Consider the following 270,322-nt stretch of genomic DNA (forward strand, 5'->3'; position numbering starts at 1 on the left):
ACCTTCAGTAGGTACGATCATGGAGTTGATGCATGGCATCATTGATAGTGGGTTAATAAAATTAAAATATTTTTGCGAATGCAGTTCCTCTACTTGACTTTGGAGTCGAGGTCGTTCTTTATTTTCTTTTGCTGGATTTTGCTTTTCAACTAACGTTGGTTGGCCATCTCAAGTTCGACCTTTCTTTTAATAGTAGTTAGTCGCGTTTCAGGAATTAGAATAAGGTTATTGCTGAGAATAGATGGAAACTGATTCGCAACTCATTTCTTTATCACGTCTAGGTCTGGGTAGTTCATACAGAAGTCGGCATGAGGTTTTTGTCTGCAGTCGATCTGAGGCTGCATCTGTACCTGCACTTTTTTGTACTACAAACATAAAATAACAGTCTCATAATGCAATGTACAAGTTTAAGTAGAATAAGACAGTGAACAGCTGTGGGTTTCCGCAAAATTTTGAAAAGGTTAGTTTGTCCATTAACGTCCATCGCCTAAATGCGAAGGTGCGACAATTTTGGGTATCGAGTGCTTTAAGTCATCTAAAGGAACAATAAAAACGCTGCAATACGAAGGTCTTTGACAGAACATTACATATTTCTTTACTGCAAGATCCATATTAAATTAATAATGATTTATTAATCTCTCTACAACTCAAATGCTTATCCTGAAATATATATTTTTTTAATGTAAACAAAAAAGATAATAGTTTTAAAAAATTCAGTTGCAGTGTAAATTACAGAGCTCTTCTTTCAATTAAATCGAAGTCAGTCAGAAGCGATAACCTAACTGTCACAATATTAATAATGATCGATTGTTATAATTCCATTGTCTTAAAGTTTTTAAAAGCAAAAGAGCTTAAAGATCTACAGCCAATAAGCTCATTTGTGTTCTGTCAAAGGCTTTGGAAAAAATACTGTGTTATTAGATTCGTCTTTTTTTAATCTCAGAATAGCCTTTTACCATTACATCAATCAGGTTTCATAAAAGTATAGACATGTACTACGGCTTTTTAACGTGCTAACATTTTTACATATATGTTAGTTTCACTACGACACTGAAGCCACACGAATGTATATGTCTTTTTCCCCACGAGTTATTAAAATGCGTGCAAAACTTAGAACATTGAATACACTAAACATTGGCTGTTTTGGATTGAGCGCAATAGCTACACAGGGGGCAGAAGGGATATTTTGCTGATAAACATACTTAGTATTCTATTGCCAGTGATTATTCAATTTTAACAGAAGAAAGTAAAGTGATATAATAAATTATTGTAATTAGCAGAAACTGAATTGCATTCTTAATTATAAAGCAACAGAAAGAGTTAATAACCAAAACTATTTTATACTATATTCTTACTAATAACTAATAAAAATTAATATTTTTAATTTGAATTCTTTAAATCGCCAAATTTCCACACAGAAGAACACTGTAAACAACGCTGTAAATTTTGCTCGGAAATATTCTCTGGATAAAGGTATCTGGCAACTGCGCTCGTTGTTTACATTCGGATGGTGTACCTCCCATGTAAGAAGCTTGGATGGTGAAAATCGGAATCGTATGTCGGCCATTTTACTTAGCAAAATTAACAGGTAGCTGACAGAAATGACGTTGTTGACATTGGTTGATAGAACATCATTTGAGTTTGCTTTTCAATGTATGCTGGAAGCGTGGGTTGGGATTGTTTTAAGCATGTTATTTTTAAATTAATTACTTTTGCTTAAAAAGTTCTCTTTTAATATCGGGATTAATGTTTTAATTGATTTGCAGCAATTCCAGGTTTTTGGTTACGAAATGTGATTTCTTTTTACTATTATCTTTTTGTATTGTGAACTTTTAGTCTTTAATAAAATAAATTCAGTTTTTTCAGAATCAATTTTTCGCAAGTTTCAACTTTCAAACGTTTAATTTTTAACTTGATTGTTATAAATAGTTATAAAAAATGTCTGGTTGCTCATTTTCTTTTCCAGAATCAAAAAATTGATTAAAATCTTCTTGTTAATATCCTTTATGTAAGAGTATATATATTTTAAATGGTTCTGATAAACATAGTTATTAAAAATTTTTCCAATTTCCTTCAGTCCCCATTACAAGAAAAACATGAAAAGAGATATGCAATGTAAATTTTATTAAGAAAGAGCTATTGGGCCGTATGAATAAAAATGAGCAAAAAATTCTAGTTGTAAAACTTGAAGCATCTGCTACATAGTTTATGAATAAAAATGTAAGTAGAAGGTTTTGCTCAAACTTGTATTAGAAGCATGAGCATCTACTCACGTTTAAGTGTTTGCTCAATTTGTTATGAATAAAATGTATCCTTTGCTTACTTATTTTTGCATCTCGTTAGTAGGAGTTGCACCTTGCAATAAGCTGGTCATAAAATGGCAGAATTCAATTTACAGAAGCAATAAAAAGTGCGAAGGGAAGCTGATTGGTGAGATTGTAAGAAGAATTGGGAATCACTCAATCGACTATACAAAAACTAAAATAATTTGTAACGAACAAAATATTTGAAAAGTCCCATTTATGGATCAAATTTCCATCAACACAACCCAAAATAAACGAAGCACGGCAAGCGTGTCAAGAAAAATTTTAGTTTCTAAGTGCTATTGGAGTGATTGATTGCAGGCGTGTTTAGATTTTAAAACCAAATCAACACGGTGATGAATACATCATCAGAAAGGGATTGGCGAATTTAAATGTGCAAAAAAAATGTTTACTAGTGCTGATGCTATTTTTGTGTGATTTGTGTGCTGATGTTAGTTGGCCGTGTAACTATGAAACAGTTTCCTGGTGCAGTACTACTGGGTGATGATGGTTACGCCTTAGAACCGTGACTAATGAATCCATTCAAAAGCCCTAATAACGCATTGGAAAGAGTTTACAACATACTGTTTAAGAAAGATATGGTTGTTTTGGCCAACTTAAGTGCAGGTTTCCAGTTTTGAAATATATGTGCCGAGTTCAAATTAGAAAAAGTTCAATCCGTCATTATTTGTTGTATCGTGCTTTACAATATTGCCAAGTATTTGGGAGATGCTGATTTTGAATATAATACAAAACCAGACGACAATTATCATAACGGTGGTGACTACAAAGTAGAAGATAATACATTTAATATATTTTTTAAATTCTGGAATTTTTAATTTACCATTTTATTCCTACTTTCTACTTTCTCATAAAGAAAATATTTATATTTTATTTCGAATTAAGTACAACTCAACAATATACAAATACAAAGATATACAAGAAATATATGTTTATCTTTAGTTCAATTGTGTTATTATATAAGAATTATGATCATGGCTGGCATTTGGCTGCGCCGATGTTTTCCATATTGCCTGTTCTTAAAACTGCCTCTGGATACGAGTAGTCTTTGACATAAGAATAAAGTAATGTATTCCTATGTTGCCAGTTTAGAAGTTTCTTCTGTTTTAAATGACTGCAAGTTTTTGTTTGTTTGCTGCTTCAATGCTTTTTGTGGTCATGTTATAGGCCAGTCTTCCTTTTCTTTCTCGGATTGGAAAGATAAGGGAGAGTCTGTAGAAAGTCCAACACTTTTTTCTCCTAGAATGAAATAATCTATCAAGATTCTAATTAAATGTTTTTTCGAAAAATTCTCTATGTTTGTATGCAAAAAAAGAGCTACTTTATTAACACAAAACTATTTTAAAAACGATATATTCAGTCAATAGTACGAAAAATGCTCTGTTCAAAAATATAAAAAATCATATTTTTTAAATTATATCGCGTTTTCTAGATGTGTGTTATTATCAAACATGGGCAATAAAAGATAGTGGAGTTTTTTTGACGTAGTCGCGGCACTTTTGTATTACATACATCCATATATCACATTTTAATAAAAAAGATACATCGATTTATGTGATGCAAACTTTTCTTTAATCAGTTAACAAAGAAAATAAAATCTTACCTTGTGTTTTATCTAAGGTCTGATTCTCCTCCCCATCCATTAATTCAAGTAAAATTTTTTCCCACAATTTTTTTATTGCCAGTTTTGTTCTTGTCAATCTTATTTCTTAGTCTCGTTTTCATGTTGTTTACTTTTTTCATTAGTTGCAAAACTGTTAATGGCTTTCCTATTTTGCGTTCTATTTCTGTGGCGCATATTTTCTCATTTTATTGAAGCAAATGCTCTTGGATATAAGCAAATCGTTATTTATTTCGAGTAGATGCTTATACACCGACCTGTTACTCTAAGCTCTTGCTTTGAGCGTTTGCTTATTTTCATGAGCATTTGCTTCCTTTTTATTCATACGGGCCATTGAACTTGTTTTGATCAGTTCTCTTCAATAAATTTCACTAACGCTGATACTACTGATATTGCTGACTTTACACTAGAACACGTATTTATTTAAACATTTGTTTTGTCGTTATTTTTTACATGAACTATTTAGCAAATTAATTTATAAGGTTTGCGCTACCTATTTGTTAATTTTATTTCATGCTCAAATCATTCACTTCCTATGTTCACTGAGACGAGACATAGGTATACAGACTAAGAGAGCTGAGCACCCAGAATGGTCAGAATGAATCTTTTTATCATAACTTGTTTTTTTTTAAAGAGTTTCTTTCTATTTTATGTAGACATCTTTCCTTCAATTAAGTTTTTTTTTATATTATAGTTCCAAGATATGTTGTTAGTTTTATGACTTCAACAAATAAATACTATGTAAGTGATTTGTTATACTATAATAAGTTATCCAAGTTTGTGTTAGTAAAATACGCATATTATTAACCTAATGGTAATGTCTTTAGATGTATGATAGGAAAAAGTGGTACTTTGATGTGTATTTAAAAAAAAAATTATGCTAAGCGAACCAGCATTTGTCAGAATGTAAGTTGTTTTTTTAAATAGCTAATTTAAGTTGTTCTTTTTTTTTAACCAGACTCGATTAAGTCTCGATTCCACCAACCTCATATTAAGTCAGCAGCGGCTCGTGGTCTATGATAAAGAGGGTACAAATAAGTGTAAATTTAATCCATTTTTAATTATTTTTCTTGTGCAACTACCATACATGTTTTTTTGGTTACATAGCTGTTTTAAACGTAGAAGAAAAAAATATGAGAAGGCATCAAGTAAAAATAGTTTAATTTTTTTTAGACAGAAAATAAATTTATAAATAATAGTAATAGGATTTTTTAATTCTTGCAGTTTTTAGACGTCCATTGTCCTGTTTTTGTTTGAAGAAAATTTATAAATATCAGCCTTATTAAAGTTCGGAATATCCTGTATAAACCTATTTTGAATAGATATAACATTGCTAGGCTAGGGCTGTCAGTCTTTGCTTGATTTGGTTTGACGTTATACGATAAAATATTATACGATAAAATATGAGGCTTAGATTTTATTTGATCAATAATATTAAATGGTTATTTTAATATTTTTTTCATTTATTTTGGGGGTGCACGTGCTCATGTGCTCCTATGGTAGAACCGCCACTGCAGTAAGTAAACTTAAGTGTCATTTAAAATGTTGATTTAACCATTTTAAATTTGAAATTGAGTGATATTAAACCAGTATATTCGGTTATAGATAAGGTCGGTGAAAAAGGGGCATTAATGAGATCGATACTAAATAAATAATTATTTTAGAAAGTACTCTTTGCCCTAATCGTGAGCTACAAACATGTAAGTGGTAGTAAAAAACGAAAACAACGCAAAGTAAGAGAAATTGAACAAGAAAAACAGCAGGGTGCAATTTTACAGTTTCTGAGACCCTCTACATCATGTAATATAGAAGAAACTCCTTCAACCAGCACCGCCAGCAAAATAGAGTTATCATTGTGATCTATATTTCTCCGACAATTTGCAACGAGTTTATAACACTCCTTGCAAATAAAGTAAAAAATTCAATAGTGTCAGAATTGCAGTCATCAAAATATTTTTCAATTATAGTTGACTCTACACCAGACATTTCCCATATCGATCAATTAACTTTAATTGTAAGGTATGTTCTACGAGATGGAAAACCGGTCGAAAGGTTTTTGGGGTTTGTGCAAATTTTTTCACATACTGCAGAAAATTTGGCAAATGTCATTATAAAAGAACTCAAAGATCTCAATATTGATATAAATTATTGCAGAGGACAAAGCTATGATAATGCTTCGAATATATCTGGAAGATATAACGGAGTCCAGGCGAAAATAAAAAATATTTTAAATAATGCTCATTTTGTACCCTGTTCCAGTCATTCGTTAAATTTGGTAGGCAATAGTGCAGCTAAATGTTGTTTGGAAGCGGCCACCTACTTTGATAATATACAATGTTTATACAATTTTCTATTCGCATCCACTTATAGATGGAATTTACTTCAAAAAAATGTAGCAATGTCCAACGCCAAGCCGCCAACCGAAAAGAATTTGCGATACTAGATGGTCTGCAAGAGCGGCTGCTGTGAAGAAGCACTTGGTTTTAATGAAATTAAAATATTACCTTAGAAGAGCTGCAAAAAGACATAAATCAGAAAATACCTACCACAATTAAAGCCAAAGATTTGCTTAAACAAATAAATACATTCGAGTTTGCTTTTATGACTATTATCTGGAGAAAGATTCTAGATAGAATAAATGCAACAAGTAAATCGCTACAAGAAATCGACACTAGTTTGACTGTTGCTTGTAGTCTTTATGACAGTTTGATTCAATTCATCGATCATTTAAGAAATCAATTCAATGTTCAAGTGAATTTGCCCCACAGTGATTATAAAAATGTGACTTCTAGAAGTCGGAAACGAAAAAAATTTGCCGATGAAGGTCCTGCAGAAGATGTTTCATTTGTTAAAAAAGGTAGTGAAGACTTCAGAATCAATACTTTTATTCCAATATGTGATAAGCTAATTACAAAATTAACAAAAAGAAGAGACTCCTACACATGTGTGAGTGATATTTTTAATATACTTTTCATAGATTTTCCGTGTTCAAATCAAATAGTCCAAAACAATTTGAAGAATATTGAGGAGCTTTATGCAAAAGATATTGATATAAATGAATTGCCTGACGAACTTGCACAATTTAAACAACTGTGCAATTCTAACAATGTACCAAGAAATCCAAAAAATATGTTGCAGTTTATTATAAACTCAAATATATTATCAACATTTTGCAATATCGAGATTCTCCTTCGAATATATCTTTCAATCCCAATAAGCAACGCATCAGGTGAATGATCATTTTCAACTCTAAAAAGAGTAAAATCATTCTTAAGGAACTCTCTAAGTCAAGAAAATTTGTTATCATTGGCTATTCTGAATGTAAAAAGCGACATATTCAGTACTGTAGATGTAGATAAAGTTATAGACGATTTTGCCCAACTAAAAATGCGAAAACGTAAAATGTAGATATTTTAATATGTTTATGGTTTTTTAATATATTTTTAGTGTAGTTTTTTAAGTTTATTTTTTTGTTGTTGTTGTTTGTTTGATGTACTTACGAGTATAGGTATATTAAGAATATTTGATTGTTTTTAATAGACAACGTTTTCATGGAATGCTCTTTTTCCTTAAGCTTTTTATAGAAATTTGTTAAAATAAAACTTCTTTTTTTTTAAATATGATAATTATTGGCTTAATGAGTCACTTTATATAAAAAAAATTCAAAGGGTAACTAAAATTGTTTCTGTCATCCTCCACTAAATTTATTTAAAAATCATCTATCCTACATGTTTCGGACATATAAGATGTCCATCTTCAGGGATATACAATGAGGGTTTTCGTCACAACATATAACCAGCTATCGTGCTACTGGAGTAGCACGATAGCTGGGCTGAAGAGTTTTAATTTTTTTGCTGATCAATATCTGATGCTAACCTCTTATCAAAAAGGCCCTTTTTTCTAACACGAACCTTGTTGATTAGGCATTTGCTTTAGATTACGATTAAATTATAAGATTCTGTTAAATTTGACTTAATTTGAGACGTCAATTGAGACGCCATTTTTTGAATTTTGATTAGTCCAATTAAGTACGATAGACTGTCAAAATAGTTACAACAGTTTCCATTGCCAAGCGAGAGGCCGCTAGCTGATTTGTTAAAAGAATTTCTATCAGTTTGTAATTTGTATGCAACCACCACTTCTCTTCTCTTTCTCTATACTTTTGTGTTTTGTGATTAAAAGATGTTTCCACTAATTTCAGTGTGTTTTTTTTAATTTAAAAAAATCTATATTTGTATCTATATTTTGTGTTCTGTGAACAAAATTAAAAACTTCCTTTTTGCTGAAAAATGTTAAAGAGGTCTGAAGTGGGTCATATTATATTGACAAGGAAATTAAAATGGTTCCTTTCACAGGTGAGTTAGGTGTCATCCATAGAGGTAGTAATGCTATGAAAGACGACATACATATTTGTATTTGAAGTATTTACTGAGTACTTGATACCAAAATTAAGCTTTTTCCCTTAATTTTTTTAAGGAAAATATTACTAGAAATGGTAATTAAGTATATTGTTATAATCTGGCAAATTTTTCCGTAATTCGAACCACTCAGTAAACGCCGTAAAATAATGTGTATCAAGCTAGTCTCCGGTCGATATCTAGCGACCAATTTAAGAACGCGACATATGTCGTTTGGCAGCAGCCTATTTATAGTCCGTGCCCGCTGTTATTTAATCGATATAATGGTCGTATCTCCTGGAATTCCCAAGGAATTGTAATAATTGTTTGTCCAGATATTAACAATGAACAATTAAACCGATTTATGGTTGTTACAAACCTCTACAAGCTATATACCTTTTTGTGAAAATTAATTAAAAAGTCGAACGTTAAAGAAATGAAAATGGCTCCCAAAGGATTTGAATAAAACTTTTCTATAATATAAATTAAATATCTAAATGAATTTGAGAAAGTTGCAAATCTCTTTTTAGTAAAAACTGTTTTTTCAACGTCAAAAAAATTTTTGGTAGTTGTCAGATATTAAAAAATATAAACAGTGATAACTCCCAAAGGATATAGATAGAAATTTTGCTTAAGAGATTTATAGCCGTTTATATTTTTTAAAATCCAACAATTCAATAATTTTTTATCAAAACAACTTTCATTTGTAGAGATTTGAAACAATCGCAAATCGGTTTAGATATTTATTATATATTGTAGAAGAAAGTTTTAACTAAATCCTTTGGGAGTTTTGGAAGTTATAGCTATATTAAAAAGTCTCTATTATGATGAGATTGCCAATAAGTGTATGCGTAATCTTCGTTTTGTTGTGCGTAACTCTGGTAAAATGTATTTTATTTCAAGATGCTCTACTATTCAATTATTCTCTCTGGGCTCGAATATGCCTCAGCTGTATAGTCACCTTTTTATTCTAACCATGTGGAAAGAATTGAGTCCGTTCAAAAAAGCATTTCTTCGTTCCCTTGCCTTTAGGGCTGACATTGAAATTTACCAGAATTTGCATAATAATTATAAGATAATAGAGGATATATTTAACATGTATAGTCTTACAGCAAGGAGGACTTCACTTCGTTCAGATTTACTCAATATTTATAAAATATTAAATTGAATTTTTTATTACTCTGATATTTTGAAAATTATACCATTGAATGTCAATATCAATAATAGAATCCTGCTATATTTTGTTTGCCTTTCCATCGTGCTAATTACGGATTCTTTTCTCCAATCACCCATGAGCTTTTAATGAGCCTAATCTTGGCCCTTTCGTTAAATGTATATTAAAACTCAAAAAACCAAAGTGCTGAAATTGTCTATATATTTTACGTTTTGCTTTTTTGTTTTGTATTTTTGCTTTATGCTATGTTTTGTTCATTTTTATATTATTGATTACTGTTATATTCTTTGCCACTTTGTTTGTTGTTATTGTTAGTATTATGTATTTTATTATATTCTTTTAAATTGGCTGTGCCTTTGAATTAAATAAATAAATAATTTTTTTTCTAACAATTCAATAATTTTTTCAAAAAAATTTTGTTTGTAGGTTTGAAATTTTCTCAAATCGGTTTAGGTATTTATTATACCGGGTGACATAGAAAAAAAAGAACTCTTAAGAGCTCTTAAAAACTTTTTTACTTCTTAAGATAAACAAATTAAATTTGGTATATCGATAGAATAGTTATAAGAGCATCTTTTGACATATTCTATTATTTTTTATCATCTCCGGTTTAACGGGAAGTGATACTAACTTTCTTATTTTAAATGGGACACTTGGTGTATTATTACGTATTTCGATAGAAAATAATATTCTGAAAACAATGATACTCTATTTGCTACTTTTTGTTTTATATTCATAGAAGAGATCATTTTTTAAAATTTTAAAATAGGGTGCCATGAATGCGTTAAAAGTTTTCATTTTTAATCAAGTAATTACAGAAAATAACTTTTCATTGCATTTTATGACTTAAATCTTTTACACGCCTATTTAAAATGTCCAAACTATTAATTTTGGATTTACTTTATTTTCTTAAATAGCACATTATTGGGAACAACCACTTTTGAAATGCGGTTTCTTTTTCCGAATAATTTGATACGATTATTTTTTAAATCGCTTGATAAATAAGCCCCTAAGAAGAAGAAAACTACTTTTCGTGCTTACTTGATTAAAAATTAAAACCTTTAACGCATTCATGGTACCCTATGTTAAAATTAAAAAAAAAAGATTTTTTCTATGAATATAAAACAGAAAGTAGGAAGCGATATAAAACAATAGAATATATCAAAAGATCCTCTTATAACTATTCTATTGATATACCAAATTTCATTTGTTTATCTTGAAAAGTAAAAAAAGTTATTAAGTGTTCCCTTTTTTTTGGGTCACCCGGTATATTATAGAAAAAAGTTATTTAAATCCTTTGGAAGTTAGAGCCTTTTTCATGTCATCAACGTTTGACTTTTTTAATTAATTTTCATAAAAAACAACAAACAAATTGAACAAAGAATTATTAAAATTCCTTGGGAATTTCAGGAGATACGGGCATTATATCGATTAAATAACAGCGGGCCCGGACTATAAATAGCTTGCTCGCAAACAATACAGTGCTTTTCTTTGAAGTCCCCCCCCCATTTATTTTTTGAACGGGTCAAAAAACATGTTTGAAACTTGGCATAAGTAAATTGGTCTATCTTAACTCGTTTCAAAATGGCGGCCTAATAAAAAAGTATTTTTTTTTATTTTAACGTTTTACATTTTTATGATTTTTAAATAGGTAAAAATCAGTGTACGAAAATAAATGCGTCACTATTTTATTTTGACATAAAAACGACAGTTCTAAATGTCAAAATAACACATAAGCGCCATCTTGAATAAATGCATTAAATAGAAATCTTGTGTTACCTCATTTAAAAGGTTTTATTGAGTACTTTTAATATTTATTACATGGACTCACATTTCACATTTCACGTTTGGAATGTCTAAATAATGTTCAATAACCTTTAACGTGAAATGTGACATACGAGGGCGGTTCAGTAAGTCTTTAGAAACCAAAAAGTTAATCTTTAAATCCAAAATTCAAAAATTATAAATTATTTGTATATTATTATTAAAAACGTTAATAAAATCGCAACAGTGTATTTTTTTGGCTGTTACTTTTAGACAGGTCAAAACGGAGTCCACCGAGTCCATGTAATAAATATTAAAAGTACTCAATAAAACCTTTTAAATGAGGTAACACAAGATTTCTATTTAATGCATTTATTCAAGATGGCGCTTATGTGTTATTTTGACATTTAGAACTGTCGTTTTTATGTCAAAATAAAATAGTGACGCATTTATTTTCGTACACTGATTTTAACCTATTCAAAAATCATAAAAATGTAAAACGTTTAAATAAAAAAAAATACTTTTTTATTAGGCCGCCATTTTGAAACGAGTTAAGATATGGGTCTAATATTTCAGGGTTATAAAGTACTCATTGAGACCTTTAAAATGAGGTACCACACCACCCCCCTTTCTATTTAAAATTTTTTCTCAAGATGTCGCCCAGCCGCCATCTTGGAATTTACAACTACCTAGTTTACAGTGAAAAATAGTATCTATAGACCAATTTACTTATGCCAAGTTTCAAAAATTTTTTTTGACCCGTTCAAAAAATAAATGGGGGGGGGACTTCAAAGAAAAGCACTGTATATGCTGCGTTCTGGAAAATGATCGGCCGCTGGCTTCACAACACATTCAAAAATCCTAGAAAAAGATACATAAGAGGCAACTTGTAAACATAGAGGTATTTTACGTTGCCAAGTTGCTTTTTTTTTTTTTTTGGTAAGAATATTTTTTTATTCTGAAAAGTTTGTTGATTAGCTTAGAACATTGAAAGGCTAGAATTAGTAAACAACAACTTTGTTTGAGTTCAACATGTGCACAGGGGCAAGAGGGGTATTTTGTTTAAAAACATATTCATCGATTCTCTGTTTACACGCATTTTCAAAAGAGGAAATTTTCAGCTATAATTAACACATATAATAATCTTCATTTAACTAATTGATGTTAGATTTTGGATTAAAAATAAAAAGTAGAAATGAGGTATATGTTATTCTAAGCGCTAAATAACATCTTCAAAGCAAACAAAAATTATTAACATTCTTATTCCTTAAACCGCTTCGAAAAAATTTGAAACGGCAACATCACAGGCTAAAGCTGATGCCATCTTGCGAAATGTCATCGTTACAAACGGCTTTGTGTTTACATTCGGCATTTGCCAAGTTCTGTTTTTTCTTTAGTTTTTGGTTGAAAAAAGACGCATTTGAGTGTTTTTGTGAACTGCTACGATAATAAAAAATTGTGCTGTTTGTGCCGCACCATGGGAAAATGGCGATTTAAGCCGATCTTTTCACAAGTAAATACCGATATTGTCATAAATAACATCATATCAAGAGCCAACCGTCGTCATAAACGTAGAATAATAAAAACCTATTAAGAAATCTATAATCATTATAAAATATTTAATTTCCATAAACATGCATTTTATTGGATAAGTACGTTTACTCTAATAAAATACGTTAAAAAAAACTCAAAAAGAATTCATATACGGTAATATTGTGTATAATTTAAAGCATAATCTATTATTAATTAATATTTATCATGTAAATATTTTTTGACGACGTCACTGGTAAAGATTACTTGTGTCGGTGGAATCAACAATGCTATCGAGCGGCGTTGTGATGTTGTTGCCTTTTTCTCTAATACAGGGACGTTATCTACATGCATTTAAATTCGAATTTTGACTTCTTTATAGAGTATCTTATTATATTTTATGAAAAAAACTTCTTCATATTTCATTAAAGAGGAATAGTATTTTTTGCGCCTGTCAAAATAAGTGACAAGTTTTTATAATCTTATAAAGTGTTTTTTCCCATTTTTACATAAACATTTGACATCACTGCGTCAGAGATGTTGAAAGCAAACAAACTGCCCGTACAGAGACGTGCAACTAGATAAAAATTTTTTATTTTATTGTTGTTGCTCTCTTTAATCTGTATATATTGTATTTCGTTGTCACTCTCTTCCCTTATAAAAGGTGAGCTAAGGTGGCGTCACAATACTAATCTTTCGCAATACTAAGTGTATTTAATTATCAGAGAAGTCAAGAGAAAACATGCTTTCATCTCCGTCTAAATGAATGCAAAAATACGGGATAGCTTGTGTCCAATTCTCTAGTGTATTTCTAAAATTATAATTAGGTACGGCAACAGTGCAATCCTTGCTCAACATGAACACGTGAATTTCAATATGGCTGAATAGTTGTTGTTGCTGATTAATTTTGTTTTGTTTTACATCATTAGTTGAGATTTTGGACGAGTGCTTAAATTTTACGTATTTTATTACCTACCGGATTGGTGAACTTGGTTACAGTAGTTAGTAGTTGTAGTTTTTTGTAGGATACAGATTTTAGTGTTTTGACTTGTGTTAGGAACAGAAATATGTTCATTAAGGTAATTGTTAAGGCTGTAGTTAAAATAGGTATTCCATGGAGGTTCAAAAAAAAAATTAAGAGATTTGCAAAAAAAAATTGAAAAAAAATTAAAAAACTAACATAAATAGTCAAATTAATTTAATTTTGATAATATAACTTAAAATAATTACAAAAATAACATTTGATCGGACTAACTGTGCGGACTATTTGCTGCTATTTTAAATTTATACTCTATTTCCTTTTTGGTGAGAGCACAGTGCCTCATTATTTATGCAGAAGTAGCATAAATATAGGGTGAGTCTTCCATTTTTCTAAATGTAACAAAATGATAAACCAGGCTGTTTTTACCAATTTGGGGTGGACAAGTCCTGTATGGTCTCAAATATAATAGGTCGTAAAATTCGGAACAATGGTTTCGAGTTCATTTTTATGACAAACCGGTTGCCAGTGTCGTCCCGACTATGGATATTGATTTTAATTTTTAAGTTAAATATGTTATGAAAAATTTATAAATAATGTTGGATTTTATCTATTATCTATTAGATAAAGATTTTTAGAAAAAGTATGGTTGGTAGGTATAACCTATATTTATTAAATTAACAAGAAACATTTCTTAAAAGCGGAAAAGCCTAATTACAAAACTATGGCAAATAAATAAAATATAAAAATTTGATTAATACCGCAATTTGCTTGTTTTTTAAATGTTTAAAAAATTGTTGTAAAATTTAATTTTTTTAATACCAACCCATAAAAAATGCAACCCTCCAAACATATCTTGTCATTTATAAGAAAGGTACATAAATATAAGGATCTTTTAATTTATTAACCATATTTACATATATTACAATAAAAATATTTACGAAATATGCAAAAAAAATCAATTTATAAATCACACATTTCATTACTCTCATCGCTTTCATCCGAATCAGACATTCTCACTGTTATAACTAAGGGTTCGACAGTTTCTTCTAGAAGATTATCGAGGGTCCACATCTTTTCTTCTTCTTTTATAGCATAATTCCCAGCATTGCTCCAGTTTTCTTGGGTAACGTTATCCACTGCTGCTTTCAGAAGTTCTCTCACATCTTTCAATTTAAAGGTTTTATTATTTATGGCCACAAATCCTTTTACTTGAGCCCAAATTAACTCTATAGGATTTAATTCACAATGATAAGGTGGCAAACGAAGTACAGTCATATTGTGTTGTTTTGCCATTTCGTCAATAACGTGTCTTTTATATTTTGATTTATTTTCTGTAACTATTGTCAGAAGCTCTGCTTTTACCGCGTCATCTCCAAAAGGTATTTCTTTTTCGGTAAGCCAGTTTTTTATTTCCCCTTTTCGCCAGCAGGATGATGGTAATTTTTCTATTAATCTTGAATGGTAGCTGGCATTGTCCATAACAATAATTGAATTTTCGGGAATTGACTTGATCATTTCGGAAAAATAATCTTCAAAAACATCAGCGTTCATTTCTTCGTGGTAATCCTTAGTTGACTTCAATTCGAATTCAAACAGACCGCCATTTAAAAATGTAATTCGTGTAAAATTTTCCATAATTTTTTTCTTCCCATTTCTGGTACATTTTCGTCTTCTTTTATAGGGGTCAACATTTTGTCGATAGTTGAGATTTCATTCTTAAAATAAAATGAATGTACTGTCCTCCTGATGATATGCTTTGCTGTCTCATCAACTGCTATCGGCTTCCTACCGGCAATTTTCTTTACACTCTTCTTAGGCAAGTTCTCACGGTTTTCACTTTTTCTGTCACTAAGAAGTCTGTATTGTTGCTTTACTTATGCCTGTCATATTGGCACATGTAGAAACTAGATTTCTAACAGTTATTAGAGGCATTTGATGCACAAGTGCATCATGTACGTTTAGTACTATAGTCCTTGCTTTAAAATCTAAAACACCTTTACATACTACGGGGCTAAACTTTGACATTCTTATAACAAATGCGCAAAAATATTGAAAAATAAATTAAGTTTTTAGGATATATCTACATTATATACCATAAAATATAACTACCTGTTTGCATTTAAGATTGCACAATTTAGGTACCTATAATACTTATACCTCCATATTTACCTACCTAGATAATATCTACTTATAAGGGTTAAAAAGAACTTGTTCATTAGGTACTTAAGTAATTCAAAGAATTTATGGCTAAAATTGACCTATTTCTTGCACTATTAAATAAACCCAACAAATGAAAACATTCAGGTCTTAATGTACTTGAAAAGTGGGACGCCAATGGTTTACGACCGTTTTATGGCTATCGACCCTTTCGTGTGCTCCTACGGATTAAGAAATGGACTATAGCTGTAATCTTTCTGTTATATTCTATTAATTAATATTTATTGATTAAAAAAATACTGCATCATAAATAATGAAACATGTGTATATGTATATTCATTATTATAGAATAGAACAGGCTTATCTATTCTTTACTAATTAGTAGAAAAACAGTTTTACCACTTTACCAAATCGCTAACGATATTAGCATCTTAAGCAAAACATTAAACTTTTTTTATTTTAAAAGTGTTACACCAAAGGATATATTTTTTGGAAAATTATTATAGTACTGTGATAATTAAAATCTTTTTATATTTTAATTGCATTTATGTATATGCATGTTACTGTTACCGTCTTAAATTATAAATTATGAAAATAATTAAGAAAATGCATGCACATATTATAGTTATACCATATACTGAAAATACAATACAAAACGTTTCAGAATTATATTTAGTTTATTTAGTTCCCCAATTTAAATGTTATTAAATTGCGTTGTTTTAAAGTCTGTCATCGTTCTGAGCAATTAAAAACATATCAATAACTTTTTATTTGTTTTAATTAAAATCAGTCGTTCTGTCTCAGAACATAATTATGAGGTTCTGACTTCTGAGACATAACGGCCGACTTTCATTAAAATAAATTATTAAATGCTTAATAGCCGATGTTTGAATTATGGCGGCAAACGCTATCTGCGTTTACCTTTCACGAAGAGACACAAAGATGGAAAATAATCGTATAACTAGCGCAGAGTTGCGCGTCTCTTTGGTTGTCTCTGGCCCGTAGTTCCACGGCAATGCTAATTTTATCCTCTATACTTGGGTTACCGAACAGATGGAGTGGTCACGTGATCGTTCTGCGCCGGAGGTGTGGCCTAGAGCCTCGATAGGGTTCATGACTTGGGGTTTTATTTAATTTTATTAGTCGAGCGGCTTTAGATCATTTTGGTTGAATTTTCTGCTATTCGAATATTTGAATCTTCGCAATATTGAAAAGTTAAGATTGTATTTATTTTTTTGTTAATTTGTTAATTTGTTTGTTAATTAAGTTTGTTTGTTAAGTAATTCTCAAAACCAGATTATGATCATAAAATTATATTTTATAATGGGCGGGTTCATCAGAAAAAAGCGCTTCCTGAGCGCTCGATTGTTGCTCAGGTATGACAATTTTTATTGGTCCTTACTATTATAGGCAAAACTTCCAGCGCTCAAGTAGCGCTCGGTTCTGATAAACCTGGCCAATTACACCCTAAATGTTTGACCTGGCACGATTACTTAAAAGGATTACCTATCCCTTTTTGGTAAACCCCAATATATTAACATAACTTTGCATAACAAAATACTTAAAAGGGTTTATTATATCATTACCTGGCACAACCTCAAAATCGGTTTGGACCCATTTTACAGGCGACCGTATTATATTTAAAAAAAAGCTGCTTACAAAGCAAAGCTGAACGGTAAAATAATTTAAAATAAGTAGGCATAATTCTCCTCGTCTAAATCTGCCAAGGTTGCATCGATGGGCGGGCCTATATTTCGCGCACATCATTTACTCCATCTGTTCGGTGATCCGACTATAAGTTGATTAGCCTCAAAGTATATATTATTACTTAATAAGAAAATTTTAAAGATTATATTTTTTAGCTGTTACAAGATACAACACATTAAAACATATATTCAGTGCATTCAGAAAAATATATATTGTATGAAAAATTGGAAAATCAACTTGACATCATTGTCTAAAAGATGGTGAACTCAAACACCGAGCTTATACTTTCCAGATAGGCTTGTTCTAGGGATTCAATGTTCTAAGGTGCAAAATCATAAACGATAAATAAATAAACTTTAAAAAAAATAAATATGAATCCAATTAAATAAAAAAATATACTGTTAGTCAGATCTGCTAGTAAAAAAATGGTTACAGATACCTACCTGTAATTAACATTTTTATCGACAATAAACGCCTGGAACTTTAAGAAACATATCAATTAAGCAGGCATTTAATGAACTTTAATTATGTTATTTTAAGATGCCGTATCTTAATCATAAATCTTGTAAAGCTTTATATGAATCTTAAATTTGATCTCTTCTTAACTTTATGGCCCAAACGTATTTAGCTCTGATAAAATCCAAAATGCATGCGCGAGACGAGGAGTCACATAACCGCCTTAATAAAGAAACTAAAATGGGTCAATATGGACAAAAGACCGAAGAGACAGCGATCAACCGAAGCAAAGGCAAGTGCTGGAAAAACTGTGTCAGGATGTGGATAACGATCACAATGAATAGATTACAAACTTGTACCACAGAAGCTAGGGGCATATTCCTCACCAATGGGACCACAAGCCATGTCTGCTGTCGTTCTGCACTGTTCTCTCACCATTCCACGCGACCACTTAGGCCCTTCACATCGTTTTGCGACGATGCACCTGCTGCACCTCCCTTAAAAAACAGAGAAGCGCTCTATCCTGATGGCATATCTTCGGAAGTACAAGGCGTATTGGCAGAAGTAAGTAAATATAAATTATAGCAACACCGTGCCAAAAATATGAACATATTGAATGTTTTTACACTCTTATAATACTGCTCAAGTGTGATCGTCAGTCATCACTTAAGTGGGACTCACTCATAGTTCCAGCCGCATAATGTGTACAATTTTCTTCTTCATTGTCGGATGTTACCGGATCCGACTGCATCCGCCGTGATATAATTAGACTTTGTTGGAGAAAAATATCCCCAGAATTAAACCCGGAATTTAGCCTTCATGTCATAATGTGATTTCGTTTCGTTAGTTTCCAGGTGAAGCTTATCTCACTCTTGCTCAAGTATGTTTCATGATAAGCTCTTATTCCGGTCTGTTCGTATTACCATGTGTCTCCCGGTAACAATATCCAAAGGCAAACAAAGCTTATTTCTAAAGACAACTCTTGCCAGGCTTTTCCAAAAGGTATTATAAGTTTATATAGGGTGTTTCAGAACTATGGAATCAAACTTCTAGGGGTTGTTCAGTGCAACAGTAGAATCCATTTAAGTATAGGAACCCATGTCCGGAAATGTGTCACTACGCCACTACGGCCCTAAGATGCGTTTAAATTTAGAAAAAAAAAAAAAAATAATAATAATAATAATAATAATCGTCTTTTATTCAAAAAAAAAACAATAGATTGACAAATATTACAAATGGAAAAAAAAGGCGAAGTCTAGCCTAAGGCTACTCAAACTTAACCCTAATAAATAATAAATAAATGAAATATTATAAAGAAACAATTGTTCACACCAAAAAAATACTTATACCCAACACGGAGGAGATATAAAACTCACAACCTGCACCAAAACAAGACTGTACACAAACAAATACCTCTGTATGCAATCGTAAAGAACCATCATGTTACCTCTGGAGCACACCATACTAGTGAGTTAAAGAATAGGAGCTCAACTGTTCTCTAAACAAATACAACCTAAATCCTGACTTAAACTTAGTAAAATTATAAAGTAGTAAATCATTGTTTGGCAAGGAATTACATGTTTTAATCGCATTATAAGTAAAAGACTTCTTGTATGTTCTTGTATTATGTCGAGGAATAATATATTTAAATTTATTTCTGGTATTTATATCATGGACGCTCAAATTGGTTTTAAATTTATTTTTTAGAGATTTAGATATGAATTTTGAATTAGTAATTAAACCATGCATAAAAAGACCTAAATGTTGAGTTCTACGATTTGACATATTTAACCAGTTCAACTCATTAATTTTATGTGATACGTGATCTGACTTTCTTAAATTAAAAATTAGACGAATACATGTATTCTGCACCTTTTGAATACGATATTGTTCCGCTTGACGAAGACAAGGGCCATAAATAAAATCAGCATAGTTAAAGTGAGAAAGTACAAGAGTTTCACATAACATTGCCATTAACTTGGTACCTAAAAGGTTTCTATTGGAATATAGTTGCTTAAGCGATGTAAATGACCTTTGTAGAAGTAACTTAATATGATCGGAGAAATTAAGCTGACAATCAAGTATAACACCTAGATTACGAGCAGAATTACAAAATGGTAATATTTGGTCATCTATTTTGATTTTAATATTATTTTTTAAATATTCGTTTTGATTTCTTTTGCCAAACAGCATAAGTTTTGATTTAGATGGATTTAGTTGAAGGCCATGTTTTTTAGAGAGATCTTTTAGGTTGTTTAGTTCATGATTGATAGTTTCGTTACAAGTAACAAAGTCTTTTGAAGAGAAGTGAGTACAACTGGGTATCGTCAGCAAAAGCTTGTATCTTTCCGACATGAAGAGAGCTTATAAGTTCAGAAGTGTAAATAATAAAGAAAAGGGGGCCAAGGATAGAGCCCTGAGGTACTCCTGATAGTATGACACTAGACTCCGAGTACACACCATTAACAAACACTTTTTGTGATCTGTTAGAGAAGTATGATGCGATGAGTGACAGTGAGTCGACGTCGAAACCGTAATATCTTAGCTTTGCCAACAAGAGTCGATGATTTATAGTGTCAAATGCCTTGGAGTAATCTAATAGTATAAGAATACTTTCAAGTCCATGATCCAGTGCCTCAATTATATCATCAGTTACCACAGCCAAGGCGGAGGATGTGGAATACCCCTTACGAAACCCGTTTTGCAATTCTGAGATCATACCATTATCATTTAAATATGAGTACATCTGGCTGTATAAAATTTTCTCCATTATTTTCGAAATGGCAGGTAAAATTGCTATAATGCGTAAGTCATTGAAGGTCTCTGGCTTTTTTGATTTTGGTAAAGGTATTCCTATTGCAGTTTTCCAACTTTGAGGAAAATAATTTTGTTCTATGCAACTGTTAATAATATTAGTTGTGTACGGATCAATAAATGGACTGCAATATTTTAACATAGATGATGTGATTTTATCTGTGCCGCAAGCAGTAGTTTTCATGTTTTGAATAATTTTATGAACATCTTCTATAGAACACATGGAAAGCTTAAATTTTTTCGATGCGCTGAATTTGTTGTTTTCGTAAAATTCTATAGTTTCATCACAGTCGTTAGATCTGTTATTAAAAAATTGAGAAAAATGCTGGTTTATTAAGTTTGGATCTGTTAAATTAGGTGATAACTTGCTATCACTTGAGCTTAGGACATTTAACGATCTTAGTGCTGACCATGTTTTTTTTATGTTTTTTTGTCTAGAAATAAAATTGAGATAGGCCTTTTTTTCGGATCTCAGTACAGAAACTGTAAAATTACGTAGTTCTTTGTACCGGTCCCAATCTTGAGGTTCTTTAGTACGCTTAAATTTTTGTAAGGCTTTATCTCGCTCCTTCATGACAGCCTTCAAATTTTCTGTTAGCCACGGAGCATGAGGTTTTGTCACTCTAGATTCTTTAAAGGGAGCATGAATATCAAAAAGTCTGTTTAAAAAATTAGTAAAAAGAAGTAATTTTTTGTCTATATCGTTCTCATAAACAATGTCCATCCAAGGCAAATTGTAGAGATCGGACAAAAAATCATTTAAAACAAAACCTTTAAAACAACGATACGTAACAAGTTTTGATAAAGGTTTATTAGATTTTAGTTTTAAGTCAACAAAAACAAGTCTGTGATCAGAGATTGTATCGGCAGAGAGTGTACCAGAGGATGCAACTAATGTGGTATCACTGATAAAAATTGGATCTATAAGCTTGCTTGAATTTTGAGTTATCCGAGTTGGTTCGTTAAGTATCTGAACAAGATTATATGAGTCAAAACAGTTAAGGACAACATTATTAAAATCAAAAAAATTAATATTAAAGTCTCCTAAACATAATACCACATCAAAATTTGGAACAACTTCAGATAAAATGTTATCAAAATCTTTCAAAAGAGGACCTATGTTTATATTTGGGGGGCGATAAAAATTACCAATGGCAATAGAAGAAGATTTTAGCTTTATTTTTAAAAAGATATATTCAAGTTCTTTAGTTATTGGGAAATCAAATATAATTAAGTCTACATCTAAGTGATCTTTAACATAGGCACCCACACCGCCTCCTCTACCATCTCTGTTTTTCATATAAAAATTATAGCCCGGCATTTTGAAAACAGATACATCCTGACCATTAGAAAGCCAAGTTTCTGTGACTAAAATAACATCAAAGTTATTTGAATTTACAATCAAAGTCTGAAAGTCATTGAAAGCTGTGTTTATTGAGCGTAAATTAATATGCGCTACTTTCATTTTCACGCCATAAAAATTTAAAAAAAATAAATAAAATAACTGTACTTAAACAAAGAACTCCTTTAAACTAAATATTAACGTAACAAATAACATCATTACATAATAAAGATGGCTCCAGAAGTATCTACCAATCATACGATATACAAAAATATATCAAGAATATATCAAGAATGAATGTCAAGAATGTTAATTACCTAAATAGGATCTGATGCATTTATGTTTACCTTTTGTATATGATACCATCACAACAATTATTAAAAATGTCTTCCTCTAACCTCAATATACCGATTTAAATGCCGCACATGATTTCGGCGGACTACACTAAAAATTTGAAAAAAAGTTTTGAATGATTTCAAATGCTGCTGTTATTCGTCCAATTAAGTCTAGCTCTGATTCTACTGGAGTTTCGTAGACTAAAGGCTTTACATGTCCCCACAAGAAAAAATCGAGCGACGTTAAATCGGGTGACCTAGGAGGCCAAGAAACTCCTTCAACTCTGGCAATCCAACGGTGCCCAAACCGCTGAGCCAAATACTCGCGTACTTGTACAGCAAAGTGAGCCGGCGCTCCATCATGCTGAAACCACATTTGCTGTCTAACGTTTAGTCGAACATTTTCAAGGAGTTCTGGGAGAACTTCCTCCAAGAAACGCAGATAAATAGGTCCTGTTAACCGTCCCGGTAGAAAATATGGCCCAATTAAATAATCATCAACAATGCCTGCCCATACGTTGACAGACCAACGATTCTGATGTTTTCTTGGAAAAATTTCTTCGTCCCAAACATGGCTATTCCTACTATTAAAAATACAGTCTCTTGTAAAAGAGGCTTCATCGGTCTACAAAACATATCGTAAAAAATTTGGTTGTGCAATGAGCCATCGACAAAATTGAACTCTAGGATGATAATCGGCTGCATTCATACCTTGAACTTTCTGGAAGTGGTAAGGATGGAGTTGTTGCTCGTGTAGTACCCGCCAGACAGAAGCGTTACTCGTATTCATATTCTTAGCGACGTCACGTGTGCTATTTGATGGTTCATCGGCAACTCGCTGAAGCACCTCTTCTTCAAATTCGACCGTTCTTACGGTTCGAGCAATACCAGACACATGCCTGTCTCAGCGAGCCGCCGATGAACCGCAATAAACTTTTTGTCTGGATACAAAAAGTTTATGAGATGCTGGCGTTCGGGATAACGTTTATGATACAACCGCGATGCTGCTCGTGCATTGCAGTTTGTTGCTCCGTATGCCAAATGCATATCCGCCAATTCTTGATTGGTAAAGTTTTCCATTAGCAATAATCGTTTAAAAATTTTAAGCTATAAAATTGACATTCAGAATTGACATCGGTATCATGTACAAAAGGTAAAAATAAATGCAGCAGATCCTATTTAGGTAATTAATGTTTTTTATAAATTTTAACGCGTCTTAGGACCGTAGTGGCGTAGTGACGCATTTTTGGACATGGGTTCCTATACTCAACTCGAAACTTCTGTTGCACTGAACAACCCCCAGAAGTTTGATCCCATAGTTCTGAAACACCCTGTATGTATATATAGTATATTAGTACTCTAATATGTTTATCCAATCTACGTAAGAACATTAACTCGGCATATTCAGTCACCAGGAAAGCACTCTTTCGATTCTTCCTACATATTTGCTTTTATTGTTCCACTCGGGTTGTTAATAGAAATATATTTATTTCCAGGGCTACTGGTAGGAAAAGATTTTGCTACGTCGACGTCAATTTGTTTAAAAGGTATACCAACGAGATACTACTTGAGTTTTCTTTAGGTTTTTAAGCTAAAGAAAATTTTTGCCTGGGGCACTGTCTGCATCAGCGTTTAACATTTTTATTTCAATTTTGCCAAGTTTTGACTTACTCCGCCCACACCGCACCGCGATGAACACCTCTTAAGAACTTCTGAAAGACGCTTTCAAAGAAGGACCGTCAAATATGTCTTTTCTCTTTTATTGACGTTCTCCGACTTTCTTCAGCAGACTAAAACATTATATTATTACTTATCCCGTACATTTATAGCTTTGGATATTTGTCAGAAATACCTCTCCATTCTGCCTTTACAATTCCTTAAGACTTAAGACTTAAGGTCGAAAAATCTCTAGTTATTGTTTTAATTTAATTTTACGATTATATTGACATGTTTCATTTTTAATAATTTAATATATATTTTTCACCATTCTTTAAGTTTAAAATCTTTTTTCACCAAATGTTTATTGGCCATAAATATCGCGTTACACTTTCCACACTTTAAGAAGTAAACCTCTGTTCTAGAAAGCACGTTTGTTTTATCCACTGCACTCGCTAACAGGTTTTTAAAATTATTGACCTTATAGTCTTAAAAGCAATTTTAACATTAAAAAATCTTGCTAAATTTAAGGAGATTGAACCAAAAAATTACATGGACCAAAGGGTGTCTTCATTATAAGCTAGGTTAATTTGTTTTATATTTTTTTAAAAACATTATAATATAATCTATTTACCAAGTGAAGTGATTCTAGATTCTAGACAGACTCTAGATGGACTCTAGTCTGGATTGACGGAAAAATGTCCCATACATCCACGTAAGTGCTTAATACCTTATAACAAAAAACAACACAGTAGTATATACCACATAATCCACGTATGTGGTATATACTATGAGACAATCTCCAAATCTACCCTTAAATTTTTCTTTTTAGGTGACTCATGAAAATCTCGTTTAGGAGAGGGGAAAGTCAAGAACCAAAAGCCAAACGGAAGATTTGTTTGAAAATTTTGGTGTTAAGTTTGAAATCCGAGCAACACCAAAAAGTATCAATATTCGACTAAGAAAGGTTTTTATAGAAGAGCTTTTGCTAACTATAAATATTCTTTAGAAAGGATGATGGGAAATTATTTTTTACACCCTAAGAAATGAGCTTTGATCCTTGAGGGTTGTAAAGATTCTTTAGACTGTTAGATATACAAAATTCTTAGTTAAATTAATACTTTTAAAGTTAGTCACCTCTCACAGTAGGCTATTTTACCAAAAAGTTCTAGGTTTCATAGGAGACAGCTTCTCGTTTTTAGTGTTAAGGAACTAAAGAGTTAAGCTACACTTGTCCAATATTTTCTTAACTTTCGCAAAATCTGAATTAGGGGAGTCTCTATTATTTGTAACAAAGTCCTCTGAATCCAAGCATACCAATAGCTTTAGAATATAGTCCCTTCTCTTTAAAATAAATAAAAAAATTATTTTTGCCTGTTTTTGACAATCTGAAATCGCTACTTCTTATCTCATTTTTTTAGGGATATTAGGTTATATAGAATTTAAGAAGTTTATTAATTTAGCGAGTAAAATGTTCTTATTTCTTTTATCACACATCTGCAAAACACCTTCCAAAGTTCCAGTGCATGTAAGTCCACCTTATTATAAAGAATAAATTAAGGTTAATGTTAAGTATCCTTTCTTCCTGAAAATGACATTGGCCCATTTTTATATGATATTTTTTAAAATTATCAGACTTCAACCTATTATGAGTGGCTCCAAGGCGACCTAACTTATAAATTAATTTTTTAAACAGCTAATTCCAGAAAATTTTAGAATCATTCTCCAATCCCTTTACTAAAATAGGATCCTTACTCTTTTTAAATCACAATTTAATGCTATTCTTAATGTATCGTCTCCAAAGCAAAACGACTTACTATCTACAAACAAAGTCTGTTTTTGGACCTATTCAGATGTATTTGTGATTAAGAAATATTAAATTTTACAATTTGTCAAAACCGGCTTCACAATTCAATGTTATGGTGGAGTTTAGAGGTACTGGCATATATTCCAATATAATTCCTTATATAGGCCTTGCACCATCAGAAATAAGTAGAAGAGAAGTAAAGTTGTGCAAAAAGCAGGAAGGAAACTCTTATTTGTGCAGCCTCGGGCAGTGCCGGTTTAACCAGGGGCAAAGATAATTATACTAACGATAGCTTACTATTATTTTCTTTGCCAGGGGTCTTTTGGGTGCTTTAGCACCGGGCAGTAAATCTTAAGTTTACCACAAAATTAGCTACCTCCGCCTTTTATTATTAAATAATTAAATTTTAAAAACGCAAAAAGCGACAACTTATTTCAGAGATTACTATACTTCGCAGAACCCAGACCTATAAAAAATTTAAAAAATAAAAGGTAGGTATTTTATTAACTCAATTGTCTTATTTGTTAACAGACATCTATTATTAAAATCGTAAAGTGGAATATGAATGCGAAATTACGAGTTAAAGCACCGCCACCAACGGTAATTAAAATCGCCAATGCCCAGCCCTAGTTTCCTACTTGTACAGCTCCGCATTACTGCCTATGACAAGCGATAAAATTTAGCCGCCAATTATTTCAAAACAACAATTATTTGGCGGTGCAGTATAAAAAGAATTGGCGGTATAAATTGGTGATGTTAGAAAGTTACAGTAAGTTTGGTGTTTAGTTTAATCGGTGATATTATTTGGATAAGGATTTTTAAAAGATTAAACGGCAATTAAATACGGTAAGTTATGATTTTAGTTGTTTTTTTTTCTTAATATCAAAAAAAAAACTAGGAAATGGACGGACGAAAGTTATCTGGCTCGTATTGGCGCAAAAGAAAACTGGAAAAACAGCAAAAGGAAAAGAAAGCTTTAGAAAACACTCTTAAACTCACAAGTTTTTTTACACGGGGTAACACAGACGTAGACGAGAGCAGAAGTATATGCGAACCTCAACCTGGACCAAGTACGAGCACTAGCCTTGCAAATGAGATGAATACCCAAGAGACCGGTCTTGAGATGGAGCCACAGGAAAGTCTTTTGCAAAATAATACAGTTGGTGATAGTATTATAGGTAAGTATTTTTGGTGATTGCATATTGCTTTTACGCATAATTTCAGTTTAAAAAAAACCTTAAAGACAAAATCCTTTGTAAATATTTTAATTGTATTTGAATGGTATAGAAATGCATTCAAATGTATTTATTTGTAGATGCAAAAACAGACGATTGGACCGAATTTAAGGATTCGGCACTTTGGAAGGATGGTCAAAATTTTGTGCAAATTCTTTTGGATAACTGGACCGAACAAATTCTTGATAAAATTGACTTTTCAATGTCTAAAAGAAAACATGGGGACCAAAATAGGTATGCTACCAAGCAAATTTTTTATAAGAAGCTAGTTAACGGTGAAGTAGTTCGAAGAGATTGGGCAATTTATGCAGAAAGTACTGGAAATGTGTTTTGTTTATATTGTTGTTTATTTAGTAACAAACAAAACCAATCTAAAACCGGATTTTCCTCGTGGAATAAATGCATTGAGAGATTCGACGAACATGAGCGTTCCATTGGTCATCTAGATAGTTTAAATGTTTACACAGGCCGCCAATTAAAGCGAGGAAAAATGAACGATAAGTTGGAAAAACAAATAAGTTGCAAAAAGGATTAAGAAGTTGAAGTATTAAGAAGAATTATAAGCGTGATTAAGTTTTTGGCCTCTAGAGAATTGGCATTTAGAGGAACTGATGAACGTTTTGGTGAAAAGCGCAATGGGAATTATTTGGGTTTATTGGAACTATTAGCAGAATATGATCCGTTTTTAAAAGACCATATAAATCGAATGGCAAATTTGGGCAAGGGTAAAACGTCATACCTATCCAAGGATATCTGTAATGAAGTCCTCACTATCATGGCGAATCGGGTTATTGAGGAAATTGCTAAACAAATTAAGGCGAATAAATATTTTTCAGTCAGTGTGGACTCAACACCCGATATATCACATCAGGATCAGCTAACAATAATTTTAAGGTATTGCAATAGTAAAGGGCTTCCATTTGAAAGGTTTATAGGATTCTATGATAACGTTGGGCATGGGGCACAAGAGCTTGAGCAGTGCCTCATGGATATGCTAAAGACATTTAATTTGGACATTAAAAATTGCAGGGGTCAGTCATATGACAACGCAAGCAATATGAGTGGTCGATTTTCTGGATTGCAAGCGCGTATTAAGGCACATAATGAGTTAGCAATCTATGTTCCGTGTGCCGGACATTCTCTCAATTTAGTTGTTCAAAATGCTGCGGATTGCTGCTTTGAAGCAACATCTTTTTTTATGCTAGTTCAAGCTTTTTATACATTTTTTTCGGCTTCTACACATAGATGGAACTTGTTGTTTAGTACAATAAGAGATTTATCAGGCTCTGAGAAATCGCTCATGCCAAAAAGGGTCAATACAACTCGTTGGTCTTCTCGCTTTGATGCCATAAAGGCGCTACAAAGTAGTTACAATTCAATAAAGACTTTATTTATATATATTAGTTTAAATAATATAGCAACAGATGTTAATGAGAAAAATATTGTAAGAGTCAAAGCAAGTTCGTTATGCGAAAAACTTAATTTCTTGGAAAATGGGATAATCTTATCGTTTTGGTTGGGTATTTTGCAAAGGATTAACGATGTTAGTAAAACTGTACAAAGAGAGAATTTGGAGTATTTTTGTAGCACCGGGCGGCAAACTACCTTAAACCGGCACTGGCCTCGGGGATCAGACCTATTTAAATAACAGTTGTGGTCAAAATAATCGCAATAGTTGGATAAAATTAAATATTCGCATTCCAAACTTCTTGTTATGCACAAATTCTAAAGCCAAAAAAAATATTTGCTCTAAAAATATCAACCAACAAAGTCCTAGAGAAGTACCTGTATTTAAAATCCGATAACAAACATATTTTATCCAGTTGTAGTAAGACCTGAATTCTAGGTGATCAAAATAATAGCAGTATTTATTTTTTATTGGATGCTTTAAGAATTTGATGAGTTTTTCTAATCTATTGGTAAGTTTGATATACTTTATATTCTGGTATAAAGATCATATTTGAAAATAACCTTTTTTTAGAAAGATGGGTAGAAATAAGCATTGTTCTCAAGAAAAGCGCGAAATAATAGGAAAACTACGCGCTCAGGGAAAATCATATTTTCAAATACAAGAAATAATGGAATGTTCAGCTAAAATGGTATCAAATGATTTAAGATGGCAGCCCAAACCCGTGGTCGTAAACGCAAAACTACAAATAGACTGGAAAAACAGTATTAGCGATTCCTGGCAAAGCATCCCGTTATCGAGATGTCAAGATCTTGTAAACTCTATGCCACGACGATGTGGAGAAGTAATTGCAAACAAAGGCTTTACCATAAATTATTAAAGTGTTATATAAATTGTAAATGCACTTTTTTTGATTTTTCTAAAATATTTTTTTTTTAATTAATTTTTTTTTCTTCAACAGTGCTTATATTATGACCATACAATAAGAGATTTGTATTTTTTAGTATAGAAATACATAAATTTCTTTTTGATTGTTCAACGAAAAGAAAAATACATTTTTCTTTTCGTATTGCACATGCTGCTACTATTTTGTCCATAACTGTAGATATTAAGATATTTTTGAAGAACTGTCTTATTCTTTATGTGGCCAAACTGACAGTACTTAAGATCTTATGTTAACACGTGTGTAAAAGTGATACCTAACTATCAAATCATACTAATAAAGGCAATCAAGAAAGGTGCAAAAGATAAACCTCTAAAGGTTACACAAAAACTAATAAGAATCAGTTTAGAATACTGGTTAGACATGGTACTGCCATTGCTACTATTAGAGAGGGCGGGTACTTAATTTGGCATCAAATCAATAAAAAACTAATCACATGATGGCATTTATATTATTTTATGCAAGGTAGTGCGCTTTAGTGTCCATACAAATGCCATCTTTTATCACTTACTAATTTGATTACCTATCTAACCTATCTTACCTAACACATTAAAGGTTCAAACACGCTCTTGGAGTTTTTACTATTCATTAAGAAAAAACTATTTATTTTCGTTCAGTTGAATCAAAGTATGTTGTGCATGTGATGCAACTTAAAATTTAATCTAGAATCTAATAATTGACTAATATATGAATTATTTAATTTGAAATAAGAGAGTTGGTATTGGCTACTGCTATATAACACACCCTGCAAAAAAGCTTTTATTATAAAAGATGCTGAAAAGATCAATTTACGTGCCCCAGCATTTTTTTGGAACACGCCCCCATTTATTTTTTATCGAATTTATTCCACATAAAGTCCCCAGCCTTTATATGCGTCTGTGAAATAGGTGCATGCGATATGTATATGAGGAATGTATAGGTCTAACCAAAAGTTAGAAAATCGATTACTTTGTTTGACGTACTGCGATTAGGCGAAAGACTCTTATTAAGTAAGTGTTTTGTTTAGCTATTATTCTTTCAGCAGTTATTATGCAGTTTCTTAATATTACCTTTTATAGATATATGCTCTATTTAAAGAAAAGTTATATTCAAACTATTTTAAGTATTAATGTGGGCCTTTCTTAAGTATTATTGAGAACCAACTCACGAGCTTTATTGGGAGCTACGGTTCCTAATAGTCTTTTGTTTTAAGTTAAGTGAAACTTAGCTTAGAATCCTTATATTATTTGCGTTTATATGTGTTTCTAATTAATATACGTAAAACATTGTATTCAGTGTTGTTTCTTTAAGTAACTTTTTTACCAAAAACGTTAAAGTGTTCACTTGAAAAAAGCCTGTTTAGAAGTGGTTCTTCTTATTATGTAGTATATTTATTATTTTAATAAGCACTAAAGAGTAGGTGCAACAAATAATGCCAACATCCACATTTCACGAAGGTCATTATCGTTTATGAACCAGATTGGCTAAAATTTCGCTGCGGCCCTACCTGTTTACAGGATGATAAGTGCACATAATATGATGTTATAGATTAGATTTTCCAAAGCGCGCATGTCATTTTATATACGGCGTTCCGTCAGCTTTCGGGCAGCATTTCAGCACTAAGCTCCAAGCCTTCGCTATTTTCAGTTCGCTTTCGCCAGCGCATTCCGTGTTTTTCGGTTAACGCTCTTGATTAAGTTCACGCTTTCCTGTTAGGTGTTTGTACATTGCTATGTTTTCTAGTTTGGACTTTGTGTGATGCTTAACTCAATGTGGATTTTTAAATAGTAGGTTATATAGACAGAAGGAAGTGCTGTGTTCTTAAAAATGGGGATTTTGTGTAAAGAGAATGGTAAAATTAATATAACACATTTTTTAATTATTTTACTGATACCCACGATCACCAATGCATATTTTAAAATTTACCAACTTTTATATTACGGAACAGATTTTTTTTTATTGATTTAGTAACGATGTTCAAGAAATTGTATTAAAAATACATAAGAATCCATATTTTCAATACTGAGTTCTTATATTTAAAACTTATAATATAACCCTTTTGTTTTTATTATAATTTTTTATCCTGTTATTATGAAATATTTTATGAAATAATTCATCAATCCAAATTAGATTAAAAAGGCTTTATTCTATCAAAAACAAATTATTTATAAGGAAGCTGTAGATTAAATAAAAATAATAAAAGAATAGAATCGCCATGAGAACATTAAAAAAGCTAAATCTAAATCCAAATACAAAAATATCTATTTAGACTTAAACAGCACCATAGAATTATCATTTCAAATTCTTTATTCATGTCATTACAGTTTTCAAGACGTTTTTTACGCTAATAAAAGAATAATAAACAAATATACAAATAATATTGTTCACTATACTAACTAACATTTACTTACTTAAAAAACTCTAACGGAAATACAGTTAACTAAAAAAAGCACTGGACGTGGACAGGTAACTTGGTTAAAAACACATTAAATAATATTAAAGTTAAAATTTAAAAAATAGTTTGTACTATAAAAAGCATTTTTCAATAAAACTTCTTTAATTTTATATTTAAAATTATTTACTGAAAATTGTCTTATATCTATTGGCACTCTATTACAAAAATTCATTCCCATATAGTTAGGGTGACTCTAGCAATTCAGTAGTCTACCTGCCTCATGTAATGGTGGATGTCACCATATTTAGTATCTTTTTGTTAATTTTCTTAAATATATTTGTTTATTCATCTGTTAGTGTCAACAAGCAAAGCAATCTTACACATGTCAAGAAACATAAAATGCAAACGTATATATCTAAATAATACATTATTTACTAAATATTATTTATGTCTAAAATGACTAAAAATTAACAATGCAATAAAAAAATAAAACTTAACACAAGGCATAAAACAATTAGGTCACAGGAGGTCAGCCAAGTTAGATCGAAGGTACGCGCCTCAAATGAGTAAAGGACATTTTTCATTAGGTACTCCTTAATTTTAGCAACAGAGACAGGCAACACATTGAAAAACTATACTACACAGTAAGATGTGCCATTACGAGGTTTTTAAGGCCTAAGTTATAGCAAAGAGCCATTATTCCTGTCATGGTGTGAGTGAACAAAGATCATACATTTTTTAGGTTTTTCCCTAACAAATAGGAGGCATAGGTATAGATAGGTAGAGCAACGCAAGGTTCTCAATTTTTTCAAATGTTAACTGCAATACTCTGAATAGTTCAGATTAGCAATCACTCCTATATATCTGCGTTGTAAAGAAAGCAAATATTGTGAACATATTAGCAGAGTGTCGACAATTAAACAAACAATATATCATTAAGAGTGGAAGTATCCAAAATATGCAGTCCTAAAATATATTGATAACTTAGACGAGAGTTTCTCAACCTGGGACTTCCAGGTCAATCAGGAATACAGAGTGATACCAAGGAAATATCATCCAGAGTCTGTTGACCATAACTTATCTTTTTAGTTTTATTCTAATTTAAGCTTAATCAATTTGATACTGCCCATTTTTAGTATATATACTTAGAATTAGAATTACAGTTAAAATTATGTGGTGAGTAAAAGACTGTCTGCAAGTATCCTCTTATACCATCAGATTATTCTGAATGCTCTCCTCTGAAGGCCAACGATTCTATCCACATAGGACGCTCTCCTCCATACAAATACGCTTGACCAACCGGTTCAACATATATAAAGGTTAAGTAAATAATTAAACCCAGGATTCAGCCTAGGGGGTCACCAACATTATCTATTCCCTAAGCTGACGACACCTCATCCACTTTTACAATCGGTCGATGATTTCCTACTATGCTAAAGAAGAGTAGTGTCATCAGAAAAATGTGTGCGCTGGCCATACTTGACTACCAAAGATAAGACATTTATGTAAATAAGAAATAAGAGAGAATCAAAAACAGAACCCTCTGGCACACCTGCTGTAAGACTTTAGGTTCACCCCTAATACTTCAAAACAGAACCTCTAAATCCGTAGGCTGAAAGTTATCTCCGCAGCAATTCATGCAACACACAGTCAAAGGATTTGCCTAGGTTACAAAATATCGCCGCGGTAACCTCCCCATCAACCAGCAGAAGATAAAGTTTCTCAGACATGTCAAAATGCCATCATTTGTATTCTTCGAAAGCTGGAAACCAAATTGGTACCGGTTTAGGCTATTCTTTGTCTTCAAGAACTTAACTTTCCTCTTTTCAATTCGCTTCTACACAACTATAGATAGTGAACGTAGTAAGCATATCGGTCTGTATTTAGCAGCAGTCGATATTACAAATATTTATCTTTAACCAAATTTGTTCCGTCTCAGACGAAGCATCAAATTTAATAGACTCTAGGGTTGATTTGAAGTAAAAAGCCACGCCCCCTTGCTCTCTGGGAACTCTGTTCCGTTGTATTAATCTATATCTATATCTATATCTATATCTATATGAACCATAATATTGGAAATATGTGGTTTTAGACAATTCTCGCCTATGGCAATAATATCAAAGTCCTTTTGCAGAACCAAGGTTTTGCACTTGTCAAAATGTGCTACTAGCAAAGACTTATTTACACGTACTTTTAAAATATCTTTTTGTTTAATAAAGTCTATAGAAAAAAAAATTTCAACACGTGAAAATACTAAAAACACAAAAATAAAGAACAAGCCGAAAAAAAATTAACTGGTATTGACAGATTGATACAGACAAATGTCAAAAATATAAAAACGTCAAATATAAAAAAAGCACTCAGTAAAGAAAATATCAAACAAATTAAGAAAGGCTGTAAAACGGAGGAAAAAAGTGCTTTTGTAAAAACTATCAGAATTTATGTATTAAAAAAAACTAGTCTAAAAGATTTTAAGAAGTAGTAAGAAAGCCTAATCTAAAAAAAGTTCCCTAAACAGGAGGTTTTATTTATTGTCTATTTTGGTTGACTTTTTGCCCGAATTCGACGTATAACTTGTTCCTCCTTCGGCGGCCTTAGGTTTTCTCAGTTTTTCTCTGGCTGACGGGTTCTGATGGGTTTGCTAGACTTGTTAATATTGGTGTAACCTTCATGGCGGTGTCTGATAGAGAAGAATACTCCTACGACCTGCTTCGAGAGTCACTGGCATTGCTGGTGCACGCCAGTGCTGGTGCTGGAGTTATATCGTGCGAGATGCGAATACCGGATCCCTTTAGCTTGCTCAATCTTTTTAGAACCTGCTGCTTAAGTAAAAATCTGACAAATCTAACAATGGGGCTCGGATTTCCTCGATAGAAGTTGAAATAGAGAACATCAACAACAGATTTCCAGTTCTTCATTTGTTAGTGATGCCAGATTCGTATATAAAGCATATAAACTTCCAGCACCCTTTAAAAACCAATTTACATCTGATACAGTGTATGAAAAGAAAGGCTGTTTCGTTTAGATACTCTGAAATTCTGGAATTAAAAAACCTTCTAAAAACTTTTCCCAAATTGAAAAAGTTGCAAAAAAATTGTTTGTGTTTAAGACGGTTTATACGATGACAGAGAATGTTACTAAGAAGCCACCCCCCCCCCCCCCCCTTTATATAGACAGGTCACACTACCAGGGTCTTATCACAATATTCCCTATAATACAGCTACTAGTCAAATATTTTTTTCCAAGCCATAAATACTATATTATCTTTAAACAACCTAATTTATTTGAACAAGATACAGAAATATTCACAATTTCCTAATAGTGCTTGGAAAGTTCAGGCTTTGAATATATTTATTTTAAACATAAATCTGATAGTGTTGGATTTTATATCTATTAATAAGCTTTGCATATCAAGATTTAATTTTATTTCTTTTTAATTATTTTAAAAGTGTGTATACTTCTAATATTTTTCAGTACAATATTATATACCTGTATTATATTATCTTGCCTGTATAATTGTATTATTAAAACCAATGTTAGTTTTCACTGCCAATTCATATACCTATATTCTCTTAGTTTTACAATATTATAACATTAGATCTTAGTGTATTACTGACAATTTTTTTTAATAGTTAAATTAGTGCTAATATCAGCATTTTGTTAAATTTCAAAATTTTATGTTCTTTGGACAAACTGTCTCTATTGGTATCCTATACTAAAGATGATGTCTTATTTTAAATTTTAATTTTGTATAATGTGAATACTACCAAAATTTCTTTTCTCTAATTCATTTGTTCCCCTAAAAACAAAACTTTACGGTCCTAGTCCCTTTTAAAAATTATCACATTCAAACTAAACCTTGCTGGACTATTTTTAATGAGCCACCGTGAATTTAAGAACATTACAGAGTGATCATTATATATATGGCAACTTATAACTGTTCCTGTCTAAGGGACGACCTTATGGAAATCATTGAAGTGAGGACCCTATATGGTAATTTAAGGAGAAGGCATCGCTAAGGTTTTCTTTGGATTGGCGTTCCTTGGCTTTTTCTTCTTATTTTCTTCTTCTTGCAAGAACTAGCTTCTACTAGATTAGATAGCTAAATGTTACTAGTATGTAAATATGTACAGTAGTAAAGTACAAAATTGGTGAAGTATATACTATGTAGGTTAGTTGCGAGCGATGTCTATACTTTTATTTTGGTTTCTAACGTTGCGCTGCATATGGCTTGCTGTACTGAGGTCCAACGAAGGAGTTTAAGGCTAATAAAGAAATGGCTTTGTCGTTTGGTTGTGGTTAGAATTAGGGCAATTTGCTATTTTGGAAGTATTTCTCTCGGTCTTTGTAGCTTTTCAAAATTAAGTTATCGGTGTGAACTTCATATGCAGTGTGTAGTTCTAAAATGTAAGGACCATTTAGAGAAATGTTAGAATGATGAAACTGAACAGCTGCTACTAGTTTAGGGAGCATCAATATACATTTTTTGTGATCCAATAGTTCGGCTTTGATTTTTGAATGCTCAATTTAATTTTTGTTTGATTTAAACGTTATCTTCTAGTATGGATGATTGATTTTAGCGTACCTTTACTTATTTATGATGACATATTTAGATTGAGAAAGTAATATTTTACCGGTGTAAATTGAGATTGTTGATAAAGAATAATGGTGATATATAGATACAGTAAATAACTGTTGGTTTCGAAGTTTCGATTATAAGAATGATCTTTTTAAACATAAAATATTTTCATAGTTTCTAGAAGAAAATAGAAGCTTACCAAAACCTTAAAAACAAAGTTATAAAAATGTCTTGTATGTTTGATAGAAGTATCATAATATTGAATTTAAAAAAATATAGCATTTCTATTTTTCCAAAAATATTGGCGTTAAATTCATTTGTCGCAAAGAAAAGATGTTTAGTTTCCGTACTTCATTTTCAGTTAAAGAAATGTTTTTAATTAATAAAGATTTAAAGTTATTTTTGTTTTGAAGAATCGATAGCTATAATAGCTATCAGCATTAGCTGCCTCATATCTCTGGGTATTTTCTTGGTATAAATTGTAGGTTAAACCGTTGATTGAAAAATAGTATGTAATTAACTTATTTTTCAAACAACGGCTAAACTCTTTATAAAGCAGTCAAAGCTCATTAATACTCTCTTTCAAACGTCTTCAATAAATGTTTAGTGCATTTCGTATAGTTATAGACTTGATCTATGTAAAAAGGCGTAGTTACTAAATGGGAATAAGAATCTCTGTCATAAATGTGCTTAAACAAAAATTTCAAATAGTGTAAATCTGATAAAACGCGTATATACGAAGATCTTTCTATTTTATTAAAGAGTTTTAATAATCTAAAATAGTGATGTTTATATTAATTGTATACGGTTTAAGCAACTCGTCAACTGTTACATTTTTAGATTCAATTCATTTTATAGTGTTATCCATAATTATTTTTTCTGGAAAATGAGAAAAACCGATATAATTACCTAAGCAAATTTCTACAGCAGTATTACCTGGTACAAGAATAGCCTGACCTAATTTTTCAAACTAATCAATAAATCAAAACTAATCAATAAATGTTACCAAAATCATAGTTGTCAATTTTTTTTATTGATTTATAACTTATTTTTTATTTAAGCCTATTTTGAACATATTTCTGGGATGTAAGTGATCATTGCTCTAGGTCAGCTGTATCTCTTAGGTCATTTCTATTATCTGCATCCAGACTGCTTAGTAACAGGTTGGCTTGTGATAAGTTGTTCCAATATGGTTGCTGTTTCACCCTTGTGTAAGTTAAAAGCTAAGTTTTACTAGATGTCTGATTCAGGTATCTTCGATGTGTCGGAGGACAGGAATGTTTTGTACAGTGTGGTTTCCCTGTCCTGTTGCTTTTCGAAAGATATTCACACTTCCTCATCTTAAGGATCAGATTTTCTGCCTAGTTTTAGTATGTACTTATTGTTTTAGAGAAAAAAAAAACTATTATATCATCGAGATATGATAGTATCTCCTTGCATTGGAGATCTCCAAAGACTTTATCTGCGAGTTCGATGTTTCTTGAGCTTCTAGTTTCGTTGTATTGGACATTATTTTCGTCTGCCAATTGTTGTAGTTGCTCCTGTGGTTCTAATTATACTATATTTCCTCTATTGAACTGGTATATTCTTCCGGTGATTGATCGATTTCTTGGTCCTCTGCTGATTTAATTTTTTAATGTGTGCTCTGAGAATTTTTGATCTACTACTTCTTATTGGTGGTTCGGAATTGCTTGGTGTTCTTTGCTTCTGGAGCTGTCACTGGTGGTTTAAGAGACAGTAGTTTCAGGCTGTAAGGTATTCTGAGCCTTTTTCTGTGGCTTTTAATGTTTTTGTGTGTTTTTCCAGAGTTTTAGTAAGGGCCCCTATTACTTTCCTTATTTTTAGTAAATAAGGAAAGTAATAGAGGCACCTTCAGGTTCAGTTGAAACATTATTACTGATGTTTGTTACTGAACGCTTTTTTTGGCTGCTGATCAGCTGTCAGATTTCCTTTTTACCATTCTTAAACTGATGGGTTCAGTAATAAGTTTTAAAAAGAACAACCACGCTTTTTATGGGATGTCGTTTTAACTAATGTATGTTTATTAGACATTCCGATAAGTTCATCTAACTCTGCATTTTTAATATTAATTGCAATTTGATAATCGGAAGGAGAAAAAGAATAGTAAATTTTGAGAGTGTCAAATATCATCTGCGCGGCACAGGTGTCTCGTATTTTTGAAATGCAGGGAAGAGCCATTCGGGTTAGCTTAGACAGATTGGATACAGTTAGTTTAGATTGGATACAGACTTCAAGAAAACTATTATTCTGACATTACCTTTTCAATATATCTTAGATTTGCCTACACTATATTAAAACAGTGGAGTACACGATCATGACACCAGATATAAGCAGAACTCAATCACTAAATATTTCTGTGTATTAGAGACATACCTCCACTGACTTAAAAATACTGTAAAATGCTTTTAATCTATGATGTTTTCTAAAGTACATATAAATTTTTAAGTTTGTAAAATTTATCTCAATACTTAAATTTTATTATTTTTAGTGTTTAAACTTTATGCCCTTAGAAGCGATAACACAACATTTTATTATTTCATTATTAGGAAAATTGATATCCGTGCTAAAATCTTATAGTGTCAGAGCAGTGATTTTTCCGTGTTATCCTGTGCATGATAGTAGTCGCACAGATGTGGCCACTTTGAAAACCGGACTGTTTTTGAGTTAATATTTCAATCCTATTGACGTGACAATCATCATCATTGAATCCTCTATTTTCATCATTGGTCTTTCCAATCATTTTATATTTCAATCGATTTTGTGCTGTTTGTAGTATCCAGTTGATCCGGATCTCCGGTCTCCACTCGAAAAGTTTTTTTTTCCATCGGCCATCCCACATCCGTGCAACGAGGCCACCCCAGTTGCACTTAAGCTTCACAATAGGTGCAACGACATCGCGGACAGTTCTTCTGCGGAAATCCTCGTTTGTTATATAGTCCCTAAAGTTTTTGAAGGTGGTAGACAATGGTACAGTGAAAACATCTTGTCGAACTTGCATTGTCTTATTTATTTAATGTTACACGACGTTTCGGTTGGTAAGTATCTCCAACCGTTATCAAGTGTAAACTGTCCCTAAAGGGTATACCAAACCTGGATCTCTCCATCTTTTTCTGTGTAACTCTAAGTTTCTTAAATGTTTCTGTTGTTGGTTTTAGGTGTGAGCCATAACTGGTAGAACACACTGGTCAAAAACCCTTCTTTTTGGATTGACGGGAATGTCACTTTTGAAAACGTTTTTTTAAGTGTTTCAAAAGCTGTCCATGAGAGATCCTTCTAATTAGTTCGCATGTCTACTTATCCGTTCATGCCGACCTCATGTACACATATCTATGTACCATTTGAATTTCAGCTCCGCCAACCTTCAAGCCACAGCTGGGAACGAGGTTTGTCAAGATTTTTTTTTTACATATCTACTAATATGAAGACCGACGATCTCCACACACTTCTTACAGCTCCTGCAACAGCAGTCGTATTGCTTCTAGATTATTCGAAAATAGCACTATATCATATGCAGAACGTAAGTTGTTTAGGTTCTTATCATCTATTTTTATACCTCTCTGACTCCTTGTTTGAATGCATGCATTGTTTGAATGCACTCTACATGACTGTTATAAACAATTTTGAAGATATCGTGTCGTCTTGCCGGTCACCACGTGTATACGTATTTAATTATCTAGAATTCCCTCAACAATTTTTGACACAATTGGTAGTATACCTATAGACCTAAAATGATCGGAGTCTGTAAGGCTATTTACTTTAGGAAGAGAAAATGTAAAAGTTTGCTTCCAATATACCGGAAAATAATTATATTTTAAACATTAATTAATTATTTGTATTATATGCTATATTTACAGGCATAAGAACGACAAAGTTCAATAAATCTACAATGATTTGAAAATAGAATGTATGCAGCATCACATATAATTTGGGTTTGACAACCTTTTATGATAGTATTTAAAAAAATTAAGTTAAAACAATTATACTAAATTCTTATTAAAATTAAAGACACTAAAATCAAAAAACACAACAATTTTTTTTTGATTTAATTGATTTTATCGTAAACAAGTAAAATAAAATAAAATCGGGACATTAATTTATTATAAGCTTATATTTAAGAATTAGACAAAGAAATCAATTTTTAATGTTCATTTTAAGTTGTAATGTATGTATGTAATTTATGTATATATACAATGTATGTATAATTCTTATAATTCTTTCTACATTATATTAGACAATTTAATGAATTAGCAAAGAAAAAACTGTGGCCCACTGACACTAGAGGTGTAGCAAATATCAACACAAACGGCGACGACGGCCAAGAATGTGGGTCGGTTTAATCAATATTCAGATGTTCAGCGGCGTCAAAAAGGGCGGAGGTGACAGAAATGAAAATACAAATTTTGCATTTTTATTAAATCTTCTGCTTTCCGGAATATTGAAATACTTATTTAGCTATAGATGATAAAAGTTGTAGAACTATTTTGTTACGTATTTACCAGTTAAATCTTCATTATCATTATTAATAAGAACTTTAACTTGCGTTTCTTCAGCTACTATTATTTCTTGCTGTTCTAGATTTCATGCTCACGTAGCACTTGTAGGTTATCATTATTTTATATGTTTTATTTTATGTATTGTCCTGTAGGGTATTTGAGCTTTTCTGGTTCTTTATTTTAACCTCAATTTTCTGCTTGATAAAACCAATTTAGATATCCGGGATCAGGTTATTCGTAAAAAATAAGACTTTCTGTACAGTTATGTTTATAACAGGATACTTCCTACAGAACGCGGTGTGTATCTGTTGTATATAGCCAGTCATCTATTGTCCCAAGTTTATTACCTTATAGGAAATACACACGAACATTTTATTCATAGACGATTTAATAAATGAAATTATTATTATCTTGGATAATGGTTCTCATTTTAGTGTTCTTATTGTGTCTTTGTCTCTCTGTGGTATCAAATTTCTTAAAACATACATTGTATTATTATATAATTTGCTTGGATTGGGCTAAGCAAGCTTTCAAGCAAGTCAAACCTAAACCAAAGTTGTCTATCACTGGTGTCTTTTTGTTAAAAAATAATTGACATAATAGCATGAATTTAAGTATTTTTAAAATGTTAATATTTTTTAAGGTTTTGCTCTAACATAGATGACCATAGATAACCAGAGATGATCAAAAAATATTAATGCTGTTAGTGGAGAATAGAGTAGCCTTATGTAGCCAATACAATGGTTTTGAGTACAATTTATTACTTAGCACTGTTCAATAACCAAACTGGCCATAGATGGAGGGAGATGCAGTCAGTTTAATATCAAAACTGCATGTAGGTGAAGAAACCGTCAGTTTATTACTAAAATAAAGTGGTTGAGAATAGAGGAAACTAAAAAATGTACATTTTATTTAAAAGCTGTGGCTTTTCATCATAGCTGCCCTTTTATTGGCTACTTTAAACTTTAAACCCAAGTTTCTTTGAATATCTGACTCTGAGGATTGCTTCTCCGAGTCGTGGTTTTTGTTTTTATATTTAATAAATGTAATGCCATAAAATTTGGCTGTATCTGTGCTAAGGTTCCTTTAGTTTTGCATCTATTCTTGTTTTTTTTAGAGAATTCTTGCCATAACCCCTTTTTTGCAATATTACGCATTGTTTTGCATCCGTCTTAAGAAATGTATGCATTACTTAGTTTCGCACATTTTCTACTTCTTCACTTGCTTTTTCAATATTGAATAATGAATATAATTCGGAGTCTGAGTCACTCTCAGTCTTTTTAAGAAGGGTATGTGTTATTCTAGTGGTTTAATGTAAAATAATTAAGCTTTACATAAAACATTTTTTCTGAGCGTTTAAATACTACAGCTTCGTAAACCGCCTTACAAAATGAGAAAGTTTCTGTTTAAGGTTTAAGTTTGTGGGTACAATTGCGCATCTTGTTTGTTTGGCGCATAGTAATTTCTATTTTTTTTCTATACTTTTCGGGTTAGTACTACTCCGATGAGTCCGCTTACTTAGGTTAGCTGATTTGTCTTTTTTAATAGCTTCCACTTAATAAAGTGGTATAGCTTTCGCATTATAATGTATTCTTCTTTCTCATAATGATGTTGACTTCTCAGTTCTTGGATTTCTTTGTTTCAAATAAATATACCAATTCTCAAATAGACCAGTGGTTATATTATACAAATATAAAAGTGGATGAAGCCAAAAATTTAGGACTAATTGTTGATAGTAGCTTAAGCTTCTTATAAATAAAATAAATAGCCCATATAAATAAAAAATTGAGCATCGCTTATATGCGTCTAAGGGACCGAAGTAATGTTAGCAACGGAATACGAGCAACGGCGCTTGCCGGCCCACGAGGACCCGCGCAATATCGGAGCGGCTCCTATGAAAATTGATAGTTTACTCAACACAATCATGCAAAAATTTATGTGCATTATAACTTCCATTAGATGCATTTTATTAATGCAAAAAATTCCTTTTTACTGATTTTGTTATGTTGGCACAATTAATAGAATTATGTGAAATTTAATCTGAAAAAAATATTAATCGATATAAGGCGTTTAATATTTAAAGATTAAAAAAATACCGTTATTATGGTCGAAATTTTAAGATTTTTTTGGGGATGATAACTCAGTATCTATACTTACTTATTAAATATTCCATTTAAAAAAGCCGATGTATTTTAAAAAGATAAAGTTGTTTTACTATGATAAAAGAACAGACCAAATTCGGTATATGTTCGACAATTGGATGGTAAAAAAAACACCGTTGCTAGGGGTGACAAATTTAGAATTAAGGGATGATAATACAATATCTATAGATACTAAAGTACAACTACTATGATGAAAGAAGAGACCAAATTCGATATGTTCGACAATTTGAGGGTAAAGTCCTCGTTTTTCTGACCAGATCGGTCCGAAATATTTCGGCGATATCGAACGAAAAGTTCGTCAGCGGTTCCGGTGAAACCCAGGATATACGGAGTACACAATAGTGATTTTTATAAAAGATCGGAACGAAATTTCGGGGAGGTGTGCGGACAGGAGTTTGTCGAAATCAAACAGTTTTTGATTTATACGATTTTAAGCGGCTCAGTTCGCCGATTCGTTTGTTATTGTAAAGACGACTGCGTGTTAATACAACAATATTTCTATAAAAAATTACTTTTTAATACTGATATATTAATAGAAAAATGTCTGTGCTTAAAAAGTACCATAAATTAGTCTTATCTGCATTAAAGGATGAAATATTAATCCAAAAAGTAAAAGAAAATCCTCCGTTATATGTAAAAAAATAAAAAGTTACAAGTCTCCTGATCAGGAGATACCACCAGATTGTACATTAAACAGCTACTTAGCACTTAAAACCCATGGAATAATACACAATAATACGTAAAATAATATACATGTCTTATAATTAAGGTATATTTTTATCATTTTCTAAAACTTTTTATAAAAAATACATAAATAAGAAAAATATTATTTCCTAGATTTTCCTTAATTTGAAATGTCACACTATATGCTGAGATATAACTTTTCCGCTGGAGAAATAAGAGTCGGATTTTTATTTGTAGGTTGCGTACTAATTTCGTCCTTTATATGATGTAGTACAGTGTAAAACAGTTGCGGCGTTAAACAGAAAAATTCTTTAAACTTTGTGTAGTTATCCGAAAGATGCTTTAACACTAACAATTTATACACTCCGTCTTTACTCCCATTCTCGAACATTTTTAAAACTATTCTTCTATTTTCATTGTCTACTACTAACAACGCAGATCTTCTTTTAAAATCATACCAATAAAAAATCCTTTTTTAGTTTTTAAATGCAAGATGTACTGCACGTAAAATTTGAAAAGACTGAAATATATCGCAACGAATTAATTCTGAAGCTAGCTTCAGAAAAACCACGAAAAGACGAAACTTCTGAACGAACTGAGTTCGGACATCTGGAACGTTTTGTTCACCGAAAAATTTCGGGCCGATCTGGTCAGAGAATCTAAAGCTTAAAAAAGACACCGTTGCTAGAGGTGAAAAATTAATATTTTTTTAAGAATGATAATACTGTATCTATAGATACTAATTATAAATGTCGTTTGAAAAAGCCGAAGTATTTTAAAAAACCAGAATTTTTTGACTATGATAAAAGAAGGGACCAAATATGATATGTCAATTTTCCAGAACGACGACAATTGACGGGTAAAAAAACACCGTTGCTAGGGGTGAAAAATTAAGATTTTCTTAAGAATGATAAAAATGTATCTATAGATGCTTACTATATATGTCTTTTGTAAAAGCCGACGTATTTTATAAAAGTAGAATTTTTTTACTATGATAAAAGAAGAGACAAAATTGGGTATGTTCGACAATTGGAGGGTAAAAAAACACCGTCGCTAGAGGTGAAAAATTAATATTTTTTTAAGAATGATAATACTATATCTATAGATACTTACTATATATATGTCCTTTTAAAAAGCCGACATATTTAAAAAACTAGAATTTTTTTACCATGGTAAAAGAAGGGACCAAATTCGATACGTAAGTAAGTAAAAAAAGTAAAAGCAGTAAAAGTTTATAAAAAGTGTATTTTCTACTTGGTGTGGCTGGTACTACTAATTAAACTTGATTTTATATACCTATAGGTAAGTACAAATTGGTATTTTTGCAAGCCGTTAAATACTTTCGAATTTTATTGTAGTAGGTATTGCTTTTATTTTATTGGGTACAGTGTTTAGTTTTTGTATTTATTATTTGTAGATTCTTGTTTGGTGGTGGAATATTTTATAAATGGATTCTTGTAAGAAAAGAACTGTTAATTTCAGTAAAAAGGAGGTTGGCATATTAATGAGCCTTGTACTAAAATATAAGGGCACAATTGAATGTCGAAAGACTGACAAAATGAACAACGATTTAAAGCAGAAAGCTTGGGAGCGTCTATCAAATGAATTTAATAGCATTTGTGGAGAGCCTTTCAGAGATGCAAAAGTTCTTCGTGGCAAGTATGAAAATCAAAAAAAAAGGTCAAAACAAAAATTTGCTGATGAAAAAACATACCCACGAGGAACTGGAAGAGGGCCTGTAAAACCTAAGATAATTGACGATATCGACAAACAAGTTAAAGAAATTATAGGTACTCAGATGACAGGCTTTGATTCAGAATTTGATGGAGATAGTAGTAAGTTTTAGAAAAATTAATAATAATTCAATTAAAAGTTGTATTTGTTTCAAAGTTGTCAAAAGTTGTATATGTTTTAAAAGTTGTATTGTTGGCAACATGCAGATGAAAACTCCTAAGGGATCTCGTTTTAATATTTCTGATTCAGGAAAGACTTTATCGTTGTTCTTAATTAATAGCGTCTATCAATGATTTTTTTTTTGAATAGAGTTACCTAATGAAGACATAGAGCAAATGGAGGAAGATGGCAAAGATTCTAATGAGGAAGATAGTTTATTGTCAGGTATAGGTAAACGCTATCCCTATACTTATGTTTCAATTATTAGTATTAATAAACAATATGTTTAGATGACACTTTCTTCTATTCTGACTATTCTTAATTTAGCTTCTTTACCTACCAACTGGAACAAAATAACCCCAGAAAAGCTTCGCACTCCAAAATCGAAGCCATTGAAAACCATTTTGAAGAAGGCTTGTGCTAATAAGTGTAAATGTTGTAATAATTATTATATTTCAAATTATTTTAATTTTAAGAAAATAAAAATGTTCTGTCAAATAAAATTATTTCCTGGGCTGCAAATAAAGCTGAATTAGTCTCCAAGGAGACAGAATACCGTGAAAAAGAACATCTTTTGAGAGTAGAAATGATGAAGCAACGCCACAAATATCAAATGGCACTAGAAACAAAGGAGAGTGATGAAAGAATTCTTATTCAAGCTAAGAAAGCTGAACTAGAGCTGGAGATCCTTCAACTGAAAAAAGATCAGCTGCTATCTGCTAATAAATGATGTCTGTTTTTAAAATTTAAAAATATGTATTTGTAAAATAAGTTGTATTTTATTTATAAAATAAAAAAATGTTTTTAAAATTTAACCAATTCTTGTTAATTTTATGTGTGGAAATGCAAAATTAAAAATGTTTTTGTGGTGGGTGGTGGGTGTCAAAGTAATAAAAACCGTAAAAAAAAGTTTTTATTGCAATTTTGAGTTCTACTCATGTGCTACATTATCTAACAAAGGCTGAAAATACTCAGTTATCAAAGCTTGCCGAACCACATTCTTTAGGGCAATATTCTCAACACCTGGTTGTACCACAGGTATAGGGATATTTCCTAATTCAAGAGCCGCTTCAACTTCTTCATTTACAAGGGGAACGTCATCTCTCAACATGCATGCAATATTATGAAGCACTGCACATGAAACAACTATTGCTTCCACTTTTTGCACATTTAATTTAATTCCTAATGCTAATATTGGGAATCGACGTTTTAATACACCAAAGCATCTCTCTATTGGGTTTCTCGTTCTTATTTGTGCTTCGTTGAATAAATGTTCTACAGGAGTGGTTGGGTTAGAAAGTGGTGTAATCAGGTATGGTTTGTTACCATATCCACTAAAACCCACTAATAAATTTTCGCCAAAATCACCATTTTCAAATCGAGCTCGTACTGTTGAGTTCCTAAATATATTTGCGTCATGAGCAGACCCAGGCCATCTGCACACAATGTCCCAAATTTTTAGTTGTGAGTCGCATATTGCTTGTATATTAAAAGAAAAATAACCTTTTCGGTTTCTAAAATTTTCTGGTTCTTCTCCACCAGGAGATTGGATTTTTACGTGGGTACAATCCAAAGCCCCAATACATCTTGGGAATCTGCTAATGTTGAAAAAATCCTGTCGAACATTATTTATTTCTTCATCGGGTAGTGATATATAGGTTTCATGCATATGTGCAATTGCCCGGGACACTTTATTAATAACTCTGCTTGCTGTAGATTTGTCTACACCAGAAAAATCTCCAGCTGCTTGCAAAATGCACCCTGTTGCAAAAACCCTTAAAGTTAGGAGTACCATTTCTGAAGCCGATAGAGCGTAATTCCTTAAAAATATAATAAGTACCTATATCATAATACGTAGTAAAATAAATAAAAACATACTAATTTTACCTTCTGGTTGTGAAAGAGATTGTGGGAGAAACACATTCACTAATGTAAGCAACTGTCTTTTTCGTCAAGCGAAATCTTTGTAAAAATTCATTATCTGTCCATTTAGTAAAATGATCAGGACGTTCTCTGAATGTCCGTGGCATTCTAGGCTTCATTACAGCATTCACAAGACCCAAAAAATCTTCATCATCAGTAATAACTACGTCGTTAAATTCATGCATTTTTATAAACCCAATAATAGTGAGAAGGAGATTAACAAAGCACAAAACTTGTGAATGTGAGGTTAGAAAATCACTTGAACGAAAGTTCGGCTTCTTGAACGGCGGCAAGTGGGCGTTCACTTGAACTTAGATCAGTGTCAAATATTATTGACACAACAGCTTTTTTACTTTGAACTGCAGTTCAACAATAAACTACAGTTCAAAGTGTTTATACAACCGGCCCTAAGTAAGCCTCAACTTAAATACATTGACCATTTTTTGAATGTGCGCTCTAAATAAAATAAAAAATAGTAAATTTATGTAACTGTGCAGGAAGGAATTCTTAAATAGAATCAATTCGATATCAAAAATGCGATATTATATTATTTATGCAATATATAAAACTTTTGAATTTTGTGTGTAATTAATTTATCAAAATATATTAATATAAGAACTGTCCCATTTTAAATAAATAAAAATTCATTGGTCACTGTTCTTGATTTAAATTTTTTGTGAATTTAATTTTGTATAATAGTCATTGTTTATTACCATAGTCATATTCTTTAAATTTTTTCCACGTAAGAATTCCACCCTGTGTATGATTATTTATTAGTAAACTTACTGTACCACTACTTTCAGGTACAACAGGAAAATCATCATCATCTTCTAATTCTACTGTCGTTATTTCATTTTGGTTCATACCCTCAACCATATTACTACAAGCACTAGTACTACGACGGCGAAATTCCTTGCAAATATTTCTAAAATAATAAATAATAATATAAAAGTTCGTATTATCAAATGCTTAATCAAAAGTTGGGCATTTTGATTTACCGATTTATTAAAGTTTTTTTTAAAGATTAAAATAATTAATTGGTTATAAAAATATTGGGGAAAGAATCAATTTACTATACCATTTTACAAGATGTAGAAGGAGTGGATAAAATCTATTTTTTAATGTATTTATTATTTTAATAAATATTTCTATTGTGCAATTTCTGAAAAGTTTTACAAGGAAGTAAGAGGAGGAAAAGCAAAGAACCGGTGACGATCCCCGGGTAATGAAGACGAGCAAGTCTGCAAACATAGCAGGGCAAGCCACCAGCTATGCAAAAGCGGCAAAGCTCATCAGAATCGGAGTATTGCCGGAGGACTACCCTGAGGCAACTCTAACCTCCGAACAACTCACAGATGTGGAGGAAGCAATCGTATCAGAAATGATCAACAGCACAACAAAGGGCCTGCAGTTCTCAGGTATTCATTTTCGCTCGGGAATGATACTTGTGGACTGCGAGTCGGAGCAGACAGCAGAATGGCTTGCTCAGATGGCACCTAGGTTGAAGGAATGGAAAGGGCCAGCGCTGGTAGCGAAAAGAGGAGAGGACATCCCAAAAGCGCATACCATCAGCCTTTTTCTTCCACGGAGCAAAGGGCAAGACACCACAGCTCTCCTGAAACTCATTGGAGTACAGAATCCAGAGATCTCCACCGAGACCTGGAAAGTAATAAGCGCCAAAGGAAATGGCCACGGTCAAGTGCTTTCTGTTGGGATCGACACCAAATCTGCGGATAGCATCCAGGCAAAGGGATACACTATCCACTACAGGTTTGGGCAAATCCCCGTATCTGGCCTCAGAAAGCAGGAGAAGGCAAAGGACAAAAAGATGGAGCTTGATCCATCCACTTCAGCCTCTACCTCCTCCGAGCCAGTCGCCAATGAGAACACCTCTACGGCGACTGAAACACAAGAGACCGAGGGCATGGACCTCGATCTCAATGTCAACCCGACCACTTCCGCTGAGGAGAATGTCATCAGCAGCGAAGAAGAAGATAGGCTTCTGGGACCTAATGTAGACCATCAGGGGGACGGACCGGATGGCCCTGACAAATCATAAGAGGACTTCACTCTGCCAAACCAGAAGCCTTTAAATTCAGCAAATTAGCACAAATAAACCTGCAACACAAACGAGCATCCTCCGATGTGATTGCACGGATGTTTGTCAAGCAAGATCTGGGACTAGTCTTGATCCAAGAACCCTGGATCAATCGGGGGCAGATCAAGGGTCTGTCAAGCAAAACGTCAAAAGTAATATATGATACCAGGCAGGAATCATCCAGAGCCTGCATTCTCATAAGAAATAACATCAATTACATATGTATTTCAGAACTCATGACACGGGACCTAACACCTATTGTCGTAAATCTCGACATTGGGGACACCAACAGGACCATAGTAATTGCGTCAGCATATTTTGCTGGAGATGGGCCTATGACACCACCAGCAGAAGTGCAAGAGCTGATTCAATACTGTAGCAGATTGCGTCTACCACTCCTTCTAGGCTGCGACGCAAATGCTCACCATATCACATGGGGAAGCACAGATATTAACTTTAGAGGTGAGTGTCTGCTTGAATATCTAACGACAACCGATCTCGAGGTTCTGAATGTGGGAACTACACCAACATTCGTAACTAAATCAAGATCGGAAGTATTAGATATTACTTTAGTCAGCTCCAGTCTCAGAGACCACATCAAGGACTGGAGAGTATCAGCTGAACCATCACTGTCCGACCACAGGATTATCGAATTCAAGCTGGACAGCATTAAATACAATCGACCCGAAAGGAGGGTCCCAGGAAAAACAGACTGGGAATTATACAACACCAATCTGGAAAACAACTTAAATTATCTAAGCTTAAATGGGAAACCGCACCATCTAGACTTAGAGCAGGACTCACAAGCTGTCACACGTGCAATAAATGAGGCGTTCGACTCAAGTTGCCCAGTGACCAGTGAGAGACCCGTTAAAGGCGCCCCGTGGTGGAATACACACCTGTCAAAACTAAGGTCAAAAGTGCGTCATCTTTTCAATACGGCGAAAAGAGACAGTAACTGGCAGGTATATGCCGAAGTGCTTACTCTTTATAACAAAGAGATAAGAAAAACCAAAAGACAGCACTTCAGAACTTTCTGTGCGGAAATCGTTAACACTCCGACTGCGGCTAGACTGCACAAAGCAATGGCTAAGGGAGGCACATACCCAATAATGGCCCTCAAAAAGCCAGATGGCACCTACACGAAGGGAGAAGAGGAGCAAGCCATCCTATTACTTCAAACACACTTTCCAGGGTGCGAACCTATAGAAACGGTCCCAATAAAGCACACCAATCCTAAAAAAGAGGACTGGGAAGTTGCAAGGACCGTCTTTACGACAGAAAGGTTGAAATGGGCAATAAACACCTTTCAACCGTACAAGTCACCGGGAGTGGATGGAATTTTTCCTGCTCTCCTACAAAACGGACAAGAGAAAGTCCTTCCTCACCTGAGTAGAATAGCAAGGACGAGCTTAGCGTCGGGATACATTCCCGGTAGCTGGTGAAGGGCAAAAGTCACCTTCATACCGAAAATAGGAAAAAAAGATGGGACTGACCCCAAATCTTTTAGACCTATCAGCCTTACGTCTTTCATTCTGAAAACAATAGAAAAAATTGTAGACAACCATATCAGGAATGACATTCTGGAGAGAGCACCTCTACATCAGTGTCAACATGCTTATAGAGCGGGCAGATCCACAGAAACCGCACTATATCAACTGACACAAATCATCCAGAAAAGCCTGAATGAGAAAGAAACAGCCATCTGCGCCTTTCTAGATATATCTGGGGCATTTGATAACACGTCACATGTAGCGGTAAAAAATGCCCTGGAAAAAAGAAATTTGAACAAAACCATAATCCGATGGATTTGTCAAATGCTTGCCACGCGTACGGCTGAGACTACTGTGGGCGAACAGACCACAGGCGAACAGACCACATCAAAACTACTCGTGGCACGCCTCAAGGAGGGGTAACTTCACCCTTACTATGGAGTCTAGTAGTCGATGAACTACTTGAGATATTGACAAATCTCGGTTTCACCTGCATAGGATATGCTAATGATATCGTTATTATAGTCAAAGGCAGGTATAAGGGCACTTTATACGACCTCATACAAAGAAGCCTAACCATCACGGAAGAATGGTGCACATCAGTGGGGCTGAGCATAAATTCAGCGAAAACTACTATCGTACCATTCACTCGTAAAAGGAAAATGCAACCCACCAGGGACATCCACCTGGGCGGACAAGTTGTACATACATCGGATGAAGTAAAATATCTAGGAGTGACACTGGATAGTAAGCTTAGAGACTTAAGACTTGCATGCGTATGCATCACAGGAGCTATGAAAACATGCCCCACAGCAGCACTGGAGGTCATAGTTGACCTGGCACCTCTTCACCTGGCAGTAGAGGGAGCTGCTAAAAGGGCCATGTTCAGATTAGCAAGGGATAGAACGAACAGTAGGGACATTGATCAGAGAGCCTGGGTATCTCAAACAAGATCCATTCCCCTGTTCGATCTTCATAAGGACGATATAACTCGGGAATATCACTTTGTTAGGAATTTCAGTACAAAAATTGACAGCAAAAGTGACTGGGAAAATGGATCTGTCGCCCGCTCACTTAAACAGAATACTATCAAATGGTACACAGATGGTTCTAAAACCGAAAAAGGAACAGGAGCTGGAGTATTTGGGCCTGGCACCAAATACTCAGAGCCACTGGGAAAATACACCAGTGTCTTTCAAGCGGAAATACACGCTATAGAAAGATGCGCTCAATTAATCCTGAACAAAGACTACCTCAAGCAGGACATCGCAATCTTTACCGACAGTCAAGCAGCCATAGCAGCACTGAGTTCACATGTCATCAGTTCTAAAATGGTAAGAGACTGTTTGGGCAAACTTAATGAGGTAGGAAAGAGAAATAAAGTCACAATATTGTGGGTACCTAGACATACAGGCGTGCAAGGTAACGAAGAAGCCAATATTCTGGCAAAAAAGGGATCTGGTTCTCAATTTGTAGGACCGGAACCTTTCTGCGGCATAGGAAAGAATACTTACCTATATGAGCTTACAAAAATGGAGGATCAACTCAGAGAAAGCCTCTGGGATGATCATCCAGGGTTGAGACACTCCAAGATGTTCCTTGGAACCCTCGACCCAAAAAAATCTAAAGCTCTAGTAAGTTTAACTAAAACTAAACTACGGATTGTAACAGGATTCCTAACAGGGCACTGTCACCTTCGAGAACACCGCAAGAAACTAAAACTAGAACAGACAGGTGAATGCAGATTCTGTGGGGAAGAGGAAGAGACCCCAGAACACCTAGTAACTACATGCGAAACAGTTGCCGAAAGTCGTGCCATGCACCTCGGTAATTATGAAATTCCAGAAGGAAATATCTCATTACTGGAACCGTCACAACTACTAGCCTTTATTAAAGCCATAGGATTGTACGAAGTAATTTGACTTGAGAATAACATCAAGCAGTAATTAGAAAGGGGCACACAATAGATCTTTTAGGTCGCAGTGAAACTTCACCCTTATTTTAATCTAATCTAATCTCTAATCTAAGAGGAGGAGAGGATAAAAAAAAAGAAGCTATAAAATAAAAATCTTATGTAATCTCTGTTCGTCGCCTGCCCTTGCCTTTAGAATTTACATTACGTCTTTTTTAATTGGAAAAAGTAAATATTTGTGTTCAAATTAAAATATATTTTCTAAGGGTGCAGCGCATATGTTCTTTTTTATTTAAAGTGGGTTTATGAATCGGTTCTTTTAAAATCGAGATGTATACCTATTTGCTGGGAAATTAACATTGTAAATTAAGTAATTGACATTTTGTACTTTTTTTCTTTGGCAAATAAATGTTTTTTGAATTTGAATGTTCCGCAGGTAGAGCCTTTGTTGGTGTATGGTTACTAAATGTGGGCCGTTGGGTTGAGATAGAGGTGTGGCTTATTATATGACAGAGACCCGGCTCTTCGGTAACCGACCACTAATACTAATAATATTAACTAAATGAAAAATTCAAGTGCAAGTTGATAATGAAACAGGCACATTCAGCTGAAGACTTGCAAGAAGCAAATTTTCAGCCTTTTAAGGAACTTTTAGTAGAAATGAGATGTGTGATGCTGGAGTTTGCTGAAACCAACTCTCAACTAGACCCAAACTCGTAAAAGTAAACTCTCCTAAGAAAATTACGTCTTTTGTAAAGAAAAATTACGTCTCTCGTAAGAAATTATGATGATGACTGGGAATGCAAACGAACCCAAAATGAAGTTGCTACGTTGTTTTAAGCAAGGCGTCCAGAAATGTTTATTTGAAAACTACAAATAAAATAAACTAATTGATGACTCATATACAAATAACTGCTCAAAATGCAGTATTTACGTCTTGACAAAGTACTTTTCGATTGTTAAATCGTCGAATTCTCTTCGTAAGTTTTCCAAAATCTTCGGTGAAATTGAGAGAGTTTCTTGCCTAATCCTATATTTTGGATCTCCAATGTTCCTTGGATTTGGAAAATTATACCTTGTTTTTGAGGTAATTCTAACGATAAAAATATATAATATTTAATTAGGTTAAGCGACCACTGGTCACTCAATTTTTCTTCTCCGTCCAATCCACTTATTTAAAAAAAAATATTTAGAAATTGGCGTATGTTGGTTGATGACAATTGCTAAAAGCTGAATCTTTTATCAAGGTTTCCACAATGAGTTGGAAATGCTTCTCTTAATTCTAGTACTAAAATATTTTGCAAAAACTGAACATATTTTATACACTGTACACTGAACACACTTATACCTATACACTGAGCATATTTTATACACATATATTATAAAAATTGGGTCAGTAATCCGATCTCCGATGATTCCTGCCCACGCAATAATTTTTGCCTAATATTGTGTATATTGTTCGACTACCCAACGTAAATTGGTTTTAGCGTAGTAACGACAATTTTGTCAGTTTAGCTAAAAACAAAAAATATATTAATAAATATTAATAGCATTTTCAAAACTCATATAATATGATTTTATTTTGAAAGGCTTTCAAGATGTACCCCTCCATTTAAGGTAAAAGTGGTGTCGGTGTCGTCTGAAAACAATATCCAGTCCAGTCTAAAAGTATTTGGACGTTATGCACTGAATTTATTGCAAAATTCTACTTGTCTATCAGGATCATTCTCTTGTAGGTCCTGCTCCTGGTTTTGTTTTGAAGCTTTTTTCCCTGCTAACTTTAAAATTATTCAAACAGTTTTGTGACATAAATTATGGTCTCGAGCTATTTGTATTGCCGGTATTATTGGTATTCCTGGAATATCTAATTGCGTATCCTCGCGTACCGCTTGAGGTCTTTGTTTAGGAACATATCTATGAGGTCTGAAATGCCTTTCAATTTTACTCACAGCACCTTGCATTAAGGCCCATCAGGATGCTTTTCTTAAAATAACTTGACAACTCATTTTGGGTTCGCATGAGACACATTAAAGTTTCCGTTAGTTAGTGTATTTTAGTAAAAAGAAGTGCGTTTATTGAGCATAAATACGTAAAGAGAAAATTAGAATACAAAAAAGTAAAACGACAAAACAATTGAAAAAGGCAAATAGGTCACATATAGAAAAAAACAGATACAGTAAACAATAAATTTGTAGAAACAATGCAAGAATACAATACTTACACATACCTCAAATTTAAAAAAAAACAAGATTAGCAGGTAAATAGAAATAAAGATACAAATAACACGAAATTAAATTTAACTCTAATAATAAGCTAAATGCATTAAAGCTCTTATGAACTGGCTTAATATAAAATTATTAATTGAAAATTTAATAATAAAATCATGATCTAATTAAAAATATATATATTTTTTGTAGTATAATATCTTATTATGCTCACTATGAACAATAATTTAAGGTGTTGTTATAGTTCCCACACATTTATATATTATATATTTCTGTGGAGCAATAGCCTAAACTTTAGGCTGACTATGTCTAAACTATTTATAAGTCCAGGAACTGCCTTATTTTGCTTTGTTTTCTTCAGTGTTTAGAACATGGATTTAATATAGTTATTACTGCTATCTTGTTCTTTGAAATATGGTATGTTGATGCTCTAACCTTGATCTTGTCTCATTCTCAGAAATGATAATAATAATAATAATAATAATAATAATAATAATAATAATAATAATATTAATAATAATAATAATAATACAGAGATCTAGAAATTCAAATCGGAAGGCAATGGAGAATGGATAATGTTCAGACCATCCCAATTGTTATATCGACAACGGGTGTAATACCGAAAAGTCTACTGGAATACCTTAAACAACTAGGAACAGGCGAACATCTATATAAGCACATGCAAAAGGCAGTACTACTGGCAACTGCTCGCAGCACCCGGAAATTTCTAGGGGATAACTCTACATTTCAGGTCACTTAAGGACACCGAAAAGGCCCCCACAGACCACAGAGCTTAATCCTTTTGATATCGCAGGTATCTGGGATAAGTAAATGATCCTCAAAATCTAAAGATTCGAAAGAACGGGTAATATCCTCTAGGTTCTGAGTACATCCAAAACTATTGCTGGAATTTCTCGAGGGAGGCGTCTTTGGTAACCATTGTAATCAAAAGACTACTTTAACATTTTAATTCCGTCAAAATATCGGCTTGCCTAGCTACGATAGATAAACTAATTGTAAGTGGAGCAACATTAGGAAGCAAATGATTATTGCCTTGACGAAATGTTGTCTATAGTTTGGCTGATTTGGAAACTTCGATTAACTTTCAGCTCATAACTGGTTCATTTAGCAATTTTTAAACCAGTAGAAATCCAATTCCCAGAGGTATATTTCAGAGGATTCACTAAACCCGCTACTGTTTTGCCTGGCCATGATTGCACGTTTAAGCCGACTAGACCAGGCATGGATTTGGAATAAAGAACAACAATAATAGATGAGTAGCCAGCCTTACGTTTACACTAACTAACTTCTTTATATAGATTATCTCAAATTGTTACCTACCCGACACACATTATAATAATTTATATCAATTTACATACCCATCACAGTCAAAAAGAATATGATCAAAAGTTGGATTGATAAACTAGAACCTAGGTATTAGGTAAACAATTCGATAGTACGTCTACACTGCGTCGATCTACTCGTTGACCTCGGGGCAGCTTTTCCATGAAACTGAAGGAATTTTAGTAGCTATAGTAATTTCAGTAGATAAAGTAATTTCAATGGGGAACAATCTGAAATGTAACCAAACAAGCTAGAGTTCACCAGTAAAATAATGAAAGAAAAAATATTGACGTGTTCTAATTGCGAAAATACTCCAAGGCTAGCAGAAAACTAAATTTTTTCCAACAGATAAGCTACCAGTAGATATTAAAAATAAGCTTTGGAACGATACTTACAAATGACGAGCATACTAGGATCGAACTATAGTTACAGATCAGCGAGTAAGTAATAATAGACCTGACTTAATTCTAACAGATAAAGTTTCTAGAAAGTTTTTTAATAGTTTGTGACATTTTCTACAATCCCTTAAAAGAATCGTGACATCATCATATATACGTGTATATTTACCTCGATGTATGTGAATGCTGTTCAAGATAAAGTTTTACGATATTTATAAAAATCTACAACTGCTATTTTCTTTTTAAATAGGATGAGTTGACATTATTTTCTCCTGAAGCTAATAAATCATTTTGAATCCTTTCCTGCAGGCCGTATCATGAATATTGAATTTTAAAAGTTCATGAGCGTACAAACTTCCCCAAGTCTTTTCCGCCCCTTTTTCTGCTTCTTTCGGACAATTTAAATAAAATCTTGGGAAAACTTACGGGGGAGAAAATTGCTTTTATTAATGATGTTTACTGTCGAGGAAAGGTTTGAGCCACGAAAAAGATGAGTGTATAAGAGAAACAATTTTGTTAATGTTTTTTAATAATATTTAACCAAGAATTAAATATTAAGAAAATCGATGCTGTATCCCATTTTGTAAATATTTATCTTTTACCGGAATACCCAAACAAACAGACTTTCAGAAAAAAAAAGAATGTTTTACAGGACATTGCAAAAAGAAAAATTGATCTATTGGCTAATCTATATTTTGATCCACGGTATGAGCAACAGTTGAAGAAAGATTCATCAGCCGATATTTCAGGGATTGACAATCTCTGATGATTACAGGCTCTAGTGATATCACTAATGATATCTAGCTCTTTTGGTTTGTTGGAAGCCCTATAAAAACGGTTTAAGTAGTAGGACTGTTTATAAATTCGGGTTAGCCGGCGATATAGTGAACGTAAGAATTAAAATATGAAGTAAATACTTGTTAATTTGTAAACTTCGGTATCCTATGTAGGCAGCGTAAGTTTCTAGAAGAAGTTTTAAGACCTTTAGTAAACCAACAGTTATCAGATCCTGATTTTTTCCTCTTAATATTCACTAATGGAAAGGAAGTATCACAGAAGTCAACCAGCCTACTATAAAATTGAGATATTGGATCTAATGTGGTTAGTATGGCTCCCCAGTTGACAAGACAACAACGGCGAAACTCATTAAATTTATACTATTTAATATTCGGCCGAAGCGCTTCGCAGATACAACACAGTAACTGCCATCGATATCACATATCTTATACAATACAAACTCATGATCAGACAGCGCAGATTTATCAACTGTATAGTTTACAATGTTATCTGGTAAGTTTGAAGACACATAATGAATAATACTAGCAGGATACTGAGTTACACGAGTGTAAGTCTTAATATGCATCTGCAGATTAAAGGCAGTTAGCAAATAACCTAATTGTTGAGTGAAAATGGAGCTCTTGTCATAAAAATTGATATTACAGTCGCTCGAAAATATAATAAAAGTGGACCATGGTATTTGGGACAAAACTGTTTATAGACTAAACAGAAATTCTCTGCAGTCAGATAGTGGTAAACGGTAAATACATATAACATACAGATTTTTGGTTTCCCAATAAATTATAGTAAACTCAAAAGTGGACTCTTTAAGTAGATTATTTTATTTACCTATTTTTTCAAAGGAGCTCTACTTTAAAAATTCTTCATGAAATAAAATAAAAAGCAAAAAATAGTGATAGGTTACCGTGTCCTTGCATTGCAATGAGATGATAGGAGTGCATATATTTTTACTGCTTGTTCTAGCGGTATGTTTTCTAACGGGTTCTTTTATTGTTTGTCATTTTGAAAATTTAGATTAGGATTATTTGATTTACACTACTTATCAATATACTGCGTGGTAATAAAATTCACAAGTGAAATATTATTTAAGTTTTTAACATACTTTGCCAACTTAGTATGTTAAGCTCTGATGAATTGGTTAAGTATTGGGCGTTTATGAAACAGAGAAGAAGATATTAAAACAACATTAGTGTTACTCATTTTATTAAGGCGCTGTAGAACTGCTTCTTTATTAAGGCGATTGCCCAACATAGAATCTTGCGAACGAATAAAAATCGCTTTGATAATAAATTAAACGTTCCTGTAGCATATCTTTCATTATTAAATTAGTCATACTCTGGCAATTTTTATCATATTCACTATTCGTAGCTTTTTTAAATAAAGATAAGTAACCTTTTACGTCGTAACCAATTACCAATATTTTACCTTTCTTGGATCTAGAGGGCTGACACTCGCTGATACCTAATGGTCCAGTTACGCTAGTGGAAGAAGACTTTTCTTGGAAGCTCAAGTTTTTAGATCTTCTATTTCCAAGCCTAATGCCCCGTTTGAGAATTCCGGGCTTCTTATTGATGAAATCATATTTTTACTATGTTCTGTAAGATCTTCGATTTTTTGTTTGACCTTTCTTTATTAACACAAAACTTAATGCTCAAAATTACTTGGATGTTCTGCAGGACGGCATCGATGTTTCAAGATGGGGCACCACTACATTACGCTGCTACCGTTCGTCATTTTTTGAACGATGTATTTCCTGGACAATCGATTGGTCGGTGAGGTACCGTAGAATGGCTTGCTAGATCTCCCGATCTTAACCCTTTGGATTTTTTATGGGGTCATCTAAAAACCAAGTTCTTTGCCATAAAGCCTGACTATCTCTCAAGACCTTTTCGAAATAGAATTATTAACGAAAATCAGTTCTCGTCAAAACCCGAAATCTTCGCTCACACGCGCAGACATTTTTCAACCAAGTAGGTTTTTATCATTTATTTTTCAAGATTTTCAGGGTGGATTGTTTTCTCTCGGACACCCTTTATAATATTGTTATTAAACTTTTAGTAATCAACAATTTGCACTTTAAATTATTTTTGAACGCAACCATTGTCATAAAATTTTTCTTAATGCTACAAAAAAAGTACTGCAGACTGACTTGAATAAAAGAAACAAGATCTCCGCAAGTACAATTCTTATAGCTCTATCTATCGAATACAGCTTCGACATTATCAAATCAACACAAGTGGAGTTGAAATATATTATTAAACAAACACGCAAATTGATGAATATGCATGGCGCACTTCACTCCAGAGCTGATATAGATTTATCGACGAGTTTTATCTAGAAATTATATCTACAAAGAAGAGGGCAGAAAAACGTGCAATTAGTCATCATCTATATCACAGGCAAACAGATGCCTCCTCCAATGCATTTAAAATGGCAAAGAAGCGCCATCGAACTTTGTACCTCCTCGACCTTGTAGCTGCATTATCGATAGGCCGATAGCTATCAATGCCAATCGGCAATCTCGGGCGCCCGAAAGCTCCATCAAAAAATTATTGTTGATAATATCTAATTTTAACAATTTTTATTTAATTTTGTTCAAAGTCGATAATAGTCTAAGATAAAATAATATTTAATTTATTTGGGATCCATTTTAGTACCTCCCTGCCAATATATTATACAAAAAAGGTTATTGTATAAATTACGTTTTTAATACTAATTCTTTATGTGTCTGAAGAGCTTAAGATGAATTCAAAGGAAAATGTTTCTCTGAATTATAATTTTACCTAATTTAAGCGACTTTGAAAAAGAAATAATACATATTTTTTAGAGATAATTTAAGGCTATTTTAAGTCTTTTGGGATGTTTTCATTCCTTCTCCTCTTCCAAAATTGGGTAATTTTCTTAGTATTTATTCAATTGCAATCAATGATTTGCGGATAGCACACGAAAACCAAGTTTTTGACTTTTAATATTTTGTATCCTAGTTGGTGACCATTAGTTGAATTGTAGAAGTTTGTTAGATTTGAGTTTCTATGGTAATTAACGTAAGTAGTCTTTTTGTTTAATAGAGATTCTGTTTTAACTACTACATTAATACATAATACATACGAAATTAATAAATAATGTATTAATGTCGAACCTACATTTTAATTTATATATTTGAATAGTTTAATTAAAACAACATTTAATATTCAAAATACTTAATAATTTCCAGTAATATTTCTAAATTTTTTTCTTTACCAAAATTGACTAGAATTAATAGATTCAGGCAAATTTGAGGTCAAAAGGTCATTATTAGTTTATTGCAAAATAAACATATTTATGAAAAGCATACTTCAGATAACTGTTTTAAAACACCGAAACCGTTTTTGTCACTTTTATCCCTAACTACAAAAATCATTTATTTTAATGCAGATACGCGGAAAACAACGTACCGTTTTTTCTCAAAATGAAAAACAGTTGGCGGTGGCTCTTTATTACAAGCCACCATCATGTTATAAATTTTCGAGAGTGAAGGCAGATGCGTTCAACTACTCAAATATGGATTGCAGAAAATATCTTTTTAGCTGATGAAAATTTAAAAGTGTATTTAAAATTAAAACATGCGTATGAATAAAGACGAAGAAAAAGCTTAGTAGCTTAACAAAATGAGTGTCAAAAAAGAACTATTATTACTTAAGGTACTAATGAGAAATTACTTTTAATTCAAACATTCATAAAAATGTATCCGTCAATATTATTTAGTATATACATATAAACATTATTTAACAGCTAGATTACAAGTTTGATTAGATTAGATTAGATTAGAAGTTTGAAAGTTCTTCTTTTGAAGTAAGTTTGCAATTAGAATTTACGAATTGTTTATTTATTTCTTCTACACTGATTAGCTTTCCATGAAGGTGAGCTCATATATTTTTGATATATTTTGACTCAAGTGATCCAAAACTTGTCCCCTTTTTCAATTTTCACTATAAGATTTCATATTTTTTTGTTGGAATTCCAATATAACATATTTTTTCAATTTTTAAATTCTGCTAATTGTTTGTTTCGATCTTGCTTTATGCGCTTTTAAAAGTAAGAATTAAACCACGTGCACTTTATCCCGTAAGTTTTAAGAGGAGCGTGTAGGTCTGAACGAGTTATCATAGTAATATTTAAAAAAACAAATGTTATCATTAATTTTCAAAAGAGGAGGTTAGCACGAAAAGTTTTCTGCTTATTCACTTCATGGCAACGCAACCAGAAAACGAGCTCCAGTGGTTCCGGTATTTGAAGGAAAAATATAATTCTATACCTGTATAATGCAGAATTAACGGATCACAAATAGGAGCAAACAACCAATTTGCGAATAATCCAAGCGAAATAATCCGTAGAAGATTTACAGAACCGCATAACTACTAAATGCCAACGAGAATAATTTACTCTCGATATTCTTTATAATGATCAAATGATTTGATTTAAATCAGATAATTACCCGAATTTGCTTGCGGAATAATTCTTCTAAAAGTAGCCTATTGGATGTGATAATAACCAGTAGAGTGCTCTCCGTTAAAAGTTGCAACACAGTACCAATTTTAACTGTGATTTCTGATCATTGTCTTATTTATGCTATTTTTAATGTTCGTACAGAAAAAACTAAAGGCAAATATTTTAAATGTCGAGACTATAATAATATTTCTAATAATCGAGATGCCTTTGATTATGCTGCTAGCCTCTTACCATGGGACGAAAGTTATTATTCTCCTAATATAGATGAAAAGTTAATGAAACATTTTTAATTCAAATATCAAATATTTTAATAATTATTAATTGACAAATTTGTACCTACAAAACTAAATAAAAATAAAAGTAAGACTTTCACTCCATGGATAATCGATAACATTAAACTACTTATAAAACTGAGAGACAAAGCACTAAAAAATATTTGAAAACTAAAAGTGGTAACTGTCGCCAGTACTAATTTAAGTCGTTCTTTAAAAAATGTTACTAAACACGCTATCATACGCGAGAAAAATGCTTATTTTCGCAACTTATCTAAAACTTCTGGAGAGCCCTTTTGGGATACAGTGAAAAAGTTAAATATTATACAAAGAAAAAATGATTACAACATACCTGCCGCATTAAAGCAAATGTACTCAATGACTTCTTTGCTACTTCTAATAAATCGAATGACACTACTTGCAAAGAAAAAATGTCCATCTATCAAAATAACAAAGCTTTCAATTCTCCCAATTTACTAAATTTTAATCTTATGAATGAGAAAACTTGAAAAGATATTATAGCATCAATTATCAATAAGAGATGTTATTACCTGTTATCCATTGTAGCAAACCGCTCCTCAATATTGTTCATTCCAGTATCTTAGAAAATCAATTTCCAGACTTGTAGAAAAAGGTCATCATTAAACCATTTGCAAAAGTCTCAAACGCCAAAAAGCTAAAGATCTACGCGCTATTAGTAATTTAACTGTTTTTTCTAAGGTTCTAGAGAGACACATGTATAATCAAATTACTGCATTTTCAAATTTCTATAAAATTATACCTGAATGTCAATCCGGGTTTAGAAAATAATTTAGTACAACCACTTGTCTTGTAAATCTTATGAATGATATCAGGTACTATGAAGAACAGAAACAATAAACAAGCGTATGTTTCTTGGATTTTAGTAAGGTATTTGACATTCTAAATCATGATATGCTGCTAGCTAAATTAAATATCTTTGGTTTTTTAATACTTCAGTCAATACTGCCTTAGTAAGTTCCTATCTGATCAGCAGGTTTCAATGCGTCGAGATTGATTCTCACCCCTTATACTCAAAAATCTGAATTTATTTCTGTTACCACTAGGGTACCTCAGGGATCTCTATTCGGGCCCTTATTATTCTCATTATACGTAGCTGATGTAAAAAATATTATATCCTATTTAAAACTACACAGTTAACAATACGCAGATAATTCTCAGATTTATACATCGTTCTCATTAAACTCCTTACTATACTCACAAACACAATTTAATTCCGACTTAAATAATTTACATATATATCTAAGGCTCATAATTTGAAACTAATTCCTTTAAAATAGACAATTCAATAGTGCCTGTGGTTAATGAAGCAAAGAATTTGGGTATTATTTTTGATAATACTTGTCTTTTTCAGCGCACATAAATAAAAAAATTGCCACTGCTTATATGCCCTTAAAATATTTAAATAATTTAAAGCGTCACTTTGTAAAACCAAGTATTTTTTAACTCTTTAATATTGGTGTTTGGTTTAATTATGGTGATGTAATCTACAATAACGCAATTACATCGTCAGTTTCATCTTCTATTCAAAAAGTGCAAAATTTCTGTACGCGTTTTTCCTTTAATATTTGCTACAGAAGTCATAAGATATGGGGTATATCTTAATAATCATTTTATTCTTTCAATGTCAAATAGACGCAAATATCACATGTACTCTTTCATATACAGAATTTTAAAGTCGGGAAAGCCACCATATCTAAGAAAACTCTTCCATGTGCATGAACACAACCATAATACCAGAATGGTTTAATACTTTTAGGGTTTCTCAACATACAACAGCAGCTTTACATTTTCGTTTCGCATTTAACAAGATATACCTGTATCATATTATTTATATTTATATATATTGGATGTGTTTCCTCTCCTGCGCTTCCATGATTCAGACGCTACCTACCCCTGCCCTGTGTACATAAATATAAATAAACTGTATTTAAAAAAAAAAAAATCAAGCTCTCATTATTAAAATGTATCGAAAAATTTGTTTCCTATTTTGTTGCTTTTTCTTGAGAATGTATCACTTAAAAGTGCCTCTTGCAGAGGTACTAAAAAAAACGGTTTTTATAATCGAGATGCGTTCCTATTTGCTAACTTCACTTACAACATAAGTACAATTGTTTTGAAATTTTTGATATTGGCAAATAAACGGTTTAAATTTAAATTTGATAAATAATGTCCGGAAACACTTTGAAGATTTTCGGTGCTAGTATATGGAGGAAAATTGCAGACTTTTTCGATAATATAAAACGTAAATAAATAAATTAAATAAAATTTAACTTTTCGGCAATTCGTAGCTTCTGTTTAAAAATTGAAGCTTCATTTAAGAACTGACTGTCAAAAAATACATCACAATAGACTCCTTCCTATTTGATAAAATAAGGGTGAGTGCCGACCCGCTAAGAGGTTAAAACTATAGTGATGGAATTTATGTGCAAATATGTCCCCCATAATAATCCCCCTTTAATGAAAAAAAAGTGTACGTGTCTGCGTTTTTTTAACTGCTCTTATTCAAAGCCATAAATCTTGTTGGACTGTCTTCGATGCGTCACCCTTTTTACTACAAGTATCTTGGCTATGCAGTCGACAATCAGCCTAAAACCATATTGGTACGTAATTACGGATAAGTAAGGCTGTCAAACCTATCCGTGACTTTTATTCCATCCACTAGAGACTCGAGTTTTTTGTGTTTACAGTTTTGACCTCCCACAATTACTTCAACCTATTTTTATGCCTTGATTGTAAAGGGGTTCTCGGATCCCATAGAGGCCATTAAAGTTAAAGGCTACAGTTAAAATATTGTCCTCGTTTGCGCAAAGCTCGAAAGTAAAACCCTGGTTCTCTTCCATATATACTAGGAAACCTTGGTGTTTCAAATAATTTTGGCACTATTAATTAAAAAGCCGCAATAGTCACTTTTAAAATATGTGGAACCCAGGATCGAACCCCAATTCTACATTCTAAAATGAAACGTAAATGATGGTACAAAATAACAACTAGTAAAAAAAACAATTGGTAAAAATTCAAAAATAACAATAGAAAACAAATAGCACAACGGACCAAAAATACGGAATGAAATTCGAATTAACCAACTTCTATCCGTGTTTTTCTTCACGTAGGCAGGTAAAACCTTTCCGATCTCTTATTGGCTGATAGCAATCACGTGATCCCAACGGATCCGTAATTACGTATCAATGTAGATTCAGGCTCATGGTTTGGATGGCGGTCGAATAGACAAGTCCAGGTAAATGTACGTCTTGCTCCGTTAACATCACCGAGGTTAGGAGAATTATAGGCAGAAGATTTTAGAATTTTGCCTTCAAGATACTCGTATAGTTTTCCTTGTAAGTTTTATGTAAATACAAGCATTCTCTCTTACTTACCTATTTTACTTATTCATGGTGCAAACGCGTGCTTTAGACTATGGTATCAGCGCTGTATTATCCCAAGATTAGGATTATGAAAAATATATCATTTAATACGTATCCCGTAATTTGTCAAAAACCGAAAAAACTTCTATAGAACAGAAAGAAAGCTGGTGTGATTTTTGTCCATGAGAAACTTTAAGTTGTGACGGATCGTTATAGTTTGGTATGGTTGCATAATAGAGAGCCAACTGGTTGCTTAACCTGATCCATAGTGAAATTGCTGCAATTTGTTTTTGAAATTGCTCATTGCAAAGGTAAGGTATATATTGAAGATAATCACAAAAATTGGGAGGTTTGATTGCCAAAGGTTCAGAGTGCAATTCGAACTCTACCGCATAAAGCTATATGTTTTACAACGTATTTTCTGAGTTTTATTTCAGGTATATTTCTTCACAGATTATTTCACCTAAAATATAAATCTCATGTAACGACCATTCTAATTGTTAGTACAACTGTTTTCTTATCAAAATTTAATAAGCAAACTACCTGTAGTGGCTAACTGTACTAAGTGATGAAGTTACCTTAAGGTTCCTGTATTTACTCCTGCTGCCGCCATAATCTTGTAATACAGATTGTTGAATATCTACGACCGGTTAAAAAAGCTGCTTCTTGCAAAGCGGTGCCTCCGCTTTTTACCGGGGTCTTTTAAATAGTGTTGCATAAATAATGTTTTAAATCAATAAAACTGAGAAATATCTTTTTTTTTTGTTTTTTAATATTTTGCTAAGACACATGGACCCAAATGAACCTGAAAAATTGCATTCATACAACGCGACCTGTATCGATTTGTTAACATAAAAGATGAATTTTCAAAAGCTTACAGACCCTCCTTCTAAAAAAAAGATTTTTTTTAATAATCAGAACACCATATCTCTTAAATAGAAAAATATAAAAACCGTTTTCTACTAAACATATAATAAAACTCATAAGGATCTTATCCGAAAAGATGAGTCTTTTGGAGCGATGTCCCAAAAGGCACAGCTGCAACTTAAGAGCTTCGCTTTTAAAATAAGTCCTTGCTACGCTAGTTAGCGGTTGGAAACAGTGGATGTTTTTAGGATTTAATTAGTGGAAAGTATACAAAAAATAATGCAATTGAAAGAATTAGTCTATAGCCTTAAGGAGTACTTGATGTAACCATATCGATCGATAACTTTATGTTGTTTTCTTTTATTATAAAAAATAATTAGACATTTCTTGATTGCCGACATGGTGTTAAAATTCTGTGCAGCCGTGAAATTTTTGTATTAATTAATTTTTGAATCATGACGAGTTTTGAATTTGATCTTCACTCTAATTTAATTATACTTAATGCCTAAAATAACTCCAAACACATAATCTGAAGAATTTGTGTATTACACAATTGTTATACTTTTCATTTTATATATATTAAACGAAATAACTTACTAAACTTTAATAAATATAACAATAAACAGTAAACAATAGCAAAAAAAATCAAATAAACAATAACAAAAAAGTTACAATAGTGACGTCAAAATTATATTTGAAATTTGTGAAAATTTACTAATTTTGGAATAAATAAACCTCAACCACCCAATTTCAATTCAATCGGACAAATAGTAAAAACGTTATGGTATTTACGTAACCTTCCAACTCAATAATTTGAAACTTTGTGAAAATTCAGTAATCGTATCTTATATAGACTCCAAAGTCAATAGGTCATAAAAATTGCAAAAAAAAATTAATAATTGTATATTAAATAAACTCTGTGGGGGTGAGAGTAATAAATTTATGAGAGAAAAAGGATAATAAAAATGAACATACCATAGGCTTTTGATTCCTTTCTTCTATATACTTCAGCTGCAAGTAATGCTAATGCTATTACTGAACAAGCTCGAATACCAAATTTCAATCAAATCGGCAATTATTCACAAAATCACAAATTTTAATCAAATAGGAAAGAAAGTTATAAAAACCAATCAGATTTCAACAGAAAGATCTGATAACGATCTAAACAAAGAAAATGAAAATTTAATAAAGATCAAGGAAGAAATCTTATGCATTTAAAAGCAGATCTTAGAAAGGGACAAGGAAAAAGAAATATAAAACTTCGATAGGATTGTGAAGAAAAAACAAAAATAAGTAATGGCAAACTATAAAATAACAGTTGGAGAAAACTGGATATCTATCGCGATTCTCGAATCGAAACAATGATGAAACGAAAACCATCAAAGTTCGACGCCAATAAAGCATGCATACTTATTTAAATCAGTTTAGTTCGCTGATCGCTCTCTAGGAAAACCGCTGGGATAATGAAGAAAAGTCAATAAATCTCAGGCTGTGTCGAGTAGAAGAAACTACTATGATAATAATTACGATGAACCACAGAGATGAATTACGGCGATTTCCTTATACTACAAGTATACCAGGCCTAATAGATATTTAAGAGACAACAAACTGATGAAGGACATGCATAGAGCAAATCTATATATCACTTTATCGATGCAGTTCGAGATTAATACCATAAACATATTTCAGGAGCAAGGATCAATCAATAAGAAAACAATCCATGATAAAACACATTAGAAAGTGTGTGTCATCGAATATGTCAAAGTGTCATCAAAGACCATATTAAAAAAATTAGTAATTTTTTTCCAAAAAAACCTACCAAACACCACCTATGAGATTAAACTGGCTAAGACGGCAGTTCTGGAGAGAGCTAATGTTTTAGCTCCAGGTCAAGCAATTCTTTCAGCAAAGGCGTAATATCTCTAGAGAAAATCAACTGATTTGCTTCATATGGTAAGCTTTAAAGGATGTGATCAATACCTGAAACAAAAAAAGATAATTGGCATATGGTCTGAAGCAATTGTATTTGCAAAAAAAAATCTGAGACTCATCATTCAAGGAGACGCTTATCTGTCTGTTTATGCTATATTAAAATTTTCACTGAAGAAAATCACCATATTTTCCTTACATGATAATGACCTTGGATTTGATGCAGTACCGCTGGAGACTGCTCCAATAAAATAAGCACCTCCAAGAAATAAAAATGATACAACTATATCAGAGCCCCAGGACATCTCCAGTTGTATTAATAGAATAGAAAAATGGAGCTACAAGATCTTATGTATGTGGCAACTGAATAACATAACCAGTATAAAGTCACGCATAATTAAGAAAGTCTTGAACACTATCAGTTTCACAATGATTTTTAACTATGGATCTGAAGAAGGAATATTGGTAGAAAAAATTAACTTAGTGAAAGATTTTATTCTTGTTTTAAACTGAACTTTTCGCTGTATAGTCACACCCTTTAGATTTTCTGGAGCTTCTGGAGACCAGCATTAACATAAACTTTTACCGTAAAATAATTTAAAAAACGTTAAAGAGGTATAATTCATATCGTAACATATACTGCATTGATCCAGCTGTTACATATTTCTTCTGAAGTACAATATTCTACAAGTGAAAAAAATATTAGCATGTGTCAATAGTTAGTCTATTTAAATTTATTATATATACCCTATTTACCCTAAAAATTTTTAGAAAAGAGCAATTTTCAATTGCAAGTTGCAATTTTCACAACAATTTTCAATTACAAGCTTCGAAAGGTGAGCCTCAAACTAAGTCGAGTAAAATATAATTTCTTTCAAGTTTGAGACCTTGGCCATGTAATATCAGAAAATGGGGTCAAGACTCCAGATCAAATGATGAAAATTGTAAACGTTGTTCGGCTCAAGTTTTTAAGTTTGACCTTGGATGTGATCCGCTAGCAAAAACAAGGCCTAAGTTTCCAAGCATTTCTAATTTTATTCCATGGTTTTTAAAAGAAATCGAGTTTCGTTACATTTTAACCAATTTGTTGTTTGTCTTGGAAATAATTTAAAAGTAGAAAGTCAACGCAAGTTATGTGAAAGAATTATCTGACATCGAGAATAAAAAGAGCGTATTTCTAACTTTATTTGGATTGAGCTTTATTACAAAATTCAAAAATATATATCATATTTTTAAGATATCTTTTTAAGATTATATACCATTTTCTCTTTAAAAAAACAAATTTTAGTTATGTCTTCTAGAATATAAAATATAGAACTACAAGAAAAAATGCTGTAAATTTAGTCTATTGCAATTTTTTTATCGATTACTTTCGTGCCTTTGAAAAATGAATAACTAAATTATAAAATTAAACTATTTTAACACATATTACAAATAATACTCAAATTTGGTACCAAAAAAATTATCCCTTTTTTGCTTAAATTTTACATTGTAGTTTCTTTCTTGTTATTCTAAATTTGGCGCAGGAAACTCTTATGCGCATTTTCTTGCCTTTGTCAACTATGTTATGATAAATGCGCTATAAACGTATTTTTATTAAACTTGAAGCAAAAGCTGCAATTGATTAACGGATGCCCAAAAAAAATCACTTAATCACTTAACTAAAGTAAGATCTCATTTCTAATTCTCTTTCACAAATAAAATAAAGTTCAAATAAATGCAATATAAAATGTATTTTATATTGCACTTTAACCCATTCCCTTTCTTGAACAAAATTAATGTGGCATAAATAAAATATCATTTTATTATCTAAAACATATAACTTGGCTATAAGCCGTTTTTATACGTACTCGTGATTTCTTGTAAATTTAGAAATAGGTACTGGTAGCAAACAGAGAGAAAATACTCTATTATAATATAAAACTTTTGGTTTTCCATCAGATCTACTTTAAGTTCTTATTACAGGTGCTTAAGCCGTGTTTATTGTCGCACTTTAATATTAAAAATATACCGGAAGAAGGAGTTTAAATATAGAGCATACGAATGTTAAATTCGTCTACAACTAAAAATAAAATTGAGTGTCAGTCAGTCAAAATATTGCTTATTGTTTGGGTACGTTTTCGGATCGGTTTACCCAAATATTCTTTTACTTATTGTAAATTCGCTAAGCGGAAGATTGTTTTGTAGTTCCACCTGTTGATATGGATATATATTCATAATTTAAAAGTTTAAAAATGTACTAGTTTTATACCGGTTACTTACATGTGCACCTTTCCTGTGTATAGGGGTTATAATCAAAATATTTTATCACTTAGTGATTTCTGGTGTAAGTTGACCTGCAGTTGTAATATAATTCTTGTGATGGGTTAAAAATGGGGCAATTTTTTACAAAAGTTTATTTAATATTCATTGTATGTGGTAAAAATACAAGTTTTAGTTATAAAAATATTATATTTCATTAAAGGAAAAATAAAAAAGAAAACTCAGGTAAAAGATATAACTTACGTTTTCTATATAACACACTAAAATCAATTTTTGAGAAAACAGCCGCACTCAGCAGAAAATTTGTATTTATTTCTAGATTCAAATTTTGCATTAATAATTTATAGAGGTCTATATTCTTAGTAAAATATTTAATCACATCCTCTGACCTAATTTGAGATTTGGAAAATTATATTTGACTTTGTTCTTGCTCTTGTTATATCGTTAATTGAAAAATAGTTGCGTATCGTTTGCCGATATATTCGACAATTAAAAATTTATAAAATTTAAATTTTCAATCATATATTGTACCTTGAGATTACTTCATATACGTATACGTGTAAGATATTAATTTTTTTTGTGACGGAACTTTTATTAAATTACGTGGCGGACCTTTTAGGCATCACTTAAAATAATTTAAAATCATTGTATAGAATGGATGATGAAAAAAATATTTGTATTCTTTTTAATTATTATTCTTATATAGATGACGTAACTAGGCCTTTTTCTAGAACATGTCTTGATGATTTGCTAAGCATTGCCCGTGACACGAACTACGTAAACCGTATTTAACATCACTCCATATTAAATAGCAGTTTTAAAACGAAAAACTATATTAATATTGACACCAATTTGTTAATTTTGGCTATTGATATGAAGTAAAAGTATGGGTCCAAGACTAAACAGCCCTACGCGAATTGTTAAGTAATGACAATAGGTAGAGAAAAAAACAAATTGAGGTTAGTTATTGTGAAGGATTATGTTTGAAATTTAAAAACTTAACTAAAAGCTTACTAAAAGACTACATGATAGAAAGAAAGCAATATGTTAAAATTAAAAATTAACTAAGTAGGCGTGGTTGACACTGCGGTTCCTCAAGGTACTGTTTTATCACCAATACTCTTGTTAAGAGACATAAATAATATTGGTAAAATAAAATTTAATATATAATAATAATAATAATAAAATTTTACACCTACTATATTGTATCGTATGCAGATGATACTGTTGTATTTTTCTTGGCTAAAAATTGGGGAGATAGGTATGATGTAGCAGAGTTGGGTATTGAAACTTTTTTTATGACTTACTTGCCTGATTGTGATGATTATCCTAAATTAATAATTAAGAAACTCCCCAACATGACTGTTTGTGAACCATCACTTTTTTGTTTTATTTTTTTTTGTTATTTAGTGTGAATTGATTCTTTTTTCGGGAATGAAATTATTTAATTATTTTTAATTAATTTGAAATAATTTAATTAAAAATAATTAAATAATGTAATAATTAAATAGTATATGCGCTACTACTACGAACTTTAGATTTTTAATAAGGATCTTTGGATAAACTCTTGAAAGATGAAATCGGACTTAGTACTTGGAGTAGTTTTGAAATAATTTTGTGTATTTTTATATTGTGGGGGTGGTCTAAGACTTCTCGACGTTACATTACAGTTAGAGCCTAGTGACAGAAATTATTAAGTGTTCAATTTTATTAGGTGTGGTTCTCGTTCTTGTATTGTCTTGTCTTGTGTCAGACAATACAGATTTCTGCGGTCTGAAAAGCATTAAGACTTGCCCAATAGTCAGTTCCTGCATGGATGTTAACTAAAATTTTAGCAATATCTACTAACTTTCCTCGGGTATGTTCAGAAATATGACTAGTTAAATCTTTGAAATTAGTTTTTAACTATTTAGAAAGCTATTATTGAATTTATTTAGTTTCTTACAATGGCAATCGTAAGGCTTAATATTATTAAGTGTGGATCCAAAAAGATTCCAGGTTACTTTATGTGTTGACATTTCTTCCTTTTCGTTAATTATAGATAAACCACCAAGGGAAATACTTAACTTATCAATATCGTTCATTAATATGTTTTCAATATATGCAAAATACAACAATTCGTTGGAACTTAATTATTTCTTAATTAATGCGTTTAATTCGTAAATATTAAAACTAAATACGTTCAACTCGCTGATGCTAAACTATCCATATAAACTCCTAAAACCTAAAACTAAAATAAATTGAGATCTAATTCTAATATAAAACTCGACCCTCCTTACGAAATTTACCCAGCCAAACGAGTGAGAAGAATAATCTGGCGGATTTTGTCACTAGCCTTACTAAAATCGGTGTAAACAACATCAACCTCATCCAAATAGCTATGAACACATTCAATGTACTGAAATAAGTTTGTCTTACATTACACACACACACTACTTTACTATTACAGATTTTAAAATTAGCATAACAGCAGTTTCTTCTAATTTTAAAGTCGGAATAAAATAAAATCGTAATTAGACGCTTAAGATTGCAAGACCAAATTTTAATAAAAGTTAAAAATAATTAATCTAGACCAGCCCCTTTCTCAATATCTTATCCCTCCAAAGAATTCTGAACCTTATTTCTTAATGGATTAATTAAGTTTTCATGACTAGAGCTGCGATCAAAGCGAAAAAACAGCCCTTATCAAAAACAACGTGTTAAAGTAAGTCGCAATAAAGATACAAATATTTTGTCTGCCCCTAGATATATTCTGGTCGAAATGCATTGCAGAAACAATTAAATTAGATTCTTGCTGTTTTAAACATGTAGTCCGGTTTGGTAATATGGTGGTAATATGTTTCCGATGATTTCACATAATAATGAAAATTTCTCTTTATTAATAGTTTCGAGTGACTTAAACTTTTAAACAAGGTATAAAATATATTTTTTTTGTATGGTGGATGTAAGCTAAACAAAAAAAAGTTCGAACATTTTGTTAAAATATTTTAGGATAAATTTACGTATAACACTATAAAATTTCTCATAGAAAATATCGTAGAAAAAAAGTCTTATATAATAAGAAAACGGTTTTCCAATCAATATCGAATAATTACAATTAATGCCATTAATATTAAAGCTGTTTTATCTTACTAAAAGCCTAGTGGTTAGAGTGGTTAATGATAGTAAAGAAAAAGATGGAAAAACTATTCCAATTGGGCCCATGTAAAATTGTAAGCTTTATATGGGGGATTTTTTCAGCAATTTAAGGGATTCTACCCTGAAAGGATCTCTCTTTTTCATTGGGTATGACTATAAATTAATATAAAAATAGGCGAAAAAATTGGTGTATGATCTAAACCAATAAATAAATAGCCACATGGATATTATTAGAATTCGTTATTCAATTAGACCTTTAGGAGTACGCACTTAAGTACGTAAGATGTTGATACTGAAATTGTCAAACAATGGGCTGCCAGATGCAGTTATGCAAATAGGTCTCTTGATAGACCAGTCATGCCCCACAGGGGGTTACCAGAGCCCAATGGCCTTAGAAAACCCGATAAGGCTCTCTGGTCTGAAGGACTTAAAATCGCTCGGTGCACTGAAGGTGTTACCCAAAGACGATTTCCAGCGTGGAACGGTTCTTAGTTGGTATTTACCAATGCGTTTCTGCGATTCTGGTTTTAACCAAAATAGGGGAAAACGTGACGTCCCGGATCAGCTGTTTGGCGTTTGGTTTTTACCAATTATTACCCAGTTTTAAACTTGGGCTATTCTTTCGGTTATACAGTCCAGAAGAAGGCTATGCTTGTAAAGATTGTAAAAAATAGATTGAGGACCTGAAAATGACAAGCAATTTGCTTAATGGTACCTATTTTCGAATCGAAACAATACGTCTCACTTACCTGTCAAAGTTGTCAACCAAAAGAATAACCGCGGTTCTTACCAACGCTGAAAATCGGCTTAAGTATTTGAACTTGTCGCGCGTGAGTGCTGCACTCCCCGACCACGTGGTCTACGGTTTCATTCTCCTCCCAGCATGGTATAGAGATGGATTCTTAAGTGCCAGAATCCGGTTAAAAGACCTGTCACTAGCCGAATTTCGTGTCTCTTTAGGCGTAGTAGATTTTTGGTGAGACAGGCAGAGGGCCCACCTATGTGCGCATTGGCCTGTCTCATACCAGGGAACTCGATTGTTACGACTTCGATTGTTAAAAAAAATCGATTCTTCCAAACTTTTACCGTGCCATTTAAATTTTTGTGAAAATCAAATGACTCTTCTTGCCAATTTACTAAAAACTCTAGTATACTCCTGGATACCTACCTAAAGTACCTATATTTCAGTTTTAAACAAGCTCAAATTAAGAAAAGTCTGAGAAGTCTTTTAAAAGTTATAGCCACTAAAACGATTAAAATTTCACTACATTCCCCTACTTCATAAAGGTCGCTAAGCCAATGAAACTTTGACCAAAATGATGGAAAATGTTCTAAGGCTTCTAATTAAGCTAAAAAAGGTACCTTTAGTCCTATGGTTGGAACCTTTGGTGTGACACTCAAATTACGAAACAGTTTGACCACTGATCAAAACTCTTTATTTTACGCTCCGTAAAACAGTGTCGAAAGTAACACAAAAAGTTTTGGTTAGTGGTAAAACTGTCCGTAATTTAAAGTACCATAAGCTGATATTTTTCGGAGAAAATTAGACTTGAATTATTGACCTTTTAATTACACCCCGTAGTAGCCAAATTTCGAACTTTGAAATAATTTCCAGCATTTTCTCTTAGCCACTTTTATTATGTCAGAAAAAATACAATGGTGTCAGATTGCCGCAATCCGCGGTTAGTGAAAGAGCTTGTATATGGAGCAACGATTATCTGAGATAAGAAGATATAATCACTGCAAAGTATATAAAGTGAAGACAAAGTATATAAAGGTCCAAGGATTCGACGTTGCGACGTGCCACAAGGCATACCGGTAAACAGCACTGCCATCAATATATTCGATAATATCTTCGTTACAAAATATTTTTTCAAATAATTACTGAAATGTTCATATTGCAATAGAAAATGAATTACTGGACTTTTCACGAATTTCAATGTTCACTAATTTATTAGAATATTACGATGATTTATTAAATTAGACTTTTACCCACTCTCCCTTCCCCTGAGTAAGATTATTTATGATCAAGTCAAACCCTCTCTCCCTTCAAAAAGTATTATGTAATTTATGGATAGCCTCTTCCCTGCTTGTTTATAAAAACTGACAATTTGATTATAGAGCAGACCATAAAATTGTGATAAATTGTGATTAAATGTTAGTTACATAATAATGGCCAAGGAAGAACTGAATTGGTAAGCACCGAATTACCATAAAAGAAGAACCTCCTGATCATCATAATCAAGGCATAATTCACAAACTCATCTTAAAAGAAAGTTTCATGACATTTAAAACAGTGTTATTACTTAGCTTGAAACCAATTCAGTGGTTGACAGTCAACGGTTGAGTAAAGTAAATGTACTGATCAGAAGTTGCTTATAATATTCTAGCGTTTTTCTGATTCGTTCGCTAGTGTGAATTGAAACGCAAATATGGTTCATACATTTATTTAAATTAAAGCAAATATATTCATTTCATGTTTTAAAAATGTTATATAACCTTGTACACTTAGGTAGTTAGTCCTCTAAAATAGTAAAAATCGATGCTTGTTTTTTAGGTAAATTTAAGTCAAACATTTCCTATGACTCCTATGAACATGGACGTTGGCATAGACTTCCTTAACGAGAAACCATTTTTAAAAATTAAATAGTGTTAATGGGGTGAAAACTACAATTCTGTTTGAATATTATACTACTTATAAAAATAATTGTTTATGGTATTATTTAAAAATGTAACTATAACCCATAATACGGCGGTTCTTACTTAAATAAAATGATTTAAATTTGGTGAGTGCAAGGGTTAGGAAAAACTATTAAAATAAAAAATAAACACCTTGGTAAGAAAGAATTTGCGGACTTATGTTCATAGGTCGTTTTTAATTCGAATTTACGTAAAGAGCATGTACTTGTATGATCAAGTTAATTTAAGCATTTTTGTCTTAAAGGCACTAAAGTAATGTAATGTTAGGGAAAAATGTGTTTTTAAAACCAATAAATAAATAATTTATATGTTTAAAAAAAAATTAACCGATCGAATTATAATCACTGCAATAAAAGTAAAGTCATTTTTATAAACTCAAACTTTTTTCATTTATGGACACAAAATGATACAGATTTCAATTTAAACACTAATACAGCATCCTTGCCGAACACCCTGTATGTGACCAAGTTTATGTTTTGTAATACTACTGTTTGTTTGAAAATATCGAGGTGCAAGTTTGACCATTCCTGTATAAAACGAGAAGTATACTTGGGGCCGTTACTCTGTCAGATAACGAACTGTAAAGTCATCTCTTAATCTTCCATAATACCACATACTTGGCGTGTAATCCGGAATACCAATTTATTTACCAGGTACACCATCGAAATATACCGGTATACCAGGTTATCCATAGTTGGTCCAACTCAAGTGCAACTCTACTCTGCTTAAAGACTCCCCAGTCTTGAAAATTCTAATTCTAATAACGTCTTGCAAATTTAAACCTGCGGGACACGACGGTGATTTTTTTCTCTGCTGTAATTTCATATAGCAAGTCTTCCTTATTTTTAATTTTTTTCCATCTACATATATGTTTTTATTGTATCCCAAAATTTGTTTAAAATACACTATAATATTAGTGATTGGCGGGATCGCAGACGATATGGTCATAGAAGTCAGAGGTAAATGCGTAAGTTATGTTTTTTTTAGAAATAACACGGGATGCACTAAACATAACTGATAAGGATAACACAAGTGATGCAAGGATAAAAGCTTGTTAGTAAACTCCTCTTAAAACCACCATAATTTCTCTCACAAAGAAACCAGCCCTAGAACGACTAAAAGAACCAAACCTAAATTAAACGAAGTTTTCAAAAAGAGTTATTCCTTCATCCTCCGATAGTAGGGCGTCTTTAAAAAATGATTTACTGTATACATTGAAGAACATTGGTAACATAACACATGGCATAAGTCTTACTTCTCTCCTTATTTCTGGGCTTTCTTCATTCTCTACTATTATTTATGCGCGTTGATTCCCAATTCACACCTTCATAAAAGCAACAGGAAGCGCAAACAAAGTCAAAACCTCGTCTCTCGAAAGGCAAACAAAAGCAAGAGATTAAATCAATTTATGAACTGCCATCAGAAAAGATGATTTCAGATTACTACCTCAACAGACACTTTTCTGTAAAAATCACAGGCCGACAGGACTGGAAGGATGATCCTCCAATAAAAGCAGACCTAGTCTGGTAAACAGATGGCTCAATGATTAATTAAGATGCAGGTGTACACTATCTGTATCTCAAGAACCCTTATAACAAAAATGGCAACGAGGAATCATCCAAAAATTTTTTTAACTGTGCAGTGGCCGTAAGGGAGCGCAACTATAAAAATAAAAATACAAGTTTAAAATTTGACCAAAATTACTAAATTAAGAAATATGTTTGATAACGCCATAAAAAGCTAAGTAAATTTTCTATCAATTCAGTTTAAGCCAAATTTTCATTAGATTGCTGTCTTGTACACTTCTTAACCAATTTTAATGAACAAGGTGTCATATAAAAAATATGTTACAACAAGCAATAAGTAACAAAAACAAGAGCAAAATTCTCAAAAAAATTAGGCACTTATTTGATGTGTTCGAAATATTTTCCATCATTCTGAATAAAGCGGTACAACCCTTGTTGCGTTAGATACTGTTTATAGCCATTCTAATTCTCTCAGTTATATTTTCTCGTATTGTTGGTCGAGTTTTGTAAGTGAGATCTTTAATTCTTACCTTCTTATAAATAAAAATTGAGACAAATTAAGTCCAGAGACTTAGCTGTAGCCAAGGGAATAAGCTTCATATTCGAATCCACCGGAAGGTGGATTCGAGGTGACGGACTTGATTCGCAAAATAGGCAAGACCCCGTATTGAAACCATACATTTTTTCTTGTCACGAGGATCACGTTTTCTGTTAAAGATTTAATTCACCATTTAGAGTTCTATCAAAGATAAAAGGCCGATAATCTTTCCTTAAACAATTGCGCACCATACATCCACTATCCAACGATGTTGATGATCAACTTCACACTTACATTGAGGATTATTATCACATCAGTAATGCATGTTGAGTCGGTTTACTATACCATTGCTGGTAAATGAGGGTTCATCTATCATCATTAATTTTTTTTTGGCTTTTTCCTTATTGGGTAAAGTCAAGGGTTGGTTTTCTAAAGTTAGATTGTGTACTTCCTTAACTGAACACCTTGTATATAAGTTAAAAACAGATATTGCCATAAGATGGGGAATTATGCTACATTGTTCCAGGGAGAAGTTGCCCTCATTGAATCACAAGAAATATTCAAAATAAGAATATTGTTTTATATTCAGACGATCACGCGGCGTTAAAGGCATCAGCTGTCATAACGCCAAATTTGGGCCAGTAAAAAACGGTTTAAGTGCCCTCGAGAGTATAGCCACGTTTAATAAAACGATTCTCGCATAAGTATGAAGGCCATTATTGAAGGTGCAGACAAGTTAGCCAGCACAGGCTTAAGTCATAAATGAATAGGCTCCGAGCTACTTTGTGGCATTTCTAGAAGACTCTTTAAAAATAAGCTAAGAAACTTTGAATCCTACAGCTGGTGGCTTATAATAGTGTGTTATATGGTTATATATATAGTGGCTTATGTAAGCTAACAAGTTCATAACAACCTACACCCAACAGAGAATAACCGTTACAGGCTCTGTCAGGAGGCGGAGGACTACTAAAAACGAACTAAAACAATCTTACGTGACTAATAACATCGGTGTACTATTTTGAAATAACTGCTTTTTACCTTCTCCTTTAAGGATTGGTAGAATATTATTAAAATACTTTTTTACAGTAAGAGTTTCAATATTTTCATTCAAAATTGCATGTAGATTGCGAGAAAGCAATTAGACCTTTCATTTATTTAAAAAAAATACCGTGTTCCCACTTCAAATACTTTTTTAAGCTTATATATCTAACAATGGATAATCTTTTTGCTTATTATTTTTCTTATAGCAGTCATTCTCTTTATACACCCCACATATTTCCAAAGCTTTTTTAAATCTGTAAAGTGTTGAAAGCATTGCGGTATACGCATCGGTAGAACTGCAGTTTAAAATTAAAATGTGACAAGTATAGTGCGGTGAACAGTATTGAGCAGAAGAGAGTAATCTAGCGTGCATGAGAAAGGCGTCGGAGTCAGGGGTTTACTACACATGGTGCAGCCGAGCAATAACAACAACGGAAGCTCCGACATGGACTCACTGGAGGACATGCTGCGGAAGGTAAATATCCCTTGTTTCGTTTTGCTTGTTTCCCTTTGTTTCTCAGTTAAAAGCGTAAAATACGGTCTGTGCTATTTTACGCTTTTAAGTATATTAATAAATGAGAAGTTTCTTTAGAGTTAATTCAGTAAATGAATCGATGCTGTTAGCTATTTATATAGAGGATCATTAAAATGGTGTAAAAAAATTCGGGGGTAATAGCACTCTGAAAAGTATGAAAAAAAAGTTTCTGTGTATAGGGGGGAAAATGCATATTAAGGAATATAGGGGCACTGAAAGGGTGGATTTAAAAAAAGTTTTTTTTTTATTGCACGCTTAAAAAACGAGATGAAATTTCGAAAAAGAAACCTCTGCCATAAATTTGGACATTAAATGAGATAGTGAAACTGAAAAATTATTTGAAAAATCGGAAGGGGTAGTTTTTGCAAGGGTAGGGGTGGTTTCGTGAATACTATTTTTGAGGTTATTTTTTTCGTAACGCGAGTTTATTTTTTGAAAACTATATACTTTTTCCTATAAAAAAGGTACTCTTGTTGCACATCGCCCAGAGCGATGGTTTTCGAGAAAATTGAAGGTAAATAGTTTGCTCTGATGGGTTGCTAACTGGTTAATCAACATAAATTATGAAATTCATGGCGTTTTCGAAAATAAGCAAATAGTCATTAAATAAATAATTGAAAAATTAAAAATCAAAATTTCATGATTTTTTAGAACATCTTAAAGCTTTAAAAAAATTAAATAAACTAAAATAATACCAAAATTCCTTATTATACAGGGTGTTTATATGAAAACTTCCCACCACGGATTTATCGAAAACCACTGTTTAAAAAAAAATGCCGAAATACGTCAAAAGGTTTGTCAAGGGAGACAACTTTCTAACCTAAAATTACTTCATCCCTTTCACCCTCTGCCCCCCAGGGTCATCCCCTTAAAAAAGTTTTAAAAGGCAAGGGGTATCGATTAATAGTTTGTTTAAAAAGTCTTATGAAGTCTTTTATTTTGACGTTTAATTTTTTTAAATCGGTCGATTCGTTTTCAAGAAAATTAGAAAAATCTTTTCTATCTTAATTTGTTCAGATAGAAAACAAAAACATGAAAATATCAGTTTTTATTTCAATAAGTGTCATTTGAAATGTCATGGGGTCATTTGAAATCTATTGTGTTTACTCCCCAACCTGAAAGTTTGGATGAACTTCGTACATGCATCATCGACAGCTGCCATGATATTCCACAACATGTTTTTGAAAATGTCCTTCGGGAATTTGAACATCGCCTATATCATTATTTGGCCAAAAACGGGCAACATTTTGAACACTTATTGAAACAAAAACTAATATCAATGTTTTTGTTTTCTATCTGAACAAATTAAGATAAACAAAGATTTTTCTAATTTTCTCGAAAACGAATCGACCGATTTAAAAAAATCAAACGTCAAAATAAAAGACCTCGAAAGACCTTTTAAACAAGCTATTACTCGATACCCCTTGCCATTTAAAATTTTAAAGGGGATGACCCTGGTGGGCAGAGGGTGACAGGGGGTGAAGTAATTTTAGGTTAGAAAGTTGTCCCCCTTGACAAACCTTTTGACGTATTTCGGCGTTTTTTTTTAAACAGTGGTTTTCGATAAATCCGTGGTAGGTTAGTGGATAAGTTTTCAAATGAACACCCTGTATGTATGAAGGTACTGAACTTGTATACCCATAATTGGCGCTTATAATATCAACACATGGAATGTGTGGCAGCGGTAAGTTTTGCTGGTAATCCAAACACAAAACATCTACTGTTTCATCATGCTTAGCAAGATTTAAAAATTCTCTTAATTAAATAGGCATAGAAAATATCAGTCTTTCCTCTTATTGACTTACTTTCTGGGATTTTCTTAGAAACTATTAGATTGTTCAGGCGATCATACTTTTAGCAAGTGTCGGTTCGCCAAAACTGAGGTTATGGTTCAAATTAAATTCTCTGCAGTACTTTAATTTGGTTTGATTTCTTAGCAGTCTTCTAAAAGCGCGTACTGTTTTGCGTCATGTTTTTCTAAGTGAAGTCTATACATTTTGGCTATATAAAGCTCACTTGATAAAAATTACTTTTTTCGGTTATTCTCGCTACCACAGTGGCGAAGCGTGAACTTTTTTTTCGGGTAGACAAACAATAAAAATCATTAATTAGAAAAAAATGTGTATTCAATATTATTCACTTTAATGAAATAGAGAATTAATGCGCATGAAATATTAACTCAAAGAGAAAAATAATGTAGTGATATAAAAAAGAAAAAAATAATTACTACTAGCATAAAAAGATAGATAGATAAAAATAAATACTACTTACAAAAAAACAAAACTAAAATACAATTACCAATATCGAACAGTCGTTCATAAAATATTCACTAAAAAAACCTTTTCTATACACCCAAAAATAAAAATATTATTAAATTACTATATATATTTATTAAATTACTATAGCACGCGCCCCCACCAAATGCGGAGATGTATTGCGGCCGACCAGATTAAGCGTGTCCATAAACAATAACCCTCAACAGCATAATAAAATAGCCGGTCGACTTCGATAGACAAAAGCTCGAATGTCTTTTTGCGAGTAAATTCTGCATACGTAATAGGCTGAATACTGATGCGGCCGAACCTCTGCCACCTGCTTGATGCGTATATGGTTCGATAATTTGCTCTAAATTTCGGAAGACAAAATATCAATGTGTCTTTCTGGGGCTCGTATACAATAATTGGGTGTCAGCCCTGCATTTTTATTTTAATTGGTGCGTCAGGCAGGGCGCGCCTTAGATATTATTATAGATAGATAGGTATTATAGCCGTTTAGATACTATGTAATAATAGTAAGGAGAGCGACTACGTTCTGTGTTTTTTTTTTTTAATTTTAATTCAACAATTACATGAAATAGTTACGTAATAAATTAATGACAAATAACTGGATAATTTTGGGTAGACAGTGTCTACCTTGTCTACTCGTACGCTTCGCCACTGCGCTACCATGGCACTTTCTTTATGGAAAACTCTAAATGTGCTCATTAATTGAAACCACTACGTCTTCGTTAATTTTGTTTGGTCTATTTAAGTGTCATCCACGGATCTTCTGATGATATAATATGACCTTTAGCTAAATTTTCGGCAAGGCGAGAGGCTGGATGTTTGGTAAACCCGTGGAAAGAATAAAATTCCTTCTTATATATTTCGTGAGCTCCTGTACTTATCTAAAAAAGTGTAAAATGTAGCACGCCTACCTAAGTATGAAAAACATATATTTTATACGTACGAGCTTTCTCTTTTCTTGTCCAGAAGTTACGGCCTGTTGTTGCACATTAGAAGCACTTATCAAACCGCCTAAATGAAAATCTTGTTTATTCTTATCTCCCACATCATAAAATTGCCTATATTAAATATATTTTGTTTTTGTTCGTCATTTATTTGATTAAAGCACGCAGCAGTTTTTTGCAGTTGCAATTTGACCCTGTTTTTTTCCTTTGGGATTCTTGTTTTCCTCATGTTTTGTATTCTTCACGTTTCGCGTTTTTGATTTTCACTACGTTTCGTTTCCAGTTCTATTAATTTCGAACCCGGTTTTTGCCCTTTTCCTTCTCACTTGCATTTAGTTGTGTCTCCAAATTACTACCACCAGATCTATTTTGCGGTCAGTCATTAGAAGGCATTTTGCTACGTTTAAATGTACCTTCAGCTAAAAACCTCTTTCGCTTCCGACTAGAACTTGGAACCTCAAACTTATCAGATATACAAGATTCACTGCTAGAATCGGCAAAAGGAACTTTCTCACTTGACGTAATAATTTAACGATTTGTTTACGAATGATGTCCGAACACACAGTTTTTGTTTACACACTACGAAAAACGTACTCACGATCCGAATACCAATAACCAACTAACACTAATAAATCCACAATCTCGTACAGACAAGTCCACGATGTTGCCACATTCACTGGGAGCCAGAAACAGCCATCTCTAGAAGTTGAAGACTGATTTTTGCACCTAATGTCCTATTTAGTAAATTCAATTACCTTTTTATTTTGCTTTATATATAACGGATTTGGCTGATTGTTACACCAAAAGATGCAGTATGATTAATTTTGTAAAACTCATAAATAAACGAATTTTGTGAAAAAAAAAAGTGGAGTTGACCAGTTGTTGCACCGAGCCCTTGAACATTGAAAGACCAAGAGCTTGTCGGTAATACTGTTTATAATTTAAAGCACAATCTATTTATAATAAATATTTATCATGTAAATATTTTTTGACGACTTCAGCAATGTTGTTGCCTTTTTGTGTAATATACGTTATATGCATTCATTTAAATTTAATTTCATTCATTTAAATATTGACTTCTTTATAAAATATCTTAACATATTTTATTTAAAAAAGCTTCATATGGTATTAAAGAGGAACAATAGTATTGTTTTGTGCCTATCAAAATAAGTGACAAATTTTAATGATATTACAAATTGTTTTTTTTTCAATTTTTACTTAAGCATAATTCAGTGCAAACTGCATCAAAAATGGTTAGTTTGTGTTGAAATTGCAATCGACGATAATAAACAGTTGGAAGATATGCCTTAATAATTTCTGGGAAAAGAATTTTATCCCATCTAATATCTTGGACCTAAATACGCTAACTAAAGCTACGCCGAGGAAGATAACTTGTACGACCACAAGCAATTGGTTTCACTAATTAGAAAAAGATATCTAAGGCTGGGTTCAATTGTAGTCTCAGGTTTTTTAGGATAAAATTGCTTTTTTATTAAAGGATGTGTTTTTTCCAATTAGAAGCCCACTTTCGAAGCTCCAATCCAACTGCTGCAACTGCTTTAAATTTATTAAGTTTTGCTTCTGCAGCTCTATTATTTCTTTAACTGACCAAATTCAATAATATTATTAACAAAATTTTACTTTATAAAAATGGCATGAGCAAGAGGAAAATATTTTCCATTATCTTCCACTAATTGGTAAAGGTAAATATAAATAACAGTGCACAAGATAAATCTTTATAAAATCTTTTTTGTATTTTTAAAAATTCTGTTCAAAATCATATTCCTACACATTTGACGAATACCGACACTTAATCTTCTCGGGAATTATTGTAGACAAGTCCTGAAAATAAAACTTGCTCATCGATAGCCTTTGGCCTTTTGCCAAAAAATTAAGGTTTGCATTTTGCTAGACCAGTTTCCAGGGAGTTAAACTGAGCAACATCTATATCAGTCTATTATGGCCTTTAATATGTTATGAAAATGTAAATACGCTAATTATTTGTGTAGTTTTTATACTGTTTCGTTCTCATTTTGTACTTTAAATTACTTAGTTTATTTAATTAGGTTTTGTTTAATTAGGTCCCATTTGGGCTCCAAATTATGTTATTTAATTTTAAGTTCATTAGAATATGGAAAGACTAGAATTAGTAAACAACAACTTTATTTCAGTTCAGCATGTGCTCTGGGGCAAGGAGGTTTTGTTTCGAAACATATTCACTGATTCTCTGTTGTTAAGCTTACACACATTTTCAAGAGGAAGCTATATATTAACACATATAATAATGTTTTTGAAGGTGGTAGACAATGGTACAGTGAAAACATCTTGTCGGACTTGCATTGTCTTATTTATTTATTGTAACACGACGTTTCGGTTGGTAAGTATCTCCAACCGTTATCAAGTGTAAACTGAAAGCAAACTACTATTCTATAGGCTTATATACTAGATGTGTGCAGCGATATGGAAGGGGGGGGAAGGGAGGGAAAGTCATCCGTGAAAAAGAGTTGGAGGGGGGAAGGACACGCGTCTCTCTAGATCCTACACTGTCCTGAGAGTAGAGGCTTCCAGATGTTGGGTATATCGACGCTTGGCTGGCTGAAGATCCTCTGATTCTGTGAAATGAAAGCTGCCTCTACGAACTTCCTCTTCCGCCAGTGCTGTTCCTTGTGCAGAATCTTGGCTTCTGACCAATGGATATTGTGTCCATTATGCCACGCGTGCTCTGCTATCCCGGATTTGGAAACCTCTCCTCTTTGGGTCCAGCTGCGATGTTCCTTCGCTCTGATTTCTAGGGGGCGCTTCGTTTCACCTATGTATGAGTCACCGCACTCACATGGGATCCGGTAGACGCAATTTTTGGTATCCACCATGCCATCTGGTTTGGTCTTTGAAACCACGCTTCTGATAGTGGTGCTAGATCTAAAGGCAGTTCTAATATTGTACTTGCTGGCAATGCGTCGGATTTGTTCCGATGTACCCCTAATGTAAGGTATGGGTAGAAGTCTGGTTGTCGTGGTGGCCTCGTCTCTGATTTGATTTGGACGCGTCCTTTGGATGGTCCTACTTATTAGCTTCTTTGGATATCCATTCTGTTGTAGGTCTTTGTAGATGGTATCCACTTCAGTCTTGAGATCCTCGTCGTTTCTACAGATGGTTCGAGCTCTATTGTAGAGGGATCTTATGATGCCTGCTTTGGTGGTTGCAGGATGGTTGGACTCATAGTGCAGATACTGGCCCGTGTGTGTTGGTTTTCTATAAGCACTTCTCAAAAAAGCACTTCAGGAGTTTCTGCTTCACCTCAACAGTTTCAGACCAACAATCAAGTTCACGATGGAGACAGAAAAGGACTCAGCTCTACCTTTTCTAGATGTTCTCGTTAAAAAGGTCGGCGGAAATCTACGAACTTCAGTTTATAGAAAACCAACACACAGGGGCCAGTATCTGCACTATGAGTCCAACCATCCTGCAACCACCAAAGTAGGCATCATAAGATCCCTCTACAATAGAGCTCAAACCATCTGTAGAAACGACGAGGATCTCAAGACTGAAGTGGATACCATCTACAAAGACCTACAACAGAATGGATATCCAAAGAAGCTAATAAGTAGGACCATCCAAAGGACGCGTCCAAATCAAATCAGAGACGAGGCCACCACGACAACCAGACTTCTACCCATACCTTACATTAGGGGTACATCGGAACAAATCCGACGCATTGCCAGCAAGTACAATATTAGAACTGCCTTTAGATCTAGCACCACTATCAGAAGCGTGGTTTCAAAGACCAAACCAGATGGCATGGTGGATACCAAAAATTGCGTCTACCGGATCCCATGTGAGTGCGGTGACTCATACATAGGTGAAACGAAGCGCCCCCTAGAAATCAGAGCGAAGGAACATCGCAGCTGGACCCAAAAAGGAGAGGTTTCCAAATCCGGGATAGCAGAGCACGCGTGGCATAATGGACACAATATCCATTGGTCAGAAGCCAAGATTCTGCACAAGGAACAGCACTGGCGGAAGAGGAAGTTCGTAGAGGCAGCTTTCATTTCACAGAATCAGAGGATCTTCAGCCAGCCAAGCGTCGATATACCCAACATCTGGAAGCCTCTACTCTCAGGACAGTGTAGGATCTAGAGAGACGCGTGTCCTTCCCCCCTCCAACTCTTTTTCACGGATGACTTTCCCTCCCTTCCCCCCCCCCCCCCCCTTCCATATCGCTGCACACATCTAGTATATAAGCCTATAGAATAGTAGTTTGCTTTCAGTTTACACTTGATAACGGTTGGAGATACTTACCAACCGAAACGTCGTGTTACAATAAATAAATAAGACAATGCAAGTCCGACAAGATGTTTTCACATATAATAATGTTAATTTAATTTATTGTTAGACTTTAAATAAATAATTATGTTAGATTTTAAATAAAAAATAGAAATAGATATATCTTATTCTATGCGCAAAAATAATATCTTCAAAACAAAAAAAAACATTTTTATTCCTAAAACCGCTTCTAAAAAATTTGAAATGGCAATACCGCAAGCAAATGCTGATCTAGCAAAATATCATCTTGTCAAACGATTTTGTGTTTACATTAAGCATTTGTGAAGTTCTGTTTTTTCTTTAGTTTTTGGTTGAAAAAGCAAAAAAGTCTCATTTGAGTGTTTTTGTGAACTGTTACGATGGTAAAAACTTGTGCCGCATCATGGGAAAAGGCGATTCAAGCCGATCTTCTCACAAGTAAATACAATGGAGCACCGTCATCATAAACGTAGAATAGGGAATCATAGAAATAACCCTAAATAAAAAGTTATTAAGAAATCTATATTAATTATAAAATATTTAATTTCCATAAAAACGCTTTTTATTAGGTAGGTACATTTACTCTAATGAAGTACGATAAAAATAACGTAAATAATGTACATAAACTAATAACGTACATAAACTAGTATCCTTATGTCACTGGAATCAACAATGCGATCGAGCGGCGGGCGTTGCGATGTTGAGTTTTCTTCTCAAAAAAGGAAACGATATTTTTAAAAAACTTTTATTCAGATTGACAGCAAGTACTACCAACAAATGAGCTGCATATAATTGGTTTCACTCATATTTATAAGATATTAATATACTGACTATGCAATTACGGGAATTAACAGTAAGCAATATTATACAAGGAATATACGTTATACAGGGTATATAACTCCTCCCATGCTAGACGAAAGCATATCTTAAAGGGTATGTTTTCGTAAAATAGGGTACAGTAAAAATACTTAAGGGTCTAAACATAAAACGTAAAATAAAACATTAATCTTAAAATCTAAAAATAGGGTAAAACAAACCAATATAAAAATATAAAAGGATATAAAATATAAACTAAGTATAACTAGACCATAACACTTTCAAAAATAGTGTCTTTTGGGGTATTAGTTTTCTCGATAGGTCTTAATTTACGCACTGAACGAAACTTTTTCACTGTTAGATATAAAATAACTAGTACAATGAGAATGTAAATGAAAATAGTCCATACACTAGTCCTAGTTAAGGAAATGGGTGACGTAATGTCTTCAAGGCTTCTAGCTTGGCTTCTTAGTTCTTGTTGGATTTCATCGGTGGCTTTAAGATTTACTAGTTTCAAATCAATAGAAGGTGGATTGAATACAGGCGGCTTTTCTTGTACATCTTTAGTCCAGTTGAAGGTAGGAAGACTAACTTTCTCGTAGACTAATTCTGTTGGCTCGTATGATTCAAAAACCATTGACTTTATTTGAACCATGCAGTTTTGCGGGATTTCCATCAAGTAGGGACCTTGGAGGAGTTGGCTTGACTCGGAGTTGCCACATTTGACTTGGGCGACTGTGCTCGTAGGGGTGGTAATTGCCCAATTACCGTTAACGATTTGTACGGCATGTACATCGTGCAGGTGAATCGCAAATGGATGGCAGGTGGTAGTGGTTGACCTTAGGGTAAGGAGCTCAACGGCACATGGCGGGTGATCCTCAATAACTCTGCTATGAGTGTTCTTGCATAGAAATTGATTATCTTGGACTTCTGGACATTTCTCGTCTTGGTAGAAATAACTCGTGCTGCTCAGCGCAAGATATTGTTTAAATGGTAAATTGACAAGAAAAGACTCATTACTTGGCTCTGGTAACGTTAATAACTTATAGTATTGAAATGTAATTTCACTAACCAGTGGAAGCTCAAGAATGAAAGTTATTTGAAAGTCTTTAGTGAGGCTTTTGACTTGGATTAGTTTTTCTAAGGTCAATATATTTTCTACGTTATCACTAAGGGGTAGTTTATCATTTTCATTAAGGTGTTTATTTAATTCCTTAATTTTAAGTAGCAATTCATCTGGATTAATAATCGAATTAAACAAGATGTTTGTTTTCGAAAATGTCAAGGCAACTTCGATTTTATTTAGGGTGTTGTAAATTGATTGGTAGATTGATGTGATTTGACTAGTTATGACGAATATTCTTAAATATTCATGCAGTTGAACATTATGAATATCGTGTCGTTTAATTGATTCCTCTATTTGAAGGATCCTAGATTTTAGTATATATTCGTTATGAGTAATGTTAGTGATGATATGCTTAAAATTCTCAATAGTTTTGTCTAGGAGCGAAATACGGTTAATCGCATCAACTTTTAGTTTATTTTGATTTGATTGTAATAATCTTATACTTTGATATATGTTCTCAGCATCAGTTTGGTCTAAGTTTCCAGTGATGCTTTTAATAAAAGAACCCAAGGGGTTAAACAAACCTCTTTTCCGTCTATTATTAGGAGAAACATAAGGAAATATTTGATTTATTAAAATATCAATATTTCTTTCCATAGCATGAAGGGGTGTTAATGAATTAAAGTACTCGGCGTGATAAGTAGTACTGTTTTTTAAGTTAAATGATAGGGTTTTAGTGTGGTTTTTAAGAGATAGGAATTCATTGATTATTGGTTGTAAATCTATAGTTTGTACAAATGACCAATGATTTGTAACTAACTGTGCCGTTCCTAATTTGAAAGGCAACATTCCCGGATTTCCGTTTAAGTCGTGGAACTTGACGTTGATGGTTCCGTAGACGGTCCAGGTCCATCTGGAAGAAGAGAGACTGATTTAGTCTCATTGACATGGATTATTTCCTTCTTGTTATTTCTAGGGTTTTCTATCTCTAATTTGCTATTTTCTAAAATTTGAGTAACTGTAAAGGGGCCTAAGTACCTATCTTTGATTTTACCAGATCTTTTATCTGATTTCTTATAGATTATAGAACCTATTTTGGGGACTTTTGTAGTTTTCGATTGATTAACTCTATCGATAATTCGTTGTTTGAGCGCGGTAGATTCTTTTGCGATTTCGTCGTATAAAATCTGCGTTTTATTTTTATGATTGTGTATATATTCTGTATATACATGCGATGCTATTAAATTCGTAGGGTCTCTGTTATCGGTATGACCGTGAACTAGCTCAAAAGGGGTGAAGTTAGTACTCGAATGGATTGTACTATTATAAGCTATAATCGCGTAAGGCATTAGTTTTACAACATCGGCGTTAGGATCAGCTTGACGCAATAAACGAATATGTTCGATTAGCGTGGAGTGTAAGCGCTCAATAGGTAAATTAGATTCGTGATGACTAGGGGTTGTAAAGTGAATTTCGATATTATGGGCTTTAAGAAGTTCTTTAACAACTTCGTTCTTAAATTCAGATCCATTGTCTGATACTATAAGTTTCGGTACACCTAGAAAAGAGAAAATTTTAACAAGTTGTTCGCAGCAGGATATTGCGTTTCCATTGTATGGAAGAGCTTGTGCGAATTTAGAAAATTTATCTATAAAGGTCAGAAACTTAGTATTCCCTATGATAAATGTATCTACATGGGCAATTTCAAAGGGTTTACTTGGTGTTTCAGTTAAGACTAATGGTTGATCTGGGGGTTTTCGATTATATTTTGCTCTTTGGCAATATACACATCGATTGATATAGTTGATGACGTCTTTCTTTTGTGATTTCCAATAGTAATTGGCTTTTAAAAATTTAAGTGTTTCGTCGATTCCTCTGTGATTGGTCTTTCCTTCGTGCCTATATTTAATCATGAGGGTTCTTTCGTCCTCTTTTACATTGTTAACCAACTTAGTGCATTCTATTAACCTAAAGTTTCGGAAATGGTTAACTAAGGCTTGGTGGAAATATTTTCTTAACTCTTTAGAGTAGAAATATATATAGGAAGGAGAGTGATTTAAATGTTCTTTTAAGAAATTAACAATCTGTGTCATATTTGTTGGAAGAGTTGCATGTACAATTTTAATCCCATCAAATATTTCATGGTCAATTTTAATGTAAGTTGGATAGGGCGATTGTTTAACAATAAATTGATTTAATTTATTATTAATAATCTCATCCAATAAGGTCATTGTCGTATAATTCTGGTCCGAATTTGTCGTGTGTACGGTGTGTATCATTTCGTCATTCGCAATTAAATTATCTTGGGTATCAGGTTGCAATAGTGGGTCATTGTTTTGTTGTTGTGTTGGGTCAGTATTTATGGGATTTGGCGGACGAATTTGAATGTTAGACAAAATCTTGATTTTGGGTGATTTTGGCTTTTCTAAATTAGTTATAGTATTCTGTACTAATTCAGGGTCCAGTGAGTTTGGGTCAAATTGATTTATGTTGTCGAAGAATTGTGCAATGTCAAAGTCTATGTCGCCTGGGCTATTTATTATAGACTCAGTTTCAATTGCGTTTACCTGTATGCGAGAGAGTGCATCCGCGTTTGTGTTTAAGAGTCCTTTTTTATAAATTATGTCGAAATTGTATTCGTCTAGTTTACATTTCCAACGCATTAATTTACTGTTAGGCTCTCTGAGATTTGCTAACCAAACTAAAGATCTATGGTCTGTATATATGGTAAACTTTTGACCGTATAAGTAAGGTCGAAAATATTTACAAGCCCATACTATACCTAGGAGTTCTTTCTCGATGGTACTGTAGCGTTGTTCGGTTTCGTTTAAAGTTCTCGACGCGTATCCAACTGGAAGGTCTTGGGGTACAATTCCTTGTGATAGTACGGCGCCTAAAGCTACGTTAGAGGCGTCTGTAGTCAAGATAAACGGTTTTGTAAAGTCTGGGTATCTTAGAATGGGTGCATTTATTAACAGCTCTTTTAGATGGTTAAACGAGTTTATGAAGTTTGGCGAATGTTTTACTTTTGCATTTTTCTTTAGACAGGCGGTCAGGGGTTTACAGATTTTCGCGAAGTCTTTAATAAAGCGTCTATAGTATCCGGCTAGACCTAAAAATGACTTAATGTCTTTTGATGTTTTGGGCAAGGGGAAATTTTTGACTGCGATTATTTTGTCGGGGTTAGGTTTAATTCCGTCACTAGTAATTTGATGTCCAAGGTATGCAACTTCTTTGCGCAAAAATTCGCTTTTGTCTAATTGAATTTTGAAGTTGGCAAGTCTTAGTCTTTCAAAAACAGATTTTAATCTGTCGATATGCTCTTGTAGGGATGTAGAAAAAATGATGATATCATCAAGATATACAAGGCATATTTCGTTCTGGAATCCGCGAAGGACGTTATTCATTACGCGTTGAAAGGTCGAGGGTGCGTTTTTTAAACCGAAGGGCATTCGTTTAAATTCGTAATGTCCTGTGTCTGTTGAAAAGGCGGTTTTTTGGATGTCGTTTGGATCCATCTCAATTTGGTGGAATCCGTTGGCAAGGCCTAAAGTCGTGAAGTATTGCGATTTTCCGAGTTTGTCTAAAATGTCGGATATGTTAGGTAACGGGAATTTTTCGTCGATAGTCTTTTCGTTAAGTCGTCTATAGTCAATGACTATACGCCATTTACGTTTGCCGGACGCATCCATTTTTTTTGGGACTATCCAAATTGGACTACTCCATGGGGAGAAGGATTCTTGAATAATTCCGTTTTTTAACATTTTAGAAATTTGGGAGTTGACTTCAGCTTTATGTATATGGGGGTATCTGTAAGTTTTGGTGAAAATAGGAGAATCTTCTTTTAAGTTAATTGTGTGTTTGATTTAGTTGGTGAATGTCAAGGGAGTATTTTCACAGTAGAAAATATCTCTGTACTCGTGACATAAGGTTCTAATGGCTTTGTACTCTTCAGAGTTACAATGGCTAAGCCTTAAGTTTTTTAAGTTTTGTTTTTGTAAATTATCCATATGCTCGGTTAATTCACAATCAGTTTCCATTTTTTCAATAAAATGAAAATCTGGTTCATCTAAGATTTCAACTTCTACGCGTTTTAACAATGTTAATTTAATGTCATTCTCAGAAGAATTTGTAACAGTAGTAAATGCATAAGAATCAGTTATGCTTACTAAGGCTTGAGGCATTTCGGCTGGGCCAAAATTCTTGTAATTAATAATGCCTACTCCAGTAGTGTAATTCACTGGAATTTTTACACGTTGAGATGTTCTCGCGGGAATTATTAATTTGCACGGTGGACAGTCTGTTAACTCGAGTTCTGGTGAACTGGGTTTTGGGAAATATAAAGGTAAAGTTACATTCTGAGATTGTAATGTAGAGTCTTTTAAGTTTATGTTAGCTTTTATTTGTGTGAGAAAATCTATACCTAATAATCCGTCAAATCTCGAGGAAAAGTCAAAAAGATAAAATTTATGCTTTTCGTTTGAGTTAAATGAGGCGAATATAGGTATGTTTATGGTTTCATTATGGTTGCATATTGCGTGGGCTGTTTTTACAGAAAATGGTTCATAAGTTATGTAGTCAGGGTAAATTTTATAAGCTAATGCGGGGTTAATGAAGCTTTTACCGCTACCAGTATCTATAAGAAATTTTGCATTAATTTCCGGTAGATATATAATGGGTAAGTCTGTATTAGGGTGTGTATTTAGGGGAATTACGTCATGTCGTTGGGATTTTGAACCTCTTGAAAATTTCCGTCTGAGGGGAAGTTATTTATGGGGTTGTAAGTATCATCGTACAACAGAGATTCTTCGGGTCCATTCAAAGATTGATCATAATAATAATTATCATAATTACTATTTCCTTGCGGGTAATAGTCGACTTCATCATAACCTTGATCGGGGTCGTAGTTATTAGATTGACTAGAACTTGAAGGGTAGTTGAACTGATTATTATTAGGATTTTCTAGCATAATTTGAGGTTGCTTAAATTGTGGTTCGTGTGATTGGTTACGAACATTGGGATGAACATCTTCAATTTGATATTCAGATTTCTGTTGGGTTTGAATAGGGTGAGCATGAATAACGGTGTTGCCGGACGATGTGTCCATCGGCTCAACTCTTTGGGTGTAAGGCCTGACAACTGAGGATGTTGCAGGGCGTTTATTGTTTTGGTTAAAGTTATTATTATAACTGCGGTTAAAATTAGGATTATGATTTGTGTAGTATTGGGGTTGAGGCGGCCTTACTGGATAACCAGGATGAAATGGCTTGGGTTGTTGATTTCCAAAAACATTTTGGTTTTGTGTAAATCTATTATGTCTAAATGGATTTGGTGTAGCAAAATAGCGATGATGGTTATTAAATTGGTGTTGTCTAAATGTGTTTTGATTGGTGTTGTGATGTTGTGGATTTTGTCGTTGTTGTGGAAATGTTTGATGTTGTTGAGAGGGTTTATACTCAGAATTTCTTTTTGAATAACTCATGAAGTTTTCTTCTTCTTGAGCTAAGCACATAGCTTCTTCGAGTGTTTTGGGGTCTTTTAGGCGTACTACTAGTTGCATATGGTAGTTAAGACCATTAATGAAAGTTTTTAAAACTAAGTTAGAATACTCTTTAATTTTAAGAACTTTAAGGTTGTTTTCGTCATTACTAACGTTAATTTTCGAAAATAGTAAGCTACGTATATCCTGGAGCCTTATACCAAACTGTTGGGGTGACTCTTCTTTTCGTGGTTTACAAGAAATAATATCTTGGACTATACAATCTATCGATCGTTGGTCTGCAAACGTATTAATTATGGATTGTTTAACATGTTCCCATGTAGTTAATTCTACTAGGGATGCTACCAAATCAGCAGCTCTACCAGTCAATTTTGTTAGAATGGTATCGAATAAGCAAGAATTAATAGTTGCATTAACATTTGTTGTGTCTTGATGGTTTTTAATAAAATTTTCACAAGCGGAAATAAAGCGGTTAATTTGCCTGGGGTTACCATCGAATAGGGGAATGTTATCGGCCTGGAACCTAATTAACGCATAATTTGGTTCAGGCATTTTGCTACTTTAATGGTAACACAAAAATAAAATAAGTAACGTAAAGACGTTCAAATACGACAAGAAAATAAAATTGAATTCTACTTGAATTCTACAAATAAATCAAATCAATAAATCGATCAAATAAAATAAATCAAGTAAATCTTTCAATACTATAAAATATCAAATCTTCCTTGTCAAAATAACAAATAAACAAAAATCAATGTACTTACGACAGCAATAGAATTATCTTCATTCCAATAGGACGAGCGATGCTTGTCTCTTCCCTGGAGGTTAGTTATGAGGGTCGGACGATGTTTGTTCTTCACCTCGCACCAATAGGACAGTTTCTTCCCTGGTCGTGAGCCCTTTGCCAATGCACTACCGAATCTCGAATTTTGTTTTTGGGTATACACCATTAATCGTTGAAACGAAAGCGAATTGTAAATTTTCGCGATGAAACTTTTTAATCAACCCGCTTGGTGTATCCTACCGACTGCGCCAGTTTTCTTCTCAAAAAAGGAAACGATATTTTTAAAAAACTTTTATTCAGATTGACAGCAAGTACTACCAACAAATGAGCTGCATATAATTGGTTTCACTCATATTTATAAGATATTAATATACTGACTATGCAATTACGGGAATTAACAGTAAGCAATATTATACAAGGAATATACGTTATACAGGGTATATAACTGTTGTTGACTTTTTTCCGATATACGTTATCTGCATTCATTTAACTAAATATTTACTTTTTTATAGAGTATCTTATGATATTTTATTTTAAAAATTATGTTATTTAATATTTTATTAAACAGGAACAGTAATATTGTTTTGTGCCTGTCAAAATAAGTGACACATTTTTATGATAATATAAATTATTTTTTGCTATTTCTACATAAGCATTTGGCATCTTTGCATCAGAAATGTTGCAAGCAAACAAACTGCCAACTATAGCCTTTCAATGTTCTAAGGTCCTGGTAGTCCGAGTTTTCTCTATTTTATGTATTTGTTTGCTCTGACATCAGTGTTCTCTTGAAATTATTGGTCTCTATCGTCAAAACCAATGTAAAACTTCTAAGCGTTTTGAAATTATTTTATAAGTTTTTATAATGGATCGCGTTTCGTGACAGTTTATTCAATATTGTTGTTCATGCGAGTCAGGTGAAAGTTGTAATCTGACGTTATCAATAAATAGAGTGTGTTTCTAAAATAAAAGTGTCTTCCTGATCTAAATGTGCTTCAGACATCTCCCAATTAGCTACCTAGGAATGATGAGCATAATATTTATTTGCTAAATAACGTTCACATAGTTAGTCAAAAGCTTTATATTATAAACGGCAAAAAAATCACAATTCAAAATAAGCCCAAAAAACAAAGTCCATATCATCTTTTTCTGTATTTTCTGTATTATGTTTTTTTTTGTATATATTATTTTACTAGCCTTGTTTATAAAGTTTCTACAATTTTTTTTGACTATAAAACCAATTATTATTGTTTCTACCTTCAAATAATAACAATAACAAAATTGATTCTTAATATTTTTCTTCCTTCTAATAATTAAATACATTTTACATTTTTTTATATGAATGTATAGTAAATCCAAGAAACAAATCTTTGTAAAAATATTATGTAGCAGAGCATGATGTGTCAAATTATGTTTTTTCTTTAGCACTGAAGTATTCTTTATATTGTATTTTTGCAGATTTACTTTGTCGGTATTAAAAAAATATTTCTTTTTGTCTGGTATAGAAAAATAAATTTTTAATTATAGGTAAAAGACGTTTCACGACATTTTACTGCTAAAACTCATACCCCATTTCTTTTATTGTGTTCTTTCTATGTTTCGTTGTTTACAATTTCACACAAAAGACCAGAAAGAAAAAGCAAAATGATCTGCGTGCAAAATGGCATTAAATCTTACATAATACCGCATATAAGAACTCCAAATTAATTTATTAATTTGGCAAAGAGCCACAATGACGGCAGAATGTATTGTGTAGGATTGAATTGAATCAGACTTTGAAATATTACTACTCTCCGTTAAATATTTGATTCAATAGCGCAAACGTTGGAAACAAATAATAAGGGGCCATTATAAAAGGGGTCGCAGTATGCTTGCGTTCCCCATGGAGTCATTCTTACTCAATAATCATTTATCAAGCCCGTAATGTAATATATCAATAAAAGTAAATTGTGTGCCAATAACCCTTTATTATTGCTTTATTTCTATAACAATTAGAGTTGTACACGCTAATTTAGTTACCTACCAGAGTTTTGTGCTTGCCATTACCATAATTTTGTAATACATAATGTTATTTTCAATAATGAGACAAAGCATTTTAATACAAAAGTGAAAGTTCGAACATTCGTATTTTCTAGACTTGTTTACTATTTTAATAAAAAAACTGAAAATAAATTTGTAAACTATTATGACTAAATCAACAAGTATGGCAGGCGATTTGCATCAAAAAAATAAATTAGTAGCCAAATTCATAAGGGTCATTGAAATGGCGGTTGATATGGAAAGGTTTTCACCCAACATTTTTAAGAGCTTTAATTTTTAAATAGGTAATTTTTGTTTACTTTTAACGAAGTTTGGTTTCGATTTCTGTATAATAAATTTGAATTTAACTCTAATTTAAAAAATATATACAGGGTGTGAACCATAAAAAAGTAGTTTGAAATAGGACATCGTTGGTCGAAAGTGCCTCGTTTCCAAAATACGTGGTGTTGAAATTTTTCATTTTTATTTATTTGCGTTAAAAACCCTTTAAGAGATTTAAATGAATTTTTTAGCTTGTTAAGTGATAGGGGGTGAGGCAACTTTTTGAGGAATTGCAAGTAATGTGACTTGTCTAGAGACGGACTTGCAGCACATATTTCGCTTATTTTTAACAAAATATAGCCCTTGCATGTTTGCGCTTCGACGTACCGTTTGGTGCAAATGAATAAAATCCATACCAGAGTTCTTTATTTTATTATTTTTATTTAATTAGTTTCTTCATGTTAATCTCGTAATAATTATAAAGTGTGTACATGTTTACATGTTTTTGTTATGTTTAGTGTGGTGCACCTACTATCGTATTTTAACGGTATGGGAGTCTCTTTTTAATTAATTATTAATTAATAATCTCTAACTCTTTTAAAAGAAAACTGATAAAAATTAATCACTTTGGATTTGCTGAGCTTGCAGATATTCATCTTTTGTACGGAGAAGCGCGAGGAAATGCTTTGTTGGCATAGCGATTGTACAGGCAGCGTTTTCCCGATCGTGAATTGCGCGAGCGCAGAATGTTCATAAAAATTCATCAAAGGTTACGGGAGACCGGCTCAATGATGGTAAGTATTGTTAAAACTCATAAATGACCACTGATAAAACTCTGTTTTTTCGCAATCGCGTTTTTGTATAATAATTGTTTTCAAATTTGATGGATTTTTTTACAGATTGATCGAATAGTTGCAAGACGGCGGGTTGGCACGTATTCAAATTGAGCCCAATAATAGCAGTAAGTTAGGATTAGCGGTTGTTTGTGCCAAAGACACCGTGCACCGAGTATTACAAAGCCATAAGCTTAATCCGTCTAAACTGCAAAAGGTGCAGCATCTTGTTCCTGGAGACGCTCCTCATCGTCTTGAGTTCTGCGAATAGTTTCTCCGTCAAACAGAACAAAACGGTAATTTTCTAGATTTTACTTCTTTCCTTATATTCCTATTCCTTACAAGTGATGAAAAAGGATTTTGCACCAAGAGTCATTCAATCCTCGCAATAACCATGAGTGAAGCGATGAAAACCCCCACGCTAAACACATCAGAGGGTATTAGCAGAAATTTTACATTAATGTTTGGATAGGTATTCTTGGCAACCAATTAATTGGGTCATATGTTCTGCTACATTACCTTGACAAGAATAGTTACTTAGTATTTTTGCGACATGCTCTGCCAGGCCTAATGAAAGATGTACCTCTCAGTTGCGGAGAAAACTCTGGTTCCAGCACGATGGCGGTCCAGCGCATTTCGCTGGTACTGTAAGGGCTTTTCTAGATCAGACCTACAACAACAGGTAAATTGGTGGTCCAGTCCCTTGGCCAGCAAGGTCACCTGATCCTCACCTCTTACTGATCACCTCTAGACTTTTTTGTCTGGGGCGCCATGGAACAGCTCATCTACGTAACACCTGTAACCAACAGAGAAGACCTAGTTGCTAGAGTTGTGGTGGCTGTAGACTTTCTGAGAAACAATCCAGGGGTCTTTGGTCACGCACAGGCATCTTGGGTCAACCGATGCAGAAAATGTGCGGAAATGCATGGAGGAATGCATGGATGTTGAAATTGTTTTTTATTGCTTAATTTGTTCTTTTTAAGTTGTTTTTTAATTTAAATTGTTTATTGTTTTGTTAAATTATTATTTTTATTGTAATGATATTAACATTTTCGTTGTGCGTCGGAGCACGAACATGCTGGAAAATGTGTCTTATTAAAAATTAACAAAATATTTCGAATTTTTTTTTACAAAAAAATTAACATACATGTGCTGCAAGTTCGTTCCTGGACAGGTCAAATCACCTGCAATTACCCAAAAAGTTGCCTTACCACCTATCATTTAAAATCTAAAAATTTGATTCAAATCGCTGTAAGCGTTTTTAATACAGAAAAAAAAGTCGATTTTTTTGAAGAATTTAAGGGATTAAGATTTTCTAATTACTCTTCTCTTTTGAAGCTAGATGTAGAAAAAAAATAGAAATAATATTTATCTTAGCGACTACTTTGTTTCTAACATTTGATTTAAAAAGAGAAATACACGACTTGATGGTAGGGAAGAAACTTTTTAGAGCCTTTAGGAGTTGTTGATTGCATGCAGTGGGGACATTATGGGTGTTGGGTGTTCTTTAATTGCTGCAATAAAGGTCTTAGATTGGACTGATAATGACTTGACGTTCCAATTTCCATATATATGGGAAATTGGTCAAGGATTTGGTAAATTTGCATAAACAGACAACATTTTAGACGCATTAAACTCATCCCTAAAAAGAGTTCAATATGGATATTTAAATTGGTATTCAATGATTTAACGAAAATATTGTAGACACGCAATAAATTTTGTAAAAAAAATATTTTATTCTTGTTATGTCCATAAACTTCTAAAAACACCTGTAGTTAGTACGCTAGTAGGCAGATTACTTTTTAAGAGATGTGTATCTTTATTTAAGTCGTTAAGATATTTTTTATACCACATTAGAGATCCGTAGGCTTTTTAATATTTAATAATTTAGTATTATTCACTTCGGTCACAAATAAAATAGTTTCACCTTTGACCATCGGCACCATCTTTTAGTTTTCTCCACCATTGGGAATGGCATAATTACCATTTTTCGCAGGTTTTTTTTTCTTTTCGCTCTCTTTGAGTAGCATGTCCAGCACTTCTTGAATGACTAAAGAATCTTCGCTTTCATCAAGTCACACATGTTTTTGTTTGTTGTTCCTCCTTGCTAGGGCAGATTTTTAGAAAGAGAGTTGGGCAGAGCATTGTTAATTGCTTCTTCTATGTTTGCTGATGCTGGCATTGTTCTATTGTTGATATTTGTACTGTATTATAAGTATTTGAATTACAATCCATGATCAGTAGGCAATTAGGTTCTGCACTATATGTGGAGGAGGTTGTTCTTCTGCCCCTTCTAGAAAATATGCTCAGCAAACAACATCAGCTTTCTCCGGCATGACATTAACATGAGATTGAACCGGTCACGAAACAGACATCGTTCCAGACACCTGATTAAAGAGTGTGTCACCTATCTATTAGGATGATAGTTTCCACCTTATATGCTGTATCTACAGTAGTCAGACTTACACCCATCCTAGCTCCTCCCGTTATTCGACCCGAGTGGCGTTCTGCCCTCACTAGCGACTATAAATAGAAAAAAGGTAAGAGGTATAGAAAAAATAATATTTATTTATGCAAAATTTTTAAACATTGTTATCAGTGTATTTTAAATTTTGAAATTTTAAAGAAAAATTACATAAAATTAGTTTAAAGGAACTTTAACTTACATTAAATTTAAAGGACTGGAACTTTAATGAAGATTTAATGTGTTCAATTTGTTTTGAGCAAAAAAGAAATATTTAAATTGTTAAATATATTTATTTATGGTTACATTTTGTCCAATATCACATATTATACATGGCGTAACAAAATTTAGTGCAAATATTTTAAGAGTCTATTGTTGGAGTTAAAATGAGACATTTTTATCCTATAAATATATGTCCTAAAAAGCACTTCTCACAGCTATTGCGGCGTTAACTTTACAGTGTTACTATTTTGCCAAGAGTTTGCAGACGATAGCTCAGAAGTATTGGAGGCTTGGAATTGTTCGAAAGTTCACTTATGACTGGCTATTAAAGAATCTAAACATGATTATAACTATTAAATAAGAGGGCGCCACCTAGTTTTTTTTTAATGAAAGAAAACTAAGAAAAAGACTTTCAAGTTTAACAAAAGTAATATTTAAATTATAATTTCGCTACTAGGTAGATTTCAGCACTTGATAATTTAATTGCAAATAATAAAGTTTTTAGTATATATTGGTATTACGCAGGAAAAAGTTCATGAACCTTTTTACCTGAGGCATATCAGCCTTAACATATCTATTATCATATCTACTTAACTACCAAAAAGGGTACTGAAAAATACTGAACAAAAAATAATTAATATTATAGATATGAAATTGACTTATTAAATTATGATATTAATTAAATATTTGTAACATTAAATTGAAATAAAAGGTATATTAATAAAAATTTAAATAAGTGAGATAAATCTGTGGTTAGTAATATTTAAATAAATGGAATAAACTGGCCTGTATATTCTTCCAAGAAATGAACAGCTAGCCTTAAAAACCGAGGCTGTGGATGTATGCCATTCGTAGCTCAGCTATCCAGAGTGGGAATCTATAATACTAGCTCTAACTCTAGCTCCAGCTCCACCGCTTTCAGCAATTTTCCGGGGAAATCAAAAGCCTGCAGCCATTAACAATTAAAGAAGAATAAAGAGGAAAAAGAAAAAGTAAAACCCTAAAACAACGGTTGCCATAGTATTCACTATTGATAAAAAATGAATGGCGTTAAAAATGTGACACACTCACCATGCTAGGTTTCATTATCTATCCATCAAAATCTTGGGCATCCTGCACCAGAATCATGAAATAAACGGTTCCCTAAAGGAACAAGATTAAGGACCATAAATTATAAACCATATTGGCCACTTCCTGCTTGACAAACTTCGGAAATTAAAAAAAAAACTGGCCTTTAACGTGCGCCCCTACCTGCAACATGGGAACAAGTCGTCGAAAAATGGACGCAGTACCGACTCAATCAATAACGGCCCCACCTGTCGCCTGAGCTATCAATATCAGCCAATCAGAGAAAATATTTATTATGATCAATCAGACAAGTGACAGACCGTGAACAGAAAGCATGGATAATTAAACCAGGAGAGTGATGCGTTACAGTAGTAATGTGTCATTGACAGTGTGAATTTAAAAAAATATGAATAAAAGAAATTGGTTGAAATCATTAATGTAATTATTGAAATTAATGAAATGTCAATGGAGCGTTAGTGAACATAAGGAATAGAAAAATAAAACGCTATACTATAGGCCGCACAATTTGCTTGAAGAAAATCGATTATTTGGAGCACTGGTACGTCAAATACGTCAAATGTTTTGGAAATTTGCTTAAAGTCCTAATTGTTTTGAGTCTTTCTGATATTTTTCGTCCCAAAAGTGGTGTAAACCCAATTTTAGGAAAGGATATAGAGGGGCTTACCCTTTTAATGACCCATATCTTATGTTTCTAAAAAGAAATTTGAAAATGTAGAACACCTTCTAATTAGCCATGAAAAAATCTAAAATTATAATTTTTTGCTTTTCTGGATAAAATTCATTCGATTTGACAAAAAATAAAACAGTCACAGCCCACTTCATATTTTTTTTCAAATTTAATAGATTAATCGGATTTAATAATGCTCCCCTTTCGTTTATCAGCGATTTTCTCGCAAATGCTTAATTATATAGAAAAATGCAAGAAACAAAAATTTTATTTTTTTTCATGGCTAACTAGATGGTGTTGCTAGATCTTTAAATTTCTAATAGGAAACATAAGATACGGGCTATCAGAAGGGTAAGCTCCCCTGAAGTCTGAATCCTTCCCTATAATTGGATTTACACCATTTTTGGTACGGAAAATAAAAAGAGCACCCAAAAAACGGGCACATGAAAATTTTCAGAAGAATTGAAAAGTTGAGAAGAATTGTAGTAACGGTTCCAAAAAATCGATTTTCTTCAAGCAATTTTTGCGGGCTGTAGCTCTGAGGGGGTGCATTTTAGGAAACATTACACATGTTTATAGGAAAAAAAGTTTTATGTTAACTCCAACAATACGCTCTTAAAATATTTGGACCCAATTTTGTAACACTCTGTATATTGTGATATATGACATATCAAACTGTAGCAATAAAATATCCTAAAAAATCATAATTAAGATATGCTAAATTTTGGATCTTTTTTTATTTCGTCCGAAATAGAGACAAGATAAAAGAAAAACGGGGCTCAAGGCGGATTAAAATCATTGGGATCTGTACTGATTGAGGTTAAACGACACGAGTTTAAAATTGGCTCAACTTGGTATAATACTGTCAAAAACGCTTCATAAGTTAAGACCTCAGATCCGACAACTATAGTTAAATGTATTTTAACTACACTCTCTCACATTGCACCAAAATTGCGGCTGATAAAAGGAATAAGATGCTTGTTTGCGGGTTTATTACATTTAATTTAAAATAATTTATGTGCTCTAATAAAAATGTTCCCATTATCGATGTTGCATCACTACCCAACAGCATTAAATCATTAGCATCTAAAATCGCTGACCGATATTGTAACGGCGAGACAGTTTCAATTTCATCCTCAAATGGATGACAAATTCATCCCCTGAAAACCCCAACTTTTTTTTTCAAACAGCACCACCAGTATTTCTTCTAATGTTTGGAATGCTTGTACAATTATTAATTCAGTTTCATAAAAAAATCAGGTGTTAACATCAATGTGAGGAATTTAACAATTTTAAAATTAAAATCTTGTGCAAGTTGCAGTAATTATGGGAGAAGTAATTGTTCGACAGGCTTCACAAATTCTGTTCGGACAAATTTTAAGCTTTTGATTATTATTAAGTTATTAGACAGTCGTTGATAAACAGTATCCTGTAAATAACCCAAGACACAAAAAATCCATTGGAGTCATATCTGGAGAGCGGGCCGGCCACCTAATAGGGCCCCTATTACCAATTCACCTATGAGGAAATCTATTGTTTAAATAATCTGTAATAATTTGGGCATTATGAGGTGGAGCGCTATCTCGTTGCCAAATCATTAAATTGCGCTCTAAAATAGGCACGTCTTCTAATTCTTTTAGTTCCCTTTATAAAAGTATTAAATACACCGACCCACACGTTTATGCCAATTAAGATTGAAAACGAGTTTCCAATATTCATCGGGGATTGTTTTCAGACCAATAATGTGCATTATGTCTAATGGGATGGTTCCGTTATTATGGAAATTACTTTCATCACTCCAACAGATTTGAGACAAAATTTCGGGATTGTCATGAATTAAAACCTGAAGGGATGCAATAAACTTTAACATTTCTTGGTAATCAGTAGGGTGAAGTCCTTGTATTAGTTGGATTTTTAAAGGGCGATGTTGGTGTTGTCGAATAATTCTCTGAGTACCATTCAGCAATATTCTCGCAATATTACATTCTCTTGCGATTGTGCGAATGGAAATATGTGGATTTATTGCAACATAAGTTAACACAGATATAATACCTATTTTTCTTATTTCTTGTTGCCATTTGATGATATGAATGTTTTAAATTTAGAAATGATCCGGTGCGCATTCTTCCTCCACTCTTGAAAATGACTTATATGACGCTGTAGGACGTTTACGAAAACGTTCTCGATAAATCATTTCTGCTTCACAACAATTATTTCTACACTCGCCATAAATAAGAAACATATCAACATATTCATTTGGATAAAAATTGCGGCATTATGCAAGACAATAGCAAAACTAAATAGCGGGAACTATGGAAGTAAAATGTGTATGACCTATACAAAAAGGCAACAAAACTGAATATTAAAAATAACAGAATACTAAAACACATATTGCCAATTTAAAGAATGCCAAATATTGTATGCTGATGACCAATTTAAGTACTTGTTTACAGATTCAAAAATACGCTATACCGCTGATTGAACTAGTGTTAATAGTATTTGAAGAGTTATTGGCAAATACTCTTGTTCTTTTTAACTTATTTCAATGACTTCAATAAAATACTAATATGTAACTTAAAGATTTGCTAAGGTTTTTAACAAAGGCATGAGTGAACTAATAAGAAAATCAATAAAAAATATTGTGTGCCTTACGTTGATGTTAACACATGATTTTTTCATGAAATTGAATTACCAATTTTACAAGCATACTAAACATTAGAAGAAATAATGGTAGTACCATTTGAGAAATAAAAGTTGGGCTGGTTTGTAGATTTTTTTGGACACACACATAATTTTCTAAATGTATTATAATTGAAATAGATGTAACAAAACAAACATGTTTTTATCCTCAAACTCAACCTTAGATATTCCTTTAATTTAGAAACTTGGAAAATATTAATAACTTCGTAGTAGTCAAAAATATCCGCTAATCAATAAGCTAGTCAGAAAGTGTCTGAAATACAAGAATCACTATTATTTGAAATTATTGAGATAAAAATAAATAATGTGGATATCTCTCCTCCATCCAGTCCTCTTGACTATATGTGCGAAGTAAAGAGGTATAAGTAATTTGTAAAGTTTTAAGTTCTAAGAGTTCTCTGATGACTATTAAGAGTTTTCTGTAGATTTTTAGTCTAGAAAAAATATCCTGTAAGTAGAAACCATGCTTGAAAGTATAGGTTATAGTTATTCTGAGATTAATAGTTATTTAACATTAATAAAAAAGCCGTTAAAATTTAGGTTATATTTATTTCAATGCGCGTCGTGTCCTAGGCATACTCACAGAACACAAATATAGAGAAGCGCGGGTTGCCGTGTTAACGCGAAGAAATTTTGGTCCTCTACTATAAGTATGTATTTGTAATTATAAGTATGGGTTACAAATGTACTGAATACATTTATAAGCCATAACTATTGGCAAATCCGGCACCAAATATCAATATAGCGCGAGAAATTCGAATTCTAAGACGGTCCCAAGTTAAGAAAACTGCTAAACCTGTGGGTCCTCCACTCAATTAAAACAAATTGTCATCAATAATTGTTCTTTCCCACATATTTCCATTTTATATTTTTTAAGTTAACAATAAAAAAAAACAAATTTTCCTTATATAAATTTATTTTAACCAAGCAGAATACCGGCTGTGCAATTTAATGTAGTTTCCGTATAATAAAGGCAATTTATATAATTAAATTTGTAAATTTAACTTTTGGATCCAAAACAATTACCTCTATATCATTAACCATTTTTACAATTTTCTCTACTTTAGAAAATGTCGTCGAGTAATATTAATACATACGCAAAAAAGAATATTTCATCAGTAATAAAGCTTATTTAGATTATGGGTATAAAAATAAAACACAACTGTATATATGTATGTAAACAAAAATATATTATATAATCTTCTGGAAAAAAATCAAGAAATTAACAATGTTAATATATAATTAACATTGTTAATTTGTGATACAATACAAATTGTAATATCAAATTAATAAACATGTTTTGATTGTAAAAATGATAAAAAATATAATTATTAAACCAATGCACAAAAACAAAATATAAACTCAAAAAACAAAACAAAAATATAAATCACTGTAAATATAAATATATATAAAAACTATAGTATTCATATAACTGCCAAAAGTCTGAATAAAAAAAATATATATAATCTAAAAATCAACAATAATTAATATAAAAATATAAAATTCCCATAGAGGTCATGGCCTTTTAGTTGGTGGTATAGGTTTTGGTTTGGGTTCAAAAAGTATAAGATAAAGTTTTAGCATAATAATATTACATGAATGACATGATTCACACTATACGAGTATATGACATTAAAATTTAACTTTCTTATTAATTTAACTTATTAACTTAACTAATCTTGATTAAGATTCCTAAGATTTAAATATTTATAAAATTCAAATAAAGTCCCACTTCTTTTAATTTTTCCATAAAAGCATAACTGCTTTTTTAATAATTTGGCAATCCTGTACAAATTTAAATCGATTACTTGATCTTACTTCCCCATCAATTATATGGTACTTTTAATTTTGGCAACATGTAGACCATAATTTCCAATGAGGTGAATCAACCGATAATGCAAAGCCGTATTGCTTGCCATTGCTATTATGAACTTTGTGCGAAGTGAGTGCAATGAGTGGCTAAGTTGATAGGCTGCAACACTAATCTTCATTGTTAAAAAGGTGTCATTAAAATTGAAATGCTTTTCCTTAAGCTAATCAAGACACTTATATGTCTTTTTTAAATTGTCATTTTGAAAATTTTGTTTTTAATTAGTGAATTTCTGGTGTTCTTATGCAAATGTGGTATATCATATATAATAGAAATAGATTGCCCATTATAACGACAAAATGAATTGGAGTTGGCTTTTTATCAGTTAGTTAACTCTTATAGCAGCTATATTAGTACTACCTTGATCACAAATAGTTCCACAGGCCTTCATCCCAATTGACTGAAAGTCTTTAATGCAGTTATTTATTAGGTTTGTTTAGGACCTCTATCTTAAGTGTATGTTGTGTAAAAAAAGGTGGAATTGGCATGCTATATGGTTTTCTAAGACCTTAAATCATAAATAGAAGAGCACGATTTGCTTGGTTGGAGTTGTTACCTAGAGAACCTAAGTCTTCGAACTCTGAAATTCTTTGACTAGATTTTTTATAAAAAAGTCCAAAACTTAATAAAAGAGATATTTCATCAAATATCAAGGCATAATAACGATCTAGTTCACTCATAGACTCTGCCCGGAATTCCAAAATTGGTTTGATTTGTCCAATTAAAAGGTATATTGGAAAGTATAGCTTAAAGAGTTCTAGGAGATGGTAATTGAAATGGTAATTGCCTTAAAAACTTGTAAAGCCGTGGACAGCGTTAGAGAATTGAGAGCGCAAAGGCTTTGTCTTTCATTGACCACTGCGACCAGAAGGTAAACGATCTGCAATTAGCAATTGAGAGTTAATGAATTCTCTTATATAAATTGAAATCTCTTTTGATTTAAAATTGAATTCTCATCTATATATTAAATTGAGATTTTAAAGAAGCAACATGTGCTTTTTCATTTTTCAGAAGTAACCTCAATTTAGATAATTTTGTGGTATTATGGATATTATACATAACTTCCTGTTTCCGAGTTAAGCTATCTTTTGAAAGACCAGCCTTTTATTCTCTATGAGAAAAGAATATTTATCACTAAAATTTGTAGAAAAATTTAAACAAGAGTTCCCTGACGGTATTGATGGTGAACAGTTTGACTAGATATTACCTGATGATATAGTTGAAGTGGACATACCACTAGTGTCTACGGTCTCTGAACTTTGAACTTGAATTTCATTATCAACTGAAATCATCTGAAAATAATTTTCTTGGTTTTGGAAAAAATGAAGAAGAACTGTGTTCTAACAGGACCTGATATTTTAGCGGAAATCATGGAATGGTATCAGACATAGGCCTTGACTCATCAGGGTTATTATAATTTGAGGCAGAAAAATGGGCAAAACAAACTTTAAAGTTATTGCAGTCCTTTAATTAACTGATCTGGCATACCTACATCCATGCTTTCTTTAATATGGGGTTTATAGGAAATGTGAAAAAACGTTTATTTTTAGAAGTGCCTGGAGAATTGATAACATAATATATGATATTCTTACACAAGGAATATTTACAGATGGTTTTGTCCTAGTTTTAAATTGAGATGTTTTTAATTGAGATTATATATATATATATATATATATATATATATTAATTTTAATATTAATGCAGTCAAGAAACTAAGAGAAAATCCAATTATAATTATAATACATTTTCAAACCAAAGCTCTACCATATTTTTACCAGCTTATGGTGTTTCTATTTATTTAACCCGTGTTATTTCCATCAAGTAACCCTATATCTGCTAAACTTTTCTTGAACCAGGGCCACGAGGTGACGCCTTTCCAAAACTAAAAATAAAAAAGAGAAATACCTAGAATTAAAAATTATCAACGTTAAGGCTGTCTAACGTATCACTAACATCACTACTGCCAAATTTTCTTAATGTCAAGTCACCCTAAGAGGGCCGCCGTCTGAAATTCCGTTTTGACGAATCAAGTTTCATGAGCCCGGGCATACTACAATAAACGCCAACTTAAGTAGAATTAATTTTAATTTTTTATATTTTTAATTATAATTATTACATAGTCTTTATATTTCCCGTTTCATTGCACATAATGAAAGCGACTAGCGCTTAGTTTTAGGAATAAACTATAATAATGTAAAAAATGTAATGGTGATTTTCACCTAATTGGCAGTATAAAAAAAACTAAGAACACGTTGTACAAAGTATAAGATACACTATGTAAGTCCTCATGTATATTTCCTAACAATTTATAACAACATTTAACTTATCAATGTTTTGCTTTTTTCCTCTTTAAAACTTATTAATAATTTTTATTTAATTGATAAGGTTAACAGACCACGAAAATCCTATAAATCTTCGTACTTATTATGGTTTTACAATTATTATAATTAATGAATATGATCTACAATATACATATGTAAATATATATACAGTTTTTTTATTTTGATAGAATGTTTTTCATATTATCTGTTGTAACCTTTTTGTTTTTGAATTTAAAAAGCTTAGAAGTTGTGTTAAATGCTTTTTTTATTTTAGTTTTAGTGGTGGTTTTCTCCAATTCTTCAAACGAATGAATTTTTTATAAAATACTTAAGTTGGACTAAAAAAACTAAAAATAATCATTTTTACTTTAGGTATGCGAAACTTTACATTTCTAAAATCTACGAAACGATGCATTTCCAGACAAAGGTTTATAGGATTTTAAAAAAATTTTAAGTGTAAAGGAGACACGTCCTCATTTTTTTTTTTGAAATGTTGACAAACCACTCTGTAAATCTGTTTGTTGATGCGTGTCTTTAGTATTTTTTAATTTCAGTTTATGATTATACTTTTTAGACGTTAGATATATGTTTATTGAGTTTGGTTGGGTTGGGTTGGGTTGGGTTGGTTGGTTGCATATGCAAGAAATTGCTCTAAATATAGGGAAAATTTTTTAAAATTTTAAGTTAGCAAATTTATTTCTTAATTATTATTTTTCTATTATTGATGTCAAGGGAAACTTTTAGTTGAATGCTTACAAAGCTACATACATTTTAACTAAATATTCAATTTTCCGGTTATAACCACATGTGTGTACGTTATTTATAATAAAATATTTATATAATTTCTTATTAATAAAAAATGCATTTGCAAACAATACTATGAAAAAAATACATAAGTACTCTCAACGAAAAGGTCGCACCTTTATTCGTGACTTGTATATTTGTAGGCATATTAAAAAAAAAACACTAGGAAGATTAAGATGTTGCGTTACTTAATTTTTTTTAATTTTTGGATTCTCCAGCATGATATTAGTAACAATTATTAAATGTATCTTCAATAAAATGTATTTTAATCGTTGTGGAAATATTAAGGTAAATAAAATTTGACTAACTTAACTTTAATACTGATAATATTGGATTGCAGAAAATTATAAATATAGATCTTTGATGTTAAATTATTGTGATTGTGATTGTGATTGTAACTACCGAGTTGTGATAAATATTAAACAATGTATTTATTCAATTTAGGAATGGGTAGAAGCAACAAAACTTTATTACCAAAAATAGTAGCATGTAAGAGCTACTGGCCGGTTGTTAAATGCGTTACAATCAGACAAAAATATGTGGTTAAGCTTATAAGACAATTTAAAGAAACTGGATCTGTGTCTAATATTCGCCGTAATTGCGATCCACAAACTCGACCAGTTAGACATCTGGAGCTGAAGAAATAGCAGTTTTGGGACACGTATAGCACTTATAACACCCAAAGCACTCATGGGCTGGTTATTTATTTACGATTTACATGCTCAACAGTACAAGGAAGTTTGGAAAACTAATAAATTCTATCCGTACAAGATCCAACTTTTCCAAGAGCATCATAAAGATGATTTTGATACAAGGTTGGAGTTTTGCGGACTAACGTCTCTACGTACAATTAACAACGTAAATCTGTTATTTAGTATCTGTTTCTCGGATGAATGTACATACATTATATTTCCATGGTGTAAATAGATATAACTTTCGATCATCGTTTCTTTAATATCCAAAGAGTTGTTTAATTTTGAAGTAGTCTTGTTATTATGGATTATATGAGTTATATTATATGTTACTCTTATTATATTCTTATAATCATTGATTATCATCTTAAGGATATAATCCCTTATTATCCCAATTCTAGAATTTTATTATTAGAAAATCAAATAGCTCCTCAACGACCGAAGATAGGTATAAAAATTACTACACAAAAGTTACTAAAGACTTAATGAAAAATCCAAAAAAATAAAGAAATGATGTTTTCTATTTAAAAATCTAAAGTGTAACGCAATATCTTATTTTTGGATCACCCTGAGGTGTACTGCTCTGAGAGTAATAATGAGAGTTTTTTTGAAAATATACTAGTAGAGTAACAAATAAGGGTGCGAACCTTTTCGGTATGCCAACCTGTATACTTAGATTACATTGTCCGAGTCTATTAGAGTTCATCATTTTGTCAAATTTGTGATGTGTGGCAAATGTTAGATAAACAAACTAGGTGACTTGGCTTATTTTATTAATAAATAAATTTTCACAGTAAACTTTTATATCGAAACTTTTAAATAAAATAAATTATTGTGCTATTTATTAGATTTCCCTGGATTATTTTAGAGTAATAAATTACAAAATAATTCGAACATTCCCAAAATAATAATCTCTTAATCCATTTTAAATGTTTGGTCAAGCCAAAGTCTATATATTTTAACGTTGGAATTTATAGACTTTGGTCAAGCCTTTCCGTGGTCCCCCTACTTATGGCGAGATCTTGTTCAGTTAGCAGAAATCTGCAATATATGTTACGTTTAATCTTGCGCAAGCCGATTTGTTCAGTTGATTTATTACTTTTAAGCAGTAAAATGTATTTCGAGATCTCTTAGAGAAAACGTAAACAATGGTCCCTAAGGAAAATCCGGCATTCTGGAATAAAGCGTAATAGAGTCGCTGACGTTTAGTTTCCCTTTAAGATGTTCTACGGCCCTATCGTAAAAATGATATGGTTTCTGAATGTGCCTCGCTGGGAGCCACAAGTGCCTTTAATTTTAGTAATAGCTTCGAGGGATTATTTTTCTGAAAATGGCTTTTAAACCCTTAATATCATGTTTTATATACTTGGTAAGATACGACTATTTCAAAGTATATTTTTTACATAATTATCTATGATTTATAACTGCATCTCATAATATATCATTTTGATATATTTACTGAAATATAGGATACCTAAACAGAGTATTACTTTATGGTATGTCATAATTTGAAGAGCCATTATGGCTTTTAGATGATAAAATAAAATTCTTATTTATTTTCAGTTTATAATTAATTTATCAAACAGTTTGAGATACAAAACTAAACATTATTGATTATCGACATTGAGATGATATTTTTCCCAACCAGTAGCGTAGCCTAGGCTTATAATCAACAAACTCTTACAAAAAATATAACGTCATTAACTTGATATGATAAATAAATATGATTAGAATAAAGAATAGCAATATAATTAGATTTTAAATGTGATTTATTTATAAATAGTTGTGAATTGAGTTTTAAGGTGAATAATAGCGCATGCTAGAAAATGACATTATCTCAGTTCAGAAACTTTTTGGAGTAAACCAACTCATTAGTGTCATCCCAATGTCCAAACCTTTGTTGAACGAAAAAGATGGTGTGGATCCAATAAAGTTACCCTCATTCTGTTTTTTGCGTAGATGTCCGCCCATTCTCGGCGAGTCCCTCATGTTCTGGTACCCAGAGCAGATTGATCTGATTCCGAGTTGCCAGGTCATTGAGCCTGCTGCCTGCTGTGGCATTCCAGTAGTAGTCTGGAGCTTTATGTGCAGCCGCTTAGGACCCTAAGGACCTATTGGCTACCCGAGAATCCGTAATCTTAACCCGTATTCTCTTGAGTCTTTTTCCGCATAGGGTTTCTGCAGTCTCGAAGATCGCGTATAGTTCCGCTGTGATAATTGTTGTATCCTTGCTCAGTATAAAGAATTTGTGTGCTCTAGTCCCTACTATTGACGCATCTCCTTGGAGCATTTCCAATCGATCCATGAACCACATTTTCCGCAACCATCTTGGGTTTGCGCACCCTTCTTCCCTTGTAGGGAAGAGAACCCTGTATTTCCTATCGAAAAAGTTTACCGGGTCCATATGGTCGCCCACCTGAGACAGATCAAGTATATTCCAGTTCCCTTCTGTATGGAGAATACCCTTGTGGCTGCCTTCTCTTGTATAGCCATATTGAGCGATGTTACACTGCTGTGAGGTATAGACGAGCGAGTCTCTATAGCCTGCATAATCTCGATATGGCAATCTCGATTCTACTCGGTTTTCCTCCACCGTACTAGAGTCCCACATAGGAGGGTGAGTTTTACCAAGTGGGTATATATCCAATAGGTCACTTTGGGGTTCAGACCCCAAAATTTACCAAGAAGTTGTCTTACCGTCTAAAGATTTCTCGTGGCCTTTTCCAGTACTGATCCGAAGTGCGGTTCCCAGGTGAGTTTTTAATGGAAAATAAGACCTAGATATTTGTCCCTCCCCCTCGGAACGCTCATCCAAAGACTGGGCAAGTTCATTAACCTTTTCTTGGCTATAATGGTACAATGCAATGCAATTGTACAACTAAATGCTACAATGGTCGTCTTCGCCAGGTTTATAGATAACCTCTTAAACGTGCACTATTCACACGTCATGCCTTTGATTATTTATGGGATATCATCCGATTAACCGATGGTCTTGCTCCCTCTAGGGTTAATGAGGTTTAATTACCAAAAATGAGTATTATAGAGACTAAGTAAATGAGCACCAATATGACATTGAAAAATTATATTAATGAAGCCACAAATCAAAATGATATTTTAAAAAATCAGACATATTACAAATTAGAAAACAAAATAATATAATCTTGGCTAACAACAAAGAAATTGCTGATTATACAAACGATTAGTTTATTAATATTGGTAATCAAATTTCTAGTGCAATTAATGTTCTAAACAGGCCAACAGCTATAAAACAGTCCATCGCTAACTCCATGTATTTAACTCAGCAATTTTTTTTAAAAATAATCCTTCTCCTGAAATGGATCTTATTTTAAAATAAGAATCATTTACTCACAACACTACAACTGAATTTCAAAATAGTTATTGTATCAATAAGTTGATTAATAAGTTTATTTGCAAATGTTTCCTAAAATTTTCGAAAAATGTCTCAAATCTCTCGAATTACAGATTATCTCAACAGTATTGATGGAATATCTAATTGTGTATTTAATGTTCTAAGTAAATAGCCTTTGTAATCTTGATGTGTTTTTTCAGATAAAACTTGGGATGGGGTGAGAAAAAAACTGAAATTTGGTTTTTACAAAATTAAAAACTTAATACATTTAAAGTAAGTTTAAATATTGCCAAAACATTTTATGTAGCGTTTTCACTTACAGCAGCAAATAGACCATATTTTAACTATATTAAAGCAAATGATAAGGATTAAATAAAAGACTTAAGTCAAATAAAATATTTAAGAATAATTTTAGATAATAATTTAAAGTGGAATCAACTAATTACTTATACCACCAAAAAACTCTTTAAAAGGTGTTTAATTCATAAGTTTAATTTGATAAGACAATATTTAAACAAAAAAACTTGATTGTAGTGTATAGGTCTCTTGTAGAATCGTTACTTTAGTATGGTATGTTTGTATGGGGTAAAATATATAATGTCAACGTGGAACAGTTATCAGTTAAGAGTAATTTAGAATTACATACCAAAAATCGGAATTTGCAAAAACCAAAACTGTATCCTACTAACATGTTATACACAGGGGATATATGCAACATTAGAACATTCTATATATTAATAGTAAATTTAATTGCAGTATAATATTACATAAACATGCTACAAGAGGTAGAAAAAGCAAACTATATAATAGCACTTTTTGTAAAAATACCTTGGAACAGCATTTTGTTAATTATTTGGGACCTAAATCTAATAATTTTTTACCTCAGAATATTAGAAACATAGAGAGCATAGGTAAATGTAAGAAGAAATCAAAATAATATGTGTTGTCTAATACCCTTCAAAGCTTTTCAGAAATAATTTAAGTATATACTTGCTTACTTGTGTATAAATATCTTCTTTATGCTACACAAGAGTATTTTTTAGTACATAAAATTGTACTTAATTAATAATTTTATTAGTACCTTTTTGGGTGTTTTTTTAGACATACGTACTATTGATTGTTAACTGATATTGTATTCATTTTCAGCACATACAGGTACTACGTCCTTAAGTGCAAATAATTATGTTACATACCTTTTTTGAGCAAATTTTTTCAGTTATATATTTTCTATTTAATAAATAAGTAAGCTAATAGCTACAAAAATTCTGACAACTCTCTTTATACCCGAAACCAACAATTGCTTACAAAAGGTAAATAAATTTCCTTGAATAGAGGGTAAAACAAGGATAACATTTCGACATTAAGCTAAAAGAATACAATGCAACCTAATCTACCTTTCCACATTTTATCCCTTCTCCAGACTTTCGTAAATTCAACATTTTTTGTTTAATTTTCAGATGATATATAAATTTAATCTGACATAAAACAGAAACAGACTGTGGACAAAGTCCTGTGTTTGTTCTCTATGTAAATGATATCCGAAGGCGTCATAAATTTTAAAAGAAATGCTTTATTTTTTGGGGGATATGCGTGATATACTACGTGTCAATTGCGACAAATGTTCGATAACACGTACGTGCTCTACGTGTCATGTTATGGCGCCTGCTTTTGGCAGTATGAATACATAACTCGGGATTGGATACAAAATATTTTTAGGGATGCTCGAGCATGGCAAATTTTCTTATATATATTGTTTTACTTGAAATCAAATTTTGAAGTGTATTTTGAAATCAAATAATTTAATGTAATAAATTAAATTTTAATCATCACACATTTGTAGGGTTACTAGATCAAAACTTGCCTATCCAGGACAAGCCCTAACGAAAATCCGGAGAAAATCCGGAAAACATTTGTTTTTTACTAAAAATTTTTTTTGGCGTTTTCTCGACGAAAAACATTTTGCCGAGATGAACTTTAATTAATAAAAGTTTTATTTATTTAAACTTAATAAACTTGATTAGAAACTGAGTTACAAAGTACACATATAATTCAATAACAAAACAAAAATAATTAAATTACTTTAAAGATACTTTTCACTGCTTTGTATTTTGTTTAAAAGAGTTAAATTTTCTGGCAAAAGCATAAAATCACAAAAACTCTAAACAACTCATATGTTTGAAATTATAGGTAGTCATAATTATTTCTTTCACAGAAGATAAAATCAGTCTATTTCTTTCTTTGGTCCACTGAGCGGTGATAAGTGAAAATATTCTTTCCACATTGGCATTGTGAGATGGGATTGCAAAAAGAAATTCGGCTGCTTTAAGTAATTGTGAAAATATTGCTTCAGAAATACTCTCATTAAAGAATTTGCCCATTTTTTGTTAGTAGGCAAATTGTGGTCATTAGAGTCAAACTTTTCCATTACATTTTTTTTAAGTTACAAAATTCATCAAAAAATTTAGTGTCATCGATTTCGACTCCTTTTGATGTTAAATATACTAATGAGGGCATAACGTCCCTGTCCCAATCATAATTTGTAATATCATTTAAACTTATCCATTTGAAACATTGGAATTCTTCAAATGGTTTGAGCCAGTTTTTTAAATATTGAATGGAATTATTATACAAATCAAATAACTCTAATTTTATTTGGTCACATTCGCGTGCTAAACCATTTTCAATGCACTTATTAAAAATTTCTCGAACTTTTAAAGGAATGAATTTGTTAGCTGCTCTTTCTTTTAAAGTAAAAATAACATTTTCTAAAATTGCCATTGTTTCCACTACAGAATTGTTCTGACGTTCAATTTTTTCTATATTTATATGGAAAATAGACATCAAAGAATGGACAAGAAAAAGATAGGCCTCTGAAAAATCCTTTTCAAAAAATGATTTAAGTATATGAGGAACATCATCTTGAGACAAGAAATATGCCTTGAGAGCGTGAAACAAAGATAGCCATCTAGTTTTAGTGTGATATAAAAGAGTCTCATGTTCTGTGCCCATAAATTCACAAAATTCTTTTAGTGATTCAACTCGTACAGTGTAAATACTAAAATAGTTGAACATTTTAAGTATGATGGTTTCTATATCAACTTTTAATTTGTCACAACTATGGTGCACTGCATTATTGATTACACGAGAGGGACAACCTACACCAACCAAATTTTGATTAACATTAGATTTTAATTTATTAAAAACATTATTTTGACCTTTTCTGCCTATGCCACCAAAATTTGTATTGCAATTATCCTCTGAGAATGCGACAAATTTTTTTTCTAAATTATTTTTTTTTAAGCGTATCTAAAATTAAATCACAAATTGTTTCTGCTGTTTCGTTTTGGAGCACTCCTAATGTCTAATAATTTAGTTTGATTTCCTCCATTTTTATAAAAAAAATACTGTATCAGCATTGGAAATATTTTTAGTGCGTTATGATTGCTTGCATCTGTAGCTACACCAATATATATCTTGTTTTTGTTTATTTCGTGGAGAGTAATTTCAAGAGTATATGGTCCAATTACACTATTTATAATAGCCTCGACCTTAGTTCGTCCACAGGCAACCTTCTTGGCTTTTGCCGAATCATGGTAAATTGCTTTATTTAACTAACAACAAAAACATACAATTATTATAAACTACACACATAAAATAATAATTAAAAATGTACCTTGGTTGTACATTCCATGACTTATAAGATTGGTGATGGCAAACTGTATGGAAAGTTAATGTTGCTTTAGCAGCTTTTATTGAGTTGGTTTCTCCAGAAGTTACCACAAAATTTTGAAGGCCAGAAGTTCCCGCTTGAGCTCTTAACATTTGTTTGTACTTTTCTTGATTTATATGGGTCTCAATGTCAAGCTTGCCTTTATGAGCAATTGATATTGAAGAATTGCACACATTGCAAATTACCTCACTGGTGGTTTTTCCTTTCTTAAAGGAAGGGTATAACCGAAAAATTTCATCTGAATAAGTACATTTGCGTTTTGGCATCACCAAAAACCAATTTCAGACTTTTAACAAGATATAATTAAAAATCTTCACTAATAAAACCTAAAAAGTCGTGAACTGCTTAACGTTACCGTAAACACTGTGAAAATTAGAGTTACCGTAAACAATGTAAATAAATGCATTGGGGATTCCCCGAAAGAAAAAACCTCTTGCCGCGCATGCCGTTATAGACGAGCGATTGACATACCGATGCGACGCCACCTTATTTATTCCTCTCGCGTAAGACTAAAGGTGAATTTATACTACTAAATTTATCGGCGATTTGAAATATCTAAATGTTTTCAAAATAATTGACTATTTTGCATGTTTTATGTTCTTTCTTGTCTTAAGAAAAACCCAGACGTTTAAGAAAAATCCGCCCTGACTCACCCGGACGTAGCAAAAACCCGAACCTGTCCGGATTTATCCGGACGTCTGGTAACCCTACACATTTGAAAGCGTTTCTTCAATATATAACAGCAACTACGAGTAAACTGTATATTCCTACAACCTTGCCTAAGAGTGAATGATATCAAACTTTTCTCAAGCTTAATCTGTGGTTTCCACACAACTTCTTTTTCAACTTTTTTTTTGGAAAATTATTTATACCTTACTATTTAAAAAATTCTGTACTTGTCAGTTACCTCTGTGATAGAACCTTAACCAGATTCAATATCATGTTAAAAAAGAATGTTAGCACGGAAATTTGAAAATGTCGAAAAAATAAGTTTGTTAGTCAGAAAGCAGAAAAAACAAAAGCACTATTTACCGCCACGTGTTTCTGTTTATTAATTTTTTCGTTGGAAAAAAAAATACAAAAGAAAAAACATATGAAGGCTCTGGAGGCGTTTTTAGTTGAAAAAGATAACCAAGTATGAAGAAAGGAATATATAATATGCGCAAAAACGAATAATTTACGGTCTTCCAGGTGCGAACACTCACATCACCCTTTATAATATAAGTATTATTACAGGGCGATGTAACTGTTGAAAGAAAATAGAATATAATATATGTGTACTTTTAAAACTATATTAATGAAGGAAAAATTAACTCCCAGCCTTCGCTCGGTCACCCTGTATAAAAAACCCGAAAAAAAAAACAAAAACAAGTTTCTCTTTTCTTTAGTTAGTGATATTTAATTTAAAAAAAAACATAACTTTAGCATATACTGTTGATCAAAAAATTATATAAAGAATAATTTTTTTTCTTTTTTGTAAGGTAATTGAAAGAGCAATATTAAAATAAGTAGTAAAATAAATAAATAGTATCCAAAGAAATATGTTGTTTATTATGTTTATACATATATAAACTTTGTGTTCATACTAAACTTTGTGAAGGTATAAGGAAACTTAAAAACTAAGAAGGTATAGTTTAACTTTAGTTGTTCGCAATATAGTTCACCGAGCAGAGCAGGAAGTGGCATATTGTACGAAAGGTCTTTTTTCAGAGTCCTTCTATATGACTTTCATAGATTCAAAAATACTATTACCACTATTAATACTTAATATTACACATAACACGTAAATTGGAGGCTAAGTTTACACGAATACCAAACTGCACATTATAGCACATGAGTAGTCATAAGTCTTTATGATTCGTAGAGTTTTAAAAATGGTTAAAGGCATGCAGAAATAAGTCTTAATCATAAAGACTTAATCATAAAGACTTATTTCTGCATGCCTTTAACCATTTTTAAAGCTATAGAATTTCTAACGAGCATAACAATGGGAAATATTTAATAATATCATAATACAAAACTAAATAAATCTAATCGAATGACTTGATTTAGGCAACGGGTCTAACAAGTCAGCACAAATTATTACTATGGTTTAGTTACGCCGGTTAACTAACCATGAGTTCGAAGCTGCCCCCAGGGCCCTTTAAATTGTTTAACGATAATAATATAGGGGATGATCGGTGGTGACCATAAATAAGGTCCTTCTAAGTAGGATAGAAGTCGGTTACATGCGTAAGGATGAAAAAGTAGAGAGTATGACAATTTTTTATCTTATATTTCTCTTTGAGTAACAGTAGTAGTTTCTTTCCATGTATTTTTAGATTTATCGCCTTCTATAATGGCGTTAATACTGCTGTTGATAAACTGATGCATTGAATTATGAAGAGAAGTTCATAGGATACAATAGGTGAAGTAATTTTTAATCAAGTTAAATTTTTCTTTAAGGTGTACTGGTTATACAGACCTCCTACTTTGCTTGAGCAAAGTATAATTTCACATACTTTACGCATGGTTTGTGATGCGGAACTTCAGCAAGTAGAGTATTCATTTTGTCTAAAAAAAATTGTATTTAAAGTCATCATCGATTTGATCCCCATCTATTTGCATTTTTCCACATAGATGGAAAATTTAATAGACCAAAAAGTGTATTTTTTAAATCCTCATACATTTCGTTCTGCTAGAATACCGCTTTTATATTGATGGTTAACAGATAATGGGTCTATTTTAGTTTGTCTTCTAAAATGAATATCGTTTATAGTAAGAACTGTTAGTTTTTCTAGTATCATTGCTTGACCGTAACAGATGGCTTTGTTACGGTCATTATAAAGAACTGAAAAAATGAGAGTTTTATTTAAAAAAAATTAAATAATCTAAATGTTGTATTGTTACATCGCTCAACATTCTATCTAGTTCATCGGCAATATACATACACATTTTCTGTTAAACAAATATGGATCAATGATGCTACAAGGTTTGATGCTTTACAAAGAATTTTATGCAAACCCAATACCTTTAACTATTTTAAGTTTATTCGCATAATCATCAAATATTTTTTGCTATTCTTTAATTTGTTTTGTCAAATTTATCTGCAAAGTTCCACTTGCGCAAATGTGAAAAGATGCTAATACTTTCGAAATCAGCACCTAAAACGCGTTCATGAGGTGACTTATTGATGGAAGAAGTGCCTATTTGTTAAAAGTGTTTAGAACTTTATATTAAATGGGACAGACATGGTCCCTAGGACGTTAGGGTGTGTTCACAATGGATCGCCGACTCTTGCTGCGACCATAGTATCTAGAGCGTAGCATCGTCCCTCGGGATCGTCTGGTCTTTGTATAAAAATAGAGTCTGCATCATCGACTGATGAAGATGAAATTATATTTAATTCAAATTTAAAGAAAAAAATAAATATTAAACAATTGTGGTGATTTTGGATCCTAAATGGCCTCCCGTACAAATACCGAACCTTTCCATTTTTCTTTATTCATTAGAGCTAGACTGCTACTGCGTTAAGTACTGCTGCTAAGCCTGTGGTACCAGGCTTCAGGCTATGTGCGGCGCTTCAGTGTGAATGATTATATTTAAAACAACGCCGACATAATACCTGGTGATAGATGCTATGATGCCATGCTATGGTCAGAGAGAGGATCGGCGCTGCGTTGTGAACACCCACTTAGGCTTATTAAATCTATACCATCGACGGCATTGAAGTTGTTAACAGCAATGATGCCAGCAACTGTGCCTTGATTGCTCACAATCATTTTCGTAACAATTAACAACATTATGTTACAAATAAAAATTATAAACCTTAACACAAAAAATACAAATTTAGAAAGTGAAAAAGGCAGTCTTGAGATTTTAACTTGAAAGCATGATGAAAAAACTTTAGTTATTATTGCAAATGGAAAACAGAACTTAATTTAATCCTTGTTACATTTTAGTAAATTTATTGATACATCATTATTTATATTATCATATAGGTTGTGGTGTTCCACGATAACGATAACTTATTGAATTGTCGTTGAAATATATGGATTCTCATGCCAATATGGATTTTTTATCTTCGTTTAAACCAGAATGTGTAGACTAGTGGTCGACCACTTCTTGGTAAATCACTCACTGAACCAGTTGGTTTCTTCAAACAGTTCATTGTGAAATATTATTTTCAAGATATTTTGCATTAAATAACACACAAGCTTCTACTTGCCTTCTTACTTTATTACCAAATCCAAGCATCATGATAATATTAATCCGATTTCTTTCTGACAATACCATTTTTTTACCAAATAAACTAACACAAAACCTTAATACCTAAACTATTAATAATGCTTTAGTGAAATTACCATGGAAATAAGAAATTAAAAAAAAATACAAGTTAGGTATACCTATTTTGTGTTTACTTTAAAATACCTCTTAATAAGAAACAAGTGTCAAGATCGTCGAAATTAAGGTCAACGGATTTACGGTTCAAATAATATCAATGTGTAATAGAAATCTTCCTGCGGTCCTTTCAACTTCTTGCATAGCCTGCCGCATAATATAATTTTCAATATAAAAGTGATTTCTATGATTTTTTTACAAAAATCATTAGAAATACAACAAACCGTTTTAAAAAATATAGTAACAAAGATCAGTATTAGTGAAAGCGCTCTTACATGTTTTGAAATTAATTGCTGAAAATAACAAACCATTTATAGATGAAGCGTTCATTGCAAAATATACTTTGGCAAGATTTTTATCCGCGAAATTGATAAATAATTTTTTGTAACAGAGGAACTAGCTGCAATAAAAAGCCTTTACAAAAATACAAGATGTAAAGGAATATTTTTGCACCTATTAGATGTCTTTAACGATTCTCACAAAAGAATTATTTTTTTTTAATGTGGCAACTGACGGTGCAAAAAACATGGGGGATTACAATACTGGTTTGGTAGACACTATTAACAAAAAATTAGAAAAAATAAATATTACACAGCTTTCTCTGGAAAAGAAAATAATATACCAGACTTATTGAATTGGAAATAGATAAACGAGCTTTTTTTGTGGACATCACAACTAGCCTCAATAAACTAAATATAACACGATAAGAGAAGGGAAAGGTAATCAATGAGCTATTTACAAAAATCAAGTTTCCAATTTAAAATAAATTTGTTTTTTTTTCCCAAGTTGACAAGAATAATTTATCTCATTCTTCTACTCTGCAATCGTTAAAATTTGATATTATAAAAGTACCAAAGAACTTACAACTTAAGTTAATTGCGTTAAGAAATGAGATTTACGATCTTACAATGTATAAAAAAATATTTTTTATGAAAATAATTTAAATGCATTTAATTCAAATCAGCCAGAAAACAAAATTTCCAGTTTATGAAATTTTGCAAAATCAAGGATTTGTATTTTTTCAAGCTATTTATGCAAACATTTCAATAACATTATTTAAGCTTACATATGTTTATCGTCTGCTATAAATCGAGATTCTTTGATACTTATATATCGGAATTCACCGAATAAACAAGTTTTACTCCATATTTCCAATAAAAATTCATAACTAGTAAGTATGTTCATAACTATAAGTTGATATACAATGATTAAATGATATCAAAACTTAATTAAAATTCAAAGAATTGCAAAATGAATTGAATAAACCGCCAACATAAACAAACCAAACCTAATCTCACTTTGTTACGATTTGAATGTAGCGCCATACTACAAAAAATGCTTGGACGTATTCAATGTAGGAATCTACAACAAGATCGATGAGAGAATATAAAAATGAACAAGATTAAAAAATTCTTACATTAGATTTGTCTGAATTTGGCACACAGATTCACACATACAGTGAGGACGCGCAAGTTGGAACAAATTCATTTAAAATTCAGGAGTGTGTTCGAAAAAAAAAACGCTCGGACACGTCGATTTTTATTTTTTGTGCGATTTTTTTGATATTGAATTCATGTATACAGGCTGTACCAAAAATAAGCAACGACCATCAACTTCAATTTTTTAAATGGAAACACCTATTTTTTATTCCATTTTTGAATTCTGTATAGAATTTTAAGTATATTTTGTATACCATGTTATATACCTAATACTAACATTATTAATAAATTTGCAACTGTTTGGGTCATTTGAGGTCATATATTTGACACATTGCATCCAGTTGACAATTTGTCACCTTTTAATCGCATGAAAACAGTATGTATTACTTTACGTAAATGTCAGTAAGTGTCAAATGCAGTTGCAAAGTTTAAAGGTATGGCACGTTTAACTAAAAAACAAAGAATTGAAATTTTAATGATGGTAGGATATAGCGAAAAGACTCGAACACAGATCGAAGTTTGCGATTTGTTTAACAATAAGTACCCCGAGAGGCCTATTACAGGTTCGGAAGTAAGCAAAATTTAAAAAAAGTTTAGAGATTTTGGTCATGTTAGAGACAAATATGACCTGGAGCATCCCACGCTTCCAGAAAACAGACTGTTGCTTGATTTACAAGAAAAGCCACATAAATCAACTCGACAAGTTGCCGCAGATCAGTCGGTTAGTAATTAGTCATGTGTTCTCAAATATTTGCAAAGGAATAAATGGCATCAATATAAAATTCATTTAATTGAGGAGCTTATTGGAAATGATCACATCCGCAGAAGTAGAGTTTTATGAAATAATGATGAATAAATGTAATGCAAACCCACAATTTTTAAGCAAAATTGTTTTTTCCAACAAGACAAGTTTTTTTTTAATGGTTCTGTAAATAGGCCAAACTTTCGTTATTGGACACCAGAAAATCCACCCCGGAGTATCGAAAGTCACACACAATTTCCCAAGAAGTTAAACTTATGGGCAGGAATAGTGGGCACATCAATTGTGGGTCCCTATTTTATTGAGGGCGCACTTACCTCTAAAAAATATTTAAAGTTGCTTCAAAATCAGATAGTACCTAGTTTAATTGCACTTTATCCAAATGGTAAAAACACATTCATACTGGCAGATTCGACATGGTTCCAACAGGATGGCGCCCCCCCTACACTATTCGCGAACAGTAGAAGACTACCTTATCAACATTTTCCCAAATAGACGGATTAGAAGGGGAAGGGGGTTATTGAAGGGCCAGCAAGGTCGCCAGATTTAACACCATTGTATTTTTATCTATGGGGTTATCTAAAATATAAAGTTTATTTTGATAAACCTAAAAGTTTAGAAGAATTTAAAAATAGAATAAGAGCCGATATACAACAAATCCGGCCTCAAACAATAAGTAAAGTATTACAAGAATTTGAATATCGACTTGGTTACTGTCAGGAAGTTAATGGTCAACAATTTGAACATCGATTTTAATTTTTTGTTTTGTTTTTTTTATAAACTATTCCAAAAATTCATAGTTATTTATAAAAAATTTAATCGCAAATTTCCTAATAATTATTGTGGTTAGGTATAGGGTTGGTTATACAAAATATACTCAAAATTTTATACAGAATTAAATAAAAAATGGGTGTTTCTATTTAAAAAAATTAAGTTGATAGTCGTAGCTCATTTTTGCTTCACCCTGTATACATGAATTTATCATCAAAAATATCGCGACAAAAAATAAAAACTAACGTGTCCGAGCGTTTTTTTTTTCAAACATACTCCTGAATTTGTTCCAACTTGCGCGTCCTCAATGTATATTCCGCTTACACTTTCTATTTTGTTATTCGATATTCGATCTGTTTAACTTCAAATTTAATAGTTTGTAAATAAATACCAACCGTAAAACCGGCAACCACCTGACAGTTCCTGACCAAGATGGAAGCCAGTCTCAACAGTTGTCGAGGGAAGCCAATAATAACAGACCACAAAGCACAAAATGTAAATTGTAATGGATTGCCGAACAAAATACGAGATGTGATAACAAAATACGAGATGTATAATTTTTACTTTGAAGGGAGGGTTTTTTTCTTCTATTTTTCTAAAATCCGAAAAGTAACTACCTAATCACGAGAGCAGGTTAGACGCCGGAGAACTAGGGAGGAATACGCCCCCTTAATATTTGTAATAATATCGAGATTAGGTAGTGTTAAAGAGTTCTTTAATAAACATATTCTATTAAACGTTTTAAAATTTAAATAAAAAATATGAAAAGAATATTTCATAACTAATGAAGCTTTAACAAAAATTGTCTCTTAACTTTAAAAGGGATCCTGTGAGTGTACTGTAAGTGAACTTAAAATTACTATTTGGTAGAAAAGTATAATTTTGTTTATTTTTATCTACTCATGTAAATGATTAAAAAAAAATAAAATAAAATCTCTTTAATGTGGATATGGCGGAAAGCAAAATAGTGCGTGGAAATCAAATATTACTTGATCTCAAAAAAAACACAAAACAATTTTAACGAGAAGTAGTCAATAGTAGTCATTGTAATCTGTAATCTATATAAATATTTCTATATTGTATAAGTTTCTATGACATAAACAATAACAAATTTTATAATTGAAAAATGCAGCTGAAATGGTGGAAAAAGAAATCAGCGATATTTATTTTGTATAAAAGCTGCACAACCCTATTGTATTATTGTTCTGAAATAATCTAGGTTGAAATACTCAAGGGATGGCCTATATCTCGTACGTGGCTTGAAATTTAAGTATTTATACCTCATAAAGAAGCCCACATGTTGCTCTGAATCAGTTTCGTTTATTTATTTTTTACTTCAGAGGCAAAATTCAAAGCTTTTTTTGTTTAAATTAAATAAAATTTATCAAAAAAAGAAAAAAAAAGCAAGGATTAAAAAAAAACATTCACAAAGATGTTAAAAGATTTACACAAAAATATATAATAAAAACACAAACGTAAATATTTCTACTATTGTGGCGTTAACTTTACAGTGTTACTATTTTGCCAAGAGTTTGCAGACGGTAGCTCAGAATTATTGGAGGCTTGGGATTGTTCGAAGGTTCACTTATGATTGGCTATTAAAGAATATAAACTTGATTATAGCTATTAAATAAGAGGGCGCCACTTAGTTTTTTTTTTATAAATGAAAGAAAACTAAGAAAAACACTTGGTATATAGGTTTGAATTAACAATTAAATGACCCTGGATAAAGTAGATTTAAAGAGGCAAAAAAAATATCTTAACAATACAACCAAATTATATTTACATCAAAGATATGTACACCTCATGTTCTAATCTGTTAAATGTTAATAATTTATTATGAATTAAAATATGAATAATGTTGATATGATTAAAATAAGTTTGACAAAAGTAACATTTAAATTATAATTTCGCTACTAGGTACATTTCAGCACTTGATAAATAAATTGCAATTGTTAAAGATTTTAGTATATATTTGTGTTACGCAGGGGAAAGTTCATGAACCTGTTTACCTAAGGCATATCAGCCTTAACCGAGTTATATCTGTTTCACTACTAAAAAAAGTACTGAAAAATACTGAACAAAAAATATCTAGAAATTATAGATAAGAAATTGACGTATTAAATTATGATATTGATTAAATATTTGTAGCAATAAATTGAAATTAAAGGTATATTAATAAAAATTTAAATAAGTGAGACAAATCTATGGTTAGTAATATTTAAATAAATGGAATAAACTGGCCTGTATATTTTTCCAAGAAATGAACGGCTAGCCTTCAAAACCGAGGCTGTGAATGTACGCCATTTGTAGCTCAGCTATCCGGACTGGGAATCTCTAATACTAGCTCTAACTCTAGCGCCAGCTCCACCGCTTTCAGCAATTTCCCGGGGAAATCAAAAGCCTGCAGCCATCAACAATTGAAGAAGAATAAAGAGGAAAACGGAAAAGTAAAACCCTAAAATAACGGTTGCCATTGTCCATAAAAAATGAATGGCGTTAAAAATGTGATACACTCACCTTGCTAAGTTTCATTCTCTATCCATCAAAATCTTGGGCATCCTGCACCAGAATTATGAATTAAAAGGTTCCCTAAAGGAACAAGATTAAGGACTATAAATTACAGACCATATTGGCCAATTCCTGCTTCACAAACTTCGGAAATAATAAAAAACTGGTCTTTTACGTGTGCTCCTACCTGCGACACGGGAACAAGTCGTCAAAAATGGATGCAGTACCGACTAAATCAGTAACGACTCCACCTTTCGCCTGAGCTGTCAATATCAGCCAATCAGAGAAAACATTAATTAAGACCAATCAGAAGAGTGACGGATCGTCAACAGAAACGATGGATAATTAAACCAGGAGAGTGATGCGTTACAGTAGTAATGTGTCATTGACAGTGTGAATTTAAATAAATATAAATAAAAGAAGTTGAATGAAATTATTAATGTAATTATTGAAATTAATTAAATATCAATGGAGCGTTAGTGAACATAAGGAGTAGAAAAATAAAACGCTACACTATTACATGGAAGAAGAAAGCCATAGTCAGTGTAATAAACAAGGCTTAAATTAACTAATGGCTTAAATTTCTTTAATTTTGTCAGAGAGGTGGCAAAGGTTAAATTGTTTAAATTAAAGATCTTAAGAACATTAAGTACATCAGAACCTCAAAAAGGGCATATAATTATTAAAAATAAAAGAAATGGATGATATAAGATTGCTCAAAGAATAAAAAATTTGGTCAGAATCAGATTTGTAAAAGAAACCGAGGCAACACAGAAGAAGTAGAAGCCTTTTGTAGAAGCCTTCAACAGCGTCTTCTACAAAAAAATATTTGATGCTATAAGACAAAAGTTTATTTATTTTAACTTAACTAACCATTTTAACTAATATTTAGTACCATTATATTTATAAGTCATCCCTAAATCTTACATCCCAAGAATAGAAAATCTTTCTAAAATGGCACTGTTTTATCAAAGAAATAATTAGGAATCCCAGTGAAAAACACTATAACTGACTTGTTTTATAACAATCAAAATTGGTAAAATCAATAATTTAGCCATGATTGAGATATTTTAGATATAAAGAAACGGTTTCTTGTATCCCTAGTTAATTAGTAACAACAGCGTTCTAAATTAAAAAAAAAATACAAATATTTAATGCAGGTATAGTTAAACTCATTTATTTTCTAATGATACTTGGTCTTCTGTGACTAGATTCAAAGATTCATTAAATTTTACCAAATTTTCATCGAATTAGTAGCATTAATGACACTTTTTAAGGCAAAACATTTGTGGTATACATACCGAAAGAATCGTTATATTTTTTGTAAAAAGTATCATACTCATACTCATCTGTAAAATCTGTTTTAAATTTTAGTTTGTTTGCTCCCTTTTTGAAAGACTATCACAATCAAGTCATTAATATAATAGTTTTTTAGGCGGTCATCTATTTTCTTGCAGTTTTTTTTTTGCTTTGCCACAAATTAAACTTTTTAAGTCTATGAATTTCCAGATTTTTTCTTGAAGATTGAATAAGTTCAAGTAGCTCACCAAAGATATAAACCAATCTTTAACGTTTATTTGTTTTCATTATTTCTATATGCGACATCGGCTGTCACATGGGTATGTCATTGTTAAGTGTTTAATTATTTTTTGGTCTGGGCCCGTTGACTTCTCTTATTAAAATGGTAAACAAAACCCAATTTTTATTGTGGCTTGTACAATTATCAGCCCAACTTTTCCAGTCTGGCAAGATTGTTAACAGCATTATTTTTTGCAGATTCATCAAAAATATCCTTTTTAATGGATTTCTTTTTGCAACTTCTTCAAAATCTTTTTTATACTTTTGATTTTCTGCTCTGGTACGGTCTAAGCAACAACAAAAGTCCTTTGTTGCTGCTAGAATTAAGGGTTACATTCGTCACTTGCCAATTTCGGTTGGCAGATGGATATGTTGATTTTTATGAGAACTTCTCGATAAATATCAATTTTGAGCACATTTTGATTTTTTTCTGTGAAGTCTTCAAAGATTTTTAAAACGTTAGCCTACAAACTGAAATTAGTCTGATCCGGTACAGGCCAACTAAAATTTCGAGAATTACTTTGTTATGAACTGCCGCTTTTAACAGGAGGCCCAATAGGAATTCCAAATCAATTTTCAATGTTCTTCTGTCAAATTATTGCATTCTCTCCGATATTACCAACATGTTTTTTCTTGTGGGTGTTTAAGTTTATTCCGGATTGATTGTTGTTGGGGTAAATCGTTTGCAAAATCATACTATAATATTTATTCTTCTAATTTGCTATTCTAAGAATTATAGTAGAACTTATCAAAACCTTTAGTTCAAACATGCTATTGTTATTTCGTTTAACACAACAAATTTACATTTTGTAACTATCATCTCTATTTATAGCACAGGAATATTTACTTGGTTCTTCAGCAGTTATTGCTTTCTCCTAGAGCAAATTCTCCTTTATGATCTTCCTTATTTCCTTATTTATGCGAATTGTGTATTTACATCATCTCTACATCCGGTTTCATAGATTTTCCGTTATTCAAAAAGTATAAAGACGTTTTATATGTAATTAACCAATCCTGTAGATCCGAAGATGCCTCACAATCCAAATCAGTTAATATTTTTTCCCCTCTTAATTTTTCGTTTTGTAACTAGCGAAGGACGACATCGTGACACTTTTTCTTTGGCAGCTAAATGCATGATGAGCTGTAATCACAGACACTGAGCCTTATTGGCCCTAATAAAACAAATCAAGTTATTGCACATTTAACGTGGTAACGAATAGGGAGAAAATCTAGCGTATTACATAATATATTAGACGCATTGATCTTAACAAACTCTAACTAGTCTAACAGTACAACACATGGAAGAACCCAGTAAGTGCATTGCAGCTGCGGTGTTTTTTTATCTGTCATGTGATTTACTAGGTTCGAACATTATATTTACCTTATTTATAAATTTTTCATCACCCGAAACTTCTTAATTTATGAACGGATTGTAATATTTCAAATAGAAAAATGCGTCTCAAAACATAGTAATTTCATTTTAGCCGGAAACTCGATTTTAGCGACAATGTCAGTTACTGTGTTTTTGAGTATCACAGCCGACTGTATAGGTAGACCTAGATTTAATAAAAATAATTCTATTTTTTTTTCAATATAATTTTAAAATGAATATACGTTTATGCCCAAAAGGACTGAATGTCCTTTGTACTCAATTTTGCAAACTTTACCCTGCAAATAGATTTTGGAAGTCGATATGATTATATAAGTAGTAAGCTAGGAAATATGCGAGATAGGAGTTCTGGTATGATTTGCGTAGATACGAACAATACGATTATTAAGGTAAATAAATGATTTTTGTGATTCATCTATGTATTACTTTTATTTTGGTATAAAATTAAAAAAAAATGTCTTATTTTTAATACCGACCTTATAATTTCTCAATCGTTATAAATAGCTAGGTTCCAGCGCCATCTATGAACGCTCGTCTGGACTCGGTCTGCTTAGATATTTTAAATCAAGATGTCGCTTGACCGTGACCGGAAAGAGAATTATAAATCGATTATAAATTGAGAAAAAACTTAACTAAATATACTATCAGAGTAGAAAGATATTCGCATAAAAGTCTACTGCAAAAAACGCGCTCGTAATATTGTCATCCAACGCAAACACCATATTTGATTTTTCTTTTAAAAGTATTATTTTAACATTTTTGAATTTTAGTGATTTAAATCTTTGTATTTATTCAATAAATTGTGATATAATTTTAGACACAATACCCGAAAAAAAGCTTTGTTATGCTATTTTGCAGGTTTCGCTAATAATAATTGTTTTTGCAAAGTTGTTACATTACAGTGTGTTAAATACACACCATAGTTGTGTACCTATTTAACATGCTTGTGTGACAATTATTAATATACCCTCATTTAATTTCAGGCAAAAATTTGTTAACGTTGCAAACTTTAAAGCCATCTAATGGTGGTCAACTTACGAATTGTACATAAAGACATTCACACATATGAATATGTATATCTTTTGCAAAATTAGAGTGTACTTATAGGAAATGCAAAGCATTTTTACCTGACGTCGTCAGCCATACTAAAGACAACGTCAACCAATAATTTCTTATTGCTAAAAGTAGCTTATGATATTTTCCTCCTCAGTCCTAATACCCTTAGGGATGTGGTGACACAATCAAATTTTTATAATTATTTTATAATTCTTTTTTATGCTTCTCGAGTCTGGTCTAGTTATTCAGCTTCGTGTGACCCTCGATCAATCAGTTAATCCACACACCGGCTTGGAGATCTTAATCTCGGTCGTTTTCCTTCAACTCTGCCCTCGATTATCAGTTTTTTCCATCGTACCTGTTTTTCTGGCAATCTGTGTTCGAAATACTTTAAATATCTCTGTAGTATTTGTTTAAGTAGTTCATCTTTTACTTTGAGTTGTTGTAGTATTGGTATGAGTTTTCGATGTTCATCCCAGGATAGTATACCTACATCTCAAAAGAGGCTTTTGAGATGTGGTATACCGCCGGACTTTTGTCTGCTTTATTGAAGTTCAATGTTCCAATGTATCAGCCTTAATTATATAGGTATTGTAATATTCGATTCTTTTTCCAAATTATTATCATCATAATTGTTCTTGCGATAGTAAGTCATCTACATATCTCTCCGACACATCTTTATTTGTTTGTTCTGAGAGACTCCAGGTATATGAAACTATTAACTAAGTAGGCGAAGCAAGCCTACGAAGGCTCTAATTTCATTAATACTTAAGAACTATATAATCAGTTTAAATCCACATTGGTACGTAATAACGGATACGTGAGGCTGTCAAGCCTATTCGTCACTTTTATCCCATCCCCTAGAGACAACCGCATCCGTAACATGACATTATATTTTTACTCGAGTTTTTGGTGTTTACAGTTTTGACCTCCCACAATTGCTTCAACCTATTTTTATGCCCTGACTGTAAGGGAATTCATTAAAGGAGGCCATTAAAGTTAAAACCTTAAGTTAAAATATTGCCCTCATTGGCGCAAAGCTCGAAGGTAAAACCCTGGTTCTCCTCCATATATACTAGGAAACCTCGGTGTTCCAAAAAATTTTGGCACTGACTAATAATTAAAAAGCCGCAATAGTCACATTTAAAATATGTGGAACCCGGGGTCGAACCCAAATTCGATATTCTAGAAAGAATAGTACAAAATAACAACTAATAAAACAAATTTGGTAAATATTCAAAAGTAACAATAAAAAAAAATAGTACAACGGACCAAAAATACGGAATGAAGTTGGAATTAACCAACTTCTATCCGTGTTTTCCTTCACGTAGGTACGTGAAACCTTTTAGGTCTCTTATTGGCTGATAGCAATCACGTGATCCCCACGGATCCGTAATTACGTATCAATGTGGATTCAGGCTCAGAACCATACAATCTTCAACAAAGTTGCATTATTCATTTAATTCGATCACGATTTTTGTCTTACACCCAAACCGCACAGATGTGTACTGAAGACATATTTTGTACGTACTCCATGACATAGGTAATGTCCGTCCAAAAGACGTATTACGTACTATGGACGTATATAGGAGGTCCACTTTCCGCAGGATTCTACGTCATATGTACGTACTTTTAGGACATTTTACGTCATGTATTGGACATAATCTGACGTATCTAGGATGTTTACACGACTTCTTTTCCTGTGTAGTAAAGTTTTTTCGGGAGAAAAATTAACTTATTTATAAAAACTTTATAAAAATATATTGATTATAAAAAGGAAAAACAAAACAAAAAATAAACGTTTAAGAAAATACCAAAAAAGCATCATTTGTTCTTCGCAACGATTGTGAAATTGTCTTTAATTCTCCTTGTGCTTCCAATCCCTGCTGCACCTTACATTACACCTTAAATTAATATTTTAAAATAAGCAAGTTATCTATTAAATAATTTATTTCTACTCAAATTAAAAAATATGCTGCTACCATGAATTGACCTGGATCGCAGTAGATCGCTTCTGCCACTGAGTGAACAGTAAAACTAAATCCAAATGTAATAAGAAAATGTTATTATAAGCCGAAAACTTTGATAAATCCAAAATTCACAGGAGAGTAAACTTATTACACAAAATACAGTCTAACTTACAAAGGGGCAACCGATACCAATATTGCCAAGCCGACTCAAAGAAGGGTGTTCGATCTCGCATCTGTCACTTGTCTTAAACACTGTCTACAATGTCAAGTTTACTCCCTGATGTTGCCAATTACTTATTTAACAGTCAGTAAGGGCAACAAAAATAGTGGCTTAAGTGAAGCCAAGAAAGAGAGACAAGTATATGAGGACCAAGCTATAACGCATAAGTCTATTTCACAGTGGAATTTGGCGATCTGTGCGTGACTCAAAATCCTTACCGCTTATTGGTCAAAACTTAACCGATCGGTAATCCTCGTTTTGGGATGGTGGAGAAAGGGTATGGCAAGCCAATAGGAAATTACAATATCACGTACGCGCATCGGCGGTTTTTCACAGCGAAATGGAATTTTATTTCTTGGCTTCAAAATTTGGTCACAATGGTAATGGGATGTTATCAGTATGGAAGTTTATAGGTATATGCTTTTGTGACCGATCTTGATAATTTTGATATATTATTATGGCAAATACTCCATTATCTATAGTTTTTAGATGTCTTGAAAATCCTACACCTAAATATTTTTCTACCGGATCAATATGTAAATTAACTAAATTTATAGGGTAAGTTAGTCCTTTAGAAAGAAGACATCTCGATTTAACATTATTTTCTAATTTATCCCGAATTTGTTGTCTTTTACTATCAAAGCCAAGAAGCATGAAAATCGTATTTTTCTGTTTACGCTCCTGAAATTAGCTTTAACCTAATTATTAAGCTTTAACCCATACTCTTGGCTTTTCTCCTCTAGACTTCTCATTGTGTTTTTCATTTCTTCTTGATTTGAACCGATGATCAATGTGTCATAATATCTCATGGCATATCTCAGGTTACTGATTTTCTGACCGTAATAACTTAACTGACTTTCTGTCCTTAAAACATTTGGTAAACAGTCCTAAAAAAATTAAAAATAACTTATACAATACACTTCAACTAATGGAAAGAACTTACTTATCGTATTTATACTCAGCGGTCAAATATCTAATAAGAAAACTCTTACAAATTTAACCTAGGCTTACTTTTTTTAATTACATTTTTTTTTTAGCTGTCCGAATTGGAACAAAGAGTGCTGGAAGCAGAAGGACGAGCAGAGGAAGCAGAGGACAAGGTAACTATACTTGAATTATACATTCTTTATTATTAAGGGTGATGTCTGATGAGTGAAAATTACTACCAGATTAAAATGAAGGTAGCAATTCAGAGGAAAGCTATTCGATTTTTGTTTCCAGGTTATTATTTGTTGGTAACCCTACATGTTTACCGTTCTCAAGTTGTTTTGCATATAATATCTTTAGAATTTTAAGTCTTCCATCCTATTACATGTGTTATGATAGTACCCTGGAAGAAATGATTACGTTGAAAGTTAAAAATATAAAAAAAATGCAGAAAAATATAATTCTCTACCAATTTTAATGCTAGCGAACTAAACCCAATAGATTTCAAAACAGCAAATAACTAAAACACATAACAATATAGAGTTGTTAAGTTAACAAATAACTAATGCTCAAGAAGAGTCTACCAATACTAGAGCAGTAACATTAGGTTTATCAGCAGGCCTAATCATAAAAATACACTTAGAAGTTTTAAGAAAGTTTAGGACATATGTTCAAAGAAACTTTTTTTCTTAAAATGGCTCCAGGAATCAACCCATTAAATATTAGCACATCTTTAAGGAACACTCTGTATATGATAAAATAAGCATTGAATTTATTTATATAAACTCAGTAAGTAAGTAACCAGAAATATGAAACATGTTTTCCTTACATTAACAAACTTTAATTTTTTCCTTCATGGATTTATAAAACTAGCCCTAATTTTTTCTTCAAAATATGATATTAATAACCTAAAACAACAACCAATTAATAATCCTTAAACAGGTAAAAAAAAACAGCAACCTTATTTAACATTAGTTATTTCATCCGATATATACATTACACTTAATTCTGAAAATGCCCTATTTTTGGTAAAATCTAATCGACCCTCAAAAAATAAAAAATTGCAATAGTATTATATTATTTTAATCATAACCAGAAAAGAATCTAAGAAAAGCGCACGCTTAACTAAAAAAGTCAATTGAACTAGTAAAAGTAAATATTTTAAAATTAAAATAGTTTTATTCATTTTTATTAAAACTACATAGTATTGACTCCATAGGAAACTGCTTAGTAGCACCTCCTGTTTACACTCTATATTGGACCTCTTTCCAAGTATCTACTTCCGATGCTGGTAATTCTCACAGCATAAGCGATATCTTGACTAACTTCCAGAAATCCGTTGTTATTTAATTCACGCGTCTTCAACAATGGCTTGAGGACTATTAAGTTTTCCTGATTTTTTGTTAGTTAGTACCAATCGAGCATATCAACTCAAACATACCAGCCAGTAATTTGATCATACTTATTGCAAAATAGTTTAAAAGAAACTTTCTGTAGCTCCTCTATGCTACCCTTTCGACTATTGTTTATTTCAACGTTCTTCTTGTCTGTTCTATGAGTATTGGAGCATTCCCATCTTAACCCAGTCTACAGCGATAAAAATTTGAAAACTTAATGATAATATAAGTAAAATATATTCTAGTGTTCAAAATATACCCTAGCAGCATAAATTAAAATACTTATTGTCAATTTTTTTCATAAATAATCTTTAAATTAACATATCAGTTGTTAGGATAAGTTTTATAAACTGATCTAGGTTCTTAATAAATTTATGTTTCCCACAATTTTTCCTATATGACATTTCAAATACCCGAATAAAGTATGTATATAAAATGAAGGAGTGAAAATGAAAAATATCTATCTGCAAATTTTCCCAGAACTAGAAATAGTTTAGACACTAATATTATAAATTATTAACAATGTAAATAAATTATTATTAAATAATATTATAAACAATGATTTAAAGGGTTTGTTGCCAAAGACTAAATAGTTTTAATCAGTTTATCACGTTATTTACTTAGAGAAGCTGAGCTTTTACGAGAAGTTCATATAAACCTTCTGAAGTTAAAAAAATATTTGCTGCACCAGCTTTCTTGTTGCTGACATGACAATAAAGTCATTGAAACTCTTCCAAGGGGGAGCTCTTTAGCCGGGCCATGGATGGATTGTTGCTTGCAATCAATAAATAAATTTTTATAAAATAGTTTTTTTATAAGACCATCGCATCGATCGGATTATACCACTGAATTAAAAACACACTCACAACAGCAATAACTGTTGACATGACTTAACTAAAAATAAGGGACTAAGATTTTTATGTTTTATAGTTCTTATTCAAAATTATATTCTAGACTTTACCATTTCTTGTAGCTTAATATTTTCTTTGTTTAATAAAATTAAGCAGAACATCATAGGACTTTAGAGAATTTATTAAAGAATTTTTGTGAATGGTATGCAAAAGACATACACCGACTAATGAATTATTTCTTAACTAATGCAAGTTGTACAATTGAAAAGGTTTTGATGTGGCATTATGTAATTTACATAGGCACTGATTTTTGTAGTAGTGAGGAAGTAAGTCAATAGGACGTTTCTAAGGATGTATTCAAATTCACTTAGAAGATAGAAAACAATAAATATCTTCAAATATTATGACGTTTATTGCAATTTGACGGAGTCTCCCATAACTTATTCATCAATCACCAGGTGATACTAGGGTTCAAAAGAAGATTTGTTCTATATAAGTGGTAGCAAATATTAGTTATTTAAATGTTTAAGGTGTTGAAGAAACATGGAAAATTTAATATCTAGTTATATTGCAAGCGCCCTCTAGAAACCAGATTCAAACTAATACCAAACTCGGATAATCACCTTCGAAAATCTTATGTGCATTATTTTTGATATGAACTTTTTGAATCCTTTTAAAACTATTGTAATATTTAAAAAGTTAAGTTTCACTTTCAATATCCTGTAACTTTTTAACAACTAACTCTTGCCACTTGATTTTATTTAGACAATCTTTAGAGCCAAAAATCACACGTTACATTTTACAATGACATTTTACAAAGATGTACATACCTATTTCTGTTTAAAAAATCAGTGTCCAGTGATAGTATAAGCAAATATTATGAAATGTTGCGCTGTACATTTACGTTATAAAATTTAATTTAAAAAAAACAATTTAAGGGACAAAACAAAACAGCTCGTAAACACACTCATCGGCGATTTTTTTCCAAATCTGGGCCTTTTTTACCCATAACTAATTATGTCACAAACCACTTAACTCATAAGTAAGTAAATCGTCACAAACAACAACGAACACAATTTAATGAACTTGTTTTGCTTATGAGATACAGGGAAAAAACGAAAGATTTTAGTTCTTAGGGCACTCTCATATCTCATATACACTGTATAAGATAGAAAAAAGGTGAAAACTGATTGAATACATATTAGCCTAGAATTTATTGGCGTGCTAAAAAAACAATTGATGAATGGCGTCGTTTAGAGTTGTGACATTTTTTGAACTAAAACAGTCTTTATTTTTCGACGTCGATAAATTTATCTATTTTGTCTCTTTAAAATGATGTATAACCCTTATTCCTTATTAGTGCTAAAAACAACAAAAAACTTATATTATAAACTAATAGTAGTAATTAAATAATTTAAGCATCACACCAAAGGTTCCAACCATAGGACTAATAGTAGTAAAATAAAGCAATTTAGATCTGACGATAAACAGAAGCTGTTATTTTAACTAGGACAAACAGTTTTAAATGCGCTTAGATTTATGAAAACAGATAAATTACATTTAAAGAAACATACAATTACATTTAGAAATACGAGAAAAAGTAAGATTCATAACTAAACGACGCCTATGTTTTTTAAGAGTACTCTACTGAATTATACGCAAAATGTGCAAAGTAGTTTTTACTTTATTTGTTCATTATTTTTTTCATTGTAAAACTTTCATTAATTATTTATCAAACTTGTTACAGAAACTCAAGCTCTTCGAAAAACGTGATATTCGGCGCATTTTTTTGCAACTTAAAAACTGATAAAGTCGAGTTGTCTATCGCACAGTGCGGTACTTAGTTGTCCCCCTTCTTATCTTTTAAATGTGTTTATATAACAATTTGAAATTTGGCACACATTATTAGTAACCTAAATACTACTTTTTGGTCCCTAGCACATTTTGCAACGGCGTCCCGCCGCCCGCGCCGTTTTGAAAAATTAAATTAAATAGAAAGAGGGGTCATGCGATACATTACTTGAAAGCTCCCATTGAATGCTTCTGTTGCTCTAACATATTAGGTCAATAATTCTATCCATAGCAAAATGGTAGCCTGTTTCAAAACCTTATTCTTCGCATTTGTATTCATTTTTATTTTATTTACTAGCTCAGTTGTAATTTGTTTTTAGGTGTGTTGTTGTTGAGTTTGTATTTATTGTCAATGTCAAAAAACAAAAAATAATACAATCATCATTTTGTCTCTCTTTACGTTGTTAAAAGGTAGTCGCGATCTAGCATAAAGTCCTTTTTTTCTGCTCCCGTGCGTAAAGTCTTCACATTACACACTTCCTAGGGTGTGTACTTTTTACGCACTAATGCCTAAAAAATTTAACGAAAAATGATTTGACGTTTTTGTCATAAAGTAATTTGGTATTTTTGATTTTTTTAGAAAAAAATTTGCATGTTACACGTGCGTAAAATATTCTTTTTTTATTCACGGGAATTGTCGTTCATAAAAAAAGGATAATTTTACACACTTTTTACATAAATAACTATTTTCATATTTTTGCTAAAATTTCACCAGATATGAAAAGAAATATTAAAAATTACTATAAATATATCAATTATTCTTAAATCTTTAGACTTTTAAGAAAAGTTATCTCGATTGCGATGCTTGAATTATGTTTTTGAAAAACTTCAGAAGGAGATTTTTAGTTAACTGGTCACCAACTTTCCCAACGACCCTAAATTAAAAAAAAAACAGAAAATATCTTTCTTAATAATTAGAACTTATATTGAAACCTATTAATAAATTATTATTATGACAAAAATACCTTACCGCTCATTAGAAATAGTTAAAATATAAAAAATTATCCCCTTTATAAAAGACACCCCATCATACATTTGGTCCGCGGTGCATGCTTCGTGAGGGATGATTTGGTTTCGTGCGTTGCCTAGCGACCATTCCTAACTTTCGCTATCGCTCTTTTATTGATTATTTTCCGTCTCGACTATACAACTCTCGGCAATGGCGTCTTTCAGCTGACAGAAAAACAGAAATTCGCGATTGCTTTTTGTTTTGTGGTTTAGTTTTTTCAGTTTTGTTATTGGGTGAAACAGTTTTCCCATTTGTCGATGGCAGGGAAGCTTTGAAAATGTAAGTTTTTAGCTTGCGTCATATTAGAGTATCAATAGGTCCCTTATTGCTCTACATAGCTTAAAGCATTTTTTCAGTTTTTTTAAATTTTTAACAAAATATATTATAAAACTCGGACTACTTAACCCCTAGCGTAAAATATTATTTAGAATAAATTTAATTAAATATTTATGCATAGGTCAAAATAATATTTTGCATCTAGTACATAATTTTATTGGTCGTTTATTTGTTGCATTTTGCTGTAAAATTCAGATATAAAATTTTAGAAAATAGTACAATATAATGTATGTAGGTAATAAATAAAAAAAAGGTTAAATATAACCTCGACATTTCAGCCCTGTGTTATTGATCTAAGCACTGACCCTACTTTATTGTTCTGGATGATTCTTCAATTAAAAGTGCTAGATTTGATGAACTAAAAGTAGATATGCATTTTTTGTTCTATTTTTATATATTTAATATGGAAACTATAAAAAAATGAATTTAAGGTTTTTCATAAAACTTTTTAAATAAACAAAATATTTTGAATTAAAGAAATAAATCTATCATGTTTAAACATTATAATTATTAATATTAAGTATAGTATTAAGCCCTAAGTAAGTGTCTCATATATTTAAGTTAACCTTTAAGTTAATTTTATTTAACATTTACCTAACATACCGTAAGTAGAGACAAACGGTAAACAAACAGAAAAAGTACTAGGTGTATAAATTATTCTAATATAAAACTTTTTACATGTATTGTTCGAAATGACCACCTTTCTGGTTAATAAAAATACATATAAAAATACGTGTCGGCGAAAATATAACGAAAATATAATATATATTCTACGGCATATCAACTTTTTCTTCATTGATAAATATTTTAAAATATTGTTTTGTTTGTGTGTTAAGTATTTGTGTATGTGTTAAGTAACTCAAGTCTGATGATGGCAAGAACACTTGCCGAAATGCATCACTCCTGAAATTAGAGGACTAGCATTTTATTTGTGGAGACTTCCCCTACTAACTTTTCAATATTATATTGACTCCACTTCAGAATGGACTTTTTCCTTAATAAAATATTTCAAATATTAGTACTAAAACTAAAAACTAAAATTCTTTGAAAAAACTTTGGCAAATTTATGTAAATAACAAAGTAGTTGCGATTGACAAGATGTCATGAATTATGTCAATTAAAAAATAATGAAAGAATGCGTCAAAACGCAGCATCCTCTTCAAGAAATCAAAGCCTTCTATGCTATTTTTATTAGTTAAATGCGTTTATTTATGTGACTTAATTTTTTTTTCTTATGGACTTATTTATTAACCGATTTTAAAAAATAATCATGCCAAATTATAGCAACCGCATATCAAAAGTGGGTGTAGAATTCTACCCAATAATGTGCTATTTAAAGAAATATAGTAAATGCCAAAATTAATGGTTTGGAGATTTTAAATAAGCTTGTAAAACATTTAAGTTATAAAATGCAATGGAAATTATTTTTCTGTGATGACTTGGTTAAAAATTAAAACTTTTAACGCATTCATGGCACCCTAAATTAAAGTTAAAAAAAAAAGATTTTTTCTATGGGTATAAAAAAAAGTAGCAAATACAGTAACATTGTTTTCAGAATATCATTTTTTATAGAAATGCATAATAATATTCGTGTGTAAAGTGTCCCATTTAAAATAAGAAAGTTAGTGTCACTTCCGGTTAAACTAGAAGTGACGAAAAACCACTGAATATGTCAAAAGATCCTCTCATAACTATTCTATCGATATACCAAATTTCATTTGTTTATCTTGAAAAGTAAAGAAGTTATTAAGTGTTCCCTTTTTCACCCGGATACCATATTTACAGATAATAATAATATTAATAATAATATCTAAAAAAAAAATCTCAAAAAAAATAAATAATTATATATGATCAATAAAGCATATAGTTTAATGAAATATGTTAAGGAACCTAAGGAACAGACTAATTTTAAAATAAAATATAAAAGAAGGCATATTTAAATACAAATTTTATTACAGGTAGATTTTTGATTTAACTTTTCAGCTAGAAATAATAATCAAAGATTTTGTGTTTAAACATTTGTGGCTCCAAAATCTTTCATAAGTTTGCTGAATCGCATTTGACTATTAAAAATAAGATTTTTTAAAATTTTTCTCACCCACCCTAAAATTAATTTCATTTTTTATAATTTGTACATAATTTTAGGACCAAATATTAACAAACAATACTTGCTTAAATCTAAATAAAGAGAATGCTGCAAGGAAATAAATCTTAAGTTTTATAAATCTGTATACATAAATCGACTCACGAGCTTGATTTCATAAAACGTATAATAATGCTGTGGACTAGATAGTATTCCATAATCTTAATCCGCTGACTTGTTCCTGTCAAATAATTTTTAAAAGAATCGAATAGCGTTTTTTTAAAGTCCCACATAAGGTAACATTCAACATATTTATGCATTATTCTCATAGAGACTTACATAATATATAACAAGGAGAAAATTAAACTCAAAGTCAAAGTCTCATAAATGCACTGTCTATTTGTTCGGTTACATGTTTCGGCTTACGGCATCATAAGACTGACATTAAAACTAAGTCATTATGATTAAATACTAATTTACAAGAAAAATTTAATAATTTAAAAAAATTTAAATATTAATTACAACATCGAGTATCTTCATTGACTACAATATAACCCTTAAAACATCGAAACAAGAAATATTTACTGGGAACTTTGATGTACAACAGTTTTGTAGGTGTGTGTGAACATGAAATTATTAATACTAAATGGAGCTCAGAGATGTATTAAAGATGAAAATATTCTATTCCTAAAATACTAATTGGGATATAATGTAGATACAGTATGTATCAAACTAAAAACAAGGATACAATAGTTATCAAAACCTTCATAAGGAAATAAAATTTGAATACAGTTTTTTATTTTTGTTTTCTTTTTTTTAACTGTTTAATGTAAAGAACAAATATCTATTTTAATATAATTATATGTAATAGAATAATTTTTGGTTATCGACCGTACTATTTGGAGTAATACAAACTTATTAGGTAGCGGTCTGTGACTAATAAAACTCATTTGTTTGTTCTCAATATTTTGTCCTATATTTTAGTGAGTTCTTCAGGAAAAACTACAAGAGAATAAAAACCTTGTTCATATATAAGAAAATTGACAACAATAAATTGTAAAGAACAATAAATATAACTTACAACATAGAGTACACATTAGACACATTTTTCCCCACATTAAAACAGCAAAATATAATATATTAAAGGAAAATATATTTTCTAAAAGGCTCTTACTTTTTTTAACAGCAATGCGATATATAAAACTACCTATTTGGAATATCAGGGTTGTTACATTGGTCAAACGTGAGTGTTTGTAAACTCTTATGTTGTACTGTAAATTGTGAAAAAAAAAACTCGCGCGGTTGCTGAACATTCTCAAAAAACAGAACATCACTTCAATTATGATCAAGTTAAAATTGAAGCAGTATTGTCAGTACAGTGAAGATAATGGATTTAGTATAATAATGAAATAATATAATGTAATAGATCTTACTACTTAAAGGTTGATTCATGTTAGGATAAATGACAATTTAAAAATCAACAACTGATTTGAAGTAAAAAACAATTAACAGAATTTCATAATCTTTGTTACTGAAGGTATGTATTTTAGTTATAACAATCTACAGTGACCGCCTAAAGTTCCGCATAAATTCGATAAAAATTAGAGACAAGATTTTTTGAGAAAACGCTCGGACCTGTCGATTTTTATTTTAAGTTGCGCATTATTTCACATAAATTTTTGTACACAGAGTGGAGCAAAAAAAAAGATATGACGTGGTCGGTCATTTTTTTAAATGGAATGCTATATTTTTTATTGCATGTATGAAATATAGGCGAAATTCCAAGCAAGTTTCGTATAACACACCTTATCTCAAAACTCAACTGTTTCCGAAATATTTACATTTAAATAACAAGAAAACAAATAAGTGCGTCTATTTACAAATTAAGGTAAAATCGAGGATAAAAATAATGTTACAAACACTGCCAATTGTTTCTATTTCCATGGTTGCACTTGTAAAGAATCTCCATTTTCGAATGTCACTGTCAGTTCGAAAATTAGTAGTTTTTATCAGAATAAATTATGGCTAATTTAATGGAAGCCCAACGAACTGAAATTTTGATGATGCTAGGGTACGGGGATCGAGTGCGCACGCAAAAAGAAGTAAGTGAACTGTTTAATGCCAAATACCCAAACTATCCTATTTCTCAGTCAACAGTTAGTAGAATAAAGCACAAATTCATAACTTCAGGTCATGTTAGGGATTTGCCAAGATCAGGTCGTCCAAAAATTTCTGATTGCTCTCCGTCGAAGAAAATCCAAACAATGCAACTTCACAAATTTCAGTTGATAATAATATAGCCGGAACGTCAGTAAGACGCATGTTAAAAGCAAATGAATACCACCCTTATAAAACTTGACTAATACACGAATTAAATGAGGACGATCCTGATCGAAGAAACCAATTTTGCGAGCAAATGATGAACATTTGCAAAAATAACCGTCAGTTTTTGGATGAAGCAAATTTTTGTTTAAACGGTGTCGTAAATCGGCAAAATTGTCGGTAGTGGTCAGTGTCAAATCCACACTGGGCAACTGAGGCTCATACACAGTACCGTAAATCGATTAATGTTTGGGCTGATATCGTGGAAAATAAAGAAAGTAATAGGGCCATACTTTTTTGAAGAAAATTTAACAGGACACTACAGAACACTATTTGATTTTTCTTCAAGAAGATCTTATCCCTTCTTTGGCTGCCCTATACCCAGACGAACAAGACCCTGCTGTACCGACAGATAATTTGTGGTTTTAGCAAGACGGCGCACCGCCACATTTCTTTCGAGATGTCCGTAACGTAATTACTTGGATACAGTGTTCCCAGGAAGATGGATAGGACGAAGAGGGCCAATTGAGTGGCCGGCCAGGTCATCAGACCTAAATCCTTGCGACTATTTTCTATGGGGGTACCTGAAAAGTAAAGTTTATACTGAGAAGCCAAACAACGTAGAAGATTTGAAAAATAGAATAAGATATGAAATTAGACGTATATCATCCGAAATAATTGATAGTGTTTTACATGAGTTTGTAAACCGTCTTGCTTTCTGCCAAGAAGTAAATGGGGATCAGTTTGAACACTTGATACGTAATAAGAGTTTTCATAGTTTATAACATTTTGTCCTCAATTTTATCTTAATTTGTAAATAGACCTACTTACTTGCTTTCTTGTTGGTTAAATATAAATATTTCTGAAACAGCTGAGTTTTGAGATAAGGTGTGTTATACGAAACTTGCTTGGAATTTCGTCTATATTTCATAAATGCAATAAAAAATATAGCATTCCATTTAAAAAAATAATAAAGTCATATTTTTTTTTGTTCTACCCTGTATACAGAAATTTATGTGAAATAATGCGCAACTTAAAATAAAAATCGACGGCGTTTTCTCAAAAAATCATGTCTCTAATTTTTATCGAATTTATGCGAAACTTTAGGCGGTCACTGTATATTAAAAATAATATTCTTTTAGGTTTAAATATATAATTAGAAACTGAAAAATATATCTGTTAACGAAAGGTCTTTGTGACCCCCTTTTCTTCTTCTACTTCCCGATTTATGAAATATTTCGAGAAACCTATGGAATCGACAACCCTAATGAAAATGTTTATATTATTTTTAAAAGTAAAAAGTTTGTTAAACTAGTTTTGCAAAATGATCACATTTAAACAAATTTATCATATTTCAAATTATTACAATAGCACTTTATTTACAAGTCAAAGATCAGAGTCCAATCAGGAAAAATCTACTAAGCAAAATAATAATACATCTTTAAAAATTAACACATACAAATTTCAAAAGAAATTGCAAAAATTTTAATACCGTAATATACAGTAAAACAATAATGCATTTCTGCATTTTATGGAGTCAGAAAAGACCATTGTAATTTATAATTTTCTTGAGTATAGCATATTTAAAACTACTTAGGGAATTTGTCATTATTGAGAATGATATTAAAAAACCTTATGATTAAGATAGTTTGTAGACCCGTAAGTCGGAAAGTATAGAAAAATTATGATGAGCCACCTATCGACGCGTGCCGTTATAGTAGGGGAGCCTTGGATGGTAAATTTGCAGTTACTATGTCCCCGACATGGGGACTTACTGTATTAAGAAGATTAGATCCTAAAACGAAAAAAAGGTTATGTTAAGTTTGCCTTTTTAGTGGGACGGTGAGAATCTTCAAAAATATAAAAAAACAGTTACATGGAAATATTGGAGGGCGTCAGACATTCATCATGTATATATGATGATATATGTCTTTCTGATAACCAAGAGATATTATTCTGACAAGTAATGAGCGGAACGGTTTCTTCAGCATATTAACTCCATAACTCCATGTCTTAATCTGACGCGCTCCAGTTTTTCTGATGATTTTTTTAACTAATCTGACGGACTGCTGTGAATGCACGCCTCTATAGTAAGGATCCATATATGGCAGGGGTATATTAGAGGGTATAAGGTTTCTTTCTATATGATTTTCTGACGCGCTTGAGTAACGCGCAAAATGTCCGCTTGGGCTTCCCTACTATTAGTAGATACCTATGTGGATATAGAAATTTTAATGAATAATAGGCTCTCTTAATGGCAAGAGTAACATGTTCCCTAAACCTTAATTATTCTTTGTCGACCATAAAACCTAAATTTTTAGCACAAACTAAAACTGGGACAACACTCGTGGATCGCAAAATTGTACCAATTGATGGTGTTTGGTTTAAGTCGGCGATCAGGAAATAAACTCCAATACATTTGTAGATGTTTTTCCCAGAAACTAATCTGGCTGTTAAAATTTCTGTAAATTATAATAAAGGTAAATAAAATTTCCAAATCACATTATCTGCTAGAGTTATCCCGTCTACAAAACAATCTACAATTTTTTCAAAGGATATCATTTCTGATGCCGAAAATATGATGACTTCATTTTGAAAATACTCCTTTTTAATAAAGGGCTGTTTATTTTTGTTAAAACAAAATATTGTGCTTTAGAAATTGAAAGCCATATATCGATATTCGCTTTCATTGCAAATCGTTCCGAATACACTTTGCCTTAACGCTAAACTAATTCTGTTTATGATCTTAGTGTTTCTCCCTTTCAATAATTCTAGTTTTTCTCTTTATTGTTTTGATTTTAGTAATATAGAACCTTGACCTGAAGAAAAGCTCGGCAAATTAAATATAGTATGCAGATCCCAAGGTACAATATACTACGAGTAAATTTTGACTAATTTTTAGTAAATTTAAGAAGAATTGTGTTTGCGTTTAATTAGTAAGAGAGCACCTATCCAAGGTTTATCCAATATAATTTTTAAAATAGCTTCACTAGTATTCTTGAAACAAAAAATATTCTTTTGACCTGTAATAGTATAAAAGTCCAATATTTTATCTAAAAATCCAGGTGGCTGGAGAAATGTCTTTAATGTTTTAAAAATAGCTACGTGAATATTCTTCGTTCTTTGTTTAAGTGCTAGGTATCGTAGTATTTTTAAAATGTCTTGTGAAAATCTAATAGTAGGCAAAAGAGGTAAGATATATATTTCAGATACTTAAAAAAAAATCTAAAACTTTGTAAAACTATAATCTTTGTAAAAATATATATCTTGTAAAACTTTATATATATATTGCCTCGCAAATGTTTTTTTGTGCTATTGGAGATGCATTACAATTTATAGGACTAAATTTAAATATTTTGTAAAAAATGTGAAGAATTGAGAAGGAAATAACGATTTTACATATCCTATGATGTTTTGAATGAATTTACGGGGTACTGTATTATTCTGATAAAAAGTAGAAAATAATTGAAGAACTGACTTATAAATAGATTTTTGAAGTCTCTTAACATTTTAGTCTAAATCTGTATATATTGAGCTTATGGATTATTTTTAAAATCTGAATACGGAGTATAGTATTTTCACTGTGGAACAAATTACTCCTAAAGCTCTGTGCTCTATTAGAGTCGCAATTTTCTTAGCTGGTGGACGGTAAATTATCTTTCATATCAGGTTTATATTTAAGTTTTATCTGTATTTTTAAAATATCTCGTCTATAAACGACTTACCATACTCACCAAATAAAATATCTTTGCTTATACTGCTTGTCTTTTTGTCTTTTCAAATAATAATATATAGACATGTATCCGTTTGGAAAATTTTGAATTGTTTTTGAAACTCAAATGTTATATTGTTGATATTTCAAACCACAGAATTGGAAGGTAATCTATTAAGTATATATACTCCTCGCTATATGCGATGACGAAGTAAAACATTTTCTAGAATTTATAAATTTAACGTTGCTTGATGCCCTGATAACATATGGTAACAAGCCGAAAAGCAGAAAATTTCAAATGATTGTGTTATGTTTGGTAAACAAAGTTTGTATGCTTTTCAATCTTCCAACAACTTAATTTCTTATAGTGCAAGTACTAAGGATGGCAGTACAAGAAACGTCAACTTCATAAATCGGGATTTGCGGAATTTTGTATTATGATAGCAGAAATAAAAATTGAGTGGGCCAAAAAAATCGACAAATTCTTTTTTTTAAATCATCTTAAATTTCTGTGTATTAGGAAAATAAATTCCCTAGAAAAACCTTCACTTTTCGCGAGCCGTTTTCGCATAATCAAACTTTAAACACTAATCTATTTTTTAGATTAACTTTCTTTATTCTGGAATTTTGTAACTAACCAAGAAATAAACATATAGAAAAAAACATTATAGATTTTTTCGAATAGATTTTAGGGAATTTAATGCTTTATTAAAAAAGGTCTCTTAATGTTTTTACATAAAATTCTTCCAATTATTCTTCCAAAAATTATTCACAATTTATATAGTAGTAAATATTTAACTTAAATTAGCATAAGAATCGAAAATTAAGATAATAGACCTCTTAATACTAAGAGCTCAAACCGGCCTCAAAGCCGTCGTTTTTTTTACCCAGTCTAATAAGTATATTGGTTGAAAGAGCTACTACTTTATTCAATAGACATATAGATTCCCTACTTCTCTTCCTTGCTTATACAGGGTGTCCCAGCCAAAACGAAACAGAGGTATTTTTGGTATGAAAAAAAAATTTTTTTACAAAAATCTCGAACACGTCGATTTTATTTTCGAGGGGGACAACTTTTCCTTACCAAGGCACCCTCATACCAGTAACCCTCTTCGAGGGGGTGGGATCACCCCTAAAATCTTAAATAGAAAGAGGGGTCGTGTGATACCTTATTTTAAAGGCGTTTTACCTTATTTTATATCCACAAGATATCCATCAGTCACTCAGAAGTCACCATTTAAATTCAGAGTAAAAAGGCCTTCAAAATAAGGAATGACACGACCCCTTTTTCTATTTAAGATTTAAGGGGTGCTTTCAACCCCTCGTAAAGGGTTCCAGGTATTAGGGTGGCCTCTTAATTAATAAGTGACCCCTTCAAAAATAGGATTTCCTTGTTCTTTTAAAAATATTATCCAAAAAAGAGTCATTTTCACTGTTTCCGCAATTTTGACAAGCTGTTTTATCCAGAGAAATAATTATTTTAGCCACTTCAAATTTGGCAGTTATATTCAGAATTAAAAGACCTTTAAAATAAGGTATCATACGACCCCTCTTTCCATTTAGGATTTTAGGGGTGATTCCACCCCCCTCGAAGGGGGTTGCTGGTATGAGGGTGCCTTGGTAAGGAAAAGTTGTCCCCCTCAAAAATAAAATCGACGTGTCCGAGATTTTTGAAAAAAAAATTTTTTTTCATACCGAAAATAGCTCTGTTTCGTTTTCGCTGGGACACCCTGTATAGATTATAATTGTCTAAAATGAATAATTCATATGGTGATACAGATAGTAATATTTTAAATCAAAATCAGGCATGATTTTGATTTAAAATATTGATATGACAAAAACTCCAGAAAAAGCAACATTGTTGTTAAATGTAAGAAAAATTATAAAATGACTCTATATATTAAGGTATTCGATTTTTTAATTGATTTTGAGGTTAGTTCTGTCCTATAATTCGTAAGATCATTTATTGATAAAAATTATGCATTGTTCAAATATGCAAAATATTTACAGAAAAATTTACAATAAGTAAAATCTGAAATTCCAGGGATTTTGGAAACCATTGCGATCCTAGAAGTCGTAAAATATAAGTCGGTTAAATTGAGGCAAAGTTATAATACTAAATACTCGGATCTTTTAAAATGTTTAAACGGTATCAATCTGCGGTTTGTACAAACTTAACCGACTTTGTACCTTTTACAATTTCCGTGAATTCAATATGGTCAGCCTCGAATTTGGGAAACACTGTATATGTCATTTATATATTACTGGTAAGATAGCTACGTCTGCTGAACAATTTCTATTCTAATAAGTTCATTTTTATTTCTGTTTGTTTTCTGAAAATCTTGTTACCTAGAAAAGTATGTTTTTTGTTAAGTATTAACTTATGTATAAAAAATATATTTTATTTGGCCCACATCATATATTTTTATTCGTTTTTTACAGATTTTGTGGTACTAAGGTTTTTTTAAGGAATGTTATAGACCAATAAACAAAATGCAATATAGGGTTTTTCCTAACTACGGTACGAAACTATACAGGGTGAATCGTTAGGTCGTTTTATGAAAAAAAGTTCCTATGAACGTATGTCGGGAGTTGCTTTATTTCTGAGATACAGGGCGATGAAGGTTCAAAAAAATAACGGTATTTTAAAAATACTATAACTATCCTTAAACCGATTTGGTTGAAATTTGGTGCAGTTATTTGAAGTTATAAGACGCTTATTTAACTGTTACTAGATTGAAATTATTAGGTCCAGTGGCGTGTCAGTGGGCACCACATGCTTATTGTTGAGAAAAAAACAAGGCCAATAATTAATTGTTTTGCAGCTTTTTATTTATTTTTGTATTTAAGCTACTAAAAATACAACTTTTTCGTATCTTATCTTATTATCTTCATATCTGGCTTTGTGTTCGAGAAAAAAAATTTTAAGTATCTTTAACTCATTCTAAAAATTATCCATGGACGACAACATGAAATAAAAACCAATTTATTCGATAAACAATTTCGACCTTAAAGTACATGAACAAAATGTCCACCCTCCAATGCACGACTTTTTGGTCTCTTATATCTTGTTTACTATGATAATAAACATTCAACTTACGATGATTTTTATTATCAGATTTTTGAAATACAACAAAATAACAAATACACTGCTTCTTATAACAAATAATTGGCAAGTCCATTCAACTACCTCCTTTGTACCTACCTGCTTTGGAGACCAGCTGACAGTGATAGAATTGCTATAAGTAAAATTCAGCTGTCAATTAGCAGTGATTCATTACTCCATTATGAATAATTTTACTAACCATGAAATGACCGACATGCACTTTATTTATGGATTAGCAAATGGAAATGCGGAAGAAGCACGAAGAATTTACCAGGACAGATATCCTAACAGAATAATTCCATGTGCAAAAACATTTAGAAAACTACATGCAAGATTATGTGAAACTGGGAGTAATAAAAATATGGGTGGTGGAAGACCAGAAACTATAACAAAGCCTGAACTGGAAGAAGCTATACTTGATGCGATAGAAGAAGATCCTTCCAATAGTATCAGGAAGATTGCACTGCAGCTTGAAGTCAGTTTAAAAATCGTTTGGAAAGTTCTAAAAAGAAACCTTCTGCATCCATATCACATATAGCGTGTACAAGCTCTACTGCCTCGGGATTTTCATCCAAGATTAATGTTTTGCAGGTGGTTGATTCATACGATGGCACACAATAATAATTTCCTACCAAATATTTTATTTACGGACGAGGCAAATTTTTCAAGAGATGCTATCATGAACTTCCACAATGATCATTTTTGGGCCGACGAAAATTCCCACGTTATTAGAGAAACTCATTTTCAGCAACAATTTTCGCTGAACGTTTGGATAGAAATTATTGGTGACTGCCTAATTGGCCCATTTTTTTTACCGTCAAGATTAACAGGTGAATCCTACACGGATTTCTTGCAACACCATTTACCCACTTTATTAGAAGAAGTACCCCTACAAGTAAGAGTCAACATGTGGTTTATGCACGACGGGGCTCCAGCTCATTTCAGTGTTCTTGCTCGTCAGCATCTCGACGTCATCTACCCTAATTGCTGGATTGGACGTGCAGGACCTCAAAATTGGCCGGCTCGCAGTCCTGATATGAATCCCCTGGATTACTATTTATGAGACCATCTGAAGGCTCTTCTTTATAAAACTTCTGTTCTAGATGTGAATGACTTGAGGAATCGGATAATTGTCAATTGCACTATCATAAGGGATGCTCCAGGTATTTTTGAGCGTGTCAGACACTCAATGACAAATAGTTTGCAGTCGTGTATTTTATCAGAAGGTGGGCATTTTGCTCATTTACTTTAAGGTCGAAATTGTTTATCGAATTAATTGGTTTTTATTTCATGTTGTCGTCCATGGATAATTTTTAGAATGAGTTAAAGATACATAAAATTTTTTTTTTCGATAACAAAGCCAGATATGAAGATAATATAAGATACGAAAAAGTTGTATTTTTAGTTGCTTAAATACAAAAATAAATAAAAAGCTGCAAAACAATTATTGGCCTTGTTTTTGTCTCAACACTAAGCATGTGGTGCCCACCGACACGCCACTGGACCTAATAATTTCAATCTAGTTACAGTTAAATAAGCGTCTTATAACTTCAAATAACTGCACCAAATTTCAACCAAATCGGTTTAAGGATAGTTATAGTATTTTTAAAATACCGTTATTAACCTTCATCGCCTTGTATCTCAGAAACAAAGCAACTCCCGACATACGTTCATAGGAACTTTTTTTCATAAAACCACCTAACGATTCACCCTGTATAGTATCGTACCGTAGTTAGGAAACACCCTGTATATGTATTTAGATATATAGGCAAATTCGGATGAAAATCTAGTGTGAATACACATGCATTGCATTTAAAACTTTTAATTCTCGTCTTATTAAAGTAATAAATCAACACTGGCGATATATTGTAGCCCCTTTCGACGTTTTCCTAATTGTGCACGAAAATTTTCATTCTTAGCTAAAAAATATTGGCGACGTCTTTCACAACTGATCAGAATAATTGCGAGCATAAACAGTCCGGGTAATTTAAGTCCAAATAATTTGTCGAGATAAATGATCAAATTAAGTGTGATTTCTCACCCAAAAAAACCAGGAAAAAGCTACCGTATTTTTCAAAAAAGCGGCAACGTCGCAAAACTGACATGTTAAGATTAATAGGGTCATTACGAGGGTCCATTACCAGAGCAACCAAATTTTCAGAACATAACTACGTTCTATTTTTCATATACGTTTATCCTACAATCAGTCATCCATCACCTTATATTATGATTTTTTTTATTATTTACTAAAAAAAGTTAATTTATGTATATAACGGTGGCTTAAAAGAATATTGTAATATGAGGCTTAAATTAATAGAAAACATTTAACGACGTACTTTAAAAATGTTTTTTATAACGCCAAAAGTAATAAAATCGTTCTGAACCCTTGCTTAAAGGCTTTCCCTCCCTTATTTTCAAATCCCACCCAGCCGTATCTCGGTTTTAACGTATGAGCAATGACTAATATGCAGGAAAGTAAACTTGTCTCCCCTACTCCTTTTTTTGTTAAGGATAGTATGCACACCCTCGACAAATAGCCAGAGATATGATAGAAAACGGAGAAAGCTTGTTTCACCAGTATTTCATTTTTAATTATTAGTTTTCTGATTTTTTTTAATATTAAAAAAAATTTAGAGTTTCGATTTTCTTTACATGGCTCTTATATATTTTTTTAGGGGTAAGCTGATGCAGTATATTTTGTTGTTAAAAATGTTAACACATTGGTGGTCATTTAAAAACAAAATAGAGCTAATTTTAGGCACCTCGGATCATTGACAAACGCCACTAAACTTACGATAGTCACCCCTAAAATATTAAATGAAAAGAAGCGTCGACTGACTTTATTTTGAAGATATTTTTATACTGATATTAACCCTTGAATTTTGTAAAGTCTATGGATGTCTATCTGGCTTTCTAGTAAGCTCTTTTAACGATTTTTATTTTGCTTACCTCTGCTAGAGGCTTGGCATTTAGTGTAAAAAACTGGAAAAAAGTGGAAAAAAAATTTCATCCTAAAATCGAAATTTAACGTTCCTAGCGTGTTCTTCTTAGAGCGCCCTGGGGTTTTTTTGTAATGTCAGCAGGGCGTTCGATTGCGTAGAGTTTACAGTCTTTTTTAAAAGGATAAAATTGTACGATGTTCATGGTACGGTACTTTGATACAGTTTTGTACAGATCAGGGACAGTACATAAAGCTTTCAGCGATCATCTTCACTGAATGTTGAATTAGGAGTTCCTCAAGGATCCATTCTTGAGCCTGTAATGTTCTTGATAGTCGTTAATCCGCGTTTAATGGACACTGTATATAACATAACAGTATAATGGAATTTGCTGATGGTAGTTTTAGTAATGTTCGGCCTAATCAGGAGAATTCTATAGAATTTGTCTCTAATTTAGCTCTGAAATAACTAATTTGTTTCCTTCGAACAAAATGTCTTTGAATTTTGAAAAAACCAATTACATAAAACTTCACGCAAAGCAAAATTAAGAAAATCTTGAAATTAATATTGGCTCTAATAATATATACTATACATACTAAAAAAACAATATTCAGTAAAGTTTTTGTGAATTGTACTGGATGCCGTTCTTTTATGGGAAGAGCATTGCAGGTTCTTTTGTACAAACCTAAGGAGTCTCAACTTATGCTAAAAAGATATTTTTATACTAAAAGCGTGTAATTCGTTGTCTTATGGAAATATCGTAGATAACATTTTATCGCCCATATTTTGTTGGTTACAAAATTTTAACTTTAGCTTAGATAGTGATTTCCTAATGCGTGTATACATGCGTGCGTATATACGTGTATCAAAACCTTAATCTTATTAATAATTTTCATAATTACAACACTCGAAATGAAAGCGAGGTTATGTTAAGAAGAACAAGACTCATTAAATCCAAGTTGTTCGTTACGAATTTTGGACCAAACTTTTTAATAAGTTTCATCTCAGCATAAAGATGGCCCTAAATATTAATATTTTGGAAAATAAACTAAAGCTTTATTTGATAGGAAAGTACTTTTACAGTGTAAAAGAATTTTTAAATGAGCCATCTCAGTTTTAGCGTCAATTTTTCAATCAACGTTTTTAGTAATTTTTAAGAATAACTATTCAAATATTTGTGAGTGAGTAAATAAAGATAATTTCTTTATTCCAATATTTGATTTGACTTTTTAATCGTTATTTCGTTTATGGTTGTAATTTTTAGTTTGTGTTTGTTTTATGTATTTATATTTTCTATTTTTGACGATATCTATACATTTTATATGTTAGTTTAGAAAATAATTGGTATTGTATTAAAATCAAGCAGGATTTCAATGACAGAAAGAACTTGGTTTTTCAGCAACTCATGGTATTTTTGGGAATTTAAAGTACCATAAAAAAATGACCCTATAATATGATCGCTCAAATATTCAATTTTTGAGAATACTAAATACGGAATTGAAAACTTCTATGCTTTCCGAGACCAATATCGAACAACGGAAGGATTGTGTTTCCCAATAAAAGAGAATTGTCCAAAAATAGAATATTTCGTAAAAAAAAAATTTCATTTGTTTTTTCCCTCGTGGTTTCACAAAATTCCATTCTTCGCCACTGGTCAAAAAAAAATTTCTGGTAACAGTTTAATCATTCATACCCAGTTCTTATCCAACACTTTTACTTGATCCTCTTCTAGGGCATTACAAACCATTTATTCTAGTCTTTCTTGGTCTTGAAATCCTTCAATAGAAGGTTCTTGCACTATAAAAAAATGTCCAAAATTCGAAATTATATTTAAAATTGTTTTTTTGCAAAGAATCTGCCTATTTTTAAAAGCAATTGAAAACAAATCCCTTTTATTCCGTATTTTGATAATATTTTAAGTGAAGCCTTCTTAACGTTAGATTTATTAATATGCTTAGTAGCTCTTAATGTAATTTTTCAAAATTTATAAAACCCTGTTTTAAACACTAATTTCTACAGCCTGTCCCAACTATTGGACGAACCTACTAAAATAGGTAACACAACTGGCTGTATGGGGTCCAATTCTTATAAGTAACAAAGATATTGTATGCTCTTTCGGAACTTTTTCTGCTGTCCAGATTTCAGAGCATAATCTTATTCATCTTAAGCTTGCTCTTAGCTCTTCTAAACTTACACTTAAAAATAAAATGCGCTGCTTCAAAAATTTAAATAATACTAACTTTCTAAGTGGTTTACAACAACTTTCTTGGCAAAATCTATTCTTTGAAAGAAATAATAATTACAAAATCACTATCTATATTTTTAAGACACTTCTGACGTCTTTCTTTATTCGACAAATATGCGCCATTTCGGGTAGCTAGTATTACAAAACCCAAAGAACGAAGAAATTAAAAAATTAAATTCTGGCAAAAATACAAAAAAAAACTTACAAATCATTAAGAAATCGTTTGGTGTGGCACGAACGGCTAAAAAAATATGGTATTCTAACCTTAAGGCAAAACAACCCTGCTTTGGAGAACCTTAAATGACTTAAATGTACACTCTAAGAAGTCAAAAGAAATACCTAATAATTTGTCAAATCCGAAAGAAATAAACTCATACTATACATTTTTTCTACAAGATATTTCTTCGCATTCTCTTAACCAAATTAATTTCTATAATAATAGCCTTTATAACAATGAGGATCACTTCAAGTTTGAAGAAAGTCGTATCAATTTCAACTTTTTAAAAACAAACGCCTTAGGATCAGATAGCATTAATATCAAAATGCTTAAGCTATGTAGTCCATATGTTGAATATGTAATTTTATATTTGGTAAATAGCTAAATTGAATATAATACCGTTACAGATTTATAGATAATTTCAAGAGGTTTTCCTCTTTCTAAAGCCAGTCCTGAGAATTTCTCCGACCGGCGCATAATTAGCATTGTTTCCACCGTATCCAAAATATTAGAGAAAATACTTTACAATCAAATCTTCTAATTTTTTACTGGAAAAATTGCCCGAGCCTCAATGGTCAAGGAATCCTTAAAGATTATAGCACCGATTATTAAGGCTATGACGGTGATTTAGTAAGTGTTTTTATATTGATCACCGGCTATTCCTCGCAAAATTGAGGTACTACGGTCTTGATAAAGATTCTGTTATACTCGTAAAATCATTACTAAGCTACAGGAAATCAAAAATATCATATAATAACAAAGAATCATCAATTGTATATATTATGTCTGGAACTCCTCAATGTTGCATTCTGTCCCCTCTCCCCTTTATCATTTGCACTACTGACATAATAACATGTACAAAACCTGCAAAATTAAAGAATATGCTGACGACAAACAACTCTACCGCTCATTTCATCTATCATAAATACAACAAGCCCAAAGTAATATTAACAGGGATTGGGAAACTGTTAGTCTCTATCTTTATAACACAATTTAAAATTAAATTCTGATAAAACCAAAGTACTTTGTATTGGTCCTAAAAAATTAAAGGAGTTTTTTTTCTCACTTTACAAAACTCTCGTTTATAATTTGTAATGACCGCAAAAAATCTACGGCGTCTGGTAGATGAGAATCTACCATGCGTTTTAATGAACACCTTGGATACTGCGATTTCATATATGGGTCTTCCTTCTATAGCACTGACAAAAATTAAATACAGAGGGTCCAAAACTCATGCTGTAGACCTCTTATATGGATTAAAAAAATAGGATCATATATCCCAAAATTTCCGAGTGCAAATAACAGGTGAAATATGGTACAGCGTAGAACTCTTCACTTGGCAACTTTTGTGCACGGGCTTCTATTAGCCCCCAATTTCTCTTCACCACAAAAAAGTAAATTCTCTCCTAGGAATAATTTACATCACTTTATCAGTAATTTGATTAAACCTTACAACTCCTTATCAGACGAAGTCAAAAAATACAATATCTAGCAATTTAAATATAAGTGCGAGAAATATTACTCTCTAATCAAATTGGGCAATAGTAACAAAAAAGTGTATACTGTTAGGTACAGCTGTTTGGTTTCTGTGAAACAAAATCAAATCAAAAAATATTAAGCAAAGTTACAAATAATACATGACCTACCTACATTAGCTACTTAAACTAAGTAATACTATGGATATCGGGAAATTTAAAATTGTAACCAGCAATGTTGCGTAACTCAATTCGGCTTCGTGCACAATATTAGCTGTCAAAAAGTTATTTGAGTACTGGTATACACGTTTGCTTAAATTTGTAAATTTTGGAGGACGAGAGGGCCTGTTTGGTCACAGGCAGAAGAAAACTAGAAACGGGGACTGTGCGCTGCAGTAGTGATGTACCTTTTCAAAGAATTTAACGACTCGCCTTTTGCAAATAGCCAAAACTTTCATAAATTTGGTTTAATGATTATTTTTTCATTCTTAATTAAGAACTTTTATTACATAGATTAAGTTTTTTATTTTAATCTATAGAGATAATCTATAAAAAATAAGGATAAATCAGTAGGGCTGCATAGAGACGAACACCAGTTTCACAATAGTTATCTCTAGTTTGTAAGTTTAGAAATTTAATATTTACGCATTATTAAAACTAAATAGATTCGCAAAAAATTTTGGATTTTGAGAAACAAACACTCCTAGCTTCTTTTTAAATATAGTTTTTCTATGCAAAATTTTTCCTAATGAAGGAGGCAATAAATTCTAAATTTTTGGCATAAGTTATATATATTTGTAATGCAGATAAATGAAGTAAAGATATGTTTAGATTTAGTTTAACGTATGCTCTAGTTTGATGTGAATGATTTACTTCAAACCAAAAACGTATAAATTTTGAAGATTAAGTAAGTCAGAATTCGCATACAATTGGGAAGATAAGTAACGGGGTAGTTTATTAAGTTCTATTTTTACTAATATATTTTGACGATTTTGTAGTAAATTTAAGGTATTTTTATAAGCCGCAAGCATTATACAATATACAATACCTATTAGCATATACCATTATACAATACCTAAGCAGCGACTTCACTAAAGCTATACACTATACTTGAATAATCAATTTAGTATTCATGATATTTCTAAGTTAACAAAACTTGTAAAACATTTTCCTTACTTTACTGCTTGAATGGCTTGTAAAAATTAATATATTTTTTTTTATTTATGCTTTTCTGCTTAAACTAATGATTATTGTATTTTAGAGAGATAAGTAAATTATTTTAATTGTTGTCATTTATTATGATAATCTTAACTTAAAGGTCATTTAGGTCAGATGACGGAAATTTACGGGTTGAGTAAGAATAGCCTATGTCTAGACTTCGCCTGATGGGTTTTACGAAACTATCTAAAAAAAGAATATACTTCTTTTCCTATTCTATAATAATTTGAACTCCTTCAGAAGGAGTATAAACAGCCATAAGTTGAGAAAGAAACAATAACTTCAATATTCAATAGTACAGCGTGCAGCCACACAGCAAAATAAAACATGCCGTTATTATTATTATTTTGTAAAAAATAAAAACTGTAAATACCTATTAGACGACCGGAGGCGCTCGCTCGTCGAAGAGAGAAATCGGTGATGTCATTATTTTGGATAATGCGTAATCTTCAATTTGTTAACCTGTATATCATATCGCGAAGCAAAAATTGATTTTTACTCAAAAAAGCTGATTAGCTTAAGTAGTATATTTCATTTGTATGTTATATCAACTAGATCATAATAAACAAGGCTCGCTTAGTCCTCACCATTTTTTCCATGTTTTTAAAAATTAGTTCCATTCAAGTTTTTCTTTTCATTCATGCGATGCTAAATAATTTTTTAATCTAACTTAACTTCTATCTAAATAGTCCTTTGTTGCCAGTAAAAACAAATATACCACTGGCGAAATATACTTGCGATGACGCTTAATATTGTACACAAACAATCCCAGCTATCGAGGCGATGACCGGGAGTTTGGGGTTCTCCCGGCGAAGTTTTGTGACAAGCGGCGAAACGTCGCCGTCGGGACGCTCTTAGTTCGCCTATGCCATCCAGTCATAACCTGGTATTTTTACCCGAGTTCTTCGCGGACGGTCTTTTAAATTTGTTACCCAGTGATTTTAAGTGCTTTTAAAACGACAATGTATATTTACAGTAAAACTGTTTTATTTTGCCACGGTAAGTCCTGCCTCAAATGGTTCAACTTATTATGTACTTTGAAACTTGGTTTATTTATTTATTTCAGTTTTAAGACATTTGACAATTTAAGAACGATAGCTCCTGACGACTTTTAATATCTATATCTTCCTAAAACTGTGGTGTTATTAATAACTTAATAATATCTTATTTTTGTACGTGGTTATGAAAGTATGTTGTATTCCTAGCACAAAAAATATTTAGAAAGTAAGTTTTCTTAAATGGAACAGGCATATTGATATTTTTTTCCGTATTTTTGTATAATTAATATTAAATACTTTGTATTAATTTTTAAATCTTTTCATGATATATGCTTGTTACTAAAATTATAAGTAATAACTAGAAGTATAATAATATTAAAGAGTATATACTTCTTACAACCTACAACAAAAGACCTTTTCGATTTTTTGATTTTGTAGAACTGCAAAGTAAAATGAAATGAATATATAATAGTATATAGTATGTTATAATATTATGTATATATATTTACATATTATATTATGTTTTAGATTATTTTTATCAAGCATATGAAAGCTCCTAATACTTCTTTACTGTCGCATCAAAATGTAGAGTTAAATGTGCGTGGTCTTAAAATAAACAAGACATATGGCACTTAGTGTAATGACCCATAAAATAGCATTATGAACAATCAGGAGTGCCATTACAGTAGTAGCCTCTCTACTGAGCTAATTTAATAATAAACAAAGTTTGTTTTATTTATTAAATGAATGTAATTTTATAATAATAGGACCATAATAAATGACAAATTTTATTACGTTAAGTAATATGATAAGAGCTAATTCTTTAATCTTGGTCATCTAATTGCGTGGGAAGTGACTATAAATATGAAGTATTGAAATTACTATAATAATATAAAATAATACAATTAGCTAGATATCTTTATGTATGTATATGAAAGATGTCAGTACCGATAAATATGAAATTTGGCTTAGTTCCTTAATAATAAGAAATCTTATAAATAAAACTATGTTATTGGAAAATGGTATACTCATACGGTGTCTAAACTTGAAAAGGTCAAAAAGCATGTCTACTTTCATTTTTCAATTCGGATAGAAATTTATTTCTTACCACGATGTCTTTATTACGAATAATCTCATTTTATGTGAAAATATTTATAACAAAAATTTAAGACTTAGGTTTTCCAGCTTTGGGTGACCTCTTAAATTTATTTGTTTAGATGAACAAACCTCAATCCTGTCTATTACATTTAATATTGTAATATAAATTTAAAAGCAGCTGATTACTGCTGGGTTTGCAAGTGTAGCTTTTTTTGGCTTAAATAACACTTTTTATCCTACTTCTCTACCCACAAGCGCACCCTAAATAAAGTGACAATGCAAGTCATGGAAAATAATAAATTATCAAAAACACAAAAAACAAATAAATTGAAGAAAAAGGAAGGTAAACAATTCAAAATTTTGAAACTGACCAAAACATGCTGAATATAATATTACATAAAAAAGAAACTTTTAATAAAAACAAGATTAATAAGATTTTTTTAAAGCATATTTCATTACTAATGCTCATTAACTAGTATATTATCAAGCAGAACAGTTAAAGAAATATATGTATATACATTTTAAAGATAATTAAATATATAGTAAAATATGGAAGTTCAGACAATATCAAAAGCACTCTTTGTCTTTGAAAATACAATTGTATCACCATAAAAAGAGAATCCGATTAAATTATGACTTTTTATTGATGAACTTTTTATATACAGGGTGTCCCGGAAAATGTGTGAAATCTCTCGGATTCAGGTAGAGAATAAAAAAATAATATAGAACTTAAAAAATCCTATATAAAAAAATTCCTATAGGCTCTCCTCACAAAAATACAGCCTTTTAAAGACACCGCTGGTAATCGGTTTTTCTTTTTTGAAGAACTTTTGAAGTACTTGGTATAATTTAATAAAAATTTCACGTAATCAACACTACTAAGGGCCACTTAAAAGGAAGTCCTTAAAACACATTTACCTTGTTTATTTTACCAGGGGCGGACGATTCATCGTACCCGCGAGTGTATCAGACGTCACGCAGCCCAAGTTGAACCTACTTATGAAATTTTTAATTTTTTTTTCGAATTATTAGCTTCTATATTTATTTTAGGTTATTTTTTCATTTTAAGGAAAACATAGGTTTACATTTTTGAAACAATATCGTTACGGCGCCTTTCTAATAACCACACTGCATTTTTAAAAACATGTACTTTTTCAGATTAAACAACTTCAAATGTAACTTTTCTGTTGTTTATATACCTGTGGCATCGCTTAAAAAAAATAACATATGGTTCTTTTAAATAAAATAAAATAGCGATTCCTTTTTTTTTTCTCCAAAACAGTTAATTTTATCGATAATAAATAAGAGTGCCTTTTCTTTAGTTTTAGGTTTAAGCTATCTATATTTATTATTTCAGAGCCTAATCATACTGTGTGTCAAAAATTTAAGCATTATAATGTACAACTAGGTCCGCCCCTGGTAAAATAAACAAAGTAAATATGTTTTAAGAACTCCGTTTTAAGAGGTCCTTAGTAGTGTTAATCACGTAAATTTTTTATTAAATTATACCAAGTATTTCCATTATTAATATTATTTCTATTATTACCAAGTAAATTTATAAAAAAAAAACGCTTTCCAGCGGCGTCTTTAAGGAGCCGTATCTTCGTAGAGAGGGCCTATAGGAAAGTTTTTTGTAGGAAAGTTTCATATTATTTTTTATTTTCTACCTGAATCCGACAGATTTCTTACATTTTCAGGACACCCTGTACAATTATTTACAATATCATCACTATTTTAAGAATAACATAGTTGAAGTAGGGCTTCATTATTCCATGTAAGTTAATTATATATAATTATTTACGTATTTCTCCTGTATAAGATAAAATAATAAAGAGAAGTGCTCTTTTAAACGAGATTTAGCTTGGTTCGAAGTTTATAACATTTACATTTTAAAAAAATCGAACGTTACCCATCCACTTATTTTAGCAATTGTCATATCAATCATTTTTCCTATTTGTTTGCTAAATATTTATATATCCTCTTAAACTCCACTAACCAAAATTGAACAAGCTTTGATATTGGTGCATATCTTAAAAGATACAAATCTCGTTGTGGAAGACTTTAACCTTAGCGATTAGCGACTATTCTAACTAATAGGAGAATCACAATTCTTAATGATTTTTTACAAAATTTTAATTTATCAAAATCATGACTTTAATATGAATATGGAAATCGTAAAAGTCTGTCAATTGTGAAGAAAGGAGATAGGGAGGTATATCAAATTTTTGGCTTATCTATTATAGGCAACTTTGTTTCAAAAGATTTTTAAAATCCTTTTGAAACGAGTTCTTTATCGACATATCGAATGCAATAAATCTGTTCATAATAGTGCCAATACTGATTTCATTTACACAAATTTTTGTAAGGCTTATATATATTATATCTCTATAACTTAAAACTGCACTGCCTTGTTCAGAATATAGGTCATAGTGCGAAAACCTCTCGAAAAATTTAAGACGTGTTATTTAATGGTATTATAGTAATAAAGCGAAACCCGGATTAATGTTAAAATATGGCCTACTGTTTAAAAATGAATCTTACGTTGCCCTTAAACGACCGGAAACGTTTACGGATTTGGCGTCACGTTTTGCATTGCACTGCCGTTTAAGACGCATATTGATAATGTTGTATCCTCCTTGTATAGCAAGTACGGATTAATTGTATGTAGAATATGCTTCAGTTGTATGAAGTCCATTTTATCAGTATCATATAGGTATATGAATAGAAGCAATTCAAAGACGATTTTTAACAGTGTTTAGTTATTACATAATACATATAATATATTTATATACAATGCTTTTACTTTAAAATGAACCACCCTTAATAACTTCTTTAAAAAAAAGAACACTTCAATCTATATATACAGGAGGACGTTTAATTTTATATTTGAGAACGTTCTGTCAATCACTTCACCTAACCTCCAGCTAACATCACTTTGATATGTTAAATGGGAACCCCCATCATTCGTATCGTATCGTACCACTTAATAAAATAAATCGCGTTAGTTATTAATTATTCGCAAGACAATAATCTGTTTTGAAATTCCTCACGCTTGTTTGTCCGCCAATATCTCTACATTAGCGAGTAATTCGATCCTTTAAATCATAAATATTTTCATTTTTTAAATATAGCAAAGGAAAAAATCTATTGGTGTTAAGTCTAACCAGAGAAAAGCAAGCCACCAAGTGGTTTGTTTTTCAACACCCAAGGTGGTTTGTTTTTCTCTGGTCTTACGCGCACGGCTAGTCCATTGCACCACGCCTACCAATCCACATTTCTGGAACTGTTGATTAAGCCACTCTCGGATTGTTAAATCGTAGTGCATGGGAGCTCCATCTTGTTGAAAATACAAATTATTTTCGTTTAGTATTCCAACACCATTTTCATCCATTGTTTTCCAAAGATTGGACGATTGAGGGATATATTGAATTTTCGAGGAGGTCTAAAGAAATTTGTCCACACATTTTTGCTTACTATTCTCTTATACGTTAACCGATTTTGTTTCTTTTTCGGTTTGGTTAAATAGAAGATTGTATGCCTATTGAGATTGCCATTTGAAATACAAAAGTGAGGTTAGCTGGAGGTGAGGAGATGATTGACAGAACTTTGTCAAATATAAAATTAAACGTCCTCCTGTGTATCTAAATTGCTGTGTAACAAAAACAATAATTGAAAAATAAAAATAATTCCAGGCATTTTTAAAATATTTATTCTTATGCGGGTTTTACAGACATGACAATGTGTAAAACCCGCATAGAATTGTAATCTTAAAATGTATAATATGCTGTGTTTTGCATAATGAAAATTAAAGCGTTATTCTAATAAAAAATAAAATATCAACTCTGACAAAAATAAAATAAAAAATTAGAAATAAAACTCTAATAGACAAACTTAACAACATATCATTTTTTAAATTAAAGGCTCAAATAAACCGCCTTCTTTCGCTAAACAAAAACTTAACCTATCGTAAAAGCTATTTCGCACCTCTAAAAGAGTTTCAAGTAAAATGGAATTGGCAGCTTCGACAATTTTATTTCGCAACTCCTCTAAATTTGTTGGCCTACTAAATTCATGCTTGTAAATGGCCTGCTTAAGGTAACCTCACGGATAAAAGTCATTTGGTGACAAATCTGGAGATCTAGGAGGCCATTTAATATCGCCTGTCCCACTAATAAGGCGATTAGGAAAAGTATTTGTTAAAAATTCTTTTACCCTAGCCGCGTTATGCGCAGGACAGCCATCTTGCTGAAAATAAACCGATCCCAGGTCTACATCAGGTAGGAACAATTGAATGGCAGAAAGAACTTGGTTTTGCAGCAACTCAAGGTACTTTTGGACGTTTAAAGTGCCATCAATAAAAAATGGCCCTATAACATTGTCGCCCAAAATATCTGCCCAAACATTCAATTTCTGAGGATAGTGGGTACGAAACTGAAAACTTCTGTGCTCGTTTTCCTGAGACCAATAACGAACAATGGAAGGATTGTGTTTGCCATGTAATGGAAAAGAAGATTCATCAGAAAACAAAATATTTTTTTAAAAATATTCGTTTTCATTTGCCTTTTCCATCATGGTTTCACAAAATTCCATTCTTCGCCACTGGTCTTCAGGAAATATTTCCTGAGTTTTTGTATACTTGAAACATTTGTACCCATATTTTTTCCAGATAAGAGCAACAGTTTTATTGCTCATTCCCAGTTCCTCTCCAACACTTTTGTGTGTCGAATCAAGTTCTAGGGTACTGCAAACCATTTCTTCCCGCCGTTCTATATCCTGGACCACTTCAACAGGTGGTTCTTGACTTTTTGTGTGGCATTTTTTACCATCTTGAAGACAAAAAGGTGTCTCAAAATTTGTAACCACATTTAAAACCGTTTTTGCACAAGGATTCGGTCTATTCTCAAATATCACTGAAAACAAATCTCTACATTGTACTGCCGAATTGCCTCCATAAAACCATTAAATTAGTTGAACTCTTTCGGAAGGGGTATAAACAGCCATAGTGAAAAAAAACACGAAAATAACGCTCAAAAATTATTAATGCAACGTGCAGTAACACAGCAAAGTGAGGTGTGCTGACTCCTGGTTCAAAAAATAAAAACGAAAAATTCCGCCGCCTGCAAGCCGCAACCAAGCGGTGTTGCCATTATTTTGGGTAATACGTAGCTTACGATAACACGATCTGTATATACAGTGTGTCCCAGGATGAGCGAATTTATACGTAAAAATTACAAAAAGTTTTGGGGTTGAAATTTGACCGTTTGTCAGCCAGCCCTGCTGAATTAAAAAATAAAATTTAGCATATTTTTATTTTTTAAAAATCAAGCATGCCCTGATACGATCATTTTTTTAATTTTATGAGTAGGTAGAGTAGTATTTCTAGGCAAGATATAAAAAAAATTTGTAATAAGATGTTGTTTAGAATGCAAATGTATGCCCGAATTTCATAACCATAGGTCTACTTTGGTTTTCACGTTTAAATTATTTATTATTATTTGTTCATTATTTAATTATTTATTCTCACTTTTTTAAAAGTTTAAACAAAAACTAAATAAATATTAATAGTTAAAATAGTGATTATTTTAAAAATTATTGCCCTTGGACTAATTCTTTTTACGATCGGTAGGAATTTTTTGCTCATGGAATGCATGTCGCTTATTATATTGGGTTCTTTTTTGTTGCATTTACGAGTTTTTGTCGAGTTTTTTAAAATGTTAACATTCTCAGTTAAATGTGGCAGCTACTATAAAACATTGTCACTGTCAAAGTTATGTACAAACAAACTTGTTATCTTATTGTAAAGTTTATAAGTTATTAATAATATCAGAATTTACAGAACAATGTTAAATTTGGAGCAGAAAATTTTCATTGTGCAATCGTATGGTAGAGAAACAGTATGTCATTAAAATACGTTTTGAATCTTTTTCGTGAGAAATATCCACAATATCTGCTGCGAGACGACTAATGAAACTTTTTGAGGCCACGGGTAGTGTTAAGATGAAAAAAAAGCAGAAAAAGAGATACGATAACCACGATGCTGCTACAATCCTTGCTTTGGAGTCAATTGCTTAGAACCCTCGGATGTCACTGAGAGCTAGGTCGGCGGTGCTGAACATAAGCAAATCTGAATAATATTAAAGTATTGAAATCAAGGCACTTGCATACTTTAGAAGAGAGGGATGAAGCGCGCCAACCGTTTATTATTTTCTGTTTGGTTAGGCGATAAAATTTTAGAGAACAGGGATTTTCAGAAAAAAATTATATTCTCGGACGAATCTACTTTTACGACAAACTGTGTCTTTCACGTTTTAATTTCATCCCAAAATTGTTGGTTTGATCCAGTGAAACGCCAAACTTTGTAATCCATGGCAAGAGGCAATATTTTCAAAATGTCAACGTTAGGTGCACCATATCTTACCATTTAGGTATTATTAGACTATACTATATTAAAGGATCTCTTAATCGAGAAAGATAGCTTGAAATTTTGGAACAAATTTTTAAAGAATACTTAGAACCTGTACCAGTTGATCAAAGAATAAATCTTTATTTTCAACACGACGGCTGTCCAGCGCACTCGTGTAGCAGAAGTGTTGAATAGAACTTTTCCGAATCAAAGGATTAAAACAAGCGGCCCAATTGAGTGCCCGCCACGGTCACCTGATTTAACCATTTCTGATTCCTATTTATGGGGCCAAGCAAATTGTTTATTCCGAGTCATTACCAAATGCAGGGAATTACTAAAACAAAGAATTAAAGATTCTTGTAATTCAATTTCCATTGAAGAAATTAGAATTTTTTTTAAAATGCTTAGTAAAGATATTGGAAAATGTTTCGATAATGGAAGTAGCTACATTGAATAAATTTAAAAAAAGTAAATAAAATAAATTTTTTTGTTAAATTAGACGTACTATGTAGTATTTTTAAGAAGTACATTTATTTACAAAAGAAGTACCGAAGTACATTTTTGTTTGTTTTTTTGGTTTGTAACTCTTAGATCAGTAATTTAACTATTAGATAAATAAATTAGTTCGTTTTTCTCTAATAATTAAATATGAATAAAAAAACTAACTGGTACACAAAACGTAAAAATCAAAGTAGGCCTATGGTTATAAATTTCGGTATTCGGGCATAATTTGGTATTCTAAACAACTTTTTCTCATAAACTTTTTTTATATCTTGCCTAAAAATTCTACTAATACCTACTCATAAAATTTAAAAAATGCTCGTATCAAGCATGCTTGGTTTTAAAAAAATAATAATATGCTAAATTTTATTTTTTAATCAAGCAGGACTGAATGCCAAACGGTCAAATTTCAACCCCAAAACTTTTTGTCATTTTTACGTATAAATTCACTCATTCTGGGACACAATGTATATAAATTTCATTTGTTTTGTTTAAAAAAATATAAACAAGTTATAGTATTTCACCTATTCTGAGATTCCTGAGGCACCCAGTATATGTTTTTGGTTACTTATTAAGTAAAACATAATGTCTCTTAAATATAGTAATATGTAAAAATGCAGTTTTATTTTATCCTCATATTATGAATCCATTTTCATAGCCACTTTTTCCAAACCGTGAGTTTTAAAGCAAGAACACAAAATATTATTGTCAACGCATTAACTTCAGCGGCAATTTTATAAAAATTCACTTTACGCTGCCGTGCTTTTATTTTCACATTTCCACATAATACAAGTGGTTAAAAGCATGTAAGCCCCAGTGTTCCTCTCAATTTTATAGGTTACGCTTCGTTTGGTTAAGTGATGTCTACGTCTGGTGGGTACTTATAACTCGGGATCGATAGACCACTCGCGTGAACCCAAATAATAAATCTTTACACAATTGTTCTATACGTGACTGTTTTCGAGAATTTATTTTAATAGTTTGTGGCCAAGAAAGTTTTCCAGCCAAGAAAGGCCATCAAAATTTATACTTTATATATGTATTGAAATATTGCACTTTTTGTTAAACCTATTTTTTATAAAAAAGTCCATGAGAATGATCCATCCTGGATTCATAAATGTAATGAGTTGTAATATTGCATATGCACTGTTAGTGGATACGCCCAAATATTTTTGTAAACATAAAGATTTTGTAGATAATGACTGAGAATTGTCCACACTTACAGTTGTTTAATTATGTTATTACATTTAATTGGTTAGTACCTGAAAAATGTGTCCTGTAAAGTTGCAGAGGGCCCCGAAATACTTTATAATTTTAATGTTTGCAAGATTATCAAAATTTTTTTCGCAAAATTTTCGTTTCGACCGTAAACTATAAAAATATTTTCTAATGTTTTTGAGTATAGAGTTTTATAGAATATATGGGGTCCCTACCAAATTTATGGTTACTGAAAATCATATTCACATTTTTCTACATTTTTATTAGATGATGATCTACTAGGGAAGATATTTAAAGCAAAGAAAATCGGACACTTTGTTTGTAAATCTAGCCTACTTCAGGCATTAAAAAATTAAGATATCTTCGTGTCTTGGCCAAATAATGCAAATACAGGTCGGGGGCCCCGACATTCAGCTCCTTGAACTTTATTAAGGTTTTTTCTTAAGAAAAGCATCGAGATTTCATAAAAAGTAAGATTTTATGTAATGGAAAGTTGAAAATTTTATATTTTTCTGGAAAGGTAAAATAATTCTAAAAGTTTTTCCAATGAAATTTTTTTAAACAATTCATAAAAAATTGATTCAATCAATCAAATTCGCACTTTTTATTTACTGATTATTATTCTATCCCTAATTTTAGCGTCATTCAATGAAGTTCTTTAAAAAAATATTTTTAAATCCAAAATACGAATTTTAATATTGAAATTTTTTATTTTCAATTTCAATATCTAAAGTTAAATTGTGAAACAATAAATTGAAAATATAAACTCACGAAAAAGCATTTCGATTTGGTCCATAATTTACAGATTTGTTCAGAATAAAAAATAAACTTATCAACGCTTTGATATCAATTTTGAAATTACGCCAGTTGAAAATTGTGCGTGTCGCCATCTGTTGTCGCCGAACAGTGTGACTACGTGCAGCATAAGCAAAGTGATGTTTTCGAAGTTGACCTCTGCTGCTGGATGTGCACTTGTTTCAACCAAACATAACCAAACATTTTATCAACATCCTAATGCGCAAAACGTGTGCCTTTATATTACAAAATCCAATTTTAACATGAATCGGACTTATCAGTCTGGTGCACAAAAACGAAAAAAACAATTAAAATTGAGAACGAAAAGAATAAGTTGCCGAAAATAACATCATTTATCAAGAAAAGCGTTCTTCAAAAAGATACTGAAAGTAAGTTTACATGTACTATGAAGTTTTCTTCTTGATGTGGATTGTATGACTATTACTGGATTGGCTCGATTTTTATTTTAATACTTTTATATGATGTCATTTTTCATGTATTTACTAAACATTTTAGTTTGTAATTAAAAATTATAGAAAATAAGCTGAATAAAATAATATCATTTTGATTAATATAACCGTATGATATGACCGAATAAATATAACCTGAATATTATTTTAAAAAATTTTCATTTGTGCAGTTCAGCAACGTGATGTTGGAAACAAATATGATGTTCTCGTCGATTCATCGAATACAACTCAAAAAGAATCTTGTTCAGATACTGATTTTCTGGCCAATACTTCAAGGAATCAGATTGAAGATTTGCTCAACAACAAGCAAAATACGAGATCTAATGATTTGAACTTGATTTCATCTGGAAAGGAACCATTGGTTGAAATTTCCTGCATGTTTGTCACACCCACTGAATAGTAATTTTAAAAGCATTATTTGCGTCAATGCAGCAACTCTTCCAATTTCCATCCCAACACATGGGCATAATTATATTCTATTATATTACATAAATAAAACAATGAAAAATAAAAAAAGAGACAAATTGCTATTATAGATGCCATCATGACCATCCATCCTAAGGACCATGTTAACATTGATTGAAGAATTCAATCATATTCGCAGATTTCACATTTTTTCCAGACCTCACACTAATGGACCATTCTTTGTCGGGATGGTTTAAAAATGAGGTATTCAAAGTGATAATCGACACTCAGCAGAACCCTATTCTATACTGATACTTCTTATAATTCTATACTTACTACTATACTTCTATTTATCAAAGCCGTAGTATTTGTCCAAGACAGAGACGAATCACTTAGAAAAGCAACGAAAAGGAACCTTCGCAGATGAAGTAGAATGTGTTCAGAAGTTAATGACGATATTTTGGAACATTTGTTAAAACAGCGCTATAATTAAAGCCATGTTAATGTAGGACATTTTGTTTGCTTGTCACTAACTAACTACGCTATATTTTGAAAGCAAAATTGGAATCGGATAAGACTTTTTTTAAATTATTTTCACGTGTACAATATTGACCTGCAGTTTGTTGCGTTCTTCCCAACTCATCCTGTATATGGAAAAAATTAAAACTTTGTTACTTAAGGTAAGACGCTTGGTAATACTTAAGGTATTTCTTATTAAAAATGTAGAATACTCGATAGACTATTAGTTGTGCCCTTCGATTGAGTGGCTTGTTTCTTTAAATAAGCAAATACATAAATAAGAATAAATAAGAGAAAAAACTCCCAAATTCTATCAGTGTATGTGATAAAGTGGCGTCGAGTGTTTTATCACTGTGGCTAAACACTTTCTGCTATAAAAACTTGGGAACGCTGATTACAAATAAAATTGAAAATCAGTAAAAGATGGGCTAAAATATGTTAACAAAAGATTCTATTAACATATAAGTCCTAATTGAAACTTACCTAGAAACTATGTAAATTGGAAATGTTTCATTATGTTCTTACACAAAATATATTTAACTAAATTAATATTAACTCTTTTCAATTGTTATCCGGTCAAATATTCATAATGAGGTTTTATCAGAGCTTAACATTATTATTATTATTATTATTATTATAAAATTGCTTTAAAATAATCTCTTGAGTCGAAAATGTTGGATAAAATTACTTTACTTACGATCTCACTACAATCGTTTTTCGAAAATTTAAATGTTCCGTTTTATTTTTAGGTGCGAATAATGGAACAGAAGTTGGCATGGTCGGCGCAAAGTGACCAAGGCAACGCGCAAATTCACCGACTAGAAGGAGAAGTGGAAGAACAAAGACAATTGCGTCTTCAAGACGCAAGGCAGGTTAGTAGACTTATTTAAATTTCCTTAAAAAAATTATACATTGTTCTATAAGGTTTTTATATTTTGTAGATTCTTATCTAATGTAAAAACAGTGGTATAACTTTCAGTAATATATTCCGGTTACAGTTTATATGAAGAAATGCGCTAAGCATACAAAGTAACTATAAAAGTATTGAATAAAACATGTGTTTAAGTGCAGTGTAATTATTTTAAATAGTACACAATTTAGCAGATCATAGTATATAGATATTTATTTTATATAAAACCATAAAATATAAAGTATAACCAGTCTTTTATTAACTTTAAACAGTCTGTAATAGTAAAAAAATACGTAAATAGTATGTGACATTTAATTCAAGCACTTTCTTTTAACAACGACCTACAAACGAAAAATTTTTGGATAGATCGTTTTTGAGCACTAGCATTTTTTAAACAAAGCAGCAAAACTTTTTAGCATTTTTACCATGGGTTGAAATTAGCACTAAATAAAAAAAAATATTCATGACATAATTTGGCTTATCTCTTAAGCGATGAAAAATAGGTATTCCTCACATAATAAAAGTTTTTTTACATATACAGGGTGTTACAAAATTCAATGCAAATATTTTAACAGCATTTTGTTGGAGTTAAAATTAGACTTTTTTTCCCTATAAACATGAGTTCTATAAAATGCACCCCCTCAGAGCTACAGCCCGTGCAAATTGCTTGAAGATAATCGATGATTTGGAATACTGACTACAGTTATCCGTGAAATCTTTTGAAATCTTCCTCATTTTTTTGGATCCTTTTGACATTTTCCGTCCTATAATATCCAACCCAATGCAAACCCAAGTTTAGGAAAGAATTCAGGGATGATGGGCCATAGTTTTGGCCCTCTTGTTTCCATTAAAAAATTGGAAAATCTAGAACGAAAAAATACGAGAATTTCAGATGTTTTCACTAACTATATGAAGATGCTAGATTTTTAAATTTTTTTTCAAAATTATAAAATAGGGGCCATCAGAAGGGTAAGGTCCCTTAAATCATCCCCTAAAATTGGATTTATACCATTTTTGGGACGGAAAATGAAAAGAGCACCCAGAAAACGGAGACATGCAAATTTTCAGAAGATTTGATGCATAAGTGTAGTTATGGTTTTAAATAATTGATTTTCTTCAAGCAATTTGCGTTGGCTGTAGCTCTGAGGAGACGCATTTTAGGACACATGTTTATGAGAAAAAAAGTCTTATTTTGACTCCAACAATACACACTTAAAATATTTGCACCGAATTTTGTCACACCCTGTATAATCAAATTTTCAATTCGCTTTTTGAAATAAATAGAGTATTTAACTCATAGCGTATATACAAATAATCCGTCGTTATTCAACTTAATGAAGTTGATGATTGTTTTTATAATTTTCGGTATCTGCAAAATATATGAGAGACTGACTGCTTAATAGGAGTGATAGGCACGCAATCTTCAGATACTATTAACTTGCCACATTGAGGTCTAATTTCCTATTCACGTTTCTTCCACTAAATCCGGTATATATCTCGTAATATAACTCGTTGCCCTGTATTTGCTTATTAACAACCTACAAATATAAACTTAAGCTTTGTCAATTGTAATCATGTTAATTCAATCTATTGTTTGCCCTCTCAGTTGTTTATTTATTTATTTATTACTTTATTTATTTATTACAAGTTCAGGTTGCGAACAGTACACAAGTACCAAAAAAGCATCCACTGTGTATATATAACAAACTTATGATAGGTTTACCAAATATTGTCTTAAATTTACATGTTACGTGTGTAGATACAATCAAAAAGAAAAGGGAAATTTAGATGAATACACTAATGAGATTAGATAGAGCGTAAATAATTACAAGTTCTGAATTAAATAAACAAAAATAAAATTATTCTATCTTTTTTAAAAAATAGGTTTTTAATTGGCGTTTGTAGGATCCTATCGGCGTTCTAAAAATATCCGAATTCAGAAAATTGTTGTAAAAATTAAAAACATTTTGAATTCTAGAAAGTGGAGAGTTCTGTCCTACGTTGGTTCGATAAAAATCAGCTGCAAACAAGTCTCGGTTTCTTGCATTTTGCCTTGGTATCCGTATATTAATGTGAGATAGAAGATAATGTAAATCGACGTGACAATTTACTATTTTATAAAGCGTAAAAAGATCTGTGATATTTCTTCTGTATTCAAGAGTTAAAAATTTAAATTTGGCTCGTATAATGGTATAATTATGGTTATTTATTGGCATATTGGTCTTAAATCCTAGATATTTTAGAAACCTATTTTGTACCCGCTCTAGGCGCGTAATGTCTACATTGTACTTCGGATTCCATATTACTGAGGCAAAAGAAAGTTTACTGAGGACAAAAGCATTATATAAAGAGATAATTGAATTTGGGTTTTTAAAATCCGTTGAATTTCTTTTTATGAAACCAGCCATCTTATTGGACTCGCATATCACTCGCTCAATATGAGATTTAAAAGTCCATTTTTCATCCAGGATTACTCCCAGATCTCTAATCTCTACAACTCGTTTCAGATTACTGCTGTTTATAGAGTAAGGCGATATTATTTTGGTAATATTTTTAGTAAAAGAAATACAAAAGCACTTTGCAGAATTTAGAAAGAGACGATTTTTCTGACAGTATTGTTCAAGGCGCAAAAGGTCTTGTTGGATTTTAAGGCAGTCATCCATGGTCTCGATTTTTAAGTAGATTTTCAAATCATCTGCAAAAAGTAATATTTTACAGTGTTTAAAACATTTTTTTATTGAATTTATATATATTATAAAAAACAACGGACCCAGGTGACTGCCTTGCGGTACACCTGATGTTATGTCAAACCACTCGGATTTATGGCCATCAATAGTTACTCTACTTTTTCTACCTGTATTATAGGAACAGGATAATCTAATTATAGCAGGATCAACATCGACTTCTTCAAGCCTTTGTATTAATATTTCAGGATCAATTTTGTCGAATGCTTTACTGAAGTCGGTATATATCACATCCACTTGACCTTTGTTATCTATTGTTTTAGTGACAAATTCTGAAAAGCATAGTAGATTTGTTTCAAGAGATCTTTTAGGGTAAAAACCATGCTGTTCTTGAATAATTTTATGTTTTACACTCGGAAAAATTGTGTCGTACATAATTTTTTCCAGGATTTTGCCAAAAATGCATAACTTGCTAATGGGCCGATAGTTTGTCACGTCCTCCCTATCACCATTTTTAAAAATTGGTGAAATTTCACTTAATTTCCATTTTTGAGGAAAGACTCCTGATCTTAACGACTTATTGAATATAATGCCTAGTGGCTTGACCAAGCTATTTGCGCAGTTCCTTACCAAGATAGGTGGAATATTATCTGGCCCAGGACTTTTATTTACATCTAAATTTTTACATATCTCAAGGATTTTATTTTCTGAAATTTCGTATATTTTAATATTACTTTTATTAAAAACAACTGGATTTGATGTATTATAAACACTCTTAAAAGATTGAGCAAACAAATTGCTTACATCCCTGCCACCTTTTGCAGAAATATTACCTAATTTTACGGCGTGTGGAATAGACACATTGTTTTTTCTCTTATTGCCAACAAAACCCCAAAATTTCTTTGTATTTTCCAAAATGTTGGATTCTATGCTATTTATATACTCCTTATAGTTATTTTTTATCATTTGTTTAGATAGGGTTCTAAGCTCACAAAATCGATCGTATGAAGCTCGATCACTGTATATTTTATATTTTTTATGGAGTTTGTTTTTTTCTTTTATTACTGCGATTGTTTCGAAACGAAAATAGATAGGAAAGTTGCCTTTAACTCTACGCACCGGAACTAATTTTTTTATAATTAGTTCTATTTTATGATAAAACTGGTCCACCAAGACATCTACGTGAGCGCCCGTTAAACATTGACTCCAATTGATTTCTGATAAGGATTGATTTATGTTATCGAAATTAGCTTTTTTAAAGTTATATATTTTATTATTTGAGGCTCGGAGAGGTCTCATGCAAGAAACTGACCAAGCAAATTCAATTGCTTTATGGTTAGCATTTTCTTTAACTAAACAGCTAAGAGATTGTTGTAGATTATTTACTAAGCCTCTATTACAAAGAACTAAATCTAGTATTTTACTTTTATAATTTTTCAAAAAATTATATTGTTTAAATTCAAGATAAGAAAACATGTCAAGAACTTCCGAAAACTTGTTCCCAGATTGGACTGACTCAAAGAACGATTCATTAATAATTGTACGCCAACTTACCGTTGACATGTTAAAATCTCCAACGATCAGGACAGAACTACTCTGCAATACATTTTCAAACCTAACCAAACCGCTTATAAAAGTTGTCATTGAATAATCACATCCAGGTGGAATATAGACACAACACACTAATACGTTCTCTCCAGTGTTGGATTTGATTGAGACCCAAATATCTTCACACTCCAGCTCTAGATCATATCGTCGGTTGGACTCCAGTGTTGATTTAACCGCCACTAGGCATCCTCCTCCATCCTTCTTCTTTGAGCTTGTTGTCTCTCGATCCCGGCGATATACCAAGTAACTGTCGCTAAAAAGCTCGCTTGATAAGATATTATTGTTTAGCCAGGTTTCGGTTAGGCAGATGACGTCATAATCGTTAAGGAGTAGATTTTGGGAGAAATCATTAGTTTTTGTACGGAGACCCTGTGTGTTTTGGTAGTATATATGTAGATTTTCAGCCATTATACTGAGCTAATTTTCTCATGGCATGATTAAATTTGGTGGCAAGTTACAGCTTTTCCAATACATCACAATCACTGATATGAATAATGCGCGAAGAATCATCTTTTCGAACAAATATCCTTCCATTCCTAGACCAGCAGTATTTATAGTTCTTGTTTTTAGCAGCAGATCTGGCTTCTTTAAAAATAATTTTATTTTTCATGGTAAGATGCTCATTAATATATATGCTGTCAGATATTCCTGGTATTGACATTTTTGGAGAACCATTTTCCTTTTCTAGCCGTTTTGCTTTTGCGGCTGCAAGAAATTTTTCTTTATCTCGGCGAGAAACAAACCGGACTATTATGTTTTTAGTTTTGTTTTTTGAATTCTTATTTAGTTGGACTCTTGTAACGTACTCAGTTATCTCGTTTTTAATTTCACATTTTACATACTGACCTATACTCTGAACAATGTTATTTAAATTTTCGTTTTCCCTTTCAGGTATACCTTGTATTTCAACATTGTTTAACCTTGATGTTTGGTCTAGTTCATCTAACTTGGTTTCCAGTGCAAGCACCTGTTGCTTAAGCGTGAGGTTTTCTTTTATTAGTTTGTCGGTATTACGCATCCACTCGTTCATTCTGTTCAGTTTTTCTTCAAAATCGGACACTTTATCTGAACAAAATGTAACGGAGTTGTATAGGCCGACCTGCTGTTCTCTTATTCCACGTAACTCAGATTTTAGGTCATCGATGGCAACCAGTAAGTCCTCATTTGTAGTTGTTGTGTGTAACAGTTGCATCCCAGTAGGATTACGGTGGGCATCGACTGAAATATTGTTTAATTGATTATTCGCCTGGACTAAACCACTCGTAGACTGCAGAGTTTCACCGATGGACTGGCGAGATAGGCGCGCGCTACGCACTGTAGTCCAGTCGGCACCGCTTTTACGTCGACAATCGGTACATTTCCACGCTACTCCGTCGGCGCGTAGTCCATCCAACTGCGAACCACTGATACCGAGACAATCACCGTGATAAAAACGCTCACAAAAACCGGTACACTGAATTCCTGGTTTTTTGCGATTTACTTTATTGTCGCAAATTTTACACGGCTTGTTTGACATTGTTTAATCTAATAGTGTTATTTACCTAACACTATTAGAGCAATAGTACTTAGTAGACAATATTCTAGATATTTTTATGCACAAGTTGATATAACTTTTATGATATAAGGTGAGGTAAAACCTATCAAAAACTTGGGTTGAACGTAAGCGCGATGTATATACGTGCGACTCGAACTTAAATGCTCAAATTCAGCATCTCATTTTTTGAAATGTTTAGGTAGAAGCAAAAGCTGCACGAATTAAAGAATGGGTTACGAATAAACTTCGGGAACTTGAACAGCAGAATCAACATTTACGCGAGCAAAATATCAAATGTAATCAACAATTGGAACTGCTAAGGAATCATTTGGCCCTTGCAGATAGAAGGCGTTCTGAGAGTGGATCGCCGGAGCCTAGACAGGTATATTACGGAATAATCAAAAATCTTTTTTTATTAAAAAAATCCTAATCAATAATCATTATTTTCAAGTTTTGTATATTTAAAGTTTTGTATATTACTAAAAATTATCAATTCAGGCACCAAAATTTAAAAAAAAATATGAGTAATAAAACTCTACAAATGTTGGAAAATTTTAATATTTTTTAATATTAAAAATGAACATGTATTATTTTCCTACTTCCTATATAACCTTTATTAAACGTTGTAGTTACCTCTATCAGCAACATCCACGTACAGTAACTCAAAGCACCGCCGTCATCAATCTGTGTGCCTTTCAACAAATACGAGTTTTGAGCCAGTAGTTCCTAGTACATTAGTCACTAGTGTCAATTTCGCTACAAGTAACTCCAGGTAACTAAAAATAAAATGTGTATAATATTTACTCCTATGATCAGTGGTTTAAATGTACTTTTTGTAATTCTATACAATACACAATAAGATTTATGAATCAATATAGACAAAGGATTGAAAATTATAAAACGGTTCGGTATTTTTTAGTAATTTTATAAGAAAATATAATCTGTTTTTTAGCATGGATCCTCTTGCGGATGAACTTAGAGCCGCTGTAGATAATTTAAGTATAGGACGCATACCAAGTAGTAGTGCCAGTGATCCAGATTTGGCACATGATTATGCTGAAATATATACACCTAGTAGAGAGAAAGTGGCATGGCCTAGGGCACCAACGCCTCCTATACACAGGTTTCCTAGCTGGGAAGATCGGATATATCAGGTATCTAAGAAACATGAACTTGTATAGTATGTGTTGTATGTGTGTTGTATAATAGCGGTATTGGCCCACATGGCTTGTCTACATTATTCATATGAGATATATGCCTTTTGCACTTTTCTTGCAATATGAACTAAGTGTGTCTGTTTAGAATCTGAAATTAGTGAGTCTAGTTTTACTTTTTTAGGAGAAAAAATATTTCTTTCATCATTCTTCTCTATTTCAAAAAGCAGCCGGCATCTCGCCGAACGCCTCGAGCAACAAACCTCTCTTCTCGTGTAGAATTTTACTGATTTTAGAATGTACTATTACCAGTACACAATACAATTACTAACGAGTTGTTAAAAACGCGAGTGGTGATATGTACTTATGAATAAAAGTCTAATTAGTCGTTAAAATTAGATGAAACTTAAATGTAAGTCTTTTATTTACATAGTATAAATCTGGATTCTTAAAGGCCAATCCAATTTTCATTATTTCCAGCAGTTAAAGTTATTCCTCTTATTATCTTGATGTAAAACTTCTATGGTTGTATTTTAATAATTATTGTTAAACGATGCTTATTTTAATAGATTTTTGCAATGCAAAATAATAGCATTTAATTTATGATTTTTATTAGCACAAAAACAAAATAAAATTTTCGATTATTATTAGCGGTATTTTTTATGATTTTACGAGTAAGTTGTGTTGCTTATCTTAACACGCGCCTGCAGCGACAGTCTATTGAGAAAATGTTAACAATAAAAGAGTTTATTCCTAAGACTTATTTTTTTGGGCCAAGTTCTGGTTTATTTAGTGTCAGAAGTATATAAGGTTATCTATAGATACCCAATTTATTAAGTGCATTTAACTAGAAGTCAGGAAAAGATATTATTTTTAGGTCCCTTAAAAACGTCTTAGGTTGCGCTTATAGAAAATGTGTCATAAATATTCCCAAAGGCATAAATAAGGAAATTCAAAATGTAATATAAATCATACAAGCACTATGTAACCCAAAGCATTAAAATTGAATATTAAAACATATATTCTTCTATTGTTCTTAGGTAGCAGCTGATGGTCTTACCTTAACAGGAACAACTCCTAGTGATATAGGGCCAGAACAAGCTGGGTACCAAGATATTCCCGTCCCAGTTTACGCCACTGTAAAAGGGAGAGCGAGTCAAATTCGTTCAATGCCATTTACAGGTGATTCGTCTGACGATTCGAGTGATGGCGAAGGGAATAATACTCAGGTAGATGTTTCATCTATAAAAATAAGTAAAATAATAATAAAAATAAAATATTAAAGGCAATAAAAAAACTAAAAAATTATTTTTAATAAAAAAATACCCTAACATGGTTTGCAGCAAACTACTAAAATAAGGTGGTAGGTAATATAAGTATGTATTATATTCAAAATAACTTTAACGCCTATTTTTCTAAATTCAATACAGAAAGAGATTTTATTGGTTTACATTTATTGCATTTGTTTTGTACTACGAAATGCCACCTAGTCAAATACCAAAAAGAAAAAAAAACAAACTATTATTTCATAATACATTTTTGTTTTAAGGCTATTGATGGAACAAATACTCATAGTCGTAGCTCCGGAGAAACTACCGGTTCAAGTCCAGGAAAACGAACAGGATCGAGCAGTAGTGGTTCACCAAGTAAAAGCAAAACAAGAGGTAAGATTTATACCAATAATTATATATTATTTTTAGTTAGAAATAAAATAAAAAACAGACGTTTTTATAATTTTTTATTATACAAGTATAAATGAAAAAAAGTAATACCGATAAAAAGAAAATAGAACAAAAAGAATTTAAAAAACTAAAATGAAGTTGCAGTGTGCTACAGAGCTTATAAGGCTTATAAAAAAGTATATGTTTAAATGGAGAGATATTGATTCCATTTAAAAATAAGAAACTTTTAATTGAACAAATAGCTAACTATTATGAACTTGAATTACTTCTTTACATATACAAAGAATTAAACTTAAAACTAAAAGAAAAACTTAAAATATGCAAAAACACGTCAAAAATTATAATTTTATTATTATTGATATTATTACAAAATTAGCTTTACGAGTTATTTAGTATTATGAAACAGTCAGTCTTAAATTATTTGAATTATTAATATTTCTTGCATTTAAGCTTGGCCCATTACTAAAATAAATAAATAAATTTCTCTATCAGAAGAATCTCAAAAAGACTCCTATTTATTTATATATTTTAAGACTCCTATAGCTACGAGTTTTAATCAAAAGTCTCGAATTTATATTCACATTGAGAATAGATTACAAGTATTTTGCCCGTAAAGACATTATCAGTCCTGATCAACAGCTTCTAAGAATTAGATTCTTAAAAAATGTAAGAATTTAATTTACTTAATACATTTTGTTTTGAAAATATTATGTACCTTGCTAAGTTTCTATTTTAGACTAGCTCTACGATATTAAGAATAATTAAACCCAGTCATCTGAGAGCCAAAGATAATTTTGAAGTACATATAATTGGTACTTCATAACTTTAAAATACAGTTTTGTTAAATTGAGAATAAGTCTTAATAATATTTATACTTTTGTTAATACTATTTTAGTTAGACCATTATTTAGTGCATCTGAGGATCTGAAATATACGTAATTTCTTATTATTTCTTCGCACATAATCATTTGGCAGTTTTTATACATAAAAACCAAAATATTTTAAATAATATTTGCTCTACTAACGAGTGTAAGTCTTTTCATTACTAACACTGTTAACAAACAACATTGTCTCTTTTGAATGAAAATCTACTATTTTTTAATGTCAGTTTAAACACAATATCAAGAAAAAATTACATAAATCAGTTTGAATAGATGATACATTGATGCATTATTACCAGATTGCCGGATCAGCGGCTGCGGACAATCGGAGTCTTCGGAGCAATATATCTACATGTAAATGTGAATGTCTGTACGGAGTGTCAGCATCACGCGTGAACTGCGCTACGAAATAATACGAAAATGAGCACACTTATGTGTTTTTACCGGAGAACGGTTATAGGCATGGTTTTAATCACGGATTTTTTGTCAATTTTGCAATAACATCACGCGAATTTTGAACAATAGAGTCATAAAATCTGTTCTTGCGCAGCGTCCTTTGCTATGTGGCATCATTCGGTACTACTTAAATAAAGGTGATATAGTCGTGCGCGCGCGCATTTACAATACGTTTTTCGTCTATAGTCGGATTACCGAACAGATGGAGTAAATGATGTGCGCGAAATATAGACCGCCCATCGATGCAACCTTGGCAGATTTAGACGAGGAGAATTATGCCTACTTATTTTAAATTATTTTACCGTATAGCTTTGCTTTGTAAGCAGCTTTTTTTAAAATATAATACGGTCGCCTGTAAAATGGGTCCAAACCGATTTCGAGGTTGTGTCAGGTAATGATATAATAATCCCTTTTAAGTATTTTGTTATGCAAAGTTATGTTAATAAATTGGGGTTTACCGAAAAGGGATAGGTAATCCTTTTAAGTAATCGTGCCAGGTCAAACATTTAGGGTGTAATTGGCCAGGTTCATTAGAACCGCGCGCTACCTGAGCGCTGGAAGTTTTACCTATAATAATAAGGACCAATAAAAATTGTCATACCTGAGCAACAATCGAGCGCACTACTGTATAGATGTAAATATTGCATGCTTTTCTCTAAAACCAAAATTCTTTTCAGACTATACTTGGGTTACCGAACAGATGGAGTGGTCACGTGATCGTTCTGCGCCGGAGGTGTGGCCTAGAGCCTCGATAGGGCTCATAACTTGGGGTTTTATTTAATTTTATTAGTCGAGTGGCTTTAGATCGTTTTGGTTGAATTTTCTGCTATTCGAATATTTGAATCTTCGCAATATTGAAAAGTTGAGATTGTGTTTATTTTTTTGTTAATTTGTTTGTTAACAAATAATGGCTGACGTGCCACGTACACCCCCATTGTCACCTCCCAAGAAAAGAGTACGAAAACATTTGACCATTGCTGAAAAGGAAGTGATTATGAACATATATAAAACATGTGATAACGAGCATCCAGCATACAACAAAGTGCAAAAAGTCCAGTTTACAGCAGAAGCAGCAGGTAATAAATATTTGTAATATACAGTGTATCCCAGGATCAGCGAATTTATACGTGAAAATGACAAAAAATTTTGTGGTTAAAATTTGACCGTTTGGCATCCAGTCCTGCTTGATTAAAAAATAAAATTTAGCATATTGTTATTTTTTTAAAATGAAGCTTGCCTTGTTACGAACATTTTTTAAATTTTATAAGTAGGTAAAGTGGAGGGTAAAGTAGTAATTCTAGGCAAGATATAAAAAAAGTTTGTAAGAAAAGGTTGTTTAGAATGCAAAATTATGCCAGAATACCGCATTTTATAACCATAGACCTACTATGATTTTTACGTTTTGTGTACCAATGAATTTTTTTATTCATATTTAATTATTAGAGATTGAAATTTGTAAAAATCAAAGTAGGCCTATGGTTATGAAATTCGGTATTCGGGCATAATTTTGCATTCTTTTCGGTAAATCCCAATATATTAACATAACTTTGCATAACAAAATACTTAAAAGGTATTATTATATCATTACCTGGCACAACCTCAAAATCGTTTTGAACCCATTTTACAGGCGACCGTATTATATTTAAAAAAAAACTGCTTACAAAGCAAAGCTGTACGGTAAAATAATTTAAAATAATTCTCCTCGTCTAAATCTGCCAAGGTTGCATCGATGGGCGGGCCTATATTTCGCGCACATCATTTACTCCATCTGTTCGGTAATCCGACTATAATGCACGAATAACTTTTACTTCATTCTACTTCCACGCGTGTGAAGCCGCCGATTTAGGCTAGTAAATTAAATTGAACAAACTTAATTTCAAGTTAATTTATTCTGGTAAAAAAATGTATGTATTTATTTAGGGAAGTTATTATAAACAGAATCAAGATAATTAAAATGCTGGAATAGATCTCCCGCAAAATATATTTTAACTTAAGACGAATTGAAAATAAATCACCATTTTAAATTGATATTACAACCTATTGTACAGAATCCATATCCTAGATTGAGTTATTTCTCTGGATTTTACTGTCACTGTCGAAAAGAGATATTCGTAGAAAATTTCAATAAAAGGTAACTTTTGAGTCTTACAAATATCATTTTGACTATATTTGTATACTACTTTGACAAGCTTTTAAATAATTTTTATAAATCAAAAAGAAGTAAAGCAAGAAATCCCAATAAAAATTATTAATCAGTTTGGCCGTTTACAAGAGAAATGTTTCTAGGATTATGTTACCAACATAATAATTATCTATTGGCTTATTTTTCTATTTAAATTTTAATCTCAAAATAATTTAAAAATGTGCATACATTTTACATGTAATAATTTATGAAAACGAACTGTAGATTCTTATACATTTTGTAATTTTTTGATTTTTTATTTATGATTTTTTGACAGGTTGAGATACCTTGATCATTTGTAGAATTTAAATAAAGCTAGTTGAACAAGCTTGTTTATTAAAAATCGCTTAATCGATTTTTTTCCAGACATACTAGATTTCGATATCAACACAACTTTATTTTTAATTTTCGTTGCCACAAGCTCTTGATATTTTTTTTAAATAGGTTTAAAATGTAGCTGTTGCTTTTGACACAATATAATAAACTTCTAGAATAAGATTGGAGAAGGGATCTTGTAAATCCTTTTATCTGACCCAATAAAACTTTTATAAAAGAAAAACATTTAGGAAGGATCTGTGAAATTTGCAGTGGTGAGAAAATTTCACTTGTATTTCTCCCATTCTTTAGTAACGTGCATAACTAGATATCCCGCAAAATAATTACATACTTCCTGATTCCCCTAAACTTGTTTTGACGCTTTCATATTTTGTATTTTGTTGAATATAGCCCGTAATTACTACTAACAAAAAGTTGATTTTTTGTGTTATGTTTGCAATTTGATAACTTTGATCGTCACACTAATATATGACGAAACAATGAAACCAGATGTATTCAGAGCAAAATATTTATTACAACAGACAAATGAGCCATCATCAGTGCTAATTGTCAGTTAGGAGTTCCAATGGGAAAATATTTTATTAAGTTAAAATAACATTTAAGAATACATTTAAAAACACTTAAGACTAAAATTAATATCCTACTTAATGTAAAAGAACGTAGAACGTTTGAAGGTAATAAAAAACCAAATTTTTTTTTTAGAATAAATTAAATCATAATAACCCGATAACCTAAATTTGGAACCCTAAGGTGGCTTTAAATAAACATAACAGTGTAAAGAGCAAATTATGTAGAAATAACCATGAACTATCAAATATCTTAGAATAGTCTTAAATAGTGTTGCAACATAGGAAAAACTATCTTGAAAAAAATCGAAAAGCCATACAATTCAAGTTTTGGGACGTTATATTGGATCTCCTTAAAACCACTACGTTTAAAAGATAATTGATAGATGATATAAAGAAAATAACGAAGCCGTGGTTGTTCTCGTGGCGTACCCAGAAAGTAGCAAGTTTTCTGGAAAAAGTTAAAAAAACTCTCAGTTTAAAATTACAGATACGCATGAGAAGAACAACGTTAAATTAACTCTAAAATCTACTCTCCACGTCCGGTTCATGCACTGTCACAATGCTGCAGTACGAGTACTGTACTACCATCTGAGCTTAGGTCCTAGTATATTTATTATCAACAAGTTATCGATAAAATATCGATTTTGCCATATGCCCCAACCGAAATTAAAGCGATCGTAGAAAGCAACAAGTACCGTATTTATTGGTCGGTATTCTGACATCCTCCAGATTCAAGGCTTACAGCTCATATATAATTTTGCTAGACAACTATAATAACTCAGTTTTCGTCATCAAATCATCAAGTTCTATGTCGTAAAGTTTACACTTTTAGCCGAAGCTAGTTTTCTTATTAAGGAGAGCTTGGCAAATACGTTTCACTATTTGACGAATTGCGAAGATAACCATAGAAGCAATGAGTATGGTAGCCCATATAATGGATGCTCTAGGAGAAATTAAAAAACTTCAGATCACTGGCTGAGCAGACACAATGATTTATCTTTGATGTGAATAGGCTCTTGACGCATAAGTTTTATTAATTATACTGTTATAGTGGATCACAATAAATTAAAGATTTATGGTAACATACTGAAAGTACTAGCCCAACCTTGATAATATTAAAACTGTAAAAAAGGCTTATTATTTGTATAATGTACAGGGTGGTGCAATTTCGACTGTTTTAACAGAAAACTCGTATTTTCCGAACAGATAGAAAAAAATTGACTTATATGTCATGAGCTCAAATTTTGTAAAAAAAAATTGAAAGTTATCAAAATTTTACTATGTCAAACTGTTTGGCCGCTAGTGGGCGTTTCTTGAATTTGGTCGATTTCGGTAATTAGCCATAACTTTTTTGCTATTAAAGATAAGTAGAAGAGGGAAAGTAAAGTTAACTGTAGGCTAACCTAATTTGACACACTTTTTTTCCCGCCATCTAAGAAACCACAATAAATGTAAACAAAACACAAAGGAGACCAACGTTCTCCCCTTTTTAGATACTGTTCGTCCTGTTTAGTGTTCTGTATAGTTTTAAGTGTGTCTAAATGTTACGTGTAATTTTAATAATATCGAATGTGTTCCCACTATGGTAAACTTCTGGGCTTAACTGACAAGTGAGTACATTCCATACGTTCACCTTTGACTATAGTGTCTTTTACGCATTTAACACCCAACTCATTTCAGTTAGCACTGATGATGGCTCATACGCCGAAAGCGCTCTGCTAAGCTTTTAAAATAAAAATTGCTCTGAATACATCTGGTTTGATTGATTTCTATTAAAGATAAGTGACTTCTGAAAACACTTTCTCAAAGTACTTTTTAATGATAAATATTTTTATACAGGGTGTTTCATAAAGTTGATATTCCAAAAAAAATCAAAACACGTATTATCAGCAAGACGGTTGTCCTTCGCACAACGCACGAATTACGACTGATTTTTTAAATCAGGAATTTCGGGATCATTGGATTGGTACTAGGGGACCTATATTGTGGCCTGCTAGGTCTTGCGACCTAACGCCGTTAGATTTTTTTTTATGGGGGAGATTGGAAAATATCTATAGGGGTATTATCAAATTTATCGAAAAAAGTTTTTTTTTAACGTCACTACCCTGTAGTGAAAAATCTAAGACGTGTAGGACATATGCTCCTAGGAGCTTTTTCACTTGATTTCGTCCAAGGAACACGCTCCTGAATTTTGTCGCAATATTAAAAAAACACCTTGTAATTAATAATAGATACAGCAAAAATTTGCAGATAAAACGCAATAGTATTAGATCTATTTATCTATAGAGCTACTTATAAATTGGTACAAAAAATATTTTAAACAGATCAAAACAAAAAAGTAAACGAATTACTGGACCTATCTAAACATTAGATACAAATTCTTTTAAACTAACTCTCTGATGTTAGCCTAGAACTTCTGAGAAGTCTTATATTACTACGAACCGTCACTATAAATTATATCCTAGTTAAATACAATTTTAAAATTTGTAAATACAGAAAATTGTAGAAACCGAATCGTTTATGAAGTTGCGCCCATTTCTCTTAAAGAATAATATTGAAAATCTCTCCCATAAGGAAAAGTTATGTTTGATAGGATGGAAAGTGCATGTTCTGGAAATATTTGAAAGGATTTATATTTTAAGACAGAAGATCTGCGTATATTGCAAAATTACCATAAATAAATAAAATATTTTCCTTTATCGTTAACCCACGCTGATTATGGGATAATTAAATATATATTGTAAAACATAACAAAACAAATGTCCGCAAGTTGAACATGCATGTTGATAAGTTTAAGTCACGTCAGAAAATATGATTAAAGTAACCCAATATAGTTAAGTATTACAATCTTAAATATCACTTCTATTATAATTTTATTTTACTTTTTTACGTAACTGGAAATTTGAAGAATGAAAAACTGTCGTTATAGTATTGCTCATCTAGTTCTTTCTTACCACACTGTATTTAACTTTTTTGCTTCATTTTATCCACGGTTCTGAATTTCACAGGAATATTATTTTTATTATTATTATTATCAGATTTCAAGCCAAACGGCAGTCGCACTCCCCCCTGGGAGGAAGGGAACATTAACTTATCCCAGATATCAAAAGGATGAAGCTTTGATGGAGTCTATTTCATGTTATCGGACTCTGTTTTTCCCTATATTTAGACATAATACACTTAAACTAAAATTACATATATTTCTTAAATTAGTTGATGTTATGTGCGTTTCCAATGAACTTTTTGACGATTCGAGATGTGGATAATAGCGTCGACCTCTGCATTAGCTTATAGATGCTTTCCTTAAGGTTGGGCAGTTTTTTGTTTTCGATCAGGATTTTTGGTATTATTCCTGTTGTTGACACAATAATTGGAACTGTCCGCACTTCTCTCATTTCCCATAGTCTTCGTATCTGGTGTTCTAGATCCCTGTACTTAACTCTTTTCATTATGTTTCGCTCTTAGGTTGTTATTATTAGGAATAGCTACATTATTAAGGGTTGTCTTTCTAGAAATGTTATCAATTAATATTAGGTCAGGCCTATTGTTACTTACTCGTTGGTCTATAAGTACAGTACGATCCCAATATATTGTGTGTTGGTCATTTTCAAGAACAGGTTTCGGCTTATACGAGTAGTTATAATATGGTACCTTGGCTGCTGAGAAGAAATTTAGTTTTTCTGCGAGCTCTTGTTACAGTATCTTTGCAACTAGATCATGCCCGTCATTATATTCCGCTGGTGCAAAAGTTTGACATCCACCGGTGACATGCCGAAGAGACTACGTTGTCTCACATCTATACCTAAATCTGTAACGTTGTACCGTCGGGTCACCTACGACAAACTTGAACCTCGTGAACATGCCTTCTATGTAGTGGTTTTCCCATCCAAGCTTGTATGGTCTATGGTGTATTGACAGCTCAAGCTCCTGGAGTTTAAGTGGTATCAAGTCGTCTGCTTCTCATACGGCACAATGGATGTCTAATGTTTTAGTCTTTCTTAAGGAAAAGAATCACAATTTATTAATTTGCTAATAATTATTTTTATAAGTATTATTGTATTTGTATTTTGCTCCTAACTTGTTATTATCCGAAATAGCCATATAAATGGTAGTTGCTTTGCTAGAGACTTTATCTATTAGAACTAAGTTAAATCTTTTAATACTCGCCCGCTGACATGTAAGTATCATCCGGTCCTAGTACAACTTGTGGTTGTAATATAATACCTTATCTGTTGACAAAAGCTTTAGTTTTTCTGCAAGCTCTTCATAAAAAATTCCCACTACTAAATCATATCACTTTTTATACTCTGTTGGCGCAAATTTCTATGTTGCTTAGACTCCGATCTTTCCAATCCATAGGTATACCAAATTTCAAATAATTATAATTTCTTATTGGAATGACTTGATCTTGTATAGCTGCTATAATCCTCCAATTTTAATAAAAAGTTGATCTGAGTCAACGACTGTCAACCCTGTCGAATCTCGTTGACGTGTCTCCCATGTATTATCTTTCTAATCCAACTTTCCTGAACTCCCAAAATTTAAATAATATTGAATGGTGTCATATAATACGCGACGTATTTCGGATGTTACAGCCCTCAGTATAGAGAATGATGGCAAGAAATTTGCTGGTTTGTTATTTGCCTATATTTGTCATTTTTCTTTCCCCTATATTTTGACGGTGGTTCACTCAAGGTTGATGTTTGTTCGCGTTGTTAATAGTATTCTGCCTTTTTTTCAAGATATCGATATCCGTCTTCGTCCATCATATAATACTAAAGATTAGTGCATCAAGAGTATACGTATTTATTTATTTAGCTTTAAACAAGTTTTTACGGCCAAGGTTTGCTTTTAGAAGGCGTCTCATTCTTTTAAAGAAATTGTTTGCTAATTCATTCTTTAGGTTAGTATAATTCTTAAATATTTATAAGTTTCCTCGTTATCTATTGTTTCGATAATCTCATCCAATTATTGCTTTATCTTAAAATTATCTGGTGGCAACTTAACCCCAACTATTTAGTGTTAAAAGTCTTTAAACATATCTTCTTTATAAAAAAAGTCGCAGTCAATCTTGATCGTAGTAAAATTAACGTATTCTAAAAATTACTTTAATCTAAGCTTGTAGGTATCTTATTTTATTTTATTTTTATTTTTTATTTTATTTTATTTACGCCATTCAACAGAAATACATCCAATTACTGAATGGGAAAAAAAATACATTTACAATCAATAACAATAAGGAAATGCTTAAAAAGAAAAACAAGGAGAAAAGTAAAAAAAAAAAAAAAACAAAGTTTTACTAAGAATAGTGTACTTTTTTGATATCTGCTATGCTACAGTTAAATAAGTCACATTGACCCTGAACAGAATTATATGTGTTACAGGCTCTGCGTAGTGGAGAAAATTTGTTAAAGTTAGTCCTTGGTCTAGGTAGGTAAAATGTTTGTGAGTTTCTGGCTGATATGCGAGGTATGTGAAAGTTCAGTTATTGTAATAATTCTGGCAAGTCGATTAAGTTGTTCACTAATTTATATAGAAACTGCAAATCAGCAGATTTTCTTCTATCTTCTAAAGAATGAAAGAAAAATCTTTCCAGTAACCGTGCATGTGGAAAACCGATTTCTGGGTACACTCCATCGCATTTATAGCAAAGAAATTTTAGAAATTTTCTCTGTATACCTTCAATCTCATTTATATGGTTTTGGTAATAAGGGGACCAAACTTGAGAAGCATACTCAAGTATATATCTGACATATGAGAAGAATAAGATTTTTAGGCTGAGGATATTATTAAAATTATGAGAGTTACGTATTACAAAACCTAGCATTCTGTAGCTACGTTTGACAATATCTGTAATATCTGGCTAAAAAGAAAGAGAGCTATCAAATGTTACACCTAAGTCATTCAAAACTGTTGATCTAGGGACTGTGACATTGTCTATGGTATAGTCATAAATAATTATTTTTTTCTTTAAACTGAAAGAAACAACATTACATTTAGCAGCATTTAGAGGCAGGTTATTATTTTTACACCATGCATTAAGTTTGTTTAAGTCACTTTGAAGTAAAATACAGTCCAAAATGCTGTTAATTCTATAAAAAACTTTTTTATCGTCCGCGTATAATAGACTATTTACAGAAAGTTCATCAGATATTTTATTAATAAATGAGTTGAAAAAAAGCGGTCCCAAAATCGAGCCCTGTGGGACTCCAGAGGCGGCAACAATCTTTGCCGAGCTTCGACCATAGCATTCTACGTACTGGGGGCGGTCACTCAAGTAGGATCTAAAAAGATTCGTTAGGCCGAAAGAAAATCCATAAAAATTCGATCGAAGTTGTTAACGAGAATGCCATGGTCGAGTCGGTCAAAGGCCTTAGAAAAGTCCGTATATATGACGTCGACTTGAGAGTTGTTATTTATTGATTCAGTTATAAATTCAGTAAGAGAAACTAGATTTGTTGTGGTAGACCTGCCCTTCATAAAACCGTGTTGTCTACTGTCAATCAGATGTTTCATTGATGGATATAAAGCAGTATGCAGAACACGTTCAAAACATTTAGAAAAGTTATTAATTATTGTTATAGGGCGATAGTTTTCTATAAGATTTTTGTCACTCTTTTTGTGTACAGGGATAATTTTAGATATTTTCCAAAGATCAGGAAAGCTTTCTTAATTCGCGAAATTAAAAATTAAAGTTAATGGTTTAACAAAAGCTATGGCACAATCATAGAGAAGGAAAGCAGGAATTTTGTCGGGTCTAACAGTTGCTTTTGGTTTAATCGTTTTAAGAGCTCGTAATACTTCATCTTCCGTGAATCTGGATATAATGATGGTATCTGCAAATATGTTTTGAGCATTGTTGCCAGGTTGTGTAGCAGTGGATGAAATATATGCACTTTTAAAGAAATCTGTGAATGCGTTTGCAATAGCTTGAGGATCAGACATAATCATTCCCTGTTGGTCAGTCATATTTTATCTTACCATTTTTATTTAAAATTTGCTTTATTTTTCCTTTAATCTAAACGTTTTATTTTATTTCTTAATTTTTGCTTAAATTAATTCTTTGTTAGAATATAGCTAATGTAAAATAACTTCAAGTAATTTCAGACATATCGTTTGAATCTGGACTTTCCGACGATTACGCTGTACCTCCAGATGCGCTTAGTTGCGACACAGCTAGTCTTGAGTCCTCCATGATGCTAAGAGCTTCCTATTTAGACAGTCCCAAAAGGATAGAAAGTTTGGAGAAATGTGGTTCGTTAGCTAAATTGGGTAAGTTCAAGTTTCGTTAGTAAAAGATGTTATGAAGAAAAGAAATATGCTATATTACGTAAGACAAAATCTTGTGTACAATCATCCTAAAAACTAAAAAAAATTACAAATTCGTAGAAGAACCAATACATATTTCTAAACTACAAAATTTGTAAAAACACATTATCAAAAAATAACAAAACAGGCCTAAAAATAAGTAAAATTGCTGTCAAAAACAGAAGTTAGAGATATGTCTCGATCCAAGATACTAATATAGTTTAAAAAATATAATGTGCCTGGGTTTAGAATTTAAATATGTTTGAATTATTTAAAATAATTTAAATTTAAGAATCAATTCGTGATCACGTTTTATTTTAGGTGGCAAACTAAAAACATGGAGGAAGAAATGGTTTGTTTTGAAAAATGGTGTGCTAACATATTATAAAAGTCAAAGTGATATTAATCGTAAACCCCAAGGTCAAATCGTTTTAGATGAAATTTGTAAGATAACAAGAGCAGACGGCTCAAATACTTTCGAAATAGATACGGGCAAAAAAACTTACTACCTAACAGCAGATACGATTACTGCAATGGAAGACTGGGTAAGAAGTTTAAATTTAAATATGTAGTGCAAAATCTATATCAAATTATTTTTTTTGGAAAATGTTTAATGTATTTTTCTGCTTAAAATTTAGCTTCGAATACTTCAAAATGTTCAACGAAGAAACGCAACTAAAATTTTACTAAGCAAAGAAGAAAATAAGCCATCAGTACAAGGGTGGTTAACAAAAGTTAAGAATGGTCACGCTAAAAGATGCTGGTGTGTTCTTATCGGAAAAATGTTTCTCTATTTTAAGTCTCCTTCCGATACCGTAAGAATAAAATAAAAAAATTTTAATAGCCGTCCTAAAATATGTTAAATATTTTAGACTCCACATGGCCAAATAAATATGAGAGAAGCACGTGTTGAAGAAGTGGAACATCTATCAGACTCTGATTCTGAAGAAAGAGATTCTGAACAGCCAGACCTAACGATAGGTATATTTCCAAATAATTCCGGTCCGACCTATTTATTATGTCCTGGAAAGCAGGTAAGGCATTTTACTTTTTTATAATATACAGTTTACTTAAATTCTGATCGTTAAATTTGAACCATATCCCATAAATGGTCATTTATGTGTGTACTGTTTAGTTTATATAACTAAGAAATATAAAAGTACTTTCTTAAGGAGGCTTAAATAATACATAATTTAATTTTTTACTCCTTAATGCGAATAGATTTCTGTTATATAAGTTTGAATTTTATAGGAAAAAGATGCATGGTTATATCACCTTACGGTTGCCAGCGGCGGAGGCCCTAATACTGGTACCCAATATGAACAATTAATACATAAACTAATGGAGGTGGATGGCGATCCCAATTGCGTACTATGGAGACATCCTGTCCTCTTACATGCATCTTGTGCCAAAGATGGAGCTGTACCATCATATTTCCCATTAACAAGTTTGCCAACAGAAGCTCTACAGGTACATTAATTTTTTCTTAATTACACAATGTATTTTTTGGTTCTAAAATAGCTATGCATATATAGGCAATAGAAAATCACAGGTTAAGCTTTAAGCTAAATAGAGAACGACCTATTTCCTTTTTCCTCTATTTCCTACTTATACTTGATAGTGAAAGGGAAATGTAAAACTCGACCTTATTTGCGTTCAATTTAGGTCAAACTCTAGGTAGTAAGTAATAGTAGGAGAAAGGCTTTCGTACTCTTTTTAACTTGTAACTTAGATTTGTTATTACAACTTAATACATTGATTTCTGCACTTAAGTCTTTACATCTAAACGTTAAATCATAGTGCTAATAATATTTTAACTTACAAATTACCAGTATTAAAAAATGATTTTTACTCGATTAATAATTTTTAAAATTTTACCTAATTAGGTAAAGAGTAAATAATGACATAGATATGAAATAATTTGTATAAAAAGAATTATTTGACAATGCAGTTTAAGTAAATTACTAAATAATATAACTAGCAGTCTGGTTCTATCGATGGTAACTGTTATGACGTTTAAGGTTTTTATTTACAGGCCGAGGCAATTAAATTATTTAAAAGTCTCCAATTGTTCCTTTCTGCGGCTGTGGACCAGGCTGGTATAGATTACCACGTAGTGCTGGCTCAAAATGCACTACAACAGTGCCTGGACATGCCCGAGCTTCAGGCAGAATTGATTTGTGCTCTCATTAAACAAACCAGTAAAAGTGTACCTTTGCCAAAGTTAGGAGTTCAGGTACCCACACTAAAATTACTTAAGAACGGTGTTGAACAGTGCAAAAGTTTGTTTATTGCCGATATCCATTTTGTTTGCCATTAAACTAACAATTTATTTCTATAGTAGTGCTGTTTGTTATAAATGCTGATAGTTAACTTAAAGCTCTTATAGTTTTAACGCAAATAAAATATTTGAATTTAGATACATTTAATAACAATGCTATACGTCTAGTAAGCATAAACACTTTTACTTGATGATATATATTAATAATATTTTAACAGCAGTATAAATACAAATTCTGAAACATCTATAGTTTTGAAGAAATTAGAAAAGCATTTCAGGGTATAATAGCTCCTATTATCATTTATTACCGATATTCTGTTTCTTTTTAATTTCACTTTACCTATATTAGTACTAGAAATAACTTTTTTCGTCTGTTTCAAAACTTTTAACAAAAAAAATACAAAAATAATGTTGAATGAAAAATTATAGTTATAAAAATATAAAAACTTTACTTATTTTTATAGATACTGTACTTTTTTGTTCTTATTCTATTTGTTAAGCGTTGGTTAAGTTTATTTAGGGTTCAGTTCTTAGTCGATCCTCTTGTTTGTACACCCAAAAGGGTGGGGCACTAGTCTAAATTACTAGTCTAAACTAGGGCACCAGTTTAAATGTATTAGGTGTTTTTATTGCAAAGCCTTGTAGTTTGAACATTCCACATTCTATATACTGGCTTGCTTTAACTGTCTAAATTATTTAACTCGTCAGCAAAAAAATGTTAATATTGCAAGTGTTTCGTTCCATGAGTTTTTAAAGGGAACGGGATTTAATGACATTTTAATTAGGTTTGTTGTTTTTAATATATAACAAATAAAAAGAAAGTGTTCCAGACAGAAGTGTGTTTCTAAGTTTCGGTCCAATATTGAAACAGAATTATGCTACTTTATCTTAAAGTATTAGCAAAATATAGAAATTCAATATATTCACATTTATATCATTCATCAAGTCGCTGTGATATATTAAAAAATTTGTAGAACTATTTTCAATTTAACGACTAGCTCTGCACCACAACTATCTATACTCTAACATTAGGATAAAAATCAAAATGGGAAAAAAGTTTGTTTAAAGCAAAACCCAAAATGTGTGTCTTAATTAATGAAATTAATAAGATATGTATGTCTGTGTAATATGTGTCTTAGGTAAAATAATTGTGAGCCTTTTTTAAGCTGTTATTATACTATATTAACGCGTGCTAAAAACCAAAATTTGTAAATTTAATTTAAAAATGCATGCGTCTTAACGGTTTACTCAAACCTAAACTCATTTATAAAGTTAAACTTTTTTTTTAGTTTAATTATGTAAATAAATCACTTCAAACTAAAACCTTAGCATGTGCACGTAAGACTAATACCCGTAGCAATAGACAATTTATTACAATTGTTTCTAGTTTATTATATAATTTTTAGTTTGGTTCTTTGCATGATAAATCTACCTTATAATCCAAATTTATGTTTAGGAAAGAATGTTGGTGTTTCTATTTATTGTTACCATTTACGCCAACTATTTAAGTTTCTCATTATATTTAATTTATCTCTCATACATGAGTGAATGCTAATAGTTGTCAAATTGTAGAAAGCCTAGATCGTTACTCTACACTACACATATTTACAATACTACCTATACCCCATATCAAATAAACTTCGATGCATGTTACGTGGAAACCACCTATAATTTCAGCGCGGACTATATAAAATTTGTTTTTTTCCATTTGAGTAAATGTTGCATTTTCAAGGTTTAAACTCTTATCAATTGCAAAATCCCTCTGGCACCAAAAATGGTTCTTTTCATGTTAATATATTTTTTACTAGCAGAATATTTTTATTTAAGGAATGTATGTAAAGTCCTGAACGGTTTTATATATTATGTTAAGATATATATCTATCTACCTCTTATGATCTGGATTTAAGTGTATGCGATATGACTATATACAGTGCATTTTTTTTATCTCGGGTCATAGGGTTTTACGTGTAATATTTTCAACCCCATGTTAGAACCTGTTCTATTTAATTGATAGGATTGAAACTTGGAACAAGTGAAGTTTAAGTTAACAGACTTTAAAAAATCTCATTATTTTGCAAAAAAAATTGCGAGAAACCTATTTAAAATACGTTCTTCTGATGAAAAAGTTTGCTTTTTCTGCACCTCTGTTTCGTAAAAACATCTTTCTTTATTTAAAATGTAACGATCTTTCTTACGCTATAAATCGTATTTTAAAATTGGGTTTTCTTCTAAGTAAATGCTCAGTTATAATACACGCTCTGCAAAATGCTGTTTTACTCGGGCGAAACACCTTATATATTATTTTTATTAACAAATAATAAACTTAGACTAAAAGTACATGATATATTTTTTAAAGAAGTTGATGTTATCTGCGTTTCCAATGAACTTTCTGACGCTTCGAGATGTGGGTCATAGCATCGACTTCTGCATCAGCTTATAGATGCTTTCCTTAAGGTTGAGCAGTTTAATGTTTTTGATCAGGGTCTTTGGTATTACTGTTGTCTTTCTAGACATTTTATCGATTAGTATTAGGTCAGGCCTATTGTAACTTGCTCGTTGATCTGTAAGTACAGTGCGATCCTAATACAATTTGTGTTGCTTATTATTATTATTATTATTATTATTATTATTATCATTATTATTATTATTATTATTATTATTATTATTATTATTATTATTATTATTATTTACAGCCAGTTAAGGCTCGCACTCCCTCTAAGGGGGGGGGGGAGGGGGCATCATTTACTTATCCCAGATACCTCCGATATCAAAAGGATTAAGCTCTATGGTCTGTGGGGGCCTTTTCGGTGCCCTTAAGTGACCTGAAATGTAGAGTTATCTCCTAGGAATTTTCGGGTGCTGCGAGCAGTTGCCAGTAGTACTGCCTTTTGCATGTGCTTATATAGATGTTCGCCAGTTCCTAGTTGTTTAAGGTATTCCAGTAGACTCTTTGGTATTACACCCGTTGTCGATATAACAATTGGGATGGTCTGAACATTATCCATTCTCCATTGCCTTCCGATTTGAATTTCTAGATCTCTGTATTTGGCGATTTTCTCAGTGTGTTTCTCTTGCACATTATTGTTGTTCGATATGGCTACGTCAATTAGAGTTGTTTTCCTGGAAATTTTATCTATTAAAATAAGATCTGGTCTATTATGCCTTACATGTTGATCGGTAAGTACACTGCGGTCCCAATATAACTTATATCGGTCATTTTCCACTACGGGTTCTGGAGTATATTTATAATACGGAACCTTCTCTGTTGTAATAAGTTCCAACTTCATTGCCAGATTTTGATGTAAAATTTTCCCAACTGAGTCGTGCCGTTCTTTGTATTCTGTCGCTGCAAAGGCCTGACATCCTCCTGTTATGTGCTGGATTGTCTCTGATGTTTGGCATCCATACCGGCATTTGTCGTTTTGTACGGACGGATCTCTGACGATGTGCTTGAGATAATTTCTTGTTGGTATAACCTGATCTTGGATGGCGAGTAGAAAGCCTTCGGTTTCTGGAAACATCTTGCCTGATACCAACCAATAGTTCGACGAAGCAGTGTCGATATGATTTTGGCTGATCTCATTAGGATGCCGCCCATGAAGGGGCTTCTCCATCCAGATACGGAGTTTCTCCTGGTCCGTATGATGGAAGCTGTGCGTTTCCTCGCTCTTAAGTTGTAGAAGAGTGGAATCGTCTATTTGATTTATTGCGCGATGCAGCGTGGAATTTTCTCCTTGCCTGTAAAAATAGGATCTTAAGTTAGTGATTTGTTTTTCAAGTTGTTTACCCAGATCTATTAATCATCTTCCTTCAAGGTGGCGGGGAAGCATTGTTCTTTCAGTGGCACTTCGAGGATGGTGGTTGTGCGTTTTGGTAAGTAGGGTCCTCAATTTTCTTTGTAGCCTTTCTATGTATGTCCTACTCAAATTAATTACCCCAAAAGAATAACTAAGAGCTGAACATGCGTAGGAGTTAAGTGCCTTAAACATATTTTTGCTGTTGAGATTGGTTCTCAAAACTTGTCTTACCCTTTTCACAAACTCGTTAGTCAGTTCGCATTTCATTGTTTGTTGTTCAATGTTTCATCCCCAAGTATTTGTAAATTTCGTGTTCGCCCATGGCCTCGATGGTCTGGACATTCTGCATCTGATATTCTCCTGGCTGAATTTTTCCTCGGATTATATTGAGAGTACGGCATTTATCTAGTCCAAATTGCATGCCGATGTCGTTGGAGAACTCTTCTACTATATGCAGCATTTGGTTTAGCTGGTTCCTAGTTGCAGCCATTATTTTTAAATCATCCATATACAGTAAGTGATTTAACTTTGCAATCTCGGTGTTATTATCTCGGATGCTAAATCCATAGTTGGTAGAGTTAAGACCGTTCGAAAGAGGGTTCATAGCAAGGCAGAACCATAATGGGCTCAGTGAGTCCCCTTGGAAGATTCCTGTTCGAATTGGAATGTTGTTTGTACTTACTGCGCTTTTACCCTGTATTTCGAGCTGGATCGTTATTCTCCAACTTGTCATAGCGCTCTCTAGAAAAAACAAAGTATTACCATCAACTTTATACACTTTTAAAATGTTTATAAGCCATTCGTGTGGTACTGAGTCGAAGGCTTTCTTATAGTCGACGTAGGCAGTAAAAATATTTCTCTTGTTGTGATATGCCTGGTTGTTGATGACAGAGTCGATAATAAGTTGTTCTTTACAGCCCATAGAACCTTTAGCGCATCCTTTTTGTTGTGTGGCTATGATGTTGTTTTCCTCACAGTGTTGATAAATACGCTGTGTTAAACATGTAGTGATAATTTTATACAAAGTAGGTAGGTAGGTTATTATTATTATTATTATTATTATTATTATTATTATAAGGTTATGATCTCTTGAAAGCTCTTAAAAATAACTCCCTTTATATTAAATATATAGAATATTACAGATCTTATTGTATAATTTATAATTATCTTTTGCTCAACTTATGAAAATATAGTTTTATTAGCAAGTTAAGGGTCTTGAATGGGTAAACTTTCAATAAGTATCTTTTTGTAAGTTATTGTTACTATTCTGTTATATTTTAGCTCTCATTTTCACTGGATATAAAGTACTTATTCTCTATCAAAGAACATAGATTAAAAGGCATAAATCGATTTTCCCCTAATGATCCAATCAAAGTCTTTGAATTAAAAACTATTATTAGTTGTATATCTTACTTATAACAATTGGTAATTAAGGTACCATACGATAGGATATCATACGACCTCTTAAGTCTTCTAGCTTGGAATTATAACCTATTAATAATAAAAATGTCCGATGCCCATACTGTAATTTTTGAGTTGAATAAGAGCTTAGAATCATTTCTGGGAAAGTAGAATAGAGTACTCTTCTAAATTTTGGGACTTTCTTAAAATTTTTAAGAGGAGAAAACAAAATAATGTTATAGCTAACTTGTATTCACTTAATCCTAGCTACCCTAACTCTATAATCTTAAATGACAATACCCTACTTGAAATATTTTATCTGAAAACTGGGTATTTCTACTATTTGGTACCCTATAAAACCAACTACCTTCGATGTGGTAATAATTTATTTATTAAATAAGACATTACTTAATTAAAACAAAATTTTATTTATCATTATTAATTTAGTAAATGTTTAAAATCATTCTTAGTACTACCGCAGCATTAATCTTGCAACTCTTATACATTTTACGCCTATACAATTTTTGTTTATTGATACCTGAACAAATTGATAAAATATTTGTTTCTACTCAAGCATAAAAGAAGAGACACCTACACTCTCTGAAAAAAAGTGGTGTCTTAAATATTTGTTTGTGAGAGGTATTTTTGAATTCCTATTTTTACTTTAAGAGGTGAACCGTTGCTATTATTAGAGCTATTACCTACATTTGATTTTTATTTTGGTACTGTTTGCAAGAGAAATAGTATTATTCTTGAAATTATTTTTATATATAATAAAGATGTTTTTAAGAATAGCTTAAGCATTTAACTAGAGGCATCCGGAGAGAGATGTAAGTCACTTGTAGATTTGCAAACTAGTAGCAAAATGTCAATTGTATCTAGTGTCGCAAATAAAAAAAGGGATGATTTAAGATTCGATCAAGACGAAGCAATTTGAAGTACTCGGACAATTGTCGTTAAAGTCTACTTTATCGACTCAGCAACCGGACTATCTCGTGAATCTGAAAGGAAAGTACTTAAATTACCTAAATTTTATTCCTCTAAAATACAAACGCTTCAAGAAATTGTGACAGCTAGAATTATTGCAGAGCCTTGGCTCATCAAAAATATATTTTTTAGTGCTGAGTGTTCTTTCTGTATTTAAATAGGCACGTAAATAAACAAAATTGTCGTTATAAAATGACATGTGCAATCCCACAGAGTTAATATTTAGTATATAATATCTGGTATATTGGAAGATGTAATTAACGGTTTATTAATAAAAAGAAATTTAAATTGCGAAATGTATGGTGACATGGTCGAATAATCTCTGGAACCTCAGTTCACCTCAGAATCACAGTGATGCAGGGGGTAATCTATCTTTCGAAGAACTTGATCCTAAATGGATTGGAAGAAGATACAGAAGAAGTTAATGGCCTCATAGATCCTCGAACCTATCGCTTATTGCCTTTCTTTTTCTTTCTATTCCTATGTCCTTTTGTATAGGGTATGTGTCATAAATCCACTAGCACAAAAAAATTATGTTAAGTTATTTACAGAAATAGTGCTGTAAGTGGCGCCTTCTAGAAGTTTGACTATAAAAAATAACGGACTCTAAGAAACTAGAAAACCTTCCTATACCGAATTTTATGCCAAAATCTGAAATGCTTCTCAAGCAATAAGGAAAAATAGAAAGCAAAGTTGTAACTTTGACACCCTGTATCTCGCAAACTATCATCTTTTGGACTAAGGTATGTTTGTGTCCATCCACATATTTTGGTCTGTAGTATCTCCAGTTTTCAGATTTTCCAACTTTTTGCAGACATGGACGAATACAAAATTGAACATTAAAGTCAAATTTGAATATTACATTTTTAAATAAATTAGATTATAGATCACTGATAAATTATATAACATGAAAAGGTTTGCTTCTGTAAAAAAATTAATCTTGTCCCCTCTTACCATTTCATAACATATTTTATTTTCGTGGTTTCCACCTTTATTCAGGTTAGTTCGTAGTTGTCGGATTTATTATTTCCTAAAAATACAGTCACTACTGCTTTAAAACTATTTTAACTCGCTTAAATCCTTTTAAGCACGCCTGGAAAGTTTTTATTGGAGTCCATCCAATTTTCTTACAACTTATTCCATCAGCCCTTACCTAATATGTGATGGCGGCATTAACATTTTTTAGCTTTAACAATTGACTTAAATTAAATGTTTTGTTTTTCAACACCAAGTTCTATCCGTATAAGTCATGATAGTTTAGTATATATCCCAATAATACAAATAACATGGAGATCATCCAAGATACTTTACAGATTTTAGTAAGATCATAACTTTTTTTTAAATTTCTTTTAGATATGCTGAGTGAGCAATTAGAAGAGATGGAAATTCAGTTTTCTGTAGACCTGTTCATAGGTATATTTTATTCACTAGAACTATAGGGTATCCCAATTTCTGCAAACATATCCTTTTTGGCATTGTACAAATTTTACTGTTTGATAGATAATGTTTTGTCCAGTTCGGTGCTCCGTGATATTGACATCAATAAGTTTCATTATTTTAAACGAGAACCCAAAAGCTCTGCTATATATTTTGGCAAATTTAAACCTTTTATTAAGTAGTTTAAATATTCTGTAGTAATAAGATGGTGTTTTGGTTGTTCTAGTGTAGGTAAAAATCTACGGCTAAAATACTTTTGTTGGAACTAGATTGTCGATAATTTCATTAAAGATTTAGGTGCTGGAAGTATCGAGCTATATAGAAATGGAGCTCAAGAAGGATCAAGCTCAGTATATTAAAAAAGTTTTTCAAACATCGTGGCATTACGTCTTTCAAGTGAAATCTAAAATAATATAAAATATCTAAACTCCTATTGTTTTAGATGTTACAACTACCATAGCAACAAGATATTAGATCTTTTGTTAAAAATGTACAATACACCTATATTCGTTTCTTACAACTTTATTCAATATAACGACGTCTCGTTAGTTTTTTAAATGTAATTTTTTGTATTTTGTACGTTTTTAAATTTTTTTTATAAATGTTTCGAAAGATACTATCCTATTTTTAGTACTGGTACATGATAACTTGAAACACAAACGCATATAAATACCTACAGTACTTTCATGTCAAAAAGAGCCACACTTATAAGTTTTAAAAAAAAACACCAATTTAGGAATGAAACCATGAAGCCTAATTTTGCATTAATAAAATTCTGTCAATCACCCTAAACCAGTAAAAATGTCTGAATTAACCGTACTGATAACTTTTTTTTATTGAAGAAGTTCATTTTGGAAGTGGAGTGAACTATTTACTAAGAAAGAAGATGTTTTAAAAGGTTTAAAAAATCGCCTATATTACTATACTTCTTTTAAGTTTTTTCTTTATAAAATAAATACCAATCATGATAACTCATCATCGTCTCTCAACACTTGCAGTGTTGCTGATTTAAAATAATCAAAACATAAATATATAAATTTGGTATATCAAATGGCTTCCTTATACCATTAAAATTAAAATAAAACCTCAAGAAAAGTTCTAATAAGAAGCTAAATCTGAAGCAGATAGATTACTTTTATTGAATACTTAGATTGGATTATATTTTGCATTCAACGAATTATCATCATACTAAAAAAAATAAACATAATTAGTTATTATAGTAATATAGTTATTATCACACATTTTTGCTTAATATTAACTTGTCTAATGAGTTACTTATTATATTGGGTATTACGTCACTTATGACACACTTTGTAGGCAGCACAAAATTATATATTTAACCATAACAACAAAAATCAAATTGTTTGACAGACAAGTTAATTAAAATTTGTATTGTTGTGACGAATTCATAATGAGTTACTTATTATATTGGGTATTACGTCACTTATGGCAAAAATCAATTTAGAAATTTTTATTTCACACGCTCAAGATAAATTGATTTTTGCTATAAGTGACGTAATACCCAATATAATAAGTAACTCATTATGAATTCGTCACAACAATACAAATTTTAATTAACTTGTCTGTCAAACAATTTGATTTTTGTTGTTATGGTTAAATATATAATTTTGTGCTGCCTACAAAGTGTGTCTTACGATGGGGATTCCGATTTGACATTTCAAAGTGAGGTTTGCTAGAGATGATGAGGTCACAGGTTAAATGCAAAATTAAACTTCGCCCTGTATACTTAAAATAACATTTTTCTTTGTAGGAATAAGCGTGATAAACCACTGTATAATAAATATATATATGCTACAAATAACCATTAGAATTTTCTTTAATGAAGACAAATTTAAGTCCTGTAAGAAAAATGTTACGCATATTTTGCAAGAGTAAGTAACTTGTCATAACACAGATTGAACGTCCTACCTTACATATTCATTCTAACACATATTTTTTTCTTTCTCTATCTATAGCTTGATCCTTGCATCATTTATCACCCTGTCATTTATTATATTTAGTTTGCAGATATCTGTTAGTTGAATTGCTTAGTGTCTAGGGTAACAAATATAAGAAACACCAATACTCTTTTCAGCAATTACTACTTTGTGCAACGCAAAGTCTTTTCTCGTGCGAAACCAACGCGCCGAGCATTAACAGTACTGCATCTGATGATCAAATCGCATTGTCAAATATACAGGCATCCCAAGAAGAGAAGTATAGAGAACACAAGGAATGTTACAAGGAGTACAAAGATCCCAAGGCACCTCCGACGTACACGCTTTTGCAGGGATGGCAATTGCTGGCCTTAGCCGTAAGCCTCTTTGTACCAAAATCGTCCAGGTTGTTGTGGTTTTTAAAGCATCATCTTCAGAGAAATGCTGATAATAGAACTGAATGTGGAAAATACGCTTCATATTGTGAAAGAGCCTTGGAGAGGACCATCATAGCAGGTAAATTGATTAAATCGATTTTGAATGATGTGATATCTATTTAACAAAAACTTATACTTAACTAAAATATAAATAAATAATCTAACTTCACAAAATGATTGATATCACTTTTTGTCATTATTACAGTTGCTTTATTTCTGCCTGATTTACTATGAAATTTCATCTGTGACATGCGCGAAGCGAAAACTTCATACTTTTATTGAAAAAGCTCTTAAATTGTACTACGTCGCGTATGTCACATAGTTAAAATTTCATTAATTATTAATCTTGCTTTATTTACTACTGCTTTATTCACAATCATCATCTATTAAATTATTTTTTAGGTGGTAGGGAGCTTAAACCTAGCCGTATGGAAGTTCTAAGCATACTACTAAAGAATCCTCAACACCATTCGTTACCCCATTCAATGCCAGTTCATCTTCTTAACGGCGCCTACCACATTACAAGCTTTGATGGTTCGACAACCATTAAAGAGTTCCAAGATACTCTTGCTCATGAGATTGGATGTAGAATGAGCAACGGATTTTCATTGTTCAGCGATGACCCGATTGAGAAAGATCTGGAACATACTTTAGACCCTAATGCCAAACTCTGTGATTTAATTTCTAAATGGGAAATCGCCCTAAGAGAAAAGGGCATGGGCAAGTTCGAAAATAGTAAAGTTATTAGACTAACATATAAAAACCGACTCTGGTGGAAGAACAGTGCAAGATTGGAAACCGATAAAGAAAGACTACTTTTATGTTATCAAATTAACAAACAAATTGTACAGGGACGATTTCCTTTAAGTAGAGAATTAGCTTTAGAACTTGCCGCACTGATGGCCCAACTTGATATAGGCGACTGTCCTCTGGGATCAAGTAAACCTTCCAGCGCTGGAAACACCCTTAATACTCATGCTACAACATCCAGTGTCAAACAAAGTCCAAAGTCCAATTTAAATGGCACTTTCAGTCCTCCATCTGCTCTGCAGAATTCGTCCACCTTAAGTGCATTGAATAATGTCCATGGAATATTGATGGCACATTCCAACCAAGCGCTTAACGCTATTGATAAGTTTTATCCTTATCGGTATAGGGATCAGTTAACTCAAGAGGGTTTAGCGGAACTTCAGGCAAAACTGCTGGCTAAATGGCGAGCGCTCAAGGGAAGAACTCAGCTGGATTGTGTTAGAATTTACTTGACTTGCACAAGGAAGTGGCCATATTTTGGTGCCACTCTATTTCAGGTAATACGAATTTAATGTTTTTTTAATTTTGTTAAGTTCTCTTTACACGAAAGCTAAGGAAAATTACGTTTTTTTTTTATTGGTCGTAAAATAAGCAAACTTTATAATCATACTCGTGGCTCTAAAAATATTAATCAACACCTCTTAATATATTCATAATTTGAAAATTAAAAATATATTTTTGCATCATTTTCAAAAGTAGGTATAAAAGTATTTATTTACTTTTTTCTTGCTAGTCTACCTATAAAAATATTGACTATTATTTAAAATGAAATTAAAAATAACATTTGTTCCGAGATTCGCTTATATACAGTCACCTCAATAGTTTACGATGCTTTGCCACAATTTAGTTTAATAAATAAAAATTCATATTCATTTGCATAAACGAATATTACCGTAGAATCCTTTTATACAAAGTCCGTATGTGGGTAGTTGGAGTAGTTAACAAATAGTTATCTTTATTCAATGAAAACCTAGGAAGGCAAATTCAACTTTTTAAATGGAGACAGTATTGAACTTGCAAAATAAGATAAAAAAAGGACAATAGATAATTAAATGGCGTTCTGGAGGAGAATTTATATCTATTGGTTTATCTAGATTATTTTTCATTATTCAAAATGTTTAGAAATTAATTGAATAAAAAACTGTAGCAGTTTTTTTTAACTAACTTTTAAAGTAAAATTAAAAATGATTTTTTACCGACTTTACTAGATGTATTTGAGTTGTTAATAAACCTGATATTAAACTAATATTAAAGCTAAAGCCAGAAGGACAAAGCATTAACAAAACGTCAACAGTACATTTCTTTTATGATATACTTTGGACCTAACATTTGGTAACACGTTTAAATAAGGAGAACGGCGGCTTTGTATTATCTCTTATTATAATTTTTTATTATTAGGAGAGAATTTTATTATTATTTATTATACAAAAACTGGAGGTAAATAATAACAGAGATCGAAAAATGTGTGTTTAGACTAACTGTCACTAGTCAAATTTAAATAGTTCACTAGTTAAACTTCAATCTCTCTTTAAAAAGAATTTATTAAAATTACTGATGCTGGCAGACTGATTTGCTTATTTAGGTGCTCTCCATTGACGTTGTGTTACCAACTCGCTAAATTTCCCTTGAGTTCATACCTTACTTCAGCTAGAATATAATGATGGCTTTAGATGTATTAATAAAAACGTATAAGAAATGTAAGAAATTTTATTGTTGATTCAAAAGTGACTAAGTGTGACTGTTAATTAAAGCAAGAAACAGAACAGACATTGGAATTTTGTCATTAGACGATGCGTTAATCTATCTAGTATGTTTAAATCGGCGTCTGACCACTTCAAAAGTATAGGTCAATACTGGTGTAGCCCAGTTCAATGCGTCGATTTGATTTTTGCAGATAGTTTGGTGTTGATCACTTTTGTAACCCCTTTTTTATTTTAAGCACTAACCTCTGCTTTTAATCGCGTGTAGTCGATTCGTTGGTTTTGAGGTGTATATCTATTATTAGTCTATGCACTATATCTATTATATATTACATTACTATTATTAGCGTGGAGCCGATTTTGGTTTTTTTTAAATAGTCTTAAATTATCCATATACAAGAACAGTTTTCTTCGCTCCTTTACTTTATGTCTAAATTTCCTTATTGATGTTATTTAGAAGGGTGTATAGAGGATTTAGTACTTACTATACAGAACTACACCTTCTTCTCTTGCAATATTCCTCTTAATATGTTTATATTTCTAGCATTGCTATTATTAATTAGAATATTTGTCTGTCATGTTGCTGTAAGATGTTGCACCACAGCTCTTATTCTTGGGCAGACTTCATAGATCTCCAGTATTTTCGTAAGCCAATCGTGGGGTAGTAAGGCTCTTTTGATAGTTGATATAGCACATTCTTAAATTGCTCCTCTCATGAATCAATGGTAAGTTAGAGTTTGCAACCTGCTGATATATATGCAAATAATGTTTTTGGATGCAAAGTATAAATTACAGTAATTCAGTAATCTGCATTGACACAATTTCTAAAAAAAAACTGCACGCTGCATTTTATAGCTACGCAAATAAAGGCTAAACATTCTTAATTAATTATGTACTTATTTTTTTTGTGTTGTCAAAATAAGTCAATTCTATGAATATATCGAACTTAGTAAAAATAAGTTAGAATTACATTAACGTCCTGGTTGATAAGTATCAATTCCATATAAATTTATTTCAGTTGAAATAGATTGATTTTTCATCAGCAGGATCTCTACCTTAAGGTTTTTAGGAACGTAGACATATTTTATATTTTTTCTATCTTCTAAGATCGGCAGGCTTAATACCGCATATTAACCCTGCCGATCAGACCTGAGGTTTTGATCTGGCTGACGCCTTTAAGGTTTGATTTTATTAAATTTAGATTCTTTTGTTATACTTGTAATAAGTCTTTTTTTATTTCTTTTGATAAATAAATAAATATTATTTTTGCAACTTCAGGCAAGACTGCGGCAACAAGATTCCCCAATGATTTGGTTAGCAGTAAGCGAAGACTCAATAACGGCTTTAGATTTGGCAACAATGCAACAACGGAATCGATATCCTTACTCCAACGTACTTACCTTTGGAGGATGTCAGGAGGACTTTATGTTAGTTGTGACTCAAAATGACCAGCAGGCTTCCCAAAAACTGATATTTACACTAAGCAAACCAAAAATACTCGAGCTGACATTACTTATTGCCGATTATATGAATCTGCTTATTGCAAACCCCGGCACGCCACTTTTGGGAACTTTAAGTCGAGGGACCATGGTTTCCGTTAACCAATCAATAGTAAACCAATCGATAATTAGCCACACATTGGCTAACCAATCGCAACCTGATATACTGAAATCGACTCCGGACCATGGAGTTCAAAGATCTGAGTCAAAACGACGAACTCATGTTGATTCGGGTCTTGCGTAATATTCTGTGGGTAACCTGGAGTGTAAAAGGTGTTAATAATTTTCAAAGTGATTAGTGTTAAATTGCTTAACTTTTGAACTTATTTTCTTTATTGCCGCAGCACCAGAAATATATAAAAACATATTACTAAAACATGTCTTAAATAATTTTTTTTTACATTTCTTAGAGCAACCAAAAAGTTTCTTTTTTTAATATTTTAACTATCAATTATTACTTTTATATTATTTTATGTCTCACAAAGTGAGAGACAAGAGAAAAAAAATAAAAAGTTCATTTTAAGAATAAACCATTCATCTTTATTTACAAAGACATGTTGATGAAAATTTAAGATTATCGATGCATTTGATACCCTTTATAAAGTTTTTAGTAAAATCGATTTAAAAAAAGTTTTTTTAACAATCGAGATCTTCATTAAATTTGGACAACCCTTTTTGAATATTTTTTTTGTCTAACTGATGCAGCTTAACTTTTGAAGCGTACTGAATATTTCACTCATATACATTTTTCCGTAAACGGCCTGATGTAAAAAAAAAATATTCTGTAAATTCAGTCCCAGTTTGTTAGTACTTACTGTATAATGTAATATATTATAATTAACCTATGCACATAAACAAAAATAAAAAATCTTTTAGAGGAGAATGTTCTATTTAAAAAATTAATTTTGAATCCCAAAAAAAACGCGACCATAGATAAAAATTAAAATTTCATGGAAATAAAGAGATTTTTATCAACTTTAAATCTAAATGCATATATTTTGAAAGGTTTTGTTTTTAGATCTTTTGGAAATAAATGTGAAAAATTCTAAATATAGGATTAATATAGGGAGATGATCTGACATTAAAAAAAATAATTTTGTTTGGGAATATAAAAACTAGAATAACCCCATATTACTTTAGGACTAGTAAAAAAGGAAAAAATCTGAAGTCGCATACAGCTTTTCATCATTTGTTTTCAGTAAAATTGTTGACAAAATTGCTAATTTATTTAAAACAAGTAAAATATGGCTCTGCATATGTTTCGTCACATTTGTAAGTAAGTTATAGGTTTGTGAATTTTAACATGGCTGCCTTGTGCACCTAGAAAGATAGCGAATTTTTGTAGTTTCCAACAAAGCTGACTAATTAGAACAAAAATTTAATCATTTTTAATAAAAAAAATAATTAATAAAAAGTTTAATCATCTTTGTTTATCGAAAACAATATTTAGTATAAGCATATTTAATTCATTAAATATAAAAAAATAAACGTATTATATTCTAAAGATATTGAAAGGGACTTGTATTAGATATAGATTCTCAGATATTGGGCCATAACTCATAAGAAAGTTGTAAAAGTTCTTTAGGTAAAAAAACTTTTTAAAACTAAAAAAAATATGTTTGTATACATTATTTACAATTCAATGAATTACTTTTATAGTAGTAATTATTGTAAATCATATTTTTTGTTGTTATAGAAGTTAGGTTCATTTTTGCAGTGTAAATTATGAGATAAGGTACATGAAAACACAGTCTCCCTCCACTCACAAATATATTTACAAAATCCGATGTTATGCCCTACATGTTTGGAACATAAATATGTCAGAAGTTTGAAATTATAAACTATAAATGTTGTTGCTCAATTAGGAGCTACAATTGAAATGTTTGTTTTATTTGCCTTTCATTTTTATATTTCCTAATTTAATTGCTATTTTCAAAAATTTATGTGCATAGGTTTGATCTTAAACTGGATATTTTATTAAATATTTTTTAATACTTTAATTTTTTGCGTCCATTTTTTGTACTTTCCTTTTTGACGTGAACTTTGTATTTAGCCAAATAAAGATAATTGTTTTTGTTCTTTTTTAGATTATGCTTGTAAAAAAATAGCAAGTAAAAGAGATGATAGGCATCATTGAATTTTATTATTTTTTCATATAAATATATTACAACGTATTGTGATTTTTTTTATTAAAAAAAAAAGTATAGAGTAGATAGGTAGGTGTAAGTTTATTAAATTTAAATTCATTTTTCAATTAATCTTATCAGTTTGTATATTAGGTAAACATATAGGAAACAGACAACATAGCCTTTTCTTTAATTATAGTTTATACATTTTTTAAAAGCCATAAGTGATTTCGTTTTAAAAACAATAAGATAATATATAATATAATAAAAATATAATAGAACATTTTTATCTAGCAAGCGGCAATACACATCTGACACAACAAAAACTGTCCTCAATGCTCATATTTTTGTAGCTTTAACAAATTTGAAATCTAGTCTAAATATTTAATTTATTTATTTATATGGATGTATGTGTATGACAATATTTATAAATTATATTTAAAACTTATATTAATGTTTTTTAAAGGTGGTTTGTGACAAATCGTAAGAACAATGGAGTTTTAGACCTCCATACTGTCACTAAAAGCACCATAATATGTGTATAATGTAGTCCCTTGTCATTTATAGTGTAATTTTTGGATGACATTGCTGGTGTAAAATAGACATAAACTAACTTCTTTCCTAAAAGGTATAATAATTTGTTTGCTAAAAACTAACTATGAGAGCATGCGAATAAAATAAGTTGTATAATTATTTAATATTTCTTTGTGCGTGAACAGTTTTTTCCTCAATTGTTATTATATTACTCTTATTATAAACCTATTACATATTTATTTACAAAAATACGGTCTTTTGGAGGTTAATAATAATAAACAATTATATTTTCATCTAAAAATTTGCTTTATTTTAAAATCAAGTTGAATACTGTGTTGCCACTTCATTTAAACGAATATATTCTGCAGCTGGCCTTGTTATCTAGGTTATTTTTTTAAGGTACATATGTCCTCTCAAGCAACGTGTATGACTATCAAGCATCTGTGTTGTGTTTATTATAGGGTTCAGAAGCAAATCTTCCTTTGTACCCTGATATCTGGTATGCGCGGACTATTGCGAATTTTAATTGTAATCTTAAAAGAAATGTATGTAACGTAACTGTTGCATTGCGGATCCATGCGCTATCTTATTGGAATATAACAATATTTAGCGATTAAATATATGGTATACCAAATAACTTACAGACAGAACATAAAGTCGTTATCGAATCTTTGGGTATTTAATTGACCTTGCTTCCGAACCTTTCAATGGATATAAAAGAGCTGCTTAATGTTCTACGGACCAGATGAACTGCAGTAGAAGTAATTATTAAATTTAATTTAAAAACAATGCGAACTTTCCAATGAGTCTAATTATTTATTATTATTTACCTGATAAACATAGTATCTAATTTTGTTTTCATTTCTCTATTTTTTTTAAATTTTTGTGTGTATTTCCAATTCTAATAGAATATGTTATTTTCGTAACACTTTACTGTACTAATTTTACTTAAAGGAATTTTAAAAATTAAATGTTAGAATGTATTAATTAAAAGCTATTCGAAACTTTTAGTCCTGTTCTGGTTAAAAAGTAATGCCTACATAACTTATTAGACAATTTGATTAAAAAAAAACCTAAATACCAATAGTTTTAGTTTCGAATTAAACTGAAAATTTGTTTTAGTGTACATACATGTTTGAATGTAACACAACTCTATTTGAAAACTGTTTATTTATTGTGGCTTGTATGTAAACATGTGACAATTTTATTATACGGTATCCAAAATTTATACCCAAAGATTAATGGCCAATTATTATATTTTTAATTTTTTTTAATATATCGTTTGACATTAAAAAATAGTATGTGTATATCGCCCAACGTAGGTTACATATAAATTTCAAAGGAATAAAATGAAAACAACTATAATGATAAGCTATTTAGAGATCATTTTATATCAAATTTGTCATTTCGTATTAAATAGTGTAAACAGTTATAAGTTAACTTTTATAATTTATACATTAATAAACGTTAATTTTACATACTATTTTTATTTATTTTCCCCTGTTGCCAAATGAACTATTTATTGGTATTTCGCCAATTTCAAGTAGTTTCTATCCATCAAAGAGAGTGGGATAGCTTTTTTTCATTTGTTTCTATAGTTGCTTATCGATCGGCCATCTATGAAAGTACAGGAGTCTCCGGCGCCAATAAAGAGAACAAAAGAACTACAACTCCATCTTCTATGCGATCTGATCTTTGGTTATCAGCCAAGAACCGATGTTGCCGGGGAGCACTACGTGAGTGACCTGAGTAGAAGAATGGCTGTCATTCAAAATGGTAGTGATCGGATGAATGCCGCCTATAGTGTCAATATCAAAGACCATAGGTACAACAACGGTAACATGATTTGGATTTACGACCCTAAGGCAAAAGGGTCTGTCAGGCAAAAGGGTTTGTCACCAAAACTTTAAACATCCTTAGTTGGGCTATACAAAGTTCTCAATATCATTAACGATGTTAATTATCGGATACAAAAGCCGCGACGGGCTAAAGCTCGAATCGTTTACTTAACCAACATAAAAGCCCGAGCCGAATATGATATTCGAGGACCGTTTACTGCTCTAGCTGGGTATGCTCTGGGGCATTGTGTGGCTGACCATTTGCGAATATCTGGTGAGATAGCCGGAGCAAGTCTGGAAAATTTCAGGAGCGGCAACAATCTAACCCCAGAGTTGAGCAAGCACTCAAACTGACTGATAAAGAGACTGGTAGAAGATTTTTGTACCTGGTTACCAAAAAGGCGTCCAACCGAAGCCAACCTATAAGGATGTTTGGGACGCTTTGTGTTCTGGTGTGCTGTTATACTCCTCTATGTTGTTTTCTTAAGAAAAGCGTGAATTGTTACTTTTAAAAGAAGTCCTGTTACAATAGGATAACCTTTTGCCAATATTGACATCCATCATCTTTGAAAACAATTTTTAATCAAGAAAATTTTGGAATCAATTTTCCAGGACATCCAGTGTAATAATAATAGTAATAAATTTTCTTTTCTCTTCAAAAAACAAGTAGCAGATCTTCAGAAATACTTTCTCACTATGAGGGAAACCTCTTCTCTTCATAGAGCAGTGGTGCTAGCGGATAACGGATACACACCCTTGAATCTCCGTGCAGGTATAGTAGAATACATGACTGTAACAAGATCAGAGCACACAGCCATTAAATTTAACACATGGAAGCAGAAGGTAATACACGGAAAGCATCCTCACGAACTTAATGCCGAACATGTCGATTATGAAACGTCGAACTACTGGTTGACTCGTGGAGATCTATTTCCTGAAACTGAAGGCTTTATGATGGCTATACAAGACCAAGTGATTGCTACAAGAAATTACCTTAAGTACATTACTAAAGATAAGAAAGTAATCGACGATCGATGTAGAAAATGCCTGCGCGTACCGAAGACAATTCAACATATAACATCAGGATGCACATCTCTATCAGCTGCCGAATATCTGCACCGACATAACTGTGTGGCAAAAATTATTCATCAAGAACTGGTAAAACTTTATCATCTAATTGGCGAAACTTGTCGCGACGTTCGCCTCTACTGGGACAGAACTGTTCTGACCGATAGGACGCTGACTTCAAACAGACCAGATATAATCTTAATAAACAAAACCCAAAAGAAAACCTTTCTAATTGACATAGCAGTGCCAAATACCAATAACGTCCTAGAAACGACACACACTAAACTTACTAAATACGCAGATCTAGCTCACGAGATAAAACAACAATGGAGGCAAGATAATGTATATATACTCCCTCTAGTTATTTCATCCACTGGTCCCTTTAACACTGAATTTTAATATTGATATAAACCTACTTTTCAAAAAAAAAATTCTTTATTAATTTATGTTTTTTTTTATCGATATTTTCTTAATTTCCTTTTTTATTATATTTTTTCTTAGGCCGTATCAGTTTACCTCTTTACAATAAAATCCACTGTTTCTTATTTTCTTCTCAATATAATGAAGAAAAAAAATTGTTTGTTGATTACCTGCCAGGAAGGAATAAATGTTTGTGTGCTTAGATTCATGTCGAAAATAAAACAAAAAAGTTCAAATATCAACGTTTCGGTTTAATACTAAACATGATCAAACTGTTAGAAAAATGGAACTGCAAAAGATGCTTAATTTACAGGATTCACTGAAGCACAGGAAATCCTTAGAGGTGTAAAACAGAGATTTGTATCTAGGGCATCAAAGTAAATAGCATATGGATCAACAACGTATGGTATGCAGCTGAAGTTCAGTTTCGTATACCTTTTGCTTCAAATAGCCGTCGAGGATCTGTGAAATAGCCAGCTCGCTCGCCAGATTTGACACCTCTAGACTTTTTTTTTAAGGTGCTTTTTGAAGCAAAAGGTAGACGATTGAAAACTGGACGATTGTCACTATACAGAAATCTGTTATACTGAATACATGCAAAATTGTTCGAAAGTTCCTAAATCTACCATAGCAAAAATCAACTTGCCTTCAGGCCGATGAAATTGACAACACCGCTATCAGCGAGCTAAAACAGAAAAATAATAATAATAATAATAATAATAATTATAATGTGTTTATTTTGTAAATCATATAAAACAATCCGATACATAAATATATATAATATTAATTTTGTCATTGATTTAGAAAAGGATGCCAAAAACGGTTAAAACAAAGATCAAGTCTGACTACGTAAACAAAAAAAAAGAATTCAAAAACAAATGTACAATTCAAAAATATTATATACTACCACTGTTGGCCACAGACAACTGAGCAAAACGTACAAAAAAAAAACATATATATTATAAACTTTGATCAAAGTATCACGATGTAGCATCAATATGTAACCAAACACCATGCAACTAAAGCAGTAATTTTACCGTTTTTTCAAAAAGCCATCCGATAAAGCTTTTAGATCTGCAAGAATATTATTATAAAGCCGATAAAAGTTATAAGAGAAAGGTCGCTGAAAAAAAAACTGGTCTTGTGAGGTGGTGGGATAATTAACCCTTTCAGTCTTAAATTTAAGTTATGAACGTCTGTTCGGTATTTAATCTTCTCTAGCAAGTAAGGACAATTATTAATTATAATTTATTGAAATAAAACCAAAGAAGGTAAGGAAAGGTAGGACTTTCTAATTCCATAGATGTATATACATAGCTTAAACAAGATTTTTGTACCCGTTGAATCTTGTATTATAGTGAAATCTAGACAAGGTGAGTAAACCACATCACAAAATTTAAAATGGCTCAAAACTAAAGTGTCAGTCTGCTTAATTTTTTAAAGATTGCGATAGTGAATGCCTGTGGAGTTAAAGTAAACTTTTTGAAACTTTTTCACAAGATAAAGAATCATCACCAATGCTTATGCTTATAAATGATTTAACAGTTTCCTGGTTTCTACCAAAAATCATAAGTTTTGACTTAGATGGGTTAATAAGAAAATTATGACGATTTGAATATGATAACGATGTGATTAGATCCTCGTTTATTACTTTCTCTGCATTGATATATTCAGATAGAAGAAAAGAAAAATAAAGCTGTGTATCATCAGCATATTGCTGTACCTTGCAGAATTTTAGGCAATTAATGATGTTATTAGTATAAATATTAAAGAGTAAAGATCCCAAAATTGGGCCTTGTGGAACCACAACTCACCCTGCCATATCTGATCTACCATCTAATGTTTCAACAAACTGAAATTTATTTGAAAGATAATTTATTAAAAGTACAATTACGTGCTCTGAAAACCCAACAACATTTAAGATTGAAGTAAAGAGTTCATGGTTTATAGTGTCAAATAATAATAATAATAATAATAATAATAATAATAATAATAATAATAATAATAATAATAATAATAATAATAATAATAATAATAATAATAATAATAATAATAATAATAATAATAATAATAATAATAATAATAATTCTGAGCTATATTACGAACTATCTGCAGAAATGGCACGTGCGATGCTAGAATTTGAGGGAACCAACCCACTGATAAGACCCAAACTTCCAAAAGTAAACTCTTCAAAAAAACTAGGTCAAATTATGGAACTTTTAAACACCAAAATTCTTCCACCTTATCTTTTAAATATTAATAACATGCAATCTCTTCACCTTTTAGTTTATAGCGCAGCAACTGCCGTTGCTAAAACCATGAAGATTAAGATAAGGATCCACAATGACTCTGCAAGAACCGAGCTCCCGATACCGCCATGGGAGACCAGACTTCAACGAAAAATTCAGAGGTTTCGAAAAGATATCGGCCAACTGACAGAATATCTGAGGGGTACACGAACAAATAGACTAAAACAGAAAGTTGATGAAATTTTGCAGAGAAACAACATCCACACTCGGCATGAACCAGAAAATAATACAGCTCAACAATGCCTGGATACTCTAAAACAGAAACTTTCCTTATTTTCAGGGCGCCTACGAAGATACAAGACCAGTAATAACCGAAAACGTGACAATCTTCGTTTTGAAAAGGCCGAAAAACAATTTTATAGAGAGCTAAATTCAAAATCAGATCACCCAGATAAGCAATACCCCACGAAAGAACAAATTCAAGATTTTTGGGCCAAACAACTTGCAACTCAAACAACATGCAATATCAACGCAAGCTGGGTTACTGAAGAGAAACAAAATAGTAATAAATATAACCAGATGGAACATCGACCATTCACTATCGAGGAAGTCAACCAGTTTATCCAAAAACTGCATAATTGGAAATCACCTGGCCCAGATGGAGTTCATAACTTTTGGCTAAAGAAACTACGGAGTGTGCATCCCAAACTCTCAGAATTAATTAACCACGTTATTCTTAACCCACAGGAAATGCCAGCGTTTCTAACGCAAGGAGTAACCTATCTAGTGCCTAAAGACCAGAACAACACACAAGATCCGTCTAAGTACCGACCGGTAACGTGCCTACCTACTTTGTATAAAATTATCACTTCATGTTTAACACAGCGCATTTACCAACACTCTGAGAAAAACAACATCATATCCGCACAACAAAAAGGATGCGCTAAAGGGTCTATGGGCTGTAAAGAACAACTTATTATCGACTCTGTCATCAACAACCAGGCATATCACAACAAGAGAAATATTTTTACTGCCTACGTCGACTATAAGAAAGCCTTCGACTCAGTACCACACGAATGGCTTATAAACATATTAAAAGTGTATAAAGTTGATGGTAATACTTTGTCTTTTCTAGAGAGCGCTATGACAAGTTGGAGAACAACGATCCAGCTCGAAGTACAGGGTAAAAGCACAGTTAGTACAAACAACATTCCAATTCGAACAGGAATCTTCCAAGGGGACTCACTAAGCCCATTATGGTTCTGCCTTGCTATGAATCCTCTTTCGAACCGTCTTAACTCTACCAACTATGGGTTTAGCATCCGAGATAATAACACCGAGATTGCAAAGTTAAATCACTTACTGTATATGGATGATTTAAAAATAATGGCTGCAACTAGGAACCAACTAAACCAAATGCTGCATATAGTAGAAGAGTTCTCCAATGACATCGGCATGCAATTTGGACTAGATAAATGCCGTACTCTCAATATAATCCGAGGAAAAATTCAGTCAGGAGAATATCAGATGCAGAATGTCCAGACCATCGAGGCCACGGGCGAACACGAAATTTACAAATACTTGGGGATGAAACAATCACAAACGATTGAACAACAAACAATGAAATGCGAACTGACTAACGAGTTTGTGAAAAGGGTAAGACAAGTTTTGAGAACCAATCTCAACAGCAAAAATATGTTTAAGGCACTTAATTCCTACGCATGTTCAGCTCTTAGTTATTCTTTTGGGGTAATTAATTGGAGTAGGACAGACATAGAAAGGCTACAAAGAAAAGTGAGGACCCTACTTACTAAAACGCACAACCACCACCCTCGAAGTGCCACTGAAAGAACAATGCTTCCCCGCCACCTTGGAGGAAGAGGATTAATAGATCTGGGTAAACAACTTGAAAAACAAATCACTAACTTAAGATCCTATTTTTACAGGCAAGGAGAAAATTCCACGCTGCATCGCGCAATAAATCAAATAGACGATTCCACTCCTCTACAACTCAAGAGCGAGGAAGCGTGCAGCTACCATCATACGGACCAGGAAAAACTCCGCATCTGGATGGAGAAGCCCCTTCATGGGCGGCATCCTAATGAGATCAGCCAAAATCATGTCGACACTGCTTCCTCGAACTATTGGTTGGTATCAGGCAAGATGTTTCCAGAAACCGAGGGCTTTCTACTCGCCATCCAAGATCAGGTTATACCAACAAGAAATTATCTCAAGCACATCGTCAGAGATCCGTCCGTACAAAACGACAAATGCCGGTATGGATGCCAAACATCAGAGACAATCCAGCACATAATAGGAGGATGTCAGGCCTTTGCAGCGACAGAATACAAAGAACGGCACGACTCAGTTGGGAAAATTTTACATCAAGAGTTGGCAATGAAGTTGGAACTTATTACAACAAAGAAGGTTCCGTATTATAAATATACTCCAGAACCCGTAGTGGAAAATGACCGATATAAGTTATATTGGGACCGCAGTGTACTTACCGATCAACATGTAAGGCATAATAGACCAGATCTTATTTTAATAGATAAAATTTCCAGGAAAACAACTCTAATTGACGTAGCCATACCGAACAACAATAATCTGCAAGAGAAACACACTGAGAAAATCGCCAAATACAGAGATCTAGAAATTCAAATCGGAAGGCAATGGAGAATGGATAATGTTCAGACCATCCCAATTGTTATATCGACAACGGGTGTAATACCGAAAAGTCTACTGGAATACCTTAAACAACTAGGAACAGGCGAACATCTATATAAGCACATGCAAAAGGCAGTACTACTGGCAACTGCTCGCAGCACCCGGAAATTTCTGGGGGATAACTCTACATTTCAGGTCACTTAAGGACACCGAAAAGGCCCCCACAGACCACAGAGCTTAATCCTTTTGATATCGCAGGTATCTGGGATAAGTAAATGATCCCCCCCCCTTAGAGGGAGTGCGAGCCTTAACTGGCTGTAAATAATAATAATAATAATAATAATAATATTAATAATAATAATAATAATAATAATAATAATAATAATAATAATAATAATAATAATAATAATAATGTTAAATATTTTTTATTTGCATAGAAGAAACAAAAAAAAATACAAGTTTACAAAATCTAGTAATAAATTTACGCAAATAAAAGACCTACAAATTCAGAATTCTGCCATGGCAGATTCTGGTCTTTAACATTGTGGCCCCACACTTCATTAAAAAAAATGGTAATTTTACTAACGCTTATTAATAGTAACGCTTAACTAATAACTGATTAAATATAGCCTTTTCTTTAATCATATACCTAATAAACCTACATATAAAAGTTCTAAGTTTTAAATTTGACAGTTTAACATCAAGCAAAGCAATATACATTGCAAATCCCCAAAAAACAGATTACATTTTTGGTTAAATAACAAAAAATAAAAAAAATATTACAGACAATAAATAAATACATAAAATCTATCCCAATACCAAAAATTGTAATAAATTACTCAAGAAAACAACCATTCAAAAAGTTAAAAAAGAAGAACTTAAATTATATACCCTGCTGATTCATTAGATGTACAATCATCTTATTACGAAAAGTATTACAAGAAATTGATAATCGATCCGGATCCAAATTTAAAGAATTTATTTGATAAGCAAAATTGTAAGAAAATGATCGTTTAAATAATTGTGCTTTATGTCTCGGAATGAGAATAGTATTTCTTCTTAAATTTAAATGGTGTACCTCATTTCTAAAAGTTATTTTTTGATGGAGACGGGGCGGAGTACGATATATTAAAATTTTATAAAAAAATGTTAAAGACTGAGCAATTCTTCGATTATGCATATTAAGCCATCGAAGTTCATGAAGTTTATGGGAAATGCGGTTTCTCCAGCGAATGCCAAATATTAGTCGAATGCAAGAGTTTTGGAGCTTTTGCAGTCTACCCCTATCCTCATAATCAAGACACCAGCCATTCACTACATCACAGTAATTACATTGTGAAAGGACCAATGAATCACATAAAAGCTTCTTAATATCTTTACTTAAATAGTGTCTATGCAAATAAATTAATTTTAAAGCAAGATATGCCTTTTTAAGAATATTAGATACGTGATGTTCAAAACGAATATTATTATCTATTATTATACTATAAGGCCCAAACTCTTACATTTGTCAACAACTGGAATTCTTTCGTCCCCCAATTTAATATTTATACCATTTAAAATATTATTTACATTAGTTCGATTACCTATGAATATTATAGATGACTTCGAAGGATTTAATTTTAATAAATGCTTTGAAGAAACATCACAAATAGCTTGTAAATCCTGATTAATTTGAAACTCAGCCATTTTAAAATCTCCTGGTAAAAATTAATAATATAACTGCGTGTCGTCTGCGTAAAAATGATGGGCACAATGCTTTAATTGAAAATAAAATCTAGACGTGTAAATGATAAAAAACAAGGGTCCTAAAATACTACCCTGAGGTACATCACTTCCAACTTCCAAAGGATCAGATATTTCGTTATCTATTTTAACACGTTGAATCCGATTATTTAAATAAGAGGCAATTAAATTAATAGCAGCATCAGAAAAACCAATATAATGAAACAAAGACTTTAAAATTGGGTGGCTAATGAAATCAAAAGCGTATTATCCAACAACACCAGAGCAGAAATCTTACCATCATCCCTAGCTTGAATTACGTCATCAATAACGTCCGCCATAGCCGAAGTACAACTATAATTTGTTCTAAATCCAGATTGCTTAGGTGGTAAAATATCATTATTATTAAGAAAACTACGAATTTGAGAGTCTAAAATGCGTTCGAGAATTTTTGAAAACGTTGGTAAAATACTGAGAGACCTAAATTGACTAAAATCTGTTGGATTATGCACTTTCGGCAATGGCAACACAAAGGCTTCTTTCCAGCATTTGGGAAAGTAGTTTTTATTAATACACTCGTTAACAATATGTAAAATAAAAGGTATAATAAAAGGACAGCATAGTTGAATTAACGTAATATTAAGATTATCCACCCCGAATGCTTTAGACTTGATACGTAATATAATTGTAGAAATAGTATTATAATCAGTGGGATGAAAAGAAAACTTATTTAAGGTTGGTAATGCATTCTGATCATAAAAATTAATTAACTCATCACAATTATCAATATTTGTCATTCTTGTACTATCAATAAAATATGAATTAAAATTGTTGGTATTTACAAAAGATTTAGGAATTTGCTTCCGCTTTGATGGCGATATTTTTCTTAGTTCACGCCCCTTGTCCTTGTATGTACAATTCTCGAATTTATCACTATAAAAAGCCCTTTTTTCCGCTCTAATCGCTGTTATTGTATAGTTTCTAAGCTGTTTGTACTAATTCCATTTAGCTGGCAGTTTAGTTGTTTTAAAATCCTTTAATGCCTTATTTCTTAATTTTTGCAATACTTTAATATTATCTCTCTTCTCAATGCCTTAGAGAAGTCTAATATAATTAAAGCTGTGCATTTGTTGTCATCTGCAGCCCTAATTATATCATCAATTATGTTTAATATTGTGGTTGCACAACCAAAACCAGCGCGAAAACCAGATTGGTACAGAAGGAGAATTTTATACACATTGAAATGTTCTGATATTTGTGTAAACCTTATTTTCTCAAGAACTTTGGACATGCTTGTAAGTATACTTATCGGCCACGAATCATCAAGTCCTGAAACTGCAGTTTTTTTGGGCAGAGGAATAATCCGGGCAATTTTCCAACATTCTGGAAAAACAGAATTTAATAAGCAGAAATTTATTATATTTCACGATTAGTGAAGTCCGAGCCGGAAATAGCCATTGATTTTACTTTAAACAGATATTTTTTGACTTCCGATATAGTGACTCTCCTAAAGGTAAAGAATGATTCAAAAGAAAGAAAGCAACATTTCCTATTATTTTTGTAGTAATTATATAGTAATTGATTCGATGGTTTATTATTTGCTGAAAATTGTAAGAAGTGTCGATTTATAGAATCAGGATTATTAAGTGTGCCAGGAATAGAATTATTAATTTTTTTATTGCAATTGCTTAAATTATTTAATTTCCTCCACAATGCTTGAGACTCTCTTCCACAATTATTAATTTTAAATTCAAGACATCTCTTTTTCTCATTAGCTCTAGCGATACTAGTTTGATTTCTAATTAGTTTAAAGTATTCCCAGTGCTCTTTCGTACGTGTTTTCTTATATTTGCTAAATGTTTCATTCTTTAGTTTAATCATTGCTTGTATATTATCTGTTACCCAGAGTGGTTTAGGTTTTTTGAAAGTTACCTTCTTAACCATCGTTGTCACATCAAAAATATTAAGTATAGTTTTATTAAGATATTGATAATTTTTAAATTTATATCATTCAAGTAAACAATATTATCGAATTGTAAAATTTCCAAAAAGTATTTAAGTAAGTTTTCATTAATAGGTTTAAGATTCCTGAAGTTTACAGTTTTACTGACAGATCTATTACTATCTAAAAATAGAGTGCAATAAACCAAAAAGGGATCTGAAATGGCGACATTAACTGTGCCAAAACTTTTAGGTTGAAGAGCTTTTGAAGTCAATATTACATCTAATAAGGTAATAGATGTGGCAGCTACTTGAGTAGGGTTAATAATTAGTTGGCTCAAACTAAAAGAAGACACGCTATCATAAACTGCTGAGAAATGTGCACTATCCAAGTCTAATAAATGTATGTTTAAATCGCCCCCACATATAATTTTATTGACATTTACTATCAATCCGACAACGTATCCTCGAAAACATCTATAAATTCGGAAAAGCTTACTAAACTTAAGCTTAACTAAGGCTTACTTTCTCTTATTAATGTCTACTTCAATTCAAATCTTTTCTAAACTCTCGTGGAATCGTGTAGATAAATGATTAAACGAAAATGAATCTTTAATATAAAAACAAACACCTCCACCTCTTGACTGTCTATCATTTCTTACAAGATTATATCTGTTTATACCTTTGAATAAAGAAAACAAAGGAAGGAGCGAAGCTTGAAATAATAGACGACCGAAATGGCTCTTCAATATGGCGGCTCGAAAGCTTGCGCTTACTGCGATCAGTGGCGTAACACTGTTTAGGAATATTTTGAAAAAAAAAAATACCATTGAGGTTAATCGCACTTTTGAATTTTCAAAAAATATTTTCATAGTAGTTTATAACAACCCTTCAGGATCACAAAACTGCAAAAAAAATTATGTATATACAGTGTGTCCCAGGATTGAGTGCAACAAAAAAAGGGAAAAAATCCTCATTATTATTCATTTTACGACCAAAAGTCAATCTTTATAAAATGCTCTGCTTGTTGAGAAAATGACTTTACAATATTTAAATTTTAGATGGAATGTATAAGGAGAAGATAAATTAGGAAAACATGCCTTAAGAGAAAAGTGCCATTATTTATTATTTTGAACAAAATTTTATAATACAAACTTGTTTATAAACCAACATAAAGGCTAAATAACATAACATAAAGACTAATAAATAAATAAAGGTAATAATAAAGGATGTAGCAGTAAAAATAGCATTATTATTTAGAATCACTGTCCTTTAAATTGTATTAATTTAGTATAAATACTTCTTACCCTATCAACATCTGAAGTTTTGTTTTTACAGATAAATGAAATTCTTGTATTTAAATACATATTACCAATACTTTTTATTAATAAAACTCTATGGGATATTATTTCATTTTTATCATCATTCTCCTCGGCCAATAATTTTTCATTTGGTATGCTACAATTAATTATGGTCTCTGATAATGTATAAGAAGAAATATTTAATATTGAAATTTCTTCCAAAGGCATGCAATTTCCTGCGCCGTTTTCCCCAACTTCAGCATGTATAAACATTTTTTTGTAAGCGGCGGTTAATTGCCTACATGTTGGGTTATTGTTATACCCACCATGCACCCTTATAGAGCCAAAAAATAGTTCCAAATGGTCTTGGCTACATTTGTACATAGGAATATACTTTAAAAATGTATTTTTTTCAACTTGTTCAAACCAAATACCTTTCAAACACTCAAAACCCGCCAAGAAACCTAAAAACCCCGTTTTTCGATTGGATTGTAAAATAAGTTGTCCATTTGACAGTTTTAAAATTTCCACAAATAATTCAAAGTTGTTATAAAATTCAATTATTTTTGTTATATTAGAATCGCACACAGTTTTCTTAAATTTTGGTAGTGTCAATTTCCTAGAATTTAAAATGTCAAAAGCATCATTAATTAAATAAATAAAATCAGCTGTGGCTTGACAATCAGCAAATTTTGATAGTTTAAGGACATCTTTGCAAAATAATAATGAGTCTCCCACCGAACGGCTAAACAATTGTGTTGCCAGTTTGACCTTCATCTTTTGTTTAAAAAAGTTCATATGCTGGTTTCTTAATTTATTGCCTATTCTATACTATATTGTAGCCCCTTTGAATTTTGTAGATTGTTTAGTTCAAGGTATTCATATTTTATAAATTTTGTACCATTACAAAAAATACCCTTTTCCGCAAAACAATTCCTTATTAGCTTCACTATATGGCATGGATCAGGCAAAACAAAATATTTGTTACCTTCATGATTAAAGTTTACAACTAAATTAGATGGATTCAGTGAGCAACCTAAAATTTTTGACATGCCAAGATTGGCAGGGCATCCATCAAAAGTAACACTTGTTATCACTACTTTAGGTATGTCATTTAACAATGATAAACATTGTTTTGCTAAAGAAGCCTTTTGCTCACTATTTATTGCTGCAATAAAAAAATATCCTAAAGGATTTTTCCATGCTTCATTTATGCAAACCAAGATAAATACCAATGCATCCTTAGCTAAAGCGACACTTTCACCCTGCACCCCATTTCTAACATCAACATTCCCATAATAATTATGACCATCAAACTCCAGATGCTGTCTAATGGCCATTTCATCAAAAATTATACAACACACTAAGGGATGCTCACTATATGAAGCTTTTAATTTTAAAAATTTAAATGATTTAACAGAAAAACTAGGCTTTGCATCTACAGTGGAATACCATTTTGCTAAGGTTTTTGGATGTGGTAAACAGTTTTTGAATTTTTTTCTTACATAAGAATATGCTCTTGGTGAATGAAAATGTAGGGTTATTGCAAAAGTACGTACCGACTGTTCATATTTTTGGATAACACTTTGGTTCAATTGTTTTAAAAAGTCTTTGAATTATTTCCTTGTTTTCACCAAAGTGTTCCAATAAAACATTCTCCTTTTCTTCTAATAGCAGGTTCTTCTTCTTCAAATCAATGGTTAAACTTTTCAGCGACACAATAGTTTTCTTTAACTGCCAAACTCTTTTCTGCAAACCTCAAATTCTCTTCTTATTTACAATATCCTTGTGGTGCAAATCAGCAATTGCTTTTTTCAATTTCCTTTTACGTGGTGTATCAAAAGCTGAGGGACCCGCAATTTGCTGACTTTCTACCAAATCACCTGGACTGCTAGGTCTAGGTAATGCAGAAATAGTAGACACTTGGCCTACATGAGTTTGTACAGGAATTATTTCACAAGTTTCATTTTCATATAAGCGTACCTATAAAACAACACATTTTACAATGATTAGGTGAATCTTAAAAAAAACCAGTATGAACTTACCCTTTTTAGTCTATGAATATATACAGTAGGTACTGCTGTAGGCAACAACCTTACTTTTAGTTGAGAAGAATGGTCGAAACAATCTTCAGAAAAATGTTTTGAACATAAATAGCTATTAGCTGCAGGCACAAAAACCACTTTGGTTATAATTTCCAGCCATGCTTTGAATTTTGCTTCATCCTTTGGGAAGCTAAAAACATTTTACTTAAATTTATAAAATTAAAATATTTTATTTTATTTAAGATAATAAAAACGTACTATGCCAATGATGCAAATGATGATTCAAATTAGGTTATGCTGTTTTAACCATGTTTTAATTTAATAAATTAATGATAAAAGCCAATAATTAACACTTTTACACTTACCGGTGAAAGGTTATACGCAGTTCCGATGACTTTGGGGTTTTAGACCCGCCACAAGTTGCACAGCTAACCATAATAACGGCTTCAATGTCACTAACCAATATATAATCAATTATCTGAAATTGTGCCACTTAAAATATACAAAAACTACACGTACAACTATCACATTCACTTCTTAACAAATGACAAGAGTCTAAACAAATAAAAACTGCAAGTAAATAGAAAATAAAGCGAAAAATAACCAAAGCTAAAATAATGACTCATTCATGGCTCTTCAATATGGCCGACTTCCGTCGCACCCCTTCCACCGAAAATTTGTCGCTTGGCTCCTTCCTTTGTTTTCTTTATTCATCATGTTTTCTTTATCATTGGTATATTTTCATTTAATCAGGTCTCCGAAATACCCAAGAAAATAATACTCTTTACTATTCAATAGATCTGCCAAATCTGCCTGGTGGTTGGATAGTGATCGCGCGTTTAAAAACGCAACGTTAAATTTCCTCATGACGATATGGTTCAAAATGGTTTATAAAAAAAATAAATAAATTTTCTGCGCTAACAACAGCCTAGACAGGATTTAAACTAAGTATCAGCAAGGTTTCTGGTACAAATACGACATGTTGAAACCCACCAATAATTTAAAATTAAAGAAAATACACACCCCACAAAAATTATCTCATCACTTATTATTTCTTAAAGATTTTAATTTTTTTGCCTGTTTTTTAAAATTTTATTGATATTAATAATTAAATCACCAAATAATACGACTTTTGCAACATTTATTTTAAATCAGTTCAATCTACAGAGGACAAACATTTTCATTTTCCAAAACATACAAAAATCAAAAAAAAAAATTGTACGAAACATGTATACAAAAAAAATCAACTTTATTTAAGCCAATGAATTTCTAATAGCGTGTGTTACCGCCCCTGGCGGTTACACACGCTACAGCTTCCATTCGTCTTCGAAGGCTTCTAAACAGGTTCTGGAGGTATTCTTGCGGCACGTTTGCCCAGAAGTCAAAAAGAACATTTTGAAGATCATCTAGTGTTCTTATTGGTGCTGGATGTTGCTGAATTTGCCATCCTAGCTGGTTCCAGACATGTTCTATCGGTTTAAGGTCAGGGCTACGTGCAGGCCAATTTAGGGTGGGTATCTCGACCTCTTCTAAGTATTGCCGAACAACTCTAGCAGCGTGTGGACGAGCATTATCATGCATTAGCACAGAATTATCACCGATATATGGCAAATAGGGCACTACATGGGGTTCTAGGATATCGGTTATGTACCTGCCATTTAGTCTTTCATTATTCACTGGTACTAGCTCCGTGCGACCCTCAAAAGAAATTCCTCCCCAAACCATGATAGAGCCACCACCAAAGCTTTCAGTTTGACAAAAATTAACCTGTTCGTGCCGTTCACTACGTCGCCTATATACTGATACACGCCTATCTGATGAATATAGATAAAATCTTAATTCATCCGTGAATAAAATATTAGACCAATCTTGATGAATATTCCAATTTGCGTGTTCTCTAGCTAATTGCAATCTTGCTACTCGATGTTCTCTGGTAAGACATGGACCTCTAGCTGGCACTCTGGCTCGTCTGGCTCGTAAACCTGCTTCTCTTAGCCTATTTCAAACTATCTGTAGGCTTATTCGGACATTACGAGTAGCCAACAGATCTGATTGCAGTCTTCTAGAGGTGGTATGCCTAATTCTTAAAGCCGTTAACCTTAAGTAATGATCATCTACTGCCGAAATTACCCTTCTGCGGCCTTGTCCGGGTCGTCTGGATAGTTGTCCTGTTTCTTGGTAGCGATTAACAACTCTGGATATGGTGCTTTGTTGAACTCCCATTATCCGAGCGACGTATCTTTGACTGCAGCCATCTTCTATGAGCGCAATGGTTCTAGCGGCTTCTTCATTAGTCACATGTCTTGTTAAACGTTTAGGCACATCCATTATTAACAATAAATTTAAATTTTCACTTTAGAATAACACTATTTGCTTAGAACGTTTTCGAGCATGCATCAATGCATTCGCCAACACAGGAATAATCTACGCGAGCATTTTTGCTTTTGAAAAAATATGTAAGAAATTCCGATCATTTTTTTGTCCATGATAAGAAACCAGAAATATCTTTTAAGTTGATACATATACAGATTGTTCCAAAAAATATTAAAAATATCTTAAAATACTAGTGATGCGATAATTTTTGTGGGGTGTGTATAACAATTAAAAAAAATAATATTATGTACTAACAAGTATAATAATAGAAAAAAAAATAAAATGAAAATACTTGCTACACCAGTACATTATTTTAATATGTTCGTGACATATTCTTCTGATTTTATGTTTACCTTTTTCCCACCGGCCTTGGAATAGATTTTTCCAACCATGGTCCAGACGGTTTCCTTTCCCAGTTTTTACTTCGCATAGTTTAGTAGATCTAACCACTCAAATCTTTAGTTATAGCAATTTTGGAGTGTTTTATCTTCTTGCTTTCTTTTACTAAATGGAGCTTTTAAAGATTAGACTGCTGCTGCAAAAAAGTCATAAAAAGTAAATTATAATATATTAAAAAATAATAAATTATATTTTTATTACACAATATGGCCACCCACCATGTTCATGAAACAATATAACAGAAGCAAGTTAAACAACCATTAAAAAAAATTCCTGTTGATATTTATCCCTAAAGCCGAGTCTAATACAACTACCCAAAATAATAATGAGTCCTCGATACGACTATAGTATTCAAGTTTTGACGGCTAAACATATTATTACCAAGTGATACGTATCGTTATGTTCAAATTATAGGGGCATTTGTAATAAATAAAGATGGACTTTTACTTTAATGTTTTTTAGTTTTAAAATTAGACCTACTTTGTGCTCCTAAATACTATAACTAATTTTAATATAACAATGCGGAACGACTTACATTTATTTCAATAAATAACAGCTGAACATAACATACAACTTACTTTTATTTGATCTTTTAAAGCTTCATTGATGGCCTTACACACTTCTGGCACAATAATATCTGATTTGATACCTTAAACAAATAGCCAATACTGGTAAAACTGTCGCCAGTCGCTAAAAATGGAAGCGTTATTGCTAATCGCTCTTGTATCGAAATGGCCTTTTGCATATTGGTATCTTGTTTTGAGATATGTGGCCCAATTTTATTTAAAATGATTTCAAAGTCGTCGGCAGACATGCGGCAAAAATTCATAAATTTCCCAGAAGGTTCCTTTTGTAGATCAGCTAGCAAGGTTAAGTCGTTGGATCTATAATTTAATATACCTAATAGTTAAAAAAATGTATGTATCACGGGAATGAGGCGACAATCTTAGAAAATTTCTACAAAACAAAACCAAAATTCGTAGTCGCCCGTTATTCGTTAGTAGAGACTGGAATTATTAGCACAGAAAATTTGAGGTCATAATGAAATTTCATAATTCGTTATTCAAAATAAAATTTAAGAAATATTCAAATAGCTAGGTAACAATTTAAATTAATCGTGCATAAAGTTTTAAATGCATTTCTGCCTTAAAACTGGTATAATTTTTATTGGGCTTTTGTAGCTCGATATAGCGCATATCGGATCATACAAACTTTAAAAAGCCTACTTAAATTTATAACTTTTAAAAATTCTATTAAAATAAGTATACTTACTGTCCTCTACTTTTATGTATTGATAACATCCACCAACGCCTTTGACGTCTTAATTTATTTTTTTTCTTTCGTAAATTTTTAGCACAAGTCAATACAATAATGCCTGCAGCAATACCGGCGGCTAAAGTTTTAGCTTCCATTTTATTTCACCTAGGTTTAAACTTATATAAATTTAAAAACAAATAATATAAATTTTACAAATATAAATTTGATGCGTCAGAGCAAACATTGGAACCAATATGTGTCCAATGTTTCAACTGAAAAGTTCGTAGCATCGTGTGGGAGGTACACTGGCAAAACGCCGTGTGTCGAACGTTGCATCAAACGTTGGGTCGAACGTTGGACCTAACGTTTGCTTCATCATCTGGGAGCGGCTTAACATCGGCTTGCGGGAGCCAAAGTCCATCGAGGGTATCAAAATTTTAACATTGTATGGTTTATCTTTCCGTAGTAGTATTATCTTTGATTTAACTCATACCCAATCCACCCGATAAAGTTAACTTCTACATTTTGAAGTTAACTGTGACATGTGACGTTATTCCACAAGTTAACTTTAAGTTATCTGTCAAAATTATTTTATAATACCGGCTCTTGATCACGTAATTAGATTACTTACAGTTAATTGGCTTTGGTTTTTAATGAACCCATCCGCCTTAGTATTATTCGTGTACAGCAAATATGCGTGCACAGATGATCACGGGTTCAATTGTCTACATTGTGTCTTCTTTTTTATTTCTTTTTTACTTTAAAATTTTGAGTTTTTTTGTTAATGATTTACAAAACGGATGAAATTGATTGATAGAATTAGGTAATAAAAGATACTCAATATTTACCTATGATAAAAGTAATTTTAAAGGCCGCAAAGTAGACGTCATTGTGTGTATATTTCACAGACGTCAAAGTGACGTTTTTAAAATGACGTCATTTTAGGTCATAAAAAGTCTGTGGCCCAAATTCGACCTAAAAATTACGTCGCTTAACGTCATCTTGCTACCTATGTTGTTGTCACGATTTCATAATAAGTTACTTATAGTATGGTTGTTGGGTACTATGTCACTATTTAAATAAATATTAACTTATATGCTCAATTATTTAATTTTTTATTTCAATAAATAAGCATAAAATAGTACGAGAGTCGTTCAATAAGGTAAATAAGTCACCGTGTGGTGACCATAATTTTTAAATGCTTATGCTTATGCTTACTCGCCGGAAAAACCTCTGGAAGATACAGTAGGATCCGATGTTTAGTCTATGTGCGGGCGGCAATCATTTGAAGCAGGTATAAATTTGCATTGTACACCACTGCTATAAATAATGGAAAAAGAAAAGTTTCGAGCAGTGATTAAATACTCTATATAAAACAGTGGACAGTGGCTCACAATAAAACTGAGTTAAATGATGTTCATAGTAGCTCTAGACGGACTTCTGTAAAGGCTATTTATTTTTGGATAAACGTATTTAAACGTGGTCAAAATTCAACAAAAGATATATGCATGCTCGGTTTCCAAAAATCGTGACTCGGATTTTCCCAAGGATGAAATGTTTTCAGGATAAATTGGGGTTTCGGGTTAAAATTATGTGCGTATGAGTGAGATAAAGAGTACACAATTTTAAGCAGGGGATGGGAATTATCATACGTCGATTTTTTTATCTGTTTCTTATAAGTCCGCTAAAAAGCGATGCAAACAAACTGCGTTCTATTAGAACTACTATTATATTATTCTATTATTTTACTAATAAAGCTGTTGGAAAGGCCACGATGTGCTTAATATTTATTTTGAAGATTTCTATCGGTCGGTTATATTATATTTATTGAAAGTTTTCAAAAGCTTGTAAGATTGTAAGTTTTTCTCTGTAGCATATGTAAGCTAGTTCATCTTGTATAATCTTCGTGATCTAGGAAATATTTATCAAAAAAGAGACCACCGCAGAGCTAAAATTTCAAGAAAAAACTAAGAGCTAATTAAAAGAAAAAAATGCTGTATGTCTAATATTATATTTTATGCTCTTTTAGTTTATAAGTTCAGATACATTATTTTAACTATACAATATACAGTCCTGAGGATGATCTCATACAGATCGAAACGTCGACAAAATATGTAATTGATCGTCTGAAATAGTTTTTTCACCTATATCCAACAAAAGCAAATATACTAAGCTAGTCTTTGTAATTGCTTGATTTAACTTACTGTATGGTTGTTTTTCAAATAATTTTTCAAATTATTGTTATTGTTATAAAAAACATTATGAACTTAAAGACAGTTTTCGTTTTATAATTTAGATATTTGTTTGTGAGTATGTAATAATATACGAAATAATTTTTATTGAAAATCTTCATTGTTTCTGAGAAAAAATTAATAATATATCGTAGATATATTAATAGATATCCTACGATAAAGCAAATGGCTTCAGAACTTCGTTAATATATCTTTCGACCTTCAATTATAATCAAATCATCACTCTACTCCTTTGTTTCTCGTTCAATAGCAATCTTCAAAAAACACTTTTTACCTCTTTGACGCCTAATGCAAAAAAATGTAAAATCTTTAATCATCGCCTTATATTGGTCTCGCAAACTGCTAATTACATCACAAAATCAATACAGTTGATAACCTCTAAATGAAAAATAATGCGCGATAAAATATCTGAAAATACAACATATACTTGCAATTCATGGTCCAGATGTTTCCGAAATTCCCAGTAAAATTTTCATGGCGCTTTTTTGTTTTCCTTTTAATGAACGCCTAACATGTAGGCAGTAAAAACGCGCCTGAGAACATCGGCCGAGCGTTTCCCAACACAATTTTTCAAAACTATTTTGAATCCAGCGCGAAACGCGATTTCGAACCCAGTAGTAACTTAAAATTAGATCCGATTTTTACGAATTTTCAATAAAACAAACAACGGAGAAAATATTCATTATTGTGTTTTGGTATTTGAATTGTGTTCGTGAAGGTGACCATAATTTAAAATAATGCCTTCAGGATCAAACCCCAATTTGTCCAGTAAGTAACCTATTTTAAGGCAGCACTCTCTAAAAATAGCGAGACATTGTGTAATTTTAAAATTAATAAATATATTTTCAGATTGTAATCAAATATAAAACATGAGTTAACCCAAAAACGTTTAATGTTTGATGTAAAAATAACGTTGCTCGATATATCTGCTAATGATTTCAGGTGTTTCATTTCTCTATTTTGAATCAAATAACTTTAACACAGACTGTTTTATTGTTTTTGTATGTACTGGATAAATTTTTAACACTGATTGTAACATCTTTAAATATAATATTTTTTTTTATATGAGAACTATAAAATATAAGGAAATAGCATTTACTACTTAACACAATTTGAAATATTTCAAAATGAATCTAACTAAAGTTAAGCATTTAAGTTACCTATGGTTATACTACATCATATGCAAATTTTTGAGAAGAAAAAATTAATAGACTTTTTCATGTAGTTAAAAAAATTAAATTATGATTTAAAAAAAAAATTAAGTGGAAGGTGGTTATCAACTTAATGCCAAGTTTGAGAAGATATAAAGTATAAATTAATCCTAAATTATTCTAAAATATTACGAAAAAGCCATATGTCTTCAAAAACAACATCCATCTGTATATTTATTAATTTTTTGGACCTCGGCAAATTCTCATAAAAATTGAAAGATTTATGTGAGATTGAAAAAAGTGTTAGACCAGAAAAAAAGTTTTTTTTCTTTGAATTTATTATTCTTTATTCAAAGCAAATATATTTACTTAAAATGACACGAAAAATATTAAAAAATTTATATTTAAAATTAACGTATTTATTTTTGATATTATTATAAAACCATTTTGATAATATTTTAAAAGCAAAAATAAATTAGTCAGGGCACAGTTGAAATACACGCAGACAAAAGACTTACACATGAAAACTTAAAAAAATTAAAACATGAAAAATACCACATGAAAATTGGCCTGTAACAAAGCAGCAGATATATAATTTCTTTTAAATTAGAAAAAAATTAAGATATTTATTTTTTTAATTTCAAAAATTAATTTAAAACGATAAATAGAGCAGTATTTTAGAGATCACGATGTTTAAGGCGGTTTCGTGTAATATAACAGAACAACTATATGGAATAAAGAAGGGATTGTTAAACCTTATGTTAGCTTATTAAATTAATAGATAAGCTAACATAATAATTTAACTTAATGTGCTTAAATCCATGTCTTAATTTATAATTAGGTTATTTTAATAGAAAATACACATTTCTGATTTTAAACGGTAAACTTCAATATATGCAGCAAACCTCTAAAAATATATTAATTTTCTTTAGGATTAAAATACACATATTTCACAAAACGTAAATACGTACTTTACTTGTTAATGACCCAAATAAAACGTGCTTTTAATAAATGTCCCAATTTTTCTTGGAAAAACAATTTTGCCTGCTATTGTTTCAGATTTTAGTGTTTTAGATTTAGTGGAATATTTCTTGAATTTTTTGTTTTTAAATAGTCTTTTTATCTCTATTTGAAATTTGATTACAACGCTATTATTTTCGAACTTTCTAAATTTAAAAGAGTAAGGTAGCAAGTTCGGGATTATAGATAAAGATTATAGATACAGCCCCTGTAGTGGATTCATGTTTCTAAGTTTAACTTTGAGCTTAAGGGTTAAAAGTCCAAGCAGCAATAAGGTAAATACCGGAATCTTTATACGGCATTCCAACGAAATTTTTTCTACTTAAGAGGCACCATAAATATTCACATCATAAGTTTTAGCAATTTTGAATTTTGAAAGCATTTGAACCATATAACTTCTAATTATGAATTGCCAGATGTAGATGGTACAGATTGGCTTGATTTTTAAGAGAAAGGTACCTTCAATTGAAATCTTGTTCTTGTTATGGTCACTACAGTACATAATTCGTCTCAAACAGTTTTTTGCTGATGATTTGGTTATTTTTTTCAAATTGCATCAATTCTCGATTGCCAGTGCCTTAGAATGAACTTAATTTGCAAACTACATGATGTAATAACAAACTCAATCTTAATATAGAGTGGTGAGTCTCTAACTGGGAATACATTTAGTAGTTCATACACTTTTTTTGTCAAAAAATACTTGGATCCGTGGATTAGGTATACAGTGTGTCCCAAAAATAAGTTATGGTGTCACCGACAATTTTTTTAAATCGTAATCCTAATTTTTTATTGCGTATTTTTAAAGAGCGCATTAAATTGTACCGGGTGGCCAACTAAGAATGGACGTCGGCAATATCTCAAGCCCTAATAGTCGTAGCGCCTTGAAAAAAAAATTTTGTAATAAAAGTGGCCAAAAAAAAATGCTGGAAATTATTTTGAAGTTCATTGGTCAACCGCCAGAGGGCGCCACAGCTTCTTTAAATTGCATTTTTGCCAAAAAACCTCCAATAACGTACACCTCAAAATATTATATTAATATTCTAGGAAGATTTCCTCACAAAAAAGTTTTTACAAAAATTTCAGTTGTCAAATAAAGTGGTTGGGGGCGTTTTTAGCTTGAATAAAGAAAACAGCTGAAAATCAGCTATAACTGGACCGATTTTTTTTAAACATATTTTTTTTTAAGTCTATTGTTGCCTTATTTTTTTCAACCAAAAAAAATTTTCAAATTACTTTTCCTAAAATCTTCCTAAGAAACTGGTGAAAACGGCACTTTGATATCACTTGTTAAACTAAACTTATTAACAAAATAGTGTCCATTCAAAAATAAAAGTGATAAAAATGCCCATAAATTACTATTTGCTTAGACAAGCTGAATAAAGTCGTATTAACTAAGTATTTTTAAAAAGAAACAAACTCAGTAGTGTTTTAGAAAATCCGAGATATAGAATTGATCATTATACGTTTATTTATACAGGGTGTTAACTAAATAAAGTTGACCAAATTGGCCTATTTTGGGAAAACTGTGCATACAGTTTATAGTTGTTCTATAGGAAAGTTTTGAAAATTTGGCACCATACCATACCATAGAAAAGTTAATTAAAGATACATCAATAAAATAATTTGACACTTGTAACAATTTTGATGATACCGGATGTAGATGAAAACTTGCTTATTTTAAATAGAACACTCTATAATATGTTATTTGATATTTGAATTCTACATACAATTTTAAGAAATCTTAGGTGGTACAATAAATAATATGTTATACACATAATTTATTTAGTGCCTCCCCAAATGTTCAAAATGCATTCCATCATTTTCTATGCACTGAAACATCTTTTGTTCGGTAGACAAAACTGCAGTCTCTACCTCAGCAAATGAGAGAGTCTGCATGCAATCCCTAATCCGGCCAATCATCTTTTGTCGCGTCGTAGGTCTTGTAAAAACAATTTCTTTAACTCGACTCCATAAATAAAAATCCAGGCACATTAGGTCTAGTGATCTAGCCGGCCATGGAAAGGTACCGCCCCGTCCTATCCATCTACCAGGGTAGCTAGCATCTAAAAACTCCCGAACATTTCGGGCGAAATGTGCTGGACAGCCATCGTGCTGGAACATCATTCGTTGGCGAATTTCAAGTGGCACATCCTCTAATAAAATTGGCAATTCCTCCCTTAAAAACTGCAAATAATTTGCACCATTTAGTGCGTTGTTAACAAAAAATGGGCCGATAATTCGACCTCCTAATATTCCTGCCCAACAATTTAAAGACCAACGGCCTTGATGCTGGACTTCTCGCATCCAGTGCGGATTCGTTGGTGACCAGTAATGAATATTGTGGAGATTCACGCCTCCATTGCTGTGAAATGTAGCCTCATCTGTCCACAATATGTTTGAAAGCACCTGAGGATCCTCTGCAATCATACCCAAAAGCCAGTGACAATGGTCTAGCCGTCGGTCCGTTCGGTCAAAATCTTGTGCACTTAATTCTTGATGCAGGACTAAATGATATGGATGCAACCTGGAACAAGATGATGACTGCTGATTCAACAGAATAGACCAATCTGGTGCTTTTCGTGTAAAAATTAATTAATTTTACATTTAAAGCATCATCATCAAAAAATGAACTCTCCTTAGGAAAATTAAGTCTCATCGCGTATAGTGAAGATTAATATCCAAAAGATCGCTTACCTGTACTCCTTAAGAATATTCTGAACAGTAGTTCGATTTACTCCCAGGTCGTGCGCTATTGTTCTAGTACTTAAGTGAGGATTAAACTCGACGTAGGCTAAAACATTTATTATGTTGTCTTCGGTGCGTCCCCTGCGTTGTCTCCGAAACACGGGCAGCCGAACGTTTCCAGTCGTTCGCAAACGATGTATGATCCGAAGAACAACTTTTGCAGTAGGATGGCGTCTATCAGGATACTGATGCGCATACACCCTTGCAGCAACTGTGGCATTTCTCATACATTCAAAATAAGTACCTATTATGTCAAACGCCTCTTCGTTTGTGTAAAGCATTGTTAAACAAAGCAATACGAAAAACAGAGATAAAAAGTTAAGGAACAAAAAACTTGAACAAAACACAAAAAACTGGAACAAAACAGGAAAAACTGGAACAATACGAACAATTGGCACAACACGAAAAACTGGAACAACACGGAAAACTGGAAAAACAAAGTTCACAATACGGTGAACTAACAAGAAAACTATTGGATGTTATTAGCGAGACTTAAAAACGCTTTAACAATCGCAAGAAGAGACGCCAAAATGACATTTAACTGAAATATTTACATATTTTGCTTCCACGGTTACCTGCCACTTTTGTTTCCATAGCCTACTAACACAACTTTCCCAAAATAGGCCCATTTGGTCAATTTGGCTTAGTTAACACCCTCTATAAATAAACGTATAACGATCAATCCTGTATGTCGGATTTTCTAAAAGAGTACTATGAGTTTGTTTGTTTAAAAAAATACTTATATAAAAGGAGTTTATTCAGTTTGTCTAAGCAAATAGGAGTTTATCGCCATTTTTGTCATGTTTATTTTCGAATGGACACTTTTTTTTTATAACTTTTGTTTAAGAAATGATATCGAAGTGCCATTTTCACCAGTTTCGTTGGTTTTCTTCCCCGCTTTTAATGACGTAAAAAAATATATATAGTTGCATTTGAGTTTTTTGAAATAATCCGTCAGAAAGGGTTAGTCACAAGTCAACGCCCTCTAGCGGATTTTAGGAAAAGTAATTTGAATTTTTTTTTTGTTGAAAAAATAAGGCAACTCGGTTCAGTCATAGCTGATTTTCAGCTGTTTTCTTTATTCTAGCCAGAAACGCCCCCCACCACTTTATTTGACAACTGACAGAAATTTTTGTAGAAACTTTTTTGTGAGGAAATCTTCCTAGAATAATAATATAATATTTTGAGGTATACGTTATTGGCGGTTTTTTGGCAAAAATGCAATTTTAAGATTTAAAGAAGCTGTGGCGCCCTCTAGCGGTTGACCAATGAACTTCAAAATAATTTCAAGCATTTTTTGGCCACTTTTATAACAAAATTTTTTTTTTCAAGGCGCTACGACTATTAGGGCCTGAGATATAGCCGACGTCCATTCTTAGTTGGCCACCCGGTACATAGCTGCGAAATTTCAATTTTTTTGTGACCTGTAGTTTCCAAGATATATACTATTTTTTATTTAAACATTTTAAACCACTTGGTTTCTCTGAATAATACTATAAATTTCATTGTTGTGAATAGGTTTTAGAACCACTTCATTTTAAGAGTATTGCTTTTTTGTAAGCATTTTTTTTCGTAAGGAATTTCATAAATTTGGAATTTGGAAAGAAGTTACATTCCATTTTCGTTCAAATAGTAAAAGTAGTAAATTTTAACGGTGTTAAAAGACCTGTTTTGAGTGTAAAGTTTTTTACTTTTTAATTAATCATTATAAGTCAAATAATCAGATTTGAGTACTTTTTTTAAATTTAAACGCAATGCCCTATTTAACTTAAAAGCTCAAGATTGAATTCTTGATGATGATCAGATGCGGAGATAGAACAAAAACCCAAAAGAAGGTTATGGACTGATTCAGAAATATGTATAGTTCAGTTCAGAGATCTATTAGAATCTTTGATGTGCCGCGAATAGTCCGTGTGCCGGTGTTGCTTGTATTGTCACATGGCATGCATGTTTAAATTGCAAAATTTTATGTGGAAAGAGTCATAAAGTAATATTCTAAGCGAAATTTAATCATTTTATTAAATAAATAAATGTTTTAAGCATTTTTTTAAGAATTTATACATTTGATTCGTAAAATTTGACTACATGCGCCCACGTACTATTTTGTTAGACGCGGATTTTTGAGTTTAGTTTTATTAAGTTAGAAATTCAGGATAGTTGATAGCAAGATAATATTTAATTTAAATATAAGATTTAAGTACGTAAAATGAGTAAAACCAAAAATTTTAATTTAATAAGTTTAGTTTTTAGCCCCATCAGTGGGGTGTTTATAACAAGTGATGAGAGAATAGGTGGTACGAATTACTTAGGCCCATTTATTCTGTGGATTAAGGCATTAAATATTTACTTTTTGACACAAAAGGGTAAAATGTTTTGGTTTGTCTTCAAATTTTATATATTGGTATTGGTATTATGGTATTAGTATAAATTTTATATATGGGATATCCTTTTTTTGGGTATTGAGATTTATTTTTACTCGGTGGTGATTATTAATGGGGATTTTGGCTGCCATATTCAATGTCCTTTATTATTGTTTTTTTTTAATTAATACATAATATGATATATTATTATAATAATATAATCATGAAAACCCCCCATCTCTATATTTAGTACCAACTTCTTTTGATAAAAAGTAATTATGTAGTCAGAAAAGTGGAAGTATATTTTTTAAAATAAACTTTTACATTAAAAATCATCTAGCTGTCTATTTATGCGTTTAAAAGACACAAGTTTTACTTATAAAAAAACACACTTTACATCCTGAATGTAATATTTATTAATTCGTTTGCCTCGTATTTAGTTATTATGCATATTAGAAGAGATTAGATAAAAATTAACAAAAATATATGCTTATACTAAAAACTAAAAATCTTATACAAAACACTACATTTTAAGTATACTGGATCCTAAAACTACAGTGAGGATACTAAATACTTTTATAAATTTAACCACTCTTTTAAATCTGGCCCAAAAAGTTAATACAATTTACTAAATTCTGTTTTTTGCCATTGTTCTTTAGCAGTTTCTTCTATTAAGGAAGGAAACAGTTTCTCTGTTGCCGCTATGGATTCCAACTTCATCTCACACATCAGCATATGGATACTAAAGCATTACATTATATATACTTTATTGTGTCGCTGAAGGACAAACAGGGGTAGTAAGCTGTAAAAAACAACATTTTAGACCTGTTTTCTTAATAAAAACAGTGTTTTTCTTACCATAGCAAAAAAGGGTTTTTCCTAGAGAATGGTGGAAGAAGTAGTCTTTATTGTGTCACTGAAGGACAAACAGGGGGCAGTAAGCTGTAAAAAATAAAATTTTAAACTTGTTTAATTAATAAAAATATGGTTTTCTTACTATGGCAAAGGGACTTTTTTCCCAGAGAATAGAAATCATACATCAATCATAAATGTATCATACCATGTTTCGGCTAAATAATATATGGATCCTTCTTCCTCCCAATTTTTTTTTATTTTCCTCAAATATTCTATACACCACCTGATAATTTCATTACAGCAGCTCTTTTGTTAAGTCTTAAGCTTAAATCTAAGTTTTGTCAGGTATCTCCGCAAGGTTGAGACTGATAAATGTTTGTCCCTTGCCAATAAGGTGTCTGTATGGTCAGAACCACATTGTTTTTGTATTTATAATACACACCTTTCCTTAGCAATTTCGCAATGTCCTTGTCAAGTCCCTTTGATTATCCTGCATCTTTCCTTTTTATTCTGCCTTTAATCCTTTTTTTACAGGCATATGGTACTATAGGGAACCCCTGTTAAAAACGCTGTTTTTTGCAAAGTACTACAATCATTTGTGAACTGAGGATCATTCCTTAGATTGTTATAGATATTTAGATAAATTTGTTTGGCATCTGTACTTAAACAATTACGTTTTGAGACTGCTTGATTTTTCCCTGTAGCTTCTACTTCCCTTGCTTCTTTTTGCTTCCTCAACACTAGAAAATAAACTATCAGAACTATGAAAGTCTAAATCACTGTCCAGATCACTCTAATTGTTTTCATCACAAATGTTACTGTCTTTCTTGTACACCCATGGTCTCCATAAGCCCGCACAAACACTTTCCTCTTAATTTGCCAAATTGTCCTGCCTATTTTCCCAGAGTCGAAACATTTTAAGGTCTTTAGGTATAATACCAAAACAAATTCACAAGCACAAATAAAAAAAACACACTTCCTCACAGTAAAAACTGCAAAAAATTAAGACGAATACAGGCCAAATTTCCAGTCAATATTCTTTACTTTCATAAACGTGTAAAAATCATAACCGGCAAAACACATCAAATAATAACCTCACATGACCCCCCTCCCAACTATTAAAGGTGATAGACCCATCCTTAAAGATCTCTTTAAAAACACGTCGAAAGCAATAAAAAACAGCCCAAAAATTTGTTTGGGTACGGCCCCGTAATTCTCAAAATCAGTGGGATAGAGAGAGATACACAATCACTTGCACAGCCTAAAGTAGGAATCGCCAGAATGCAGATGTTTTATCTTTGTTTAATAGACTGGCTAAAAAGAGGTGACAAGTCTGTGAGTGCTGAAAGTGTTTAAAATATTTTGTAAGATGCTTGGATTTTAGTCAGCGGTTAATTTTTTGGTATTATTTTCTTGTGATATTATTTTCTTTCTAAAAATTGACATTTTCGAAAGAAAAATAAAAAATAGTATAAAACATGGGGTTTTACGTATATTTAAAATGATTTCATAGATAAACAATATAAAATTTTGCCATTTAAACATGTATATCATGCGACAATAAATATGACATAGGCGCACGGACTAGTTAGTGCGGCATCTGCGACACATCAAAGATTCTAATAGATCTCTGAACTAGACTTTATCCTGATTTACCACCGATATCGCAAGGTACTGTAAGCAAAATTGAAAATCAGTTCCAGGAAAATGGCGACATTAAAAGAACAACTATTGCCCGTAAATCTGCGCTTAATGAAAATGCCAAAATTAATGTGTTATTATCAGTTCAAGAAAATCTTAACATTTTCACTAGACAAGTAGCGCGCGAATTGGAAATGAGTCATATCTTATTTTTGGGACACTCTGTATAATTTTGTTTTCAACAAAAAAGAGCGAAACTAAAAATACTAACCGACGGGTCCGAGGATTTTTTTGAGAAAAAAGTATATAAACTGCTGAATTTATTCCATGTTACAGACTCACACTGTATATCAAAATGCTTTAAAGTTTCGTATTCAAGAAAAAAAAATATTTAACAAATATTTACTGTAATCATGAAACAAATTCCCACATTTTAACTAGATGTAAATCTATAAAATATATTGATGTTACATTCGAAGAATTACTTAACTTTAATTCCCATTTGCAGTATACAATTTAAAATTTTATCAGCATCTAGATCATTGGGTTTTATCATAAGAATTTGCGGGATATTTGAAAATTTAAAAAAAAACTAAAGAAGTTCATTACCTATTTAGATTATATTCAAAGATTTGTAAAATATTATACAGTGCTTTCATTTCAAAACGATCCACCCTTAATAACTTTCTTAAATGTGATACATCATAGTAAGAAGCGTAAAATTCTCTATTCAATGGTACCAAAAAAAATGAAATCGGTAAATGTGTAAGCAAATAGTTAGCGAAAATGTCTAGAAATAATGAATCTTTTATTTACGCCAAACTTTGGTATGTCAAATGGCTACCCCATGGTATACATTATTTTAAAGGGCATTCATCAATGGTTGTAAAAAAAAATAAAATTGATTGACTAAGAAGCAATTAAACTGTAAATCGGTAGGGTATTAGCAAGACAATAAAAAAGCCTATTTTCAAACTCCTTACGAACATTGGCAAGGGTCTGCTCGCTAATTTCTCTGCATTCTTGAAATATTCTATTTTTTAAATTCTCAATACTCTTAGGTGGGGTTTTATAAACTTTGCTTTTTAAGAAGCCTCAAAGAAAAAAGTCTAGTAGGGTTAGGTCCGGAGAATTATAAAAATCTAAGGTATTGCAGTGTTTTTTTGTACCTATTAGGTAGGTTTTGCAAAAAATAGAAGTGAAATAAATACACATACAAAGTTATAAGACTGCAAAGATTTTTGCAAAAAATTTGAAGACACTCTTTTTTCTCTGAAATAACGGTACACATTCTTTACTTAAAAAAATAAATAATTTGCTTGAACTAAATGTACTGTTTGTTACCACACATTTTAACTTCTAAATTGCTTGTATTTTTTTTTTGATGATCTATTATAAAAAATGGAAGAATTTTAAAATGATGTAGGTACCACATTAAAAGTATTCATTTAAAATACCAAAGTTTGGCGTAAATAAAATATTTATTATTACATCGCTAACTATTTGCTTACACATTTACCGATTTCATTTTTGTTGGTACCGTTGAATAGAGAATTTTACGCTGCTTACTATGATGTATCACACGATGGGGGTTCCCATTTGACATATTAAAGTGAGGTTAGCTGGAGGTGAGGAGGTGATTGACAGAACTTCAGTAAATGCATAATTAAACGTCCCCCTGTATATCTAATTTGACGTGTTTTTTTTTTTTTTTAAGAAAATTATTAAGGGTGGAACGTTTTGAAATGAAAGCACTGTATATTATCAAATATAAAACAGGATGGCATATTTCCAGAAAGAGGAACCTCACAAAATTAACTTCTTAATCAATTTGAACTTATGTGTTTGAGCGCAGAAAAAATTATGTTGTGTGTGTGTGTGTGCTTTTTTTACAGTGCTTAATTATACAATGAATTTGGATAAGATGTTTTTACTCTATAGTATTTAAATGCAAGAATGCATTTTATTATGCTTCTTTATTATTTCTGTGGCAATTGCAGTTATTTGCTTCTCTTTTACAATTTATATCTATCTAGTATCCATAATTTACTTGTTTTGTTTTTCTTATTATTAAAGTCTTGAAAGAACATTGAGAGGCTAGAATTAGCATTGCCGTGGAACTATGGGCAGTTTGTTTGCTTGCAACATCTCTGATGCAATGATGCCAAATGCTTATGTAGAAATGGTAAAAAAAAACAATTTATAATATCATAAAAATTTGTCACTTATTTTGACAGGCGCAAAATAATACTATTCCCCTTTAATAAAATATGAAGCATTTTTTTCCATAAAATATGATAAGATACTCTATAAATACATTCAAAGTTAAATGAATGTAGATAGCGTATACTCATTTGAGGATTAGGAGATTGCGAGTATTGAGCTATTCAGTACTTTTTATTTTTTTAAATTATTTATCGGCAATATGGCAACCCTGCTTTTTCAGTGATTGACCGCCTGGAGAATCGATCGTTTTTAGTCAGTGCTGCCAGATCTACCGATTTTTCGGTATATCTACCGATATCAACACAAGTCTACCGATATACCGATTTAAGCCTTATTTCTACCGAAAAGTCGTAGTCGTATATTTTAAAACTTAATGTGTAAAAAAACTTATATTTTAGCTAAAATTTAGAACCTTGATACTCATAAATTAAGCAAATGATTTATTGAAATAAACTCACTAGATAATAACGTAGGTTAGAATTTACTAATCGATATATCATCCAACGTTGATTTTAAGTGACGTTTAGAATTTAGAGTTGATATTTTTAGGACGAATAATAAACGCTCATTGCGGGGAAACCCAGAATGAAGATTTCCCGTAACGGGCGTTTGCTTGTAAAAACCTTTGCGCTGCGGTTCATTTATTCTCATTGTTTGGTTGGTGAATCGTGTATTTTTCTCAATTTTCAATTAAACGTTAAAATGAATAGTGACGCTGGGTCAAGTGATAATAATACGGACGACGAGAGAAGAAATCCAGGTTCTTCTACAAAAGAAAGGAAAAAAGCAAAATATATGCAAAATTATAAGGAAAGTTGGGAAGATTTACCCCACTTTAAGGGATGGTTGAGTAAAAGTAAAAAAGGCAGAAATTATGCATATTGCAAACCCTGTAACAAGGATATTAATATTAGTTGTGGAAAAGATTCTTTAATTAAACATAGCCAAAGCAAGGGGCATGAACAAAATGCGAAAGCTATTCTAAAACAAAGAACCTTAACTTCGTTTGCATGTGCCGTTCCAGGGGAAAAAAAGCTAAAGGAAAATATAAAAGAAGGTATATTATTAGGTAATTATAAGGTATTAATTAATTATAAGGTGTATTATAAACATAGCTTTATTAAAAATTAGTCTAATTTGCTAAAAAAAAGTTTTTAGCTTTTAGGATAAATAAGATTATGTGCGTTTATCGCTGAACATAATTTGCCGTTTGCAACAATGGACCATTTAGTGAAAATTGTGACAAAAATCTGCCCCGACTCGAAAGTGGCTCAAGGTTTGGCTTGCGGCAGGACCAAAACAACAGGTATTGTGAAAAATGTTTTGGGGCAGCATGCGTTCGAGATTCTCTGTGAGCATCTTCAAAAAAATAAATTTTCATTGATAGTCGACGAATCGACCGACCGAAGCTGCGAAAAGACTCTTTGTATGGTTGCCAGAAGTTATCGAAATAATACCATCAAGGACGATTTTCCGGGGTTGGTAAAGGTTTCTTCAGCGGACTCTAGTTCACTATATAATCATATTATTATAAAAAAACATGATAGGGTTCGCGTCGGATGGTGCAAATGTTATGATGAGTCAACATAAATCAAGTATGGCTTTGTTAAAAAAAGATGTTCCATCATTATACACTATGAGATGCATTTGTCACTCATTTCATTTGTGTGCCTCTTACGCCTGCCAAAAATTACCACGATTTGTCGAAGACTTAACACGTGATATTTATAATTATTTTAACTGCAGTCCTAAAAGAGTATCTGAATTTTCAGAGTTTCAAGAATTTTGTGACACAAAATCTTACATCCCGCACAAACCCGCTGGCTTTCCGTGCATTCTGCGATATCCCGAATCCTTGAGCAATATAATGCCCTTAAACTTTTTTTTACAGATGCAGTAAGTCAAAAAAATCTACTGGCTGCTGAAAATATTTTAACAAAACTCAGAGATCCTACCACTAAATTATTTTTACAATTCTTTGATTTTATATTACCTTTTTTTAATAACCTTAATAAGGAAATGCAATCTGAGTCACCAAAAGTCTATGTTAAAAATTCAAAAATTTTCAAAGGAAGTGATAATATTTTGGCAACAGGTTGAGGACATTAAAATGGGTGATGAAACCGCACCATTTAAGACATTGACTAATTTTGTTAAAAACATTCTTTGCTTGCCTGTGTCATCAGCAAATGTTGAAAGAAAATTTTCTCAATTTAATTTGATTAAAACTTACCAAAGGATGTTTTTAAATGTGAATACTTCCGCCTCTCTTCTTTATACCAAAGAGTTTATAGGAGAAAAAAATTGTTTCGACTTTACTATAGAAAAAAAATTAATTGACAGTATGAACAGCAGCACTATATATAAAGAGTAATACCTACATAGGTATATACCTAGATTACCTAGTCGAATTTGTTATGCTGCTAGCGCTAAAGGCTACCAGAGATTTAAGTATTAAGTTCATTATTGAGTATTAATTATTAAGTATTTTATTAAATTAAAAAGCCGGCCATAATTTAATTAAAGTTTAAATTAAGTTATGGCCGATTGCAGGCTAAAGCAATACTTTAGGTACCTACATAGGTAGGTATATACCATGTATATACCTACAATATAATGTATATTATATTATGTAACACTTTTATATATTATATAATATTTTGTATAATTTTTTTGGTAAAAATAAATTTTCTTTAAAAAATCATGTGTTGGGTCTCATTTATTGTACAAAACACAGATAATATAATATGTATGACTTAAAAAAAATTGTTTGCATCAAATTACGACAATATTAATTTCTACCGGTTTTTTCTCCAATCTACCGAAAAAAGTCGGTTACATCTACCGAAAGTTACAGCGACGATCTGGCAGCACTGTTTTTAGTTGATATGTAAGTGCAACAGAGTTTGGTTGTACGAAACGGCGGTGTTTTTTGAGGCGCGATTTTTTTTTAGTATTTTGTACCCTGTTTGTGCGACGTTCACGTGTTTTTTGATAATTAGTTGTCAGCTCAAATGTTGTTTTTTGTCAAGTTTCAATGAGAATCATCTATAAACTGTCACCATAAAGCGAATAAAGGGTTGAAATACTTTTAGCCTTTTATTTTTTTTCGAACCGTCGCCGACGGTAATACGTCTTATCAGAAGGCGACAGAATATTATTGGCGACCGTGACAGGACAGTAACAGCTTTGTAACGGTTTTTTCTGACGCGTTACGATAAGTTTGTTGTGCTTTGTTGAACTAAGATGCTGATAGATAAACACCGGGTTGCCGTTAGTTTTTTATGCAAACCAGTGTAGCTTTGAATAGTCTACTGGGATTTGCGTTACAAATTTAACGCACCGGGCTGCCGTATTCTTTTGGGTAAACGAGTGTGAGTCATGTACCCTTTTATGAAAATCTTAGAAAAATAGTTAGCAAAAAGAAACATAGAAAAGTTATACGCTCTGTCTTTTCAAAGAGGGCTAACGATCTTGAAAATTTATTTACGGAGGATGAGGAAAATATTCGGGAAATAAAAATTATTTGGGAAGTTCTCCAAGGACATTGTAGTTCGCTTAAAACTGATGATGAAGTGTACAATGCACTGTTGGAAAAAGATGCCTCTGAGGACAATTTACTTAAGGAAACGGAAGGAAGCGAAAATTATACCAAGCGATATATAGGTCTCTTACAGTGCTATGAAGAGCTGGTACAGAATGCCACAAAATCTGAGAAAGGATATCGTCAGTCCCAGCGCTCGTCACCATGTAATAACTCATCAGTCAGGTAAAAACCGAAAATTCAAATTCCAGCTTAAAGTTTTTGATGGAAACATAAGAGAGTTGTTGTCATTTTGGTCGCAGTTCAAAAAAGTTCATGACGACGCGGACATTGTTCCTGAAAATAAGATACAATACACAATATTTGCTTCAAGCTACTGTTCGAGGAAGTCGGGCAAGGCAACTCGTAGAGAGTTTTCCCGCAACCGGGCAAAATTATTTACCAATAGTAGATTGTTTAACTCATTTTGGCCGTGAGGATTTGCAAATTGGAGCTTTAACTTGTTTCTTAAACTGTTTTTCTTTATGATAGGTTAGAGACACAGCTGCGTGGTTTAGAGACTTTAGGTATAAAATCAGATAAATATGCAGCTATGCTTTTCCCACTGATCGAGTCGTGTTTGCCTGAGAGTGTACTGCGTGTTTGGCAACGTTTGCAGCGTATTTCAGAATTTAACTCCTCGCAAACTAATTTGAGGGGTTTAGTACATCCAAGTATGGAAAAGAAGCTAAATAGCCTTATGTCCTTTTTGCAAACCGAAATAGAAAATGATCAAAGAATTAGATTAGCATCAGAACGGTTTGATTTAAAGACATTTGTTATATAAAAAGAATCGGGGCAGGGGCAGGGGTTATCTAAACATAAATTTATATCTTCAGATCAAGTACCCACTGCTGCAGGTCTTGTTAATTTTAATCCAAGTGTGACAAAATATATTTTTTGTAATAATGCACATGCAGCCGCTGATTGTCGGTCATCAAGCGCGTAAATGTAGGATGCGTTTAAAGTGTGATGTTTGTCATAAGGCTCATGTGTCCCTGATGTGCCCGAATTTACATATAAGTTCCCATCAGAACAATCCAGAAGCTCCAAGGGTTGTTAATAATTTAGTAAGTAATTCGGTATCATCTAATAAATTAGTTAGTGTCAATAGCCCCAGTAGCCAAGTTTTTATGCAGACCTTGAGAATAAGATTAAAAGGCAATAAGTAGTTGTATCGTAAGAGCCTTGATTGACACTGGTTCACGAAAATCTTATATTTTGCAATCGACTGCCAGTTTTCTGGGATGATCTCACATTTAGAACATCCGCTGTAAATAATAAATGGGTTGGATAACGTTTGTTCTTTTTATAAATTATTTTTAAGATTTTTTATATTTCTGTATGACGTTCAGTTGGTTTAAAGTGGTGTTATAGAGGCCTTCCCATACCAAAATGCCGTACCGTATAAGTGACTCAACTAATGCCTTATATATTACTATCAATAACTTTTTAGATAATATTTCTCTTAAAATGTAAAATTTATATATTAATTTCCTGATGTTATTTTTTAGTTTGATTATATGACTTTCCCACTTCAAGTTTTTGTCAATTGTTATACCCAAATATTTTGTATTATTTACTTCCTTAATATCAGTTTCAAAATTTGGTACCGAGATACACGAATATCTAGGGCGATTTGCTGCAGAGGCAGAGAAAGCTATGTAATTAGATTTGTTTAAATTAAGTGTTAATTTATGATGGTTTAGCCAGTGTTTTATTTTTATTAATCCACTCTGTGCCTTTTCTTTCACATTCTCCCAAGTCTCTCCCGCATAGGGAGAGACTTATCACAAGGAAGATACAATATCCTATCATCAGTATAGGATATTGTAACAGCATCAACATCCAGATTGTGTCAAGAAATTTAGATAGGAGATGAATAATATGGGACCAAGAACTGTTCCTTGGGGAACACCAATTTTTATGCTCATTGGCTCACTGAAAGTGACTCTAATTTTCACTATTTGTTTGTGGTCATTAAGATATGATTCAAATAGTTGTAACACATTGCCTCTAATTCCATAATTCTCTAACTCGTTAAGTAGTTTTGTATGGGGAACTATGTGAATGCCTTAGCTAAATCTAAGGAAATTGCAATGCTTTTCTTACCCATGTTAATATTGGTTGTTATTTCTGATACTAACTTATATATTGCATCTGTAGTACTAAGTTTTTCAACAAATCCAAACTGATTTTTTGAAATTGCAGTTTTCCCCAAAGAAAGCAAGACGTCTATTTTTAAAACATTTTTCAAATATCTTACCAAAGTTATTCATAACACTTATAGGTCTAAAATTGTTAATGTCATGTTTATTTCCTGATTTATAATTTATAAATTAAAAATTAAATTTATAATATGTATAAGTGGTTTTAATATATAAACATGAATATTTTTTATTAGTTTACTTGGTATTTTATCAATTCCTGGGAAGCTATTATTTTTTAAAGAATTTATATTTTTGATTAGTCCATTGATATGTACGTTGATATAGAAAAATTGAACAGTTATTACTAATTTTATAATCCATATTGACTTCGCTATTTACAATTCTGTCTGCCATATGTATGTACTCCAACATCAATAAAATAATCATTGCAATAGTCTGCCATATTTTTGTCATTTTCAAAACCTTGTTCGTTGTTATTTAAAATATTTGTGTTATCATTGCTTTTATTTGTTTGTTAATATGTAGCTTCAGATACTAATTTATACATTTTTTTAATATTATTTTTGTTTTAATTTATTTTGTTATTGTAATAGTCATAGTTGCATTTTATAAGTATTTTACTCAAGGTGTTACGATAAGTCCTGTACTGATCTTCCATTACATTATTTTCTTTATTTTTTAACCATTTTTTTTTAAGTTTGTCTCTTTTTTTATTGACTCTATGATGCCATTAGTAAACCATGGTTTTATCTTATTATAGTTTCCTTTAGTGATTATTTTTGAGGATAATGATTCATTGTAAAATTTTATAAATATATTATAGAATCTGTGGCTAATAAGAAGTGGCTTCTTATGAATCATTAGAATTTAGAATTGATTGACAATTTTCTATTTGTAATATCTCACTGAATTTAATGTCATCAATTTGCTCTATTTTTATTTGTTTTTAATTTTCTTTGCACAAATAAATGATCAATACAACTAGCAGACAAAGATGTCACCCTCGCAGGACAATTAATATAGGGCAGAAATCCATATTTGTTCAATGTTAATAAATACAAATTAACTTGATTGTTACCATCATCAGAAATATCAAAGTTAGTATCACCAATAAAGATATCCATGTTACTCTTTAAATTATCTATAAAATAGGAATTTATATCCTCAATAAAATCATTTTCGTTAGTGGATGGTGGCCTATATAAACCAGTTATACCAAAGCATACACCCTGGATGTCTAATTTTATTTTACTGATAGTAACTAGAGATTTAGGTAATGTAATATCAACGATTTTAACATTTAAATTTACTTTAGTATAAATTAACATTCCATCGTTTTTATTGTATTTAGCGTTATTATAATAGACATTTTACCCAGGTATATTAAATTGATTGCAATGCGAATCAATTTAATATGGAAATCCAAAATTCTTCTGGATTTCCACTACTTTCTTCATCTTATTCCAGACTCTCAAGTACTTCTGCCTCTGGTAGTGTGACCATCAGAACTGTCTTGAGTCTATTGATTCTCCATTGTAGTCTATTTTACTTTTTTTACCGTATATTTATAGGAAGGACATTCAATATTACTTGCTTCATGATCTCAATATTATTGTTTGTTTTAAACTTTTTGTTGGCTTTAGCACAGTTTACACATTTTTTTCTGACTTTGGACACTCGCGAGACTCATGTGGACCACTGCAATATTCACATATAGTTGAATTGTCGCACTTTGTATTTTTATGGTAGAATTCTTGGCATTTAAAACACCGCTGTACACTAATGTCTTCATAGACTCTGTATCTTTGCCACTGTAGAAAAACCTTTCTGCATTCCATAAATTTGTGAAAAAGCTCAGCCGAGCATTCAGCAAAGATTATTTTATTTTTTCTGTTTTTAAATGCTCTAATGTATGTAATTGTTAGTTCATCATTTATTTTAATAATTATCATATTAATAATTTATCCATTAAAGTTTACAAAATAATATTAGCAAGTATTTATTTTGTTATTCACTGGTCGCTGGTTCAATCTCATCTATTGCCACTTTTTTACGTATCCTTTTGAAATTTTAAATCTAAATAAATATTCCATTTTAGATATTTCTAATTTAAATCACAAAAAATTATTTTGGTACATATTAGACTCAATCAAATATACAGGTATACGTAAAATATATTATGATATACAATACTTCTCTTAAAAATTAAAATTAGTAAGCTGAAATTATTTGAAATTCTTGGTCATGGATGAATCATATTACTCTACTTGCACATAATGGATGTTATTAAATATTTTATGATTTATATACTAGAAACTATATGTTCCTGCATAATAGTGACCATTATAAATATGCTTGTTGAATATTAATATTTTATACACAGATTTGAGAAGTACTACACAATTAAGATAATAATAAAGTGAAAGACAAGTATCTGCTTGAAAAAATTATTTATATAAATCATAGATTCTATTTTTTAGATACAGACACAGTTTATCCAGAACCTCTATCAAGGTTTTACAGAAGAGTTGTCCCAAAAAAGAGAAAGGGTGGGTCATCAAGATATCGAACACAGCCGGTAACATTTTCAGAAATAAAGGTAAAGCAGAAGATATATTAAGCATTATGTTTTGATTTAATGAATGCAACATTGACTATTATTGGTTTCAGGAAGTAGACGAGGACAACGTTACAGAAGAAACCGTATCTTGTCGAACAACATCCACACAAGAACTACAGTATTTAAATGAGAAGTTTGAATTATTTCGCAAAGCAAGCGATCTAGTTTTCCATAGTAAAGAAGAGCAAACAACTAATAGAATTTCTACAGACCTAAATTTTAATTTAAGTGAAATTACATCTGTGGAAAATAGTCCAACGGTTGAATTAGTAAAAGGAAATAATTCTTAGCCCTTAAATATTTAGTATTATTTTAAAATGGTTAAAATAAAAAAACTTTCTACTATATGTATATGGCTTATTACTTAAATATTATAAATGGTTATTATAAGAGATTCGATCAGTCGTTTGGTGTATATTTTAGAGTAAAATATGTATATTTTTTTTAATTGATAGAATAGAAAATGTATAACTAACAAGTTTTTTTTTTACAGAAAAGTTTTACACACTAGGACCTTATCATAATTTTATGAAATTCTGTGTATCTTATCTAAAAGTGGTCGTACTCTGGTTGCAGAAGATAATGCTTTTAGGCAGTGGCGGCTCGTGAGGGAGGACTCTGGAACTCTGCCCTGCTAAGAATTTTCACATCTTCGCACAACATACAATAATCCATATTTTATTATTTGAAATATATTTTTTTAAATACGTCTACCTTAAAATTTCTATGCATTAACTCGATGCTCCAAGACAAGACTATTCCGAGGCAACTCTAAACAATATTTTCTCGATAGAGGGACGCAGAAGCCCAACGCCCATATCACAAGGCAAATAACCTGTAGCGGGTGGCAAATAACCTGTAGTCCAAGAGCTAGTGAACCCTCCGACTAGCGGTCTTCCTGTAAGGCTAGAAATTTGTAGAGTGATGAGTCATAATACACCAAGGCCAACAACAATGACCTGGCAGGCATCAGCCCTGCACGCCATTACCCCTTTTATTTTTTTAAATGTAAAATAAATAAAATAAAAAAACTTACTTTTGTAAAATTCAAAATTTAATACAATTTAGTTTGTTTATTGATAATTATGGAAGAAAATTGACAGGCGATTTTAGTAAGCAAAAGTATCTACCAGGTGAATTGAAAGGTGCATAGTTTAGGGGGTGAAATAAACTTTCTCCTGTAAAGTTGAAATTTAAGTATGTGTTTGAGTAAGTCTTTTCAAATAAATGTGTACAATGACAGGCAGTTCTGAACAGCATAAGACCTTGACAGGCGAGGGGAAAGATGCTGAGAGCGTGCGAGTAAGAGGCGTAACGTGAATACATATAGTGTGAATGTCATTAAATAAAATTAAAAATTATAAATGCAATATTTTTTTTTAATTGTTTTGTAATCTACATTATTTTTTACATAAATTATCATCATCATCTGACACTTCTTTACTACTACTTCTTCCATCATAATCCGACTCTTCGATATCGTTTTCCTCCTCTGAAAAGACAAAAATATTTGAATTAATTAATAATGTTATTAAGAATTGAATATCGCGCTCAATTACGTAAGACTGTATATTGAATCTTATTAAATCAAATAACTGTGTGTTACCTGAAATGTAATCTTCAGTTTCAGTTGACTGTTCTTCGGCAGTATCAGCATTAGTAACCAGTAACCCCATAAATTTATGTTGAATATACTTACTAATATTATTTTTACGCCCCCCCCTAAAACCAAACTCACGGGCCGCCTAACTAATTTAGGTCATATGCAGGGAAGCAACCTCGCACCATTAATCTTTGACATTTTTGGAAATTATGTCACAAATAACATTTCATCTGACTGTCTTTTGTTTAATGAGGATCTGAAGTGGAGCTTAGAATAATTTATAGCAACCGTGACTATATTCAATTGCAGAATCACATTGATAAGCTAGCTATGTAGCTATACTAAAAAACTATTTTTGAATACAAGTAAATATAAGATCATAACAATTTGAAATCCCTCTACACTCTTAAAAACACTGCACTTATACGTGTGTGGTCAAAAATTAAAATTTGACATATTGATGAAGCTTGAAATTCCTTGGCTTTATTATTAAGTCAACTAAGGGCTTAGTCTTATTAAGTCCGTGCAGCTCTGATCTGGCTTCCCAGCTACGATTTGCATATGGATAGGTAGGATATGATATGCTTAAAGAAGATTTTTAAAATACTTATGTTTTAAGCAGGATGGTATTTACCTTGCTAGGGGTTGTGCTCATAGATTACTAAAGATTTAACACATATTTTTATTAAAGTTCTGCAAGAATTTAATTGACTTACCTGAACTACTCAAGTCAATTTAATGTTTTGGTTCTACCTAGAAACCCAGAAATTTCAGAGTTTAGAGAAATTAATTTAGCTAAAAAACGTACCGATTCATCGTACCTGTTCTTGGTTCAATTCTTTATGTAATCAAAAGAACATTAATCTTTCAGATTAATATAGGGTCGGGAGGAACGAACCAAACTATAGGTGGATATTGTACGCCTAAAAATAATTTTAAAAACTCATATGCTCTTATCCGATTCTCTTTTGTTTTTAAATTATATAGCATAATTCAAAATCTTTTTTGTAGTTTACCGCTTCTTATCACAATTGCTGTAAGTACCGTTTTTTTGGTTCGATTTGTTGTTCTGGCACGTGTTAGTATCAGTGCCAGTTTGTTTGATGCGTTCATTTTCCAATTTGTACGATTGAAGTCTTATAAAAAGCCACACATACAATATTCAAATTTAGAATATGCAAACATGGTTTTTGTTTACAGCTTTTGTAATAGGAATGCTACAGCTGCGATTCAAGAATATCGTCAATAATTTTCTCACGGGAGAAATGCGCATAAAAACGTATTTATCAGATTTTTTATAAACAATTAGCGAGACCGGAAGTCTGCCCAATACTAACATAACATCCGAACGAGCTACTCGACAAGGTTTAGAAGAAGTGGAAAATGTTCTGAATTTACTAAAAGATGATGGTGGTAGAAGACAAGTACCTACCAGCTCATGAGGAATTGCTACTCAATTGAAAAGAGCAACGCTACACGAGCAAGGCCTATATCCATATCATGTACAGGGTGGGCCAATTTAGACGTTTTCTTATGGGAAGTCATGTCCCTGTTAGAGATAAAAAAATTTTGACCACCATTCTCCGGGCTCAAATTTTAAAAGAAGTTTATTGAAGCAAATGAAATTTTGCTATGGCAAACAGTTTGGCCGCTAGAGGGCGTTTCTGAAATTTGGTCATTTTCGTTTTTCGGCTATGGCTGCTGTGTTTTTAAAGATAAATGATTTCTGTAAAGACTTTCTTATAGCACTTTTAAGCGCTTAACATGCTCATGATATTTAAATTTATACAGGGTGCTTCATTATTAAACTTTTTTTTTTTAAATGGAATGCATATTATTTTTTTGCATTTTCTTGTAGCCCTTAAAATTCCCTTTTCAAATATATATAACACTTATAATCTAAATTCATTAGTTTAGGAGATATAAATAGATTTCTTAAGTATCAATAAATTATAATGCCGTGCCATTTAAAACGCCTAAAAAACAGAGTAGGCGGGTGACACAATTGCGGGTGAAACAATTGCGTAAAGGGTTGAGTAGGCGGTTGTCAAACTGCTTTGAGTAATACGTCATTTTGACATAAACAAGCTTATTTTCATAATCTGTTTTACTTTGTATTTCTTTTGTGTGATAATCACAATGTATCAAAACTATGAAAAATTCGATATGATTAAATGTTTTATTGAATGTAATGAAAATGCAAGAGAGGCCTGTAATTTATATCAACGACGATATCCAGAACGGGGGCAGCCACATAGTACGCTGTTTGAGAAATTAAAAAGAAACCTTATTAATTTTGGTTCTTTTGCTAAACCGCGAAGAAATGCTAATAATAATATAAATGACGATCAAGAACTATTGGATATAACAGTTTTGGGCGCAATTGAAAATAACTCTAATCTATCCACCCGGAAATTGGAAGTAGAAACTGGTGTGCCAAGGACCTCTGCAAGACGGATTTAAAACAAATATAGGTATAAAGCTTATCGAACCCGAAAAGTTCATCATCTCTTTCCTGCGGATCGTGATAGAAGATTGGAATTCTGTCGGTGGTATTTGCAAAAGTGTGGTCAAGATACAACATTTGGCTACAATTGTATTTGGACGGATGAAGCATCGATTAGTAGTGCAGGCATTTTTAATAGGTATAATAGGTATACCTGGGCTCGAGCAAATCCTCACGCAACGGTGGCTGTAAGAAATCAAGGCCGTTACAGTTTTAGTGTATGGGTAGGCATATTTCGTGGTAGATTTATTGGTCCCTATATTTATGATGGACAGTTAAATTCAGAGCGATATTTACAAATTCTGCAAACGCAAGTTGAGCGCTTCCTAGAGGAATTGCCTCTAGCCCAGCAGAGGCATCCTATATTTTTCCAGCAGGATGGTGCGCCACCGCACAATTCTAGAGTGGTCAGTAATTATTTAAATGAGCAGTTTGGTGAGCAGTGGATAGGAAATGAAGGTCCAATACGTTGGCCGCCTAGATCCCCTGACTTAACACCCTTAGATTTTTATCTTTGGGGCAGAATAAAAGACTTGGTATACCAACAGCCAATTACTTCAAGAGTAATGTTGGAAGAAGCTTTACATAATGCATTTGCAACAATAATAAATATTGAATTAAGAAACGCTGTTGATAATGTTGAAAAACGTAGCCGCTGGTGCATTGATCAGGAAGGAGCTCAGTTTGAACACTTGTTATAAATACGTAATATATAGAGTTGCAGTTTTAGTTAAAATATCAATAAAAAAATAAAATCTGGTTTTTACTTTTTGTTTGTTAGTTCATATTCTAAGTTTAAAATAAATAAATAAATAAATACTTTTTTTTTTTTTTTTTTACAGTATTATTTTGTTTTTATAATTGTATTTGTCCATTAATATAATTAATATTTAATAAAACAGGAGCTATTGTTTAATTTACTTTTGATTTTTAAAAGCGCTTACTGAAGTATCACAAATAAAAAATACAGAACCTATAACGTCCTTTTTTAATCTTTGAGTGTCTTAAATAACTGCACTTATTTTTAATAAGGACGTTGATATCGCAGGCCCTTAAATTCTCATTATATTTGATAAAACATCTAATCATATGGAATTTTTTGAAAAATTGATACGTTTTTGGATTCTAATATCAAAATATAAATACAAAGGAAAACATACAAGTTTGTTTATGTAAATATTAAGCTTCACTTATAGCAGTTTAAAACACGCCTACTCTTCCGTTTACGCGATTAAAATGGCGGGTCATTACCTACGTGTTTTTAATATTTAAGAAATTTATTTATATATCGTAAACTATTAAATTTAGATTATTAGTGTTATATATATTTGAAAAGGGAATTTTAAGGGCTACAAGAAAATGCAAAAAAATAATATGCATTCCGTTTAAAAAAAAAAAAAAAAAAAAATTAATAATGAAGCACCCTGTATAAATTTAAATATCGTGAGCATGTTAAGCGCTTAATAGTGCTATAAGAAAGTCTTTACAGAAATCATTTATCTTTAAAAACACAACAGCCATAGCCGAAAAACGAAAATGACCAAATTTCAGAAACGCCCTCTAGCGGCCAAACTGTTTGCCATAGCAAAATTTCATTTGCTTCAATAAACTTCTTTTAAAATTTGATCCCGGATAATGGAGGTCAAATTTTTTTTATCTCTAACAGGGACATGACTTCCCATAAGAAAACGTCTAAATTGGCCCACCCTGTACAGCGTGTACAGGACCTACAACCGGAAGATTATGTTGGGCGTATGCAATTTTGTGGTTGATAAATAATAATCGTCCTGTTTTATCGCGCATACTTTTAGCGATGAAGCAAAATTTATACGTGATGATCACAACTCTCATGTATGGTCGGTCACATAAAAATCACAAGTACAAGTTTTCGGTAAACGTGGTGTTGGTTAACTGGCCCACACATTTTAAATTCACACACTTCATTAATATTATACTCCAATACGGTCCTGTTTCCTTACTAGCAAGGAGTCAGAGACCGTGTCTTAGATATTTTTAAATTATATTTGGGAAATCGTATCCAAAAAGTGCGATGTAATGATACATTAAATAGCGGGACGGTCATTAGCAGTGGAATACCTCAAGGCACAGTCCTGGCACCAGTTTTATTTTTAGTTTATATTAATGAATTGAGACAATTGCTAAAGAATGATGATCGATTTTAGTGACATTTACAGACAAAAATTAGGAAAATGTATTGCCGTAATGTAAACCGATGCTTTAGCAAAATCCATATAGATTGTGATGCATTTTTTATTTTGCTGCATTTTAGATAGTATAGCCCGGTACCAACAAAACACAGCATCCTCAGTGCTTTTATTTTGCCTGAACCCAAACTGTTCTTTACTATAAATAGGATTTTGTGATTCAAAAAAATCCACGAGGCGGGCTTTAACACATTTTTCCCATAATTTGGATAAGTTATTTAGAAGTGAGATTGGTCTATAATTTGTCATTTGATATGGGTCGCCACTTTTGAAGACTGGAATAGCAGTTTTCCATTTTACAGAAATTTTTAAAAAGTATTAAAAGTTAAATTTATTACGTGTACTAAAGGCTTAATACAGGTATGAATTGATTTTATTAATTTGGCGCTTATACCGTCATGTGAATCAAGTTCTTTTTCGTTGACTGATTTTAGAAAAAAATATTTATTTACAGCATAGTTACTTTTGTTGTCTTCATTTGTGAATGTAATTTTGCAAGCCATTATTTCCCAAATTTTTGCAAAAAAGTTGTTAAAAAGTGAATTTTTTTTTCGATTATAAAAAATAAATATCATCGCACCAGTTTCGTCTTTTATTATTATTTCATTTTTATCATTGGTTGTGTTTATAGATGAATTAATAACCATATTTTTTATAGTTCCTGCCTGCTACGTTAATTTTATCTTTGTAGTAATTATATTTAGTTTTTCTAATTAGTTTTTGTAATACGTTTCTATATTTTTTGTACTGTGCCTCCCTTTCCACTGAAAATTTTTTTAGTAGTTGCTGTTTTAGGCTGTCCCTATGTTTAATAGATTTAATTAATCCTAAAGAAATCCAAGGTTTAATCCTAGTATATTTTTGTTTAGCAATAAAAGATTTGGTAGACAAGTTTAAGTAATTTACTAGAATAACCATAAATTCTTTATAAGCAGCCTGAGTATGACTTGTACAAGTTTCCCAAGTCTCTCGAGATTGGTGCCATTTTAATATTTTGTAATCTATTTTTTTATAATTGTGACTTTGTTCCGGCTTAGTAATTTTATCGTCAAACTTCAATTCTGTAAATAAACCTGTCATAAAATGATCTGTTATATCGGTTTTATAGCTAAAAGAAAAGATTTTAGGCACTATTTTTTTACTGTAGCTGACAAATATATGTTCTATACAACTCGAAGAATCTGAAGTAACTCTGGTAGCTTTATTCAAGCTGGAATAAAAACCACTTTCGTTCATTAAATTTAAATATTCATTCGTTTTTAAAAAAGAATCATCTAAGAGATTGATGTTTATATCGCCTGTAAAAATATCTAAATTATGGGTGCGCCAATTTTTTAAGTATTGCTCTAAGTCATTTAAAAATATATCCAAATTGAATGAAGGGGTCTATAGCAACAAGTTATGGAAACATCTAGCTTGTTTATTTTAATACATATTTGAATACATTTAATTTCGGAGAAATTTATTATGTTTGCTTTATGTGATCATTTGTTTTTTATTTATACAATACCCCGTCATTTTAATTAACGTAAAATATCAATCAGTAAAAAATCAATGAGACTTACCTCATGTTCATCCAAAAGAAAAGTTTCTGACAATACCAATATATCAACATTTTCTGAGTCAATTGATTCAATAAGCACATTTAGTTCATCAACATTTTTCCTTATACTTCGAACTTTTATGTGGAACACCTTAAATTTATTATTGCCCCCAGCCAACTCTCCTGCTTCTCGGCTGCTTCTAGATACTGCACATTAAATTGTTCGCACAAAGAAAAAATGAACAAATGAATATTTCATGACAAACAGCACCTTTTTGATCGCTTCTTGAGTTTAAAATATCTAGATCCTTAAGTTCCATTATTCTACGGCTTCTTCCATCGTCCATTCGAGCAAAGGCGTTTCCATCTTTTATGAAAACCCTCTTCCAATCAACTTTGTTCTGGGCTGTTTTATATAAGAAGAGGCGTGTCTTGGTTAATTCTACCATTAAGTAAATTCTTAATACTTTATTATAAATACTTCTATTCTTCAGGACACTAATTTTCTGTTTTTTTTTTTGTTGTAATTAGCAAATTTCACTCTTACAGGCCGAAATTTTTCTTTCTCTCCAACTCTGTAGCATTTTACGATAGCATCCTTGGTTGTATTAATATTTAACTTTTCGTTAAATATTTTTTCCACTTTTTATAATATATAATAACCTCACCTCTTTGTTCTTTCATACCATAAACGCAAACGTTTATTTATTTTTTGGTCTTGGCGAAAACTCTCCACCTGCGCTTCGAGCTGCTTTATTTGAGTACGTTAAATCCCCTATAGATATTTCACAGATAATAGATATTTCATTTTGTTTATCATTTATAATATTATAACCCATAAAGATGACAGCTTACTTACCTGCGAAGGGAACGGTTTGAATATCGTCTTTCCCAATATATGACACATTTCTTTGGTTATTAAACGAATTTTACGCTTTCTCTTGCCTTACAACAAATAATGCTTCAATTTATGCTAATTACAATAATTTATTATAACATTTTTTTCTTTTGCTAAAATTGAGTACTCAGTGGCAACGTGGAATAGTAAGCATGTTTATCAACAAAATATCGCCTATTGCATCGGTGTAAATAGTGCGCTCAATCTGAAATAGAGAATGTTTATTCCAGTGTATTTAATGTTTTGAGCACTTGTTAAGAAACAAGCATTTATAAATTGCGATTTTGGAAGTTAAGATCCTTAGTTGCTGAAACAGCAAATACTGCAGCGTTTTCGAGCAAGAGGAAAATGAGAACAATAAACCCATTAAACAATCAATACTGTAAATCTATGGGCTTAAGGTGAAAATAAAAAGGAATTTTTTCAATCTACGATTAAAAGATTCTATAAATGGTTGTTGAATAATTTGCTGAATTGGTTTGGGAGTTAGAACTCCATGAAGACTTTTATTAGAATTAGAATTGTTTATAAATCAAGAAACACATGCAAGGAAGAAATATGACCAAGTCTAATAGGAAATTGTCAATAACGATTTTGGCATTTAAAACAGCTTGCCTTTCTTCCTTTATAAGTTTCCACAGAAACATCTGAATCCGAAAATTGATTATCTATGGCGGCAACTTTAATAAACTCGATACGAGTGACAGTCTTTTACTAAAATTGTATAAACAAAATTACACCAAAAAATATGTAAAATGAGGCTCTCAGATTTTCTGGAAACCGTAAAACTTCTACAAACCCGCTGAAAATGGATTTTCTTGTAAAAATCATAATATGAAATAAAATTATTACATCGATACATATTATTCTTCTTCACAGATTTGAAGCTATTTTAAGATTGTAATTAAAACGCATCTAGAATCATAAAACATATTTTTAACTAATTTAAAACATAATTTTAAAAATTAACTAAAAATTGATGGTACCAAGTTATTATTCAAAATAAAAATAGAATAAATCTTCAACCTTCTATATTTACACTTTTTTTAAATATTTGTACACATTTCTACAAAGCATACTTTAATAATCTTAATATTCAACCCTAAATATTATCCTCTAGTTAATTATTATCAAGTGTGAAACTTTTTTTCAATATAAAGTGACATGAACAGAAAACGATGAATATAAAGTCAAATAAAAACAGTATATAATCATAAATCTATAATAACTAATTCTATTTAATAAAAATAATATAATAAAACATTGGCCTATAATAAATGCGTCAAATATACAAATGTATTAATGTTAATTATACTGGTAATGCTGAGATATATACTAACATTAAAAAAAAAATTTTTAGTAGGTATTAAAATAAAAACTGAAACTTTGTTTATAGCAAAAACTATGCATTCGAAAATATATTTCTCTCACATAAGCAATGAATAGAAATATAATGAAAAGTAAATTGTATTGGTTTAAAAGAGTTTATTTTATAAATCAACGGACGTAGGTTCTTGCAATGATCAAATTAAATGAAATTCAAAACATATCTGTAGGAAATTAAAATATATCTCATCATTTTAGTTTAAATTAGTACATTTCAAATTTTAATATATAGTACCAGGCAACCCAACCCAAACATAGTTTACTCCACTATTTTATCAATAACATGTGAATGAAATGAATTTGTTGAAAACACAATTATATTTCGGCGCTTCATTCTTCATAGATTACTATACAATTATTCACTATGTAGTACCGCTTCCGGTGCTAGGTGGCGCCAAGTGTAAAAGTCAGATAATTTTATCTGACAGGTCTCCTACTTACCGACACGGCTGTCAGCCATCACTTTCGTTTTTGGCGCTTGGGTGGTAACAAGTGAATTTTTCCACAAATAAATTTCAGCTCAAATCCGAGGAGTAAGTTGTAATTTTAAGTAATAACGTTATTAATTTCTTCCAGCATAATGGGAAAGGGTTCAAGGAACAGAAAAAGGTCAGTTTCTGGCTCCGATTCAAGGGAGTCAGCGTTGGCTTTCCATGACCTCGACGCCCGTATGAAGCGTATTGAGCAATTCATACTTAAAACAACACGTGGAAATACTAAATCTAGAGGCAGGCCAAAAAGAAGCCGATCTAGATCATCTGACACGTGTTCAGAACATTCAGCGCGTCCTCGAAGACGCGTCTGGATTTCGCGGAGCCCTGACTCGAGTGAGCAGGAGCCCCGAACCCCTATCCATCCACGTAAGAGGTATAGGCGTCTAGACTCGAGTGAGCTGGACCAACCTAGACCTTCCAAGATCACCGAGCAGGTGCAAGTGCACAGCAGAACAATAGACTCTGAGGTGGACAATAGAGAGGAGATCCTAGTCATCCACCCAGACAAGGACACAGAACAGTTTCTAACTCTGAAAGATGACATTCTTGAATGCTTGGGCACAGACCTCAATGACATTATAAGCGAGGGCATTGAACTACACCCAGCCCTGGTTTCTAGATGGTCTAACATAATTAAATGCGGCCTAGATAAACAAGAAAGACTAGATCTAACTAAAAAATATCTTGTACCCAAAAATTTAAAAACCTTAGAAGCCCCAGATCTAAATGAGGAAATTCTAAAAATTCTATCACAAGACACATTAAAAAAAGATAAGTATTTAGCTATCATTCAATCTCAGTTAGGAGCTTCTTTAGCAGCCTTGGGTTCATCATTAAATAAAATCCTAGGTCAAGAAAGTAATGATCATCTTAAGGCCATTATAACTGAACTTTCAGATACTAGCAAATTACTAAGTGATTTACATCATTATGTATCAATATCTAGGAGGTATGTTATCATACCATCCCTAGATGATTCCCTTCGGCAAGTGGTGGTCAAGACTCTAAGTTATTTGGTTCTGATTTTGCAGATAAAATTAAAACTGCAAGAGATTTAGAAAAAAACAGTAGAGATTTAAAAGCCACAAAATCTGGTTTAACAAGAAATCCCAGAAGAGCTGTTCAAGAGGCAGACCATTTAAACTGGAGAGGCCCGTCTCGTTCCTCGAGGAAGTTCAGACATCAGGGGCAAAAACCTCAGCAGAATGTGACCTACAGGCACAGACCAACAAGACCAGCAAGACAGAAATATTAAAGGTTAGTATCTTAGCAGGTCGTCTCAAGGCTTTTTCACATCGTTGGTACATCTTAGACCCTAATCCCTTAGTTTTAAATTGGATAAAAGGGTACAAAATTGATTTTAACGGCAACTTCACAATGTCATCAAAAACATATGCTCAGAGGTTTAATAACATTGAAAAAACTCCATTAAGTCAGGTAATCAATGACATGTTAATCTCAGGTGCAGTTAGCCTATGTAAGAGCATTAAAGGACAATTTTTGTCACCTATTTTTTTGATTAAAAAACCTAATGGCAAAAAAAGATTCATACTTAATTTAAAGAGATTAAATGTACATATAAAAAAGAATCATTTTAAAATGGATGACTGGCGAACAGCTGTTAAATTAATGCAAAGGAATTGGTTTATGTCAACCATAGACTTGAAGGATGCATACTACCTAATTCCTATGCATCAATCTAGTAAAAAATATCTCAGATTTAAATTTAATGAAAAACTTTTTGAATTCAACTGTCTTCTATTTGGGTTGTCTAGTGCACCATATATATTTACCAAGGTTATGAAGCCAGTTGTCTCATATTTACATAAAAGGGGCATATGCTGTGTTATTTACCTTGATGATCTATTAATTTTGTCCAAAACAAAAGAACAAAATACACAGGATTCTTTTAGATGTTTAGAACTTTTAAAATATCTTGGTTTTCTGATTAATGATAAAAAGAGCTCATTAGAGCCACAAACAAGATGTCGCTTTTTGGGATTTATACTTGATTCTAGACAATTTTCTATAGAATTACCTCTTGAGAAAGGGTTAAGAATTATTAGGAAGATAAAAAAGTTTAAGACACTGACCTTATGTAAAATTAGTTTTTTATTAGTTTCTACCCCCCCAACCCTAAAATATGGCCTTTTATATCTTAAAAATTTAGAAAAAGAAATATTATTTGCCCTCAAAGTATCAAATCAAAACTATGATTCCTATATGAAAATTAATCAAAGTATTATTGCTGAAGACCTTAATTGGTGGATTGTTAACATTCCAAAGGCTAGGCAAAATATTCGAGAAGACTCCTTAGAAATTTACAGACTCTTCAAGCTCTGGCTGGGGTGCTTACTTAGGAGGGGAGGAGACACATGGGTTTTGGGGCGAGGCAGAGAAAAAGAACCATATTAATTTTTTAGAGCTCCTCGCAGTATATTATGGGCTAAAATGTTTTGCTTTTAAATTAAGATCTTGTAATGTTTTACTTAGAATAGATAATGTCACAGCAATATTTTACATAAATCATATGGGTAGTGTAAGAAACCATTTATTAAATAAAGTAGCCCAAAAGATTTGGAAATGGTGTGAACAAAAAGATATATGGATTCATGCTTCATATATCTCGACTGATCATAATTTGGCTGATAAAAGCTCCCGCATAACAAGTCCAGGCACTGAATGGGAACTATCCAATGCTGCCTTTCAGTTAATTGTTAAAAGGTTTGGGAAACCATCAATTGACCTATTTGCCTCAATCATTAATAAGAAATGTGAAAGATATATATCATTAAACAAGGATCCATCCTCTTGTGCAGTAGACTCTTTTACAGTTTCATGGAGGGGGGAATTTTTTTATGCCTTTCCTCCATTCTCACTAATATTACGAGTTATTAAAAAGATTATTAATGATAGGGCTGAAGGGATTCTAATTATACCAGACTGGCCAGGTCAGGCATGGTATCCTACTTTTATCAAGCTCCTTACTATAGAACCAATAATTCTTGGTCCAGACAGTAATTTGATTACATCACCTTTTAGGGAACCATTCCCCATAGCAAACCTTACCCTGGTTGCAGGGAAATTATCAGGGAGGCTTATCGACTGAGGAATGTACCAGAAGATATGGATGTCATGGTGGATGTCATGGTGGAATCCCTTTCTACCACAACACAAAAACAGTATGACACAGCTTATAGGTCCTGGTGGAAATATTCTGTAGAGAGGAATATTCCTGTATTCAAGGCAACACCCACTCAAGTGATACAGTTTTTTCAATTTCTTTTTAAACAAAGAGGTTTTAAATATGGGTCATTTAACAATTTCCGTTCTCTTTTGGCTTTAAGTACGGCCCAACGTTTTCAAACATTTGGCCTAATTAAAGTAGAAAATATCATTTTCACAAATGAAGCTGAGGTTCTTATTTTTATCTCTGATGCTATAAAGACCTCTGGCTCAAATAAGAGTCAACCTTGTCTTCAATTTAAAACATTCACTGAACAACCTGAGCTCTGTTTAGTTTCAGCATTAATGCAGTATATCGACAAGACAGCCACCTTACGGAAGATAAACAATGAATACCTTTTTATTTCATATTCTGCTCCTTTTAATCGAGTTTCTAGTCAGACATTAAGCAGATGGGTAAAGGACTCCTTAACAAAAGCTGGAATCAACACAAATATTTTCTCAGCTTACTCTATTAAACATGCCTCAACATCCTCAGCATTCAAGAGAGGTGTACCTATAAATCTCATCCGTAAAACTGCAAGCGGGACAGAAACTTCAGATACTTTTGCTAAGTTCTACAACAGGCCTATAGTTAAGACAACGGAC

At 31.7% G+C, this 270,322-nt stretch overlaps 1 protein-coding gene, 2 long non-coding RNA genes and 1 pseudogene across 11 annotated transcripts; 3 read left to right on the forward strand and 1 right to left on the reverse strand.

Annotated features, from left to right (window-relative positions):
• Positions 1-26,839: 26,839 nt before the first annotated feature.
• On the forward strand, positions 26,840-28,211 carry LOC126735465 (uncharacterized). The gene is made up of 4 exons (XR_007660418.1): positions 26,840-26,912; positions 26,965-27,244; positions 27,382-27,535; positions 28,138-28,211. It is a non-coding gene; the product is annotated as an uncharacterized LOC126735465 (long non-coding RNA).
• Positions 28,212-31,264: 3,053 nt separating this feature from the next.
• Positions 31,265-212,041, forward strand: LOC126734959 (uncharacterized protein CG43867). 9 transcript variants are annotated; one of them, XM_050438818.1, is made up of 18 exons: positions 31,265-31,483; positions 80,421-80,689; positions 136,619-136,681; positions 174,426-174,548; positions 180,612-180,794; positions 181,042-181,184; positions 181,365-181,566; positions 182,607-182,795; positions 183,116-183,230; positions 194,771-194,944; positions 195,302-195,525; positions 195,619-195,795; positions 195,853-196,014; positions 196,232-196,450; positions 197,016-197,216; positions 206,979-207,336; positions 207,660-208,564; positions 211,046-212,041. In XM_050438818.1, the coding sequence occupies exons 2-18, from the start codon at positions 80,621-80,623 to the stop codon at positions 211,508-211,510; spliced, it is 3,972 nt and encodes a 1,323-aa protein (XP_050294775.1). In that variant the 5' UTR covers positions 31,265-31,483; positions 80,421-80,620; the 3' UTR covers positions 211,511-212,041. The 9 variants fall into 9 exon arrangements, with proteins under 9 accessions (XP_050294775.1, XP_050294777.1, XP_050294778.1 ...); XM_050438820.1 differs by having other exon boundaries at positions 80,458-80,689; XM_050438821.1 differs by having other exon boundaries at positions 80,477-80,689.
• LOC126734961 (uncharacterized) lies at positions 180,953-184,854 on the reverse strand. Its single transcript, XR_007660228.1, has 3 exons — positions 184,426-184,854; positions 182,627-182,808; positions 180,953-181,188 (listed from the first exon to the last, which is right to left on the reverse strand). It is a non-coding gene; the product is annotated as an uncharacterized LOC126734961 (long non-coding RNA).
• A 36,578-nt stretch (positions 212,042-248,619) lies between the features above and the next one.
• On the forward strand, positions 248,620-249,559 carry LOC126735669 (uncharacterized; annotated as a pseudogene).
• Positions 249,560-270,322: the final 20,763 nt, after the last annotated feature.

This window comes from Anthonomus grandis, chromosome 4 (genome assembly GCF_022605725.1).
Source record: "Anthonomus grandis grandis chromosome 4, icAntGran1.3, whole genome shotgun sequence".
Lineage (NCBI taxonomy): Eukaryota > Metazoa > Arthropoda > Insecta > Coleoptera > Curculionidae > Anthonomus > Anthonomus grandis.

Excerpts from the sequence above, each read along its gene's own strand:
- LOC126734959 (XM_050438818.1), top strand. The coding sequence starts at position 80,621 with ATGGTGCAGCCGAGCAATAACAACAACGGAAGCTCCGACATGGACTCA. Across the intron at positions 195,526-195,618 it reads TTACTGCAATGGAAGACTGG|CTTCGAATACTTCAAAATGT; the intron begins GTAAGAAGTTTA and ends CTTAAAATTTAG. Across the intron at positions 208,565-211,045 it reads TTGGTGCCACTCTATTTCAG|GCAAGACTGCGGCAACAAGA; the intron begins GTAATACGAATT and ends TTGCAACTTCAG.